General features: G+C 40.0%; 2 protein-coding genes across 6 annotated transcripts; both read right to left on the reverse strand.

The window, feature by feature from the left end:
• Positions 1–16317: 16317 nt before the first annotated feature.
• On the reverse strand, positions 16318–192629 carry man1a2 (mannosidase alpha class 1A member 2). Of its 3 annotated transcripts, none has more exons than XM_023337180.1 (14): positions 191838–192629; positions 187692–188226; positions 159152–159413; positions 138726–138822; positions 116929–117047; positions 108967–109047; positions 93169–93263; positions 89851–89974; positions 88494–88587; positions 82244–82359; positions 81930–82149; positions 79165–79337; positions 67287–67402; positions 16318–16381 (listed from the first exon to the last, which is right to left on the reverse strand). In XM_023337180.1, exons 2-14 carry the CDS (start codon positions 188003–188005, stop codon positions 16333–16335), a joined length of 1860 nt encoding a protein of 619 aa, XP_023192948.1. In that variant the 5' UTR covers positions 188006–188226; positions 191838–192629; the 3' UTR covers positions 16318–16332. The 3 variants fall into 3 exon arrangements, with proteins under 3 accessions (XP_023192948.1, XP_023192947.1, XP_014326977.2); XM_023337179.1 differs by lacking the exon at positions 16318–16381 and adding an exon at positions 60980–64669 and having other exon boundaries at positions 191889–192625; XM_014471491.2 differs by lacking the exon at positions 16318–16381 and adding an exon at positions 60980–64669 and having other exon boundaries at positions 191838–192625.
• Positions 32830–40212, reverse strand: fam46c (family with sequence similarity 46 member C). 3 transcript variants are annotated; one of them, XM_023337181.1, is made up of 4 exons: positions 40139–40212; positions 39844–39920; positions 38203–38227; positions 32830–37382 (listed from the first exon to the last, which is right to left on the reverse strand). In XM_023337181.1, exons 2-4 carry the CDS (start codon positions 39863–39865, stop codon positions 36200–36202), a joined length of 1230 nt encoding a protein of 409 aa, XP_023192949.1. In that variant the 5' UTR covers positions 39866–39920; positions 40139–40212; the 3' UTR covers positions 32830–36199. The 3 variants fall into 3 exon arrangements, with proteins under 3 accessions (XP_023192949.1, XP_023192952.1, XP_023192951.1); XM_023337184.1 differs by lacking the exons at positions 38203–38227; positions 40139–40212 and having other exon boundaries at positions 39844–40059; XM_023337183.1 differs by lacking the exons at positions 38203–38227; positions 40139–40212 and having other exon boundaries at positions 39839–40058.
• Positions 192630–288358: the final 95729 nt, after the last annotated feature.

A 288358-nucleotide genomic window follows, 5' to 3' on the forward strand; every position in this document is an offset into this window, starting at 1 on the left:
ACACTCAGTTCTACGCTCAAAGAGTGACTCACTGGAAGAAATGAAGACGAGTTTTAATGATGGCCGTCTTCTGAACAGTTCTTGGAAGCCCGAGTGTTACGGTTGGAAACAACAACAATCCACGGCTACAAAACCTCAACGCACGAGTCCTACCGTTGAAACCAGAAGTTTGCATACGCAGGATCAAAATGCATTCACACTCTTTTTTTTTTTTTTCTCCTTCTCACTGAGTGAATCTAAGTCAGACCAAACTACACTTGTTTTAGGTTGGATAAAATTAACCAAATCATTTCTATTTGCTAAATGCCAGAAAATGTAGCGAGAACATTTTTTAAGAGATTTATTTTTTGGCGACTTTCCTTAAAATGTAACATTTACATGCATGTGGTGAGTATGAGGGATAACTGTCTTTTAAACTGTATGACTTGCGTCACCTTTTGGGTTTCCTTCCTCAGGCGTCTCGGTTTACTGGAGTTCTGCTCTGTTCCTCCTGACAGAACCGGTGGAACTGACTCCATTTTGCAGGCCATCGCACTCACACACACACATCTCTTCAGATCTTCCCACAACGTCTCCATAGCACTGACATCAAGACTTTGCAATGGTCACACCAAAACATTGACTCTGTTGACCTGAAGCCGCGTTGAAACCAGTTTGGCTGTCAGCTTGGAGCTGCTGTCCAGTCTGTGCCCAGGCTTTTACTTCCTGGCTGATGTCTTTAGACGTTGCTTCAGCGTTTCCACATAATGAACCAGTTCCTCCTGTAGAAACACAGTCTGCCATGGTGCTGCCATCACCGGGCTTCGCAGTTAGGATGGTACAAAATGTTACATTTTCCTCCACATGGGCGCTACTGCCAAATGGTTCCACTTTGGTTTCATCAAACCACAGGACATGTCTCCAGAAATGAAGATCTTTGTCCCTGTGTGTGTGTGTGTGTGTGTGTGTGTGTGTGTGTGTGTGTGTGTGTGTGTGTGTGTGTGTCTACAGACTGCAATCTGGATCTTTGTTTATTTTGGAGTAACGTCTTCTTCCTTGCTTAGCGGCATTTCAGCCCACATCGGTCCAGGACACGCTTGAGCGTGGATGTTGATGGCTTCAGCAGCATCTACACAGACTGTTTGGTTTTTGTTCTGGGGTCAATCTGCACATTTTGGGCCAAAACCTGTTTGGGACTCAGAACCCGTCTCCTTCCAGAGCGGTATGATGGTGGGACATTCCCGTAATGTCTACACTTGTATAGAATGTTTTGAACAGATGAACGCGACACCTTCAGGCATTGGTAAAGTTGTTCTGATTTATTTTGACTTCGTGTCTCGCAAGAAAGCAGCAGATATGTTTCCGTTGACCGTGGCACAATTTGACATCTTGAAAATAAATTTGCTTAATGGAAACAAAGAAATGTGGCACAAAGTTGAGTTTTTGGGGGGGGGGGGGGTTGTGGCCGTATTGAAACCTTTTTTATTTTTTTGCAAAACTGGACTAGCGGCGCTTTTCATGTCACACAAGTCACATGATCAACAACCGGATGTTACAACCAGAGGAAAAGATGAAGACGACGACAGGAAGTAGTTGGAGGACGACGACTCGGCATGTTTTTAAATGACGTATCACGTGAACAAGGTCATTCACGAGTGATTTTTTAAAAACTTGCGTTGTGTTGTTTAACAGAAACGCCGCAATTGTGAAATTGTGGGAGGCTTTTTTTTGCCGACATTAGCGGAACATCAACAGATTTTTGCTCACATCTGTAATGGAAACACAGACGGTGTGTTTCAGGTGTGGCCTGAAAATACACCCACAGGTGTCTCTGTGTTCGTCAACCTGTTAGAGGTTTCCAAATTGTGATTGATTAATTCTAACTGACCTACGAACAAGAGAAGTTTGCGCTAATTTAACTTTAGATGGATTTTTTTTAAAGCAGAAATCACAACGACTACAAATATATGGTCATGTAAATCTCTAACCACTCATTCCTCACTGCTCCGTCCAGCTGCCGCTGAATATTGAAATCCGAAGCATCTTTTAGTTCACGGCTTGTTTGTATCGTCCATCACTTCCGTTGCAGCGAGTTTCCTCCCTCTGTCCACGCCCACAGCCAATCAGTGAACAGGAGCGATGCTTGCGTCACCCACCAAAGCAAGCAGGGCCGGCCCCGAAAAAAAGCCGGTGGAAAAACTCCGAGCCGATCCGAACCGAGCCGAGCAGGTAGGAAAGGGGCATAACATAAAGAGGTGCCGGATGTTGTGACTAAAGTACATTTTGAAAATTAGCAGCTAAATATCAACATTAATTTGTTTACATCTGTTTTATTTACATTGTACTTTTAAAAAAATCATTAATGTGACGAAGATATTTGTGAGGAAAAAACCCGAGAGCACCGCGGCGGTGGAGACATGGCGGCGTCTGCATTAGCGGGACAAACAGCAGGTGTTGCATTCAGAGGTTTTTCCACTGGTCTCACCTTCGCTTTGCAGAAAACTGAGTCATGTTCCGGGAAGGGAAGAAGAAGTGCTGATTAAAGCCGCTCCCTCCTCCTCCCGCTGACCACGGTGACCCTCCTCCGCGGCTCCTTTTCAGCCATTTTTAATCTTCGCTCGGATTAAGTGAGGGAGGACGAGCGAGTCCATCTTTAATGGTGTGACGGGCAGAGACTAACAACAGAGAGGCAAACATGTCTTCAGTCAGTTTCAATCACACTGAGGAGCGAGGAAAAAAATAAAAGTTATTTTTAACTGTAATCCAGCACACTGGATGGATTAAAATTTTGCGCCTTACAAAATTATTCAATTTATTTTTCTAGCGCCGCTTCACAATAAAGTTCACCTCAAAGCATTTTACAAAAATGTTAATTCAGGCATACATGCGTTCTAATAACTTATAAAACATTATTCATTCTTAAAAAGGTTTTCCATCCAAGGAAACGCAGCAGACTGCATTGACTACATACTTCAACGTGTGGCGACGGCGGATGACAGCTGCGTTTCCGTTGACCGTAAAATGCACAAATTGGAACAGAAAAAAAATTATTTTCTTAATGGAAAGATGCCAATTTTAGATGAAAAAAACAAACTTTTTTCACATCACACGAGTCACGAGATCATCAACCAGAATTACTACTGGCAAAAACCACAAAAAAGACGACAGGAAGTGGTAGGAGGATGATGGTGCAGAATGATTTTTTTTCTCCACGAAGTACTGCGTGAACAAACTGATTCACGTGTGACTTTAGTTGCGTTTCTTGTTCAATTTAAGTACCGCAGTTGCTAAATAGTTTACTTTTCCAACATTAGCAGAATATGGACAAAACCTAGCTGACATTTGTTATGGAAACGCAGTTTATTGTTTCTTGCGTTGTCATTAACTTCACAGAATTTAAACATACCAAAAATGCATGTAGCGACCGTGGACAGCAAAAAAACCCAGGAAGAAACATGAAGACGACGTTTAATAGTTGGCAGCATCATCACAGCCGATGAACTCTGCTAGCAAGGAGAACAACAGACCAGGAGAAAAAAAAGAACTGAAAAAAACTAAATGCATCAAATAATGCAAATTGGGGATTAGTAGAAGAAGAAAGTGAGGAAAAGTAGTTGGTATGTCTAAGAAAAATGGCTTGTAACATGTTTGTTTTTTAATCTGTGACATTCACTGGTGTTCAGCTTTTTTTACTCTGACACCACTAAATAAAAATAAGGGATTGACAATAATGGTGTACGTGAAACCTTTTGAGCACAAACATCAAGCCGAGCACATAGGTCTGCTGTTGAGTTTGGAAAACGAAACGGCTTTGAAGAGCTCATTCTACGGCCATGTGTGGACGCAGAACGGCCGACGGATCATCAGGGACGTTCGGGTTCAACTCTTCCTTTGAAGCCCAAACTTACAGTTTGGCTCAATAGAAGCAGGTCTGATCTCCAGATGACACACAAAAAAAGTAAAAACCGTCCACATTAGTAATTAATAACAGGACACGATGCAAATAAGCCTGTCAGAGTGCGGGTCTGGAGAGCGGTGCGATGACGTGTCTCCTCCGCTGAGCGTGTGTGTGTGAGTGAGTGTGTGTTCGCTCATCCTGAGGGTCAAACCCAGAGCCGGGCACTCTGATGAGGCTGCAGCTGGAATGCTGTTTCGGCTTCCAACGTCCAGATTTCCTGTCCCATATCAAGATCTGAACGCTGATGTACAGCTGATGCTGTAGTTCTGTATTTCTTCAGGATCTTTGGCCAGAGTGGAACCTTTTAATCTTCTGCCCATTAATGAGTAAAAGTCAGCTTAAATAAACAGGAGGAGGACAAATTCAATCGGTTAGAAAAACATATCCCCCCAAAAAACATATGTTGGGCTTTTGGATTCCATGAGAAACATATGGAAGTAAAAAATCTGGACCGCAGCTCTGCAGCCAAACCCCGTCACCCTGTCGGCGAACGAGCCGATCTGACTTTGATCATTATTGCGTATTTTATTACATTTATGTTTCAGATGCAATATTTCAGCATTGTTGGATTTTGGAAGTAAAACAACTTATTATAGTAAATGCAGTACATCATGTCTTTAACAAACCGTTTTATGGGAACCGTGATCCAGCAATGGATGCCTTCATTGGTGAGACTGTGGATGTGGACAAATTAATGACGAAGATCTGAAACAACAACCTGGATACCTTCTGTCACAAAACATTTTCATGATAATACCGACCTCTGTGTTTCTGAGCATTCATAAATCTCCAGGTCGACGTTGACAGAGTTTGAGGAACGTGATTTTTGATTTGTTCAACAGATAAATTCAAGGTACATCGTGGGTGTTAGCACAATTAGCAAGGAGCGTCTTGTCTTCTGTTTTCTTCAACAGGTAATATTTCTTTTTTTTATCTGTATGACTGGTTTTGCAGTAATTAGGATAAAATAAATTGTTATTGTTACTAACTACGTTGTTTCTATGCCTATTCCAAAAAGCCTTGTAGTCTTATTTTAGTAGATACTTTTCAAACATCATTTAGCAGCTAGCTTTTCTTCAGCGCTAATGCTAGCTAGCATGTAAACACCACAAGATGTGGAGATTTGCTTTTAGTTGTGTTTTTAAAAAAAACCAAACTGTTTTCACATCACATTGCTACAGCTAGCAGGGTCTCTGTTAGCATGTCCACTTCTGGAAAAAATTGTTTCTTTTCTTGTGTTTGTCTAAAGTTACTGCTGTCAAAGGTTTCCGTGTCCGTCACAGTAGAGGCTGATGAGGCCGCAGTAAATATTTAATGTGAAAACCGTTAAACAGACATTCAGCTAACACCGTCTTTTCAAACGAAACGGTTAAATCTCGAAATCAAGATGCAGTTACTTTTTTTTTTTTTAAATTTTCAATGGGATTTGAATCTTGCCTATGCCAATTAGACTCATGCTCGCATATCCAAGACGGTGAATTTTGGAGTACAAGACCTCCAAAAATATGTAGAGACTAAATGGATTGACTCTAAAGATTCTAGTCATTTTCAGGCACAAGAAACAAGTTTTCATTTTGAGAAAACCCGCAGCAGTAAGCTTTGGTCATGTGGCTAAGAGAAGTGAAAAAGAAATAGTTAACGAGTCATATTCTGCTTGTTTCGTTATCATCTATCTCTGACTACAACCTGCAACAACAGCTGTTTCTGAGGGAGGGGGCAGCTAGCAACATACCAACTTCAAGCAGAAATAGCAAGAAAAAAGTTGATCTTTCTGCCTGTTTCCATAGACGTGATGCAGAATGATGGCAGCTAACGATAAATCAACTCAAAGGCAAGACAGCACCAGAGGTCATTGGGGTCAACCTCTAATAATAAGCGCCTGCAGGCTGACCGTGCTTGATTTGCAAAATGATTCTGGGATCTGGGAACCAGCATGTCTTTCAGCCAATCGGCGATTAAATTTTATACATAAAAGACCCAAATTATCTGATGAAGTTGTCATGCTAGTTTAAACAATTATAATCACAATATTTTCTCCTGCAGCACAAATGCTGCCCACATGTTTCTAAGACCCTTTCCAATGAGCCATAATGCTTAATGACGTCTGTCCATCTCTAAAACTACATGCCGTCTGAGAATCAGAAAGCATTTTTGCAGGGATAACGAGCGCAGCTGACTGTGTGCCGGTCAGCCGAGGTTGTCTGTGCCGTGTCAGATAAAAAAAAAAAGAGCATGCGCTGATGAATTTTCTGCCGATGTGTGCTATGAGATGGATTCAGGAAAACAGTGTAGACGGAAACAGATCCAGATGTTAGGAAACAGGAAGGATCCAATCGCGTTTCCTTCATGAAGCTCAATCAACGTGGAGCTGAACGCGCCAGAGGGACCCCAAACAGCAAGCCTCCATTAAAACATGCAAATATATGTAAACATGCCTCTGCGTGAATGAAAAATACGGATGAATCCGGCCACTCCACCACTATATCCTCCTGTTAAATTTCAGCATCACATTGCAACGAGCAATTAATCAATAACTCGCATAATCAGTTAAAATGAGCTTAACGTTTTCAAACCTGATGATTAATGTTTTTTGAAGGCGGATTTGGTTTACAGAGACACCATAATCCATTTTATTTATGGTTTCGGTCGTGTGAGTTTTCCGTTGTGTTTTATTTTGGATATTTAATGTCACAAAGTGTTCGTCAGAAAATTTAAATTTATTACTCTTTCAGAAGGCGAACTTGCATTATCATATCATTATGGGTATATTAGTTGAAAGCGGTCTCAAAACTACAATATTATCGTTTATCGCGATAATTACTGGAACAATTTATCGCCCAGTGACGTTGGTCAAGACAAAGTAAGATTTTTTTTCTTCCTTTTCATTCAAAACTTTGCATCTGCCTTCATCTGACATGTTCAGTTTAAACTGTAAACGAATGAAATGAATAATGATGAATGAATTTTTAACATGTCTTCCTACGTTAACCTTATTAGCGCCATGCAAAGGGTTACGTTATTGTTTGTTTGTGATGTGTCAGGATGCTGAGGCTTTGCTGCATCCGCACACATGCAGCAGCTGCAGCAGCAGCATGAATGGAGCAGATAAGCTGCTGCCATGATGAGAAACTCAGCAGCACAATGTCTGGTGTGTGCTGATACCGACAGAGACACGTAAACACTTTATCCCTGCTAATCGGCCGCGACTTTTCAGAAAACATGCAGCCAAGTCCATACTTCCTGCTTCTGTGGACCTTCTTCTTCTGTAAGAAAGTCAAATTTAAAGACCAAAAGATAAAACAGCCTTTTGAACCAGTTTAGAGCTTTAAAATGTAGCTGCTCATCAATCTGTTATAAAAGTGTTATAATGGCGTTCCCAAACAATGTTTCCGTTCTTCTTCTTAGCTTGATAATGATTATTGGTAAGTTGATAATAATTGGTAAAAAAAAAAAAAAGAAAAAAATTAATAACATTTTAATTGTTATGAAGGTATTTTTAAGAATAGAACAAACCTGTATGACATGTTTGAAAGAGTACATTACATTTCAATAGATATACTTTAAACAATACAAAAGTAACAAACTTTTTAAAATGAATCACCCCAGCAAGTTCATGTATGGGAGTGCCGATAAATCGGCACAGATTTCCTTAATTTTGAGAGATCTGTGATCAGCCAATATTTACATGTGAAGCCGATATTATCCACCTCAACAGAGGTCTAAAGGTCAACCGCATTCGACCCACCAGGTTATGTCTGCAGTTACCAATATTCACTCCGGTGTTTCCAGCTCAGCGACCTTCTTGCTACATTTAGCAACATTTCAGACAAAAAAAAATCGGTATCGACCAAAATCAGAATCGGCAGGTCAGGATTTTCAAAGACCGGCCAGAAAATTGCAATCAGTGCTCATTGCACTGATTGCAATGAGCAATCAGTTGAAAGCTATCAGTTATAGCAAGATGCTATAAAAGAAGTGGAAAGAAAAGAAAAAGCCCTAAACTCTTCTCACAGGACCTACATTTTGAAACAAAAATCACAGGAAACCTTTTGATTTTCCAAGAAAGCCAAAAAAAAAAAAAACATGTCAGAGCAAACAGAGACAAACCCGAGGCCGTCTTCTCGAAAAGATGCGTCCAAAACTGAATTATTTGAGCACCAAAAACAAAAGACATGTTTGGCATAAACCAAATACAGTGACATGATCGATGGTGATCTCAGCCTATTTTGCAGAAATGGAACCAGAAACATTAAAGTCACTGAATTATGTCCTCAGAGTTACTGAGGACATCAGAAAGACAACCGGAGTTACTGCAGCCAAAAGCAGCGACAGCAGATGGATTTATTTTTATGCACACTGTTCCACACGTTTGTTCAATTTATTTTATTCACCTGATTTTCAGACACGGTGAGGATAAAATGATTAATTAGCGTGTGCCTTCATATTAGTTTACTGTAAAACTTCAGATACCAGGTAACCGTTTGCTTAAGCCGAATAATGTTAATATTAGTATTTTTCCCATCGACATATATATATATATATATGCATGCCATCAATTAGGAATCAACACCAGACTGATTATGAATCAGCAGAAAAATACATCTGCAGCTTCACAACAACAACAGACCAGCAGAGATGGAAAACAAAGAATAAAGCAACTCAACCCTGCAGCCGATAATTCATATGATTTCAGAGGATTATGCAACTTGATATAATCATTAGACGCAACATTAGGAGTATGTACTGTTGTTTCCATGTTCACAAAGGACTGTGCTACACTGCTCAGGTCCTGCACAGCACCTTTTGTTTAGTTACTTCTCACTGACGGAGACGCAAGCAGCCGAGTTCTCACTGTTTTCTACCGTCTGCTGAAACTCTTTCTAAATGTTTCTGCAGTTATTCTGACATTTGGATGATGTTTTGCTTTATTTTCACTGAAACTGTGAACTTCCTTTAGGTTAGAATTTCATTAAGAGGTCAAATACTTTACAGTTTGTTTTTGCAACCAGTGGACCTGATACTTTGTTCTTTAACCTCCTGAGACCCGGGCTTTTGTTTGATGTGCATTTTTTATGTCTCCTTACTATTTGGGATTAGTATGACCTAATTTTAGTTGAAATTAAATTTTAGCTTTCTATGTGCTCTTGAACTATGTCAAAACCAATGCCCTCATATGAGGACAATGGGTCTGTTTTTGCATATACATTTCTCCTTGTCATTTGGGATCATAAGGACCCAATTGGCCTAAAAATGAAATTTCAGCTTTCTACAATAAGTGGTTATCTCAAAACCCAATGTCCTCAGACGAGGACATTGGGTCTATCTGTGTGACGATAAGACCATTCAATCAATGTTATTATTTACATCTGTGTTTACAAAAATGTAATGTCCTCATATGAGGATGCAGGGTCTCAGGAGGTTAAAGGGGCAGTATCACTTTCTGTATTTTATAGCGCAACGAAGTGTTAACTTCTGTTGTTATAAAAATCCTATATATATATATATATATATATATATTTGACTTAAAATTTATTTCACATTGTAATTTAACGCCTTGAAATCGGGCGTCTGTCTCTTTAAGAAACTCCTGCTCTTTCTGAAACTCCGCCTTCAGGAAGTAGTCACAACATGGCTCCTCTATTAACCCTTTAACAACATTTTTACCAGCGTTGCACTGAGAAGCAGCTCCTATGATGAGCTCAGCAGATGCTCAGTCCCACCAGGGGTTTGCTAATTGCTGCTGACTAGTCTGAAGGAGCCGAGTCACGGAGGACGGCTGCTCTGTGTGGCGGAAACTTGGAAACTGCAGCTTTGTGGAGGAGCTTCTTCCTTGAAGGCAGAGCTAGGTCCAACCAGGTGTTTTTCACAGCTGAATGGTTACCTTGGAGATTAAAGGATTTTTTCAGACATGCATGAAAGAGTCAAGGTATGTTTTGATGAGGGACTAACATTATAATATGATGTAATGCTAAAAAAAAACTTGATTTTATGGGACACTGCCCCTTTAAGTGAATCATATTATTTATTCTTTTATCTAAAATTAAATTTTTATTGAACATGTTCTCCTGAAATCTGACTTAGTAATGGCACTGCCACATTTAGCATTCATTCTAACACTTTTTTTCGTTTTAAACTCCTAACTGAGTGTCTCCTGTAACTATGGCAGTAACTAAGCTGCCACCATCAGCAGGTTCACTTCTCAGTACTTTAGCTTTTGGTTTCCAGTATGTAAATACTGAAGGTTTTTCTGGGCTCAGGGGACTCATGGCTGTTATTCTCAGTGTGTTTCCCTGCAGCTGGAGTAATAGATCTGGTTATCTGGATCATATTTAGCAAATATGATCCAGATAAGAAAAACATGAACACATTGTAGGACTCTTTATAACCCTATGCAGTGAAATAAATAAAATAAAAATAGTGACATGCATGAAACAAATCCCTCCAGCAACACTGGACGTGTCATCTGACAATCCCAGACTGCATTTATCATGTAGTTATGATTCAGATGCTCCACAGAGAAAAACATTAATTTTTATCTTGAAGCTGAAGGACGTCTCAGCTGCAGTCGATGAACTATCTGCAGCTGTTTAGACTGACCTGGGAGGTCGTCTGTGTCACCAGGTCACCGAGATCAGAAACACTCTTACGGCGAAGCAAAACTGAAATCGCGGTGTTGCGTAATGAAGAGCAGTTATTGTGTCAAAACGTTTCTATTCCAAGGAGTTTATGTCAACAGAAGTGAAGCAAAACGTTTTACCGATTCAAATGTTTCAGAGCATTAATGAGCATCGTAAATAATTTATCTCGTTTATTTTCAGAGTGAAGCTGATTAGAAAGTCTGAGTCAAATGTCTTCCAAAGGTTTTTTTTTTTTTTGTCAAACTAAAGGTATAAATTCTTAAATATGTGTTAAAAAAAGACCAAACTTATTTGGGAAAAACTTTCAAGATCATTGAGAAAATACAGAATACTTACCATACCATGTGCAGCACGTATATTTCAATTAAAGTACTTTTTCTCACAAGTTGCGTTTCCATTGACCTTCTAATTGCGCAATTTGACATTTTGAAAATAAATTCTATTAAGGGAAACACAGCAAATAAAAAAACTTAGATAAAAAGTTCTGCAATTAGGATGAGGTTGTGTTTTTTTTGTTGGCTGTATCAAAATTGATTTATTTTGCAAAACTGCATTGGGAACACTTGTGTCACATGATCAACAAATCTATTCATGTGTGATTTTAATTGTGCTTCTTATTTAATGGAAACACAGCAATCGCAAAATTTCATTTTCCCACATTAGCAGAATATCGACAGAGTTTTGCACACATTTCTAAAGAAAAGCAGATTTTGCCATTCAGACACTTCCTTTCTCCTGTTTCTGCCTCATCAGAGGCTCAAACCGGTTTGTAGGGGAACTGGAGCTGGAGGTGACAGAAACAGATAAACCATTAAGGGAAAACTCTCACTATCTGTTCAAAAGGAGGAGATATTTTCAACACAAGGACCCAGAAAAAACCTCCAAGGTCCTTCAGTCACCAAAACAGCAGCAGTTTAAAATATCATAAACATGACGGCTGCCATGCCCAGGTTGAGAAACCTGGGCATTCAAAGCAGGAACAGAAAAAACGTATTCATTTAAAAGTGTGACAGAGTTCTTATTTAAGATTAAAGCTATAAAATAATCATAACTGTCTGGTCTTTGATGAGTGTTTATTTTTAAATGCTCCAATCTGTTTGTGTAATTTAGCATTTCTGAGGCTTGTAAAGTCAAAAACTGTCCTCAGCTGAACGTGTGTTCCCACCAGCCGTGTTTAGTCCGCTTTCATTTCCACGGGTAGCGCAGATAAACAGAACACCGGTTCGTTTGGGAAGGCGTCAAATGCGTATGTAAATGCCGAGTGGATTGGAGACTGCTCCAAAAGCAGGAAGTGGACTGCAGCTCAAGGCATTCTGGGTAAACATAACCAAACTAGAATCTAGCGCTAGCTGGAGAAATGACTCGTGGGCTTTTACCGAAGACAAAAAAGAAACACTACAACCTCTAAAATCTGACGCTACTCCATTTTGGTTACATTTTGTGAAGAAGGAATTTGCGCTCATTGTCTTTTTCTGAGCTTTTTGGTGTCGTTTCCTTCAGTTGTTCTTGGTGCAGCGCCCCCACAGGCGAGGAGGGGAACAGGTTTTTGAAAACGTGTAGTTCGTTTGACACGATGCCGAGTGAAAGCGAACCGCAGCCGCTGGAAATGTAACAAATGTTGCAGTTTTGGTCCCCCATCGGTCACATGCTGCAAAAAACTCTGACAAAGAGAAGACGGGCGATCTGCAGAAGGGTTGGTTGGGACAAAATGACCTCACTTTTACCTCACCAGTCCTCAATTTACCAGGTTATGGCTAAGTCTTAAATAGAAAACAGTGTAATAATAAAAGGAACACAAGCAGAGTGGCCTGTTTATGACTGCAGCACAGTTTTCACTGTGAGGCTGTAGAACGGCTGCTGGAAGCAGCAGGCAGTGAAAGGCTGTTGTTGGCGAGGAGCTGAGTCGGGTTTCCTGTTGGTGAACCTGAACCATCAGGTCTCATTAATATGTGAGGATATCTGTGATCAGGATGTTAAGCTAAGGAAGGACTGGGATATTTCTTCCTCTGGCTTATCTTCAAGAGTTCAAAACTCAACACTACAAGGGTCATGATTTCCTAAGAGCGCAAAGAAAACCATAATTTCTCCCACTTTAATTTCTAACATTTTGTGTATTAGCATATAATAAAAAAATGGCCTGTCCCAGCAGAAACGTCATTGTTTATTACATAAAAACAAAGTGGAATTGAAAAGGCTGTGTTTGGAAAGCCAATTACAACCTCGCTGTTTTCACAGGTTTTTAAGATGGAAAGTACAAGTCAGGCCCGACTAATCCAAAACATTTGGATCAGCAACTGTGGCCACCTTGACAAAAGCAGGCAGCTTGCTGGAGTTTACACAATGCCAGGAAATAAAGACGTCAGCAAGAACGACAAGGCCATTTCTGAAACAATATCCAGAGCTGGATAACTTTTTAGTCGTACGGACCAATACACACACACATCGCCAGGCAAGTTAGAGTCAAAGTGCCTGGCCAAGGGGCACGTTGGCGTCTGACAGGAGAAAGCTGGAATTGAACCTACATCCAACACAATCACAAGTCAACTAGTCTACCCACTGACCAGTCGCCCACCTTTCAGTGAAAAAAGATTCACAGAAAACCTTTAAGCTCTGACCTGAACCTTCAGAGCCACATAAAGGCAGTTACAAAGTCGGCCTTCTATCCCCTGAAGAACATCTCTAGGATTAAAGGATTAAAATCTAGAGAAATGCATTTATCTTTAGTTGCATTGATTACCGCAGCAGTGTCTTCAGCTCTGCCTAAAAGGTTAATTGTCCGGCTGCAGCGGATCCAGAACGCTGCTGCTGGTGTCCTCACTAAATCCAGGAACATGGACAAGAGAATAGACTTTAAAATACTGTTGTTGGTTTATAAATCAGTGAGTGACACAGCAACACAATACATTAAAGACCTGTCGTCATCGTATCAGCCTTCCAGACGTTCTGAAACCAAACATGGAGAAGCAGCATTCAGCTTCTATGCACCACAAATCTGGAACAAACTTCCAGAAAACTGCAAAACAGCCGCAACTCTGATTTCCTTTAAATCTAGACTAAAAAGCTCACCTGTTTAGCCTTTGATTGATAGTAAGTGGGAAATTGATCAACATTTTTGATGTGTGTTAATGATCTCGACAAAATGTAACGTTTATTTCTTGTTTCAGAAATGGCGACTATGTGATGTCTGTATGATGTCAATCAGCTTTTAGATGAGGTATTTGATTAACATCAAGTTGTATTTTTGTCCTATTTTTTTATTTCTCTCTTTGTTTTTTTTTTCTTCCTTTACTTCCCAACTGGGGGTTTTGATATCCGCTGTTTGGATTTGTAATTGTTGGTGTGCTGCTGCCATTCCTGGACAGTCGTCTCAAAAGTTCATTCACACCAAGGTGTGATGGTCAAATATTTTTTTTTACAAATTCATCTAAGTCTTAATGTTGTGCTTCTGTACCTTGCTTGGTTTAAATGACTCATAGGTGTAACGGCAGTGGGCTGACTTTAACCCCCCTGTGTCCTTTTGACAAACACACACAGGCACAAAGGTCCCAGTTTTACATGAGTCACAACAGTAATTATAGGCTTTACTCTCAGTGCTCAGTGTGGACAGTTAGAGGGTCATGACAATAGTTTAGAAAGTGACTAAACAAGTTTGGCTTGTTTGTGAAGGTTGCCATTTTAAAGAATTTGCTCTTTTAAAAAAAATGGCAGCATGACTTGCACTAACTCACTGCCAGGTCAATGTTTGGCTGCACTGTAAAAAACACAAAATCTTACTAAGTCGTTTTGGTCTAGTTTCTTGTGCCATTAATTATCACACTTTAAAACAGGACAAAACTAACTCACAAGTAACTTTTCAGCAAGATATACGAGTTTGTTTTAAGTCAATACTTTCTGACTATTGATGAAAAAGTGCTTGCTGTAAGTGAAATAATCAATATTTATCAACATTAAAGAAATATTGACTTAAAACAAACTCGTATATCTTGCTGAAAAGTTACTTTTAAGTTGCTTTTGCGTTATTTGAAGTGTGTTAAGATATTTGCATGAGAAACTAGACCAAAGGTACTTGGTAAAGTTTTGTGTTTTTGCAGTGTGCAAACACAAAAACCAGCCAGTGATTTCCAGGACAGTTACCTCCTCCATGTGGTGGAAGGTGGATCATTTTGGACCACAAATTAAAGTGACCTTAAGAAAATTCTGCAGAAACAAACAGAAGCGACATTTTAATTAGAGTGGCTCTGAATTTTCCACAGCAATGTTGTTATAAAATGATACAAAACAATATGACAGATCAGAGTTATAACTGCAGCTGAATCTGGGTTTTTCGTTTTTTTCCCCCTCAACCAGTTTTCTCTAACAATGTGATCAAGCAACAGTTCAGCAGCTGTTATCGCCGCCTCTCGAATCTCTGCCTCACAGCTTGAAGGCCAAATAAATACCTGGGATTGACTGAGTGCTGCTGGAGGGAGATGAGAAAGACCCGAACAGATGGATGTGATAGAAAGGGAACGTTTACTGGGAGTGTTTGACAAAAGAAAAATGCACACGGCAGCCATCAGCACTGCTTTACATATTTTATAGGAAACAGACACAAGTAAAACACGGAGGCCGCAGCTCTTCGACTTTTAAGGTCAAGAGTCGCCATGTTAGTTGTTTTCTGGTGGAAATGTGCAGATGCTGTGTGTTATTTCTGATTCTGAAAAGAGATGTCATGAGAATCAGTTGAAATATGGCCGACTGTCAGGCTGTGGGTGAAAAGCGCCAGGCAAGAGTATTTCTTCTTCTTGATCTTTTCCACATTTTATCATGTCACAATTATGTAGAGTATATACCAAAAGTTTGGACACACCTTCTAATTCAATGGGTTTTCTTTATTTTCATGACTATTTATAAGGCAATAAATCCCACTTATTAACCTGACAGGGCAGGTTGACCTATGAAGTGAAAACCATTTCAGGTGACGACCTGTTGAAGCTCATCAAGAAAATGCAGAGTGTGTGCAAAGCAGTAATCACAGCAAAAGGTTGCTACTTTGAAAAAACTAGAATATAAGGGGCATTTTCAGTTGTTTTACACTTTTTGTTTAGTGCATATTTCCTCATGTGTTATTCATAGTTTTGATGCCTTCAGTGTGAATCTACAATGTCAATAGTCATGAAAATAAAGGAAACTCTTTGAATTAAAAGGTGTGTCCAAACTTTTGGTCTGTACTGTATATTTTTTGGAATTTTATATGAAGGAGCAGCAGATAGTGGTGCATAATTGGAAAATAGAAAGAACATGGCGTACAATATGTTGGGTAAGTCTTTACAATAAACCCTCGCATCCATTCATCGTCTATCCCCGCTAATCCTACACTCTAAACTTTGACAAGTTGACTTTACTTAAAAAAATCTTGGAAACCGATTGCCTTGAAAAATTTAAGTAAGTTTAACTACTATTCTTACGTTTTGTTTACTTAGCATATACTTGTTCAGTGTACTTCAGACCTTGTTGTATGAACTTAATTGTGTCAAGTTAATTTAACTTAGTTTAGTGAAGTTGTTTCAACTTAGAAATAGTTAGTAAATTATCATCTTCTCAGCTCAACTACATCAAGTTAGTCCAACGTACATGAACAGCACGGTTTACTTAGCAGAATCTAGGAAACCGATTGCCCTAAATACATTAAGTAACCACAACAAAAGATTTTAAGTTCACGAGATTCAACATTTTATTTTAACAAAATGATATGCAGTACTTAGCATAACATAACAGTCAATAACCCCACAGGAGCCTGGATGAAGTCTGCCATGGCATCTGAATCCTGTGGATAATAAGAAAAGTACAAATTAAAAAAAGATTGAGATGAAAGTTTAGATTTTTTTTCACAACCTCTGACAAACAGAATAGTAACACATAGCAGAGACATTGAAGTCTTTCATCATCCTGGAGGAAAACTGAGAGACATCGCAGGACAGCAGTCCTGTGACAAAGATGTTTCAAACAACATCTTTGGTCTACAAGTAGGAAAAACAATAAAAGTAATAACAAACATATTTTGAAGAAACTGAATCACATTTTCTTTGCAATAAGTAGCATAAAATAATTTTTAACCCTCATTTGTTGCCTGGCTAAGACTGAATAGTATTTTGATGGTTGTACAGTTAAAGGAGCAACGGCAATTTTATAAACTGTTATCAGCTGATTATTATATTAATGCCACACATTCTTTTTCCAGTCTCAATCATCCCAATATCATCAATACAAATTCTCCCCCCCAAAATATGACTCAATGTCCCTTTAATGCACCACCAAACTGGCTGGTTACAACACAAACTTTGAAAACTTTGGCTTTTTGTTTTTTCTTGTGAGGATCCCGTCAACCCAGCAACCAAGATCTGCTTTTAATTCATTTTTTACACTTGCTCATATGCTTTTCAATACAAAAATGACATAAATATTGTTTTGATTGCTCAGAATTGACAAAAACAACAAAAAAAAGTTAGATTATTTCAAAAAAAATTTCAAAATTTGTGAAGTGGACCTGTTTCAAAACCCTTTTTAACCCAAAACCCACAACTGACAGAAAGTCCCAATAAAATACATAAAAATAGGATGTTTGTATTGACAAAGCGAGTATGAATACTTATGCAAGGTGATGTAAATTGCACCAACAACCAGCCCAGTGGTGTGTGTGTGGGTGTGTGTGTGTGTGTTGAGGAAGTTTATTACAGATCTTTCTGGGAAACAAACCAGTGGTGCGTGGAAAGCTCTGAGAACACAGTGAGTTCTCTCTCTCTCTGTTTTGTTTTTCTCTGTTTCAGCCACAGCTTGCTCGCCCGCTGCACACCGCCCCATCACCTGTTTCTCAGGGTCCCGTTCTATAAACGGCACCGTGCCTGCTGGAACCGGTGGCTGTTTGCTCAGCTTGTCTCCGTCCTTTAACAGTTTGCACAAGCAGCTCCACTTCTCACACTTCTTTTCCACGTCTGACTTCTCCACAGGTCAGAGTCCAGGCGCCCTGTTAGATCTTCAGGCGGCTGCTGCTTGCTTGCATGGCCGCAAACACCTCAGTTGTGAAAGCCATTCCAGGTAGGTAAGTTAGGAATCATAAAGTGATTGTATGAAGTATGTGTCTGGTTTTAAATCTTAAATAAAATCGTCTGAATGGGGGCCGAAATGCGGCAAAAAAGGGGATTCCAGAGCCCAATTATTGGATCAGCGACCCAATTAAAGTAGTTTAAATGAGTTTTATATTCTCATATAGAGAGAAACGAACACAACTTCTTCTATTTCTACTTTGTTTGCAAGCAGACAACCTTTCTTGTTGCGCTGTAAAGCCATTTCTCTCCCACATTAACACCCTCGACGTTTGTCTGATTTCCACACATTTATCGTTCAGTTTTCAATCAATTCGCCTCTGGACGTCTTGGACGTCTGACTCCATCCGTCGGTAAGAGCAGAAAGTGTTGGTGCTCGCAGACTGGCAACAGCATCTGCTGGTTGGCGCTTTGCTGAATGGATGCTCATCGCTGTGGCAACATGTCCCCGCCCCGACACGAGTTGTCAGGTTTGACAACGCCAACCTGCAACCCGCCCGTCTTGTGTGGCAACGCAGATCAACTACGGCACATCATCCGTGAAGGCCTCATCAAAAACCCCGGGAAGCAGATGCTGTCAGGGCTGCGGCTGGTTACTCTTGGCCCGCTGATGAGATCTCTGATGGGAGACGTAGAAAACATGAGCCAAATGATAATTAATGTGTGTGTGATACAGCATGTAAACCAGCATTGCCTTAAAATAGATTAATAATTTATAAAATGCTCATCGATCACGGCGTCTTTGTCTGTCGTCAACCTCGTCGCAGCCTTTGAGTACTTTCCGTGTCCTTATGAGGCTTCCGTAGTTTGTCCTACAAAAGGAGTGTGTTTACATCACGTCACTTTGCTACGTGCACTGACTCCCTCCATGACGCCATCGTTTCTCGTTTCCTGCGTCCCCGTGTGGTCCTGAGGGCGGAACAATCCCCGGTAAAAGGGCGACGCTCTCCAGTCCTCAGCCGTTACGAACCAGAGGATTCGAGTTTGTCGAGTCTCTGAAGAGGACTTCCTGGGAAACCACCACTTCCTGTTTCAGCAAAACTTCCTGTTTGTTTTTTTGGGGGGGGTTTTGCCAATCGCTGAACCTCCCGGGAATTAGTCGCTGACCCGTCTCGTACGTTTTGGTCGCTGTTATTAAAACTCACTTAACCTTCCTGGGTTGTTCGTGATCTGAGATTCATTACAGTTTCATTATTTTTTCACTGGATTATGACCCTGGTTTAGTACAGGATCTATGAGTATTTCGCTAAAAGTGAGCCTGGTTTTTGGGGCGGTGCAGGTTTTGGTGAGGTGTGGGAGATGCAGTGGAATAAGTTATCTTAATATCTCATGGAAACTCGTGTTATTTTCAATTGGGAAACATGACTAAATAAATGTCCAATATTTCAATATACCAAAAAAAAGAAAAGCCTATACAGGACTGTTGAATGAGTGTGATGTACTAGTAGTACCATACAAATTAGAGACAGTAGCTGCGTTTCCATCGACCACACAATTGAGCAATTTCACATTTTGTAAATAAATTAGCTTAATACAAACACGGCAATTAAAAGAAAATTGTCTTTTGACTAAAACTTGTGGCGCTTTAATCAGGTGGGTTTTTTTAACCGTATCAAATTTTGTTTTTGTTTCACCAAACTGCACTGGAAACACATTTTTCACATCACACGAGTCACATGATGTTTGATGTTTCTACCGACCCAAACCAAGAACCAGAATACGACAGGAAGTAGTTGGAGGATGACGGCGCGGCGTGTTTTTTCATGACTTATAGCGTGAACGAGCTTATTCAGATGCCATTTTAATTGCGTTTTTTTTATTTAATGGACACATTTCAAATGTCTAAATTGTATTTTTTTGACGTTAGCGAAATATTGACAAAGTTTTGCTCCTATTTGTAATGGAAACACAGCCAGAGAGAGCAGCAGTAACCCAGAGATTGGTTCTGAGAAACCAGTTGGTTAGCAGAATCTGATTTAGACGGTGTGCTAAAAACGTTCATTGTGTTTAAAGCACTGACTACGTGAGGATCTCCAGACAACACAGTGTGGAAGGAAATCTCCTACATCTTGCAGATGATTGATGCAGGTCGTAGGTCAGTTCTTTTGACTCCGCAGAGCACCAGCTGAATAGAAACAAAACTGAAGTAAGAGAAAGTCCCAGTTACTACTGCTGGAAACTGGAGATCAGGCCTGAAATCTGGTGTTGTGATGGAGCTGAACCTTCAGAGACACATAGAGATGATTACAAAGGCAGCCTTGAAGAAGTTTTCCAGGTTCCGAAGAGATTTTGGAAACTCATCCATGTGTTTATTTTCAGTCGAATTGATTCCTGCAACATTGTCTTCACAGGTCTGCCTAAAAAAGTCAATCCTCCAGCTCCATTTGATCCCAAAAGGCTGCTGCCCACATTCTCAATAAAATTAGGGAAGCACAGCAAATCATCTTAGTTTTCACTGACTCCCTGTAGCCTAGAGAGCTGACTTTAACATGTGTTTGTTAGTTTATAAGTCACTGAATGGCTTCACACCAAAACATGTCATACTTTGTTCTTTAAATCAGAAATGAAAGCAAACATTTTCCATATGATTTCTGTGTAAATGCTACGTTCTATTTTTTTCTTTAAAAGTTGTCAGTCAGAGTCGGGTTATTGCCGGGAACACATGATTTCATTTAGGATCATCGCTCTCTAAAACAGAGGAAGGACATTTAGAGATGCACAGTACAATTAGAAAAAATGGCCGTTTTAAACTCACCATTTATCTGGTCAGGATGATGGGGTGTGTGTGGGGGCTGGGGGATGGACGTGTGTGTGTGGGTGTGTGTGTGTGTGTGTGTGTGTGTGTGTGTGTGTGTGTGTGTGTGTGGGTGTGTGTGTGTGTGTGCGTGTGTGTGTGTGTGCGTGCTGCAGACGGTTGCAGCTCCTCCGGCAGCATGACAGCGTCCATCACTTCACCTGGTTTTATTCTCGGCGGTGATAATGATCACAGTGCTGAACAGCCGTAGTTTAACTGTATGGAAAGACCAGACAGCTGTCCTGCTGAGGACGAGGCATGAAGCGCTGACCAGCTGTGTCCTGATGACCCTTCAGTACCAGGCTGAGATATTTCACATGCAGATTCTGACTGCTTAATGCGTGGCTGTTCGCTGCTGAGGCTCACACAGAAGAGCAGCGATGAGGGAAAATTCGTCAGAGGTTTCTAAAGTAATCCTCCCGATAAGTGATGACTGACTTCAGACTGAGACCGTGTGACTGCTGCAGCGTATGGAGAAGGTGTCATAGTGAAATCCTCGTCTCTCCAGAGCACTTTGTTTGCCTGTCAGCGATGCAGCGCCCTCAGAAAGTATTCGCACCGCCTGAACTGAAGCTCTTCAGCAGCCACTCGGCTCTGCAGAGATCTGGACTCAGGCGTTTCGGAAGCAGCAGGTCAGTTCTCACATCAGTTCAACACTTGTCTTCCCCTAAGCAGCTTCTGTTATTACAGCCTGAGATCTGGGTGTAGTGGTGGAGCTGAGCCTTCAGAGACACATAAAGACAGTTACAAAGTCAGTCTTCTGTCACCTGAAGGACATTTCCAGATATAAACAACTAATATCCGAGTCAGGTACAGAGAACCTCATCCATTTGTTCATTTATGTATTAACAGTGTGTTTACGGGTCTGCCTAAAAAAAAAAAAAATCAATCTTCCAGCTGCAGCTAATCCAGAACGCTGCTGCTCACATTCTGACTAAAACTAGTTAGAGAACATCCCACCAGTTCTACAGTCCTTTCATTGGCTCCCTGTAGCTCAGAGAATAAACTTTAAAACTTTGTACATTGCTGAACAGCTTAGCACTACTATACAGTAAAGACCTGCTGTTGTTGTATCAACCTTCCAGACCCCTCAGGTCTTCTGGTTCTGGTTCTGCTCTGCATCAGAACCAGAACAAAACATGGAGAAGCAGCTTTCAGCTTCTATGCACCACAAATCTGGAGTAAACTTTCAGAAAACTGCAAAATGGAGGCTAAAAGCTCATCAGACTCATAAAAACTGGAATAAGAATTACTTCTTGCCTGTTTTACAACTTTTAATTATTTTTTGGTTATTTTTTTCACTCTACCACGGTCATGTAATGCTTTGTGTTTTTTTGTTAATTGTGTTATCATGTGAAGCACTTTGTACTGCCTTGTTGCTGAGATTCTAAAGTAAAAAAAAAAAAAGACAACAGCTTTGAGGGGTATAAAAACTTTTTGCTGTTGCAGTGCTGAAGTGGAAATTCTCATATGAGTTTGCTCCAAATAGAAGATGAATAGCAGGCAGTAAGACGTGGGCACCCTTCCTCTGTTAACCATAAACTCCTCTGTAAACCAGCCGCTGCTGAGTCAAAGAAAAACCTCTGAAGTTGGAAATTTTAAAGTGTAACTGCACTACGCTGAAAAAGCCCCGCAGCTCCACGGACAGGAACATGAATCCTGTGTTCAGTCTTGAAATGACTAACGCCTCTTCCTGACCGAAACGTCTGAATCTCAGCGTCACTTTGACGATTCCTCAATATAAAACCTGAACAGTGAATGAAACGGATCGACCGCCCTGAACATTTCCAGCTCCATAACCTCGACTCAGGGCTGGACTTGGAAAATTATTTAACTCCTTTAAAAAAATTAAAAAATAAATTAAAACCCAGCAGGCAAACAGTAGAAGCAGAGAGGAAGAGGAGCTGTTGCTATAGATCAGGGGCAGGTATGTGACCCCTGACCCCCAAAAAACAACCCCACAGCCTCCCACTCTGCCCCACTGACCATTGTCTCTACCCTCTGCTTACTTGTTTCAGTATTTTTCCAGAAACGGCTCATTGTGTGACCTGGCCCAGTGTGTCAGTGTGAGTAAATGGACGCGTGTTTGAAAGCATAGTAGTTGGATGTAAGATAGAGAGATAAGATAAGATAAATCTTTATTGTCATTGTCACTAGAACAACGAAATTTAATGTGTGTGTGTGTGTGTGTATGGGTGTGTGTGTGTGTGTGTGTGTGAGGGTGGAGGTGTGTGCTCTAGGTGTGAAACTGGGTGACAGAAACCAGTTGTCACCTCTACCTGAGCTCCAGTCTCTGACTTACAGGAAATGTGAAGCGAAAGGCTCGACTCCGAGTCCTCGGCGAGATAAAAGGATGTGATGTCACACATGAGTTATTACCTTTGGTTGTTCTGACGAACTCCAACCTTCAACTGAAACGTAAAGAAAATGTGAAACAGTCATATTAGTTGTAACTTTGTGGCCAACTCCCTGTTTGCTTTGTAAAACTCTGATTAACAAGTACCGACTTTATCCCGTTACTCTTCATGAACCATAACACAGGAACATGTAAAGAAGCAAAATTAAAAAAAAATCTCCTCTACGCTTCTTGATTTTAAAAAAAAAAGAAAAATCAGGAACAGACTGATTACAGACTGACAATTTATTTCTTTTATTAGCAAACTTTATTCTATTCTCAGCTGTGTTTCATATGAGGTTTGTGCCAAGTGCAAATCCTGCACTCTTTTCCTAAACCAGCACGTTTAGTGACAGATAGATTTGGAAAATAATAAGAGCAACTTTGCCTTCCTGTTATTTGCTTAAAGTCTTGCTCTCTCCCGTTCTCTTGCAGCCTGAACGAACAGTACCTTCAGTGGGATGTGGAAATAGTTTCCTACGTCTCTCTTCCTCTGACTTCATTTACAGACACGTCACTCACAACGAAAATACACAACCTTGAATAATATCCCATTAGTAAGAACTTCTTCACTAAAGAGTGTGACTTGATTACTGACGACAGGAACCATATTTGAGTTTCTGACCAGCTGGTTATTGCGTATAGCTGAAAACCATCTGAGTCAAATCACACCCTGAATTCTCTGTTGGTTTGTAATTTATAAATTGAATCTTGTTGATGAATTAGTTATATACTAACCTTCAAAGTCGCAAATAAACTGACAAACATAAATGTAAACAATTGAAAATGGCCACCTGTTAGAAATAGAGAAATATTTAATACGCGTGGAAACAATAACTTGCCAATAAAGAACTGATTTCTGCACAACAGATTCTGTATTCTGGAAATAAGACATTTTATTTTGCATCCTCTGAAATAAAACAGTAGAAACTGCTCCAGAAGAACCTTTTGGTTTTGAAAGACTAAAATACCGACATGTTCATAATTTACATGTTCATCAATTTCTTGAAGAATATAAAGTAAAATCTGGCAAATGTAGGGCTGAATAATAAATCAATAACAAACTATAATACGGTAGATACGTGATCAGTATCAGCAGAAAATACATTCAAAAGACTAGTCAATAATTTCACTGATCTACGATCCTGAGCCGCACGGCATTCTGGGGGATGTAGGCAGAGGAAAGGCTTTTTATTGCTGTTTTTATATGGCTTTAGAAGCTTAACTTGTCTCCGGCAGCTAAGCTAGTTCGGTGGCGTGACGTCAATTAACTCTCTCGCTCTCTGGTTGCCTAGCAACAACCTGCCGAGTACCTTACGTAGCAGCAGTTTCGCCACAGTGCCTCATAACTGTTGGGAAACAACAACAAAAAAAACAAACAGCGGAGATGAATGAAAACTGGGAATAAAAGAAGAAAAGTAGCGTCACCGGCTTGACAGTATTTCAGTCATTTAAAACAAAAACTCATCAATATTATCAAGTCTACTGATGTGAAACGCTTATATTGTGACGCGTTTTTCAGCCATATTGTCCATCCTTAGGTAAATAACTTCGTTGCAAAAATGCCGCTTAAATTAGGACGCTAACGCCTGTTTTCTGTGAGTTTTACAGTAAAAAAAAAAAAATCGTGCCGTTTCAACAACATGAAGAGAGCAGCGCTGCTGCCAATGAATGTGTTTTATAACGAGAGAAATGTTTTTACATGTTACTGTAAGGTGTTGCAAACATGGGCAGGTCTTTCTTGTGAAACAGACTAAAGAAATTCATCACCACAGTTGATTTCTCAAATGCAGAGGAAGCATCACGGTGGGAATGATTCATACTTCAACGAAGCTCATTTTAGCAGGTGTAATGTCACAGAAACCAAAGTAGTATTTAAAAAAATGAACTCGTTTTTGTAACCTAATGTTTGCAAGTGAGAGCATCTGAAACATGAAGAGACTTAATGAGTTTTCCATTTGTCTTAACTACAGGACTTAGGCCACAGACTAATTCCTCCATTATCCCTTCCTGTACTTGTTAGGCATTTGTGACCCAATCACCAGACATGTTAAGTCATGGTTAAAAAACAGCAACAACAAGAAACACACCTTCCTTCAACTCTAGTTTTAAATCAATTAAACATGTCGGGAGACTCTGCATTCTTCACAAACTTCTAGAATTTAGCCGTATCTTTTCTTAGAAAGTAAGCGAACCTAAACAACAAAAATGACATTTGTTAATTTCTCTATTCGCTGACGATGTTGTTTTATTTCTAACGGAGCTGAAAAACTCAATTCCGGCGTTGATGGAAGTGATCCAGGAATTTGGGAGAGTCTCAGGCTACAAAGTAAATAATACAAAATCCTCTATTCTGGTATTAGATCCAGGTGAAGGGATGAACCCCATCAGTGAGATTAAGCAATTTAAAGTAGTGGAACATTTTGTATATTTGGGTGTTCAGATTATCCCAGAACTACAACAGCTGGTCAAATCCAATTATGAATCCCTAATGAAAACAATAGCTGCCTCACTCTCTGCCTATATGAATGTTGGGAAGAGTTAATGTCCTGAAAATGAATATACTTCCTAACCTATTATACCTCTTTCAAAGCGTTCCGCCTCCTCCTGAATTATTCAATTGGCTGAAAAAAAAAACATCTTAGGTTTTGTGTGGAATAAGGGAAGGTCTAGGCTTCGCCTCCCGTTGCTTTATTTACCATTTGATAGAGGGGGGTTAAATTTTACTATTAGGCCACTCAATTAAGGACTATTATGTTCTATTTTGCAGATAAGGATAATCCTCACTGGGTAGAAATGGAGTCCCACGATTTAAGTTTAGCTCTTCCATTGTTCATATACTCCGACACATCAAAGAAGTTACAGAAACACAACAAATCCCATTCTGGAAAACATGATTAAAATTTGGCAGGATGTTAGAAAAACCCTTGCGGAGCCAAACGACATGTCCCAGTTTAATCAGCTGTTTGCTCCAGGTAGAGCAGACGGAACCTTTAGGCTTTGGGCACTGCAAGGGTTAAAAGGTATTGGTGACCTTTACCCATCAAATTCTGATATATTTTTGTCATTTGGAGAGCGACAAACCAGATTCAAGCTGGATAAAAAGCATTATTTCACATTTCTTCAGATAAGAAGCTTTGTTAAAGCAAATTACAACAACCTTAACAAGCCCCCTCTTACGTTACTTGAAACGTTAATGACTCGGAATAAATCAAGGAAGGGCATCACTTCAGACTTTTATAATGTGCTGATCTCTAACTCATTAGAGAACTCAAATAATAAGCTTATAAACTGGAACTTGGACCAATTATCAAATATCAGTGAGCAGCAGTAATTGGGAAAAGGCTTGAATTAAAACTCACACAATGTCCATAAACAGCCGTGTTAGAATTCTACAATTTAAATGGCTGATGCGTATCTATGTTACGCATCAGCCATTTAAATAAATACAATAATAACATCTCAGATCTCTGTGTAGAATGTAATTGTAAAGGGACTCTAATACTGCATGTGGGAATGCAGACAAATCAAAGCAGTTTGGACAGAAGTAATGAAAGACATAATTGAAAAAAATATCTTAAAGCAAGTTTCACTGGATCCTAAATTGTTCCTGTTAGCTCTACACCCTGGGGAACATAACTTTAGTAAATCAGAACGTACTTTTACAGATATAAGCTCGTTAGCTGCAAAAAAAAAATGTATTGCTTTGGCTTGGAAAAATATCAGTAGACCTACAGTAGTGCCTCGCAGTGGTTAAAACAGATGTTGTCTAATTTGCCGCTAGAAAAAATAACATATATTAGGAAATCCAATGCCGGTTTGTGCCACGTTGTATAGATGTGTACATTCATATCTGATCAATTTGTAATCTGCTTGAATACCCCCGTTTTTGAAAAGCTGTGTTTTTTTTGTTTTTTTTTCTTTTTCTTTGTTGTTTTTCCTTCTCTTTTTTTCCCCCCTTTTTTGTTTTCCCTTTATTTCTTTGATTTTTATTTCTCTGAGTCGAGTTAAAATAATTACTGTCATGCAATAACTACAAAGAGAACCTGTTCAGATAATTACATGCTTGTATTTCCAAAGTGAAAAATCTCAATAAAAATATATATTGGTAAAAAAAAAAAAAAATTACGTTTGTTTCACCCGTCAGAGAAAAGATACTAATAAAAATGTGTTTTCCAGCTCAGGAAAGAATTTGAACGCCCTGTGACTTCTCGTTGCTAATTACAGGAACAGTTTGCGCCTGCAGCGTCTGACTGTGGAGGTTTGTAAAAAAAAAAAAGAAGAAACAACTGAAAATTATTTTGCTTTTTCCAAGATTTGATGTCATGATTTCTTAAGCCTGCTGTTTATTCTTTGTATTACTTAACGATGACGGTTGCTGTGCAGCGCATCGTGATTTTAAGTCTCCAAAAAGCGCTTCGTAAATGAACATTAGTTATTTGCAGTGTTTGACATCAGTCTTCATTTTCTGCTTGGAGATGCTTGATGTTTTTTTCAACTCATCTCAATGTTTTTATTCATTCTTTTTTTTTTTTTTTTTACAAATAGTAAATTTTCCTCATACATCCTGGTCAGATCCTCCACCAGAGCATGACTCTCCCTCCTCCATGCTTCATGCTTATTCCACTGAATTCAGATCTTAATTTTTGCCAAACATGTCTTCTGTTCTGGTGCACTTCTTGAGTTTCTCAGGCAAACCTCTTTGTGTTTTTATCAGTTTCCTTCTTGTACACTTTCCATGAAAGTTGAACATGTGGTCTCTTCTGATTCAGCAGTAGAAGGAGGCTGCGGTACTTCAGTCATTTTACAGGGTTTTTGGAGGCTTTATATAATTTGTCTTAGATATTTGTTGCAGCTGTCCCCAGGTTGTGGCAGTATGGGATGATGCAGATAAACTGAAAAAAGTTGAGCTTGCCTCTCACACACAGTGCTAACTAGAAACAACCAATCAGAGACAGGAAGTGGGCCTTACCGCTGTCTATCAAACTCCTGTACTTGCACTAATCCCTCCCCATCCCCTGCTCTCTGCTTCAGTACAGCTGGTTCACCACAACATAGCCTGCCATGAATGCTAAGGCTAGTTAGCATAGCTACCGATGACAATGGGTTTTCTGTAATGGTAACTTGTTTCTCTGTTATTAGCACAATTAGCACTGTGTACACAAGTGTGATTGACAGCGCTAAGCCCCTCCTCTTGGGTCTGATTGGTTGCTTTTGGCACATTTCTTCATACAGCAATAATAGCTCAGGGAGGAGGAGATTGATTTGTTTCCCACAGATTATCAGTCTCCCAAAGCACTTTCACAACTGTTTTAATCATTTTTAATAACACTGCAGCTTTAATATCTTGCATTGTGCTCTCAGGTTGAGCTTGTTTGGACAGCCAGACTTGTTGGGAGTTGTTCTGAACGCCCTCAGCTTACAGACTCTAAAGAGGAAAGATTGAGTCCAAAGTCTCTGTTTAAGTCTCTGAAATCTCTCCAGACTTAAACGTTGCTCCAGTTTTTCCTCTGAAGGCCTTTAGATCTCGCCGTGGCGTTCACTGACCCTTCGACAGTCAGGAATACGCCAATCTAAACCTCTTAGGGCAAAAAGTGATGTGTTGCTACGATTGATTTATAGTTCCATTTCTTTAAAACTACATTTTACTGAAAATATTGAAGGTTTTTTTTTCCCCTCCACATTTTAGTTTAAATTTATAGAAGGCATTAAACTTTTCAGCACCGTTAGAAACACGAAAGCACAAAAAGCAGGCCTCCGTTGAATTATTTTCACAGCAGCTACGACTGCAGCAAATCATATCTTTACAAAGTGCTGACTCAAACACACGCCACACTTTCAAGATTTTTGTTTCGTAAAGGAAATTTAAAGCCATGTATCCTTTTCCTTCTACTTGCTAGTTTTGCAGATAAAGTACCCATAAATTACACAGAAGTTTCTGATTTCCGATGAAATGTGGAGAGTAGATCTACAAGGAGCTGCAGTTGAGTTACTTCCTCAACTGTCTGGCCCGTTTATTATCGACACTTTTGTTGAATCACGCTGGAAAACAAAGGCTTTTGTTGATTTATGTCTACCGTGTGCAGAATGAGGCAACCAACAACATTTATTTCAAACTGGGGAAAAATATTCCCCTCTGGGTTGCCTGGTAGTCAAAAACACATTGAGTGGATCTTCCCACAGCGAGGATGAAATTTTATGTGCACTCATAATTTAACGATCGATAGAGAAGTTGGAACCGGAGAGTTTGGTCTTAAACTTTCCACCGACCTGAAGGACTTTTCTTGCGGCGCCAGGAAAGTGTTATAAGGAAACCAGCAGTGTCCAAACTGAAAAACAACAGAAAACCTGTCATCTTGACATTAGTGATCACAGAGGAAAAGTTTATACTGATATGAGTTTATGACCGGGTATAGTAATTGTACATATGCTGAATTCATTCCAGCATTAAACTACCTTTAAAACGTTGAAAATGTATATTTACAGTAAGTTACTGACAGCTAAATCAACCAGTATTTTACCTTTTTTTTTCTTTTTTGTAAAGAATCTGTACTGTGTTTACTTTCAGAATAAATTATGGTACAAATAAGGTAACTATAACACAACCAAGTAACTATGTTCATATCAGTTGCTAAAGAAAATGCTGCATATATCAAAAATGACTTAAAAGAAATCTGACCTGGTAATTTAACGCCTTCAAATTGGGCCTCTGTCGCTTTAAGAAGCTCTAGTTCTTTCTGAAACTCCGCCTTCAGGACGTAGTCACAACACATCTCTATTAACCCTTTAGAGATGGGTTAATAACATTGTTTTTACCAGCGTTCTTTTGAGAAGTAGCTCCTATAATGAGCTCAGGAGATGCTCAGTACCACCAGGTGTTTGCTAATTGCTACTGGCTAGTCTGAAGGAGCTGAATGCAGTGGAGGAATGCTCTGTGAGGTTAGAAACTGCAGCTCTGAGGAGGAGCTTCGTCCTCGAAGGCGGAGCTAGGTCCAACCAGGCGTTTTGCACAACTGAATCATTTCCATGGAGATTAAAGAATTTCTCAATCATGCACGAGAGAACCAGAGCAACGTTTTCGATGAAGGAATATCATTATAACACCTCAAAAAAGTTGATTGCACACAATACTGCCCCTTTACGGTGCAAAGCATCTTTTATTGATGGTCTTTGCACAATGTCCCTGTCTTAAATAAACTAATAAACTAAAATTGGAAGAACAACGCCGGCGTGTTTTTACTGTTTCATCTGTCCTCTGACTTGCCGTCACGGTGAGCCAGACGCCGGTGCTTCGCAAGAGAGACGACGACGACTAGTGAACGCAGACTGTTGGCGTTTTCAGAGGTCCGCTCCTGCTGGAGGGAAGCTGAATGCGACGCATTCCAGAGATTCAACCTGAACTCACAATTACTCGCAGTTCCTCTAAACCACAAACTTCACAAAAGAGGAACCTTTTGGTTGACTGGTGATAAAAAGACATTTGATCTTTGAAGGTTCGCTCATGTAAAAACCACACTGAAACCACAGCAGAGAGAGAGGAGGAGGTGAGTCAGGGTTGGGTAGAACAGAATTAAACGTTACAAGAGTTTTATGAAGCATTTGTATGAGAAGGAAGCAGGATGGAAAAAACAGACTCCAGAGGCCAGATTACTTCATCTCCGAAGTCAACGCTATGACTCACTGCCCTCAGATAAGTCACAGAACGGCAACCGGGGAGCAGAAAGTGACTTCAGTGGACCGCAGCAGAAAGTGAGGATGAGGATAAACTCTTTATTAGTCGCACTTAAATGATCCGGCTGCTTTGGTTTTAAAGTGGATCCGTAAATCCTGGAAGAACACGAAGGAAGAAATGAACCTGCAGACAGCATTGCAAAGGCAAACCTTCCTTCCCGTGTTTACATTGTGGGGAGTCGAAAGTACACCTCAAACATCTTGAGAGAAAAGCAACATTCAGCTTATTGCCCAGTAAAAAGAAATCTGGAAGGGGGCCTCGGCCCTTTCGGTTCTTGAGTACTGTGGAGCCAACGGAGCTCCCCGCTAACCGCTTCTGCGGCGATGCAGACGGAAAACATCTCTGGTTTGGGTTCCCGTCAGGAGGCTGAGGAGAAGTCAGGAGGCCGGCCAAGGCGGCAGACGCTAACACTGGGATAAACAACGGCGGATTAAAACGGCGTGGACGGGATAACACGGCCGCTCAGATGTCGGCCAAATTCCCTGGCGTAGCTAATCACCAAGTCGACCTTAGACAGATGAACTATCCTCATGGAGAAAGATGAGGCTGCAGAAACAACTTGAAGTGATTCTGTTACATAGCTAAAGGTTCACTCTTCAGGTTAACACTTAGCAAAGATGATTCAAGCGTACTCCTAGTACACTTATACTAAAACTATATTTGATACAGAGGTGCAGAATGTAACGTTTATAATAGACACATACAAAAAAACCCGATTTTACAACCAATCAGAACAAGGAGGCGGGTTTTAGCGCTGTCAATCAATTTTTGTCAATGTGCTGCTAAATGTGCTAATGGAGGAGAAACAATTCGCTGTTATAGGACAGCACTAAAGCCCGCCTCCTGCCTCTGATTGGTTGCTTCTAGTCAGCGCTGGGAGAAGGTGGAGTAGCTTGATTATTTTAACAGATCATCTGTGTCATACCAAACTCTGTCACCCTGTGGTGACAGATTCAACAAATATGTAAAAAATAAATATTTTTCATAACATGTACACACTGCAGCTTTAAGAGTAAATTAGTGAAATAGACTTAAGTCTATAAGCATATGAATATTAACACTTAACCTTAAACTTTAATGCTAAAGCTTGTACTTTGGTATTGCCTACTTATTGCTCATTTTTGCCACAAAGTAGTTAGAATATCTTGCAGCTCTAGTTATTAATGTAGACAGCCTTCATGTCAATTAGATCATTGAAAAGTGCATTCATTTCAGTAACCCAGTCATATAATATGTTAGAATATATGTCCTAAAATGTGTTTTAAGTAGCTGCAAGTGGAAAACCACTAACATAAATGAATCAAACATCCTTCTGTATGTAATTAATCGTTATATGTCTCACTTAGTGATAAAGTTCCTCAAATAAATGAGCTTCTCAATATAATTTACTGAGTGGGTCTGTGATTTACTCATCGAAACACATCATGTAGATGAATTACACACAGAATGTTACTCTGTTCATTTTGATTTTCTGCTTACAACAAATGAAAATGTGACATTGAAGATTAGAATATTACAACGCAAAACATTTTTATTCAGAAATGTTCATTTAATATCAGCTTCAAGGTTATTTTCTAAAGGAACTTTTAAGGTGACAAGTGAGGCTCATTGGAATCTACATTCCAATGTATTGAATATGATTGAGTATTGAAATTCAACTAACCAGGAAGTGCGTTTAACTCTAAATTGGGACATTTAAAAAAGAATCCTATCTGCAAAATTCAAAGGGAAAATGTTGAATTGCGGTTTCCATTGGTACCTGACAATCTTTACACCTCCGACTGAAGTCAGGACATTTGTTTCTCAACTGTCTGATCTTTGGAGATTAGCTAAAAAAGTAATAAATTAGAGCATCGAGATGAGAAAACAGCTGAGCTATAATTTATATATAACATCATCTTCTTAAAATAATTACCCGTCATATTTCACCAGAAGGTTTTTTTTCCCCCAATAAAAATGTCTTGGGGCCCCATTATTTTAGGAAGGTGACGATATGAGTCACTTCTCTTGATCTATGATTGATGAATCCTTAGATCAAGATTCAGATTTAGAGATTTTAGAATATGTCAAATATTGACCTTTTTTTCTTAAACGTGTATTTTTTTTTAGTTTAAAAGAAAACAAATCTAATTTTATGTTGACACAATTTAGTTAATTCTTCAAAGAAAATAAAGAAAGACTCAACCTGCAGACATTCCTGTCAGTCTGTAGGATTCAGTTTTATAAAAAAACAAAACACCAAGAGAAGTAATGCATTTAAAAATCTTTTTATTCATGATTTCTTCTTCAAAACACACTTTCCTGGTGTACATTTACGTTTTCCGTTCAAAAAAATAATAATAAAGGAAAACTCAAGTGAGGTAAAAGTGCTGAAAAATGAAATAGTACCATCGTAACCATCAGTCATCGTCACCATCTCAAAGCGGACAGAAATGCTCGTCTGCATTTACTATTTCAAAGAGAGAGAGAGAGAAAAAAGTGCGACAAGTTTCATGTTTTTCCTCACTTTTTATATATTTTTAAGTCACCACACCCATCCCTTCATACACACACGCTGACGTGCGCTCACACACACTTCCACGCAGTTAGGTAAACACAGATCTGCCGGAAAAAAGAAAAAAAAAAAATTCACAACCCTTTACAAAGAAACTGTAGGAGAGCTTAGATCCTCCCATCACATTCTTATGAGACTTTCACTTCAGACAAGCAGAATCACTAAATATCTATTCTGTGTGTCCCCCGCCCCCGAAAACACGATACATCTACAGGTGTTGAATGATAAAACACTCTGTACTGATCAACAATGGCCCAAACAAAGAGAGGGGAGTGACACTGAAGTGACAAGTTTACAGCAGAAAGGTGGGGGCCAAAACATTTACACACAAAAAAAAAGCAGCCTATAAACCTCATTTAGTTTAATTCTCCCTACAGCGTCCTTCACAAAGAGTTTCTACATCCAGACGTGTCACCAGCCCCCATTAAGGAAGGGGCACAAAACCCGACTCCTACGTGGGAAAGCTTTCACCAACGGCAACCGTAAACACGAGAAAGCAGACCGGCAACAAAAAAAAAAAAAAGCACAAGGTCAACATTCCGGGCTGTGTTCATCCTCAACCCAAAAAATGCAAAAATTTAATTTTATGCATTTTCTTTGACTTCGCTTAAAAACGAGCGTTAAGAAGCGACGCCAACAAAGGCCTGGCACTCAGCGGCGAGCAGGAGTTAGGCCGAACAATTATTCACAGAATATACGCAGACAGTGGAGAGATTTCAGGCTGCTGCTTGAACCCTCAAGTCAAAGGTCTGTTATATGAAAAGGGAAGCGGTTTTATTGATAAAAAGCACAAACTGTCCTCAGAGTAATGTCAAAGTTAAATCTGGGGTCTCCCACTTCGTCACCATTTAAATGCTGCAAAATCGGAGAGGGAAGAGGACTGCTATGGACAAGAGTTAAAAGAAAGGGGTGAGAAACATAAAATAATAGTCACGATTTTAATCCAGAGAGCGTCCCACATGATTAACTCCCTCTACTGCGGCCACATTAGCTGCTCTCCATGCCTTTCAAGAGGTTGGGTGTGAAGTACACGGTCTCTGCACAACACTTCAGCTAGTTTTAGATCAGGAAACCAAACTAAGTGTTGGCTGGTCAGCAGGCGCTCTGATGCCAGACTGACAGCTAAACAGAGATATAAAATATGAAACATTTCCTCTGCGAATGGAACAAACTAGATTTCCTGGAGCATCTGAGGATGAAGGATGAAGCCACCTGGCTGGCGGCGGCAAAACAGAGCGGACACGGACCATAAAACCAAACGACTGAAAGGCCCGGCAGGAACGGCTGTACAGGTGAGCTGGGACTGAAAAAGAAAACCAATTATTCTCACTACAAATCTGGACAAAAATGTATGAATTTACCCATAAAAGATAAATGGCAACGTTTCTACTATAATTTTGTTGAGTTTTAAGAAACAAAATACACTCCTCCCTCCTGATCAACATTAAAACCCCTTTAAAAATATTCAGCTCTCCAAAAAAAAAACCCCAAAAAAAACATGCGACAGGCACTTGATTGTTGCAGTTGCTGGTTGTGAAGCTGCCTTTGGTCTAGAGCTGACAGCAGGGAAAATAATGATAATAATAAATAAATAAATAGGGGCCGGCCTCCATGCGACCTGTAGGCGAGAGGCCCGTCTTTCTCGACCACGCGAGCCTGATAAGGTTATCTGCCTCCAGAGACGAGCGGCAGCAGGAATCTGCCTTCCAAGAAACCGCGTGGATGTGGGCGTGGCCGCTGACGCGAGTCCAACTGTCATCTGCTCTGTGGCGATATCTGGAAGAGACGGCACGCTGGAGCACTCAGCTTCCAACGTTCACAGCTAATAATAGGGTTCGCTGGAAATAGAAATGTGGAGGTTTACAGCCGGTGAGGGGAGTGGGGGGCCTGCCTGTCGCCTTCACATTAATCAATACTCAAGTCTGAAAGGGGGAGACGTTCCGTCTCTCCTCCCATGACCACAAAAGGGGGTTCAAACGCAGCGTGCATCTGTCGGACAGGAAGTGACTCAGCGCAGACGCATGTAAGGCTGCCGGGGCCGGTCCGGTCCCCAGGAGGGCTGGGAGGATAATAATAGCTGGAGAGTCGGCCGGCGAGCTGCGTCAGAGGAGGATCGCGTTTCAGGGAGCCTGCGAGGGACAAGCCCTGCAGGGCCCCACCGCGTGTGGCGCCTTTTAAGGGAAGAGCAGCCGGTCGGTTGGCCCGTCACTCCGCTCCCCCGCTACGGGTCGCCATCCGACCAGAGCAGACTGCGACTAGAGGTCACTCGCAACTTCTTCTGAAAGCAACTTAAAAACAGAGGGAAAGCAACGATGAAAAACAACGAGAGCGATGAGACATTTCCACTCCAAGCCAGGCTCAACTGGGAAAACTGAACCCTGTGTTTGGGGAGAGGGGCCTGAAGTTCACAGTGGAAAATCTTAATACGTAATAAAGTCTTGCATTGTGTACAAATATCAGGCACTGCTGGCATGTATAGGGCTGGCACATTGTCAAAGATGAAAACAAACTGCTGATTCTAATCCTTACTTCCTGTCTTTTAGTAAGGGCATCCCAAATCTTCCCCAATATAATGTTTCATTTTTTTCAGCATTTTTATGATTTTTTTAACGAACAAGAAGGAACCCAAACTGAAGGCTACAGCATTTACATTTTCCCTTTTCTTCTAACAACAGTCCATACTCAAAACTCTGGAGGGGTAAACCTGATACCTCTAGGTTAAGGCACAAACATCTCCATTAAGATTAAAGGCATATACCAAGAAAAAGTCCAAAAAAAAAAAAATTAACACTTAAAAACGTTAACACCTCTGCAGAAAAGGAATGAGAAAGAATCAAAAAAAAAAAAAAAAGCAAAACATTTGTCCACTGAAAAATGTGCCTTAAGAGAAACATTGCATTTATTGCCACTGGGTAATTTTTTTCAGACATTTTTCCCCCTTTTAATTTTTTTTTATATGTTTTTATGCCAAATCAATTCCTTCTCCTCCTCCTCTGTTGAAAAGCAGCATCCGCAGCCAAAACAAGCCTTCCCGGGTCGCCCCCGCTGGAACCCTGTTTCCGTTTGGTCAGTTACACGGCAGCCATGTTGGAATGTTCTGATTCGCCACATAGTAGTTGCTGAAGTTGTGGTCTCTGATGTAGGGCGCCGGCTGGTAGTAACAGGTGACGCAGGACGCGTCCGGGATGGCGCTCTGCTCCGCCAGCACCCGGAAGGCCATCAGCGACAGCAGGTGCAGCGTCTGCCGCCGCTCGTGGCCCATCAGGCACACGGTGCTCTCGTTCACCACTTTGCGGAGGATCTGCAGGTAGTCGTACTTGCTCTTCTCCTCGCCGATGAAGTGGCTCATCAGGTAGGCCTCCACCTTGCGCTGCTGCTCTCCGATGTCGGGAAAGTCTATGAAGAAGCGGGAGCACATGTAGCGCTCCAGGGCCTTGAACTCCTCCTGATTGGCCGGCCGGAAGTCACGCACCAGCAGGTTGCAGTACTTGAGCAGGCCGCCGCCGCGGATCTCCTCGGGCCGCTTGGTGGCGATGAGCTTGTTGCGCAGGTGCCCGAGCGCGGCGTTGAAGTCTCCGTACACGCTCTCGCCTCGGACGGCCGGGTGGAATTGCTCGGACATGGCCGCCGCCGGCTGCTGCTGCTGCTCGTAGTGGGACAGGACGGAGTCCAGCACGATCTGAAACGAGTCCACGCTGAACTCAAACTGCCGGCGTATCGAGTCGACGAACTTCAGCTCCACGTTGCGGCCGTTGTTGTTGGACAGCGAGATGAGGCTCCAGCGGTCCTGCTCTGTGTTGACCTTCACCAGTTTCTGAACGTAGGCCTCCTTCAGCGTCATGGGGGTGATCTTCTCCTTGTTGACGCCCTCGGGCAGGAAGTCCAGCAGAATCCCCAGCACCACGTCTTTGACCAGCCGGAACTCGGCCTCGGTGGGCAGGTCCACCCGGAAGATGAAGTCCAGGTCTTTGTAGCTCCAGCCGATGTCCTGCACCAGCACGTGGCTGGCCGTGGAGCCGTTGAGCCGGATGTCCTTCACCCGGATGCCGCTCAGCTCCAGGTGGGAGCGCACGCGCGCCACGATGTCCTTCAGCTGCACCTCCAGGGTGGGGAAGTTCCCCCGGCCGTGGACCGGGACCACCTCTGTGAGAACGTCGTTCAGCCGGCTCACCTGCTCCCAGGTGAGGTCGCTGACGGAGCTGCAGCTGGATTCTTCCTTGTTCTCCATCCTCACGCAAGCTTCAAATTTACTGGGGTGGAGAAACAAGCGATTGTTAGCAGGAGGGTCAAAGAGGTCATCCAGAGCAAGCAACTTAAACACCAGGCAACACGTGGGTACGAAAGGTACGAGCTGGATTCAAACCCATTCCCCAGAGACCTGACCCAATCAGCTGATCTAAAGTAAAAAGAAAAAATTAACTTAGTTTTATGCCTTCAGTTTCCAAACTATAATAAAGGTTATTAGAAATCTTTCACACTAACAGCATGCCATTTGTACTTTATAGCCGTATTTTATTTTGAAGGAGGAATATGTAGATCACACTCCATGTTGCTGGTTGTTGTGTTTACAGTGGGTGGGACTTACAATTTGTACTGGAGTTACTATAAGGTCTAATATATCAATAATATTTTCATTGAAAGCTAAAAGAATAAGCAACATTTTAAATTCAAAAGCCAGTTTCACTGCCAAATTACTGAATAAATAGACGTATAAGAGCAACAAATGTACATGTTTTTAATCCATTATTTAGGTCATCAGATTGGTGAAAAGCACCACTACACCCATTCAGCTTTCAGGTATTTCAGGACGTACTGATCATTCATGGAACTGCTTAATAAATGTGGACTGTGAACGCGGACATTAGCGTAGAGGACGTCTGTGATGCCACATCAAGTTTAGCATTGAGATGCTAGTTTAGGCGTGAATAGCTTCGCTGAGAGGATAACTCCTTTTACCACAACAACAGTCCTTTCCAGCATATAATTAGATTGTTTTTGGAAACAAAAATTAACCCCCAGGGGTCCAAGAAAAGCGGCTTTGTCACTTGTGCATCAGATTTACAGACGTACCGGAAACGCGTTGCTCGGCCTGAACCTTCGAATGTAAAAAAAAAAACAAAAATGCAATTAAGTTAGTTAAAAATCGATGCAATTATTACAAAATTAATGTGTTAAATTGTGTTAAATTATTCAAGACACATTGGTCTTGAATTATGTGTCAAGACCAATGTGTCTTGGTCTAAGTTCTTAGTTTTAATGCACTTAATGAAGTGGGGGGAAAAAACAACAACTAATCTGCTGATCACAGAACAGAATAATTGTTGCATCTCTGGCTTAAATTATCTACTTTATGTAAAAAGAAACAAAAGGCCAATAGTGAAGACTCCTGCTACCTAAAAGTTCAAACTTTAATGAATTATTGGGGGAAAAATGGATAATAGAATTGAGCATTTCATCATAGACTTATATCAACCCTTTTATCTTAATCGGTCTATCCATTTATCACTTTTTATCATAATTTTATTAAGTCATATGAAAAGTCGGCTCTAAAATGTCTAAAGGTTGAAACTGCCTTGTTTTTAAATCTTGTTCTGCAGCTGTTTAACCCAGGACTCTTTCAAATGAGATTTTTAATATAACGAGCTTGTTTTTCCTCATGATAAAAAAAAAATAGTTGAAAAGAAAGCTGCGCATTCCTACAACCTCAGTAAAAAAGAAAAACTATTGATTATCAGACCATGTGTTATTGATAGGGAGCAGCAGTAAATGCAGCCTGGTCATGTGAAGCTGATTTTTGGATGTAGCACATTATTCCTGCTGGATGTGGAGCGTTTGATTGCCACAACAATCTCGACTGCGAGGTTCGTTCGCCATGAACTGCTGGCCAGGGAAGGATTCAATGTTACGCCGACAGATGGTTGACATTACGTTAAAACATGAAGGCTTCTGGGAGACGTCACGACGGTTTGCTGGAGCATTTGCCTGAACTGCGCAGCGCCGTTTCATATTTAATCAGAAACTAAACGCCCAGTTTTTAAAACAAACACGCACACCGACTTCAGAGACGAACACCGCAAACAGTTTCGCAAATTAGCGAGCAAAACCCAGTCCGCACGAGCGGAGCTGAATGCGAGAACGAGACGAGCAGCTCGCGGACACACAGCACAGAGCTCGTGAGCCTTCTAGAAAAGTTCGCGGCGCGAGCCTGGCTTTCATTCCAGAACGAGCAAACACGAGCTGCCATCAGCTAAACGAGCCCGACGGGCTCCGTGTAGCTACTGCGAGTAAAGTCAGCTCCACACGGTGTGGGAAGACCCACTTTAATACGTGGTGACTCAAAAATGTCACGAGAAACGCGCTTTTAATCGATTAAACCTGCTCGCGCACTACAAACGCTAAAAGTGTCAACGCACTTAGACGCTTTATTTTGAAGGCAGCGTCGATGTCAAAGTTGCTAATTATAAACTTCGACTAAACTCCAACCATATGGCAACGAGTCTGAAGCTGTTGGGCAAATTAAGAGTTTGGACCGAACCAGAGAGGGATCCTTGTGTTAAAAATATCAAAACGGTGTCACGTTTTATCGTCAGGGAATAGTTAAAGTAACGACACAAATTTACGTACAGCATTGTTCCGAGGGGATATAAGGTTAGCACACAGTTCCGCCTGGATAAATAAGAAAATAAGAAAGAAAAGCAGTACATACGTTACCAAGAGAGTGCAGTGGAAGCATTCAAAGTCCGAAAAAGATGTTGAATTCACGCACACGCCTCCACATAATCCACTATCTGAAAGAGAGGCACACGGCGAGCCTGCAAGTCAGCGTTTGAACCACAACCTCTCTGCACAAGGCAGGCCTATTTTATAAAGCCGAAGTACTACCCGTTGAAATAAATGCGCCGCACTACGACACAGTCCCTTTCCCCAACCTGGACGCCATTTAGTGACTCCAAACAAAGCTATGAACCACACAGTGGCGTATAATTTGTGTAATTAGTATAATTACCTAATAATCCAAACACTTATCTTCGACAAGTCATATCAGATGTTTGAGTTGAACAGTTCCATTTTACCAATGCGCCAAACAAAGCCTTTGATTGGTCAAGGATGTTTTTTTGCGTTGCCAAGTTACCAGAAGCGTCCGCAGGCAGCCGGGGTTTGTGACGTTTACTGTCACGTGGTGCGAGTTACAGAGCAGCTGTGAGGCTCGGGCAAATTACTTTTATGAGACTTTGCTTTTATTTGTTTGTTTCTTTTTCGCGCTATAACTCTATTGAACGCAGATTGCAGCTAATGGCTGCTTGTTAATCAGAGATATGTTGCTGCTAAAAGCAGCTTCTATTATTTAAACTTGACTGAAGGCTCCTTTTTATTTTAATTTCCCTTTGGGATCAATAAAGTTCTTTATATTTAATTTTACATATATTGATTCATATTCGTTAGTCTGTATTCATAGCTTATCTCATATTTAATTGTCTTAAACCCAGAATGTGTGGTTCTCATATGGCTCATATGGGCAGCAACAGAAAGGGGAGTGCACCAGATAAATGAAACTTATATGTCAGATGTTCCCTAAACAAGTCTTCTATTGGTTTTATGCATTCCTGATATTGAAATGCTCCTAGCAAATGTATTTTAAATGAGATTTCCAGTTTATTATGTCTCCCATATCTGCACCAATGAACTTGTTTTTATACACTGTTTTAGTTCTCACATAACCCAACTGTATCTCTAACTTTCTTTTTCTCTTACTATACACCATGAATTCAGTTTAGATGTTCATTTGACACTATCAAACTGCATTTCTGAATTTACGTGTAAAGTAAGTCTCTTCCTGAAGCAGAAAATAAGAGCTATATGTAAACCTATGTTCTATTAATTTTAGAATCCATCCATCTTCTGTTCACCCTTTGTCCCTAGTGGGGTCGGGAGGGTTGCTGGTGCTTATCTCCAGCTACGTTCCAGGCGTCAGGTTGCCAGTCTGTTGCAGGGCAACACAGAGACAGACAGGACAAACAACCATTCACACACACACTCACACCTAGGGAGAATTTAGAGAGACCAATTACAGTCATGTTTTTGGACTGTGGGAAGAACCCGGAGTACCCGGAGAGAACCCACACATGCACAGGGAGAACATACAAACTCCGTACAGAAAGACCCCAGGCCGGGAATCGAACCCAGGACCTTCTTGCTGCAAGGCAACAGTGCTACCAACTGCGCCACTGTGCAGCCCACTAATATAATTTTAGAATAATTTACAAAATTATTCTGAAATTACCCAAATGTAATGATCAAATATATCCTCCAAGGATTCGTTTTTTTATTTCACTACAAACAAATTGATTTGCTGAATTCTTTCGGACACAAATAATGATAACATGCTTCATTTTTATTATTCAACAGAGACTTGTCCAAGAGATTCTGCTGATGGCCCTGAAAAAGCTTTTTCTGACACACGGGAAACAACAGACCCAGAAACCTGGTTGTGAGGGAAACTCTTCACATTCTGAGGAAGACAGGTTGTTTTATTCGGTCGCTTCCTCTGAACACACACACACACACACGCACACACACACACACGCACACACACACACACGCAGAAAAAAACACAACTCATCTGAATTCACTTGTGAAACACATGATTCTACAATTGAAATGTACTACATCTATAAAAACGCGATGGCTCAAGGTACTAAAACTTACTAGGAACTGCTCAAACCTTTCCCACTTCCTACCCCCGCGCCTCTATGTGTGACTGAAGCAGGAAGTCGGAAGAAACGGGTCTCAGACAGGATGCTGTTTCTTGCGCAGCAATGGGAAAACCAGAAGGTGAGTTGAAACCACCGAGTGAGAGGGGGAAAGCTTGAGGCGTGTTGTGGTTGTGTGCTGTGGGGAGCCCCTAAAGGAGTGGGTTACACACCATGGCAGAGTGCATGATAACAGCAGAGAGTGGGAAGTGGCCTGGAAGGGGATCCCCACTCAGACTCTCACCGTAAAACTGTTAGCGCCAGCTGTTCCACAGCAAAGACATGAAGCTAACGTACTGACGTCATCGCAGCGTAAGGCGAAAGCATTTCTACGAGTTCTTCTTGATGAAGTGCAAAGGAAGGAGAAAAGAAACTGTCTAGATGTGAAATTGAGTAAAATTATGAATTTATTCTTGTTTGCGTTTCAACAGAGACTGCTGCAAGGCTCCTCTATAAGCTCCACGTGATTTGAGGATAAACGACTGTGTGATCAGCATAAAAATATAAATATTTGAGTTAGTCCTCGTCCTAACTCATTAGTAAATATAGAGGACAAAATGGGGGCTAAAACAAGACCCTGTGGAACCCCCTAAGTGGTTGTGATGTAGGTGTATTATTTTTTTACATCAACACACAGAGTTCTGTTGGATAAAGAATTTCCAAACCCACCAAGGATCATTTTGGTGAGTCCTTCAGAAACAAATCTTTCAAGATTGCACAGAGTAACCACTGTAATAAAAATCCTCAACTTATACTCCAGTAAAAAACCTAAAGGGTAATGTCTTCATTTCACTCAAACCTTGGGAGTTGGAGAGTTGAAATCACACCAGACAAGAATACTCTGGTACAGAGTATTCTTGTCTGGTGCGAGTGATCCCTCGTTTTTCGCGGGGGTTGCGTTCCAAAAAGAACCCGTGACAGGCGAAATCCTGAAGTAGTTACCTTTATTTTTTACAATTATTACACAGCATAATTAAATACTCTACATTGAAACCAAAGAACAAAACCTGTTTTTTTAACAAATATAACGCTTTCTTACAAATAACTACAGTAAAATAATCATTTTAATCATCAGTTCGACAAATTGTGACTCGCGTATTTCACTGTGCCTCTGACCGTGACGCTGCGGCCTGACTTCACTCTCTAGTGGCTTTTTCTTCTGAAGCCTGTGGTGCAGGTGTGTTTTTTCTAGTGAAGAACATAGTTATTATCGGTAGTTGTTGTTGTCGCTCTTTTTTCTTCTGGGCAAAAACATTTACCAAAATTTGCCAAGCTGCATCACGTATATTTAAATGCCGTAACGTTATTGGCACACAGGTAGAGAAGAAGCGCAGAGACTGCTTAGCCAATCAGGATGCAGAACACAATGCACTGTGAAAAAAAACTGGACAAAAAAATCTGAGAGAGCAGCGAGGCCGTGAAAGGTGAACCGCGTTACAGCGAGGGTTCACTGTATGGTCAACTCCATGACTGCAAGGTCCCCAGGTCATGAGGCTGTACAACAAGCCCAAGTCATTTCCCCTACAGTTTCTTGCTTGCCAGGTATATTATGGCTAGCTGACGTGCTACTGTTGCCTTGATATCGCAGAGTATGGCCGAACATGTTCTCATCTGTCCAAAGGACGTTGTTCAAGAACTATCGTAGTTCATTCAGATACTTTATCCTAAACTTGCCATGTTCTCTTCATGCTCATTTTGTAGCAAACAGGCTTTCTCCTGACAACCGTTTCAAAGATCATACTTTGGTCTTTGTCCATCTTCATACTGTCATAAATCCTAACACTCACGTACTAACTGAGCCATATAGAGTCTCATTATGGGGGTTTTGAAATTTTTCTCAGTCTGCCTTTGGGGCAAATTTGCTGGGAAGGATTCCAACTCCTGGGTGGATTGGGAACTGTCTTATTTATTTTGCACTTGCAAATAATCGTTCTCTTATTATAGAATAATGGAGTTCAAATTGCCTCTCTAGGGTCATTCCTGATGTCTTTCAACATTCGGGCAATATCCTAACACACATCAGTAAGCTGCAGGGCAACAAAGTTGGCAAAACCTCCTGCTTTTTCTTAAGGTGATCACACTAATAATGCCATTTCATTTGATTAGCAGTACCTAGCTGCTACTATCCCTAGTGAATCCTACAGCAGGCTTTCACTGAGTTTGTCACTCTTGGCGTCTCTGGTGTTGCCCGGTTTTAGTTACCAAATAATGACAGGGTGGCGTCTTTCGTGGGTTTTCCATACTCAAGGTTGGATTTACCTCATTTTAAAACTGGGTAAAAAAAACAAAACAACTTCATTTTTGTTGCCTGAAATGGTAACAAATAAAACGGTGTGTACCGTTTAACGAAGTCCATGTTAAAAAAAATTACAGTTCCGAATCTCGGTCCAAACCAAAACAATCCGACAAATTCCATTTAAACCCAATTCAGATGAAAAAGAGCATGTCACTTTATGCGAATACAATGCTGCATTGCATAATAAATTTACATAAAATTAAATAAAATATAAGAAACCAACAACTGGAATTGTTCAAACGTCAGTCCAACCATCATGGCTACCAGTGCGCGGTGGTGACCTCGTAGTGGGACAGGCGTGCCAGAACGGGGGACAAACTTTTATGAACGTGTTCCCACAAAATCTGAATCACAACAGTGTCCAAGATGTGGTGGGGTCAGTCGGAGCCTGGAAAAGCCTGCACATCATAATTTACGTACGAAAAGTTGTCACCGAACGGAGGTTTGGGCCGGGCACTTCCTCCGTTTGCATGTTTGACTTCAACCAAAACAAAACTATCGTACACAAAATATAAAAAATGAAGTTTGTGTACCAGTGCAGCTTAAAGTAGAGCGGATTGTACAATCTATTTTTTTCTCAACCGAGGATCTTTGCACAAACTCCAAACACACCTTGGTCAACGTAAACATATATGTGAAAAGCATGCAAGCGGCAGCGTTGGCGGGCGGCAACAAGTATACATTTCTGTTTTACTCATGAAGTCTTAGAGTGTATAAAGTAGAAAATAGTCCCGGCAGAAATTATTACTGTAAATGGATATCTAAACAAAGGAGTCCAAAAGGAGGAGTTTGATGAGATAGTTCAGGACTTTTTAGGTTGGGTTCTGTAAAAAGGGTCTGGCTGACTTGAAAAAGGGTGAGTATTCATGCAATTACTTAATTTATGTCAAATACATTTTGGGGAAATCATTTTTCGCTGTGACGTTGAGGATGCTTTGTTTTTCTTTTTTGGCAAAAACACAACATAACTGTTACTCCTGACAGATATGTCTCTTTTAAAGACCTTTAGTGATGCCATTCTCTGACTCCACTGCTGACTAAGTGAAGTCCAGCAAATATCAAGTTGTATCTACAATGCAACTTGTTGTATTGTAAAAAAAAAACACAAAAAAAAACAACATACAAGTTGTTGTTTTTTGAGTGTCCATTAAAAAGCTTCAGGAAATGGATGCCGATTTCTGAATTTGAAGAAAGTTAAACGATCATCTTATTCTCCTTATTCTGGTGTTTATCAAGAAACAACTCTGGTAATTTGGTAATCTGACCTAAAACAGCTACAAATGTATGTGACGCCTTGGAGCCAAAGAGGACTGGATTACTACTTAACTCTTACATCTGCTACCTGGTAGAAAACATACATCAGCCTACAGTAATCGACTTTATTGTTCAAAAAACAAAACGTTACAGGTGTTACTTCACAGATTCTCCTAAGTACCGTTCATTCAACTACCTGGTTAGACATATCGATGCATTATACTGGTTGAGAACTAACAAATGTTCTGTTTAATAAGGACATAAGATCAAACCGAGCTTGGAAAGTAGAGGAAGACTGCTCAGCTGATTTCCATGTAGTGTGAGGAACTGATAAAATGCAAAGTATGCAAAGGTTGTACGGCATGTAAGATGATTAAAACAAACCATAACAGCAGGCCAGTGTGGTTTCAAACATGTACTGTCTTTATGTTAGCTTTCCTAAAGTTTGGTAGCGAAGGACGTCATAATTCACATGAAAATACTTGAACAAACCAAAGCATGTCTTGCTGTCGGTAAGTCTTTCTCTGTGATATTGGCCAAGTCTTCTTTTGGATCTATCCAAGCTGCTTGCTGGCCTGCATGTAGGTCCGAACCTAACAACAATACTCGTTTTGTGACTTCATTGCAAACTCATTATTGGTTGGGTGCTGCTTTGATCCGGTTCTGATGTCTAAATCAACATCTTCAAAGCCTTTTTTTTAACCCTCATTGTAGATCAAAAGTGTTCAGAGATCTCAAAAGCAGAGAGCCGATGCCTGGCGTACGAACAAGCTCTTATTAATGTTTTCTTCACACAAACAGAACTCCAAATGCTTTAAAAGACTTGATCATAATTAGCAAATGTGGCTCGGTTTGTGTTTGCCAACAATATAACTTATCCAAAAACTCTCAGGGTTCAATCTATTAGAAGAATACCTTCCTATGTCGTCATTTGAAGGTGATCATCTGCTCCTCTTGAGAACTGTTCCAAGCATTTATCTAATTTAGCACAAGATAACAACTAGCAATAGCAAGTGTTAGCAGTCAGAGTGGTAAAATACAAGGCATGAAAGAACAGTTTGAACCAGTGTCCTTTTTAATGGTGCAACACATGAGAACCACTAATTGTCCTATTGACTGTCTTCCAGCTATTGATCAAAGAGGATTTTATTACTGTTGGGAACGCTTCCCTAACTTTTATTAACTTTGTTCTCAGGAACCAAGCCAAACGCTGGTGTAGGCCTCTTCTTTAAAAAAATGAAAACAAACCTAGATCACTCAGTTTGACTTAATTTTAGGCCATTTATCTCTTTAACCAAGGTTTTAGAAAATATATTTTTCATTCTGCTTCAACCTTGCTTAATGAGTCCAGCTTTGGATCAGAACTTAGTTCGGACTGGTTTATAAATAGTACGCACTGTATAGATATGTCTGTTGGTCAAAAGTTCCTTGTGGTTCTGGTTTCCTTGGACCTCAGCAGTTGATAGTGGGTCATTCAGTCCTGCAAAAGAAGCAGATAGAACTCCTTCTGTCAGGGTGAATAATTTAGCATCTTCTCATGCTCCTTTTTTGCGTGAACAGGCTTCACTCTCATCCCTCTTCTTTTTAAAAGTCTTTTTTTTTTTACCCCCCTAGGGGGTCTTTTGTGGGCTCTAGTGTCCCTTATATGATAGTAGGCTGACAGGAAACAGGGAAGGAGACGGGGGGAAGACACGCAGCAAATGTCATCGGGTCCGGGAGTCGAACCCGCGATGGCTGCGTCGAGGACTGAAGGCCTCCAAATACGGGTTGCGCTAACCCCCACGCCACCACAGCACGCCCCATCCCTCTTCTTTTTCACTTTATAAGCTGCCACGTGTAGCAATTACAACTCAGTACTAGTCATCTTTAAACTGCTATGCAGATGAGATCTAGAGCGACTTGCTCATGACCCCGGGCTCAGATAATGTTCTTTAATCTCTACTAAATTGGATTTCTGTTGTCAGGCAGTGGCTGAACCTGATTTTCTCAGGTTTCTAAACACGGAAAAGACTGAATGCGTTTCGTCTGGCAGCAACACCACTACAGATGTCAGCACTTTGACTTTTAATCTAAACGGAGTCAAAAATCTAGGGGTAATATTTTAGAAGGATTTTACATTTAAGAATCAAGTTGACTCCATGGTCAGGAAAAGCTAGTTTCTGGTGTGTCTTTTGTCCAAAGGTTAGCATTTTTAAACCAACCTGACCCGAAGAAGGCCATCTACGCTTTTTTTAGGTCCAGACTTGATTATTGTGATTGAAATGTAGCCAATTAGCTAAGACCTCCCAAAAGTCTGAACACTGTCCGTTTTTCATCCCTCACGCTGGCTTCCTGTTTGCTTTAGAACTGATTTTAAACTTTATGCTACTCCCTGAAAGCTTCTTAACGGCTTCGCACCTCCTTGTTTGCCAGAACTTTTACATGTTTGTGTGCGGGTCAGCTCCTTGAAGTCGTAATGTCAGCCATTACTGGACGTTACGAGGAGAAAGCTCCAACACTGGGCTGAACGGGCCTTTTCGCCGGTGAAATACAAATCACTAGCTTCCTTTGAATCTTCGTGCCATCAGCACATCTGAAGACACGTTTATCCAATAAGAGCTTTAATGTTTCGTTTTTAGCACATTCATTTATTTCTGTCATCTTTTTGAGTGTTGTTTTGATTTTATTCTTATGCTCTTTATCTCCTTATTTGAAAAGCATCCTATAAATCAATAAATGAAATGAAACGATGGAGTCAACGGCTGGCAAACGGAACACAGAACTGGTAGTGGGGTAGATAAAACTTTTCATTGGCTGGTTTTGGGACAGATCAACATCTTAGTGTGGGAACAAGAGACCGACAGACAACTATCAAGAGCCTGGGAGGAAAACTGAAATGCCACAAGGCTGTTTAGTTAATCTTTCGAGACGCTCACGCTATTTGGTTTCAAAGTAAAAGGCCACAACAACAACATCAAACAGCTCAGAAAGCATAAATTGGCGTTTCGTTTCAAACTGGAGCTAGACGTTTCTACCCGGAGCCTAGCCGGGTTTCTAAACTCAGGGCCGAGCAGAGAGATGAGCAGACTCTAGCAAGTTGTTTGTGCTAAGCCATCTGCATGGTGATTATGGAAATAAAGATGAATGGAGCTGCTCTCCGTGGAATGAGCGGGTGTTATCGTAGCGCTCCTGGTTATGGATGAGTGGCGGCAGGCCTGCGTTGGCTCTGTGTATTCCCATCCGGCTTTTGCTACCTGCAAAGCCTCTTGTGCCATTTGAGAAGTGACTCAGTGTGTCCAGGCCATGGCTCGGTAAGCAGCAGGGGCCATTAACACATTAAACACAGTGACACACACAAACACGATTGATTTGCATGTGCCTTGAAGCACATATTGTACCCAGGCAAGCAAACAGACGGCCGTGGAGTGGAGTGCCATTAAAGGTTCCACTACGCCCGCCGACGAGAACACATCCTAATCTTTTCTGTGACTCAGACTCTGACATCATGTTTTGGCGATCCTTTCCAGTGTACGCCTGACTTTTCCATCCATCATATAATGCATCATCACAGGTCAAGCAAGCGTTTTCAGGTGATCCGATTCGTTACTGAAGACAATACTAATTCAGAAATGTCGGCATTTGGCTTTCATTAGCCAAAATATCATGTCTATTGGCTAATGAAGAGTGGCACTGTGTCTAATAAAAAAAAAGAAGATCCTGAGCCAAAGTGAGCATCCTGTCATTAGAATTGATGTGGCAATTTTACCAAATTTGAGGATAATGGTTAAGTGTTTGGATCAGAGCAACCCCGCAATTGCAGCTCTTAGGATTTATTTCCAGTCATCAGATTCCACACCACCGGTCCAGTGAGGGAAAAACAAAAACGCCTTTTGGCCTTACTGATGCAAAACGGGAAAGAAAACATCAACTTTAGCTGAGTTGGCAGAAAATGTTAACGCTGGATTTGATAGAAAGGTGAAAATTTGCTGCACATGTCCAACCAGTACGTCACGGAGCGTCTCCATCAAAGTTTTTTGTTCCGATTCAGGAGTTTAACTGCTTACTATGGTTTTCTATGTCTCTTATCTTCCTTCCCACATTTGGTAATTTTTTTTGTTTCTCATGTTGTGTAGTTCTTATCAAAAAGCAGGATACAAAAGTAGGAATTTCTAAAAAAGAAAAAAAGGGTGCCTTAAGACAATTTAAACCTACCAGAGTGTTTTACAAGGATACAACATTTTGTTTGATTTGTTGACTTTAGTACATATGCAAATACAGCTCAAAAAACTTGACAATAATCAAAAAGTTAAGTATTTTTGTCACTCAATTCATATAATAATAGAGGCCCGTTACACTTAAAGTGAAATATTTTGCGCCTTATTTTTTTTTTTGTCATTTTGATGCTCATGATTTACAGATAATGAAAACTGTCAGTGCCTCTGAAAATGAGAATGTTATATAAGGTCAATGAAAAGGATACATTGCTTAAAATGTGAAAGTTGAAGTTCTCACATGTTTTTATATCCATATCTGCTAGAGAAAAGAGAGTAGTAAAGAATAGTACTGTATTTGTTGTCTTTTCAGAGGAAAACAATGTTTTTTTTTAAAAAAAATTAAATGTTAAATCCCAAAAGCACCTGAAGTGATAAAAACAATGCATTTCCTCTGGGTAAAATCACAAAAGACAAAACGCCAAGAGAAACGTTCTGTGTTGCAATCCTGAATAAGTGGAGACTCCTCCGTTAGAATTGTCTGTAACTCATGGGCTAAAAAAAGAGGAGCTTTTTTATTTATTGTAAGATCCGGATTATTCCAAAGTGGTGTGTATTTTGAGGTGGTAACATTTTTGTTGAGAATATCATTGAATTTCCACCAAACTGAAAGAGTGGCTTTAATAGTTGGTGATTTAAAGCAACCATGGTTCTTCATCGCTTGACTAAAGAATGGTAAATCCAATAGTTGCATTTTCCCACAAAATGATTGTTCTAATTCATTTAAATCATTGTGTTGCTGGTTTTGAGTTCACTTAACTATGCAGTGCAGCTGATTGACTAAAAAAATTTAAAAAAGAAAAGAAAAAAGAATTGGCTGTATCTCGACCCTATGATTGCCCAGGGTAGATCTCTACAGCATATAAACTGAATCTGAATGAAGTTAACTTTGTGGCTAACTCGCCTCATCCAGTGAACATTCTCATCATTTCTGCCAGCTGGTAAAGCTGTCAAAGAAATAATGAGTTCAAAAAGCATCCAGATCCTATTCACAGAGTTTTTTGGGGTGTTTTTTAAAAAAAAATTAAATTTAAATATAATTCTTTCCAGTAGTGAACGTTTTTGGAAGACTGTCTTCCCTGCAAGCCATCATCAGAGTGAAGCACCACGGCTAAATAAATCCCCAAACATCATGGAGGCTTCTGGGAGTCGGTCCCGACTCATCGCTCAGTCTGCGCTCACCTTCAGACCTTCCCACTGCTCCAGCCCATCTCTCTTTCTTCATGTAAACAGCTGAGACAATCCATGACTCCAGCAAACCGCCGTCCTCCTCCACGACTGAGACCAATCGCTGCATGTGTGGCCTATGTGGATCTGGTGGCTTCTCTTGGTGCAGAAATGAACGACAAGGAGCTCAATCTGGCATCAGTTGTTTTCTTTAATTCTCCATCCGCATTTCACACATGGGCATCGAGGTAAAGTCAGTCTCTGGCATGAAAGAAACTCCTGCCAGGAGGAGCCATAATGTTACCGTGTGGGAAATTCCCGCCACACTTTCTCACGGACTAAACATTTCTACTACGCAACAAAAACGATATAATAGCAAAACTAGCATAACCTGGATTAAACATATTTCAATTATATGCAAAAACGAAAACCATAAACATATTTTATAAATAATATTTCTTTATCACGTCGCAGAGACACGTTACCTCGACAGTGACCCTCACGGCTCTGAGGATTACCCATAATACCCCGCTCTTTCTAGGGTGAATGCAATACTCCGTTTAACCAGCAGATGGTGCATTTTAGCAAGATTTAACCGGAACCATTTTAAGTATGTTACACAAGCAAGCCGGGCTGTCATGAGTCAACAGCTACATAACCACCGGAGTTATTAGCTCTGCTGAAATCACGGCTTGCAAAACAACAACAACAAAGCGTTATCAAAACTTCTTCCAAGTTTGCTACGACTCTAACGTCAATATTTTCTCTTAAAGTGTGAAAATAACTTTATAAAATTATTGTAATTTATATACCGCAAACTCTGGGTGAGCAACTCCAGCCTCTATATCTTTAGTTTGGTCTCAATCAATGTTAGCCCCGCCCGCTAGTTAACACCGGCTAGCTAGGCTCTCTCGTGAAGTTATTAGAGATATTTCAGACCAAACCAGAGATATAGAGGATAGAATTGCTCACACACAGTTTGTGCTAAATAAATGGCAACAATTTTATTACGTTATTTAAGTTATTTTTGCATTTTCCAGCGAAGAAATTGATCTCAGGGTCATAGCAACTTTACTTACGGCTCGAAGTAGCCAATCAGCCGTCGGGGTCGCTACAGAAGCAGCCAATCAGCCGTCGGGGGCGCTACAGAAGCAGCCAATCAGCCGGCTCTAATCCCGCCTACAGAGTTTTAGATGGGTGAAGTTGACCATATAAATTAATTCATGATGTGCTTCTGTACAACATAAAATAATTTATTAAATTAAATAATTTTGTCTAATTTTAAAATGAGATTAATACATAATTCTATTTTTAAGAATTTATTTCTGTATTTAGTTCCAGTTTTATTTTATTTTTTTTAAAAAGAGACATTTAAATAATTACTTTATAAGCCATTTATTATCATTATGCACTCTTTACTATTTAGCTATATAACGTAACGTGTGATTCACAGAGACCCTTGAGAAACCAGATGAAATCTCAGGCGGACGGAGGCGGTAACAGAAATCCTGGGAGACGGATGGAAACATGTTGGTTTTCTGTGACATTTTTGGGATGACTGATTGTTGTGGTCGCGACGCAGGTGCCAAATGTCGCACAGGGACGCTACAGAACGTGTGTTGTTGTTGATGCATAACTAAAGCCGACAGTAATCCTGCTGTGTTGGGAAGGAGAACTCATAGAAAATCACTCTGTTGGTGCAAAGCATGAAATCGTCAAAGCAGGGAAAGTCACAACTCAGGAGGGTTTTCATTATTAGGTGTCACAAAAACACTGGCCTTCGCTTTGATTAAAATGTAAAAGGTTGTAGATCAGTTGTTTTTTTTTTTATCTTCCACGTTGGGCAATCATTTGATTAGTTAAAATTATTTATTGTATTTTAATTGTAACCACAGGTGTATTGTCAGGTTTGAAAAAAACTGAAATGTAATAAAGGAACCGATCTCACATTTTGACACATTAGAACAGGGGTGGGCAATCCTGGTCCTCGAGGGCCGGTGTCCTGCAACTCTTAGATGTCTCCCTGGTACAACACACTTGAGTCCAATAGCTGAATCACCTCCTAAGTGCAGTCAAGTTCTCCAGAGTCCTGCTAATGACCTCATTATTTGACTCAGGTGTGTTGAAGTAGAGATGCATCTAAAAGTTGCAGGAGACCAGCCCTCGAGGCCTGGAGTTGCCCACCCCTGCATTAGAACAATGTCTTACACCAGGATTTTACGTGACAGGTCAACACAAAGTCGACCTGCAAAGTGGAAAGAAAATGAAAAAAATAGAAATGAAAATTAGACAAATATTTGGAAAATTGCCAAATACTTTCATATACTGTACCCTTTGCTCAGATACCTCTAAATCAAAGCAAGTGCAATCAGTAGCTTTAAGCATGGTGGTGGCAACATCATGCTGAGGGTCTGTTTTGCTACCAGTGGTGTAAAAGGTGAGTTGGTGGAGGATCAACACCTCAAATAGTTGGTCGAAACACAAAGACGATCCCAAACACATCCGAGCTACGGTCGCTTTGGATAAACCAGGCGGACATTAAACTTCCTGGTGACGTTTGTAGGAATAGAAGACACATTTTTTTTCATGCAGATGACTTCAACAATTAACTTTTCTACAAGATTTTATTAGACTTATGCAAATTACGTATGTTGCTATATTGGAAACACAGAGCTTCTTTAAATCAGGTCTAAAACCCAATTTTGTTTAGAGTTACTTCTGACTGATGAATGCTCCAGCTGCTGGCGACGCAAAACAAATCGATTTAAAGGAACTCAGTGCTTCGGCTGTTTTGGAGTTTTCTGAAAGTTGGTTCCAGAAAACCTGAACAAACAACCAGTTTTCTGGAAGTCGTATAAATCTGTGAGATCAGTTCAAGCTCAGAGAACAGACTGTAAAACACTTTGGCTTGTTTATGAGTCACAGAACGGTTTAGCACCAAAATACATTAAAGGTTCTGCTCTTCTGGTTCTGCTCTGCATCCACCAGAACCAGAACCAAACACAGAGAAGTGGCGTTCAGCTTCTATGCACCACAAATCTGGAACAAACTTCAAAACACTGACTCCTTTAAATCAAGGCTAAAGCCCACCTGTTGAAGTTGCTTTTAACCTCAAGATATATCAGTATACCTGACATATGTTTGCTTGATGAAGGCCTTTGACAAAATGTAATGTTTGCTGCTTGTTTCATAATTGCTTACTTCGTTATGTCTTTATGACGTGAAACGCTTTGAACTGCTTTGTCGCTGAAATGTCCGACACTCGACTCGACTTCTGCAGTGTTTAAAAGAGCGTCACCATTTCTGCCACCGTGAAGGAGAACCTGTAAACGTTTACCCCTGTCAGGATGTGTGAGAGCAGCAGGTCAGCAGCAGTTCCAGTGGTCGGTCCTCGTGTGTGCAGGTAATGATGTTCAGTAGAGTACTGTGACGGGGGCAGTTCTGTGCAAACAGCAGGCGTTCGGTGGTAAACCCGTCACCCAGACTATGATGATCAACTTCCAGATAATATGACTCGTCTTCACATGTCAAATGTGTTTACTGTTGCCAGAAAGCTTCTTCCCAAGTAAGAGGAGGAGCCTCACGATCACCAAACCCTTACGGTGGAACAGCTTTTGTATGAATACGATTTCAAATACTTACTTTTCTACGAGATTTTATGAAATCACACCTGCATAAAAATGCCATGACGTCAATTTCATGACGTTTAGAAAAGAAAAACATTCAGTCAGGGGGTTTTAGTTATTTTTGAACCGACGCCATCAATCGGACACGTCCATCATGTCTTTAGAAACAAACTGTATCTAAATTATTCATGTTTTCTTTCAACACAGACGTTTGTCGTGTCCTGCGGCCTAACTGCGTTTTCGACTGAATGGTGTTAAATGCAATAATCATTTCAGTTGAGAACGTTTTTTTGTTTTTATTTGTAATGCTTTCTCTGGATTGAACATAATTCCTAATTATTCATGAGAAATTGACTTATTTGCGATTTATTCGCAGAGCATCCACAAAATATCAAAAGAAAATGCAACTCGAGTTAAACTCCGTAAACACAATGCTACTTGACACACCACTGGCTGGCGTTGGCAAAGCAGCCAATCCAGGAGCGACATTCATCTTCCTTGGCCCTGATTGGCTGCATGAGCAAAGATAAGGAAGACTGTAGATATTATCTTCTGATAGTGCCAAGATGGCTACCACGTGGTGTATTAATGCATGCTAATTAATTGACAGTTCAAAGTGCTTTACATCATAAAAACACAAAAATAAAAAGTCATAAAAACAACAGTCACCAGTATTGAGAAACCAGTAATCATTAGACTTTGATGAATATCATCATCAAAATCATCAATGCACATCAAATATGTTGGTCAATGATACAATTATTTTGGTTCAAAAGCAACTCTAGAACAAACTATTACTGGAATTAACTCTACATTTCCTTCTACATAGAAGGTATTCCTAGAACAATGCTTCTGATATGTATAAATGTTTTTAACATGCATATCACAAATTGCCATCTTCTTAAAGTAATGATCAAAGCTTTTGCCAAAAGTGATTTTGATACGACAAAAAAAAAAGACATATGCCATTATTTCAGGGAGGTGATGAAATGCAGGTTTTGGCAGTTTTTCCAGTTTTAATGAATAATTGCATTGGATTTTCACAGCAGAATTGCATTAAAAAACTGTATTGTATTTTGGTTTAGGCTGTTTTTCATATTACACTGGAAACTGTTTTTCCACAAAATTCCCTATTAGAAAATTGATGGGGTGTGATATTTTTCGTGGGGTAAAGAACATAATCCAATGAAACAGGCTCCTTACCGTCTCAGGTAATCTAGACGTGGATCGATCACGAGAGAAACCTGCGATGTTGTAAAATCTAACTTTTTTTTTTTTTTTTTCCAATGAAGTGCTTCAGAAAGGAGCAGCCTTATCTTGTGGCTGAAGACCGCCATCACAGCACACCGTTTGTTGATTCACATCAGCCAACTGTGAAGTTTTCACAAACGGCCCAGAACTGCAACAGATGCTATTCTGAATTGTTAAAGACAGGAGGCATGATGGGTATTTTAGGTTCCTTTAAGAAGATCCTGATCTACATTGAGGGTTGGTCTGACTTTTTGTGACTGCTGCTTCAAAATCAACAGAACAATAAACTACATCTATATGAAGGGAGTCAGTTACATTGATGATGATTTTTTTATTGTCTCCACTGTATTTCAACTTTTATTCTTTCCGTACCGTGCTCTGTAGCATTTCACTTTATCTCAAAATTTCTTGCAAAGGCTTTTCTTGTCTTTAAATGTGCTGCAGAAAAAAATGGTGCCGAGAGAATGACTGCAAGTGCTGCTGCAGCATCTTTGAGTTGGTGGAAAAAATTGGTTTGCTTTCCTTAATAGTTGAAGAAGGTTTATTTCAATATCAATGTTGTTGCCTTTCTGAAGTAAAGGGTTAAGTCAGAAGGGATTTTTGTGATTCAGGCAAATTTAGGAAGATGATTTAAACAACACAAAATAAAAAAAGTCTTTTTTGGTAAAAAATGAGTTAGGCTATTATTTTAGGAAGGCGACAATATGTGATTATCCTTTTTCACATTTAAATTTGCTGAAATAAAACATTCAAATCTACAGCCAACAATTTTTTTTTTAGCTCCTGACCATTAGGCTGCTATGGGAATTTGTCATATTCAAAAAACTAAAATATGCACTCCGATGAGACTGACTTTTCATAATACATATACCTTTTAAAAATAAAAACCATTAAGCAGCTATTAAACATACTGTTCATGAAGGCTACATTCTAGTAAAAACTTAATAGAAGAGCTTTCCCCATTAAAAATGTGTTATTGTTTTATTTGTCTAATGTAGTAATGGTAAGTGTTGGAGATATGGCAAGTCATATGGTCATAATTGTGTATTTACGTTGTGGGTTACTAAACCCCTTAAGGGCAAGACGTTTTATTATAAGAGGCCAGGCTTGTTGTTTGATTAAAGGACAAAATGGTTTGTCGTACCATGTGGCAGCATTAATGAACCAGCCATAACAATATCATTTTGCATGAAGCAAATAAAAATTCTTCACAAAGATTTGTTGGATATTTGTAAAAACAAATTAGCTTCAAGTTGGACAATGATCATAGTTAACGGAAATAAAGGCTTGAAAACGTCCATCTGTGTGTAATTAAACTATATATAACGTGTTTCACTTCGTGACAAAGTCCCTGAAATAAATGGACTTCTAATATTCCAACTTATTGAATGAGTCTGTGTATTCATTAGGTCAACAGCTGTCTGTGAACCAGATGGTGGCGCTATAGGAAAGGTCCAGAGCGCGTTTCAAATCAAACCTCGATTCTTACGGCGCTTTAAGCTCACATTCAGCTCGTTTTAGATTGAACCTTCTTATTTTATTTCAGAGGTCAACATTTGTGTTCTAAAACGGCAACAGGCGTTAACATTTACTCTGCTCAACAGACACTGGAGCTCAAATTCCCCGTAAAAGACGGAGCGATGTGCCCGGTTGTTCATTTTTAACAAGTTTATCTCGTTAGCGACGGCCTCGGTCGATCCACACTAACCGGAAGTGGGTTACGCCGTCTGTTCTTTTACAACCGAGCTGAAGAGGCTTTACTCGGGAGATTCACTTTGGCTTTGAGAAATGCTGCCGATATTTCCAGCTGCCTGTCGGACTCGGTAATGCTCGGAGTTAAACGCCAGTCCTTCCGGTCACATCAGTGGCCGTCGCAGCGACCACGTCAGCGGCGACTGAAAGCAGGCACGTGCTCAACGGCCATCTCTCAACCATCAAATGCAGCTGGGACCACTGCAGATGATGTTTCACTTGAAAAGGTCAATTAAAGCGCAATCAGCCGCCTGGATTCAACAGGAGACGCTGAAGAAGCTCAAACTGAGCTTTCCTTGAAACGGAATATTTTTCTGCGGTTGAAATATGTTCTAATGTTGCTAGTCAGTCGATTTTCTTTTGAAGTCCCAGGAGTAATTTCAGGGAAATGAATGAACAGAGAAGAGAGCTGCATTAAAAACAATACTTAAACGAAACGGTAGAAGTTCAAGCGTCACAGAAAAATAAAGAAATGCTGAAATGTAAATCTCCGTGTCACGGCAATTGTAGCCCCACCAAGAACAAATGCAGCTCTTGCGAAACATTTGTGTTTGTAACACACTTCTTTAGGGCATCAGTCACGTAAAGAAGTGTGATTTGTCTCCCCACGCTGCTCTATTTTCAAATTTATTGGTATTGATTGATGCTTTCATTGAACAGACAGTGGAGAAGATACTGTAGCAAACCTAACAATCTTGACAGCACAGACAGTTTTGGCTGGTTTTAAACATCATTAATTGGAATTTATTGTGGCAATGAATTAAAATTTCTATCAGGAGAAATTTATCACGATAAATGATACACGATACAATAAATGCTCACTACTAGTCAAGGATATGGCACCAGAGTCCGTCTAATAAAGTTAGACGGACTCTGGTCATCAAATCAGCTGCAATATTTAAATATTTGCTGCCGAGTTTAATAGAAAACACAAACGGAAAACATATCACTTTTCATAACATTTTTATTGGATGTGTCTCAGTTTTAAACATATTTACAGATACTTTAATCTTACTTTGTAGCTCAGTAAAAATACAAATACAGAACACTCAGTTTTGTCAAAATCAACGTCGCCGCTGCAGCGACTTGATGGTTTCCTCCTCAGCATGGACTCGGTGGTGATGATGTGGCGTTTAGGGGGAGGAGAGAGCAAAGTCTGCGCTGCATCAGTGAAGTGACCGATGGGTGAAATGAAATGAATTCAACTCTATCGACGGGTTTAACCATGAGCACACATGAAAAAGAGAAGAAGAGACGAGTGGGGGAAGAGAAGAATGGTGGTTTCAACGCCTCAATTAAACCTTCAGAGGAAATCCTCAGCTTTTACGGTGCAGCTGCTAACTTGTGTACATAATGTAACCACGTCTGGCTGCGCAGCCGCCTATTTTCTTGAAAAAGGGAAAAAAAAAATTCTCAATTTCTGTTCCTGGTTATCCACAAAGAAGAACGCCGATTTAGAGTTGAAATCTGGGCCGGGTTTACCTGAACCGATCAGAAGGAAAATCGACACAAAGAGGGAGAGAGAGAGAGAGCAGAGCAGAACGGGTCCGGCTTGATGAAAATACTTACAGTGCCTTAAAAAAAAACGGATTCACACCCCCAGAACTTTTTCACACGTTGCCACAAACTTCAAAAAGCGTTTTACTGCAGTATCTTCTGGTAAGTGCAAAGGGAAAGTTATGTTATGCTGGGTTCTAAACATGTTTCCACCCCCAAAAAAAGTGTATATGTACTCAGCGCCGCTAAATAACAGTGCCTTTAAAGGTCTCCGTATCAGTCCATCTGATATTTATGTGGAGTATTAGGGTTATCCTGATCCGACATCAGAAACTGGTCCGATGAGACATCAGGCCAAGAAATAAATCGGATTCCATCGTTATGCAGCTAAAACCTCAGATAGAAGCGCTCCGCTCCAGGACTCCGCTCCAGGATTTAGTCCAACTCGGCATTTTCAGTCAGTAATTACATAACACTGATATTAAAAAAAGTACTGGCAGATTTTTTAAAGAAATGTTTTCCATGTGTTACGTGAGATAATCTGCCAGTGAAACTAGTGCTTAAAAAATTTTAATGTGAAGTAATTATTGACTTAAAACAAGCTCTATATCTTGCTGAAAAGTTGCTTGTGAGTTAGTTTTGTCGTATTTCAGTTGTACTATGATGTTTGCACTGCAAACTGGAGTAAAAATATTTGGTAAGACTTTGTATTTTTGCAGTGATCACTTAGTCACATATAATGTAATCAAGAATCTTAATTGAAAACTGAAAACACTGAAAAGGAAGCAGGATAAACCCGCCTCTTTCTCAATAATGACTAAATAAATTTTCAGGGCCATATACAATAAATCAACAACATCAGTTGAAACCAATGTATGGTTCTCATTATTAAATCAGAAGTGTACAAGGCTAAACCATTTTTCCTTAGTAATTGTTTTGAATGGATTTATAGTAAATCACTTTTCATCTCCTCATCCAAACAGTTTGTTTTAAACAGTTTCCTTCTGTTATTTCCACTTAAGACAACTAACTTTTTGGCAATGATCTCTTTCTAGCTTTAAACATAACTAGTCGCATTTTTAAATAAACCAAATCCATTAGTTTGAAGATATTTGACAGAATAGATTATTGTTAGTATGTTCTATAAGATTTATCTTATATAAAATTCTGATAGCTTTATTTAGTGTCACTAAGGTTTAGTGTTGGTTTTATATGTTTATATGCGTTTTATGTATAGACCTCTATACAGTCAGATATTAATTTGATATGGAACAAGGAATTAATATGTATAGAGTGTTTTAAATAAAGTGAAAAATCTCTTAGAAGTCCTATTGTTTTGACAAGTTTTCACTTTATGTATTTTATATAAGCTTTTCAGTCACATTTATGATCCTAAACAATCTCTACGGACATTATAACAGAATCTGACCGAGCTTAAGAGCAAATGGCTAAAGCTGATAGCGACAAGCCTCAAAACACCAAACAGAACAGAGTAGCATTTTCCTTCCACCTCACAATTACACGCTAAAAAAAGGCATGAAAGTTCACATAAAAGAGAAAATGTAAAAATGTTCAAGGGGGGCATCGACACTTTAGGAAGGCACCGACTGACATCATGAACATTGCGGCTGAAACAGGATGAAGACGGTGTGCTGTCCTGGTTTTACATCTGAATTTAAAAGCGGTTCAAAGGTCAGGATCAGATCGAACCAGGTGTTGAAACGAAACGCTCCGTCACCGCGACGGAAACCGTGCGTGAACCTCCTGAGGTTTTCACGTCGGTGCCATCACCGCCAGGTGCAGCTGGGAAGCCCGGATGACCGGCTCTGACGTCACCAAGGAGCGAAACAGTAATAATGATAACGGCAATAAAAATCCCAGCTGATACTTATGTGCATTTTAGTCACATAAATATCAGGTAGACTGTTTACTGATACAGAGACCTTTAATGGCACTGTTATTTAGCGGTGCTGAGTACATATATATATATATATATATATATATATATATATATATACATATATATATATATACTATACTGAATATAGTATACTATATACTATACTGAAGTATATAGTACTGAAGTAAACATTATTTAGCATTGTTCAGCTAAACGCGTTTTCTGTGCTGAAAGTTTTTGAAATGGGAAAAATATATATTTTTTTAGCTCTAATCAAATGGAAACATTTTAATAATAATGAACAGAAGTGAAATGATTTGATTATGCAACACATGTTGACAGGAGAGTTCCCCCGTTTCCGTTTTGTTTATTTATTCCTGCCTGGCGTCCGAACCGCTTCCCCCTGTGGTCGGTTCACCACGGGTCGTTTTTGGCGGATATCGTTCAGTTTTATTCGCCCTCTCGCATCGTTTCACACCAACTGGCTCGAGTCCGGGTTTCTTTTTTATTCCATGCGACTGCGTGTTCGCTTCCTCGCCTCCGTCGGTTTCGGGTCAGTTTAACGAGGCGGGTTCAAGCGCCGGCCACGTCGAATGTTAAAACGCTCGGGACGGGATTTATGAGAAACAGGTTCAGAGTTGAGTGTTGTGTCAGCGGTAAAACACTCTGGAAGGACGACATGAGGAAGAACTGAGCTCTCAGTGTGAGGTACGGATGGAAAAGCGGCTAAAAAGAGCTAAAAAAAACCCAACTAAAACTTCTCAAAGTGTAAAACTTAAATCATAATCAGTACTTTTTAAAATAGTTTTTTAGAGCAGAGAAGTAATTTTAATACGTACTAAAGCACTTCAAATGGGGAGGAGCGACCATATCTGGATGATGTGTCACATGGAAAAGGCTTTTCTTAAGGTGAATATGTGGCAGTGCAGGAAAAAAAGATGGAGTGAGCGCTCTTGCTTTCCTGAAAGATCTCTCTTTATCAAACCACTTTGACACACTTAATATCTTGGCTTCAGCCCAGAGCCAGGAGGACGGGGAGACAATACCGACCAAAGAAGAAGAAAAAAAAGTAGCTAGTGTAGAAAGCTAAGTGTTGTTTGTGAGCATAAAGTTCTGAGGCTAGAAATTTTGTTGTTTATTGACATTTGCCACTTTTTATGTAGAAAACATCTGATTTACTTTGATAGTACCGAGTTATATCAATAAATCTATTCATATAATATTCTTAAATCTCCACGTAGCGTCTGAGCCAAACAATGGATCATAAATCTGAATCGATTCTGACTTTCAGAATTAGGTGACACGTTGGAAAAAATAAAAATAATTAACTGTAGACAAAGTTTACAAGACTGACAGGGACTAATGAAAAATGCTGACAGCTACACTGCTGTTCAGTTTAACCCTTACAAGTAGAAACATTGGTGTTCTGGTGATGCACTACTTTGGAGGAAAGTCCTTCAACACCCCTGTGTTTGCCATGGTAACAAAGCTCGTCTGAACTGCGGTAGAAATTTTGGCTCCGTCCAAACAGAAACGAAAGCGTTCAATTTTTGTAAACGGTTAAGAAAAACGATGTGCGTCAGCAGCACCACTGAAAATGCTGTAGTCTGTATGACGAGCCCGATGGTGGCGCTGTAACACCACTAAGAAACGACGCGAAAAACAAAGAATGACGCCATATTTGTTATTTGTGGAAATGAGGCGCGTGCTGGATAGAGAGAGAGAGAAATGGCGCTACGCCGTCATAGCTTCAAAACTAATGTAGGTGGCACGGTCAGACGGAAACACTGAAATGGACTCTGGAACCTGGTTTCAAAAATGATCGTCCACAAGGATCCTGCGTTTTGGGAGACCAGAAACGGACGGTCTAAACATCCAAAGAATCATTGCGGATACAACTAAAATCTTCTCTATGTGGGCAGGGCCCAACTTTTCTTGAACGCTGCCAGAAGTTCAGTATTTTTGTATTACGTTTTTTGTCACTTTCTCAGGCCGGGCTCACCACAAAGTGCTTTGAAATCCCTGAGTCGGGTGCCAGTCTACTAGATCTCCAATCTACTGCTCTCAAAGAACATTCCTCCTTACTTTCCCTTTCTCAGTAAATAAATCAGCACCTAAATCTCCGCCTGATGAGCTCACGTTTCAGCTGTAGCTGTAGCAATCACTGCTTTTAATGGGTGACTATTGAGAGTTTGTTGTTGTGTACGCAACAACTTTTCAAAAATATTTCTTAATTTTGAACATGGAAATGAATATGAACATCATGAGCTAAAAGCAAAGGAGAAATTGTAAAAACAGTATAGGGCTTTTAGCATTTTAAATGGCATGCCGATAGCCTTAAAGAGAAAATATTGCAACTTTTCTGGAGACATTAACTATAATTTTGTACCATGTCAAAACGTTTTATGCAGCTTAGCATTTGTTAAAAGCAACTGAAGGTTGAATAATTTGACATCATGAGGATTTGAAGAGGTTGAGGTTAAAATCAAATCAAGAAACTTGGATTGTTTTCACATAAAGATGGAAACAGCAACAGCATGACAGATAGTGGACAGTAGATGAAAGCTCTGCACCGAGGAGTATTGTAATCATTTATTCACCTCTTTCAGTGCTACACCACTCTACTCTTTTGTCCTTAGAGTTTTCCCGTAACAAAGTGCACAAACAAATGATTTAAAGCGGAGCCACCGACACAAACACGTATACCAAGAAGCGAGGTGTCACCGAAAACTGAGGAAACGAGAAAATCTGAGAGAGGACGGAAGGAAAAAAAAAAAGTGACGGGACGATGATGGGGGAACCTGTGGAAAACGGAAAGAAGAGCAGCATCCGGTGAAGTAGCAGCGGCAGCAGCAGGATGGTTTTAGGATGGGATAGAAACTGGTAAGACTGGTACATGGAGGCCTGCTGCTGTTCTTCTTCAATTACTTTCTCTCAAAATGGTCCATAGTCAAAAAACCCCCCAGCTTTATATTAGGTGGTTACTGCTGTTCTCACCTGCTTGTAAAGAGGTGATTTGATTACAGTTTGAGGTCTTGGACCATCAGATGATCAAACAGGAAACGGGTTCGGGTCATGGGGGAGAGAAGTGGAGGGCTTTCATACAACCCTGTGTCTCCATTAATGCAAAAAACCTCAAAACAAAAATATCTCGTTAACAGACCCTGTAAAATGTCCACTGGTCCGTTAGCGTGGAGGGGAAACAAACCCTTCAAGTGTCCGTTAGCATAATCCTTCAGTTTGCACTTCTAGGGCCTCGGCTCGAGTCAGTATGGAGGACGTTTGGTCAAATCAAATAAAAAAACAAAACAAAAACAAAGCCTCTTGTTTGGAGCTCTTCGATTCAGAGCCGAGAAAAGGCTGAGCAGCACACCCACCGTCTGTCTGGTTGAAGCAACGAACACACGGATCTATAGTGAGAGTCGGAGAGGAGGACACAGAAATAGGAGGAGGAGGAGGAGAAGAAGAAGAAGAGAGGGAGATCCAGAGAGTCGGTCTCCGTCTCCTCTGGCTCATGTCTGCAGTCCAGACGCAGATGAAGAGTTCCCATGGAAGTTTGTCCAGTGTTGGATGGGGGTTGGTGGGCTGGGTTGAGCAGAAAGGTGGCGCCCCCTGGTGCTGTGGAGGAGGAAAAGGAGGAGGAGGCGAGCGTGTGCGTCTACCGCTGAGCGGGCTCGCTGCCGGGCAGGGTGATGTTGCCCAGGTGGAGGACGGGCAGCGGGTGGGCCTCGGTGTTAAAGACCCAGCTCTCGAACGGCATCAGGTCGTCACTGGAGAACAACAGGTACAGGTACCTGGGGGCGGGGCATGGCGACAGGGAGGGGGCGGGGCATGGTGGAGGGGTGGAGGAGGGCAATGAAGGGGTAGGTAAAGGGAGTAGAGGGAGAAATTAATCATTCAAAATGACAGCAAGCCCTGAATAAAACGCTGTTGTTATTGCTACAAGGTGTTTATGAAGACAAAGACATTTTTGTCTCCTTTATTTAGAAAAAAAAGCAACCTGTTGCTTTTTTTAAATATTAAGATAAATCAAATTAAGATGACGTGAACATAAACAAAACTAAAATGTGTCAAAAGAGTCCAGTGTAGTCCTTTAGGTATTTGAAGCTCTAAGAGCTTAAAATATTTAAACATGAACTTTGCCAACAAAATACAATAAGGATTTTAATAAAACGTCCGGAAAAGAAAAGTTTAAATCACCTGAGAGAAGCTAAAACCCCGTCACTCTTCAAAGCAGAAATAATTTACTGTAAACTGTGCTTCGTTTGTGCTGCAACTCATTTTGATATGTTAATAAAAGTTTCCTAAGGTCATAAAAGGTCAACTGGCCCATCCCACATTTATAAAATCAAACAAATTTGACACCAAACCAGCTGCGTTTGTGCTGCATTCATTTTCGTTGGTGCCACTATCCTTTTTAGGATATTAATTAAAGTTTTCAGAGGTCATTGAAAGGTCAACCAGCCCCTCTCACATGTATGAAGCAACAACTCTCTTTGACTTGGGAACGTTAGGGGCCCAGTTGAACTATTGACAACTTTTGGTATATCTTAAAAAAAAAAAAAAAAAAAAAAAGCGGCACAAACAAAAATTTTAGCAGAAGAAACATAGCAAAATGACTGGCACAAATTTTGTTTGCTTTCATAAATGTGGGAGGGGCTGGTTGACCTTCTGTGACCTCCAGAAAAGTATTCAAATTTTTAAAAAAATTTGTGGCAGCACAAACACTTTTTTTTTTTGCTGCACAAACGTAGCACCAATTTTGTTTGATTTGAAGAAGTCACAGAGTGCACAAACCCCTTTTTTAAAATGCCAGGTAGAAAACTGTTAGAGACAAAACGACAGACACAGAAAAACACGGTGGTGGCAACATCATGCTCTGGGTTCTTCAAAGGAAACTCATTTTTTTTCTCAGCAAAGTTCATTAGTCCTAATCACATCCAAATCAACAAAAGATTTTATTCAAAGAGAAGCTGAAACAGCGTTTAAACTCATTTTCAAATACCGATTTACCCAGTTTCCAGCAAAAGTTACATTATTATTATTACCAAAGCCTACATTTGTCAGCATTTCATTTGTTTTTATAAACATAATTTTCACATCACACAGTTTGCAAACTAACTCCTTAATTGCTGCAACAGAAGAGGAGAAAAGGCCAAATCCACACGACTGGAAAACGGAGCGACGTGGTTTCCTAAATGCTGCTTATCTGCTGATCAAAGGCAAGCAGCAGCCAATCAGAGCGCGGCTGCTGTTTCGCTCTGATGGGATTCTCTCAGCTGGGACAAACACTGACGGAAAAAAAGATACAAAAGGCCTCCAAACTCATAAGGATTGAAATGTCAGCGTCTCAGGGAGTGGGCGGCCGGCGTGGCAGCTGACATTTCACAGCTCACACACCAAACACACACACACACACACACACCCACACACGCTGGTGGCATCAGAAGCCTCGTCGGTGTTCGTTTCAATCCCAGTCAAAAGCCGAGGTCTGATCGGCAGCCGGGAAATGTCACTTTACTTTGGAAGGCAGAAAGGACAGCGCGAAGGAAGGAAAGACAAAATAAAGGAATGAAGGAAGAAAAAAATACAGGACAGATGAAGGAAGGACAGAAAGTCAGTAGAAAGGAAGAAACAAAGGATGGAAGGACAAAGAAAAAGGTTGGAAGGAAGGATGAAGGTAAACAAGTGTAAAGGAAGGGCACAATAAATCCAGGCAGAAAAGAAGAAAGACAGAAAGAACAGAAAGAAGTTAAAGGCATGAAGGAAGGGATGAAGGCCACAAGAAAAGAACGAGAGAAAGAATAAAAGTAGGACACAAGGGACTAATGTAGGGAAGAAGGGAGGATTAAAGGAAGGACACAAAATGAGTAAGGGAGGATGAAACTAAGGAGTGAAAAGACACAAGGAAGGAAAAAAGGACAGAAATAAAGGATAAAGACAAGGCAGCAAGGAATTAAAGAAGGAAGGGAAAAGGAACAAATGAAGGACAAAACATTTAGATCATGGAATAAAGTGAATAAAAGTCTGGAAATACAAACATTGTTCCATAATCTATTTCTTCCATATTTATCCAGACCTGGAAAATAGTGAGCTCTAATTCCAAAGGAAAGGAAACCTGAGAAACTGGTTAGAAAAGCAGCACAAAGCCTGAAGGGGATCATTTACACAAAGCAGCCACCAGGGGGAAGCAGTGAACCACCAGAGCGATTCTCCCCAGACTCACTTAAGAGCTGCTGCTCAACTCAACAGTGATGGGATGGAAAACCAAACCAGGGGTTCCCTCTGCATCAAACACACAGGCATAAAGGATCCACTGCTTTGGTTCTGTGCAAAATCCAACTTACACTGGACTTCTATAGGTTAAAGTGTCTAAGTGTTAAGGAGGAAACTGCTTCAAATCAAACTCACTTGAGCGTCTCGGCGAGGAAGAAGCTCTGCTGCACGTCATCGTAGGTCGGGTTGGACGAGTAGACGTCCTTCACTCCGGAGAAGCCTCCACTCACGCGGCAGTACTTATCAATGGCCTGGAGGAGACCGGATGGAGAAAGGGAAGGATGTAAGAGTCTCTTCAAACCTGATAGTGCTGTGGACTCCGTTTCATTGGGGACCAAAATTGCAATATTTATTACATTTTCGGCTGCTGCAGTTCGCTTTCAGACTGCACTGAGTCAAATCAACCAAACTCTTTGAAAAACCTGCTACCCTCCTCGCCTGTAATGGCGCTACACCAAGAGCAACTGAGGAAAATGACACACAAAACCTGAGAAGACGACACTGAGAACAACTTCCTTCCTGAGCACAACCATGTAAACAAAAGCGTCAGATTTTAGTGGTTGTAGGATTCCTCTTTTGTCTTTGGCAAATGACCAAGAGACATCTCTCCAGCTAGCGTTAGACTGGCTAGCGGGTTGTATTTACCCAGAATGCCTTGCATCATAGCCCGGTCCCTGCTTATAGAGTGGTCTCTGGCCACAAATGAATTCAAACTGCAACAGAGTTCACTTTAACCGAGGATTTCAGGCAGACCAGAGTTTGTTTTTTTAATTGCACGTTCCCTCTTCCCCAAATGAACCAGACAGTCTAGGCAAGCAAACTAGAGTTTGATTAAAGAGGATTAAACAATGATGGTGTGAATGAACCCTAAAAAAGCAAGAAGTGCAAAGACCGAGAACACGCAGGGAAGGAGGTAGGGAAATCTCAAACGTCAAAGGTGTAAAACAAACGAAAACTTGAACAGAAACGAGCGGTGACGTCTAAAAAGAAACGGTCAAAGGAAGGAACGACAGACCAGAGAGGACGACGAAAATGAGAGCAGAAAGGAGCAGAGGAAAGAGAACGCGTGGGGGAGGAGAGCACATTTTAATAAGCTTATAAAAGCACACTGTAATTAATTTCTTTGCTTTAGACAGATTAGAGCTGGTCCTGGGGTGACAGTCAGCAGAAAACGGCTCTACAAAACACAAACGCTTCCCAGCATTTCTGCTCTCCTTCCACAAAAAAGCTCCAGAACGGGAGTAGTCACAGGTCTGCCCTCTAACGACTCAATCTAGTTTAAAATATGTCAGCAGACATATCAGAAATGACTTGCTTTGGGTTATGAGAGTTTGAATTTGTCTCTATACATTAAATGTTTAATTGGAAGGAAGAAGGATGTCACCATCAGGGAACAATGTGCTAAAGTCTGGAGGCTGATTCTGATCCGTACAGACGGCCTGATGGTGAGTAAATCAGGACAGCTGATGGTTGAAATTCCTGACTGGTTTACATTTTGTACAGCTGATGTGTTTGTGTGTCCTTCAACCATAACAGACTTCCGTGACCTGCTGCCGGTGAAACGTTTTCGTACATCCATCGTGGGATTTTGAAGATCCAATTCAAACATTTGTTGAGAGTTAGACGTCAGGAAACTAAAATCTGGGACACAAATTTAATGTGAGCATTTTCTCTAACTTACAGGGTCTAATTTATACAAACAGGCCCAAATACATTATGAAGGATGAAGGATATATCGGCATTAACATCGGTATCGGTCAATATTACTAGGCTTTTAACCTTTCGGTATCGGTCCTATAAATAAAACTGGGCTGATATTAACAACTGATATTTATTTCCATTTTGTTGCCGTTTGTTACTGAAGGGGCAGCGGAAAAGGTTGATCATGCGACTAGCTGAGTCTCTATTGGTCATCGAATTGCACGAATTGAAATTCTGAAAATAAATTTGCTTAATGTAAACGTGTTAATAAAAAAAAATGTCTTCTGATTAAGAAAAAAACTTTTTAATGTGGTTTTGGGGCTGGGTTGAAATTAGTGTATTTCGCAAAACTGTCATGGAAAAACATTTTCACATCACAAGTCACATGATCAACAACCGGATGTTACTACTGACTAGGGGTTGAACCAATTAGTCGACTAGTCGACTAGTCGACTCTAGGACGTCTCGCGAGTTTTTACATTTCATGTCGACTAGTCGCAGTCATGTGATTGCCGGTGGTGACAGCCTGTGCTGATCTGACAGCACAGTATACGTCACAAGACACAAGAAAAATAAGTTAATACATTAGTTTAAATGATATGTAGATGGATGCATATTTGTGGTTTTACAGTGTTTTTAAAAGGAGATGGAGTTGCAGCTGCAGTCCACTACAAAACACGAGCCGTCTAAAACTCGCCCCCTTCCCGCTAAGGATGTCACTTAGCCGGCTCGCGAGTGTCTTTGTCACGAAAAAATTTAAAATATTTAAATATTAAAAATATTTAGCTGTTCCGGCAACCAGCACTCCCAGCGAGAGGATTTTCTCTCTCGCTGGGAATACCATTACGAGGAAGCGGGCAAGCCTTCATCCGGCTCATGTTGATGCCCTTGTTTTCCTACATGTCAACCAAGAAAAAACCCCAACAACTCTTAGCGAAGAGAATATTGACAGCGAGTGAACTTTATTTACCCCCCCGCCCCCGTGCCACCTCTTTTTATTGTTTTTACATGCCATCTAAAAGATGTGCGTTTCCTTTTGAATGTTGGTTTCCCAGCAACTTATTATTTATCATAAACTATCCCGATGTTTTGTTGTTTCACTTGTTGCTGTTCTGTGTAAATGCCGTATTTTTCCGTGAAAACGGGTAATAAAGCCTCTACGTTACTCCAAAGCTTTGCGTCTTGCGTTGCTATGACGTCACAACAACTAGTCAACTCGACATCGACTCGACTTTTATCATGTTGACGTTGACTAGAAAATATCTTAAATCGTTCAATCTGCTGAGTCAGCAGAGCTTCCTGCCGCGCATCGGGCGGAGGAGAAGCAGGTGGTTTCGTTGAATTCAGCTGTAACCAAACGGGATCCGTTCATAACAGGTTTGGCTTGTGATGTTCCAAAAGCTCCATGTAGTCAGTGTGATAATTTGACTCCTATAGTAACTATCCAGAGATCATCAGCATCAGCCGGTGTTTAGAAAAAAAAAGTCAGACCCGACTTTGTGCAACAAACTTTTCCCCGCTGCTCACGAAGAATCTCCATAATAGACTTAGTAAAAGCAGGAGAAGGGGAGAGTGTGTGTGTGTGTGTGTGTGTGTGGAGGGGGGGTAAATATTTGCCGTGAAAATAGCTAATAAAGCCTCCAAGTAGTTGTGAAGGGTTTTTGCGCTTACGTCACTATGACGTCACCGCGACTAGTCGACATCGACTCGACTATTATCATGATGTAGTCGACCTTAAAAAATATGTAGTCGTTCAACCCCTACTACTGACGGAATCGACGAAGAAAACAACAGGAAGTAGTTGGATGATGACGGCGCAGTATTTAAAAAAAAAAAAAAAGACTTATTGTGAACAAACTTATTCACGTGTGATTTTAATTGCATTTCTCATGTAATGGAAACACAGCAATTTCAAAATTGTGCATTTTTTCCAATGTTAGCGGAACATTAACAAAGATTTGAGCGCATTTGTAATGGAAACACAGCTTGTGAGTAACACAAAAAAGAATTATGGAGCGTTTCCCTAAAGCCCATGGGCAATGTTTGGGTCAATGAGTTCTTTTCCGTCAAAGTATTGAAAGTGTAGTAAAATGGATATATTTGTAAATATCAATTATCGGCCATATTTGATATAAATAACAGCAATACTTGTATCAAATTTCCATATTTGTGCATCTCTCAGGTGTATGATGTGAGCATACATTCACAGTGGTGTCTTCAGTTGTAGATCTTGAAAAGCAGCTGAAATCCTTTACTGTAAACCCACAAACATTTCCCCAGCGTTCGATATATTGCGATAGGATTACTGCAATGTTTCCCTGCGGTTGAGTTCAGAGCATCATTCTTTGAGGATGTTTTCATTTTCGTTCCTGATACGGACACGGGTTATTTAACACAGCGAGCTGTAATATTCCTACGTCTGAAGACTCTGTCTCGTCGACGGCAGCAGCACTCAGGAATTATATGGCCGACACTTTTCTTCTCATAGCACATCACGGCGGCCTTGGGACTCTGAAATTGGACGAGCGGTCAAAGGCACACGAAACCAAAACTCTGCTTGGTCGGCATAGAAAAAGCAGTTCTGTTTATAGGCTGCAATCAGGTTCGCTGCCCGACAGGAAGGTATGTAAACAAAAGAAATAACAGAATGAGGAGAGTTCATGATCTACGGCATGACATTTCCGACTTAGTTTGTTGGCGACAAGACCAGGGAGAAGAAGTGAGAAAACTGTCGGATTAGACAGCTACTCCAGCTCACATTAAATAAATACAGACTAAAACATAATAACACTCAATGTCATTAAAGGTTTATCAATCGTCCAGCAGGTGATGCTAACGGCCTGCTAGCACATATGAGCTCCATTGATTTCCAAAGGGAACTTATCCCAGTAGATTTGGCCGCTGACTAATTCTGGCTGCATTATACTGCGGGACACGGCCTATCGACTTTCACTATTAACACATGTAATTGAATAGTATTATCTCTGCCCCTTGTCTTTCAGACATTCCTCCATCTCACAAACACACACTCACTGATCCAGTCCACGCAGGAACGTCCTCGTGCGACCTCGTTGCCGTCAGCAAATTTGCTTCGCAGAGAGTTTGGACCATAATTCCTGATATTCATGGGCCGCTGCAGGCCGGCGTGAGCCTGCACTTTTTGATTCATGGAGCCCAGGCGCTCTACTCCAAACACACACACAAACACATCTATATAAATATACATACATTTTAGCAAGCTAAAAGGACTAATTGCATGTGTTGCTATTTAAAACTAGCTTAACATGAGTTAAATCATTTTTACGGCAATCTTTCAGCTGCTGTGAGGCGAGCGCACCCTTACAATCGGAAGGCATGACCATCTGTGCTAAATTATTTGTACCATTAAACTGTCCATTGGTGAGAGGAGGAGAGGGGGCGGAGGGCAGCAGCTGCCAAGGTTGGACATATTTCAGAGCGCAGCAGCCGGGCCTTCACCTTCAAACTCATTTACAAAATGGCACAGAAAGCTGCGAACACACACACAACACACACACACACACAAACATGCACACACAGGCTTGTCGCAATAAATTTTGCTAGATGATAAATAGGCCAGGAAATTATTGTGATAAATGATAATATCGTTGTTTTGGACAATTTTCAAGTAATATATTGATTGCATAATAATGCTCTCTCAAAGACAAATACAAACTTCAGTTTTCTAAAGAACGCTTAGAACTGGAAGATATTTTAAATATCTTCACAACGAAACGGAAAAAAAAAACCCCACACATCCGAAAACATGAATAAAACGGATTATGTTTCTGTGAACAACGTAGCTCTTCAAATGAATGGAAATGATCACACTTATTTTAATTTATCATGCGATGAATTGATGAATTGCGACGGCCTTGTGCACATACAAATGCAAACCAGCCAGTAGCACCAGCTCATCTGGACGTTTAAGCCGTTTTGTCAGACGCTCCTCACCTGTAGCAGGTTGGACTCCACAAAAGTCCGTTGATATTACTTATAATAATATATAAATATATTTATTGCTACTTCCTTCATTTTATGATCTTGTGACAATGCCGTCAGCTCCCGTTGCTCGACAATTTTAAAATCAATCAATAGACAGCGGCGACAATTATTACTTGCGTAGACACAGCACTCCCGTGCGACGCCAACGTTCTTCTGCGAATGCGGGTCACTTCGGAGTTATACACCCATTCTCACAGAAGTCTGACTGAGGTCGCATTTAATTAGTAATGTGAACAACCACAAACACACAAAAGAACCAGACACACATCCAAAAAAAAATCTGATTTCAGCATAAAAAAATTTGGAACTGAGCCTCAAGACTTGTTGTGTGAGTGCAGCCTTAGCTTTCAGCGAACAGAAGTCGACTTTGGCCGTATCAAGTGCTTTTCTTCCATCTCAAACCAATCTGCTCTTTCAACTCTGACCTGTGGCGTCAACACGGTGTCTTCATCCACACCAGTCCAACTCATTGGTTATTTTCCCTCTCAACCTCAGAGATGTGTGTGTGTGTGTGAAACACCTAGACCGAAGCTTACTTTCTCTTGCCCACTCGTGTGTTCAGTTTGAACTTGAGCAAGACGTTCAGATGCCTGAACGAAGAGTTGCTGCCCGACTAGATGTTGGTGTCGACAAGCAACTGAACAGGTGCGTCTAATCAAGTGGCCTGCAACAGTCTGACAGCTGTTTATGTAACACACCGAGGCTCAGGTGTTTGCATGAGAAAGCCGGCTTGCTCAGCTATGTCAGAGAAATGAATTTAACTAAACATACGAGCGGAGAAATGTACTGTAGCTGTGTGGAGCTGAGGCTGAGAGTGTCATCTAGAGAAAAGTGCAGGTGTCTGCAAGACGTGAGTGGGTTAGAGTACAGACAGTACCGGAGGAGGAGAGGCGTTCGGAGAGAGCCTCAGGTAATGAGTGACAAACCTGGTGTGAAGACAATTAGTGGAAAACGACAAATTCAGGGAAGAAAACACAAAACTTTTAGCAGCGACGAGGGGAAGAAAACGAAAGTGCTGATTGTTAGAGTTGTGGCATCTTATGGGGAGAAAAACAACAAATGTGAAATACTAGGAAGTGATCACTAGGCTGAGAGTCTATTGCAGGCATGCTCCATTAGATTACATCAGGGCAGTCTAAACATTCTGCATCATGGGTAACGAGAATCTCTTTTGTTATGAAATATGTAAAAACAAACTAAACACGCAATTTTTAATGAAACATACGAGCCTGATTTCTATACAGAAAGAATCTGAAAGTCCTGTAAGACATATTCTGGGATAATAGAATATAATCAAAGTCTCTCTTTTGTTGTTGTTTGAATACTTTTCCCACAGTAAAAATCAAGCACTTTAAAAAACAATATAATTGAACTAAAGAAGACAGACTCAATTTACTATCATATGATATGATTAATTACCGTTATTAATAATGTATTGTGATAATATTTGACATTTTACAGAATGATCAATTAAAATACAACAAAATTTTGTCTCTCAAAATAGTTTTGGTGATTCTAACTCACCTTATCAGGCAGTATTATGTATTCTCCAGGTACATAGTGCTGATTTATAGCACAATCAGATAACTATGACAACTTCAGTTGTTAAAAAAATGCTATACATCAAACACGACTTAGAAATTTGACCTTGTACCTTGAAAGTGGGCCTCTGTGTCTTTAAGAAGCTCCTACTCTTTCTGAAACATCACAGCATATTCCCTCTGTTAACAATTTAAAACTGCAGTTCCACCAGGTGTTTGCTAATTGCTGCTGGCTAGTCTGTAGGAGCTGAGTGGGGGAAGGCTGCTCAGTGAGGTGAAAACTTGGAAACTGCAGCTCTGAGGAGGAATTTTGTCTTAAAGGCGGAGCTAGGTCCACCCAGGCGTTTTGCACAGCTGAATGGTTGCCATGGAGACTAAAGGATTTCTCAAACATGCATGAAAGAATCAAGGCAACACTCCAGGTACGTTTTTGATGAGGAAATGAAAGTGGATTTTACATGATACTTTAAATAAAGTTAAAGTTTAGTCTTAACTTCAGACAGTAAAAAAAAAAACTGTCTAAAATTAGGTGGATACAATTTTCCACTTCAACTGTTGATAACACTTTCCAAATTTAGGTTTTTAATCAAACATTAGGTTGTACTTTATTACAAAACTTCACAGTTTTAATATCACGTTACACAGAAATCAAGCACTTTCCAAACCTTGAAAACATCTAACTGAAATTCAAAGACTTTCCAGGTTACCAACCCTGTAAAAGTTACTGGATGATGCTCTGAAGCATCAAATTAAGATGTGGTTTATAAGAGATTGCGGTTTTGTTTTTATTTTAATTTTCACTTTAAGGCTGCTTAAAGTGTTTCAGAAAACATTTTCACTTAAAATCCCCTGAAACTTCACACAGTCCAGATCAACTTGCAGAACTATAACTGCATAAATCTGCCATTAAATAAGAATATCTTCTGTCACCTTTATAACCGTTTACCTATAAGGTTCAACTAAGCAAAAGGAAGTAAAGACGAGGCCTTCAGCGCCAGCTCTCTTTAGTGTCAGTCAGGATCGCGGCTAATAAACACACCTGCCAGTACATTTGCTTGGCACTTGTGCTCTTATGCTATTTACTCCCACTCAGAAAAACAAAAACAAAGAGCTGCTAAGAAGAGAGAGAGACAAAAACTAAATGACAAGACGACTGGCAGGAGAAAGGAGAAAAACAAGAGATGGAGAGAAGATGAAAACGATGAGTCTTGCACCGAGGAACCGCGCCGACTTATATAGACGGTGAGTGCTCTAATCCCCCCGTCAGAGGAGGTTTTCAGCTCGGTGTTATTTTCAGATAGCTTTTTATCATAACACACAGGAAGAAGTAAAGGTTGTCTCGAAAAAAACAAGCAGAAATAAAGCAGATCTTCTGCTTAAAAGACCACATCAAGCAGTCACACGGAGGAGGCGGGTCCAACGGGAGCACACTTTTAACATCTAGCCGTTGTGAGGCAGGATGACGTCACTCGGATTAAATAAACATTTATTGGAGATGAGGTTTATGCTGTGGTTAGAAAGTCCTTGTTATAAAGGATGATTAAAAAATGTTTCAGAAGAAACTAAGAAATATAGAACAAAAGATGAAATTAAGACAAAATACTGGTGTTGAACGTTTTAAACAACATATGGAAAGTGCTTAAAACTTTTCCTGTTTTCATGTAGATGTGTGTCAAAGCGTCTCTTTAAAGGGGTAGTATCTATTTTATAACAATTAATTGTTATAAAATATGCTACATGCAGCTCTGGAACAAATGGAGAGCCCACTGCACTGAACCCATTGAAAACCTCATGGTTATTCCAACAAATATTGATTTCTGAACTCATCCTGAGTTCAAACATTAGTATTGTTGTTTCTAAATATGAACTAGTTTCTTTGCATTATTTGAGGTCTAAAAGCACTGCATCTTTTTCGTTATTTTGACCATTTCTCATTTTCTGCAAATAAATACTCATTTTTTGCTGGGAATTCTGGAGACACGTCATAGAATAAAAGAAGAATGTTCATTTTACTCAATCATATACAGACAAAGAAGACAACGAGTAAAATCAGTGAAACTGATCATTTTAAGTGGGCTCTTATTTTTTTTCCCAGAGCTGTATATATTAAACATGACTAAAAGGAAATTTGATTACTTAAAATTGGACCTCTGTCTCTTTAAGAAGCTCCCGTTCTTTTTGAAACTCCGCCACCAGGAAGTCGTCACAACATGGCTCCTCTATAAACAGCTTTTTTGGAAGTTTCTCCTTAACGAGCTCAGCAGATGCTCAGTTCCACCAGGTGTTTGCTAATTGCTGCTGGCTAGTCTGAAGGAGCTGACTGGGGGAGAAAAGAGGGACGGGGTGCTCTGTGAGGCAGGAGCTTGGAAGTTTGGAAAGTGCAGCTCATTCCAGGTGTTTTGTACAGCTGAATGGTTTCCATGGAGATTAAAGGATTTCTCAAACATGCATGAAAGAATCTAAAACACTCCAGGTGTGTGTTTTTTCCAAAAAGTCACTTGTACATAATACTGCCTCTTTAACCCCCATACTGAATCAGAATGAGCTATGGATGACACTGACTGCAGACTACCTGGGAGACACTAGCTGCTATATTTTACCTGCCTGCTCTCTCTTTGTGCATTCATTGAGGCGATCGTTTCAGACGCGCTCTTTATTCCCTAACGTCACCGATTACATTCATTTCTCCCATTATGACCGATGTGCTGTATTTCAGCTCGTAATGACAAATAATAGCCGCGGTCCTTAACGCGAATTTTAGGCATTCAATAATGATAATTAACCCAATATGTGACAGGAGTCATTGATCTCGGATTTAAAGCGGGGAGCACTTTGAGGCGGATGACGTTCTGTTTGTGACAAGCTTTTAACGCGACGACGGGGAGGCTGGAGGAACACAGGTGGAGCAGTTTATACATCTAGAGGCTATTTTAACAACGCCATCTTGTACACGCTGCAGAACAACACAAACGGTAGCCGACTGCACTGCAGAAGTGTTTGTGCTCCTTTAATACTCTCATTTTCTCATGCTGCAACCACATACTTTCACTTTTGGCATTTGATGTGGTAGACCAACGCACGGTGTATACAGAAGAAGAAGAAAATGTTTTTCTGGAGTTAAATTTCATTAATCAGAAGCAGCCAACTCTGCAGAAATAAACAGCTCAGGTGTGAGAATCTGCTAATGGGAGATGTGTATTGAAATTTATGCAAAGGTTGTAAGAAATAAAAACGTACTGTTGAAAGAGAGTCAGTCATGTGGAGAACACAGGAAATATTTTTAGGGGAAAAATGAGTTTTAGCTCAAATAACACTAAATATATATTCTTTGCTTCCATTCAAAGTGCTATCTATGGTGAACACATCATTCCCACTATGATAATGGGAGATTGAATGAGCTACAGACAGAAAAGTGCTGGGGGAGAGAGTCTCACAAAACCATACAGTTATTTTGGACTGATTGATTTGTTATAATGGCCCAGTCAAAGCAAACAAATAAGCAACGTTTGGGAGGAGATCCAAATCCAGCAAAACGACTGTTTATAGATGTTTTGCTACTTCATCTGACAGAGCTCGGCAGAACGATGGGCAGAAACTTCATTCACAGACGCGTAGAGAAACATGTTGCTGTTGCATCAAAATGAGGTTCAACAAAGCAGCAACTCAGGAGGGCTGAACATAAACGCAGGCAGCACAGAGAGATGTTTACGATTTTGTAAAAGATTGAGATTGGAGGGGAACTGTAATTTTCTTTCCACTTTCCAATCAGGCTCTCTGTGTGTGTTGGTCGATCGCATTAAGACTCAAATAAAATACATTAAAGTTTGTGCTCTCAATGTGACAAATGTGAAGTGAAGTTTGTGTAGCACAACGAGGCAAGGCCACTTGCCTTACCTTTTGCCAAATACCATCACGGAAATCAATCCTTCAAATATGTTGCTCAGAGTTCCACTTGCTACTCATCAAGAGTGGATTTTTTGCCTCGGTTTAGAGGAACTCAGTGTTTCGGGTGTTTTGCAGTTTTCTGGAAGCTTGTTCCAGATTTGTGGTGGATAGAAGCTGAATGCCTCTCAGAATACTTTTGCACGGCACTGAATCGGTGGCCTTAATGAAAGTAACACAAAATCCTCTAAACACCTAAAATGCTCTTTGTGGCTTAAGTACAAGGAAACATAGAGAAGTGATAATGAGGGAAAGATGTTCATCCGTCTACTCTATTATGCAACTTTCATAAAAAAAAAAAAAAGAACAGAAAAAACATTAATTACATATTTGGTAAACCTATCACTATGTTCTGACAGCATAAGATTAGACAGATAACATGTGGATAAAAATAGAGCTCCTCTGCCTCTTGGTCCAAGTGCAGAAACAACCAATCAGAGCCAGGAGGAGAGTCTTAGTGCTGTCAATCATGCCTATGTACGCCCTCGCTCTCTCTGCCAAACCAAAGCCTTTCATCAATGCTAGAGCTATTTACCATGTCCACCACACTTACTGTGTTTTTTCCTGCACAGTAAGCTGTTTCTCCGCCATTAGCACATTTAGCAGCATGTATACTAGCTTGACTGACAGTGCTAAGACCCTCCTCCTGACTCTCATTGGTTGTTTTTGCAGAAGGTGAAGGAAGAGGAGCTCAATTTAATATTATCTTTTTTTTTTTTACCGATTATCTGGCATTCTGTAACAAATCTGTAAAAAGTGACACACTACAGCTCCAGAATAAAATCCAAATCATCGTTTGTCTTTACCTGAGCCGCCTCCCAGCCCCACTGCCTGTACTTGGGGTCGTGGGTGAACCTCCACATGTACCAGTAGGTCTCGATGACCTCCGGCCGCAGGATGTAGTACTTCTCATTCTGCCGCACGGCCACCGCCTCCAGGCCGCTGTCGAACTTAAAGGCCTCTGGGCCCAGCTTCAGGACTGGGGTGATGACGATGATGATGATGATGATGATGGAGGGGCAGAGGAAGGAAGAGAGAGATTAAGATTGAACAGAGTGGGCGGGTTAGGAGGGTGAACAAAGGAGGGGAGAGAGTGAAAGGAACAAATTAATAAGAATTAAAAGAGAATCGAGGTCAACATTATCTTTTGCTCCCTGCTTGTCTTAATGGTCCAGTTGCTGTTGATAATTAGATGCGCAAACACACACACAGATGCACGCACACGTGTAAGTAATAAAAAGCATCCAGCCGCAATGATTTTACTAGCTTTTTCTTTTTTTTCTCAAATCTTTTTACATCCAATGTCTTCAGCCAGTTAAGTGTACGGAGGATTTGGGGGGGGGGGGGGGGGGGGGAGCTGACAAAGCAGCGTTTTCGTCTCTGAGCAGATTACTGCGCCGCAGCACAAGCATGGCGAAAAGTTCCCCAAAGGCTGACCGCTCAATAACCGAGAGCCCAAATTTAGACAGCCTGACCACGAACATTCCCAGCGCGCTTTTCTCTCACCTCCCCTCCGTCTTCATTTGTTGCCGTGGCAACCCCGCTCTCCACCCGCTGCCCACCCCCCGTCTCAGAGCGACGTCACAAATTTACCGACTTGAACATGATGCCGCATCAGACCGCTGACAAGTTTTATTGATTTATTTGATCTCAGTCAGGCTTCGCTGAAGGAGAGGAAAAACTAACTAAGTTAAAAAAAATTAATAAATAAAATAAAAGTTATAAACAAGATGTCTGATGACCATATTAGATGCTAAGCCTCGCCCCAAAATAATGTAAAATACAAGATATATGGCTGGGTCAAAAAAATAAAAAAACCCAAGACAGACAATATTTTCTGTTATTTTAGCCTCTTTCCTTATTTCACACCTATAGTAACCCACTTACATCTCTGTGGGTGGGATTGAGTTGTTTTATAAGTCTGCAGTGTGTTGAATAAGATCAGCTGCCAACTTAATATGCCAAATAGGCAAACTTATCCATTAATAAATCCATGCTTTCCCAAAAGCAAATAATCCAAGATGGCAGCGGGATGATTAATGGGGCTGAAAATGTGAAAGAAGGCCCCGAGCGCAGAACCCAAAACACCGCTGCACTGAGAAACTTTGGGATTAGAGGAGAAAACTGTCCACACGTGTGTCTTGATCGTTAAAGATCTTCATTAAATAATGAGCAATGTTGAGGGAAATGAATTAATAAGCTCGCCAACATGTCACTGTCAATGTGCGTCACATTTAACATGAAATATGGTTCCAAGAGATGTGTTGGAATGAGACTTTTTATGGTGAATTGGATGACGCACAGCACAGCATTTTCTCACCTTTTAACCACAAGTTACAAGTATTTCAGTGGCAACAGAAAGAAGTACATTAACATAAAGTTGGTGGACTGTTTTCCATTTGCTTGTCCAAATAAAAATCTGAAACATGAGGTAATGTTAGTGCACATGAAGCCAAATAAATATGTGCATTTGGCTTCATGTTTCGCAGCTTTTACGTTTCTCTGTCAGGATTTTCTTGCGTTTAGCTTCGTCACCACTCCTAGCGCGGGGCACACTTACGCTAATCCGCTAATAGCAGAGCTAATCTTTCGACTGCAAGTGACTAGCCGTTGATATTCATGCTTTTATTTTGAAGCGGGTGAAAGCGGTTGAAGCAGCAGATATGTTTCCTGTCTTCACTTTTGTGATGCATTATGGCAAATTATGTTTATTGTCTACCCAAAATGCATCACTGTACTTCAACAGTAAAACAGATTAAACACTTCAGTGCTTCAGTTTACACTAAATATCATGTTGGTACAGCACTTTAGCGTTAGCAAAGCTAAAGTTTATGATTACTGCTTTAAGGTTAGTGCTCCTAAAATTTTAGCTACCACACCACTGCATCTTCTCATGAACCAACCAGATTTGTAGTTTCTACTTGTCCCACAACTGCCATGCTTTTTTTTTTCCAAACAGAAATCTAAAATGTTTCATGCATTTTCACTTTTAAGACGTGAATCTTTTTTTTTCTTGAGCCTCAAAATAATTTACTACTTTGTGTTTGGTCTGTGATGCAAACCCCCCAAAATACGTTGTAATTTGAACACTTTTCAAAAGCACTATATCCATGTACAGTTTCAGTTTTAATATTATATATTTTGCATTGGCAGTTATATTGAACAAATAAAATTTTTTTTTAAACATATTTGACCAAACTTGGGAAGCTCTTGGTGTATTTCAGTGTGCTGTACTGGTGCAGAGTTATCAAAATAATTTGTAATTCAGTACATTTATGTCGGTGTTTAAAAGAAGAAACGCTTTAAGTAAATTCAGAATGTGTCTCTGTGCTGGATCGGTATCGGCCGATGCTAAACCTCAGATATCGGTACTGGAAGTGAATAAAAGCAGATCGGTGCATTCCTACTTCTACTACTTTTTTTGTAAAGCACTTCAAAACAACAATATCTGTGACAAAGTGCTGTACATATAAAAATCAACACACATTCAAAATATGAGGACAAGAAAAAAAAAAAAAAAAGCAAAAGTCTCAACTTCCGATAAAAACCAAATAAGTAAGAAAAGCGTCACCTGTCCTGTCGTAGGACTCGTGGCAGGTGTGGGCGATCTCTGCGCCGAGCTGCAGGTAGTGGCCGGCCTTGTCGTCCGGCGAGCCGTCGGCGCCCAGCGCGAACATGCCGCCGGCGAAGCAGGCCAGGTGGCCCATCTTCCTCTCCAGGTGGCCGTTCTTCCACTCGCCGATGAACGTGAGCCCGCCGTTGGATTTGCGGATGAGGTGGCGCTCGATGGCCTGGGATGGAAAAACGTTTAACTCTGGATTCAACAAGCACACAAACGTGAAGTGGGACAGGTCCGAAAGCTGTGCGAGAGTCACCGCGGCGCACCTCGATGGCGTCGTCGTAGGTCTTGCGGGCTTCCGTGTCGGTTTTGTCGGACATGAGCCATGCCTTCAGCAGGTACTCGTAGAAGCTGTCGCCCAGTCCTCCGAGCGAGGTGTGATCTGCGGAGAGACGAGTCCTGAGATTAAGCTGGAGACGGAGAGAATAAGCATGAATTATTCAGTTTTAATCTGTGCCTCAACGTCCTTGGCAAAGCGCAGCGTGGCATCAGCCATGTTTTTATTTTTGTTTTTTGTTTTTCCCTCACTTCTCTACAGCCACAAAATACTGGCAGCACGCTTTCTGGTTTTCCCCGTTTTGTTTACCCTCTCATATTTCACTGTTCCCGGTAATAATGACTGAGGTTTACACAGCTTGAGTAGTTGGACGAAGCAGAGCGAAAATGGGACTCTTTTAGAGTGGAAACGTTCCACTAGAGTTAAAATGAGATTTTTTCTCCCTTCATTTTAGTATTTTTACAGTAAAATCATGTATATGATGGTCACTCCAGACCCACACGCTGGAATTAAGAGGGAAGTTTCAGACTTATTCTAGTTTTATCCTTTCGTTTGTAAAAAAAAAAAAAAAAAAAAAAAAAAAGTAAAAAGGCTATCTCCGTCTCTCTGTAGAGTAATGGGATAACTTTCAGACTCTCTTCAGCTCCAGGTAGCCACATCTGATATCTGAGCAGATGCTTTGTGTCTTATCAAGCCCTTGATCTGGAGGAGAATAACATGCCTTTAGGGAACTGGAGGGATATTCAAAGACAAAGAGCAAAAGAGGAGAATGAATTATTCATTCTTTCTTTGTCAAGCAGAAACGTGGCAACCCCACCTTCAAGACACTGAGGCTGAGCGATGAGTGTGGCTCCGCTGTTTATTTCCTCTGGTCTTCTTTCAAACGTCTCCTTAAAAAGTCAGTTTTAACAGCAGTCATTTACAACAGATGGAAATACTGTTAACTGCAGCTCAATGCAGGGTTTTTTTCTCTCTCCTGGGTTTACGCCTGTTGAATTGTGAGGCCAAAAGTTTCGGAAGGTGTTCTTCAAAAGTTTTCAAGCGGAAGAAAGTCAGAGAACGAAACCATGTGGACGTGTCACCAGCAGGGCCGCATTTACAAGGGTGAGGGCCTCTGGGCTGGAGCTGGATTTGGTGCCAAATCCACTAAGGAAAAATTATTTTACTAATGCAAATTACAGCACAGTAATAGACAGTCAATATGAATTGACTGTCTATTACAGTCAATTCATATTGACTGTAATAGACATCTCGGCTTAAACATTGTAGGTTTAAGCCGAGAACTCTGTGTTGTTCCCAAATAAATTGACTATAACTTTATACTTTTCTAGGATTTCAATATTCTTCATTCATAAAAATCCCCATAATATTAATAATACAGGTTACCTAATTTGGGTCAATGAGTTTTAAATATAGTACAATGTTCACAAAATATGCATTCATAAAAAAAGAAGAAAAAAAATCCTTGAGCGTCCTCCCCAAAGATGGCGCCCTGGGCTACTGCCCCTGTAATGCCTATTCATCCCCAATTTTATCATTTTAATTTCCTGTTCATCCAAAGTTGGCTTAATATTACAATTTATCAAAGCTGTTTAAAAACACAAAGCTGTGTTTGTGGATGATTTTTAATACTTAGGAACAGAACTTACAGATGTAAAATGGGAGTTCAACGACTTTCAGAGTGAGTGACACCGCCATCTGGTGGTGTTTGGAAGAACTGGTTCATAAACGTTATGGATTCAATGGAAAGCAATCAGCTTTAGGCTGCACATTTCAAAATAAACCGTGGGACGATGTGAGATAATCATAATTTACTCGGACGCTAATTCTATATTTTATTATTGTCAAAGAATTGTAGTTTTACTATTTTTGTGCTGGCAATGTTTCTATTCTAAAAATAAAACGGTCCAGCAGCAAACTGGCGTGAGCTTTAGGTTTTCACAGAGTACATACATGACTCTAACGATAAATACGAATGAGCTAAAACTGGTACTGAATAATAATAAATTAACAAAAGTGCTTTTAAGTTGCTGTTAGTCAGCTGCACTAAAATATTACTTTTAGACATCAAATAAAAGTAGAGGATCACTAAACCACAAATAAGAGAAAATCCTACTGCTAGAGTGAGTTAGTGCAAAATGACACGATTCATGGAGGAGAGGACAAACTGTCATGCTAAACAGGAAATGAAAGCATGGGGGGAAAAAACTGTTTGACAGAAGAGTTTTAATATGGTCACAGAGGACTCCATGTTACTGGTGCTTTGTGCTGATTAGAGCAATAGACAGCCCGTAGAGTCTCCCCACTCTGAAAAAGTACTGCACAAACAGAGCTGTAATGAATTTAAATGCGTGTAGTGAGTTATGGCTCAAGTGTGCTTCACTGACAGGTGCTCAAAAACATGCAAACACACACACACACACACACACACACCCTGCTCCAAACACTGGGGACTTGATGTGAAGAAAGAGTTTGGAAGAGCCGTCATTTCAAATCAAATTAATTTGTCGTCTCACAAAACAAAACGTGTTTTATTGGAGCCCTCAAGAATTAATGTGGGAGGAGGAAAAAAGTAAAACCCAAATGAACAAAACAAAACCGATAAATGATACTAGGAAGCTGCAATATTATTAAGTGGATAACGGGAGGAGTTCAATGCTTTCCACTCTCTGAAGTATGATTCCCAATGATGGAGGTTCATGATCTTATTTGTTTTTGTCTGTAAATTTAATGATCAGAATTTCCTTGTTTCTGTTGGCAAGGGGACCGAGCCCACAGCCCTGAGGGATCCCAGTGCAGCTTTTGCCAGCTGAGTCGTCATGTTCAGGATCAAGAGACAAACAACCAGGCAGGAAAACTGCTATATTAGTCTCTAGTAAACAATGGTATTAAACACTGAACCAAAACAATGTAGAGTCTCATTTCACTATAAAAATCTAATATTCATTACAATCAAAACACTTCTGTTATGAATTCAATGATGTGCTTTACATACTAAAAATTGTGTTCAACAAGTAAATATTGGGTCTCAGTCTTTAAAGGCTAGTCCTCCCACAGTAGCTGTTTTCCTAAGATCAATGAATAAATACAGGCAACAATGATTTGATTAAGTATCTAGCAAATCTTTGTTTCTTAATTTTAATTTGTTTTTTTCTGGGAATAGCAAATCCTTATTACAGTTCTTCAGAATATTCAATGCAAGCGTTTCAAAAGATCTCGAATGTTAATCAAGCAGCCGCTGGAGAATACTCTTTTCATTTTGTGAATTTACTTTTAATTTCGGTGCCTAAAAAAAAATCAAAAGTGAACTTGGAAAAAAATCATTTCAGTTTTCTGCTCCGTCTTCTTGGAGCCGCTTACCGAAAAACTGGAACTCTTCCTGATTTTGTGAAGGAACTATTTGCCCTGAAATGTTTTAATTGAGTAAAGTTTTTACCATTTTACTTATGATTGTGTTAAACCTTTTCTGCTTTGTTGTGGCCGTTTTGTAAACCGGGTGCTGCTTCCAATCTTGACCAGATTTTTAATCTCAGTGGGATTTTTCTGGTGAAATAAAACCTAATAAATATGTTATTTACTTAGAAAAAAACGTATTTGTTCTTCCTGACCCATGGCAAAAAATAAAAAAACTACTATCTTGGCGACTTCTGAAGGAACTTAATTGCACTGGATTTATTTGGGGGTACCAGAGTAAAGAGGGATAGGTGCAAATATATCACTGTTTTTGTTTGCAAACAAAAGTAAAAAACTTTTTCTATATGACAGTTGAATGATAGTTTGTGTTTATATATCAAATAAAATCTCAATAATTCGCATTCAAGATGTGGTTGTAATGTAACAAAAAGAGAAAAAAAACATGTATAGCGTATGTATTCGTTTTTGGATAAAAGTTGAGCTTTCAGCTCGTCACGCTGTCTTGTTCAAATGGATTTGCTAAAACTGTGAGTACACTGACAATGTAGGTTATAAAGACAACTTCATATATCACAATTTTTTTTTTAAGTTACAAAAGTGATCTTATTTTTTGATACACACATGCCAGCATGTGTTGCATCCATATTTATTTCCGAATAATCCAACATGCTGTGTGTGATGCCACATATCCATAAACTGTTCATATGTAAGGAGCATTGACTTTGCTGAATTGCTTCAGAGTCATCCCCAGTGATATTTTTACAGAGCAATGCTTTTAAAGCAATGTCTCTTAACATTTTCATGAGAAGAAACAAGAAAATGTTTTGAGAAAAGAAACATTATGCTGTTAGCTGCTACAACAAGCTTTGGATTTCAATTATTTTGCTGTTTGCGCGGCGTCGGCCTTGACCCTTGAGGCCTCGAGCTGATTACGGCTGCATTTTCATCCAAGATGGAAAAACAACATAGAAAAAAAACAACCAACAAACTTTGATAATTTTTTTGATTATGTTTTTCGGACTCGGCAAAGCATCCAAGCTGCTACATGCACCCACTTAATATGCTTCTGGGGAAAAGCGCGTGGTTACCGCACGGCTTGATCAGAAATAATTATTTCATATTTTGCCAAAAAAAAAAATAAAAATAAAAATCTATCACCTTTTAAAGGACCGTTAAAAATCATTTTGCCGTTTTCAGTCAATTAAACAGATTGAGGTAATGATGGAAAATAAAAAAAGTGTGCTGCCGTCTGCACTAGAACATTAATGAAACCTCCTGACGCAAACACAAACCATCCATAAGCATCCGTCTTCTGGTGCGGCCCGTCGGCTAACTTCCAATCCATTAATGTACTCAACCATCCCTCAATCAACCAGCCCTCCCAACAGCTTCCATCCATTTACTTTCCCTGAGCTTTTGGCTCAATGTCTGCACTTATAAGCACATCAGTCCGATTGCCGTGCCACCTGTCCGTCCATTAATGCGCTCCTCCGTTTGTAAAGATGAGCAGGCGCCAGCAATTTATCTCGCTTTAAAGGTAAACTTAATCAAATTCTGAAGAGAGATATTTAAAGTCAATTCAAAAATACTTAACTTTTCCCCAGCGGGAAATTAAATGCTGTAGTAAGTTACATTTTCACAGTAATGTGAAGCTTCTCCAGGCAGTATCGCCTGTTGTGATTGGTGGAAGAGATTTGAACTTGTGGTTAACGTTAGAGTCGTAGTTCAGGTGTTATTTGTGCTTTCGAGATGCTAATCAGCGGCTCCCGGCTGTAAAAATGATACCTTGTTGCCACGGTTTACACACTGTGAGAACTGTCAAAAATTTAAAAAGAACAAAAAAGAAAAAAAGAAAAAAATCCTTCCAGCTGCACAGCAAATAAAAAGCAGACAGAATAATTGTCTTAACACTCAATCAACCAAAATATTACAAAACAAAAGTCTACAGAAAGAACAAATCAGAACCAAGTAAAGCAGAGTTCTACATATCTACCATTTGCTATTAAGTTGGGAGTTTGGTGGAACTCAAAATGCTCAATATAGCAAAGTATACTCGCCATGGTAACCTTTAGCCTATGCAAACATACGGATGCAGTATATTCAATCAGATTTCATCTGTTTATTTCCTCTCGATGAATATAAGATCAAGATTTCTGATCATCAATCATTTGTTTCGAATAAAATCAATTGAACATTATGAAATAGTGTATTGCACTCTGTTTTGCTGGATCATTCACTGCAGCATAAATAAAAATGAATTAAAATGTTCAGATATAAACTATTTGCTTATTTTCAGACAGGAAGGCAGTGTAGCAGTACTCAACCGTATTCTTGTCAAAATAAAGTCTGCATGTATCTAAATGTAAACATATAAACTGGTCTACTTAGGATAGGGATGTGAATTAGAACAAATAAATCCATTTAATGTAAGCCAAAAAGTGCATTAGTTAGGAATAAAAGGTTTCAGAGGAAAACCTCTGTTACTTCTTCAATAACTTCTCTCTGAGAGCCGATCATTTCTCTGGGCAAACTGCCAAATGTAATCAATCTAGCAACAACGCAAAACTCCCCGTCTTCAGTCTTCTGCCTGATTCGATTTGTCCTCATTAACGAAGATCCATGGGACTTTTGTCTTCACTTCTCACGGTGCTAATCTCTTGTTTTCCATCGTAACAGCACTTAGGAGTGAGGGGCCGTTGGAAGCTCGCAAGAACATCTTCGGACCTCTCCAAACAGGTTGGTCGGACGCCAGCGATCCAGAAACATTATGATTTATGACTGAAAAGTCAAATATGTGGCAAGAAATGTTTCGATTGTGTACTTACGTTGGCCCCAGCGGCCTGTGCGAGGGTTTAAGTAGTTTGGGTAGAGGCCGTTGGGTCGGTCCATCTTAGCTAGCAGCTTGCGGATGTGCATCACCTGAAACAAACACATTAACGAAGTTTTAGACCGTAACAAAGGACAGAAAAGAGTTGCTCACTGGCAGAAGAACAGAAATGAACTGAACTAATGGAGATTATTGATAACTGATGGAAAAGCTCTGTCAGTGAAGAAGGGGCATTGCTACTGATTGATTGGAAAGTAAGAATATCCAGGCAAATAAAGGTGTGTGGTGTGTTTCCCCACCATCATCAAGAGCCTGGAAGTTTCCATGTTGGGTGTCGTGTGGCTTTTGAATGCTTGGGAATGACGTTAGCTCCATTTCCATTAACCATATCATAGCACAAGTTGGAATTACGAGAATAAATTTGCTTCACAAAAACACAGAAATTGTGGAAAAAAAACCATGTTTTTTGCTAAAACAATTTTACGTTAGGATGAGGCGTGTTTTTATTTTTTTTTGGCTGTATCAAAATTAGTGTATTTTTTCAAAAATGTAACAAACACTTTTGCATCTCTCAAGTTGTGATTAACAACCGGATGTTACTACTGGGGGAAAAGACAAAGAAGAAGACAGGAAGTGGTAGGAAGATGATGGCATATTTTTAGTAACGTATCGCGTGAAGAAGCTTATTTACATGTTTTAATTGCGCTTCTGATTTTACAGAATCACCGCAATTGTGAAATTGTGTTCTTCTGACATTAGCGGAGTACCGACAAACGTTTAGTAATGGAAACGCAGTTGGAGAGAAGTGCATTGCAGCAGCCCAATCTAAAGAAGACAAAGGCGTGAACAAGCTTCTCGGCATCAGGAAAAGTTAGCAGAGGAGCTTTTCAAAGTTATTTGATGCCTCAGAGTTTAGAAGATTTGATAAACAGTTTCCAATGCCAGTAAATTGACTGTGGTGGTTGAATCTAAAACCCTGGTTAGTCACTACAGAAAAGTGGAATGCTGGCCAAGGTTCTGATAGATGTTCATGTTGGCAGAAAGAGACACTTCCTGATGAAACCAAGTAAATTGCAATTCTGGGCTGCTGTAACCGGGTCAGAAGGGGTAAAACATGTTTTCTTGACGTGATGGATGTGAAGCATTGCCACTTCGAGAGGCAACACACGATGGCATCAATATGCCAGAAGTAATCTTACAACATGGCCTGAACTGGTCTCTCCTCGTCTATGTGGCTAACACAAATCTGCTTTCACTGTTAGCTCAACAACAACAACGTAGTGAACAGTAGAATAGGTGCAATATGTTAAAATACCCAGTTATTGAAACAGATGTATGCTACTGAACAGTGCTACCTTTTGGTAGTAAACCGGGTTCCCAGTCAGGTAGGTGAGGTGAACAAACTCCATGTGGAGGGTCCCAAACTCAGCCAGGATGCTGCTGCCGGCCGACGCCCAACCCCAGTTACGACCAACGCCGCTGTAGAGGAGGGAGGAAAAACCTTAGGACCTCAAATTCGTGCAATCAAGAACATTTTGTTAGAGTCTCAGTTAACCCAACAAGAAAATAAGGAGAAGCTTTGGAGTTTCTCCTTCTAATGTGTCTAAATGCTTGCACCCACACCTGAAAATCTGTTTTCTGGCTGGAAGTAGAAAGATTGTGAAACCCTGCTGCTTGTTGAGGAACCAGCAAACATCCCTTTTATGTGCGTCTTTCTTAGCTGAATTTCTTACGTCATGTAGCCGTAAGTCTGGTAGCGTGTTTTATTTGCCGACTAAAACGTTAAGAGTTGGTTTTCTGCCTGAGAATTACCTTGAGAAAAAAAACAATTCCCTTTATTGTACCACTTAAAGCCTCAGGAGCTTGGTGCTTGGCAACAAACCATCCATTAGCTTTTTAAAGCACTGTTTAATGTCACAGCCTGATGTAACGCTTAATGATTTAAGTGATGTGAAGTTATTACGCGTCGATAGTGGTTAGAAATGAAGGAGAAGATGCACATGGATGCATTTTTTTTATTTATTTTTTTGCCACCACCGTTTAGTTTGTCTGGATGGAAAAGGAACTGAGTGAAGCTTTTCTGCAGGCTGTGAACTAACGGGGTGAACCGAGGGTTCACGAAGCACAATTCAACACTTTTTCGCAGCCTCTTAGAGAACAAAAAAATAAAAATAAAAAACAGCACTCTGGTATTAAAACCCAATGGTTTGAGGTCAGGATTTGTTTGAAGGAGTTGTGGGATTAGCAAACACTCTTCTGCCCTGTGAGCACAGTTTGCATTTACCCACGCTGGCCGGTGAAGAGGTCCAATCAGGCAAAGTAAGGGAAAACGCCTGTGTAGGTGGAGCGTGGACGTGTTTAAAACTGTGCCAAAATAATTGGGCAGCACCGTTGTTTGCAGACCTCGGAGCATAATTTAGACGTCAAGCACGACGGTATTTCAGATGTTGATTCGAGTCAAATCTCTTTTTTTTTTTATTTCAATGATGAATAAATCAAGACGTAAGGGGCTTTCATCACCGTTGAGAAGCAGAAGTATGGATTTGTTTTGGACCTGCACTCCTTCAGATATAAAGATTCTTAGTCAAGTTAGAGGCAACTATTGAGTTTTGTCTCATTCTCTCATTTCACTTTAGCAAAGTTTGTAATTAAATAATTTATGTGCTTGTCTTGTTTATAATGCAATCTAAAAACCTAGAAAAATGGCATGAATGATTTACTATGTGTTCTGTGCTCTCTCTATACTTTTTCCAATCTGAAAACCAAAATTCTGCACATAAGCAAAATACCTTCTATTAACTGAAGCACGGAGGTGAAAGTGTGATGACTGGGGATTTTTTTTGTCAACAGTTAAAAGTGAGGCTATATGTCTGAAAACTGAAGTTTGGATCAAAACTGAAACAGAATGGCTGAAAGAGTCGGGGCTTGCTTTGGCCTAGTCAAAGCCCCAACATCATCCCGATTTAAGGATTCTTTCGGGACCTTAAGAAGGCAATGCATGGGAAAAAAAAGAATCTAGGAAATGAAGAAATGTCAAAAAGAAAGGGCCGATATTCCCCTTGCAAAGTTTTACACATGCCGGAGTCCCTCAGGGGCGTGTCCTCGGCCCACTTCTCGTCTCTTTACACAAATGACTCCATCTCAGCGGACAAGTCTGTGAAACTCCTGAAATTCACAGATCATACCAATGTGACTGCACTATTTGCAAAAACCAGACACAATAGAGACATTTTCTTCCTCAAGGCTCTCTGATGAACACTAAACAGAATCTCCAGACAGATACCATATTGCATATTTGTACTAATTCAACCATGTCTTTCTCTTTTGTAAAACACTGCATACAGTTCATACATATTTACAGGAAAGAATAAACGGTCTTTTCATTTGCCTGTGTACATTTCTATTTTAATTGAAAGCAAAGCAAGAGACAAACGTGGCCATTGAAGCAGATTCTGATTCTGACTCTACAAGCTATTCAACCAAGTTGCTATATTTACACACAACTTTTCTATTTCGGCTTACTTATTGGTCACAAAACCTGTAGAATCTGTCCTTTTTGTATACTTAAAAGTAGATCTAAATAATGCTATCACCTGAAAAAGACAGGCAACAAGACTGACTAAAAGACAGATTATTACACACTTTGGCAAACTGTGAATCAGGTTTGCGTGTATTCTTCTTTCAACCACCATGCTGGCTACTACAGACTCTGTCACACTGCAATAATGGGCTTAAATGATTACTGGGGGGAAACAACACTGTGACGGAGTAACCGGGTGTAAAATGGCAGCGCGGGGCAGCACAGGTAACCTTGAAAGGTACCGATGTCAGGGGAATGACGTAACATTTGTGCTTTAAAACCAGCTACAAAGATGTGACACATGTCTCCTACTTGCTCTTTGTTTTTCTTTTTTTTTTTTTATACAAAAGCAAGTCAAACATTTCAGTAAAACTTTGCAATTTTGTGGAAAGAGGTACAGTCATGAAGTTGTTGTAGTTTCTTAAGGTAGTGTTAATAACATTTGCTTATAACTTGAATATTGACACCTAAAAGTTATAGCAAAAGCACTTGCTTTAATTTCCGGAGTTTTTTTTGAGTCTCGTATACATGTATTTGTTATTTAGGAGCTCAAACCTAAACAGTATTAGGGGTGCAGCATTGCAGGAAAAAAAAAAACACTTACTCCTTGAAACAGGCCTTGTCCAAAGTATCCATGGTAACCAATTGCTCCCTTGACTTCCTTAATGGTTTGTAGTTTATTTCACAGACCTATTCAGGGAACGCAGATACAGACTATGCAGCTGATTTACAGGCTGCACTTGATTTTTTGCAAGCTGCTCCTTTCTCTCTTCATCTTTAGTAAATACAAGCACTGTGGTATGTGTGGTTTTCTACACATAAATATATATATATATATTAATTTCTTTGTATTTAAATATTCTCCTTTTATGATTTTCATATACTTTGTGATTTTACTTGATTCATCTAAAGTGTGTGAGTGTTCAGAAAAGTGCTACACAAATAAAATGCATTATTATTATTATTCTGGTAAAGGTTGTACTTTTTGACTTGAATTTTGTTGCTTAAATTTCAGTAAACAACAAAGTCAATCAACTCTTTCTGACCAAAACATTCCAAAGTGGAAAACGTAACTCTAGCTGGCGTTGCTCACCTCTTCAGGTTGACCATGGCCCAGGGAATCCCAGTTGGGGTGTTGAAGGCAGGGATGAGCTTCTCTGCCAGCTGGACCGCCTTGACTTTGAACACCTGGAGAAACAGACACATGGGTCGGAGTACTTTTCAGTCCAGCCCAACATTGATAAATAATGATTCTTCCATAAATCCTCAAATATCCAAGAGTTTAACCTGTGCCGCAGGACAGCACGGGTTGGACAATTTTAGAAAAATCAGCTTTCATGAAAAGCTTTAAGGCCAAACAGTGAGTGAGCGAAGAATGATAAAAGGACCCGATTTGGGTTTAAATTGCCTCATATTGTCAAATTCACAGAAATGGACATGTGCTTCTTTTATCTTAAACAACTTTCAAACACATATCAGAGAAAAGAAGACGACCAATCTGCTGCAGTTACAGTTCTCTCACTAAGTCTGTCATTTTATGCCAGTTTCCTAAAACATTGTGCTACTTCTCACTGCTTCAATACACACTCATCTTGAGATGCACAGGTCAAACTTTTCCAGTCAAATAAGGATTTGTACAATTTATATTTTTGCTGAAAAAAGGACAGCCGTGGTTTTAAGACAGAAATGGTCTTGAAACCAGCAGGAACTGAAATTGTTTTATGATTAGTCCCATTAATGGATAAATTTAACTCAAAAAGTAAATTAAAAAACAAGCTGTGTGATGAATTTATAGACTGAAAATGGTGAGATTTTAGTTTTGGTGAATCTGATGAATAATAAACATTTTTTAGTATTGATCGAAACAGATTACGGGGAAATTGGCTGGTTCCATTTTCCTCTTGACATCTGAAGTTTTATTTAGACTTCATTGTTCGTCATTTAAACTTTTTAAAGTCCGTCATCTTCCAGCAACGTAAGATGAGCTGCATCACATAGACAGCAGTAAAACATGTCCACAGCGCAGATGAGGAAAATTCCTGCTACACACAAAGTAAGGTAGAGCAACAACACAATCTGGTGTCTGCAGAAACACTCCAGCTTTCAATGGGACACTAAAAGAGAGGACCTGGAGGTTAAACTGCGGTTAGCAGTAAAAAAAATCAACAACAACAATAAAAAAACAGATGCACAGATTGGTCTTAGTATGTGGGGAATCCGAAATGCATAAATCAAAAGTGAGATAAATTACAGAAGGACAAATGCCAAATCAATCCAGGCGTCTGTGGAACTACAAACAGCTGTCTGGTTTTTTTTTTCTGGGATTAGTCTGCTGATATTCTGCTTCATTTAAGAAGTTCCGTCTTTTCCTTCAACAATCTGCTTCTTATAGGTTTCCAAAATATTTCTTGACATGAGAAATAAGAACCTCCGACGTTTGAATTGTAGATGGTTTATAAGGACTTTGTCTCCATTCTGAGACGCAGCATTACATATTCAGATCACAGAACATTTCCAGGGACATTTCTGCTACAGACGTGTTGCTGCATTCAGGTATTAGCCGAGTCCAAGGTGAGCACTTCATAGAATTGCAAATTCTGTGTTTTACCACTGCAGATTGTTAAAGCATGACACACACATATCTGCAGGTAGTGAGAAGCATGTTGTTGCACATAAAACGTATCCAAAATTCAGGTGGTTTACATGTCAGGACTCGTAAATTTTAAATACATAACTAAACAAGTAATTCAGAGGTAGGCTGGCTTTCAATTGGTCACAAAAATTCAAACTGTCCTCCATTCCAGTGTTAAGTGTTTTGTACAAAATTAAAATTTGTTTGTCTTTGACAGAGTGAGCTTGTATTATTATGTCATTTTTAACATATTACTTGAAAACGGTCTCAAAACGATATTATCATTTATCGTGATACTTTCTGGGGCAATTTATCGTCTGGGAAAGGTTGTTATTGTGAGCGGCCAAAGTACAGTGTTCATATTTCTGAAGCTGCACAGTATCTTTTATGTTATAATCTTTGTCAGTATATTATTATCGTTAATCTAAAGCTGGATGATTTGACTGAAAAACATTACGATACAAGAGTTTCATAACAGTCAATATTGATAATTATTGATTAGTTTTTTTGTTGTTATAAATATCTGAAATACTGCCAAACTGGTGGTGTGATTTTTCCTGTTTTATCCTCAGTCTTTACTCCACGACTCTGATTTTTATTTTTAAGCAGTTATGAGGCAACTGCTGCTGAGCAAGTTACTCAACAGCTTGTTGATAATCAAAGACCAAGAGAGTGAGCTCATTGATGCCACCAACATTTCTTAGTTGGCCGTGAGAGGCTGAGCGTCTAAAGTTTTTCCTCTGCCTACATCCTCCAGAATGCTGAGTGGTTCTGGATCGGTGTTCAGTAAAACTATTCAAAAGTTTACCGAATGTATCCTCGATTGGTTTATCTACTATTGCGATACATATCGATTTATTGCATACCCCTACGTTAAAAATATACAAAAAAAGAAAAAGCTAGCACTTTTCAATCTCTCGTGTGAACCTGCATAGATTTAAACATGCCTATTCAGATGGCATCACCATCTACATACGAGGTCAGACCCCGGCATGCGTTTTACAAGTCGGCACACATGTGCTCATCATCATAAAACCCTCCATCCGTCGGTGACCTCCCGGGTTGGCTGCATCAAGGCCCTTAAAGTTTTATTGCTAGCTCTGCTGCTGCTACCATCAAGCAAGAACGACGTCCAAACGAGCCACCGGAGCCGACCGCCCGGCAGCCGCACTCAGATAAAACTGGATGGTTTATGATAATCTTCTTCCTGTAGTGATTTCCTCCAGACATGAGCGTAGAGGAGGGGGAAAAAAACAAGCTGCCATCAGGGAGCTGGATGGAAACCTCAAACAAGTATAGAGGGAATTGTCTAATTAGTGCTAGCATATTGTCTTTATCTTGTTTATGCAGTTAAAGACAGTAATGTTTTGTAGTAAATGCTTCTTCTAACATATCCCAAACTTGGTGCTTTTTAAAACGGCCCTCTTCAGGAAAAAAGTTACTACAGGCACTTTCAATCTAATTAGGGAAATTAAATATTAATGAGCAGGAAGATGCTTCAGATCAGATGTTTATGTTCTGTCAAGTCTTATGTGCCGGCTTTAAATTATTATGCAGAAATAATTAAAAAGCCTCAAGGCTTAGAGGAGGGCTGCCATTCACTCGTAGAGCACTTCCTCATTTTGCAGCCTTCATAATGGATGAATGTTATTCACGCCGACAATCTGTCCTACCCAACCAATAACCACTGAATCGTGAAATGTAACACGGTTACACCGTCAACTAAAACAAAAACAACGCTCGAGTCCTCTTTCTCCTTGACACGTCTAATCACCGCAACAGGATCCCCCTGAAGGTCTACGCGCATTTTTTCTGTCGACATCATAACCGCTGTGGCGGCGAGACGAGATTGGGACATCGGGAACCGTCGGGGAGGACCGGCCTGGGCGGCTCTTTGTCATTTTCTAACTTGCTCCGAAGGCTCTGCCTCCGGGGCTGACGGTTTGAGAGTCCGGCTCTTTTTTAAATGCATTACAGCGCTCTTTAAAATCGATCGGTCAGGGATGTATTCGGCGTGCGTGCACAAACCCACCCAGATCTGTGCACACACAAGCAGGAAATGGAAGAAGACCGGGCAATGCAGTCGGTTTGTTTTACAAATAAGTACGAGACAATACGTTTGTATTCAGTTATTACAGGTATATACAGTAGCAAAAAAAAAAAATTTGCTTTTGTTTTAAGGGATGCATGTTTTGCTCTTCTGATACAGATACCGATATTTGAGGTTCAGCATCAGCCGGTACCAATTTGATACAGAAAAGTAACGCTGAATTGACTTAAAATATTACTTTTTTTAAACACAGAAAGACAGAAATGTACTGAATTACTAATTTATTTGGTAACTGCACCAGTACAGCACATTTAAATACACCAACAGATTCACAAGCTTGGTCAAACGTAAAAACAACACAACTTTGATGTATTCAGTTATTGCAATTAGGAGTAGATCAGTCAATGTAAAACAAATAATAAACTGTAAGTGACAAAAACAAAAGGTTTACCGCTTTGGTCAAACATGTAAATAATAAACTGCAACAAATTGTCTTTCAGATGGTTCAGAAAGTGCAACTAGGAATTCTAAAAATAATATTAAATAAATAGTAAAGAAGGACGGCCCTCAGAGCACAAATCATAGAATTACTCTGAGTAGATCTGCTCTTATGGATCGAGCACATTGTCCCCTATGAACGATCTAGAATTTTTTTCAGATACAGATATTAATATTATATCAGTGAATCTCTATTTGTTTCTTCAATATTAGGAAAAGAAAACTTGAATAAATATATATTTTAAAATTATTTAATAGAAAAAAGCTACAAAAAGCATCTTGGTTACAGCCACTCTTCAGAAAAAGCTATATTTGTGTATGCTACCAGTATGAATTTTGTTAAAAGTTAAAAAAAATATCTCATGTTGCAATGCGGACACATGCGGCTCAAAGACAAGTGCAGCAGATAGATGTACTTATTTTTGTCTTTTCAAAGTTGGTGGATGTGGCTTATACTGACTAGACAGTATTATTCTATTATTTCTACGTCAAGTAAAAAGATTTCATTACACTTAGCTTGTTAAAATGCAGAACCGTTTTCAGGATGTATACTGTCTCTTTTAGATGTTAGAAGAACTCAAACTGAAAGTGATCATATCTGTAGAAAATCAGTGTCACGGTAGCTGATGTTAGCGGTTTACAATCTTAGTAGACTGTTGCTATGTTTGGTTAGCCAAACATAGCAACCTGTGTTAACCTACTGAGCCAGAATTATTCGTTGTCCAGTTCATTCAAGAAAGTGCTTTGAACGATTGTAGCAATTTAAGTGTCCAAACAAGAACATGTTGCCAAGTGAGCCATATCGGATACCGTAAGAAGATCAATGTGATGTCAAATGTTGCAAAGTCCTTCAGAAATGTCAAACCAAACACACCTGCTTACAGAAATGCCTCGACTCGTACATTAAAACTGAAGACTGAACATTTCTCTTGACGGTGATGGAGAGAAAAAAAAAACTGAAAAAAAAGGCTAACCTTACCTTATGAACTTATGAGGATGTAATAAAGTAATTTTATCAACCAAATTGCTCCACTGCGTACCATCTGGTCATGTAAAGGGACTAGCATGCTCTCTGGAGAACGCACTGGGCCACTGTTGACACGTAGTGGCGCCTCCTAAACGGATTATAGGGTAGACTGTGAAATGTGCTGCCTGGTAGGAAGGGCCCCGAGGGGGCCGAGCAGACGAAGACAGGATTAAGTCACCCGCTGTGTGTTTGATTACCGTGTGTCATTTTTCAGACTTTGTTCTGCCACTTTCCCCATCAGCTGATCCATTTACTCGTATTGTTTAGCATTCCCTGGCGCAGCATCGCAGGCAGGCCGAGACACAAAAGAGGAAGCTGGCGTGTGGAAACTCAAAGGGCGTCATCAAATTAGCTCCAAGAGGACTTCATTTGGCCCCGTCACAATATGAGAAAGTGACAGACTTGACGTCTACCTCACGCTGAGTGTGATTAGAAGTGATGCACTGATGTCATGATAAACAAGACGTGACTAAAGGATCATTATTTCCTTTTGAAAGGATTGTTTCTGCAGTCATCCTTCCTTCCTTCATTATATAGTCAATCTACCAAGCTATCTCTACCTTCAATGTCGCATGTTTTGTGTATGGTGAATATGAACATGCAGCTATTTTTTTTATGAACTCTTATAACCTACACCTGAACTGTTTCAAATTTTATTACATAAATACAGCTGCAGGTCATTTTGAAATGTCTACTTCTTTTACCCATTCTTTGCAAAATTGCTCCATTTCAGTTAGTTTGGTTGGACAGAGTCTGGAAACGACAAATTCAGATTAGGCTTTAGATTTGGACTTTAACTAGGCCTTTTTTGACAATATTTCATTGCACCTTTGGCTCTACGTTCAGGGTTAGAGTCCTGCTAAAAAGGAACCTCAAACCAAGTTTTGTGCGTTTAGTCATTTTCAAACAAATTACACACCAGTGGACTGAATTTACTAATGAGGTTAATTCTCTGGCTGCTGCTCTATTCCCGTGTTCTACTGTGTGACTGATCGCCTTGAGCTTAAACTCTGCGTCGTAATCGTGTCTCTTAATAGGAGCCATTTGGGGTCTTTACACAAAACCCAGCATGCACCGCGCGCTTCTTCTTCTACGGGGGAAAATGAAGTCGGCGGCTGCTTACCGTAGTTGCGAGACCTGTTGTGGCTCAATATTGGTCCATATATAAGGCGCACCGGATTATAAGGCGCACTGTCGGCTTTTGAGAAAATTGAAGGTTTTTAGGTGCGCCTTATAGTGCGGAAAATACGGTAATCTGACTTGTACTTCTGCAAGCTGTTTTCCCCTGGCTTGTGTAAGCATTGCAAGTTGTTTGTTTTCGGGGTGCAAAGCCCAAAGCTGAGATGAAATTAGCATTTGCTCCTGTTCGTTGCGGCGCCCTCGATTCTCGGTGCGTCTTGCGCCTTGTGTGTTCCCTGCTGGCTGGCACAGCAGCAGCGCTTGCTGAGCATGACAACTGAGCTGGTTTAGCAACTCAGGCTCAACAGCTGCAGCTACAAATAAATGGTTTGGCCTCATTATGTGCTCCTGTCTTACTAAGACGAGAGAAAAACGTTAATATTTGGTTTCGTTTGATGCTTTCATAATCAGTAAAGCCCTTTTAAACATTTGCTTACCATTTAAAATGACATTTTCATTCACATTTTTCTTTTCAATTCAAATTTAAAAGTGTGTAAGTGTAGAATTACACGGTAAACAACAATCAGTTCGCTCAATTATTTTCATAAAATGATCAACACAGAAAAAAGGTCAAAATATGTAGAAAGTTGCAAGAAAACTGGTCAGCTGTGATCTGGAGACACATTAGTCCACAGAGCAGCGCGCCTCTTGAACTCTGACCCGTCATCATCTAAAATCTAACGCTGTTCTTCGCCATGTGAATTTTAAAAATTCTAATGCTTTTTAACATTGTTCTTTTAGAGTTGTGTGTTTTTTTCTGTATGTCACATTGCTGAATCTTTTTGGGGATGAATAAAGTTTTATTGAATTGAATGGTTAGATTAGTGGAACGCAATATATATATATATATATATATATATATATATATATATATATATATATATATATATATATATATGTTACATTTTTTCAACTGGTTATCAAAACAAAAATAAATAAATCTTCAACACTGCATTATTTTTGGTAAGAAAAATGTATTTTTCTCCAAAATTAACACTGCTGTTGGGTTGTTTTATCTTTCGAGAGATATCTATCTGATTTCCTATGAAAAACAAACACCCAGGCTGAATGAAAATAATTTAAAACCTAAATCTGAAAGGCGTATGAAAAATTCTGGGTTTATCTGTAGCACCCAGAGAGGGAAAAAAAGATAAGATAGCTTGCTTCAATATTACACAGAAATGGGAATCTAAATAAAAAACATTGTTTATTTAGATTCCGTCAGTGCCGATTATCATCCAACTGAATATTTGAGACCTTTAATGCTTTTATGCATTCATTTTTATCTTATACGATCTTGTCTGTTGTTTTGTACAAGAATAAAATGCAAAATTGCTAAAAACGAAAAAAGCTAGGGACGTGTCAAATGTCAAAACTGTACAAAAAGACTGAAAGACCAGCAAAGACGGCCAAGAAAGACTGGAGGAAAGATTTTTCCTTTTCCTTTCCTTTTGGATGAATGTCACCACTCTCACCTGCCTGCAACTGTTCAGTGCTTGAAAGCATTAGAGATCTGCTAAGACAGCACATTGGTAATCATCGCGGAGACGCTCGGCTTCCCTGAAGGTATCTGTCTGCTCCCCTGCTGCGCTGCGGAGGTCAGGATGCAGTGCGGAGTTAGACTGGAGCCTTCCATTTCGGCTCGATGCGTTCAGCGAGTGACAAAACATCAGAGGGGGCCCAACGCTCCCCGGTGGGATCAAATAGGCCGGCGAGGGATATGAAGCGGTCCGGTCCCCGGCTTACAGCTAAATCGTTCCTTGTTCAACAATGAGCGGGTGTAGAGAGAGGATGAGCAGCTTGGTTCGGGTGGGAGAAAGGGATCTGATGAGAGCAATGTCATGTTGGAGGAAAACATGTGGGGGGAATACAGAAGGTCTCAAAATAGAATCATCTAGAAATGTGTTTTGGATCCATGGGAAATAAAGCAGGAAATGTCATCTACTGCTTTTTCCTTTCTCTCTTTTGCCAAATTGCTAAACTTTTGCTTTTCCGTTGCCTCCACCAAGTCCCACATTAACGTTTTCAATCCGCCTTGGCCTTCAGTCACTCTCCTGTCCTTTCAACTGTTTCCCATCATTATCTCTGTGTCTCTTCTCTGGGTTTCATCTGACGTGCCATCGTTGTCGTCCTCCATCTCTTTAACTCGCTGCCTCCCATCTGTTCATCCATAGGATGGCTCTACCACCATGTTTACGCCTGCAGAGTCTAGGCTTCTCTTTTAGAAGCTCTCCGTCTCATTATGAGACGTAGCCAGACTTGACTCGCTCCCCTGACCTTGTTACCGCTCGCTGCAATCTGGTGCTCTGCACACTAGTCATCCTTGTCATTCTATCTTCCTTCTTTCTGTGGCTGATTACTTCCTCAACATCTGGCTTCTTTTCTTGTTTCTCCACCTATACATCCTCATTTGGGGTTTTCTGACATATCTTTGTCTTTTAAGCTTCCTACTAAATTCCAGACTCAGTCCTGTTTAGCCAGTTTCTACAGTTTATATAAAGAATGTTTTTACTGTGGGTGGGAGGGATGGAGCAATGGATGACTGATAGACTGATGGGTAAAAGATTGAATGGACAAACAAGAATGGATTGATGGTTGGGTGAAGGGAGGGACAGCTGGACAAATGTATGGAGTGAAAGACGGATGGATGAACAAGGTCAGGATGGATGGATGGATGGACAGAGTGTGGAATAGATAGCTGAACGCTAGGATGGATAGATAGATCGATTAACGCTTGAACGAATGGGTGAATGCTACGATAGATGGATGAACACCTGGAAAGATGGACCAATGGATGAACACTTGAAAGAATGGACGGATGGATGGTTGGATGAATGCTGGAATAGATGGGGGAATGCTAGGATGACTGGCTGTCTGGATAAATGTTAGAATGGATGAATGGATGATAGACAGCAGTGGATGGACAGGGGTGGACGAATGAATGGACAGATGGAAGGATAGATGGATAGATTGAAAGAATTCAATGGCCCAGAAGATTTCTATGGATGAACAAACAGGGATAGACAGATGGTTGGATGTACAAATGCATCCAACCATCCATCCTTCAGCATTGACTGAAGGATGGATGGATGAACAAGGATGTACAAAGAGACAGGTAGGTGAAAGAATGAATGGATGGACAGAGTGATGAATAGATAGATGAGTACTAGGATTGATGGATGGCTGGATGTGTCCAGAATTTGTGGCCTTTATTGACAATAACCAGTCAATAAATGGGTAGTGGGAGGGTTAGGGTTAGGAAAGGACAAGGTTAGGGATGGAAAAGACTCAAAGTCCAAACTTTTCCAAAATGCTCATGAATACTGATTGCTGTTCCATCTCCAGCTGGTAGCTCTTTTTGTAGTTCAGCCGCCTTGATTTATAGCAAGTTCCAAGTTTCAGTTTTAGGCTTTTTCACATCATGGCTTCATAAACTCTCTGCAAACCAAATTAGGAGAGCACCTACAGCTTAAATGCAAATATTGCTTGCCTTTTTTCCTCAGCTGAATAAGACTGGCAAGGTGCGAAAACAAGAAGAAAGAAAAATGTTTCTAAAGAGCCGAGAAAGGGAGACAAATGTGTCGTGATTAAACACCAAGAGGGACATTGAAAAACACCTCTTGTTTGGAGGTTTTATTAGAATCAGAGCCCACCCACACAATGTTCATGGATAAAAAAAACTGATATAAATCCTTTTGCTTTGAGAGATTTGCTCTGACCTCAGGTACAATATGCAAACATGCTGCGGGGAACACACACACACACACACACACACACACACACACGCACTTGAGAACCGAGCCATTTGTGCAAATAACAGTGCTTTCTCCAGTTCTGTAATTGAAGCATTAATACAACACCAGAAGCCCTTTCTGTAAGTGCTCTCCTCACTCTAAGGAAACAATGCCTTAACTTCACATACTAACAGTGGATGATTGTGCTGCTAACAACGCTGCTGCAGACCCGTTGTACACATCTGGAAGTCCAATTTCAGAACAATCAACAGTGGTCTTACATGTGGACAACTTCTGCTATTAGCAGTTCAACAGTACAACCTTATATAATGGAGAAGTACCTTTGAGGAACTGGACCTGTAAGATTATATTTAGATTTCCTAATTGCACTCAACCACTTGAAAGGTTTGTTGCAGTTTATTTTTTACATTTGGTGTTATAATTCTAATTCTACTGACTGAACAAATTAAAGTTGTTGTTTTTACATGTTTGACAAAGTTTATGAAGCAAGAAAAAACTTTTTTTGAATTCAGAACCGTCTTTCTGCATTAGACGATACCAAACCTCAGTTATCCTTATTGGTATCAGAAGTGAAAAATGTGGTTCAATATTTGTTTGAACAAGGTGCAAACAAAGAAACTCTGAAACTGAATTTCTTTTTACCAGGTAGCTAAAAGAAACCATGTTCATAATCTTACCTGACCCAAAACATTTTGTCTGATTATTAGACGGTGAAAAAATGATTACCAATGTGTTCATAGCGAATGAAAGTATCTGGTTTCCACTGTAAATTTTGAAGTAGTTTTAAACTTTTACTTTTTACCCTTCACATTTCTCGCCTTTACAGAGTAACATAAGCATAACCAGTGGAAATCAGCTGGTAAAATAGTCTGCTCAGAGCCTCCAGACTTCCTGGTTGTATTTAAGTAACTGCAGCTTTAAAACACAAACATTTCATTAGATTAATGGGTGCCAGTAACTATATTTTGCACATCATTACCATCTGTGCTTTCCTGACAGAACATAAATCCAAAGGGAAAAGCGATTAAGCTTTCCTTTCAGCCGAAGTAAAATTTTAGCAATCTAAAAAGCGGTTTTGGAAACTGTAACTTTTCACAATATGTTATACCTTGATACAGGTAATCGTCCCATTCCTAGTTATGTTTTTATTGAAAATATAACCACAAAAGTAATTATAACTAGTTTTTTCCGCAAAGACTACATTTTTACTGTGTTCTTGTCCTCAGTTTTAAACAGTTTCTCTTTTTTCGAAAAAAAAATTAAACTGAAACTTTAACTCATCATAGAAAGTCACTGGTGATTTCTGTTGCCAATTCTCCATATTACATCTAAAAGTGGCAATAGGAACAATGTTGTATTACGTTTAAAAGCAAATGAGAAGATATCTATGATCCATGGATTCTGCTTTATGCAGGCAGGCGGGTGGAAAGTTCGAGATAGAAGTGATGAAAACAAGAGAGAAAAAGGAAAACGAAGCATGACCATAGGGGGAAAAAACATGGTGGCGACATTAGAGGAAAATAACACAGAGACAAAGGAGAAAAGCTAGAGACAGACATGGGAGTAAACACAATCCATCATTGCTCCTCCGAGATCTCTCCGAGACCCGAACCACTTCCTCCTGAATACTGATCTCCTGCTCTTCCTCTCTACATGATGCCACTTTTCTTCTCCCAACTGTATTTCTTTCGCCTCGGCCAATCGGTCTCTGTTCTCCTCGTCCCTAATTTGTTTCCCCCCCTTTGCATCAGATCTCTATTTGTTCTAAAACAAATAAAACCATCTCACCCTTCTCGTTTGCCTGATGACAGGATTAGAGCCAACCATTTGGGCGTTTATTTATTTCATTTTATTTTTTTGGTGTAGCCGTTGGCAGCTTTGGAAATGCGTGGTAGACCTGAGTAAAACCTGCGAAATGTTATTCACATTTACTAATGAGCGGCTGCAGATGAAATGCAGCACAGAAGCCAAAGGGGAAATTTGCAGATGGTGGCTGAAGACGGAGAGATGAGCTTTGTGTGGGAGAAACATCAAAACTCTAAATGAGCCAAGAAGCCTCTCCAACGCAGAGCCGGACTCTGTTCAGCCGCTTCGCCCAAGTCCGCCCACTACAGCACGGCTTCCTCTGGTTACTAGACTCTTTAAGACCTGCTGTGATATCAAAGACTGACAGGAGGCCTTAAAAAGTAGGACTCAAGCCTGTTGACCTCCGATACATTTCATCACAACCTCAAACTTAAATGGATTTTATTTTACTGTGAACTCAAATCTCCAGGTAAGATGCTTTTATCAGTAGGCAAAGTTTGCTGAAACAGGCTTCGCAGAGATGAGCTACTGTATGTTTCCATCCAACTGTCATGCAAATGTTGAGTTAACTTTTAAAATGTTGCGAAAAAGAAAATGAAGTGCTAATTAGATAATTAGAATGGAACACACATCCCAGAAAAATTGAAAGTGATCCCCTCCGAACTGAAGGTCTGGATCTGCAAAGTATTCCAAATTTCATGCCTCTGGTAAGGCACAGACAAGCCAGTGCATGGGAATGTTGGGTATGCTAAGAGTTATTCACAAAATGTGTTTATACGTCCTCTTTATTGAATTCACTCGTTTTCAGAAAAGCCAAAAACCACCTCAAGTAATCGTAAAAACGTCTCAGCAAAATTGAGAAAGTTGTTTTGGATTTTGCCGTTTCCAACAACCTTTCTGAATGTCGTACTTCAAAACGACATTCAGTACGACATGTACTGAATGTCGTACTTCAAAATGCGCATGGAACGATTTTCCTCTGCATATCAGGCAGGCTCTATCGACAACTGTCGCAAAATTTAATTTGAAAACATATGTTTACTCAACAATTTTTAAAGAAACAAGGAGTAATTTTAGTGGCATCCACCTTCTATTTATAATCTCTGTGTTGGTTCTTAACTTGGGTAGTGACCATTTGTCCATGAGAAAAAAAACTATTCAGATTGATTAAACTAAAGGCAAATATAACTAATGTTATTTTATAGCACAATCAAGTCATTATGTTACATTCCATTGTCATAAAAGAAAATACAAGTAAATTTCAGTATTTGTTTCCGAAAGTCAAAGAGTTCAACTTATTCTCAGGATTAAACTATCGGGCCAGTGTAATGACAATTGACAGTGGCTGTTCTTAAAGGGGCAGTGTTATGTGTTTTCCATGCATATAATTCAATTTTACAGCACAATCAAGTAATTGTTACAGTCGTAATAAAAATGCTGTATACAGTATATCAAATATGACTTGAAAAACATTTGACTTGGTAATTTAACACCTTCAAATTGGGGCTCTGTCTCTAAGAAATTCCTGCTCTTTCTGAAACTCCGCCTTCAGGAAGTCATCATAACATGGCTCCTTTATTAATCTTTTCCAGTGTTTCACTGAAAAGTAGCTCCTATAATGAGCTCAGCAGTTGCTCAGTTCCACCAGGTGTTTGCTAATTGCTGCTGGCTAGTCTGAAGGAGCTGAGTGGAGGAGTTTATGAGGTTGGGCTGCTCTGTGAGGCAGAAGCTTGGAAACTGCAGCTCTAAGGAGGAGCTTTATTCCTGAAGATGGCACTAGGACCAACAAGACGCTTCGAGCAGCTGAAAGGTTGCCATGGAGATTAAAGGATTTCATGAATATAGGCAACACTCCAGATCTGTTTTTGATATGAGAATAACATAACGTGATGTAAAGCACAAAAACTTACATTTTACATAACAATACATGTCATGGCAGTAGGTCAGAGCTAAATTATCATATGCGATCAGTTGCTGAGTCACCTCCTGCAGCAGAGCGCACAGTCTCTCACTCATTCCTCGTTTTCGAAGCCTGACCTGGCAGTGTGTAACCTGGCTGAGTAGGTGCGCTCCCCAGGGAAGAGTGTGTTGCCAAGGACGTGTTGCCAAGGATCCTTAGAGCGGTGCTTGGCAGATTATTACCACCGCTGAGGACATGAGGCCCAGCGCCGGGGGACTGCTTTAACAAGGTCGGGCTGCACAACTTCAAGAGCAGTAAGAGTGTGGAGACCGGCGGAGAGGGTGGGGGGATGGCAGCTTCCGGGTCGCTAACTGATCCAGAGGTTCTCGCTCACATTTGCTTACTATATATATTTTTTTCTTTTACTATTAACACAGAGGTACATAACAACTCCCCTGAGATGAAGCCGTCTCTCTGCTGCAGGCTGACTGCACCAGTTGGGAGGGTTAAGTGCCTTGCTCAAGAACGTGTCCACAGAGTGAAGAATCAGTTCCTCCTGCTTTTATCGTCCCTCAGCTATTCATCATTGTCATTCCCTCTTCTTTTTTTTTTTACCAGTAACAATCACCTCCAAACATCCTCCACTCATCTTCACAGTCCCAGCGCACCTCTCCCCTCTGCTCCCTCCATCACTGTCTTTACCTCCCACGCTTCATATCCTTCCTTTCCCACCACCCACAGCTTCGGTTATTACTCTAGTGGGCAATGACAAATGTTTGGGTGAAGAGGGTGGAGTTGACTGAGTGAAGGAGATGGGGGATAAAGGTTCTGGGTTGCAGAGAATTGGCTAATTTTTGTTTGTTAGTTCAAAACATTCCAACCTGGAATTACAAAAACAAGTTCGCCTAATGGAAACACGACAATTTCAAAAAAGAAAACGTGTTTTTCAATAAAAAGTTTTTGTGCTAGGACAAAGTGGTTATTGGGGTGTATCGAAATTAGCATACTTTCCAAAATTACAACATTAACTTTTCCGGATCACGAGTCACATGATCAACGACCAGATGTTACTACTGGCAGAAAAGATGAAGAAGACGACAGGAAGTGGATGGAGGATGATAGTGTTGTATGCTTTTCTAACGACTTATTACATAGAGGTGTGATTTTAATCAAGTATCTTATACTTGATTACGATACAAGCATCTTAACGGAAACATTGCAATTGCGAAATTGTGCTTTTTATGACAGTGTAGCGTCAACAAAGTTCTGTGCAGTCGTAATGGAATCGCAGCTATTGATTCGTAAAAGGCTGCAGAGCCTTTAAATGACTGAAGACTTGTTTTCATGTCAGTGTTCATAGACTTAAACTAGTTTATAAGATAAAGATGGAATATTTGCTTTTAATTTTTGATTTTTCCAAAGCAGAAAATGTTTCTGTTTTGTGTTTGTAAATAAATAATAGGTGCTTTAGATGTTTGATCCTCAACTATTTACAATACAGCTAAATAGTTGTATTTAGATGTATTGCATGTTTCTTTTTTTCTCTTCTGGGAAAAAAAAAGGGAGAAACATTCATTTTAGAGGGAAACTTTTTTTAAATTGCAATAACTCTGCAGGTAACTTCCTGCCTGGTATTTTCCCATATAAACAGTCTCTTTCAGAGCAAATGTGGGTTTAAAATCTGTAACAAGATCAACTTTTATGTCATTCAAGGACTGGGGGGGATGACCTGAAGAACTTTCTACTGATTCTTATTATTTCTCCAATGCTACTAACAAGGACGGACGCAAAATCTAATTTATTTCAGTATTGATTTGGCAAAAAAAAAATCTTACGTACCAAGTAATGTTAATGGGACAGACTTTGCTGTAAATCTGTTTTCGCCTACAATTTTGTTTTCAAATCTCAGAGGCAAGTAGAAAAAAAAACAAACTGCTCAAGTTCCAACATTTTCACCCACTTGCTTGAGCTGATCACATTTCTAACAGTGGCAAAGACAATAACATTCAAACCAAAGTTACAGTGAAAAGCGTAAGGCACTTACTTCCTGTCCAGAGAGGTAGTACGCTGCCAAGAGTCCCCCGATGAACCGAATGTTGACCTCGAATACGGACACCTCGGCATTCTGGGAAAACATGAGAAACAAACTGAAGATACAGAAAATCATGGCGGACATGTAAACACTTTAGCTCGCTGTGAGTGACAGGAGAATCACAATGGCAGCCAATATTGTAATAGCAACATGCAAAACCATTGTCGTCCGACGTTTTCATAACATTTTGCAGCTCTTAGAAAGTATCCCTCCCAAGATTTAAGGAATTCATCCTCACATACTGAAATGTAACGTTGCTTGCAGAAGATAGGCGCTTTACATACAATCTGAGTGAGCTCATTTTAAAGGAAACGCTCTTACATTGCTATGTTTGTACTTAGGGTTCATGAATGCAGCGTATAAACCAATAAGTGTCACTTCCTGTTACCTAACGCGGTTTCTGAAGCTTCTCTTGTCATTTACTCATTGACTGTGTGATTTCTGCCCTGTTATGTCAGGACTTGTAATAGGCTGCTAAGACACCTTTACAATAAACTTATCTAGTGAAAAAAGGAGAGTTTCTTGTTAAGCTCCATCTCATATTCAATCACAGCCATTTCATTATCAGTAGATTGCTGTTCTTTCACAGAACAGTGCGGTTCATGCATGGAGACCCGTTCTTCCTTTGAACAACCTCCCTCTATTCTCATGATCTGTTTGAAGCAGGACTGAATGACGCCGTTTTTTTTACATGATAAACTCGAAGTGAGTGCAGCTCTAAGTGGTTCTAGTTGGAAGAGTAGATCACATGAAAGTTGAGAAAGTATTAGAGCAAATGTCTGCAACATTTCTGCTAAAGGCAAAAGGAACATGGTGGCTGCAGCCTGTCTGGGCGTGTGGCTCAATCTGTTCTGCTCACACTTATCTGGGACGTTATTGGTAATGCATGCCTACTCCCTCTCTTCTAATTGAAGAGCTTACGACCCAACAATCCAAACTGATAGAACATGGGACGTTCTGTCAGCACCACGGTTGGTTGCTCCTACATGGAGCCTGCTGCAGGCGGGGAGGAAGACCTGCTGTGGGCTTGCAGGCGCACCAGAGATAAGCAGGGGATCTCTGGTGAGATCTCTCTAGAATTTGCTCCCAACGACCAAATAATGAATAAAAACCCACAAAGTGAGCACTTCTTAAAGACGCATCCATCTTTTAGTTCGCACCCAAAGATGTTCTGTTTTACTGTACATTTTATTCAAAATGGTTTTGGGAAATGGTGTCATCTCCAGAAAACAAAAACAGGACTACTCAGCAATTTGTGAGGACGGGTGAAAAACCTCAGACCGTTGGCCAATCATGAAAACATTGTAGGGAGACAGAAAAATGGGGAAAGAGAAAGGAATATGCCGTCCATATTCTGGGATATGGAAGGCATCTTTTCACCACCTCTTCTTAAATTTACCTCCACAAAGACGAAGAAAGAAAAACAAAGACAAGGAAATAAAGGCAGAAATAAAGGCAGAAAGGCATAGACACAGAGAGAAAAAAGACAGAATTACAAATAATCAAAGTGATAGACAGAAAGAAAGAGACAAAAAAGAAAAAATCCAAAGATAGACAAAGAAATAGACAAGGAAATAGGCAGAAAGAGAAATATAGACAAAACAGAAAGAAAGATGAAGACAAAGAAAGCTTTATGTGAAACAGATTGAAATAGCAAACTGGCTTGCACACTATACAATGGCATAATTAATATGATGTCATATGATACCTGTAAGTTTTACTTCAGTTCATGAAAAAAGATACAAATTATTTCAGAATATTTAGATGGTAAATGATGAGCATGAAAGGAATTTGGAAGTAATCTTTGCCATAAAGTGAACACGTGCAATGATGTGTCCAAATAGGTTGAATCTTCTGTAGCTACACAGTCAATTCGCTTTGTAGTGTTCCTGAAAAGTCCAGGAAGCACCACATCTCTCATTCATAACTAGAAGACAAAATCTGACATAAACTCGGTCAGATTTGATGACAATTGAGGAATGTGTCAGCCAGGCATCTCAGCCAAAATACTCAATTCAGCAGCAGCTTATCAAGCCAGGAGGCAAGGAAACCAAGCAGACTGGGGATTTTTTTTTCCACTGACAATCGTCTGTCGCAGGTAACGAAAAGCTGCGAATGGAAAGGGGAATGACAGGGACACGAAGCTTAGCAGAGTTTAAGATTACAGCTTTAACTGTGTCAGACCGTCACAGTTCATTTCAGGGGTGCTGAGTGGCAAAATGTCTACAACAGGCAACCCAAGTTTGAGTCCCGTCATTGGTTCCTTTGCCGCATGTCTTTCCCCACTTCCTGTCAGATTAATGCGGAATAAAAACCACTAGTGCCAAAAAAATATTGTAAAGTTAATTTCATAGAATTTTAGCACATAATGAAAGCATCAAACTGGGCAAGAATGGACTAAACAGCTAGAGATAATTTCTCTTGATCTACTGCGTTGGCCGATCTAACTCCTCACCCTTAGACGGGTGATTAATGAGATTGTTAGCCAAGTCTATTAACCTGGAGGCTGAAGCTGGATGCAGACCTCCTGCCGACACATCCATCAGGTGAAGTCGAGCTATGGTGTCAGGATCCAACCTGGACACCTGACAGTCCTCATTGTGCTCAGAGCCTGCTTAAACCAGCATGGCAGCTATTCAATCAATCATGACTTGTAAGGTTTGTGGGAGGGGTGATAAGCAGGTCTAATTCAAATTTAGTGACGAGACAATATGACATTGTTGTTAGTTTAAAAATTATCAAAATACATTAACGATCTGCTGTTGTATCAACTTCCAGACCTCTCAGGTCTTCTGGTTCTGGGGATGCACAGCAGAACCAGAACCAGCATTCAGCTTCTATGCACCACAAATCTGGAACAAGCTTCCAGAAAACTGCAAAACACCCAAAACACAAGTTCCTTTAAATCAAGATTAACAGCCAACCTGTTTAGTTGCTTTAATCCATAATAAACGAAACATTAACCAACATATCTGATGTGTACTGATGATTTTATTGATGGCACTTGACAAAATGTTTCTGATTTTGTCAAACGTTCACAAGCGTTGACTATATGATTGATGTTTAGGATATTTTCACAATGTAAAGCCCATTGATCTGCCTTGTTGCTGAAATGTGCAATACAAATAAACTTGACATGACTGCACTGATGAAGAAGGTGGAAGACAGTAGGTGGATATACGAGTTACCACCGCCCTGCATGTTTTATGTGTTTCTCTTCTGCCACACACCTGGCTTGAATAAGTGAATAATTAAAAGGCTTGAACAGCAAATGAGACAGAAAACATGCATGACAGTGGTCTGTGAGGACAGACTTGAGAAATACTAGCAAAGACCAAAATTAAACAGTTTAAGGTCACAAAGACACAAAAGAAGAAACATGAAAGTCAGTAGGATCAAGAAGGGGAATGCTGCTAGGACTAGAGCTCCTGCTGGTGGAGAAGGTCAACCAACCAATGGAAACGTTTAGTTGGTACACAAGAGAGATAATGAAGATGGTGAAGCCAGGATGGAGTGGACGGAGCCCGATTTCAAGGTTGATTTTTCAAAGAAGCAGAGCTGAAGGAGTGAAGGGTAGAGACTGATGGTGAGACCTGTTGTAAGGTGCTAATATAAAGACAGATGGCAGAGCTGGAGTTCAGAGGAGGACGCCGGTGGAGAGAGATGGAGGCAGAGGAGTTACCGTGGCGACCCCCTGAAGGGAGAAGTCGGGAGAATTACAGCACCTCTCGTGCAGGCGCAGAAGAGTAATTAAACTAGACCAAGAGTGATGCTTTCAATTGCCTAAATGAAAATCCAAACTGTCAGCCTCGGAGCTCTTTAATGCAGGCCGGGCACAGCTGCAACCTTTAGGGCTCAAACAATCTGTGATGTAAGACCTGCTGCCAATTACACCGCCAGGCCTCTCTGGGACTGTTCAAGACTGCTGTTCCTCCAGACCTGATTAGCCAAGGACCAGGGCAGCAGGTAAGTAACTGTGTCGCAATAAGCAATTAATCGCGTAATAAATGAAAATAAGATTGGTCATTTCCATTCTGATGGGGTTTTTTTTAAGGGTAATTTTGATTACAGAGACTTCATAATCCATTTTGGTTGTGTGTGGTTTTTACTTTCCTTATTTATTGCTTTTGTTTGCTGTGCTTTACTTTGGATATTTAAAATGTCTTCCAGTTCCAGTGTGGATTGTTTTGTACAAAAATAAAGTTTATTAGAGTCTGAAAGAGCAAACTTGAGAGAGCAAACTCACATTATTATGCCCGTAACACTTGAAAATGGTCTCAAAACAATGATATTATTGTTGTTTTATTATCATCCAATAAAATCTGTTATTGAGACAAGCCTAGTGGTACTTGCATAATTATGCATATATCATTTTATTTGAAAATGGTCTTAAAACTACAATATTATCGTTTATTGCAGTAATATCTGGGGCAATTTATTGTCCAGTAAAATTTGTTATTGTGACAGGCCTAGAGGTCGAGTGATGTCATGACCTTTCTGCCCAGATTTACCATAAACAAGAAAAACCTTTTCATCCTGCTGCAATAGCTTTCATATTAGCTGAAAACGGTTTAAAAACAACGATATCGTTTATTGCAACAATTTCTGGGACGATCTGTGATCTAGTAAAGTATGCCTAGGCTTACTGCATCATCATGGCACTATCATAATCATATCTGTTAAAAAATGGTCTCAAAACAATAACATTATTGTTTATCGCACTGGACAATTTAACGTCCAGTAAAAAAAATGTATCGTAATAGGCCTAGAGGTCAGGTGATGTCATCCTAATCCACGCAAATCTTTCCATCATGCTGCACCATCAGACAGAAACACCCAACACTCCTCTGCCTAATGCATGCAGGTGTGAATCCAAGTCCTTAATGAGCGCAGAGTGACACGCCTCCCTCCTCCTCCAGCTTGTTAACAGAAGCTTCAAGTCTCATCCCTCTCTTCTCCTCCCTCTCCATCCCCTAATCTCTCCTCTCCAGTCCCTCTTGTGGAATCAAAGAGGCTCTCTTCTTCTGCTGCCTTCTTAATGCTTCACACCAGAATGTTTGCATCCCACTCCACTCGCGTCCTCCTGTTGCTGTCGGGCTGCCACCAACCTGTGGGCTGTTCATGAAGAGGCAGTTGTTTCCAGAAGCAAGTTTTCAATTTTAATACATCTTTCAATCTGACTGCCAATCCAAGACTGAAAAAACACGTCTTTCCCTTGAACACGTTTCTCTTCTCTCCGTTTTAGTAACGCTCATAAGTTTTTTCTCTCTCTGACGGCCAACAGACAGTATCTTTGACCTTTAAAACCCAACTGCTGGAGTTTGTGTCAAACCCACACTCATCAATGTTGACTCATGGCACAAAACTGACATCTTCTCATTTAAAACCCCCCCAAAAAACTTATCCTGGGCTATGTCTTGACCTTGCTCCTTCCGTTCATTGCTTCTTTTTATTCCACAGCTTGACCACAGCGATCTGGAGGTTAATTAGCCCTCCAAGTGTCAGGCTGCAGGAGCCCCCTCTTTCTACCTGCCCTGTGACTGCCTCAGGAGGGGGACTAACAAGCTTGGTAGTCAGTCGATAGAAAAGGGGGGATGAAGTGCAGGCAGAGAGAGGTAAAGTGATAACCAAATGTGGGCAGTGAAATTGTGGTTGGACGGATGGGGAAAAAGTTGAGAAAATCCCAGGAGGAAGTAAAAAAAGATTCCTGTGATTCAAGATGAGATTTATTTCCACACAGGTGAACTCTGTTTACCAACTACATGCAATTTCTTGCCCTGGATTATACGGTGTTTTCACACCTGATGGTTGGGCAAACTGGGTTCGACTGAGAACTGAAATTGCAACATTTGTCTCATTTTCAGTTGGTACGATTCACTTTAGCACTACACTGCACTGAACCAAATCCTTTCAACAACCTATTTCCCTCCTCGCCTGTGATGGCGCTGCACCAAAAACAACATAAAACCTCTGAATAAGACACAGAGTGCAACTTCCTTCTTCACAAAATATAAACTGAAATAGAGTAGCATCAGATTATAGAGGTTGTAGGATTTCTCTTTGGCAAAAGACCATCAGCCATTTCTCTTGGTAGAGCTAGACTAGCTTATTTGTTTTAGGGCATTCTGTATTTACCCAGAATGCCCTAGTCCATTTCCTGATGTTGGAGTGATCACTCTCCAGTCCGCTTGGCGTTCACATATACCTTGAAATTGCACCAGAGCTCATTTCAATTGAACCGAGATCAGGATTTTTAGGTGGATCAGAGTTCGCTGTTTTGGTTCGCATCAGAGTTTGATTGCATATTCACACCTCCACAAACAAACCGGACTTTCCAGGCAAACCAACTACAGTTTGATTAAAGCAGACAAAACAAGGTTGGTGAATGATGCACGAGAGTAAAAAAGGCAATATAAAAGTTTGTGAGGCGCAATATATTGTCACTAACACTGATATTGGCCGATGTCGGTCATTTCTTAACATATGGGTATCGGTCAATATTACCAACTGACATGGATTTTCATTTTGTTGCCATTTGTGTGTCTGTAAGGGGAGTGAGTTGGTCATGTGAGTTTGAGTGATGCAGTGTGGGACTGTGTGATGCTTAACGGAAGCAGGAAAGTCATCTTACAATGTTAAAAGGAAAGAGAAATACATGCAAAATCTGTAAATATCAGTTATTGGCCATAACAGCAATATTAATATCGGACATTGATGTCGCTCCAAATTTTCATGTCGATGTACCCCTAAAAAATGCTTTTTTCCCCCTGTTTTTTGCCCCCCTCACTTCCTCAAAAAAAAGTTCCACTTGAAAATTATTTGAAACTTAAAATCGCAATAAATCAATTCAAATTCAAAAATAACAGATTCCAAAAGGAAATTTAATTGAATTTAATAAATAAAAAAAAAAGAAACACATGAAAGTATGTGCTTTTCATGGGAAAAAATGGGAAAAGGTGTGAGATTTGTAAGTACTCTTAAAAAAGACTGCATGACAGAAGGAGAAGATAAAAAAGACACGCATGTAGGAACGAGACAGACCATTGGGCAGATGTACAAACAACACAATGCAAAGAAGGACTGCTGTTTGTAGAGGGGGGGAAACTGACAGTGGAACAGATGGAGAATAAAAAGATGAGACGGACATAACAGATGAGGAGGGAAAAGAAATAAGAAAATCAAACTGTTAACGTTTAGTGTTACTGAGAAGGAGAAACGGCAGGCAGAGTGAACATTACACACACAAAAAAAGAGAGAAAATTCCAACGGAGAAAAGCAACCATAAAAGGTAAAAGAAAGTTATAAAAGAAAAACATAAAAAAGGAGACATCTGGTAACAAAAGGAGGACTGGAGCAGGAAAATAAATCAGATGAGCTGCAGAGAGGATGGACAAATCCTCAAAATTTTGCAGACCTTCAATACTGATTTAAAGCCTAATCAAAAATAAATATGACTAAGATTTCTCTTAATGATGAAGCAGCCCAAAGTGACATGCCTTGTTGTTTCAGTTCTTCCATGACAACATGACATGTCATTGAAACGATTCTACCCTAACTAGGGCAGATTACCTCAGAGGTGACAGTGGGATGTTGACAAGGGAGAGAAGCGAGGTTTCATTCATCACAGCCTGGCAACATCTGCATATTATCAGGTAATTGCACAAAATGGCGTGTTGCAAACCCAACAAATTAGCATGAGTTAAAGCCAATCAGGCACGGCTCCATCACAGCCAGCAGGTGACTGAACAGATTGGCAAAACGAAAGGAGAAGCTTGGGATTTCATTTCTTTGGCAAAAATCTTCTGTAACAAGCGCAGTCTACGGCTGAATATGGTGTCCCAAAAAAGGAAGTCCCCAATTTAATAAAAGCTCCTAAAATAATTTTGCAGAGTAAAAAGGAAGGTTGTTGCTCACCACACTGAAGTCCAGATTCTGCTCGATCCACTCCTGGCCGTCCTTGAACTCTTCGTGTAGACCCATGATGTACAGGGTGTCCAAGGCGTCCACGATGGTCGCCCCGAGCTGGGAATTACCTGGATAAAACACACCCCGACGTCAGATTCACCTGTACAGTCACACAACCGGGCAGACGGAAAACATGGACCCCTAATGCCAGGGGTGGAAATTGGCATCTGCCACTCGTCAAATGTGAGGATGTCATGATGCAATAAAAAAAAGTCTATTGAAAATATCTATCGACTGGGACATTCCCATCGATTGATTTTACTGATGGACTTTGGGCTAATCCATTTCATCTGACTGGATTAAGTGGATTAATCCAGGTGGTGGGGCAGGCCCAGAAAAGTTACAAGAACATACACTAAAAAAACTAGAGACACATATTCACTAAATACCATCTGGGGAAGTTGTACCCAAGATCTGGAAATGCTCAATATAGGAAATGATTATCAGACTTATTTTTAAGCAGCTACTTTGATGAAGAGCGCCTTTTTACATGGATAAATGGTCTTAATATGGGCATAATTAAGGTCTTGTATAAATAGTGTATTCTATAAAACAGTGAGAAGATATGTCTAGCAAAGTTTCTTTGACATGCACTTTCATTTCAAGATGAGAACTGTGACACCGACTCCCTCCCCAAGATAAAAAGAGGGTGAAAGAACATATCAATTTTTGAGCATGGGTACTTCTCCTCTTTGTAGGCTGTTGAGCTTTATTTTAACTTTTGAAACAAGAAATAGAAGCCAAAAAGTAAAGAAAAAAAAGTTTGGGAATGTTAAGAGTTCTGTAACTTCTTAAAATGTGATGTTAGTAATTATTAAAAGACAATATTATGAGTCTTCCAAGCACATAGTGTCATTTTCTGGCACAATCAAGTAACTAGGTTATCTTAAGTTGTTATAAAAATGCTAAGTATATCAAATATGACAAAAGAAATTTGACTTCGTTATATAACGCCTTGAAATTGGGCCTCTGTCTCTTTAAGAAGCTCCTGCCCTTTCTGCCCTTCAGGAAGTCATCACATCACAGCCCCTCTATCAACCCTTCAACATTTTTACTAATGTTGCTCAGATTTTACATAATACTGCCTCTTTAAAATGAACTTATTGCACTACACCTCTGTTGAGGTGTCCATGCGGTGTTGTGTTAAGTTACATCGGTGAGGTACACTTCTTGTCAAATCGTTTTTCAAAGAGTTAAGAATAAATTATATGTCTTATAAAATTTGACTGTGTTGATGGGGTTTGTAATCAATGGAAATGTTTTACACACACACACACAAAAAAAAAGAAAAACAGTTAAAAGTTTGAGTGACAAAAATTTTCTACCCCTGCCTATTACAAATTATAACACTGGCTCAGATCATCATCTTTTTCTTTTGCCTTTCATCCCATTCCCGGGTGTGGGCCGCCAAAGTTAGTAATCCAGAGATATCTTTTCCTGGTCCAATCTTTATAGTAGATCCCAGGTGTAGCCTATCTTATTGACGTCTGCCTCGAGGTTTATAGACGGCCTCTCTTTTGCTTGCCGTGGAGGTTCTGTCTAAGAGTCTGTTTGCTGTTGGTGGTTGGCGGATCGCAAAGTTTGTCCTACCCAATGTAGAGAATCCTACTGAGACGGCTGATAAGGAAATGTCTGGGTTTGTCTATTTGAGGCTTTGCTTGTCCTCCAGATTTCAGCCCCATACAGCGGTGCTGAATTCACATTGGAGTTGAAGAGCTGGATCTTGGTGGTCAGGGTCAGCTCTCTGGATGCCCAGATATTCTTGAGCTGGACAAAGGTGACTCCTGGTTTGCTGGACGTCTTGACATCTGCTGGTGTACCACCTGGCTGGATGATAAGGAAAGACTGTACTTCCTCCAGAGGACTACTATTTACAGTGATTGGGTTGATGCAATTGGAGTTGATCAGAAGGATTTTGGTTTTCTTCTTGTGGATGATGAGTCCAACCTGTGCCGATATGGCTCCCGGAACACCGGTCTCAGATACTTGTGTGATAGAAACGTAGCAAGAGTGATCCTATCAGATCAGCATTTGTTACACTTCAATGGTAAAAGCAAAAGGCATTGCCCTTTACATCCTCCATCTTTTCCTCTCGGCTACTGTATGCAACACTAGATTTCCCGAAGCTGTCCACCATCCCTTCTTATCCATGACTCCATTCAGAGCCAGTGCCCAGAGCTTCACGCAGCCGCTGCAGCATTATCGTCGTCATGGAGCAAAGCCTCTAAATCTCTAAATATACACTGCAGTCATGCAGGCGGCGATAATGGCAGGATGTCCTGGCTGTCTTCTTGACGGATTGGCTTTGGCTGCTAATGGAGCAGAGACCCCTCTTCTGTGGCGCACAACCCGACTCAGTTTCCCTCCACTCTGTTGGTTTCACCTGCAGCTACGCTTCAAAATCAGAACCGTGACAAAGATATGGAGTTAGAGGACTTTGGCTTTAAGTAAAAGGAGTGCGGCAGGGCTTGTAAAACCTTTTGTTCTCTCCACAAACCTGGCTTTCATGGAAAAGTGGAAGGAAGATGACCACCTTTCCCACATTGAACTTTTTAAATGAAAGCCCAGTGGGAATCTGTGGCAAGACCTAAAAACAGATGTTCACAGTACCCGAGTTCAAACTATTTTGTGGAGAAGAATGGGCGAAAACGTGATCTCTGGATACACAGAGCCAGTGAAGACAGAGTGGAATGGAGAGGTCTGATTTTCATACACCTCAACTGTGTGACATGGAATCTAAAAAAATGCATAATGTATTCATTTTTAAATACTTTGTTTAATTACATGAAATAAGTTTTTGATCCAATAGAAAAATAGAAGTTACTTGATACAGAAACTTTTGTTTACAATTGAAGATGTGAGACATTTCCTGTATTTCTTGACCAGATTGGGACACACTGCATCAGAGATTTTGGTCCAATCCAGATCGTCTCCAGATCTTTCAGGTGTTAGGAACATTACTGGGTTCCCACCAAAGATTTTTTGTTGGGTACAGATCTGGACTCCCTCTACGCCACTCCAGGACATTGAGGCGATTCTTATCGAGTCACTCCTTAAGTTTCCAGGTTATGTGTTACGAGTCAATTTAATGCTGGAAGACAAAGTAATGACCCACCTTCAAAGGTTTGTTGACGGAAGGAGGTTGTTGCCCAAAATACCACCATACATGACCCCATCCATCCTCTACTCAATTTCTAGAAAACGTTGTACGGGAATTATTTCTATTGCTAAAATTGTTTGAAATGAACATTTATTGTACATACCAAGCATTTCGATTAGATTTTAAAAATGGCAATGTGCTGTGTAACCTTGAGAAATCCTGCAAACTTAGTGTCTTCCAACAACCTTATGATCGCACGTAAAACAGGAATTCCTCTTTCCGTCTCCTTTCTGCTCCGTCACTCACTCTGTCTTCCCATAAGCCCCTCCTCCTCCTACCTAACCATCTGTTTGTTCTCATTCATCAACATCAGGCTGTGTTTCCTCTAATCTTCCTTTGATCGCTCCATCCATACTCTCCTCTTACCATCTGTACGCACGTTTTCCACATATTTCACACTCTCGAGCACTCGGCTCTCGCCGACACTTCTCTTTTGTCGCGGTGTTATCCGCCGTACTCTCCTCCCCTTCGCCCTAAACGCGGCCTTATCTCGCGTTGCGGTGCTTCTCTGCCCATGTTCACAGCTGCTGCTTTCCAAAAACGTCAGGTGCCCAAAGCCGTTGGTGCAACACGGTCTGCATCACATGACGCTGGAGCAGCACTAATCAGAAGGCGCTTTAGGGAAGCCAGGATGTGCTTATGTGGAACTAATTGGCCAAAATGAGGTGTATTTATTTGGGAAGCGATCACATCAACCTCGTCCAACACAGACAATCCAAACATAAACCCCCACTACCGTAAAAACACACTGTTGTCCTTTAACAGCCTTCACTCCTTTTCCTTTGGCTATATTTGCACGTCACACCGTCTTACTAACTAAAACTGAACACTAACTCAATTCATTAGTTCCCCCCCCCCTTCGTTCCATCTATCACAATTTCACCTGCCTCTCTCTCCATTATCTCCCTCCCACTCTCTCTGTCTCCACCACTCTCTGGGCCCTGATGCCAGTTTCATTAGACAACAGGCTTCGGAGCTCTCTGGTGTGAATTCACACAGGGTTGAGAAGCATCAGAGAATTATTCAGGCCCCGTTCTGCCCGTCTGTTAAACCGGGGACGACAGCTGAATGGAAAGCAGAGACAAAGACCGTGATGGATGTGTCTGTGTGTTGCACGGGTGTGTTTGTGTGCTGTGAACAGAGGAAGCATGGAATATGAACCCCTTCGCATGTAGCTGCAAGAGAGAAAAGTTTATTCTCTCCTCACCGTCATCTGCACTCAAACTGTTCTACCTACACAGTGTTACTTTCTCAGATCTATTATTTCACTGTTACATCCCACAACAAAGCCCAGTTTTATAGCCTTATACAAATAAAATCAACAAAGTTGATTTGTTTTTATAAGTTTTATATTGGAAAGAAACAAACAAGGAAGGAATGAAAAGGGAAGGAAGGGAAGACAGAGAACATAAGAGGAGAAGGAAAGTAGAACAAAAGGAAGGGAAGACGGACAGGAGAAAAGGAGAGGAATGACAGACAAAAGGAAAGATCAGAAGAAAGAAAAGTCAAGAAGGAGGAAAGGAAGAAAAGTAGAACAAAAGGAGGGAAACAAGGTGAAACAAAGAGGAGGAGGAAGATAAGGACGGAAGGAAAAAGGAAATAAAGGGTAGTAGAACAAAAGGAATGAAAGGAGGACAAAGGAAAGCAAAGATGGAAGAAAGAAAGGACAGTAAAACAAAACAAGGGAAATGTAAAGAAAAGGAGGGAGATAATATGGGCAGAAAGAAGGAATGGGAAGTCGAACAAAAGGACTGAAAGGAGGACAAGAGAAAGAAAAATGACAGAAAAAGAAGGAAGGATGGACAAAATAAAGATATTAAAGTAGAACAAAAGAAAGACGGGAAGAAAAGAAAGACGAAAGTAAGGACGGCCACAATAGGGAAAGGAAAACATGAGAAAGGACGCAAAGAAGGATGGACAGAAGAAAAGAGAAGGAGGAAGAAAGGTGGAGGAAGAAAACATGGAGAAAAGGGATTGAGGAAGGAAGGTCTTCATATTTGTTCTCGTCTTTTCCAGCACTAAAACCAGATTCCAGACTTTTCTCAGACAGAACCAGAACCCAGTCAGAGTGACATGTCATTCATTTACATCCACTGAACAAGCTCGGCTGTAAACTTCAGTGTCACCCAGCCTGTGTTTCTACATGTCAGCTTTTCCTGCAGAGTGAACCAACGCTGGTGTTGTTGGAACATCACTCTGTACCTGGAAGGAAACAAAACAACTAGCTACTGGAATTTCTAATAAAACCTCCCTTTAAAAAAAAGCACTTTTCACTCATAAACACATTTTCTCCCGCTCATTCATTTAGCATTAATGCTAATCTTTTAGCCCCTGCTAAGCTAGCAGTAAATGGCAGCATTTTACAGTCAGAAACTACAGCGACACCTTAAGCCTGTTTTCCTAATAAGCCAAGCTTCCTGTGAGCGCCGCTAAGTTTTCTCTCCAGGCCGATCCAGGCCTGTGTCTATGACTGATAACCCGCTACCAATTTATTTAGTGGCACGGTTCAACATGTGCTGGCTTCTGCTTTGATCCTCAGAGGGTCACCGGTTTGGCCGGGCCTTCGGCTCAACACCAGCTCCCTGGCTCCGGGCCCGGACACGGCCGGTGTGGACCGGAGCCAAACTCAGAGCTGTCAGCGCTGATTTAACAGTAAAAGTCTTCTGATGGCGTTCCTTGAGGTGCGCGAGGAAAATGAAACTAATAACTCTGAAGGAAACGGAGACAGCCAGGGCACAGGATGAATAAAGAGTCAAAACATAAAGGCCCCGTCGCACATTAGTTCTGAATCCTAAGGCAGAATTAAAAGGGACTATTATACAATGTGTGAAATTAAATGTGAAAGCAAAATGCCAGAACCAGTGCCAAATGTGGCATTACGCTGATCACAAACAGGAACTAATTAGAGCAGCTGATGCAGAGTAATGGTCTCCAACAGTTATAAGCGCCTTAACTTCCTTGTTTAGCACTTGAAGACATCCAAGATTTATGATTATGTGCGTATGAAAATGGGTTTTGTAACGTAGCAGCGTTTGAATCTTGATCTCGTCACGTCAGTTCATTTTCAAACCAGGGCTTCCTGCCTACTTTACTTCAAAAATCCACACTTTTCAAGACTTAATACATTCTCAGGCCTTTCCAACATGGTGTAGGAACAATGTTAAAGGATTTTCTTAAATCAAAAATATTTGGAAGAAAAACGCAAGACAAGCTGAAGCAAAAAACCTCTAAAAATCCTTGCGATACAACACACTTGTGATGGGGAAAATTAAAATTTGATACATCACTGATTTTTAAAGTTCACCTCACTTCAACTTAAAAAAAAAATCACTTTGTATTATTTTTTAAATACTATTTTCTCACTGACCTGTTAATTCCTCTTTAAGAAGCCAATCCGACCTCTGAAATTGTTAAAAAAAAGTTTCTGCATCAAATAACTTCCATCTTTCTACTGAATAAAATACTTTTTCCAAAATACTTTAAAAAGTGTGATTTTCCGTATTTGTAAAAAGTCAGTTTAATCATTAAAAATTACACACCTCTCTATTCGTTATAAGTGGAAAAAGATTAAATGAACAAAAAACTCTTCGTAATTTATCAAATATTTATTTTCCCCACTACAGTCTGAAGCAAGCTGAAAGTGACTAACCGCATGTAGCGGTCCAGGCTGCACAGTGTATCACAAATATATTATTACTCTATTAGTGTAATTAGTATGATTGCAAACAACCGCTTGGATGCAATAACTGCTGGCTGTTCCAAGTGTCATGAGTTCACACCCTGCACACTGCCAATGTCATACCCAGCCTGGTGGAAGGAGCAGCAGATGCTCACGTCTGACACGGATTACAGTAGCCAAGATGCCAAAGGTCAAAGATGGGAGCAGAAATGAGAAGGAGCAGAGTGAGGAAAAAGTGCATTTATTGCAACTGACATCCTGATTGCAACATCTACCAGCTACATACTATGGGTCAGGGGTGGGCAATCCTGGTCCTCGAGGGCTGGTGTCCTGAAACTCTTGGATGTCTCCCTGATCCAACACACTTGAATCCAACAGCTGAATCACCTCCTAAGTGCAGTCAAGTTCTCCAGAGTCCTGCTAATGACATTAGACATAAATTTACGAGTCATTATTTGACTCAAGTGTGTTGAAGTAGAGATACTTCTAAAAGTTGCAGGAGACCAGCCCTCGAGGCCTGGAGTTGCCCACCCCTGAGCTACATACAATGGTATCAGTTATCTGTGAATCAAATTTAAGACTTTTTAAGACCTTTTTTTAATGTAATCGTAAAAGAAATTTAGGATTGAATAGACTAAATACAGGGGACATTTGACTGGGTTACAATCAAGTGAAGCAAAAACTGATATTTCTGGGGTCTATTTGTGGCTCTTGGCAGCAGTTTTGTGTTTTTTTTTTTACACTGCTTATGGTGCCTAGCAGCATATGGGTTGGCAACAGAGGACAGCCAGTGGTGAAAATGAACGTCAGGCAGCCAACTGGCAAGAAAGTTCTACTTTATATGACAGATGCAAAAAAGTTAGCTAGCTGGTTTGATAGCAACAGCATTTTAGCGTCTAATAGCAGTAGCCTCAACTAGTCAAACAATACAATCAAGATATCTGCGTGCAACTCAAACTTTTGCCCAACTGAAAAGTCCTGTCAGGAAAAAAAACAAACTACATATGGTCAGCCTGATGGCATAATTGCCCAAGTCCCATTTTAAAGAATAGGACCTAGGCAGAACTTTACAAAAACACCAGGACTTCATGTTATTACTTATCTTTAATTTCATCAACAACAAAAAACACAATGATATCAACAGAGTTAATCAAATCTGTGCTCAACACAAAATAGACAGTTACATTCATTCATTCTTTCACTTTAAAGAAATCTCTTCACCTGCCACAGTAGCAGGGCTGCAGGACTTGAGGCAAAGGTTTACTGCAATAACCCTTTTTTATTGGTTTTATTGGTGAAAACGATGTGGATTATAAATCAACACAAATGTTTCTGACTCTTTACGTTCTGTTACATAATGTCACCACTGCACTCAATTGGGTTTAGCATCTCATAAAGAAAAACACCTGCTGTGGAAATTAACTGTACATATAGAATATACAGATCTGCAAAATGTGAATGCATTACACTTGAACCAGCAGCTGTGTGTGACTGCAATAATCCACCCGCTGATACTGAGATGATGAAGCCAATGTGAAATATGGTGCATCCGAAGCTGATGGATAACAGAAATGAGCACAGAGCACAACTTTTATCCCTAAAACAACAAAACCTCGGCCTCCCTTTTCTACTGTTTGGGAGAGTTTTTGGATGACCCCGCTGCCCTGCACAGCAGGCGAATCCTCAAACTTCCTGCTGTCTAATTTGGCCACTGCAGGCCTACTAAAAGTTTAATCTGCAAGCAGGCGGTAAGGCAGCACCGTTCAGGGAAACAGGAGGAACTTAGAGTAAGAGGAAACTAACCCCCAAGTCTCTAAAGATTGACAAGTATGACATAAACGTACTTTTTTGTAATACCAAGTTATTCGTATATTAAGCTGAAAATAGACAATTTACACATAAATCACAGATATGATACAATAAATAAATTCTGAACATGTCAGAACTTGACAAAAATGCAGTGCAGAGGAAGGGGTGGTCATTTATCGCATCATTTATCGCCATAAATTTCTTATAAGAATTTTGATTAATCATTGTCACAATAAATTTAAATTTATATTATGAATTTAAAACAAAACAAACAAAAAAAACTTACCTGTGTTGAGATTGTTACTTTTACTATTTTTTCCCACTGTTTGTTCAGTAGGAGTATCAATAAATAGCAACACATTTGAAAATATGATTAAGTGATACAAATCATACTACTCTGGGTGACTGGTGTCCTAAAGAAGTGCATTTCAAATGGGAATGTTTTTTCAAAAGCTGTATCTGTGTTTGTGGGGCTATAATTGCTCTGCCATGCAGTCGCAGTCATACAGTTACCTAAAAAAGTAACAAGAGTTCTCATCGTTAATTTTATCGTTATCACAATAGCACCGCAAAATATTGTGATAAGACTTCAAGTCCATATTGACAAGCCCTATAAATAAGAATGGATTTACAGTAGATTATTTCTTTCAAGGTCATAAATTTGGACCTTGAAAGAAGGTCGCTAAATCGCTAACTTAATATGATTTTGCTATCGTTTTAAGTCAAGGTGTTGTTTTCTTCAATAAATAGTCCTTAAAGTAATACAATACTAGAGCTGGATCACAGGGCCGAAAAATGTATCACAATTTGAGCAATTCATACAAGTCAATATAATTATTGATTTGTTTTTTTCTTTGTTTTTTTTAAATATTTAAAACACAACCAAACTGGTGATGTGACCTTTTCTGTTTTATCCAATTTTCACTTCACGTTGTTTTTTATTTTTAAGAAGTTATGAGGCACGGTGGCAAAACCTGAAACTGCTGCTGCGCAAGTTAGTCAACTGGTTGTTGCTAGGTAACCAAAGAGCGGGCAAACCCGAGAGGTTTAGTGGCTAAAGACTTTTCCTCTGCCTACATTCCCCAGAATGCTGAGCGGTTCCTGAAACGGACTCAAGTGAAATTATTGAAAATTGTATCAGACATATTATCTATTGATATTAATCACATGTCTATTTTAATACATATTGTTATTGATTTATTGTCCGGACATTAGTATTACTGAATTGAACTGAAGTGAATTTCCTTTTCCACAGTTATCCAGAACTGGAAAATGCCAAATGCAAAACTCTGCCAAGTTCCTCAGACTGCAGAAACTCTTCTAATAAAAGGAATTTTCTAGTATATAACATAAAAAATAGGAGAAATATCAAAGATAAACTGTGAGGAGTCTAAATCTCCAACGCTTCAACTTGCGCTCCACTTTAAGCCATCAGTATTTTTGGTGGACAGCTCCAGCCGGATGGCGGCGGAAACCGAGAAGGAAGGAGCTTAATGAGAGGCAAGCTGCGCTCGTCTCTTGTGTTCTCCCCTGAAACTATGATCTCTGCTTCCCAGCGTCGCCCCTTTTCTCCCTCGCCTACACAGGAAGCCTCTTTGCTGCCTCCGGCTGTCATTATGAAGTGATCATTAGTCAAACCTTCATTCTCTTCCAACCCTCCTACTGCCACGGCGATTAAGACATCCGCTGTGTCAGTGTGTTGTCATTTTCACACGAGCGTGTTCTCGTTTTATTTAGTAGACTCTAACTAACGTAATTATACTATTAACTGCAAATGTGCTTTTCATAATGGCAGATTAAATCTGGACGTGGATGCGTACCTCATGAACCGGCAGGTAGTAAACATGAGGCAAAAGTAGAATTTTCTAAAGGAACATAGGAAAACATATTAGTCAGGGATAAAAAGAAAAAAACAATGGCTGGTATGTTTATAATAATATGTAGAACTGAGTTATATCTGGATTTAGAAATCAGGAGGGAATAATCTTTAATACAATGAAATACACATGCTGGTGTTCCCCCCATTAAACTGGCAGAGTAGCTCTATTAATAAGCTGTATTGTAGCAAACAGCATGCACAAGCACAGGCCAGCCATGAGGCAAACAACTGGACAAAGAGCCAAGACCACGCAGCAGGGGGTAATTAAGGTTCAAATGCAAAGCTTAGGGCAAATTGGCCAGCATGGGCGAAGCTGTGTGTGAATTATTTACTAGATAATCTTGTGGTGATAACTAGAACAGCCAAAACAAAAATGGAAACGGCTGAGACCGGAGCAGCGTCTGCATCACAACGCATGAGGCCCTGATCCCTTCCTCCTTCCCACCATCGCTTGTGAACAAAGCGGTGATACAGTTAAACTTCTCAAGTTATGGTCGAGATTTGACCTGGAGAGGGAAGGTTCACATTTCCAGAAGGGAACTATGGGAGACCGCTGCCCGAAACTCCACGTTCCATGTTTACACAACATCGCCAATACACCTCGGGTCAACTGTAGTTGTCATGCCAGGCCACTAGTTGGCGGTGTGATTTTTAGCATGTCAACGAACGCGCATGCACTTTTGACTCTTAGCTTCCACAACATTGCAAACAGTAATCCATCTCTGTCTCCCTTTAACAAAGTGCTCATGTAACACATACAGTATATTCCTTATCAAGAAAACTGAACAGATTAAGTAGCACTACACACCACAGCAGGGCTGTTGTAAATGAATATTTTAGCAATTGAGTAATCTATTGATTATTCTTATGATTAATCGAGTAATTGGATTTAAAAAAATGATATAAAATTAAAATTTTTAAATTTAATTATTTAATTTTTTTTTAATAAAAATATTGGTAAATCTGGCACAACATTAGTGTTACTATCGGATATCAATATCAGTCCAGTTTTTCAATTTTGAGCTTCCCTAACAGTTACTTTTTTGTAGTTTAGAAAACTAACCTGTAACAATAACAGCTCACTTTCTAAGTTTACCAGAAGAAAAGTTATACAAAGATCTGAAATTATATTTCATTTAATAATAATTTAGAGGCAGGCTCACAAATACGCTTATAAAAAATTTCTATGCTCCAGCTTTTAGTTTATGTATTCATCTTCAGTGAGTTTACTAGATGAACTCTCACCGTGCCCCATACCTGTCAAGCTTTGGGTGAGAGTACGGGAAATGTCGCCCGGAGTTGGGGGGCTTGGAGTGGTGGAGGTGGGGGGCAGGCGAGCAAACGAACAAAAGTAGGATGGGGTGGAGGGGAGGAAATTACGGTGGCCGACAGGTGCAAATGCGCAGCAAAAGAGAAAACATGCAAACAAAAAAGAAGACACCCCCGAATGAAATGCAGCAAATAAAAAGAGAGACGCAAACACCCCCGAATGAAATGCAGCAAACAAAAAGTGTTGAAAACGGAAGTGCTCCAGACCACTAGGGGGAGTCAAAGAAAATAGTATTCATTTCTATGGGACCAGATGCAAGATTCTTCTTCTTCTTCTTGGTATTTATTGGCGGTTGGCAACAAACTTACAGTAGCATTACCGCCACTTACCAGTATGGAGTGTGGTTCGAGATGGTCTATAAACTTTCACTTTCTACCTTTTCCCTCCATTAACTCCTGATTAAACATACCCCCACACATACACACCTGCTTATATTATCCAACTTGCTTATAACTTTATATACCCCTCTTTGATATTCTTTACACATTCACACCCAACTTGCTCTACTCATATCCTATGAAATAGCTTTGTTTTTTTAAGATACCGAATAATTATTTGAATATGTCTACTCCCGAAATCTCTCCTCAAAAATTCTATTAAATTAAACCTTTCTTTAATACCTACACACTCTCTCAGCATGCATCTTCTCTCTTCTTCATACTTACAACACTCTAAAATAACATGCTCTATTGTTTCAGACTTCTCACAATAATCACACTTTCCAGATGCAAGATTCAGAGAGATACCTTTACTTTCTTTCAAATTTCTTTCTCTGAATCTTGCATCTGGTCCCATAGAAATGAATACTATTTTCTTTGACTCCCCCTAGTGGTCTGGAGCACTTCCGTTTTCAACACTTTTTGTTTGCTGCATTTCATTCGGGGGTGTTTGCGTCTCTCTTTTTGTTTGCTGCATTTCATTCGGGGGTGTTTGCGTCTCTCTTTTTGTTTGCTGCATTTCATTCGGGGGTGTTTGCGTCTCTCTTTTTGTTTGCTGCATTTCATTCGGGGGTGTTTGCGTCTCTCTTTTTGTTTGCTGCATTTCATTCGGGGGTGTTTGCGTCTCTCTTTTTGTTTGCTGCATTTCATTCGGGGGTGTTTGCGTCTCTCTTTTTGTTTGCTGCATTTCATTCGGGGGTGTTTGCGTCTCTCTTTTTATTTGCTGCATTTCATTCGGGGGTGTTTGCGTCTCTTTTTATTTGCTGCATTTCATTCGGGGGTGTTTGCGTCTCTCTTTTTGTTTGCTGCATTTCATTCGGGGGTGTCTTCTTTTTTGTTTGCATGTTTTCTCTTTTGCTGCGCATTTGCACCTGTCGGCCACCGTAGGAAATAGATTATGGGACAGACGAACTTAAGTCCAGGGACCGGTAGAGCAGGGGACGAAAATAAGAACCGGGGGAGCAATACAGGATATTTACGGCACCTTCGTTCGTCACACTCAGAAACTCATCTACCAGTCATGTACTGAAGCGATGATTTCCGTCACCCGTTTGTTGAGAGCGGGATGATATAAAATTTATTGTGCGGTTCGTCCGCAAAGTTACACTTACACTGTAAACATCAACTACTCAGCCACCCGCAGTGTTCAGTCTATCCGCTCACCTGTATAAATACTCCCACAGCGCTCTTCCCGCCGTTCGCTCTGAACCAGCAGCTCCCAGAGGAGAAAGGCTGCCGTACTCCAGGAATCACGCCAGTCATTTTAAGGATGTTTATTGGTCCCCCAAAAACGATTAAAACCTGGGCATTATCATCAATCAATAAAATCCCCACAGGCCGAACTTGAAAATTGGACGTTGTGCCGCTAACACTTAGCTTTCGTCAACAACTCAGAGACAGAAGTGAGAGCTTCGTGCAACACAAATAATGTCCCGGCTGGAACACGGTGCGCTAAATAATAAAACATAAATTTATGAAGCTTCGACACAGGTAAATTTTCCTCAAGGAAATTTAATAATCTAAGTGCTCGAATCATTCGAGGAATCGTTTCAGCCATACACCACAGTAATATCCACCATTGTTTTTGTTTTTATCTGCCCGTGGATGTGTAGAATAAACCCCACAGAGGTGTGTTCTGCACTGGCGGAGCACTTCACATCTTTGCAGAGGGTGATGCAGAAAAGTTTCACTCAGACCTGTTTTCATGTCGACTCCTGACATTATGATCTGGCTCTAAGGACATGGAATGTCATTAAGTTCAATCAATCGCGCAACCATTCTCTCCCAAAGAATGAACCCCCCCAAAAATCTTTAAAAAACAAGAAATCCAGGAAATAGATGACTCACACTCCGGCATTTGCCTTGACAATGTAGTCGAGAAACTATCCAAGTACAAAAATGTGCCAACAACTGAATTCATAGATGAGTTCAGATTTACCTACAACTAACCAGGAATGAAATTTGACAGTTTGGCTGGCAGTAGAATAAAACTAACCTTTATCTTCACTAACAACTATACCTGCCTGAATCCTCAGCTGGGGCACAATGTGAAACCTGTGGGCAGCGGGGGACATGCTATTGGCTGGCATACGCAAAGAAGCCAGTATAGAAGATGTATATAGTTTCTTTGAAGTCGATTTTCTGTATTCACAAGAGTGGAGATAAGGAAGACTGTATATGTTGGTTTATGCAGTAGTGCCAAGATTGTCACTTTATGTATGAATGCATTCTAGGCTACATTTAGTGTGTGAACAATTATTAAATAGGCAGCTTTCAGAGGGATTCCATATTTCAGCTATTTGTGGGCGGCGGTATTCCCTAATCCCTGCCGTAGATGATACGTCTACCGTATCGTCAACACATATGGATTGTGGAGAACAGTTATCTTTAAGTCATCTACTAAATCAAGAAGTTAATCCTTCTAACTCCTTGCTTTAGTACAAGGCGTTACTAACGCAGATCTACAAACAAGAACTAAAACCAGTGTTTTGATGTCCCACCCATCTCCACATATCCCTAGACATTTGAAGAACATACTATTAAGCTGCTCTGAAGAGGCTCACAAAAAGTTAAATACAAATTTTAAGCAATAAAACAAGGAAAATAAAATTTAAAATGCACAGAGTTGTCTTTTCACCTCACCGTGTGTAAATAAAACCAGAGTTCAGGCATGATATGTTTTCAATTCAGAGGAAATTACAAAATTTTTTTACAGTACAAGCAAATGAAATAAAATACATGATTAATTCTTAACTCTATGAAAACCGTACATATGTACATTACAAACTAATTTAGCATAAAGCACAGATACTTTAACAGAGGTGTAGAGCAATAAGCTCACTTGAAGTAATTACTAACAGCAAATTTAACTACACAACCCAAACATTCTTGCAATCATTTCCTGTGTTGAACATTTCCACATTTTGGCTACAACTCCCCCAGATAGCATTTACTGAAGATGCGTGTAGTCATTTTTAACATTTTTATATGGTATCAATAGCTGTTTTCTAACTGTTCTATTTGTTGTTCCTTACTTATTAAGTTTCCTGTTGAAATTCACAAATTCTAATTACTAAAAACATCTCAAATCGTGATCATTGTTAATTCCACTGGCCATCATCATTCCTGTGTTATCTCCATACCTGTCAAGTCTCTTTTTTTCCAGGAAACTACTGTATTTTACCTAGTATATTTTATATCCTCCCAATGCTCCCTCCCCACTCATGTTCTCTCCCTCCCCGCCTTTACAGTAGCAATGCCCTCTGTGACGTTACTGTGTGGTAATTAACATATTGGTTAGTTTGACACATTTTTCTGAATGGGCTTACGCGCATTTTAGCTTTAGTTGTTGTAGTTTTTCTGACCCGTCCCGTCTCGTATCTGCTCACTTTTCTTGGACTCCGGTTAGGTGAAATGGCGCAATGTATAACCTCGGTAGAGAGGGGCGGAGGACTGAGGGATTTAATTGGATAAGCCCAATGTTCGTCAATGAAATCAACCAATGGGCTGTCGCAGTCAATAAAAATTATATTATATATATTTTTTCTGTTAAATTATGACAGAATAGGTCCGTCCCATAAACAGTATGTGCATCAGTCTGTAGTTCAGTCAGCCTCTCCTACCCTGGACAGAAGTTCGAACTAAATGCAGCTTTTTTTTCTCTGTTCAAATTGTCAACCCGCCACGGTAGAGGGTGCATTGCTCCTGCTTCTGTGCTTCTGGTGCAACAGCAACAGCAAGTTTACATGCCACTTCATACTTTTACCTGCATTCGGCCAGCGGCGGGTGCTAATTTCCACCCCTGCTTCAACTACCAAAGCAATCTCGTAATGGATGAGGCAGCCGTCATGAATAATAACTTAAACTACTCCAGGTACTGAGCCGACAAGGAAGTCAGGTGTCCAGAAACGCATCCCAGTTTGCATCATCTCCAACCCGTCCACTTCTTACACGCCGGAGGCGCTCAGAGACGCATCAGTTACTGTGAGCCTGTTACACTACTGGTGGGAGAAAGCCAGGAGTCTGAGATGTGCAACAGTCACCAGCAGCAAGTTTAGATTAAAGTCAACAGGCAGCAAGCTTTCTGCAAATCCAATAAAGCAACAACAAAAACAAAAAATAGACGTTGGGTAAAGTATGGAGGACACGTATCTGGTTTACCAGAGAATTCCCACGTTTTATGAGACAAGGTTAGATCCACTTCAATAAGGTCTGCAGAAGTCAAAATGAATTCTAAAGAAATAAAACAACTTGAAAGATAAAAAAGAGCCACATCCTGTGAACCCACAAGATCAAGCTCAACATGCTGTAGAATCCAAAAGCCAGAAAAATGCATTGGGATTTAAGCTTGTCGTGATAAGCAATTAATCAATTAATTGCGTCATAAATTAAAAATAATTTCCATTCTGACAAATTTTTTTTTGAAGGGCAATTTTCAGGGCAGATGTCAGTCCATTTCATTCATGGTTCTGATTGTCTGCAGGTTTTTTTTTTGGTCTTTTCTATTTATTGTTTTTTGGTTGTTGTGCTTAATTTTGGACGCTTAAAATGTTTTTCAGTTTCAGTGCAGAGAGTTCTAATAAACAAAATTAAAGTTTATTAGTCTTTGAGACGGTATCAAAACAACGTTATGGTTTATCGGAACAATAAACCATATTATAGGAACATCGTTTCCGATGTTCATCCTCCAGTAAAGTTTGTTAATGTGGCAGGCCAAGATGTACTTGCGCTACTATGCCATGTTCGTTATGTTACTCCAAAATGGTCTCAAAAAAACAATATTATTGCAATATAATTAACTGGGACAGTTTATCGTCCAGCAAAATTTTAATTGTGACAGGCCTATTGGGATTGTCTATTTAAAATCTTTAATCTTATAGGGCAAACACAAATGTTAATTACATATCAATTAAATCAGGATATTTGAAAGTATAATTCCATGTGAACGTTGTGTATTGTTGCACCACTTTCTGTTAGAAGAGTATTTTTGTTTGCTTGGCTCAGACTGTACACGCCGTCCGTCCCTACTCATACGCCTTTTGAGGGTTACTGCGACTGTCTTAACCTGTTTTATACTATACTTCCTCTACAAGAGCATGAGTCATCTTTGCTTGAACCATGTAGCCCCAAGATAAAGCCACTGTTAGTATCTCTGCTCAATATCTGCACTCTGTATTCTCCGCAGAGCAGCGGAGGAAAGAGAAAACAAATCAGGACCAGGCAGTGAACTCAAGGTTATCTGAGCCCAGGGTTGCAATGAGATCTAAAGCCCTCTTGTTACCATCCTGGCCTCTCCTTTTCTCTCTGGACAGATAAAGGCTAAACAGCCAGGCCAGCGGTGAACCCGCTGCACATTTTTCTTCATAATACCTGCATTGAGGCGGTTTGTAAAGCTCGAGTCATGGAGGAAGACTGGTTGCCCATCGGCAGGAAATGTTTTTCTGTAAAAATAAATAATAATAATGATAATATAAATAAATAACTATGTACGACCAGATCTTAAAGGGAACAGAAGCTCTCTTGGAATACTGAGTTTGATTCCAGAGCAACACGACTTGAGTTTGTTTACCATTTAAAGACACTGGTTATTATTTTCCTTGTCGATAACAGAGCTTCAATTTTCTTAACTCTGACCCGTCATTTTAAATTACTTTCATTTACAAAACTATAATAAATACGAGAAAATCCCAATGCAGAATATTGTTGATAGAGGAAGAACTCCTTAATATAATAAAAAAATGACCAAAAAAAAATTTTAATAGAGGTTCACCGATCCGATGTTGATATCTGTATTGGTCCTGATATCGACAGATATTCTAGATTGGGTATCGGTGACAATGTGCTCGATGCATAAGGGCAGATCTATTCAGTCTAATGTCATGCTGCTTCATTTATCTTACATTATAGTTGGAATTTCTAATTCCACTTTCTAAGTCATTTACAAGAAGGTTTGTCACAGTTTGTTTTTGTCAGTTTCAGTTTCTTTATCATTTATTTTAGATTGGCTGTTATTCTCCTAATTGGACTGGCTGAATAATTTAATTTGTTTTTACATGTTTGAACAAACTTGTGATGCTATTGGTGTATTTAGGTGTGCTGTACTGGTGCAGAGTTATCACATACATTTATAATTCAGGCCATTTATGCATGTTTAAAAATATATTTATATATATTTTCTTCTTAGGATTTATGTTTTATGTAAAAAAAAAAAAAAAAGAAGAAAAAACGTAAACTAGAAAAAGGTTTGCAACAATATGTTGTAACACATTGTACAAACAGTGTGCACAATGATGAAAATAGGTTTCAAAACAATCTTTGACCCATTATTTTTATTCTTAGGGCTTGTTTTTACATAAAGAAATTGCTAAATTAACTTGAAAAAAAACTTTGATATTTAAACGAATTCTATGTTGCAAAATATATTGCACTAAAAATCCATAAAAGGACAAAACTAGGTTTTAAAAAAATATTTGCCCTGTTATTTTTCTTAGGGTTTAAGTTTCTAGATAGAAAATTTTGACATTATATTGGAAAAAAAAACCTTGCAACACGTTTCGATATTCAATCTAATTCTATGTTGCAACACATATTTAAATGAGTTTTACAAAATGCCTTTCACAAACAGTGGGGTTAACTGCCGCTCTGTCAGAATTAGTCATTGCTGCCGTTGCATCTAATATGTATCCCTCTGTCTCGTCGTTCTACTATTTCAAACCCAATCAATACGGCCACTATCTGACAGCAGGCAGGTCATTGCTCATCAGTATTGGAAGTGTGTTCTGTGACGAGAGTAACGCTTTACTCATTGCCCTCTGCCTTCGCGACCCAACCTGTGAGTAATTACCAGCAAATCTCCCCATCAGCAGCAAGTATGGAAGAAAAAAATAAAATCTTATAGACACATTAGGAAAGAAAACAGGGCACGCTACAGACAAGCAGCGAAACAGACAGGAAGACCAATAAATGCAAAGACACACACAAGAACACATCCATCTAGCATTTAGCAGCAGCTCATAAAAGCAACACAGGCGCCTGCAGCCAATTCAGGGGGCGAAACATTCCAATTTGACACAAAGGCATCATGACACAAAGGCATCACACGCCGCTATAAACAGTCTGCTAAATTAGACCCAAATATACACACAAAATTTGGAAGGTCTAGAAATAATGTGCAAAAACAAGCAGCAACAAGCAGTGAGTAATAGGAGTAATACAACGTGTCCGGGAAGTATTCACGGTACTTCATTTTTTCCATACTCCGTTATTTTCTTGGTTGGTTAACATTTTCCTGCATTAATTCGTCCCACAGAAGAGCAGAACGTTGTGTGGTTCTGAACTTTGTAGCCTGGATTGGACCAGCAGAACACCGTCTGCGCTGTCCGCGAAGCTAATATTTAAGCAGATAGTGTTAGCTTACGTCAACTAGGAGGTTTCCTGCCTCACTGTTGCGGACACAAGGGCTTTACTGACCTTTAAGTTGATCTCAAACATCAGTGATGTAGCGTTAGCACAGCTAGCGTGTGGCATCCTGGTTCGGAGAGAAAATACACCCGAACAACGCATTTGTGTTAGCTTTATAGGCTAACAAGGGTCACGTTTTCTCACAGTATTCGCCATGTTAGCAAATGTAGATGGGTCAGTTTGTGTGGATTTTGACACAAATGAGTATCTTTTAATTTTTCTAATATCATTTATATATATATTGATTATTCTGACAACCCTAAGAGGACGTTACCAGCCAACTACTACCTGGAGAGACCCAACTGGAGTCATCTGACTTTGATTAGAAACACCAAATAGTGTACACACTTTTAAGAGTCTCACTTGAACCTCAAGGTCCTTCTTTTGCTTCACTCAAGCTTGTAAATAAGTTTTATTTTTCTGTGTGAAGTATCTTTAGATAAAAGACTGCCATAAATGCCACAGTTCTTGTCATAGTTTTATACTTTTTTTTTTCTCCTCGTTCTTTTTCAAAAAGTAGAAAACAAAGCTCTCCTTCCCACTTCAGGTTTTGTGATTTGTATCGTCAAAAGAGCACAGCTGCAGGGGAGGATAACAGAAAACAGCATCTGAACTTCAAACCTCAGACATGAGAGGCTGTATTGGGTTGACCCCTCAGTCGGAAAAGGAGCTCAGCCAGCAGCAATTTCTCAAACAGGAAACCTCTGGTGGCAAAGACCTCACCGGGTCACTGGAAACACAGCGAGTCTCCAGATAAAAAGTTCAGTCCTGTGTAATATAGTCACTGTTTAACACAACAACTGCTCATAATAATCACTGATTATCCATTCCATTTGTGAATATTTGAAAGGACGTAATTTGATATGCACTGTAGGACGATATTTAAAATAGTAAGTAGAGGCTCTTTCAATCATCTGCATCCACCTCAAAGCTGATTTAGCCTCTCTGCTTAAATCTTTTTACAGTTTTTTCACATTTTTGTCATAAATACATGCATTTTGTTGATGTTTTATGTACTAGAACAACACAAAGTAAAGTTGCAATTGAAATATCATAGGAGACTGAAATTTTTGCTCCCCTTTTTCCCTCTACAAAGTATTTGAACCTCAGATAGGGTGGAAAGCATAATTTTCAAGTCAAGACACATTTTTAATTGGACACAAGTGCAAAGGTGCACATTTTATATATATATTTTTAGGGTGACATTTTAACAAAACACCTTCAAATGTGGTTTTTAATTTACCACATTTTTATAGAGCTATGCTTCATCTTCTGTTGCCTATTTGCTATGGGGGTGTACCACAGGGCTCTATCCTGGGCCCACTGCTTGTATTTATTTATTTTTAACAATCTCTTGATGTTGGGAGCTATTCTTTGAAAACACAGAGTTCCTGTTTATATATATGCTGATGACTGTCAGATTTATCTACCGCAAACACTCAAAATGCAATACAAATTCAATGTTATTAAAGACCAGGAAAAAACAAACAAAAAAAACATATGCTATGCTAACATGTGCCACTTTATATGGCAAAATATATACATTTTACTTTGCATTTCTATACTTCATGTTGCTTCGTCACATAGTATGCAATGGAAATTTCCGGCTAGAACATAGAAGGTTGAAACATCTATTGACAGTTTTGCAAGGATGGAAATAGGAAACAATCATACAGATGTACAAAAACATTGACATTCGTGTGACTAACATGAAATACAATGTCCTTCAAAGTGAAATCATACTTATGAATCCAAAAGTAGCATTCAACAAACGGCAAACTCTTCTTCATTCACACTGACTAAAGTGATGTAAATCCTGCTGCAGGCATTTCATGTGAATTTGTACATAAAAAGAAAGAAAAAAATCTGTGTGTGTAACTGTTTAAAACAGAGTGTGTGTGCAGTCATGAGTGCATCGGATTGTGATGTACAACAACGTGCCAACGGTTACGGACGGCAGAGGAAGAGAGGGGGGTTTGTGTTCGACTTACCGAAGATATTTGTGGAATGTCCTTTCTTAGCGAGGGGCTTCAGCTCGTTGTGACCCCATCCGTATTGTCTGTAGCTGTCCCAAGCGTGCTTCATCATCTGACAGAAACAGCAAGCACAAGGAAACGGGTACATTACAGAAGGTCCTGATGTGGGAGGAATCACAGCTCTTCAATCCAGCAACTTGACTGGGTGTTGGTTACAGATTTACTCTATTCCAGGCCTGTCACAATAATCAATAAATCAATTCATTGCATCACAAATTAAAATGAGTGATCATTTCCATTTGAACAGTCGTCAAAGAGATGCTGCTCTTTAGTATTGTTGAAAAGCGAACTTTTTGAGAAACACCCAGTACAAAGTTGTTGGGGAGAACAGGCAGGTAGTGCAAACTGTCTAAGCTGAGTATTTTTTTTTTTTAGATACCTTTTAGGTTGCAGAAACTTCAAAATCCATTTTAAATAGTGTTATTTTGGTTATTTTAGATATTTAAAATGTTCTCCAGTTCCAGTGTTATGATTTTTTTACAAAATTAAAGATTACTGGTCTTTATGATATTACTTGAAAATAGTTTTAAAACTGCATCATTATCGTTGGTCGCAATATTTACTGGCGGCAATTTATCGTCCAGTAAAAATTTGTTATTGTAACAAGCTGATTAAATTCCTAATTTGTAGGGATGGACAATATTATCAGTACAGTATCGGTATTGGCAGATATTAGCTGTAAAATTTTATTTTGGACATCGGCCATTATAACTCAACAGCATAAAAAGCGGTGTTTTTATATGACAAACCAGTGACAATGATACTTGCAGCACAGTACAACGTCAAATTTGCACTGTTTGAGTGTTGTTATTGTCTTAGAGAGAGCAAACGTCATGAATAAATTTGACATTAAACATAATGTAAGTGCTACAGAAGTACAAAAACAAGCTTCCTTTTTACCATTTGCATTTGGTAGCAGGCTAAGCTGACAAAGATAATACACAGTAATTCCACAGTAAAGAAAGCCATATAATTCCAGAAAGTAGGTATACAAAAGAAATATCGGTATTGGTATCGATTATCGGCCAAACGAGTTTTAGTATATCGGCATATTGGATATTGACCAAAAATCCAACATTGTGCATCCCTAATAATTTGTTTATCTGCAACAGCACACACAACAGAGGAAGGCCATGTAAACACCCATAAACTGTTTGGAGCAGAATGCATTCTTCAGGAAATTTTACACTCACATGATGTGCATTTTATAACCAAGTAATTTTCACTGTTGTGGCAGAAATAAGCCACAGCTACAAACTAGGTCCATTCAGAACAATAGAGTTGCTTGTAAGTCCTTAAAATGAATAAGTGCTCAATAATGCACGTTATAGATTCTTAATAAACATGGAAAATGTTTAATCTTACAGGAAATTGTGGAAAAAGTCTAAATTGTAAAATCCATAATGAGGCAAGAAGTTGATTTATATAAAATGAGTGACATTGAGATGACTTCTCGCTGATTTTTCTGCACATTCCTCCTCTCCCTCAATGCATCTTCTGACATCAGGTGACCCTTACAGAACAATAAACACTTTATCCTCCACAACCTCTCTGGAGAGGCTGCAAATAATAGAAATGTGAAGGAGAAGAGGATAAAAAGAGCAAGGCCTTATGAGGCGAGCTTGATACCGAGATGCCGATGAGGAGAGACGCTCCAGGGGAAACAGGAAGAGGACGACGCCGAGGAGAAAAAGGGTGCCAGGGTCTGCTGAAGATGGACACGCCTCGGAGTCGGTCACGGTTCAGTTCAGAACAGAATCACATCGTAAAACTATTGCTGATTATGGGATTTTAAAAAAATGAGATTTCAAGTCAAATCAAAATAGTAAACAGAAACGGCAACAAAATGGGAGACAAACGTTAGCGGTTAGCCTGTTAGGATAAATTTTACTGGAAGATAAATTGTCCCAGAAATTATTGCGATAAATGATGTCATTGTTGTTTTGAGATGAAGTTCAAGTAATGTTTTGATAGTTGAATAATAAAGAAGGTTTGCCCTCTCGAAGACCAGTAAACAAAGACACCAGAACTGGACAATATTAGAAATATCCAAAATAAAAGTCAATAACCAAAAACGATAAATAAAATGGAAATAAATTACACACGACCAAAAACATGAATAAAACCAGCTACGATATCTCTAGACAAAAATGCCCCTCAATAAACCTTAATCATCAAAATGGAAATTATTGAGCTCTTATTAATTCATCATGAGATTAATTACCAACAGGCGTAGCGGTTAATAATGGCCTTGTTTTATGGGACCGGTGAAAATGAAATGAAAAAAAAGTAAAAAATTGCTAACATCAGCCGATACCGATGTCAATATATTGTTCATTCCTAAAAAAAACCACATTTAGCTGGAATTTGAGATTTTAAAAACATCATAAATAATAGAGGTGGCCATTTATCTCATCGCTCATGATGTATTGTGATAAATTTATTTTTAGGATAAAAATTTTTGATTTATCGTTGTCATAATGAATTTAAAATAATGACGTTCAAGATCCCACCTTATTGTTGGGATTGATTATTTTCTCTGTTTAGTAGCTGTATTTTAAAATATGATTACTGCGTTCAGTGACTGGTGTCCTAAAGAAGCGTATTGCAAATTGAAACGTTTTTCAATAGTATTTGTGTTTGTAGAGCAATAAATGCCGTGACACACAGTCATAGCCATAGTTACCCAATAAAAGATGTAATAAATAGTTCCTAATATTAGGCTTGTAACAATAACAAAGTTTGCTGGATGATCAATAGTCCCAAAAGTGATTAGGGTTAACAGTAATGTTTTGAGAATATTTGGAAGTAATGAAATGGTAACGACATAATGCAAGAACACATTCTCATGGACCAATAAACTTTTAATGAACATTTATCACTGGAACTCGAAGACATTTTAAATACCCAAAATAAACAAACAAGACAGAAACATTAAGTAAAATGAATTATGAAAGAGACAGGAAAGAGAAAAACAACAAATCATGCAAATGGAAATTATTCAGCTTGTTATAATTTATCATGTGATTAATTGTTGCTTATTGCAACACGGCTTCCTATCATCACTGTTATCGTTATCAATGTAGTACTGCAAATTATTGTGCTAAGACTTTAAGTCCATGGACTAAAATAAGCAAAGAAGCAAAAGAAAAAAACGTCTTCCCCTCATCTTACTAGTGAAGAAGAATAACGATCTGCCTTTCTCAGCTAATTCAGTGACTATATAAACACAGAGGATCTCTTGCAGATAGAGTCAGTCTGAGCTGGCAGCCATAACTAGGCCAGTAGAATCTGAACCAGCCTCCAGCAGTAGCAGGAGCTGTGAAGAGTCTGACACGGCAAGCCTACGCCCATCAGACCCTCCGTTTCCCACCCCCCCTTTCTTGCTTTCAGCGAAGCCATCTTCCCTTCCAGGCTGCCTCTGCCACGTAAGGCGTGGCGTACCCCCCCCCTTCATTCAACCCAGTCTCCTTGGAGCAGGCTCGAAGCCAAGCTACTACCAGACGAGGCCCAGGAGGAGCATCACTGTGTTCTGAGACTCTAGGCTTTTCTGTGATTATAAATCCAAAACAACACACGGCGTGACGCAGACACTTTAAAAACGCCGACAGGCTCGCTCTGATGCGGCTTGATTGGCTGTGTCATCGGATTTTGATTGGCCCATATGCCAAGGACAAGCAGTACAGAGCTGGGCATTTGGCACTGTTGACAAACTGCTTATATATAGTAAGGGGACTCCAGCATACTAATTGGACATTAAGATACCATATTCTGAGATTGATTCTGACAGCCCACCCACTTGCCGTGGCTGCGTCTTGGGAGCCACATGGAACAGCTGAGGGGGGGGGGGGATTGGTTTGAGGAGGCCCGAGTGGCTGGCTCGTTCTGCATTCGGAGCCAAATCTCATCAGGAAACTGGCAGTAGAGCAGGCACAAAGGCAGAATAACCTAGAAGTCTTTATATCAAACTTTTCCACCTTTTGGATTGGTTTGGACCTCCAAAAACTCACCAGCAATGTGTCACCTCATGTATTTTTTGTGCAAAGTCAGTAAAAAGTTATGAAAACTGATTTTTTGTTGTTGCTTTTTTGGGGGTTGGAGGGAGTATATTGGCAAACTTGCAGCATTAATAGGATTTCTACCTAGCAGAAAAAACATTTTGAAGCCAAAAATGAGGGTATTTGTATTGACTAAGCATATTTTGAGTGAGAGCAGAATGGCACTAGGAAGTCTGAAGGGACAAAGATTGCTCCACTTATGTTAAAATGATTACGAAAGACCAACCAAATTTCAAACTTGCTACAAAATACCCAATTTGGCAAAATTTTGTGATAATTTTTAAAGTATCTTTAAAGGGGCAGTATTATGTAAAATCAACTTTTTTTTCAGCTTTACATGTTATAATGTTATTCCCTCATCAAAAAGATACCTGAAGTGTTGTATTGATTCTTTCATTCATGTTTAATAAATCCTTTGGCAACCATTCACTGTGCAAAACGCCTGGGTGGACCTGGCTCCGCCTTCAAGTGTGTGTTGAAGGCCGTAATACGGCTCACCCTATTGGAGAAGTCTTGTTTGGTTGTGCCGAGCAAGGACACTTTAAAAGAAGCCACAACTGCAGTTGACTGATGAAACATTAATGTTCTGAATAAAAAAGGATCAAAAGGGATTGTTGAGTCAGAACCCTGCAGTGTTGACCGCCAACTAGATGATGCTGGTCAGGAACGCTTAACGAATAGAGTTGTGTTGTTGGACGCGTTGCGCCGCCAACAGATGTTGGCTTTCAAGCAGCCGATAGCTCCCTGAGCAAATCCTTGAGATAATGAAAAAGAACAAAAAGACGAAATGTTATGTTCCAGTTTAGTAGTAGTTCTGTACTTTTGCTTTGTTCCATGTATCAGAATCAAAACAATAATATATACATGTTACAATTTAAAACTAATCACTAGCTTGTTATTTTAGAAGCCATATAAAGATAGTAGCCAAAAGCTTTTACACAGTCCAGGATTTGCAGATTTAATATTTTGAACAATTTTCTGTGGGATTTAAAATTAGCAAATTTATTCGTAAAGTATACCTAAAATGTATAAAATGCAGCTTGGAAATCTGCAAAACTACTTGACAAACAACTGATTGTCATTTACAAAGCACCCAATCCAGAAGAGTCAATTACTTTCCTTGGTGCCGATTGGTTGTAGCCCCAAGAGTGGAAATAAGGAAGACTACAGATGTTAGCTGCTGTGGTAGTGCTAATATGTGTGTTTTAATGCATAATAAGGTGTATTTGGTGCTTGAACTATGAAAATGGCAGTGGTCCCCAACTCCTTCGAGTATTGGGGGTCTACTGTAACTGCTGCCATTTTAAAATACAGCGTCTTCTTTACTCAAGGTTGTACCCATGAGAGCTTTTTGAAATGCCTAATTTTACATTAAATATAGCATTTGTTTCAAAGACAGGTTTCTTTAAGGTTTTTCAGTTCCTGCATAAATCTAATAAAGCAACGCTGGACAGCTGAGCTGACTGGCAAAAAAGTTAAAATCCATGATGTTATTAAGGTCAGAATGAATGAAATTTAGTTCCCTCCATCACCAACAAAGCTGATGTTCATAAAGCTGAAAGAGTAAGAAGCCACAGATATGGATGGCGCTGCACTGGATGAAAAAAAGTAGCCCCACTTCATCTTATGAATGTATTTATCCAACTCCAAGAACATTTTGATTGTTTTGGCTAAAAATATCCTTCAGGAGTCAAACTTGCAGACTGAATTGGAGGTAAAAATTAGCAACGTAAGAAAAAATGTACAGTTCAAGAGCTTCATGTTTCAAGGAAACTATGAAATGAGTTCTCAATAAGTTTTCATTGCACTCTTTGTAATGTCGCTATGCACCAATCAATCGGCCTGTTCTACAAACTGCACTTTTTCTTTTCTTGATCAACACCAATCAGTGGTCAGTTTACGAAACAATAAAAACTTCAAAATTTGCTTTGTTTACATTTACAAAACACAAAAATTTAATACTGACCTCAGAATACAAACACACCAACAAATACGTGATGTACCTCGTTTTGACTTCAATAAATGGATAAAGTTCAAAAAATTCTAAACCTAATGTAAAATAAATAAAGCTTAGAATTAGACCGAATAGATCTTCCCCTATGGATCAGGCACATTGTCAACAATACCTGAATATCAGATCACTGTGGACATCTTCACATTTTCAACATGAATGAGATCTCAGCTGACTTATTGCAGAACTAGGAGGTAGTCATCCACCTAGCATAACCAGGCAAGAACTTCAACATAAGCAGTGAGCTACATAGAAATGAAGGCTAGTCTACGTTTTTCTGCCTCTTTCCCAAAGGAACAGCAATGAATTAAACCCCCACATGTTCCCCTTGTGCCGCACACTCATATACAGACACGTTTATAAGGTATGGAGCGTGGATAACCACAGGGCTGGGGAAAATTCATAAATCCAACCAAAAGTTGCAAACCAAGGCCGTTACTCGGGCGGTTATTAGGAGGAAGAAAAATCCATCTAACAAGCCGTTGGATGTGTGAGGAGCTGAAGAGCTGAGCTGGAGTTATGTGGCGCTCTGAGTGACCTCCGGAGTCACTATGACTGATTTACAGCCCCCTTCCCCCTCTGCCCTCATCTTTCTCATCTCCCTCTGACTCACCCCTGGAGGTTTCCTATCTGGGCTTTAGGGGTCAGGCTCTTTCACAAGATGCACAGGGGTGGTGAGAGAGTGACATGTGAATTGCTTCTTGCAGTAAGTACATTCAGAGCAGTTAAGCAAAGGGTAGCAATAGACTCCCCGAGAAATTGAGGCAGTGACGGAGTCCGTGCTGGCTGTTTTCAAGCTGCTCTCAATCTAAAGGCTCAGTAAATATGAAGAAAAAAGTAACGTTTTTCTGGAGCACATTAGCATTTTTGAACAGTTTTAATCAAAAAACAAATGTGGGATTGTAACCGGACCATAGAAGCACCATGATATATACCCGCTGTCCTGCTGAATTCAATTTGCTGATGGCTTTTCTAGCTGGACGCTGATTAAAATTTGGCCCGATGAAAACTACTGGCATCATTACACAACATTACGGGAGATCTGCCACTTCCAGGCATGACTGAGTGAATATTAAGCCAAAGTCCTTATTAAAAACAGATTCTTTTCTTCCAAGGAGATCTTCGTTGGAACTCTTGAGTGATGAGTAAATAATGAGAATCTATTATCACCCTGGTTCAAAATTGTTTAAATAAATCACTGGATAAATCCTTGCTCTAGATAACAGGGAAAAGCTGTTAAAAAAAAATACAAAAGCAGAACGCTACTAATGAAAACACTTGATAAGCGGACTGTAAGTGTGAAAAAAGCAGGACGTGGGGGTTACCAGTTTGCCATCCTGGAGCTTTCAAGTCTTAACAGCATGTCAAGAGAAGCAAATGTTGCTAACATTCACTCTGGAGAGGTTCAAAAGGGCATTTCCAAGCAGTTCTACAGTGAGAAACATTGTCTTGTTGGAAACAAGTAGGACTGCTGCCAGTCTTTCTAGGAGTGGATATTCTGGAAAATTTACCAACATACAACTGTGCCAACCTCAGAGAAACTGTACATTGGAGATTAAAGTACAAGACATCTAAGAAAGCCAAACCTTACATAATCTTAGTGAGCTAAATGTGATCCCATTTGAAAGGTAAAGCTCAACTGTTGATATAGGACAGGTTTCTAAAAAACTGCTGGAGTAAATCCACGAAAAAGAAAAGAATCAATGGCTTCATTTGCACTGAGGCACCGACACCAATACCTGGTTGGTATTGTTGGTACTGTCTCCATTGTAAAGATGGCCCATACAATGGACCTCTACCACACCATTCCTATGCCCCCTTCATTTGTAGGTTCATAGGACAATATTACGGTACTGAGATCGTCCAACAAAGACCATTGATTGGTGAACAGAAAAACGCCAATCAAAGGTCTTGTGTCAAGCGCGAGACCTTCTAGTGTGTCACGTTTGTCGTTGCAGTACTATGACATAAGGGCAGACGTTTGGGTTTAACCCTGCCTGTCCAGAACACATTTGTCTTGTTTTGAGGTGGAAGTCCAAATCTCAACCTTATTGAAATGCTGTGGAGGGACCTTTACATAGCCGTCTAGAAACAAATGCTTCCAAATCTCAAGAAAATGAATCAGGCATATAAATAACTGTGGGCCACAACTATGTGGCAGATTGGTAAAGGTAACCACTTCGTGTTGACCTGAACAAACCAAACAAGAAAATATGCCTTATAAAATAAAAAGATAAATTGATAATTTGAGCTTTAGAGGTTTTTAAAAGCTTTACATCTATTGTTAAGTGTCTCAGTGAGAGCAGCATCCTGAGTTGCCTTTTGATGGCTTTATGCTCTGCACTCAGCAATAAGAGGTCAAAACGTGGAATCTGAAAACACGCGCACACAAAAAAAGCCAGCCTGAAGAGCGATTATCATCATCATTACTACTCTGAAGGTCTCTCTCTCCGTCTACGATTTCCTCCAGCAAATTAAGAACATAGTGTCTTGACAATCAATATACCCTGATAATGTCGTCCTCTGAAATCCCTGATCTATTACACCCAACATAGAAAATGTCCACCATCAATCACAGGCTCCCAGTTCCCTGCAGTGCCTCTTTCCTCTAACAACTTATCGAAGTTGTAGAATTCAAGAGATTACTTTCTTTTCCTTGTCAAGAGAGAAAACTTTACCTTAGTTGACAAGACTGTCTGGGCATGTTGGTAAAGTTCTCCCTTCTACATTTTGAGCAAGAAGACATATTTTTCAGCAGGTCCACGTGCAGAAATGTTGACACATTTTACAGAAAAAACCCCCACATACTTATAAAAACGGCAAAAATGCATGTTGGGATTTTACAAAAAGTAAAGAGAAATCCTAGCAAATATAATCATATTTTGTCCTTTTATTGGCTTAATAACAGAGAGAGAGGAAGCCAACTTGGAGACAGAGCTGTTGTACCGAGGCCGGAGCCCAGAGGGGGAACACGCCACCGCCGGGGGACTCCGTCTTCTGCCAGATACAATGTCACTCTCTCTCAATCACCTGAGCTCTTATTGGTGGAGCTCATTAGGTCTGCCCTGTACTAACGACAGTCAGGACTCTCCCAGTTTTACACCCTCAAAAAGGATTAAGTAGCAGCTCTCCAGTAAAAGACAGCTCATCTCTTACTTCCTAATACCCTAATAAAGCTGTATGGGCTCTAAACAAGGCCTCGGGTGAGTCTAATACAGTGAGACTTTCAGACAAAAACATGGAGATGCCTGGGAAATTCAGCTGGTGATGAAAATCACAGTTTTCACCCTAATCCAGGGGTGTCCAAAGTCGGTCCTTGAGGGCCGGCATCCTGCATGTTTTAGTTCTCTCCCTGGTTTAACACACCTGGATCAAATGATGCCTCGTTAGAAGGCCTAAGAAGAACATTGACCTGCTGAAAAGGTTGTTGGTACTAACAGGGAGAGAACTAAAACGTGCAGCATGTCAGCCCTCGAGGACCGACTTTGGGTACCCCTGCCCTAATCGGACTAATGAGCAGTTGGTCTGAAATTCAAAAATCCAACTATTTATTTGATCAGTCAAGATCAGAAAAGAGTGCTACAGAGTTCCACTGACAACACTCTTCGGTGTAGAAGTTGTTACTGAAGAACACTCAACGTTAGCTTTTGTTAGCACCAGCGACATGTTTAACACCAAGTCAGAAGTAGCACAGAAATGTAACGAAATTATTTTCCAAGAAGGATGTGAGTTGTTCACTCTGACTGCTACAGCAGAGCTTCACATTCCTCGATCCTGGTCATTTCGCTTCTTCTCCGTTCTACTTTGGTACTTTTAGTCATATTGTACCTACATTTTTGGGAACAAAAAGCAGCCATCCACCACAAATGCCAATTCCTACTATGGATACACCTCCTTAATTTGTGAGCAGCCCAACTTACCAGAAGCCAAATGCAAGAAGACTAAACACCCTAGAATCAAACTGCTATATTTTATCATTTAGGCTTTCTGATGTTGACTGTTGTTCACCCGACCATCCATTGTCTTCCTCTTAATCAAGACAAGGTTGGCTTTGAGTCTACTTTGGCTAAGGGATACATCCATGAGGTGCAGGATCTCTAGTACTGGACTTGGCCATCCAAGTCTTTGACTAACTTCTTCAGACAGGAAGTTCATCTCAACTCCAATTTGCCCTTTGGTGACTATGTTTATCACCCTATTTGTACAGCAGAAATAAATATTGATTGTTAATGATAGATTAGTTTTATTTATCGGACTAATACCAATATGTAAAAAAAAACATTGGCCAATACCGATGTATCGTGGATCCCTATTTTCAATTATTTTGTTATCCCTCGGTTATGTGACAATTGACTAATCCAACAGGATGTCTCTAGATGAAACCTTTAATGTGCTCCATCAACAAAATAAAAGAGCCTTGGAGTGACTAAATGAGAAGAGATCATTTTAGTATTCCCCTGGAAAAACAATGAACGATAAAAGTGTATATTTTAAGGAGCCACACAGCAATAACTGAGAATCTAGAGTAAAAAGCCCAAACAACTAGAAGGGAAATTGCTAAATATGATGTGAAAAGCGTAAATGAAGAGTGAATAAAAGACACAATGATGGATGAAAATATAGCTGCACGCACAGGAATAGAGCCAGTGTGGAGTAATGTTCAAGGCCGTCGGTCAAACATTGTTACGAATCCCAAACAGAAAGGAAACGGAGTGATTGACGATTGCTCAATGTGAGGGCTGAAGGAGAGGATATGGATATCTTTCCCTGCAGATATCTCATTCTTTTATTGGAAACCACTGTGGTCTCCACACGCACCGACACCTCTGGATAGTACCTTTCAGGCTGTGCAGAGATGGGGCCGCTTCGGCCATTGATTTATCTGGACTTTGCAGCCACAGTCCATAGCTCTGCGGGGATGCGGCGCATGCTCCAGCGCCAGCCGCAAATCTGTAAATCTCTGCCTTTCTCGCTCTGAAGTCACAGCTGAGCGAACGGTAAGCCAAATCGACAGGCAAACTCCAGGGAGCTCCAACAGAGCGACCCCCTCCTGATGAGCCAACCGGGATCATTTATAGACTTTTTTTTTCTCCCCCCCTTTCCTCTTCCCTTTGCAGCGATTATGCACTGCAATTAGCCATAATCACCCGCCAATTTTGGGAAGGCTGAATAACTAAGACAGACTTAATCAGAGTGTGTCTGGAAAGGTGAAAATGTTCCATTTAAAATTCATGTTGGGAAAAGAAGACTTCTTTATTTACTAAATTATATTTAATCAGGATTTGGCACTTCCAAAAGCACATAAACACAACAAAATAAAGCACTGCAGATTGAAGAGAAGCCCTGATCGAAAGCGTTCCTCAAAGGAATTGTTCCTATCACATCTTTTTATGCATATATAGGGTTTCTCATAAAACAGCTCTGCCATATAGCTGTACAGACGAGTCCCTCTCCAAGCTGCCTCTGACCATTCATAAATTACTAATGGAGTTGGTCAAGTTAGGTTCAGAGGGGTTAGTGCAGAGTGCTACACTTAAAATTTATTCAGAAAGTGAAATGAGAAGCACAAACATGCAAGAAGCTATTTACAGTATTATGCATTTTCCAGGCATGTAGTGTCATTTTGTGGCACAATCAAATACCTATGTTACCATATGACTTAAAAGAAATATGACTTTGTGATTTAATGCTTTGAAATTGGGTGTCTGTCTCTTTAAAAACTGCTCCGAAATTCCGCCTTCAGGAAGTCATCACAACAGCGCTCTTCTATTAACCCTTTAACAACATTTTTACCAGCTCAATATAACTTGAATGAGTTCATCCGATGTTCTACTAGATGTTTGCTAATTCTAGCTGGCTAGTTTGTAGGAGTTGAATGGGGGAATTGTGGAGGAGTGCTGCTCTGTCAGGTCGGAGTTCTGAAGCTTGGAAACTGCAGCTCCAAGGAAGAGCCATGTCCTCGAAGGTGGGGCTAGGTCCACCAAGGCGTTTTCAGTTGCCATGGAGATTAAAGGATTTCTCAAACATGGATGAAAGAATCAAGGAAACATTCCAGGTATGTTTTTGATGAAGAAATAACATTCTAACGTGATGTAAAGTAGGGCTTTTGTAAACGAATATTTTAGTAATCAAGTAATCTTTCGATTACTCTTACGATTAATCGAGTTATCGGATAAAAATTTTTAAATAAAAATATTGGTAAATCCGGCATAACAGTGTTACTATCGGATATCAATATCAGTCCAATTTTTCAATTTTGAGCTTCCCTAACAGTTACTTTTTTGTAGTTTAGAAAACTAACCTGTAACAATAATATCTCACTTTCTAAGTTTACCTGAAGAAAAGTTAGACAAAGATCTGAAATTATATTCCATTTAATAATAATTTAGAGGCAGGCTCACAAATACGCTTATAAAAATGACTATACTCCAGCTTTTCGATTATGTATTCATCTTAGGGGAGTTTAATAGTTGAATTCTCACCTTGTCCCATACCTGTCAAGCTCTGGGTTTGAGAATACGGGAAATGTCGCCTGGTGGGGAAGGGAGTGGAGGCACGAACGAACGTAAGATGGGGGTGGAAAGACAAATGAACAAACCTAAAGTAGGGTGGAGGGACACGACCGGTAGACCAGGGGAAGAACGTAAGAACAGGAGAGGTGGGGGGGGGGGAGGCAATACGGGATATTTATGGCACCTTTGTTCGTCACACTCAGAAACTCATCTACCAGCCATGTACCGAAACGAAGATTTCCGTCACCCGTTTGTTGAGAGCGGGATGATATGAAATGTATTATGCGGTTCGTCCGCAAAGTTACACTTACACTGTAAACATCAACTACTCAGACACCTGCAGTGTTCAGTCTATCCGCTCACCTGTATAAATACTCCCACAGCGCTCTTCCCGCCGTTCGCTCTGAACCAGCAGCTCCCGGAGGAGAAAGGCTGCAGTACTCCAGGCATCGCGCCAGTCATTTAAAGGATGTTTATTGGTCCCCCAAAAACAATGAAAACCCGGGCATTATCATCAATCAATAAAATCCCCACAGGCCGAACTTGAAAATTGGACGTTATGCCGCTAACACTTAGCTTTCGTCAACAACTCAGAGGCGGAAGTCAGAGCTCTGCGCAACGCACATAACGTTTCGGCCGGAACACGGTGCGCTAAATAATGAAACATAAATTAACGAAGCTTTGAGGCAGTTAACTTTTCCTCAAGGAATTTTAATAATTGAGATACTCGAATCATTCGAGGAATAGTTTCAGCCCTAACGTAAAGCTCAAAAAAGTTGATGTTACATAATACTGCCCCTTCAAAAATAAATAAATAGAAAAAATTGCGGACTTGTCTGATTTATTTTGGCTTTCACAATCACATATTCACAAATTTTATTATGGAATGCAACTCCAAATTATTTGTGGAGAAGGCACTTCCTTGAAAAACACAAAAAAAGCATTATACATTCACTGAGGCAAGCTGTGCTTTCGGATGGCCATTGTTGTCGTTTGCACAGCACACCTGCAATCTGTGTTTTCCAACCAATCAGACAGCCCCTAAAGTGAATCCAATTGCTGCACACCTGCAAAATAAAATGGCCGATGAAACCCAAGGCTGGGAAGCTCTGCTTTCTGACGGCTTCGCCACAACACAGCTGCTCGAAAGAGCCGGGGGAGGCAAAAAAAAAGGAGAAAACAGTCTGCTGCCATAAAGCGTTTTGTCAAGATAACTACGATACAAGCAGCCTGCAAAGTGGCAGTGACAATCAGAAGCTAAATTAGTCTCCATCACCACAAAATGGAAGAAAAATGAAAACTTTTAGCAGGCTGTCCATAAAATAAAAGGTTTTATAGATGGATGATCAGATCACTGCTGCTATATACAGCTTTTTTTCCCCTTCTTTTTTTCACCATTTCAATATTTCTGGAGCTGTTGGAGCCGTTTGGTCTCCCACGATACCGACCAGGCATTATATGGTGATCGCCAAGCCCCACAGAGGGATGGACTCCAGCTGCTTCCTGAAGGTGAGCGGCAGTATGTGGTGGGTGTTTAGCCTTCTTGCATTTGGCCGAGTCCTTTAAACATGTGGGCTCGGGGGTGGTCTCCATGGATACAGCTCGTTTGCTCAGCACATTAGCGGATGCGCAACTGGATTGAGATCTGGGGTCATTTGGAGGCCAAATGTGCTTTATTGTACTGCCAAGAGAGAGTAATGTGATTCTTACTTTTTGTTGCGTTTCTATGTGTTGTCTGTATTGTGGTGAACTTTTGTGCAATGTGGCTTTTTATTGTTTTTCATTTTATAACTTGATATGCTCATTTTAGTTTAAAAAACAAAACACATAAACACTTTTATTTATTATTATTTTTCTCTTGTTTGGGAAGGATCTTGTAAAGCTGTATTGCACTGTGATGTGTTTTTCTATTGATTGTACTTTGAGGGACTACAGATGAAAGCTAGCCTTTATGGCTATCTCCTGCAAATTATGTGATGTGCATAGTCCATTTTGAAACAAACAGGCCTTTAATAGTGCTTAGGTATGTCTACCAGATTCGTTTTGTTCCTGAAGTGCATGCCGATCAGATGTGAATCCCAGGTAATTCATGCACAGCTCACCATCCGGGGGGAAGTAAAAGAAAAGGAGCTTCATCAGACAAGGTGACCGAGTTCTATCGCTGCAAAAACACAAAACTTTACCAAGTGTTCTGGTCTAGTTCCTACTACAAATATCAACTGAAATAAGACTAGGTCTGGAAGATATGGTCTAAAAACGTATCACGATATAAGGATTTCATGCGAGTTGATAGACAATTATTGGTTTTTTGTTGTTTGTTTTAAGTTTCTGACATAATGCTAAACTGGTGGTGTGAACTTTCCCGTTTCATCCACATTTTCGAGAAGAAAATGTGGATTCACTCCACGCCGCTCTTTTTCATTTTTAAGGAATTATGAGAAAACAGGTTGTTGCTAGGTAACCAAAGAGTGAGTGAGTTAGTTGATGCCACTCGAAGTATTTAGCTAGCTGTGAGAGGCTGAGCAGCTAATCTTTCTCCTCTGCCTACATCCCCCAGAATGCTATGAGGTTCTGGATCGTAGTTCGAGGAAATTATTGAATATCCCTTCAGATGCATTACCGATTGATAGTTATCATGTTTACCACAGTACATATTGTTATTGATTTATTACCCAGACTTAAATAAGATAAAATTAACTCATAAGTAACTGTTAAGCAAAATACAGGACTTTGTTTTAAGTCAGCAATTCCTCAATATTGATAAAAAGTTGTAGTTCAACTAGCAGATTATTTCACTTATAACATCAGAAAAATGCCTTGTTATAAGTGAAATGATCTGCCAGCAGAACTACAACTTTTTCATCAATATAATTTTATTATTTTACTCAAAACATGCCCCTACATCTTGCTGAAAAGTTACTTATAAGCTACTACTCTTGAAATAAAGAGAAAACTAATATATTTGCACTAGAAACTAGATCTTGTTTTCTTGCAGTGATTGTTCAATAGACCAGCTCTGATTCTCGTGCCAATTGCAAACACTTTCTTTGGGCTGCTTTTGAACACATTTGGCTGGAAAAGAGAAACAGCTTTGGGAGGGCTGTTAAAATTTGGGCTGCTTTTCGCAACATCTAGTGGGATTTTAGAAAATGTTCAGAGGAAAATGCTTTTGAAATAGTTGTCATGTGGCAGAAAAGCACAAAACATGATGTTCCCAAAGCAGCATCGTGAATCAAAAAGACAGTGCCACAAAACAAACTCAATTCTCATTGTGTTCATGGAGTCAAGTCCTTTACCACTAGAATGGTATCTGGTTCTGTTCAGGATATAGCAAAGGACAACCAAAAATTGTCAAACGTCCACAATTGCAGTTGGTGGCAAACAAAGAATCAAAGTTATTCACTCAACCTGTGAGTGGTCATGATGTTATGCCTGTTCATACTTGTAATCCAGTGTACATTTTCAAATAAAATCTCATTTTAGAAATTCCCAATTAAGCTAAAATGTAACAGCAACATGCAAATTCACCAATTCTTCTTTTTTTTTCTTAAGCTCTGAGCCAACAATATTTCATAATGAAACAGGTTAATAGAGCTGGTAGCATCACTAATTACATTTATTCCACTGCAGATTTTTCCCCCATCCAAACAAGCTTTCTTTATTCTTAGGCAGAAACCTCGCAGTCACACTGGAAACAGAACACAAGAAAGCAGACTTTGATTCTCTAAAAATCAGAAAAGAGGATTTTTTCCCCCCCTCTCTCCTGAACGGTCAATGAAATATGCATTTTGAAAGACATGAAAGCAAAATTCTGAAGCAGAAAGGGTCAAGAATACGCAGCAGGAGTACTCAGGTGGATGTGACTAATCGCCCACGTGGTGCACAACCAGTTAGACAACGCAGTTACCCTACGTCTAAAATAATGCGTATTCCATCATAAACTTCCACTGTTTATGAGCTGAACTGAGGTGATGACGTCGTTACATATTTAAAGAGCCAAGCGAAGAGTTCCTCGATCCTGCAACACCAATAGGAAACATCCACTACATGCACTGGGTTTGTTCATGACCGCTAACAGGTGACGTTTATGTTCCCTTTGTAAACAACTAGCTTTTATCTGTGATTGTCTGTACAGAATCTGGCAGGTTATACATGTACAAGGAAATCATTTCTGGCTAATGTTACATGTACCTGCTGGTCGATGTGGAGAGTAATACAATTTTTCATACTTTAAAGAGACTAAAAGTGAATGGTAAATGGATCAATTTGGGTTTGCTTTTTAATTTTTAAAAGATCGAGTCAACGTGTTTTATTTCGGATCCGTTTTTTTCATAATTCTCGTGCCAATTGCAAACACTTTCTTTGGGCTGCTTTTGAACACATTTGGCTGGAAAAGAGAAACAGCTTTGGGAGGGCTGTTAAAATTTGGGCTGCTTTTCGCAACATCTAGTGGGATTTTAGAAAATGTTCAGAGGAAAATGCTTTTGAAATAGTTGTCATGTGGCAGAAAAGCACAAAACATGATGTTCCCAAAGCAGCATCGTGAATCAAAAAGACAGTGCCACAAAACAAACTCAATTCTCATTGTGTTCATGGAGTCAAGTCCTTTACCACTAGAATGGTATCTGGTTCTGTTCAGGATATAGCAAAGGACAACCAAAAATTGTCAAACGTCCACAATTGCAGTTGGTGGCAAACAAAGAATCAAAGTTATTCACTCAACCTGTGAGTGGTCATGATGTTATGCCTGTTCATACTTGTAATCCAGTGTACATTTTCAAATAAAATCTCATTTTAGAAATTCCCAATTAAGCTAAAATGTAACAGCAACATGCAAATTCACCAATTCTTCTTTTTTTTTCTTAAGCTCTGAGCCAACAATATTTCATAATGAAACAGGTTAATAGAGCTGGTAGCATCACTAATTACATTTATTCCACTGCAGATTTTTCCCCCATCCAAACAAGCTTTCTTTATTCTTAGGCAGAAACCTCGCAGTCACACTGGAAACAGAACACAAGAAAGCAGACTTTGATTCTCTAAAAATCAGAAAAGAGGATTTTTTTCCCCCCCTCTCTCCTGAACGGTCAATGAAATATGCATTTTGAAAGACATGAAAGCAAAATTCTGAAGCAGAAAGGGTCAAGAATACGCAGCAGGAGTACTCAGGTGGATGTGACTAATCGCCCACGTGGTGCACAACCAGTTAGACAACGCAGTTACCCTACGTCTAAAATAATGCGTATTCCATCATAAACTTCCACTGTTTATGAGCTGAACTGAGGTGATGACGTCGTTACATATTTAAAGAGCCAAGCGAAGAGTTCCTCGATCCTGCAACACCAATAGGAAACATCCACTACATGCACTGGGTTTGTTCATGACCGCTAACAGGTGACGTTTATGTTCCCTTTGTAAACAACTAGCTTTTATCTGTGATTGTCTGTACAGAATCTGGCAGGTTATACATGTACAAGGAAATCATTTCTGGCTAATGTTACATGTACCTGCTGGTCGATGTGGAGAGTAATACAATTTTTCATACTTTAAAGAGACTAAAAGTGAATGGTAAATGGATCAATTTGGGTTTGCTTTTTAATTTTTAAAAGATCGAGTCAACGTGTTTTATTTCGGATCCGTTTTTTTCATAATTGAAACTTGAGATTTGAAGTGGTGTTTTAAACTTTTTGTATTTAAGCCTTAAAATCTTAATAAAAAGAAACTGAATTGTGTTATTTAGCATTTTCTCTTTCATATATGTAATTTACTAGTTTGAGTAGCTACTACAACAGATCTCATTGACATTGTAGTTTACTCGTTGATTCGCTGCAAATCCTATTATTCCGACAGCCAACGATATTATCAAATGTTATTATAAAAAAATAAAATAAAATCATACATCACAAATAGGCAGGACTATCTCCCTCAAATATATCAGTACTGATGACAAAATGATGTGTAATTGCTACCTTTGTAACTGCTGGTGATATAAAAACAATCGTTTTGAAGAGGTGTGTTTTGATTTGGCTGCTATCAAACATTTCTCTGAAATGCTGCTAAATATAGCAAGAAAGTCGCTTAGTTGGCAACAGTTAACTGTGAACGTGCAGACATTACCTGGTGGGAGGGTCTGCCAGTCAAACGTCTCTCACAGGAGAGCAGAAGAAGACAGTGGTTGATTTTTAGACATTTGTTAAGGTAGATAAGATCGCTGAATAATATCGGCTTCACAAATACAGGTGCCGATAAATTGGTCAGCTGATAAATCAGTGCACCCCTACCTGATTGTGCTATGAAATGCCTCTGTGTGCATCGAAAACATCTATGCACATAACTAAAAAGGAAGGTTCCGCTCCACGGAAGTGAGTTACTGCTTTCTATCTGGATGCAATGCTGATGAGCTTATTGATGCTGGATCATCTCCCTGAACTTGATCAACATGCGAGCCAAAGAGCAGCCTGCAACCCGGATAGGAAACAGGAAAAGGCTCCCATATTCCACTCACACAGACTCTTCTGCTGTGTGTTACGAGGTTTTCGCCTTGGATTTGCCAGGCAATCGGGAAAGGATGGTAGGGAGGAAGGGGGGAATGATTCTGCTGTGCTGTTGCCCATACAGCTGCCTCATTCTTTCTCATTTGGGGGTGTACGGCATTCTCTCTGCATGGCAATTATGAAAGGGAACAAAAGAGGCTTTTAGAGACAAAGGCAGTTTCTGGAGAGGAGAGGGCCCGCTCCTCGGCACAGCGAGCGTTCCGACTCCGAGTGCCGTTTCATGAGACACGACACGAGGCAATTATGCGAGGAAACTTGCACACAGAGAGAGAGAGGGGAAAGGAAGGAGAGCAGAGAGGAGAGAGATGCGCTGGGGCTGGCATCGCGTCTATAAAGAGAGCAGCACCAGATAGCACCATCTGCATTCTGCACATGAACTGTCTGTCTGGCCCGCTGCGGCCTTCACCAGGAGCTGGCTCGGAGACAGGGCAACAGGCGACGGGGGGAATTCAAGCATGCGACGTACAGTCGGATGCACTCTGGCTCTGTGGGTCATAGGTTTGGGGCTGAACCGCACCGCATGACTCTGAAAGCAACGTTTCATTAGATGCCCTCAAACACAGAGTCGAGATTCAGTGGAAGAGAGGATGTGAGGATTTAAAAATGATAAGACCTGATTTTTTTTTTTTTAATTATTCATCTGAGAGAAATAAATGGAAAAAACTTTTTTTTTTATAAAAGTGCGAGTAGGCCTACTTATCCCAATTTTGACACACGTTATATGACATAGCAAACGTGGAACAGGGTGCCCCAGTCAGAGTACAATTCTATTTTTCTGACTACTGTATTTTCCAGAATATACTGCAAAACACACAATCTTGCTAAGGATTTTTGGTCTAGTTTCTAGTGCAAAAATATGTTTGAACACTTCAAATAAGACAACATGTCTTCAAATAAGCAACATATGCTTTGAATGACTTAAAACTAGTGCAGTGGTTCACCCTGCAGGACACAGGCAGAGTTATAGAGGAACGATGCGGTTCTGCAGAAAAAGCTGAAAATTGATGTCCACAAATATTCTCCATTTAGTCTGACAGAAAGATAAAACCAGGGAGAAAATTTGCAAAGTATTGACCCAGGACAACTGAACACAAATACCAACAACACCTTTTGGTTTTTGGGTAGGTGGGAGGGATTTGATAAGAAAAGAAAATCTAAAACACAATAATCATCTGACAATTCTTCACTACCAAAGCTTCAGTCTGCCAAATAAAATGCTGAAGGCATTTAACAAAGACATTCTTACCTCTCTGATCTTATCCCGCTTTTCCTTGGCGTCCACCTCGGGTGGCTCCCCGTCGCTGACCCCGACGACCTTGGGCATGGGGACGGGCGGTAAGGGTTTGGGCCCCGCCTCCTTCTTCTTCAGGTCCTCGATGACTTTGGCCTTTTCCGTCTGGATCTCGGCCTTCAGCTCCTTGCGAGATTTGCGCAGCTTCTCCTTCGCCTCCTGCAGCGCTCGTTCGTGGTCGGCGCGAATCTTGTTGCGTAGGCTCTCCTCCTCCTCCCTGTGTGGGGAAAGGAAAAACAGGAAGGTAAGTCCTAGCTGTCACTTGATGGGTTTGCCATTTGTACATCTTAGAAAAGCAGAAGTGGAGCCTTCTGCGCAACCAACGAGAATGCAGTAAGTGGTTTCTGGATGGTAAGTCAACAACAACAAAAAACTTGTCTTTTCCAGCAGCCATTGTACAGAGCAGACAGAAGTAAAACCAGCTGACCAAATGTCAGCTGGAGTTGCTAGGTAACAAGCGCAGTGTCCATCAAATGTGACTTCACAATCGGGAGGATTTTGAAACAGCTCATTTTCAAGACACCAAAAAACAAACTTACTGTCAAAAAATGATTGGGTATGCACCGATCCATTTTTTCCACTTCCGATACCGATATCTGAGGTTTAGTATCAGCCAATACCGATCCGATACGGAAAAACAGAGCTAAACTGACTTAGAATGTTTTTGTTTTTTTAAACACAGTCATAAATGTACTGAATTACAAATTTGTTTTTTTAACTCTGCACCTGTACAGCACACTTAAGTACACCAATAGCTTCACAAGCTTGGTCAGACATGGAAGAACAACTTTAATCTGTTGAATCAGTGAAATTAGGAGAATAAACAGCCAATATAAATTAAATTAAAAAACTGACAAAAACAAAAGGTTGACTTTCTTGATCAAACGTAAAAAATAAAAACTACAAACCTTGTTTCAAACAGTTCAAAAAGTGTAGTTAGGTATTCTAAATATAATGTAAAATAAATAATAAAGCATCAAGTGTAGAATTAGACCTACTAGATCTGCTCTTATGGATTGGGCATCAATCCCTGATCCAAAATGTTTTTCAATATTGTGAAAAATACAAATAATATCGGATTGAAACCCAAATGTTAACGCAAAAAGCTTCCATGTTCATTTCTCAGTACAATCTCGGGCCCTGTGGGAAATTACTCTGTCTGCGTTCTCTACAAACAAACACTTTGTGAACCGGCTTTAAGAAATACGCATCTGGAGATAAACATTTAATAAAGAACTTTCTATTTGCCATTTTCCACTGTTGAGATGCTCCATGAAGCAATCGACCGCAGCAGGAAAGCAGAATGAAATTCACCCACATTGACTTCAGATCATTACGAAGAAGAAAAGAAAGCCCTTCACTTCCTCCTGGGAAACCGAACCTCACTGATCCACGTCAGCTCCAGGAAAGACGACGAGTCCAGATAAAACCCAAACAAGGACCGGCACGACGGCGAGGCACCCGGCTGCGCCTCCGTGTGGCGGTACCGCGCCCCGGGGTTGTTGACTTTGCTCCGTCCCGTGAGGATGTAACTCCAGTAATGAAAAACAAACACGGCAAAGGTGTCAGCGGGTCGACGGCGTTGTGCGGTTCTATTAAAGGTCACGGAGGGAAAGAGCGGCTCTGAATCTCTCTTAGCTGTTTGCTGGACTTAAACATACAGCTGCAGATAAACGCTGGGAGATCGGCGGGGGGAGGCTTTAGACGTCATTTATCATGATCCTCCTCTCTGCTCTTACAGCTGTGAAACTTCTGTTAATAATCTGTGGCTTCGGAGCTAAATGTGTCAAATAAATACCTTTCTGGCTACAAACCTGAGCAGTGCTGAAAGCTCCTTTTCATGATTGAAAGCTCTTATCTAAAAAAGAAACAAGACTTGCCCAGTGCAAGTCTGCAACCTATGCCCTTCTTATTCCTGCTATGAGAGTCTCCTTCCTGCTACTTACTTCAAGACAAATAGAAATCATCAAATATCTACTAAATTTCTACTAAGTTTGGGAAAAAAAACTAAGCATGTCCAAAATTCTTTTCTTTTTTTTTTTTTGAAAATGCTCCTGCAGGAGGTTTTCTCTTCACTGCAGCAAGACAAAACTTGTGACGCTAGCCAAGAAAGATGTATGGAGAGACTGGACTTTGTTTGTTGTTGTTGTTGTTATTGTTTTGTTTGTTTGTTTTATTATTTGTTTTTGTTAGGAATATTCCAAAACGTTGCACTGTCGAGCTTTGCTGGTACATGGAAGAAAAATGTCAAAATATCCACAAAAATGTGTCTTTTTATGAAAGTTCACAGCTCAGCTGCTGTGTTGCGTTTGCATCCTCCTAGTGGGGGAGCTCAAACTTTTTCATTGAGTTAATCCCAGAGTCTGTAATTAATTCATCACAATTAATCTCATTCCAAGTTGCTATTCAAAAACTGAACAGCGACAAAATAAGCAGCAGTTTCAATTCAAAAGCCCTTTTCGATGCTAGGTTACTGAATAAATGCACATGTAAACCAAACAAAGATATTTATTGTCTCTAATCTGTTATTTAGGTTATTTGGTCATTAGTTGGTACAAAGTGCTGTTAAACTCATTCAACTTTCAAGTATTTCAGGAAAACTGAAACAAAACAACAAAACAAAACAAAAACAACTGATCATTCATGGAACTTCTTTAGAAATGTGGACGCTGGACGCTGAAATTAGCGTTGGGAACATCTGTGCTAGCTGCTTCATGTTTAGCATTGGCAAGCCATTATAGGCTTGATTAGCTTTGCCAATTTCTTTTAGCACAACACTGATCTTTTCCAGCATCCAATTAGATTGTTTTTTGGGAGCACAAATTAAACCCCTGAGGGCCAAGAGAAGCGGATTTGTGGTCTATTGTCATGTGTGGATATCACTTGTGTGTCAGGTTTACAGGCGTACCAGAAACACATGATAAGAAAGGTTCTGCCCGGAACCATTATTTTGTTAAAGAAAAAAAAATATGATGAATTATCTTATAGTTGGGGCCTGCCATGCAAAGCAATGGCAGGAACCTATTGCTATTCTCCCAAGAAAAGTTTCTTTATTATTATTATTATTGGGGCCTGCCATGCAAAGCAATGGCAGGAACCTATTACTCTACACCCAACAAAGTGTCTCTTTAATATTATTATAATTCTTTATTTTTCTTCCGTAACCGTTAATGCGGCTCGTACCGCTGGGTGCACACCTACAAATGAGGTATCAAAACGTGCAGAAAATTCACGCCATTGGAGCTATTACTTGTGGTGGGATTTGGGCTTAACGTGGCGACATAATTCGCAAAAAACTACGAAAAAAACCCCATTATAACTCAATGGGAAAAATCCTAGAAATACCCTATTTTTGAGGATTTGCTGTGTCGTCACAAATTCACCTAGAAATGCCATTCAAATTTCATTTTGTAGATACGTCTGTGATCTCTTCGAAAGTGAAGACGGCTCGTCGATACCAGTTACGGTTTGTCCACAATTTGCCTCTAAGCGACCCAAACTTTCTCATTTTTGCTGAAATTACAGTGACAGCCGATCTCGGTTCAGATCTGGGCACAACATTTCTTTCTCTCATCACTGTAAATGCTCTGAGTGAGGTACAGATATGAATCTCGGGACTATCGCAGAAGACACATTGAACTGTCATACGCTCGAAACGCTTTTCGAATATGTATTACGGTTCCCGAACAAGAAGGATTTGTTTCCAATGCTTTTTTTCAGTAAAGTGTGTTTGCTCAAACACACTTGTGTGTTTGAGAGCTCACAGCTCAGAGCTCACACCTGCTGAGACCATTATTTGCCATAGCAACGGAACTCAAGAGGCTATTGGCTGCTGATTTGGACTACGAATACGCATCGCTGTAGTTCTATCTATCCTCAGTTGAAACAGATCAGGACTGAGAACTGGCCTTTAGAACTACTGCTGCTATGGGCTGTATATAACTGATTTAACTCAGTAACTGTTACACATGGGATTAGTTTGGAACTTTAAAATGGAGCATAATAATAATTTCAAAATAAAAGCCTTGAATAGTTTTACATCAGGTAATTGCTGTTTTTGGCTTTATTTGACGTTTTCATCCAAAGCACTGTTACACATGGGATTACTTTGGAACTTTAAAATGGAGAATAATAATAATTTCAAAATAAAAGCCTTGAATATTTTTACATCAGGTAATTGCTTTTTTTGGCCGTATATGACTTTTTCATCCAAAGCAATGTTACACATGGGATTAGTTTGGAACTTTAAAATGGAGAATAATAATTTCAAAATAAAAGCCTTGAATATTTTTACATCAGGTAATTGCTGTTTTTGGCTTTATTTGACGTTTTCATCCAAAGCACTGTTACACATGGGATTACTTTGGAACTTTAAAATGGAGAATAATAATAATTTCAAAATAAAAGCCTTGAATAGTTTTACATCAGGTAATTGCTGTTTTTGGCTTTATTTGACGTTTTCATCCAAAGCACTGTTACACATGGGATTACTTTGGAACTTTAAAATGGAGAATAATAATAATTTCAAAATAAAAGCCTTGAATATTTTTACATCAGGTAATTGCTTTTTTTGGCCGTATATGACTTTTTCATCCAAAGCAATGTTACACATGGGATTAGTTTGGAACTTTAAAATGGAGAATAATAATTTCAAAATAAAAGCCTTGAATATTTTACATGACGTAATTGCTCTTTTTGGCCGTATATGACTTTTTCATCCGAAGCAATGTTACACATGGGATTAGTTCGGAACTTTAAAATGGAGCATAATAATAATTTCAAAATAAAAGCCTTGAATATTTTTACATCAGGTAATTGCTGTTTTTGGCTTTATGTGACTTTTTCATCCAAAGCACTGTTACACATGGTATTAGTTTGGCCCTTTGAAATGAATATTAACAAAAATTTCAAAATAAAAGCCTTGAATATTTTTACATCATGTAATTGCTCTTTTTGGCTTTATTTGACTTTTTCATCCAAAGCACTGTTACACGTGGTATTAGTTTGGCCCTTTGAAATGAAGCTTAACAAAAGTTTCAAAATAAAAGCCTTGAATATTTTTACATGACGTAATTGCTCTTTTTGGCTTTATTTGACTTTTTCATCCAAAGCACTCTTACACATGGGATTAGTTCGGAACTTTAAAATGGAGCATAATAATAATTTCAAAATAAAAGCCTTGAATATTTTTACATCAGGTAATTGCTGTTTTTGGCTTTATGTGACTTTTTCATCCAAAGCACTGTTACACGTGGTATTAGTTTGGCCCTCTGAAATGAAGCATACTGAAAATTTCAAAATAAAAGCCTTGAATATTTTTACATCATGTAATTGCTTTTTTTGGCCGTATATGACTTTTTCATCCACAGCACTGTTACACATGGGATTAGTTTGGAACTTTAAAATGGAGCAAAGTAATAATTTCAAAATAAAAGCCTTGAATATTTTTACATCATGCAATTGCTGTTTTTGGCTTTGTATGACTTTTTCATCCAAAGCACTGTTACACATGGTATTAGTTTGGCCCTTTGAAATGAAGATTAACAAAAATTTCAAAATAAAAGCCTTGAATATTTTGACATCATGTAATTGCTCTTTTTGGCTTTATTTGACTTTTTCATCCAAAGCACTGTTACACATGGTATTAGTTTGGCCCTTTGAAATGAAGCATACTGAAAATTTCAAAATAAAAGCCTTGAATATTTTTACATGACGTAATTGCTCTTTTTGGCTTTATTTGACTTTTTCATCCAAAGCACTCTTACACGTGGTATTAGTTCAGAACTTTAAAATGAAGCATACTGAAAATTTCAAAATAAAAGCCTTGAATACTTTTACATCAGCTACTTGTGTTTTGAGCATTATATAACTATTTTAACCCAAGGACTATTACGCATGGGATTAGTTTGGCCCTTTGAAATGAAGCATACTGAAACTTCCAAAATAAAAGCCTTGACAACATTTTAAATCGTACCGAACGGTGCACGTCCGCCTCGCTTAACGTTCTTGCGGTTCTCCGCGTGCCACTGGTGACGTCGCGGCGTTCTTTGGCGTCGACGCCGATTTGTGGCGCGACGACGCCGGGCCCGAACCCCACGGGCGCGCCTTGGCAGGCCCCGTCTAAATTTCTTCCGAAATTTTCTAGTTATTCTTTATTTTTCATCCGTAACCGTTAATGCGGCTCATACCGCTGCGTGCACACCTACAAAAGAGGTATCAAAACGTGCAGAAAATTCACGCCATTCCAGCTATTACTTTTGGTGGGATTCGGGATTAACATGGCGACATAATTCGCAAAAAACTACGAAAAAAACCCCATTATAATTCAATGGTACAAATCCTACACCCTAATACCCTACTGGCTAAAACGGAGAATTGTCTCCCCCAGCTGGCTCAAAAAGAGAATTGTCTAACCCAGCATCTCTAAAATAGAGATTAGGTTTATGTGGATACCAGCTCATAAAGATATAGCAGGAAATGAAATGGAAGATCATTTACCTAAGGTGTCCTTAAAACAAAGTAGAATTATGGAAATAAAGTATTGTAAGTCTGGAAAAAATATAATGAATTATTAAGAGCAACATCAAAGGAAACATGATATAGAGACATTTAAACTTAATAAGATATTAATTAAACACAAAATAAATAAAGCGGTTATTACATTTTGGAAGGTAACAGGATTATATGTAAGACTTTAGATTGGGGAGCGGTTAACTGAGTAACTGTTACACATGGAATTAGTTTGGAACTTTAAAATGAAGCATAATAATAATAGGCTTCTAAAGAATAAGTTACAGTTAAAAATTCCAGATATTTTGGGATATTCCTCTTCCTCTGAATATTTATGTTATTTCATAAAATTTCTTAAGAAAACTAAACTGATAGAAAGGATTTAGTGTTTTTTTTTTTTTTTTAAGTTGCGCCCTGATCCACACTCCATACCAGTAGGTGGCGGTAATGCACGCCCTGATCCACACTCCATACCAGTAGGTGGTGGTAATGCACACCATTAAGTTGCTTGCCAACCGCCATTAAAAACAAAAAGAAGAAGAAGAGCTTTCTCCTTCCGACTCTCCTTGGTTAAGGTAAGAAGTGTTTGTGTTCTGTCCATAAAATATACTATTTAATTTCATTACTATATTATTAGAACTGCTTACAGTTGTTAAATGTAATGTGTTCTTTAAGAAATGTGATCGATTTTAAAAGTTTGACTGCTGTGGGATATTTTGTTGTGGCTCTGATAGCGTAGCTGCTAGCTTGATGGAACCGCAATTTGTTCACATGTTAGCACTTTGCTAACTGGCTTTCGTGAAACCTGTTAGGCTATAAAATCTCTGTTAACATCAATCTGATCAGCTGAAATAAGGCAATTTTGTTTTACCTCAACCTAGAGCTATTGTGACTTGCAGAAATTGTCACAAATAACCGGAACTAGCATATTAAGCTACTTCACTGACTCAGTTGCTTCGGATACAGATACTCTCAGCTGCCGTCTTGTGCCGACAGTGAAAAACAGCAGAACTACATAATATTAGCTTGGTATGATGTAAATTATAATTTTTGTTTGAATTACATAAAATAACTTCATGATCTGAGTTTTTTTCATTATGTTTGGCCTATCAATAATTTCAAATAATAAAACATAAAATATCTGGGTTTATTTTGTTCATCCGAACCAGAACCTCCAGGTTCTCCGTTGTAGAGTTTTACTGAAAATCAGCGGAGAAATATCTGTAGCGCAGCAGCTGCGGTACAGTCTGCCCACTAGAGTAGAACTGAACCGAACCAAACATGAACGTATTTCATCGCCTAACGAAAGACAAGGAAGCAAAGAGATTTCGGCTAAAGAAATCTGAACTTGATTACGTTGCGGATGCCAATTTGTAGCGTGACGACGCCGGGCACAAACCAGACGGGCGCGCCTTGGCAGGCCCCGGCTAAATTTCTTCAGAAATTTTGTTTTTCTAGTTAGGTCTTGACATTACATACGTCATTACATTACAACAACTTAACAGCAGTGAAACCTATTGGCCTAGTTCTAAATTTATATCCGTGTGCAAAATAGTTTTGCACAAACAAATGCTTCAGAGCTGCCATGTCACAATCACTTAGGACTGACACTCGAAAGCAAACATGTAAGTTCATGTTTTAACGACCTTCCAAGTGGCCCACAAAGGAAATGGAGCAGGAACTGAAGACCTGCTGAGATCTGCGTGGAGTCAGCTGGGAACGCAACAAGAGCTGGAAAAAGTTCAACCTCTAAGTGGACGAGGAAACCCTGACGATTTCTGCAAATGTGAGTCGGAGATCAGAACTGGGCCTTTCAGAGTGCTGAGGAAAAAGTCGGACATAAGCAAGCAAACAAAAAATAATAATCAGATTTGGGTCGAATTCACCTGCTGGGTGAAAGCAGCTTTAGTCCCATTCTGTTTAAGTTAGAAAGTAAGACATTATTATATTCACTTTTTGCGTTGCCACTTTCCAAGGATGGTAAAAATCATCCCTATTCTTCTCACAGAAATAAGCTTTTAGTGCTGCGCCATGATGAACAGATGTGCTTGATTAAGAACTTGCCCCAGATATAAAATGAATAAGCAAAAGCAAGAAATTATGAAATTCGATTCTGTGTAAAATTGGTCAAATCTCGAAAAAGAAAAGAAAAAAAAAGGGGGGAGGGGGAGGCGCTCACAGAGCGTTAACCAGCCACACGCAGTAAGGAAAGCTGTAGCGTACACGGCGCTTTTATGAAACCAGGTGAAACAGATTCCTGTTTGATACGAGGCTGCAGCTGTAGACGCTCAGACCTAATGATGCCTTCATGTTCACATCAATCAGGGCACTCGCTGGACGTTTCAAAGAGACGCTGCGGCAGCGGGGAGAGCTTGTAGCCTTGCACTCAGGCAGAGTGATTGGGGAGACGAAGCGTTCCCTCCGAGACAGAAACGTCTCTGTCTTGACAGGGTTGCTGTGGCAACGTCCGGGGAGCTTTGTTTGGTTTTTTTTTTGTTTGTTTGTTTTGGGGGTTTTTTTAAACTCTGCTAAAAATGTAAGTAAAACTCAACAGCACAGGTACCATGAAGCCACAACCACAATGCTCCCCAGAGACTAAAGCCTGACATGATGAGATTTCTGTTGAGGCAAAAGCTGTGATTCAGATAACTGGGGACTGTTGGTTTGTCTTCTTGTTTTTAAAAAATAGAAATAATGCGTTTCCCTCCTCTATAAACACAGTTGAACACCAAAACTTTGTCTTCGCTGGGCATTCAAAGCTCATCCATAATAAGTTTCTGAACAAAATTGTGGCTAATCAGGAAGAAGAGTAGAGAGTGTCCCCCTGAATTAACATTTCTAATGTCTGTCATCTCCACTGAATAGCTGTCCGTTATTTAAAACTGTAAAACCAGCAGTGATGTCAGAGTACTAGAACAGAGGAAACTAACAACACCCGACTGTGTTTCCATGTTCTGGCTTCGTTCATGGTCACAGAGTGAGAGTGTTTCCGTAAAAATCAACAATCATTTGAATGAACATGCAGAATGTTGAAAATATATTTAATGGTTTTCTACTAGGGCTTGGGATCCTGATTGAAAGACATTTTTGGTGCAGGATCCACCAGTAAGCTTCACAAGTTTGGTCAAACATGTAAAAACAACTTTAATTTGTTCAATCTGTTCTATTAGGAGTAGAAACTGAAACAATAGGTTGGTTACCTTGGTCAAACATGTAAAAAACTGCAACAAATCTTCTTTCAAATTGTGCAGAAAGTGCAATTAGGGTTTCTAAATTTAATGCAAAATAGATAATAAAGCATGACATTCCTCAAGAACACCAAGCATAGAAATAGACTGAATAGATTTGGCCTTACGGATCTGGCACTGTCACCGATAAACGATCTAGAATTTTTATCAATATTGGGACCAATACAGACATTAATATCAGATCGGTGCATCTCTACTTAAAAACACATGGTTTTGATTTTAATGAAGTACCGCAGTAAAGCTTGGCTCCAGCAAATGCTAACTTTACATCACTAGCACAGAGCACCGTACAAACTGTACCGATGATTTCTCATGAAAAGGTTCATCTTTCTTTGTTCCTGTGAAAAACATTCACACAGCGAGGAAACCCCGAGTGTGAAAACCTGCAGGCGTCTAGAGGCTTTCAGTGTCTGTACTGGTTTGACATTAAGCACAGGATGCACTGGCACCAGTGCAGTAAAACAGTCTGTCTCAGTAAAAGTAGAATTGGAAATATAGTTTAAAAAAGAAGTCTGGTGAGAAAAAGGTTGGAGTAGCAATGTGAAGCTGTAAAAAATGTTCTATGAGGAAAAGAGGTGAGTGTACATCGCTGTGGGAAGAATGGGTTAACCAAAGCTCCCAACTCTGCCAGGAATGAATGGGTGGATATTGACCACATGTGTCAAACCCAACCACGGTGGCTAAATCCGACCTGCAACAGATTTTAATGCGGTCCTCTAGACTCCAGACTCTAAGGGTGTTTTCACACCTGGTAGTCTGGTAGATTCGGTTGGATTGGTGACCAAAATTGCATCATTTGTTACATCTTCAGCTGCTGCGGTTCTCTTTGTGTCAAACGAACCAAACCTTTTGGAAAAGCTGTTCACCCCCTCGCCTGTAGATGGAGCTGCACTAAGAACCACTGAAAGAAACAACACAAAAACCTCAGAAGAAGACATGAGCGCTACTTCCTCTTGACAAAATGTAAACAAAAATGAAGTGGTGTCAGATTTTAGCGGTTGTAGGATTTCTCTTTTGTCTTTGGTAAAAGACCACGAGTCGTTTTTCCCACTAGTGCTATACCCACACATTTGTTTTGGTTTTATTCACACGCTTCCCGCTCTTGGAGCAGTCTCCGGTCCACTTGTGTCTACACGCATTCGAACCATACCAGAAGCCGCTCCAACCGAACCAAGACCTCAGTTTATAGGCGTACCAGAGTTCAATTTTTGATCCACAGCAGAATTTGATTGCGTGTTCAAACCTCAAACGAACCAGACTTTCTAGGCAAATGGACTGGCGTTTGTTTAAAGCGGACTAAACAGGGCTTGTGTGAATGCAGCCTAAATTACATCAATCAGTCCCTCCAGATTTTTTGCAATTCTGTGTTCACAAAAATTCACGCAAAATCAACATACCACCACGCTAATGCATAATTGTGAGGGTTTTTTTTTGCTAATTTTATACAAAAATGATCAAAAACATTGTGTTTAAGTGACTGCTACTTCCCACCTGCAGGTGGCAGTATTTCTTTTACGACACTATGGCCTGTGAAGTTAGTTAAGTGAAGTTAGTCCGCGATTGAAACGTCGAGTAAGAAAAAGTCACATTTAACGTCATGCTCCTGTGAAAATATTGCAAATTTTCTTTGCAAATGTTTCTAAAAATTAGCTTCACAAATTTTGATTGGATTTTTTTTTTTTTTTACTTAAATCCTGGAGTGGCTGTTTGATGTAAAAACATTATGAATATCATTTATTTTTAAAAAGTACTTACTGAATGCAGACAGCTGCTTACTAATATTTTGCAACAGTTTTTTAATGGGGTGTATAAATACAGTCTGGCACAACCGGCTCTTGAGAATAATTTTGATCTTGATATGAAAATAAAAGTTTTACACCCCTGATATACATCGATAGAAAACAAGTAAACTGACTGCTAAAGAAAGCTAAACGAAAAAAAAAAAAGTGACAAAAAAACAAAGCTTTTACGCTAATGACGCACAACATGGAGAACATCAGTCTTTTTTTTTTTTACAACGTTGGGCCAACTGTGTCTAAAATAAACAGCTTCAAAGTTACGCAACATCGCCCTGGAAACGCCTCATAAATATTCATGCTGCCACTCGGCGCGCCTGACGTTAATTGATGGAAAACAGATTTTGTAGCATCAAGATGGCAGTTACTGCATGCCCGTGTGATTGAATGGATGGATTTGCGAGATTGTGCTTCCAGTAAACAGCACCGTGTCGAACCGCTGCGCATCTGTGATGAGAGTGCGCATGAAAGCATTCCTCCTTTAGTTCAGGTTCTTTGATTGAGTTATTTTGCCAACATTGTGACAGTTACTGCAGCTGTGTAATTGTCTCTAGAACCGAGGAGGTTTCCTTTTCCTCCGAACGAAAATCCTCTCTGCCCTTGGGAGAGAGAGCTGCAGGCAAGATGCATTTTAGATGCCTAGATCTGAATTATGGCCATCTGTGTAGGTTCATTGAGGCGTGAAAGCTGACCTCTTGTGCATGTGGGGCATTTTTAGGAAGCATTCGCAACACAAAGTGTGTTCTGACACCATAGGTGTTGACGCTGATGCACGTACGGCAGCTTGTTAAATAATTCATGCCTCTCGAACTTTGTCACAGTTTAACACACCTGAGCTAACCTAGCAAACTGTTGCACTTCTTCCAGCGGCAGTTCTGCAATTACAGAGACACTCAACGCCACCGCGACTGCTCAGCTGATGCTACCAGTTTTAAACTCTAACTTGGTAAGAACAGGCAGAAAAATTTACCTATAAAGCAAACACAAAAGCAGTGTTCCACTGATGCACCGATCTGATACTAATATCCATACCGGTATCGATATTGGAAAAAACAAAAATCTAGATTGGGTATCTGTGGCAATATTCCTGATCCGTTAGAGAACATCTATTCAGTCTAATTCTATGATTTGTGCATTGAGGGATGTCATGCTTTATTATTTACTTTACATTATGGTTAGAGATGCCAACTGCGCTTTCTGAACCATTTCAAAGAAAACATGCCGCAGTTTATTTGCACACGTTTGACCAAGGTAGTCAACCGATACAGAAAAACAGTGATGAATTGTTTGTCTATTATTATTTTTACATTGGCTGTTCTACTCGTTAATGAAGTGACAGAACAAATTAAATTTGGGTTGTTTTCTCATGTTTGTGTTTTAAAAAAATAAACATATTAAGTCAATTCAGCTCTGTTTTTTGGATGGGATCGGTATCGGCCAATACTAAACCTCAGATATCTGTATTGGAAGTGAAATAAGTGGATCGGTGCACCTCTGGCAAATATGTGGCAGGACTTAAAATCACTGCTCACCAACACCCAATAGGCAAAATTTGACAAAGCTAGTAGAGGCATAACCCAAAAGACCTGCACTGTTATTAGAAAGAAAGATGCTTCTACAAAGTATTGTCTAGGGACGGGTATGTATGACCCACTATTCAAAATTGTATTAATAAATAAAGTGAATATTTTCACTTTCCAACTACACAAAAGTGTGTTAATCTATAATGTAAAATCTCGATTAAAATAAATTCAAATAAAATTTTTTTAAAAAAGGCAAAGAAGCTCAAAGGGTGGGTGCCGTTACAAGGCACTGTACACAAATTTACCATGACGCCAGCAGAGCTCCTGATTAGTCAGTCCAGTCTGGTCAGCCTGGCAGAAATCACATCCCCATCCCATCAAACCTCCTGTGTCTCATTTCTGTTTAGTCTCCGGTGGCAACATGCAACCTGCTGCTCGTCCCTTTCCATGACAACAGATAAGCAGCAGCAGTTGCCTGTCTGGTGGTGTATCCATGAGAAAGTCGTTTGTTTTTTATAAGTTGAGGAAATGAGGTTTAGCGGATGGCAGCAATAGAAAGCATGCATGTCACCATAGCAACACAAAAACCTGAATCCAGCCAGTTTAGTCGCAGCATTGATAAGCATCTTAATTCCAGAGGAAACTCATGACATCCAACATGCAGCTCCTATTTTACATGATGCCAACGTAAAATTCTCGCGCACATTTGCTTCTGCAAGATTGTGGTTCTTGATTGTAAGATTTTGTATTGTTATTGTTATTGTTGTGTATGTTGTATTTGTTTTATGTAATTGCATTTATTTTAAGATTGAATGTATATTATATTCTTTTTTTACCACATATAAGCTAATCTATTTAGTTTTACTAATATGTTGGAAAAATTGTGTTCTGTTAACTTGTTGTTATACAACACGAAAGAAAAAAATAAGAAGAACTTGAGAAATGATTAAATAGCATCTTATGTGCTAAAATGTTTTACTTTGGCCTTGTTATAGGTCAGGTTTTTTTTTTTTTGGAGTTTGTACAGTACACTTTTGGCTTGGAGGGCCAAAGATTCCAAGACCCTCTTCACCTGAAACTGGATGGCGAGCCCCAGCCCAGAGGACCAGGCGCACGGGTAGATAGTGACCCAACTGGTCACCAGCTGAGAGACTTTGAGACTGAAGAATTAATTCATTGGAGACTGAAGTATTCAATTTATTTATTTATTTATTTTTTTTAAAGCGCGCAGTATTTGTTTGTCTGTTTTAAATGTGGATCCACAATTGTTTATTATATTAAATATTTGCTCTTTTCTTGTAGACACTGTGTGTTCTGTTGTTGCTCACACCTGGGTTCCCTAGAATTTAATATCTTCTGATTAGGCCCAACTTCCTATATATATAGTATAAATTAATTAACCTGTTTTTGTGAGTTGCAGGTTACAAAAAAAAATCTTTTGTGGTTTGTGGTTCCACAAAGCTTCAAACAAACCCTCCTTTCAACCAGATCACTGAATTACAGTGAAAGTTATTTAATCAAAATGTGCAAAAGAGTTCATATATAATTTTTGTTTTCGGAAAATAAATAACAGAGAGCTGATCAACTTGGAGAAATGTCTTGCTTGCATGTTAATGAGTTTTCTGGTTACAACAGAAAGTGTTGGGTATTATCATTTGTATACCTTCAGAGACAATAAATAGTCACCTTTATTAACTTTCTAACTTATTTAGAGCAGCAGATGTCATGGTCGGACAGTGGATAGGGGACAGGGTTGCTCCCTCAGACCGTCAGTTCCCAAAACAACACATGCACACAAAAACCCTCATAAAAGCGCATGTGGGATCAGTGCGACCCTGCCAGACCACGCAAAGGGTAAAAAATGACGCAGTCTCTTAAGACAGGGTTAACAGTATTTGCTCTACAGTAGTGTTATGTTCCTAACAGAGGTGAGGAAACATCAAAGTCCCCGGTCCAGTTCAAAAGCTAAACATTTACTTTCAAGTTTTAAGTCAATTGACCAAATGTCATTTAGCTTAATTTTAAAATTCATAAATGATTTTCAAAAGATGTTTTCATTTACCAAAACAAGTAGCAAGAAAGTTGAACTTAAAAAACATCAGGAAAAAAAAACAATGCTGATGTTGCGTTTTAGTGTATAAATTCACCAAAACAAACAACCCCAAGCTCTGACGTCCCATACATCTCGACCAACCACTCAGCAGCATTAATGTTACCGTCTCCAGGATTGCAATCAGGAATCAGTCCTGAAACTGTTGATTGCTTGGATTAATACGGGCAACAACTGGGGCACCTTTGGTGTTAAATGATCATATTTTCGGAGAGATAAAGCGAAAAAATTCCACCAACTTCCCTAAAACAATCAACACAGAAAGCTGAAAACCAGTCGATTAAAGGCACCAGCTGATTTCCCTGAGCGTCTCTAATCAAGACGGACAACACATGCTACAAGTTAGCCATAGCTCGTTTCTTCATGAGCAGTGAAACACCACAACCCATTTCCCTGCTTTTCACTGTATTCTTTTGAACTATGTCTTTTCGCCAAGAAGCTACCGTGGCGTACTCTTGCAGCTCAGTTGGTTCTTTTTCTCCTCTGGCTTTTAAAGGGTCTCGCCACAATGGCTGTAGTCCGTAGAGATGATAAATGGGAGCAGGAGGAAGGCACCACCCCACATGGACACAAGTGATGTTTCACACCTTCCTCACTAACACAAGGCGGCCTGATAAACAAAACCAGCATATAGACAAACAATGCCTCATCAGGCGTCCCTGCTTAATGTAGAGGAAATAAATACTTAATCCATCTTCGCCCACGTACGTTTAATTTTTTGCAGGTACAAAATGACAAGGACCGTATCGATTGTTGGGCGTGTCCCAATCAAGCTATTAAGTCGTTTTACTCAACAAGCTCCACCCACACTAATATATACATTGAGCTGTTATTTTAGACAAATATCAAACTGCTAAGCATGCAGAGCTGATCCTTTTGTGTTTTTGCGGCCTGAGGTTGGAAAGCAATTTCACTCGGAGCAGTGATTCATTACATTTTGTTCTACACTGTTACGCCTTTCAAAATTTGCAATTACTTTCAGAAATCTGGAGGGGGCTTCCTCCCACACACACACACATCCACACACACACGATTGAATGATTGCACAGCAGCTTCAAAAGACCAGATGACACTGGAAAACAGATCTACCACACACACACACACTCAGCAGGAGAACTCAGAAGAACCTCGGAGGAGTGACACATTTGTTAAATATTTATTAGTGAATGCAAATGTTAACTTGGTAAAATCTTAATCCTATATGAACAGTTCAACTCCACCGCCTAATTGTTGTTAAAAATAACCAGGTCTGCTCAGTTGTTTTTTGCAGTCACAACATAACTTATGCTACCATATTCAATACAGTATAACCCTCTAATGATCCAATGAATTGACTTTTCAGTTAATGGTTTCTTCAAAATCTGTGTTTTAAATAGGCCATCTGCCACTTTATGCAGTCACACTTTTACCGTTTATGATCAAAAAACATCTTCAAAGCTGCTTTAGCATCACAGCAGGTTTTCAGTTATTCTTACTTTGCATGCGACAGTCCAAACTTAAAGAAAAAATTATGCATACGTTATAAATACACTTTGGGTGTGAATGGAAATTTTAAGATTTTTCATCTCCAGCATTAATTAGGCGCATTCAACTTAATGTCAAAGATGTTAATTCAACATCATTTTTGTTTTTAACCAAAGTATAAAGTTCTCAAAAGCTGCAAGAAAAGTGAATAATAAATTACATGAGTTCTTTCTGGTGTCAAGATCAATGAAAGTTAAAAAACTAAATCTGTAGACGACCAGGAAATGAAGGTGTAAACCACAAATCTGCTCAAGTAAATAAAAGCAGATAATTCCAAATTGATTGAAGGTTTAGCGGTGCACTACATCACAAACCGTTTTACCAATCCCAAAATATTAAAACAACCGTCACAAAATGCACAAGAGTACTTTTATTCTTCCCAAATCAAGAGCACAGAGTTATTGTTTAGGGAGGGTAAAAATTAATTTAAAAAAAAAAAAACAAGTCAGCTGCAACAAAGGAGAACGCTTTCCAACCGTACATGAAATTTTAATGGTTCATCAAATTTCGTTAAATGAATGTGCAGAAATTTTGTAAAATTCAGAGTAAAGTTTTCCAAATCTTTTTTCCGAGTTTTCCAGAAACGGTGTAGAATGGTTCCAAGGTTTTCCATCATAAGCCTGCCAGACCTCCAGGCTTTACTTGCCTCCCCACTAGGCTAAACATTGTTTATTTTTTTATACAAGAGTAACAGTGAAACTAAAGAAGAATTAAGTTAGGTTTATCACTGATGCATTAAACTGGGAGCACGAGGGAGTCCCCATCAACTGTGCAGTTCCTGCACCAGCCACCGGGCCACACGTTATTATTTCTAAATCGCGATGCCTGTTGGTTCTCCTCTGAATTTTTGCAACTTCTTAAATTTCTTTTTAAACACAAAAACCTGGTGAACTGCTGGCAAACTAACTGCCACCTGTCCAATACCAACCCACCTGCACATGCACTTATTAGCTGGTTCCTGACTATTAATCCTCACTCTTCTTTGAGGTCTTATTTTCTCATTTCAATTTCAGGTGGGTTTATGGTGTCTCATTCCTGCCAAAGCCCAGAGGAGTAAATTAAACAATCACAACAGCGCGTTTATTAACAGAGTGTGCACAGCTCTTATCACAGGGATTTTCCTTTATTTGTGGATGCATGAACGCAGCACGGTTTGCAGCAAAATGCGCTAACTCCACCCATCTGGACGCTCTCACCGGTAAATTGTGCTTGTTCTCTGCTTAATTTGGTATTTGTCAGTGTGTGGGTGGTAACTTCTTCTGATTGGCTGGAATTTCAACTCAAATCCAAGACAGCCAATCAGGTCAATCACAAGAATTACTGCCCACAACTGACAAATATGCCTAAACCGAGAGAGAGCGCTTTACTACTATTCGTGCTGCGTTCATGGACCTGCGTACAAATGGAAACGGCCGTGATCAGAGCTATGCGCTCTCTTAGGTTATAAATGTTGCGATTGTTCAACACACTCCTCAGGGTGTTTGGCAGGAATATGATGCCATATATTTTGAAGACCAACCACACCGAAACGAAAGAAAGATGTAGGTTCTGTAACAGACATGGTAAATCTGAAAACAACAACAGAAAAAATAGTAGATTTGACAAAATAACCCCCTTTATGCATCAACGAACATGTTGTTTTTATTTAGCCCACCAAAATACAGACGGATTCTGATTTCAGGCTGGCGTCTCGCATCTCTACTGTTGAAAATGCTCTTTTTGTGTTTTCATAAACTGAATAAAGAGTTATTGAATGGATGATAGACTTCCCTTTGAAGGGAAATAGCGTGGTGATATAACATCACAAGATCTAGTCCTTTAGATCTGCCAGCCCAATAAATTAGCTTTTATCACTCTGAAAATCTGAAATTGGGGTGAATGGGTCAAATAAGTAGTGATACAAAACAGGAATATTAAAACAAAATCATAAAACACAGACGGCATTTTTACAAAAAAATCAGGCCGGATCACATGCGGAGCTCCTACTTCTGCTTAGCTGAAAAGTAGCTTTGTCGCCTAATTCCTAAAGACTTACTGCAGTAGCGTTCCCTTATGTGGGAACTTGAAGACGTTGATCCTTAATGGTTCAAAACAGGCAAAAACTATTGCTGTTCAATTTTTTGTTAGCAGCTTAAATTTTTTTTTTATTCTTGTTGAGCAGTAAAATGCAGCTTCTTGTTCCTAAATAACATTTAAAACTGTATGTTTGAAGTAAAGTGGTTCAGATTTTAACTGTGTTCCGTTTACAGCCAGGATGTGTTTCCAATACAGAGAAAGTAATCATTTTTATACATTTCAAGTTTCTAAATGACAAGAAGCAAGAATGTTGGAGATAATAGGAATGGGTTGTTTGGCAGCAAGTGAGAAAATACAGCTGTGATGACAGCTTTAGAAAAAACAAGACAGCTCCACCAGAGAAAAGAAAAACAAAAAACAAACAACAAAAAAACTGTTTGCCAAATTCCTGCTGCAGCTGGAAATTTAGAAAAGCTCGCCACCCTCAAGCGACCGCATATCATTTAGTTCCTCTGCTGTTCTCAAACTCCAGCTGGAAGTGAAAACAGCAAAACTGATTTTTTTTTTTCTCATTTCACAATATCACAGCAGAAGAAGAGAGGATATCCATCTTAATAGCATTCAACTCCTCAGGGAGCAGCCAGATCTCTGATGACCTCGTCTGACCGAGAGGAGACCAGACATGTTGAGGAAAAAGGGCCAAATCGCCAATGTTTTCATGCCAGATACAATTTTAAATCAATTTTTAAAAGTAAAATTTAAATCAATTCTTTTAAATGGCAGAGAATATTTTCCAAAAGCAGCTTTTATTTCAATAATCAATTCTTGTATGGTGGAGCAATAGAGCCTGGTTACAAAACTTTAAATTATTTATTTATTTATTTATTTTTTAAACAGCTACAATATTAGCAGATAAAAAATGTTGAAAAAGCAACAAAAAAGTTCTAAAATTAGAAGAAAAAAGTCTTGAAATGAAAAAACTTTGCTACCAGGATCAGACGGATGCAGCTCAGTTTGTTTCTTCATTATAGACTGTTATTTGCAACCGTCTATTATGGTTGCAATAGACGCTTGGGTCTAATGATGGATGTCCATCATAAGACGCCTTATGATGGACAAGAACTTTGGACTTGGTGTTCCCTCGCCCGGACACGGGTGACAGGGGCCCCTCTCTGGAGCCAGGCCTGGAGGGGGGGGGCACAATGGCGAGCGCCTGGTGGCTGGGCTTTTACCCATGGAGCCCAGCCGGGCTCAGCCCAAAGAGGAGACATGGGCCCCCCCTCCCATGGGTCCACCACCAATCTCAGGATTTTGTTCACGAATGAGGGAAGAGGGGAGCGGGAGAACGACAGGCGGATTGGCACAGCTTCTGCTGTAAAGCGGATGCTGTACTGGTCCGTCGTGGTGAAGAGAGAGCTGAGTCAAAAAGCAAAGCTCTCGATTTACCAGTCGATCTACGTTCCCACCCTCATCTATGATCTTGAGAGTTTTAAGTTGTTGGTATTTTTCTTTTTTTTTTAGGAGTTCTCATAAAATTGCAACTTTAAACTCCTAATATTACAACTTTATTCTCATAAGAAAAAATTTTACCTGGCCCTGATGTTCCATCATAGAGTTGACCTGGATTTAATGTCCAGATAAGTAGAAACTGTAAAACAGGCTTCTCAGACAAGATGGCCGCCCTGGGCACACTGACAGTGCGTTAGTGGGGAAAAAAATAAAATAAAACATGTAATCTTCAAAAACTAAACGTCTGATTATTCAATAAAAAAGGATTTATCGTCTAGCTCCAGGGACTCTTCGTGACCCCTCAGTGAACTTATCGAACAGCTGTCGTCAAATGACCCTCAACACCAGCAGAACGGTCAACAGCTTTCTGCCTCAGGTTGTTAAGAAGCTGAACCACCGCCAGGATGATGTACTTCATATTTTTTAACTTATATAATCATAGCCTTCCGGTGATTTTTATGTGTTTAATGACATTTTTAGCGATTCAAGCCCCTAGTGGAACACCATCTGGGTTTGTGTAAGCTAATAAAGGGTTCCTTCACATTTCACATATTTAGCCAGAGCTACGTTTCCAGATTTCCCAGACCTTTTTTCTCCTTTTGAGAGAATAAATGAAAAAATTCCATTCAAATTTACCAGATGGACTGATTGATTTTCAGATAAATGATGGGTGTGCAGTGTTAATTAGAAATGAATCCCTCAGTTTTCCAGACTGCGCAAGAAGGCTGCTTTGGGTGTAGATTAAAATTAAAAATACAACTGTGGTTATTAAACAAAACCAGAAGTTTACATTTACTGTCTGAAGTTAAATAAGACCAAACTTCTCTTGCTTTAGGTCAGTTAGAATAGGCAGCATTATTTCAATTTGATAAATGCAACAATGAGGAAGAGAACATGTTAAAGATGTATTTATTACAATATTTTTCAGATAACGAATGAATCCCTCATTTTCTTGAGGCAAGTTAAATTTGATGGTTTTCTTAAGGTAAGTTACTGTCCTGAAAGCTTTCTCGAGATAACGAGTCAATTTCCTGAGCCATTCACCTATCCCGAGAAAATTACAGGTAAGAGCTAACCAGACTGAGGCTGCATCCATCTCTGCAGGTAACAGGTGTGTGTCTGATGTCTGCTGCATTTCCAGAATAGTGTGTTTATATTTCCTGGCTGGTTCCTTGCACTAGTACAACGTGTCGTGCTCCAGTGTACAAAATGATCATCATCTGGCCAGAACAACTCTGTAGAGCAACTAATTTCAAGCTGCAACATAATCTTACACTCTCAGCAGCTCTTTTGCAAAGCATTATGCTTGTTTCATACTTAATGTTTACTCAAAGTGCCATTTTCTGGTTCGCTAGCTTTGCAGTTATTAATGACCTCCGTCTCTTGCTCCCGAGTGCTCCAGATGGCTCAGCGTGTCAAATGTTTAGTTATTCCTCTACCGCCACTTATGGGAACGATCCTTTTAAAGATTATGTTTTCGGCTAGCGTTGGAGGAGTCGCTCTTTGGGCTGGAAGCACGGCTTTACGCCACTTACAGAAACCCATTAGCCTCAGAGCGTTGACCCGACTGCTACAGATCAGGGAAAAAAATAACGTGGGAACAGCTTGGGGAGTATTTATGTATTGAAGCAAGCTGTGTTGACAAAAAGCATTTCACCATGACACACACATTTTAAATGCTAAAACCTTCAATAATTCTAAATATTATTGTTTGTGCTCCACGTTTTAGCTTCCTTAGTGGCTGATAAATCAAAGTTTCAGAATAAGAGGAGGTTTGGGATCATGCTTTTCTTAAAGATTTTTTAAGATTATCGACGCAAGATCAAATCATCCACTCCTGTCTTAACTGTGGTACAAGGTGGCTAATTAATGCTAAAACACAGAAACACATGATCAACCATGACAAAAAAAACAAACAGGAACGAGATCGAAAATCAAACTGAATAAATTAGAATTAAATGATAAATTTAGGCGCTTCGATGTTCCTGAGTAATACAGCACGTCTCCTGGGCTGTGATGATGATTTATCACAACAGCAAAAAAAGCAAAGGCTTGGCCAAGCATCATTAATAATAAATGGTGACACCAAGTGAGGTGCTGCTGTGCCTTTAAAGTCCAGAACTAAAAACCTTAGGCATTTTCATTCTACTCCAGCGTCCAGTTCTCTTTTTAAAACCATGTTCAGTAAATGGCCAGGATCCCAACTAACCAAGCTAACACCATCCAACTTCTGACTGTCGCCAAACTGTCGTTCCTAATCCTGGCAAAAGCAGCGCCATAAATCAGTGTGTCTCGACAGCTGACGGTTTAAATGGTGTGCTGTTCCAATGTGTCCATCATATCAAACCAAATCAACTCAGTTGATTTGGTTTGATAGAAGTGTTAGCTTAGGAAAGACCATTCTGCTGTAGTGCCAAGATGGTTTCCACTGTGTATTAATGCACATTAAATTACATCTGGTGTGTGAACGATAACATTGTAAGAGTTTTTAGAGGTGGTCTGAGGTGTTGACACTTTTCATTATTTATGGGGAACTACTGTATGGTCCCCGACCTGGCAAATACTGGAGCTCCACTGTAAATTATATTTAGAACTGATGTGTGCTGTAGTAAAATGTAGGAAACAGTAAAGTATCGCCATCATAACTGATACCAGTAAAAGTCTCAGGTTAATGCTTGAAATATCATCTAGAGCACAATCAGCAGGGTTGATTCTTTCAGCTGCCGAGACGACATGCACTACATCAATGTTGGGGAACGAATATGTTTTGTTGTTGATGTCAGAAATAAAAAGGTGTCAGAAATTACAAACCAAACATTGTCCATCAGGCTGTTGAACTGTTTTTGTAGGCCTGCTTTGTAAAAAAAAAATAATAATATATATATATATATACAGTATGTATATAACAAAAAGCCAACAACACTTTCTACTGCACTGTATGTCTAAAAACTCTCATATGATTAGATGCCTGAAGAAAAACCAGCAAGCAGAGCCTCCGATTTAAAAAATGGGGCAGTAAACTTTAAGCCATTAAGGTATTATGCCATGATTTATACAGCAGAGATTCATCCTCATCAAACTAAGAATAATTATACTTTTCAGGTTGTGGGGTGGGTTATTTTCCTCAGATATGCCATAATCAGCCACCCATGCACATACACACACAACAGGCTTGGTGGGCAGTTTCAGGTTTTTCAGCGAGTACATTCTGAATAAAGATGGAGCTGATTCAGTCCCATTCTTCAACTTCACCTTAAATCAGCAGCTAGATTTATGAAAGTGGGACACAAGTGGGTGTTCCAACAGGCAATCTATACCAGCCCTGGTTAAAAGATTGCAAACGGTGTTTAAAAGCTAAATCTATGGTAGCAAACCAACCAGTCTGAACCCAGTGCTACAGTTTTAGATAACACCAAACAGAATCATAACAGAAGCTTGTTGATGGCTACCAAAAATGTTGTTGACACTAAGGGACATTGAAGTTTAAAAAATTGGCACAATAAATCAAATTTTCTGCTTTTACCAGCTCAGTCTGAGCTTTACCACAACTAAACGTCTCTCTTTGACGGATGTGGCTGTTCTAAAAGCTTTAGACGTAATGCCATTAATGTTATGAATCAGACTTAATAGGAAAGCTTTACGTCAAGACCCTTGTTAAAAATAAACCTGCTGTCCAACAACATGCATAATGGAATCCATAACACAAGAAATGTCCAGCTCAAGAAAATACTGCAGACCCTTTGCAATGTAAATGAGAGGTTGACCGTGCCTGGTAGCTGGTGGGGTTAGAGACTCAACAATCTAATCCTTTCTCAACCAGTTATATATTCCATGCCTAAACAATGAAAAAGTATATAGGCAACAACAATATTTAGTCTGGATGCTGCTGCTGAGTCAATGAGCACCAAAACAAGCAGTTTTCAATGTCATTAGTTACGTTTCCGCCGACTGTAAATTTGTGCAAACTGAATTTTACTAAATTAAATTTCGCTTAATGCAGCAATTTAAAAAGAAATTTCAGCTACATCAAAATTTGTGTATTTCGCTTGTCATGTGATCAACAACTGCAGGGTTTCCCCCAGTGTATTATAAGCCTAGTGGGTCACCAGGCTTTACTTGTGTCCCAGGCTAAACATTTCTTCTTTTTTTTTTATTTTTTTAACTCTTTTTAAAATGTTTGCATTTTTTTAACACTTTATATAGTTGGTGTTCAGGTATTAATCTTCAAACTTTCAATAACAGATAATTATCAAGAAATATTTTAAAATTTTCTGCCAACTTTAAACAGTTTTTAACTCAAAAACATGACAGGCCGCCCTCGCACCCAACCACCGGGATTAGCAAGTTTTCTGGGGGAAACCACGATCGTCTTCTTCCTGTCGAAGAAGACGACAGGAAGTGGCAGGAGGATGATAGAGCCGCATGTTTTTTAATGACTTATCTTGTGAACAAACTTATTCAGCTGTGACTTTAATCGCGTTCCTTGCTGAACGGAAACACGGCAATTGCAAAATTGTGTTTTTTCAACATTAGCGGAATATCCACAAAGGTTTTGTGCGCTATGTTCCATACGAGTGGATACTAGACTCTGACTTTTCCCAGACAGGATTCTGACTTCAGCTGATCTTCTCGTTGCATTCACGGCTGGAAACAGGAACTATCTAACTTCTGAGAACAAACGGAACGTAACATTAACTCTACATGTACTACCATGGAGACCCAACCATCCTCAAGCGGTCCAACTTTATTATACCGAAATCCCAGAGTCTCAGCTCAACATAGAAGACAGAGCACTGTAGTAGGGCTGCAAAATATTAAAAAATAAAGCAACGGCAACATTGCTTTTAAATACTGTAATGACAATATCAGTTGCGATAAATCCTCGGTTTCCTCATGTCTTACTTTCTAAGCTGCAATTAGGATGCTGCAGCCATTCTGTGACTGTCAGCACTTGGGCACTATCACATGTTGCAGGGGTGGACATCTACTGTAGTGAGACTCCATCTGATAGGCTGAATATTAATATGCATGCAAGATGTGATTTCCTGACACATGACATGTTGTTTGATGCGAGTTGATGCAAGCAACTGGACGTTCAGTGAACAGGAACTTCTTACCAAAATCTTACCACTAAATATAACTGTAGTAGTGCTGCATGATATTATGCAAATAATCTTTTTGTTGTAGGCCTGCAAGAAACAGTTACTTAAGTATTCATTATTCTAAAATTAATTGATTAATCGGATAAAAAGAAAATTGGCCCATTCTGCAGATTTTTCATTTAAATTGTCTTTTTTATGTTAGAAATACATTGAGATGCAAATAAGTCAATCTATTCCATTTTTAAATAAGAAAATTAGCCTTTTACTGCCTAAAATGTAATAGAATAAGATTTCTTTAGTGAACATTTGATTATTTGTAACAAATGAAGCATCTGCAGCAAAAACCAGATTTTTAACATCAACGTGTGAAAAGCTCAGGCCTTTCCGTGTGACTTATCAGCATAGTGTAGGACCGATCTGTTGGGGATTTTTTCAGCAAAGAGATTAAAAATTGGACAGCAAAAGGTGTTTACTATGAGATTATAATTTTTTCTTTTTACAGAATTTGAACCAGGTGAAACTAAAACTATGCTACTTGAGGAGTTCCATGTAGAACATATTTAGAAAAATAAGTTTTTTGTTTTATCTTAAATGGAAAATGTATACATGTTTTGGAAAGCTTTGGGCTAATTACTGCTCTGAGTGTGTTGTTCATTCCACAAATAGTCTTTTTTTTACGTCTATATAGCCCAGTTAATGACCAATTGATTGCTAAATTAGTTGATGACCATTTCAATAATCAGTTCATCACCATTAATGCTATTAATCGTTTCAGCCCTTGTTTGTTGTGAATTGGCACTATGTAAATAACCTGATTTCAATAGATTTTCCGGATGACATCTGCAGGGATCTCCTCTGTTGCAACTTTACAGCATTTTGGTAAATTATGCACAAAACAAGCAATTCCACACTAGAATTCTTGCCCTAGTTTCTACAGGAAAACCCTCTACACTAGTAATTTTACTCCTCCAAGAACAACACTTGACAGACGACGCGTCTGCACATCCTACAGGGCACCGGGTTCCAAACAGCACAACATGCTATTTGGAAAAACCCTGAATATCATTTACATGAGAGGAACAGCAACAAAGCAGCAGAGACTCCGCCACACCAAATCACACATGCAAATGCAACAACAACAACATCCAGCTCATAACCAACAGATTTTAAAGCCTGTTTTAAACAGACAAGTGAGTGTGCGAGCTCGTAAACCTCGACACGATCTGCCAGCAGGAAGAAAAAAAAATTATTCGAGCACAGGGCCGAGGTGATAAAATGTCTGTTGTTTCAGAACCTGAACAATAAAACCCAGAGGAGACACAAAAGGTGGCAGCGCTCGCAGGAGAGCGCAGATGTGCTGAGAGGCGAGGGAGGAGGGAACACCTGTGTTGACGTGTCTGGAAAGGTTCAGTGGAGCGTGCTTCCTTCTGCCAACAACGCCACACCTTTCAGCCGTCGCAGCAGACCTGTACGACCGGTGACAAACGCTTTGCTGGCTTAAGCTTTAAAGGCTCCTACATACTTCAACCGAAGATGGGCAGTTGTTTGTATTCGCACATACCTTTCTTACAACAGCGTAGACCACCTGGGGGGCACCCCTTCCGCTTCAGTGTACGTCGACCCCCTACTCTTGGGGGTTCCCACTTCCTCCCTTACAAACCGTTCACAGAGCTAGCGCCACACGTACGCCTCCTCTGTGAACAATGCCGTTACAGTTTCCATCAAGGAGTTATTAACCGTTCAACCGTCCCATTACTGGAGCCAGGATTTACATGCTACATGGAGTAAATCAATGCTAGTCATCATGCTAATCACTCAACATGCTAGAGACTGCCCTCAGTCACTAGTCATTTGCCTAATTTCTTTTACATATTGGCTATGTTTAGTATGGTGGATGGAAAAAGTGAATGTACGTTCACATGTTCGTGATGTCCCACACGCTACTGACATCATTTAAGCTAACAATGCTAAGATTAGAATTTCATTTTAGCTTCTACATTAATGTTTGTATACTGAATGGATCATGTCAGTGTTAGTCAACATGCTGGTGTCAACATCCTACTGGTTGTGCCGACATGCCAGTTGCTCAACATGCTAGTGATAGCCCTCATGCTAACATTAGCATTTCAGCTAAATTAAGCATTTTAGCTATTTTTTTTTTTTACACATTAGCTATATTTAGCACTGTATGGAGTTAGCTGACTTCCCATGACAGTGATATCCCACATGCTACTGACAGCATTTAAGCTAACCTTAGCATGTTAGCTAATTTTAGTCTATACACTAATGTTTGCACGCTGAATGAAGTTAGTTAGTGTTGGGGAACATGCTAGGGATAACGCGCATCCTCCTGGTAGTGTCAACATTCTAGTCTCTCTACATGCCAGTGATAGCTATCACGCTAATGTTAGTCGTAAAGCTAATATAAACATTTGAGCTACCGTATTTTCCGCACTATAAGGCGCACCTAAAACGCTTCAATTTTCTCAAAAACCGACAGTTCGCCTTATAATCCGGTGCGCCTTATATATGGACCAATATTGAGCCACAACAGGTCTCGCAACTACGGTAAGCAGCCGCCGACTTCATTTTCCCCCGCAGAAGAAGAAGCCCGCAGTGCACGCTGAGATATATGGCTGCGTGAAGCGTGCCGTTTCATTGTTGGTTGTTGAACAGAGGGCAGCAAGTAGAAGTGTCAGTACAATCACTATTCGAATGAAGGCAACAGCGCTAGCACGCGAACTTATCAATGAATTTAGAGGCAGTCCTTCTTGGTGCTTTCGGTTTATGAAAAGACGTAATCTCTCCTAGCTAACCTTAGTATTGTTGCTAATTTTCAGCATCAGAACCCTTGATTCAGGTTTGACTAATACACACTTTTTAAAATTTCTGATGAAATGTTGTAGTTATAGTAGTTATTTAGTGAAGAACTTTACAAATGTACATAATTCTTCGTTATCTCAGTTAAATGTTTTTCAGAAGTATTCATGTCACCTGCGGATACAAAAGTCGTATAGTGGAAACGGACTAGTTGAAAAGAAATATCAAAATTGCTGTAAAAGCGCATTTCTGCATAAAACACGGCAACAAACTTCTGACCAATCACACAACACTTTGCACAGAGCTAGCAGCCAGAGCGGGAAGCCGTTCAACTCACCTGTGCCTGTTCTCGTCATGTCCTCCCTGTCCGTGAATTATCACCTGACCTGAGCTGTGCTTCCCCTCTTTGGGCGAGTCAATGTGTGGGATGAGCACGTCCTCCAAGCCCAGGTCAAAGCGCTTGTGCTTGGAGTTGTCCGGGAGGAAAAAGAAGGCCCCGAAGCATAGGGTGATGAAGGCACTGAGAATGAGGAGGAGGATGAACTTCTCCGACAGCCTCAACGTGGCTCTGTGGTGCGTGAAGGAGGAGGCGCCCGGCGAGAGAGTGGGTATCCTGCGACCCGACAGCGGCAGCAGAGCCGGCGTCGTCATAGTTTCTGAGTCGGGTTAAAGAGTCAACTCGGGGGAGGGGCGGGGCGGGGCACGGGGGTGGGTGTCGGTTTCCAGGTGCCACAGAGGTGGTGGTGTAGCGGCATGCGTCGGCTGCTGGGCGTTATTATCTCATCCCTGCATTGGGGCGTCGGGAGGCAAAGGGGGAGCGAGGCGCCTCGGTGAAGAAGCGACTGGTCGGGAAGGAACGGGTCATGGTGAGTCTGGAAAGAAAAGACAGATGTTACTAATGGCGTCCATTTATAAAACCAGATGCAGGAGCAGATCTGCTGGCACTCCTGATAAAAGGTAATTAGCTTTTTTATTGCGGCAGGAAAACTTCATGCTGAAAGAAATGTGAAAAATCCAACGTTCCATTTGAGAACATTTATCCAATAAATAGCACCAGGGCACCATTGTTCGTAATCTGAAAAACAGCTATTAAAATTCAATTCAAAAACACTTTATTCATTCCAAAGGGAAATTAAATGTCATAACTCATATCATCCAAGTATCTCTGTAGATGGGAATGGTGTGAGGAGGAGGGCATCACTGGTAGCAGTCAGTCCTTTAATGAATTAGAAGGCTGCTGCTGTGTGACAGTCTCAAGACTGCAAACGCTGCTAATCCACCTCATTTGCTTGTGCCGCGCTTCTTTACACCTCCGTCTGGTGGCATGGTTAGAAAGCCGGGCAGAGAGGTGTTGGAGATGAGGATGTCATCCTTTCCTGTTCTATTATGAGGGATGGAAGAGTCGGTTTGAATATAACTGCACTACGGCTGAAATGATTAATAGTGATTAATCGACTAAATGATGTAGTTGTCAACTAATTTAGCAATCGATTAATCTTTGACTGGAGTATGCAGACTCAAAAAAAAAGTCAATTTAGGGAGAGAACAACATACTCATGAGTAATTAAGCCAAAAGTGTAATATACATTAATAAATATATATATATTCCAGATTTAAAAGAAAAACATGTTTATAAATATGTTTCATCTAGAACTCCTGAAGTTGTACAGTTCAAACTCTGTAAAAGAAAAATTTTAAATCTACAATTAAACACATTTTGAATCCAATTATTAACTGGTTAATCGAAAAAAAAAAAATAAAACATCAACACAACAGCTCTGCACTATATTGTTCAGTTGAGCAGAAAGGAAGGAGCTTTTCATATGTTGTTATAAGTATGTTTTTTAGCTGTAGATGAATCTTTTATTACAAATGATCATCTATGCGCTCAAGAAATTTTATTGAATTTTAGGCAATAAAACGCTTTCTTTCATTTTAAAAAGAAATTTATTTTCATCTATTAATGTATTTCGGAATACTGAATAAAAAGAAAAGGCTTAAGAGAAATCTGCAGAATGTCAATTTTTATCTGATTACTCAATTAATCATAATAATAATCAATTACCAAAATGATCATAAGTTGCTTCCCTAAACTATACCTTTCTTTTTTGATTGTAGCTTCAAAAAATTTCTACATTATTGGGGTGAAAATATGTTATTGACACAAAATCGCCATTAATTGAGCTGTTAAGCTAAATTAAAGGCAGTGGTTCCCAAAGATTTTCTGGGCCCCCCTATGGATTACAATAAAATGCCCCCCTTCCCCCAAAAAAAGAAAAAATTAACTCACACACATTGTTCAACCAGACATAAACCTATAAACATATTTTGTTTTCAAACTCCACTGAAGTTTATTTCACACTTCAGGTTGCAACAAAACAAACTACAAACCATCTTTACAGTGAAACACTTTTGTGTAACTGTTTATTAAAATTTTTTATTCATCCACACCGCCTGCCCTGCAATGGCACTGCGCCCCCCACACTTTGGGAACCACTGGGTTAAAGGTAAGAGAGGTCACCAAGTCCTGCCATCACAAACATAAACAGGTGGAGTTTACTAACCTCTGCTAGGACTTTAACTTAAACCCCTTAATCAGATGACAGCATGAGGAATTCACTACCTCACCTGGTCAGCAGGCATGTGGAGACTCAACTGAACTCTGCTGCAAGTCGGCTTACCTAAAAACCTGGATTTTGGTCTGCCTTCAACTGAACCTCGACGCGGATCGCTGATCGCATCCAAAGTGATCAGCGGCCCGCGCTCTTTGGTCCACTGTCAAAAGTGCAACTTGAAAATGAGCCGACCTAAACGAGGGTTTTAAATTTTCATCATTCCCTTCCCAATCGAACCCCGGTGTGAAACGGCTTCAAGCAGAGTTTTTTGGCAACAGACGACCCAGGTGGTTTTGGTAGGAATCAGAAAGAAGAACTGGGTAGAAAAGCACTTCATGTTCTTCACAAAGTACATGGGAGGACCTGCGACGACGAGGCAATGTTTCTCTTCTACCTACAAAAATTTAATAGTTCGTTAATTACCAAAACAACAGAGAAACGCAGGACACACAGACCTTCTCCAAAAACCATAACAGACCCCAAAAACCTAGATCCAGTGGAATGAGCTGAACAGAAAACGGTGTGAGAAATGGTGACAGATCCCTCTCTGAATAAGCATCTCAAGATCGAGTGCTGCACCTTTCAGAACAGAAATTACACAAAGTACCAAGAGCAGGGGAGCCAGCAGTTGTGCCACAGATTTAGTTAACAATCATTTCTAAATTTTTAGATATTTTCTCAATGAGATCACGCATTTTTAGGCTTTATGCGGTTATTTGACAACTTTTCCAGGGAACTATCGGCATCATGCGGCGACAGGCACACAGAACGACCTGTTCGGAGTTTTAACACTTCAAAATTACAGAAACGCGCCGTGAAAAGTCAAGAAAAATCCACCCTTATCAGATGAAACACCAAAATAGTAAGCAATCCTTTCCTGTGCTGTTTTGTCATATTCCCCTCACACACACACACACACACACACACACACACACAAAGTAATCCCTAATCCTCCAGCAATGAGAAAAATGACAAACATATTTCCAAGAGGCTTAAGGTATCAGGAGGCTGTGCAACAACTGTGTGATCAACAGTCCTGGACTCCATCGAGCTTTTGTTTTTAGTCGATTTTGTCGCACTTTGGTACATATTGTAATTTCGCCTGTCATTAAATCAGAAATACAATTAACAGAACTGGAGAATCGGGATTTCCAATCTGCTTCGAGAGGGGAGACAAACGAGTGCGGTCGGAACATGCATTATTATTCCCAATAAATACAACGCAGTCGTTTTCACTCTAACAGACGAGAGATTCGTCGAATATCTTCGAATCTGCACTTGGAAAAAATGAGGGAGGGGGCAAAAAACACATCATCCAAAGCTGTGCCCGATTATGTTGATGGGTGGGCAAATGTTTGACTTCGAGGCAAAGGTGGGTGGAAATCAAACAAATCAGCCCCGCGATTAACAGACTAAAGCAGAACCAGTGAAAGTGCTGTTAACACAAACGATTATCCGCAGGCTGTGTTTGCTCATACCGCGGCTTTCTGTTAACGTCATCGTGGAGCAGCGATGTATCGGCGTGTTCACAGGCTGAATACCAAGTTCATTTTGTGACAGTGCCAGCCTGTGAGAGCTGATTAGCCTCTATAGAAGCTAACAGCCAGAGAAGCTAACGTCTGCTGCTAACGCTGGCTAACAGAGGATGTGGGGATGAATGTCGACTAACGCCAGAGGAAATACATGAATAAAAAAATATTAAATATTCCGGGTTTTGACGTATAGGCTTCCTGTTGCGTTAACTGGTGTAAAACGCTGAGCTTTAAAAGCCTGCTGGGAGCGCTAGCTGTGTGGCTAGGCTGCTAACGCTAGCTAGCTGTGAAGCTATGGAGTGACCGAGGCGCCTCCTCGCTGTGCTGCATCACCACCTTTCTCGTTCGCTCTGCGAAAAACGAAGCCGTGCGGGATTCCCGGTCCACCTTTCAGACGCTGTCCTCATGTCCACGAAGGTTCCAGCGCCGCTGTCGTGACCGGCTGCGAGGGCAGCACGGCTCGGAACCACAGAGCAGCGTTCCGGCCAGCTGAGCTCCGCGGACGTTGAGGAGGATGTTGATGACCAGCCGCTCCGCTCTGATGGACCGCAGCGACGGACTGACTGAGCTGCTGCTGCCGCTCCGCGATCCAGCATCAGCTACTCAGCCTGCCTCCTCCGGTTAGGGACCGTCTGACTAAAACGAGGCTGGCACAATCACTCAGAGACCATATGGATTCATGTTGAGCAGAAAATGAAGCGGTGACCTTCTTCCATGTACATACTATAAATATTCACAAGACAGATGTATTCACTCGAGCTGTTTTTTTGTAACCGTTCTTTATTTGTTCTCCAATAGCGATGAATAATTTGCGCTGAATATAATGTACCCCAGGGAAACACAATAAGGCACAGCTGAATCAGTGCCACCGTTACCTGATAAGGGAACATGCTCGTGGATTATTTATTACTGCAGGCCAAATATGACTTTAATACTGCTTGTTTGTCTGAGATAAGCTACTGCGAAATTCACTTTAATGAAATGGAAAGTAACTGCACTACTGGTGAAATTATTACAGTATATGTGCTATAAATTTGCACCTGTACTTTGGGTCTACAGGCACAAATTTAGCGTGTTTGCTTTGTCCTTTGCTGCGTCCTGGACCAGACTTTAGAAAGGGCTTACGGGGGTGGCGGTGGCCCAGGGCAGAGATATTTGAGGGGCGACATTTTATTTATTTATTTTTAAGTGCTGTGAATGTTTTACAAACATTGCACCTTATAATAAATGGTATTTTTTTAAAATAAATGTATAAAAAATAATCTAAATATTATTTAACTAAGTATTTAAATATTAATTTACTTTTATTAATTTATTTAAATCATAACTTTAGATTTATGATTTTATTAATATATTAATATTTAGATTTATTAACTTACCTATTTTATCAATTTAAATTAATTATATATATATATTTAAATTATATAAATTGTTATATTTTGTATAATACTTTAATTTAATATAAGTTACTGTTTTAAAGCAACCATCCATCAATTCGTACTAGGTAATGTTTAGATCTGTATATGTGATCTGTAATTTGAATGAGTAAATATATATATATATTTTATTTTATTTTGATAGGGCACCAAACCTGACTCCGGCCCTTATTCTTCTTTGTGCGGCCCTGCATGCATCTGAAAATGATGTTCAGATTCAATTCATTTCAAAAATACTTTGTTTATACCAAAGGGAAGTTAAATGTAACTCACATCATCTTTCAAAGAGTCGTTCTGGCAGGTAAAATCTCTGGTAGCAGTCATGCAGCGAATCCGAAGAGGCCTCTGACTGAAGACTGTTGCTGTTGAACAGTCTCACGAGAGTTGAATTTCCTGGCATGTCCACGTTAGCATGTCCTGGATGACATCATCAGTTGTTGGCAAGCACTGCTAATCCAACTCCGTTGCTTTTGCCGCTCCTCTTTAAATCTCCGTCTGGCCATACGGTTAGAAATTCCGGGCAGAGTTGTAGACATGACTCTAGTCTAGAAATAAAGATTTGCATAAACAAACATGCGATTTAGACCAGCCTGTCCTGGAGTTTTATTTCCTCTCTAAAAACAAATCTGTTGTAATTTCCCGTGGCCTGACAAGTCACCTGTGACCAGGATCTATTTAGTCAGTTGAAATCTGAAAACACATGCAAACTTTTATGAATGGATGGTTGTTTCCCTTCCATACGTGAAATTGTTTCAAAACTGATTTTTGGATGATTGCTGTTTCCAAACTGTTGCTCCTCCTCAAGACAAAACAGCATCATGCTATAGATTGTATCACACATAAAGCTGAGCAAACAAACCAAACAGATTCATTTGTCTTTAGTGGTTCATTCGTCTTGTGCAGGAGGCTCGGCGTCAGCAGCAACCCTGCGGTTGATTGCCGCGTTGCATTTAAATAGATTTCCTGTGTTCTCTGAATCCCTCAAAACAGCGAACCGTAAAACAAAAGTCTTTGTAGTGATCACCAGGCTCATCAGTCCGCCTCATCAATAGCCTCTTCAACACTTCGGGCGACTTAAAAGGAAAAGAGAGTACATGGTGTTTACTTTGTTTCTTTACTTCGTCTGTTGAGCTCCGCACATCAACATCTTCATTAATAAGAAAGCAGCGCAAATTGTTTTTACTAACGAGATTAATTTTCCGATTGTACAAATCCCAAACAAATACAAAGCCGCCTTACTGGTAAAAATAAAAATAAAAATAAAAATAAATAATTGAAACGGCTGGGGAAAGTAATGTAATTAAGCTATATGCATTCATCCTACAAACTGAACCTTCGGGATCGATACTCTGTAAAGGCTTTGTGCTTCAAATTGACAAAACTTGGCAAATTCAGTCTGTTTAATCAAATGTAGTGTGGGTTGAGCAGCCAGGCCAGGAATCGTCTTTCAAAGCAGTCACCCCACTTAATTTCTTCTTTTTTTTTTTCTTTTTTTTTTACATTTTGTCGAGACCCTTCCAAACCTTTCAATGTATTTTTTATTTTTTATTTGGGGGTGAATGTATTTAAAGTGCTAACCTAACAGAAAACAAGATAAAATGAAAGGAAAGTGAGCCATATTTTGGGTTCTTACAAATAAAAATCTAAAAACGTTTGGCATGCATTTGTATTTAGCTCCCCTTTTCAGCTATAACAAGTTTATTCACTTACTGTCAGCAGTCATTTAAAAAACAAATGTATTTTTTGTTGTCAAGCAGATGTGAAATCAAAATTCATTCTGCATACAGCACATACAATACACCGAGCAGCTCGTACACAAGGATGATTGACAGCGCTAAGTCCCTCCTCCTGGCTGTGATTGGTTGTTTTTGATCAGGAGTGGTGTGTTTCTTCAGATAACGTATGTATATATATATACATATATATATATATAAACTATTGTTTATAAAAAATTACATACTGCAGCTTTAAGTGTGCAAAGAGCAATGAATTAATATAATAATAATTGTGCATAAATCCACCTTCGAAATATATGTTAAATGCAATTGTTGGTAAGAAAAATACATCAACCGACTCTAAGGGGAAACATACCACAATTTGAGACAATAGACTACAGGGGCTAAATTTATACGACAAATTTATGACTAGGATTAACTAAACAAGCAACCAAGAGTCATAGGTAGGCCTGTCACAATAACTAATATTTCTGGACGATTAATCTTCCCAGAAGGCATCGCGATAAATGATAATATTGTTGTTTTGAGACAATTTGCCAGTAATATAATGATCATAATGGCATAATAATGCAAGAACACATCCTCGAAGATCAATAAAATTTAAATTCTAATGAACATTTAACACTGGAACTGATAGACATCTTAATTATAAATAAATCAACAAAACAACAGAAACAACTAATAAAATGAATAGTCAAGTCTCAGTAAATAAAATGATCCTTCAAAAAAAGGTTTATTCGAGACCAAAACTCCAGAATGAAGACTTTTATCATCCAGTTTTTGGTAGAAAGAACAAACGATAAATCGTGAAAATGGAAATTATTAGAGTTTGTCTTTACTTATCAGGCGATTAATTGATTTATTGATTATTGGGACAGGCTTAGTCATAGGATACTCTGGAGGAGCTGCAGAGATTTCCAGCTAAGGTGAAATAATCTGTTGTCAATGACCCAATCTGTCCCAATCTGTCTTAATGCACGTCTTAGTTTTCTGAATTTTCCTTTTGGAAAATAATAATAATAATCATTTTTCCATGAAAAAAACATTCAAAAAGTGTAAGTACTTTTCCTAGACATTGTATTGACCCCTATTGTATCGTGGGAATTTTTCTTTTGGCAATGAGGGAAGTGTCAGGCGTCACCATTGTCTTCAGGAGCGTTTCCACCACTCACCCAGCAGTTTTCCCTTCACCCTGGCCAAGAGCACAAACCCAGCCAGGAGCTTGGCTTTCGCCACTAAAGAAGGCTGTAATTTGTCAGCAAACCTCAGCGATGACACTTCTGTAGCTGGCTGACGTGTGTTGCGACTTGGGTCTGGGCCACAAATCTTGCTGAACCACAAACTCTCACACCAACAAAGGTGACCATGTTTTGTTCCGCTGCGTCTCAGAGCACTTAACTACCACTTTCTCAGTCTGTTGGGGGGGAATAAAGAACCTCATAAAGTTTAAAACCACCCATTCAACTTAAGTATATATACTTTAGGTAACAGATAACCGGAAGCAAAATCAAGTGTTTAGAGCTTCAGGAGTGTGATGGGAAAATGCAGCCAGTGTAGCACAAATGGCTACACCTATGTACAGAAAAGATTACGCAAAGCAAACCATTTCACAGTCTGGAGCTCCTGCAGCAACTTCCACTGATAACGGAGCAAAATGAGCAATTAAAACTATCTGAAGCTCTGCTGCAAAAGTAGCACCTTGAGGTTATTCAACCCACACTGCAAATTAACTTTACTGGCAAAATTCAAACTTGTGTTTGCTATAAACAGAGCTCACAAAGGCGGGGTTAAATGTTAAACCCTGGCGCAGTCCCAGCTCGAACGCTGCAGAAGAGGGAGGCAGATGTCACGGTCGGACAACAGGGACGCAACGGGGGAGTTTCCCGTCAGTCCGGCTGTTCTCAAACTGCTGGACATTTTTCTCCCATTTTTTTCCGCAGGGGAAAAAATGGATAAAAAGTTGACGCAGGATCCACTCGAATTGTCCTAGAACTGTGGGCGGGTTTTAAATTAAACTTTTCCTCCAACGGGAACTGCAGTCTAAAAGTTATTCAACCTATACAACAGTGTTCTCTTCATAAAAACATTTGGTTGCATCAGGTGCACATGAAATAGATCACCTCACATACCTGGTAACGCTACATAACATGATAGAAAATGGATAAAAGTGAAGATACCCGTCATAGGTCATGAGATATAAAAACAGGCCCTGAATGTTCCCTGATGCATAGATGGAAATGTTGTTTGAAGGTTTAAAGTTAAAGAAACAGCAGCTATGCCACCTGCTGGCAGAAAATCAATGGTTGCCACTAGATTACCAGGGAGGCAGGTGATCAAAAACCTCAGAGTGAATGCAAAAGACCTGCAGGAAGACTTGGTAGTTTCAGTTTTTACAGTGCAGCACATACTAAACCCTGGAGGGCCAAGAAGAAACACCACTACTCATCTAAATATAGAAGACAACCAGGCCTACCATACCTGCCTAAGCTGTCAGGACACGTTAAAAAGAACATGTAGACAAATCAACTCTAACTTGTTCCAAGTAATCCAAAGAAGAGTTGGAAGTTGGAGAGTATAAGCAAAACTGAAACTTTTGGCGGAAAAAAAGAATACCAGATGAGGGTCGGTCCAAGTCTTTTTGGCTTGTTGACCAACATGTCAACATCAGATACTTTGCCATTCCCAAACTACTCTGTGTGTAAAATGCCTGCTATCGTTAGCATCATTTGTAATTAGCTTAAATCATACCAGTCTCATTACGGTTATTGATTTTAACCTTACAGGAGCAAAAGCAATATTGAATTTTGAAATGCAGCGTGGTATTTAAGTGTGCCATGTTATTTGAACTATCTGAAATGAACTGATAAACACCAAATTTACAGTAAACAAGTTTGAAATCTGACATGACAGCAGCCATCAACAGGAAGACATTAACCATGATTTGAGTAACAACTACAAAAACAACGTAGACATTTTGTCTGTGTGTGACAGCACTTAGTTTGAGTTATTCAATGTTAATGGATAGAGAGAAGGAACTGCCTATTTTCACAACTTCTGTTTGATGATAGGTACTAAAGTCTTTAAGGAGGCAAATACTTTTTCATTCCACAGAATGCATTCAAAAAGGTGGACTGCATTTCTTTTGCTTTGTTTTCAGACGTCTCGTGACGAACGACCCAATTGGAGCGCCGCATTGCCATCACCACGCACCAACCTGTGATCTCCGCTGACGACAGTGACAGCAGTATTGTGCTGAGTTCGGCAACATCGGTCCGCTGAGTTCATCAGCTAGTCCTCAACTTCACCACCCGATGGGGATAACAGGATTTACAGGACAACCTCGCCCGGAGTGAATTAGAGGTTTGTAGCGAGGGGCTACCACAACGAGTCACACTGTGCCTTAATATCGCCGCTGAGATCCGATATACCACTGTCCGTGTTCAGAAAGAGCTGAGCAGTCACTAAAAGGCCGACAGTTTCCAAGTCAGAGACGAGCTTCTGAGGGACGGGAGGGTGTCCTTCACATCAACGCATCTTCATTCATCACAGACAGAAGGATGGATTTCTGGACCGTGAATGATTTATCACACATTTCACCCACCACAGACATAACAAGGCAGCAAAGAGAGGGAGAGAAAATAAAACACGGTGTCCTCTTTGTGATAAATAGGAAGGCTGAGCAGAGAAAAATACCACAAAAGTGTACCAAAGACGATCAACTCTTAACTCTGCAGTCTAAAGATGGTGAAATCTGACAGTTTTTCCCCTCTGACTGAAGTCTTGCACCTGTGGGAGTCCGCTTGTCAGAGCTCAGCCAAGATCCACTCTGACCCCTGGCTCTGGTGCACAAGAAGTGTGTGTCCGAGGCTTTAATCCCACGCTCCAGTGCTGACAGCTGCATATATCGCTGCGAGGGAACTCTACTGCAACGTTCCAGTTAATGGTGCGATGCGCAGACCCCGACTCCGTTAAGAGGAGAGGGACTGAGAGTATAGATGCTTTTCATGCATGAATATTTCTAAAGAAGTTTTCACGTTTTTGTCATGCTATAGTCACAAACATCAGTGCGTTTTATTGAAACGTTATGAGACAGACCAAAGTCAAAGGTAGTGCTTATCCAAAAATTTGGATTTTTTTCTCTTTTACAAAGAAAAATCTGAAAAGTGTGGCATAAATCTGCTTTCAAACCCAGAGGTAGTGGCTTGTAGAATCCCCGTTGTTGCAATTACACCTGCATGTATTTAGGGGTATCTCTTAGCGTGCCCATCTAGACTTTGCAAAATCTTACCCGTTTTATTTTGTATGTGTGAGATTTCTTGATCGGATTGGAGTGAATTTGGATTAAATAATCCGATTGAATGTTTTTTTTATGGGCACAAAGTGAATCAATCCGATCATGACGTGTATTTTCATGCACCAGGTTTTGTTCAGAATAGACGAAGAGTTGTACAATATCCCTATAAAAACACAGAAGTTGTTCTTCTGTACTGAACATAAAAACAAACAAATGCAGTAATTTGCTCATTCTGAGTTTTCCCAGTACCAAGAATGAACCTGATGATCATTCGGCATAAACCACCCATTTGAATAAAAGTTCATTCAGATTGAGCTGAATTTCTTTTATCAAAACTTATTCAAATTTGTTTCCCGCAACATTGAAGGACAATGTTCAGAAATTAAGCGCATCTCCATGCCTCCAGGAAGTTTGTGACCGTTTATATATTTTAGCAGCTTCGTTTTACAAAAAATAAATAAATAATAAAATCTCTCCCTAATCCAACAAGTATAATTTATATGAACTGGAAAAACAAGACTAAAACAGCGTATGCAGTAGAGAAATGCGTCACATGCTTTGCGACAAGCAGTAGGAGTAACCAGAGATCAGGCAGTCTTCTCACCTCCACAGCTCCGGGTTGAGCGGACTCAAACTTTAGCATCAACTTTTCATACCCTTGAAGGAAGCTCATCAATTTTTATTCGTGAGAGAGATTCACAGTGTTTACTCAAAGCAGGCAATAAAACTCAAGGTTGCACTTGCCCTTGTAATTCTGTTTTCCAGCTGTCTGGCGGCGTAACGAACAAATACTTTCCTGCGGGGATAAATGTTTCCTCCCGTGGGTTCAGGAAGAAGGCTAATAATCTCTCTATGACTCAGTAACCCAAACATGCCATGTGTCTTGTGTATCTCTGATCAATACCCGTTTGATCTGCAGCTCATCGGTTAGTCGAGTTGATTAGGTGCTCATTACCCCAACGCCGTCCGTTTTGATTTCCAGTCCAATTAAAACTAATTCCCCACTGCTGCTGTCTTCTGACCGTGAAACGGACTTCATCCTGTGATCGATGGTTTTCTTTGCACCAGAGTTCAATGAGCAACCAACTTGTCCAAAACAGTGGATCTTGTGGATTACCATTCAGTATCATTTCCGAGTTTCCTCCAAAGGTTTGCCGTTTGTCATATTTCTAACACGTCTGCAGCTGTTTCACGATGCACTGACCTATCAGTTCGCTGTGCACCATCATTGATTCTTGCTTACTCCTGAGAAGATTTAAAAACCCAACAATGCCAAAGGACTGGCACAAACAAACATTCCCAAAGCATTTTGTCATGCATATTGACACAATGTTGCTCCAACAAAAGCAGTTCTGCGATTGGCTATTTGAGTTGCAACCCTTTTTGAAGCAACCATACAGGAAGACCTCCCAGGGTTTTGGGCCAGACATCCTAAAATGTGTGAGTTAAACTCATTCCTCTAATCAGGCGTCTTAAACTCAAATTAACAAGGGTGTCTGTCTTCCAACGTTTCAACACACCGGAATTAAATGGTCAAATGATCTGATTCAGGTATGTTGGACGCCTCTCCTCAAGGTTCGGCATTTTATATCCCTGCTCTAATCTGACTAAAAATAATAGCAGTGTTTCTCAAATTTAGCTTTTTAAAAATATGGTTATTTTGGGGAGGAGGTACAAGAAAGTATTTCATTTTATGAATCAGAATTTACACAAAGGGTCCTGACGTTTTCTGAGAAAATGATATTCTGTCAAATTGAATAACAAGTTCCACAGAACATCCATATCAAGTCTGAATGAGTCATTTTTAAAGTTTGATTGGGGAAGTAGACATGAAGGAAACATACTCTGGGGCAGACTGCAGCTGATTTTGTTCTTGAATATCTCTATAAGTAATTTTCCACTTGTCTTTTCAATTTTTGAACCCTTTTTTATTTAATCACACCAGTGTGATTTCTTTTTCGCTTCATAGTGGTGATGGAACAGATGTAGATGAAGTAGATATGAGCTTGTCTTTCAAAATGTTAATTTTGGGTTATTTAACCTCCTCCTTACGTACATAAAATATAACGACAACGCAATATAAAATAACAGAAATTGTGTTTAAAGTATTCCCGTGGTTCTCATAAGTTTACATACAATAGCAGGTTTGTTTATCAATTGGCTGTTTTTCAGAATATATGGATAACACAAAAACTCCTTTCTTACTTTATGTTAGAAGTTGGGTGAAGAAATCTATTGTCAAACAACTGTTTTTGAAATTATGACAGCAGAAATTGTCAGTGCCGGTATTTTCAAAGGAGATATAGGCACAATCAACCCTAACTGGAAGATCAGAAAAAGACAATACTAAAAGGAAAACTCCTCAAAACTGAAATGAGTTGCTGTCTTATGTGTAACCCTGCTCATCCCTACTGATCACCGCCTTTTAAAAACACTTGATCTCCAATTAGGAAACTGAGCTCATCGTGTTGCTCCATCAGCAGGGTTCCAGTGAACTTAGACTCCGGTAACTTCATAAAAAGAGGCTTTATTGGCTTTTACCAACTGCTCTTGTTTCCAGAGGGAGCTGGTTAGCTCCATTTAGAGCTCTTTAACCACATTACTGTCACGACCGTGGCTTGGCCTCTTTGTTTGTAATCTGGTTACACAGTGTTCGACCTGAATGACCTGCAGTCACTGTGTGTGAAGCCTTTTTGTTACACAGACGTGCACATATAAGCACAGCCATACAGTGCCTTGCAGTAGTTTCAATAGCGCTTAAACTTTTCTAGGGCTATTGAAAAATCACCTTGTCAGGTGATGTGGGATTTTTTATTTTTTGGAATTTTGAATAAACAAAACTTTACACTCTTGAAAATACAGATTCCCTTTTGTCACACCTGAATGTGAACCTCCGCCCCAGCCTCAAGGGTTCTGCAAGCCTTCAGACCGCTCATATTCTTAGACCAGCTTCTCCAGGCGGCGTTTCAGGTGACCTTCATCAGACAGTGTGTGTGACAGTGTGTTTGCATATACGTGACAAAGACGGAAGTCGGCGCAGTCCCTTTTGCATCCCAGAGATGAAGTGCCTCTTGGAGAGGGATGTCAGTTGCTGTCACAACACTGGATTAGAAGTGGCATGATGCTGAAGTATGTGACCTACATCGCTGTCATCAGTGTGAGGATTTTTTTTTAAAACACATCGGGTTGCTGTTCCCGTTTTGCAAGTAAGTTGTGCTATTCAGATTTATGTCAGAGACATTCCAAAACTAAGCATAAATCTACTTATTTTGGGGTCACTTTGCAACTTTAGAGAATTATGACATACAGTCTGAATCATAAGAAAGACAGAGATGTTTCCTGGTAGATGACCATATTTCTGTACAACTGGCCAAAACGATTTGTTTTCAGGGAATTTGTTGACTTTTGCACCGTGGAGACATAAAACTGAGAGACTGTTATCGTGCCATGCTGGCAAAGATCTGATCATCGTGTGACCGCTTACCTACTTTTGAGACAATTTAATATGAAAAAAGTACAAAAAGGTGATATTTTTCATTTACAATATGAATACTACAGATGTTTCCTTGTAACATGTTGGTTTTCATTCTTATTGGGCAACTTAGCTGCTGACAGCATCCAAACTTTCAGGAGCTCTCTCTATGTCTGGATAATCTGAACAGGCAAACCATGAAAGCATAAAAGGCTCTAAAGATTAAAGATTAAACAGAAGAAGAGGCATGTCTCAGCTGTGAGAATACATTGCATCATGACCTCTGACTCGCTCAATTGTAAGGTACATTACTTTAGAGCTCAATGGTGGATGACGGCGGTTTATGAGGTTCAACAAAAGCTTCTGCAGTGTGTGCATGTACCTCTGTGTGTCTGCAGACTTGGGTCCTTTTAAATTAAGTCAGTGGAAAGAAAAAAAAAATACAGAAACAGAAAAAAGGGAGTGTGACAAAGCCACTCTTTAAGCCATTCCATCATCTCAAATCCACACCTGTCTCCATCTAATGAGAATTAGACAGTTTATGTGTGTGTGTGTGTGTGTGTAGGGGTGTGTGTGTGTGAGCCTGCACTGACCTTTAATTTTCAGCTCTAGCCACTCTTCACAATCATCAGGAAATAACTCACATTTCCAATCTGCAGGAAGGGATCTGCTCCTGTTAAGGAGGTAGCACAATTACTCAGTGTCGTCTTCAAGCAGCTCTACGATGGCTTTCAGGTCCTGCACTGATCAAATAATCATAAAGACTCAAACGAGCTGCGACATGCTTGGAAAAACAGTAACACTTCTGAAAAACGAGAGTTCTGAATTGTTAAAAACCACACAACTACTGCAGTTTATCGCCACCAGGAAAAATAACCTTCTCCTGCCACCTGCTGGGGTTTTAAGGTTACTACTATCTGGCATGGTGAGTATGCACTGGCTGTCCACGGGTAGGTTTGCTCCAAATTTATTTTGCGACCTGGTCGTTACATATTGCTTCATTATGTAAATGTCGCTACATATAACTCAACATAATTGCCTCATAAATCTTTCTAATTTTATTCCAACTTAACAAGAAATATTAGTTGTTTAAATAGGGAAGAAAGTTTATTACTCCACACCTACAACATGTTTGCTAGAGTTCTTTTATACTAGTGTGTGAGCCCATCTAAGCACTGAACCAAAGCTTACAATAAATCAATGAGTGGATGTGCCATAACTTTCTCCAGCTGAACAGAAACACAACTGAAGTTGTCTTTGGACCTGAAGAGGAACAATCTAGAATAAACACACAGCTTTAACTGTCCCACTAAGAAACCGTTGATCAGGCCAGAAGTCTGAGTGCAGTTAAGGACTCAGACCTGAACCTTCAGAGACACATAAAGACAGTTACAAAGTCGGCCTTTTATCACCTGAGGAACATCTCTAGAATTAAAGGACTAATATTGCAGCAAGATCTAGAGAAACTAATTGATGTGTTTTTCTTTAGTCACATTGATTACTGCAACAGTGTCTTCATAGGTCTGCTTAAAAAAAATTAACCCTCCTGCTGCAGCCGATCCAGAATGCTGCAGGTTTTCTCACTAAAACCAGGAAGATAGAGCACATAACCCCAGTTCTACAGTCTCTCCACTGGCTCCCTGTAGCTTAGAGAATAGACTTTAAAATACTGAACCATACAGTGTGCAGCCATCACTTGAACGGCTTAGCACCACAATACGTTGTAGACCTGCCGCTATTGTCAATCAAAAGCGGCAGATTCAATCAAATTTTGTTTGTGTTGCAGACTTCAGCAACAAGGCAGCTCAAAGTGCTTTACATTATGAAAAGACAAATCAACAATTGAAACATTCCATTTTTTTCAAGTGCCATCATTTACACATCAAAATATTGGTTAATGTGTCATTAACTATGGTACAAAAGCAACTCTAAACAGGAGGGGGTGTTCAGTCGAGATTTTAAAGGAACTCAGTGTCTCGGCTGTTAAGTTATTTTCGCGTCAACCTTGCAGACCACTCGTGTATTCTGGTTCTGCCCTGCTCTGCAGCCCCAGGAGCAAACCTGGAGAAGCAGCATTCATGTCTTATAGTCCTTTAATCTGAAAATAAAAAAAAAAACTACAAAATTGCTGAAACACTGAGTTCCTTCAAACCACTATTTTAGAGATGCCTTTGATTCATAATAACTGTAACATTGATCAATATATCTGATGTTTTTTTTTTTGTTGGGTGATTTTGATAATGGCATTTGACAAAATGTACTGTTTATGTCTTGTTTATAACCGCTTACTATACTATGTTTTATGATGATAAGCACTTTGATAAGCTTATCAATAAGCTTATTATTGTAAATAATAATACATTTATTATTTACTAATAATTTATTATTATTTAATAATAAGCCTTACAATAATAAAGCTTATTATTGTAAAGAATAAGCTTATTGACAACCTTATTATTGATAAGGTTATTATTGATAATAATAAGCTTATTGTCTATTTGTCAAGTTATTTGAAAAACAACATGTCAAATAACTTCACATGTTATTTGTTCTATACAAATAAACTTGACATGTTAGTCACAGAAATCGTTGAATTTGTTAATGCTCTATGTTGTCCAATAAAAATGTACTTGAATTCTGATACAATGACATTGTTGTGATTATTTTTGTTTAACTAGCTGCTGTGGCATTTTGTGACATTCACACAGGTGCTATACTAAAGAAATTATATCATGATTTTTTTTTAAAAACACAAAAAGAAAGCTTTAATTATGATTGTGATTTGTGTATAGATTGTGATAAGGTCTACATATAAAAAAAAGAGAGAATGAGAAAATTAAGCAGTTACACAAGTAAGGTCTCGGATTTTAATGTCCAACAGGCTGACAGAGCTATCTTGATCTTGGCCAATAAAGAAAAGAAAAGAAAAAAAGAATACAAAAGGAGAGAGCAAAGAAAAGGAAATAAAAGCAAAAACCAAACCTCACTGTCCCCAAGGGGCAATTTGTTTGGCAGCCAACGAAAAACAATAAAAGAAAAATATAATTGGAATTCATACTTCTCTTCTTACAGGGTAACAAAGTAAATAGCAAAAACGAGAACTTAATTGTTTAGTCAGAGTTTAAGTTAGAGTGCTCAATTAACATAATATGCATACTTTTGGGGGGTGAAGGGAAGCCGGAGAACCCGGAGAAAACCCACAAAGCGTGAGTGTGATGGGAGTGTGTGGCATGGGGTGTATGAGTAATGGTCAATTTTTCTTTTTGTGATTTTAGATGTTTTCTTATGGTTTTTTTTGTTGTTGTTTTGTGTGCTTTGTTTTATTAAGTGCGAGCTGTAAATTATTAAAAGGTTTAAGAGACTGATGTTGACATTTGTTAGCGTGGCACGTGAAATTCGAACGTTTTTCCAGCGTGACGTTGCTGTGATGACTGCTGTTACTGCACTGGCGTAACCTTATTTTTCTTCTTAAACCAAAGATTCCAATATTTTTTAAATAGAAAAGAAAATTTCACACCTTCCTCTTTGCATCTGGAGCAACAGCTTTTGGTGGAACTGGTTTCACTGGGAATGGCCATTTCAGGATATTTTGCTGCTCCACCTGTGGAACTTGTAGGTTGCATTTCTAGGCCTTCAAAGATGGATTCTACACTAGTAATGAGTGTGTTTGTTATGGTGTCCATTTTTGTTGAATCTGGGATGTATTCTGTAGGGTTTTTGCCGATGAAATCAAAGACCCCCATAATGGTAGTAATAACCGATTGTTTTAAGTCAGCCAGATGCTCTGATGGTATCGATGCTAATTTTTTCTGAACATCCAACTTTATTTGAATATGCTTCTCATCAGTATGCTCTTCTGGGGATGTGGCAGAAAGCTCTGACTCAACCACTGCCCGGTCCTGCTCTGATTTCAGTTCTTCATGTTCTGCCTCCATGATTGACCCTGTACGGAAAGAACTGCGGTCCAATTGTGTTGCGTCTGATACGTCATTCAGTTCTTGAGCATGCGTAGGAGACACACAGCTAGATTTGAGCTTGGTGTGTGTTTTGGTCTTGTTTGATTTCCATTCATTGTCTCTCTGATCAGTCCAGTCCAGATGTAGATCTTGGATTTTGGATACTATCAGGTCACATGCAGTGTGAGTGAATTCAGAGGAGTCTACTGAAGACATGCACCTTGCCACCTTCCTCACATATGCAATGCCTGGCTGGATCTCCTCTTCATTTTGTATCTCACTAGAGTCCAATTCTCTTTTTACTGATGAAATGTAATTCGGCTCTTGTGACTTGTGCATCTCTATCGTACTTGTGTGTGCATGTATCTCTTCTGATTTCAAGTCTTCATTTTCTCTCTTACTGATTGACTCTGTACGGAAAGAAGTGAGGTCCGATTCTGTTGTAACTGCTGAAGGATCATTTGGCTCTTCGACACGTGGACGGGTCAAATGTTCAGATGTCTGTTCATCCAGTGCTTTGATCTTCACCGATTTATGGGGAGTCTCACGGCTCAACGTCGCTACAGCAGGTTTATCCACAGATTCTGATTTGGAGCGTTTCTCTTTTCCACCCTCCGTGACCGGCTCTACATAGACATAGGAAATTTTGGCGGAAATAGCCAACGGTGTTGGAGATTTTGCCCTGGAACCAGTCTGAAAAGACGGCTTAGAAACATCGCATTCACTCCTGTTGTCAACTCTATGCTTATCTAACCTCTTCTCTCCACTCTGTAGGGTCTTTTGTTGTAATTTTGGTTTTGTTATGCCCTTAAACACAGATTTTAGCTTTTCATAGAACGTATGGCATACTTTGCATTCAGACTTTTGGTCTTCACTGGGTTTCTGTTTCTCATTCATGTTAATGACTGTAGATGATGGAAAGCTGCCTGGTAACACAGGCGCTTTCTTCAGAGTCGGTCTCCTCGACGTTGTTCCAATATCTTTATGTACAATTTCTTTGGATTCAGATGGAGTCTCTAATGGGTTCCTCTGTTCTGTGGTTTCATATGTTGACTCAATTTTTATAATCAAATCGGTGTCAGTTGATTCCACTTCAACACTTTCTGTTAATTTGGAAAAGGGTTTATGACATACCTCAGAGCGACGTGCTTCAGTCTTCATTGATTTATATTCCTCTTTTCCAACCTCAGTCTGACTCCTCAACGTCGTTACAACAGGTTTATCCACAGGTTCTTTGGATTCAGAATGAGTCTCTACTGGTTCTTCGTGTTCTGTGGGTTTACATGATGACTCTGTTTGTGGAATCAAATCTTTGACAGCGGATTCCTTTTCAAAACTTTCTATTAATTTGGAAAAAGGTTCAGAAGATGCATCAGCGGATAGTGCTGCACTCTCCTCTGACTTACATTCCTCCTTACCACCCTCAGTAACCGGCTCTACAAAGACAGAGCAGATATCAGTGGAAGCAATTGATGTTGAAGGAGATGTTACGAAGGAACCTGGCTGAGAATATGATTCCTCATCCTCACTTTCACTGGAGGTGTGAACATCATCATCGGTTTGTTGGGTCTTCTTGCGTGACTTGCGTTTTCCTAAACCACCAAAAGCAGATTTCACCCTTTCAACGACGGTTTTGGAATCTTCAACTTCAAACTCCTGATCTTCTGAGGAACCCTCTACATCGATAATGTCACTCTCTGTGTTAGATATAGATTCTCCAGGGGGCAGCTTCGTATGGCCAGATAACCCAAAGTCAGACGTCGTTTCAAGAGATGGCTGCTCATGTTCGATGGAATCGGAGTAAGAAGATTCCTTCTGTAATTTGGTTTCATCTGCCGACTCTTTGTGTCTACTGCTATATATGTCAGTGGACTTCTCTTGAAGACTACAGGGTAGATCAGTGTAAAGTGCTTCAGTCTCCTCTGACTTACGTTTCTCTTTCCCACCCTCAGTGAAAGGCTCTTCAAAGACACAGGGCGCTTCTGTGGAAGCAGCTGATGCTGGTGAAGATACAGTCTCTGTACCTGACTGAGAAGTTGATTCATCACTTTTACTGTCAACAATATCATCATCTAAGTGTTTCCTCTTAATCTGCGGGGTCTTTTTATGTGACTTTCTCCTTTTTAAGCGCTCAAAAGCATCTTTCACCTTTTGAAAGAAGGTTTTGGATTCTTTGAGTTCATTTTTCTGCTCTTCACTGAGTCTATGTGTGTCAATGATGTTAAAGGCTGAAGATGACCTTTTCCTGAAGATCTGAAGATCTCCTTTTGTATCCTTGAGAGTCTCACTCCTCCAATCTGCTATAGAGGCTTTATCAGTTTTTGTAATCAAATGGCTCACAGTTGCTTCCTCTTCAAGTCCTTCAGAGGCCAGTGTACCTTTAGATCGTTCATATTCTGCTTTTACTAAGGCCGGTCGACGTGCAAAAAAGTCTTTCAAATAGGCTGTCACTTTTTTCTCATAATAACCAGTTACAGAGGACTGAAGTGTTCCAGCTCCCGTCCTTTCTTTTTCTCTCCATGTCGAACACAAGTGCAGTAGTTCATTAACGTCGTTCTCAACTTGAACAAATGTAGCTAAGATTAGCTTCTCAACGTTCGGCAAAATTGGAAAAGACAAAGTTTTGGCACCTGTGGAAGAGGGAACTTTTCTCTTTGACTTTGTTGGAAGTACGTTCTGCTGCTTTGACTTAGTCATCTTCAAAGTATTTTTGTGATTAATAGTAAATACTTCCCAGTCTGGTCGTAAACAGAATTCTCAAAATTATAGATTACATGTACTTCTATTAATAAAATGTGCCCAAAAAAGTGCCTTTGGCGTCAAAAAATGTAATGTTCTAGTATGTGATTTCACCTCTGCTCTAAGATGTACTGTGATGTCATGTGCTTTGAAGCAGTGTGATGTCACAAAGCTGTGAACCAGCCCCGCTCCCTGTATATTTGCGTATTTTCAATGAAAAACAGAAATTTTTATTTGTGTATTTTATTTCATTGTGAATACATTCAGTATTTTCTTAGATATCGGTTGTACTCTCTTATTTATTTACTTTAACTATTTATTTAGTTACATATAAAGCTCGTTGTTACTGTCTCTTACTCTGCAGTTGTGGAGTCACAATGTCTGGGATCATGAGCGCCCCCTGCCATGAGGCACGAGAACTGCCTGCCTCACCTAGAATCTGTTCTCTGCCGTTTCTGATCGCTTCTCCTCACACGAATCACGTTACACACAAAATTGGTGACAAAAAACACTGTACTATATACATAAGCTAAATTATAGAAAATTAGTTCAAACATTAAATATTTTTTAACCATTTTATTGGCGACGTACAGACAGGAGGGACATGCTCCCATCGAATGGCAGCCAGTGCAGTTAGCGAGACGTTGATCAATCCCAGGTGAGGCTCAGCTGCCTTACCAGCTTCGCTTCTCAATGGGAAAATGGACAAATTTAGCAATTTTGAAGAAAAAGTAATCAAAATTGGTAAAGCTAAATGAAAAATAGGTACTTTATAGTACAAAACACAGGGTGAAAATAGCAACATAAATTATCTAATCATTATATTATTCTATTATTATATTCTTCTTCTTTTGCTTGTTTTTTTAAAATCAAATTAATTGACCAACGGGCTGCACAGTGGCGCAGTTAGTAGCACTGTAGCCTTGCAGCAAGAATGTCCTGGGTTCGATTCCCGGCCTGGGGTCTTTCTGCACAGAGTTTGCATGTTCTCCCTGTGCATGCGTGGGTTCTCTCCGGGTACTCCGGCTTCTTCCCACAGTCCAAAAATATGACTGTCAGGTTAATTGGCCTCTCCAAATTCTCCCTAGGTGTGAGTGTGTTTGTGCAAGCAGTCAAGGCATTTATGTTGACATGTTGGAATAGAAAAAAGATTTTTAGATGTCTAAACACAGTAAAGCTTCATCAACATTTAACATTTTTTGAGCAAAATTTTCAAAAACATTGCTTACACTGAAGCTTATGAGAAAAGACAAAACCTATACAACATTTTGTATGCCAGTAAATCGAAAGCCTCGGTAAGCTTCATCATATTTCCTGGTCTATAGGTTTCATCACGTTTCTTCTTCTGCTGCCTGCAGTCACTAGATTTTGGTTTCACTGACACAAACTTCTCTATCTCTATCCCTCTGTCAACACAGGCAGCCTGTTGATTAATTTGCGCACTGCTGCCACCAAGTGAACAAAGGCTTGTTTATCTATCATGCATAAATAAAGGCAGAGTAATGAAATCCTCCCTGGCACCTCACTATTTGACAAGTACTGAGCCTGGCTGTACTGATAAGCTCCGCGTGTGGCTAGCTAGCTAGCTTAGCTGCTACTGCAGCAAGTTAGCAATACATTCTGCTAAATAATAAGGCTCACTTTAGCATTACTGTACCTCTGTTCCTGTCACATTTTTGCTCTTCTTTTTGCTCTTTTCTCTTCAATGGGCACAGGACTCGCTGACTGAGTGAGCGGGGCCGGGAGAAGTGAGGGATGCGGCGGCAGGGCAGAGGAGCGCTGGGCGTCCAGGAACCAACCAGTAGTGGAGAAGGAGCTGGGAGCTAAGCAAACTGTCATTAATATTCATTTAAATGTTCTTTTTAATAGTTTTTGCTGTGTAGGTAAATTATTTCATAATCTTTTATATTGGAAAATTATATTAATACCCAGAGGTTTTCAAAAAAATAGCTAACGTTGCTTTTTTTTTTCTTTTCTTGACCCTTTTATGGCACCCTTGGATTGCTAGATAAGGGCGCCGGCAGTCAAGGGGCGCCATGAAAGCTTCAAGAAAAACTGTATTAATGAATACATAAAGCAATAAAAAAATAGGGGTAGGCACTGCATGAATCTTATAAAAATCTTTTTGACCTTGTAAAAAATTTTGATTTCATCATGAAAATAATACGAGTGAACGCAATTCTTTATAATCAAAATCGAGCCGGGCTATAAATGTAATAAAATAAGAAGCACATATCCTATAAAAATGAAATTGGTATAATAAAATTATAATGACTGGAATTGAATTCGAATCTTTTCCATACAGGATAAATGTAACATACAGGGAGAGGGGCAAAGAGAACATTCAGTGTTGCTAGTAAATGTAATAAGTATTAGTTTCTTTTTTTAACAATTGAATCTTTCACATTTGGACAGTGATTTAAAAAAAAAAATTATAATGTGGAGTTGAAGGGGAAAAAAAGAGTCCCAAAAACAGATGTTTCATGAATTAGGCAGAAAGCCAATTACATTTTCCCCACAGAATCCCAGTTAAAAGAATCTCGTCTCTCATACTGCTTTTTCAAATAAATAAATAAAAAGTCATTCAGTAGCTGAATGTATGAAATATTCTTGATGTTTTGAGTAAAAACTTCCTCCCCCTCATTTCCTCTCGGCTTTAATTCCGACCCGGACCAGGTGGATTACTTTTATATGTCGTGAAACCCCGACAGGATGTAACTCAGTGGTAAGCAGTGACATGCTTTATTCCCCAAATAAACAGAGTCTGAAGTTTTCTCACACAGCTTCATTTGTAACAAATAAATCCTGTGTGGCTGAGCGAGCCATCCGTGTGCATACTGCAGCCGCTATAAAACGCAGTAATGTGCGGTCAGGTTTTTCATAGATTCATGTCACGTTTAAAGCCGCGCTGCGTCCGTGATCACCACGCACAGAGGACACGTTTGATTTAGGCTGGTTCCGCTTCACAAGCCTAAAGGGAGGCGTTCAGGTCCCGAGCCAAGAGATGGTCTGGGATGTGGCAGCAGTTTGGGAAGCCGTCGACGTTCCTGTCCTGACGTTCCTGGTAGTTCCCACCCTGTCCTGGGGAGGGAGACTGTGGATTTATGACAGTGAGGCCTGCTGGAGGTGCTGAACAGAAATGCTCCTGCAAAGCCCAACGGCTGACCTTCAACAAGGATTCAGGTGCCACATCAGAAACTTCATCCTCCGCCGTTTGTTTAATTCTTGACCGCGGGGCATTTGAACGAACAATGAAATGGAGGCCTTTAAAAACCCCGTGTTCATGTTTTAATGTCACTGCCAACAAAAAAACCAAATTAACTCTGTATTTTAAAGGGCTGTAAAACAGAAATGTGGGCAGCAGCTCTTTATTAGGCTGGATTTAATGATGAAGCTGTAAACATCACACCTAGCAAAATTAAAAATTCTTCAGGAAAACTCCCGGTCGCCCTCACTTTGAGTCAGCGCACAGCTTTGGCTTATATTTGTCGTCGTAAACGAAGCTTAAAACGGCTAAATACGAGGTGAAGAGCATCGTAATGTAGGCCAACGTTTTTATTCAGGGTAACATTTAACCGAACAACACGCCACAGAGGTGACTGCATGCCGTTTATTCTCAAACGACCGGCTCGCCGGGTCAAGAGACACCTGTCACAACTCAAAGAAGGCCTTTGAGACTTTTGAGAGATTCAGTATGAATTAAACGAAGCAAATTTGAGCTACTTCATGCACCAATTCTAATGAACTCACTCTGGCTCCCTTTTTGAATGTTGCTCTTGATTATCTTTAAGCATTCAATGATTTTCTCCACTAAAATTAAAAGCATACATCTATGTCCATTTGCATCGTCACGTATTTCCTTTGAATTTCCTCAAATAACCTGTTGCTGCATGTTTGAGCACAGCTCTATTAAAAGGACTGTGAAGAAAAATATCAACTCTTCAAATGCAAATCAGTCTTCACTTAGTAACCACTAATATTTACTGTCTAATTGGGTTTTAAAAAATTACTATTTAAGCACTTCAAGGGAGTTTTCTGATGGGAATGAACAGTAAATGGTCAGAGGTTTGATTTTTCAATTTTTCTTGAAGGGAAGCTCGATGTTTAGTAAACTTGGTTCGATTGGGACTAAAGTTGTGACATTTGTTCCATTTTCAACAGGCACAGTTCTCTTTCACACCGCACGCTGTCAAAGAACCCAAACCCCTTGAAAGAACAGTTCCCCTCCTCACCTGCGGTGGCGCTGCACCAAAATCCACTGAAAGAAATGACACAAAAACCTCTGAAGAAGACAAGAGACACTTCCTTCTTTACAAACACTAAGCAAAAATGGAGTGATATCAGATTTGAGGGGCTCTAAACACTTCTCTTTTGTCTTTGGTAAAAGACCATAAGCAATTTCTCCTGCTAGCGCTGGACTCATGAGTTTGTTTTGGTTCTATTTACCCAGAATGCCACAACAATAAGCCCACCTCTAAATGTTCTAGTTTTGGAGTGCCTGAGCCAAAGGTTAGATGTAAATCATCTTAAATAAGTCAACTATGGCTGCAAATGCTTGATGGCAATTTTGGCCACCATCCAGTTATTATTAGTCTTGAGGCCAATTGCTTTTTCACATAGAGCCAGGCTGGCTCAGTTCTTCATCCTCTAAATCATTTAAATCTGTGTTTCATAAACTAGACTTTAGGTTTACTCCAGTTTTCTTGGCCTTTGTGCATATTATGCTTTTATGTTTATTCTACATTTTTATCATAGAGAATGCTTCAAAGCCAAACATTTACCAGCTACAGCAACGTGCAGCCTGTAAGCAAAACCTGACCGACTACACAAGGAAATACGTTTTCAACCTGCCTTTCAATCACTAGGTGGCAGCCTTGCTCTTCCCCCACAGCCCCTGTCACCTGCTGCAGGCCTCGGCCCTGGGTGGTGCAGATTTACGAGGCCCAGGGAGGAAACATTTGTTCTGGCACCCAACAGCTTCACTTTCACCCATAAGGACGACTGTTACCTGGATTATGTTTCATTTTCCAGATAATATCTCTTTGTTATTGCGGCGTCACCAGTCATCCTGCTGGGTTTTTTTTTTTTTTTTTTTAAACTCAAGACAAACATGCAACACACATCACTTCCTGTGTAACCGATCTCATTCTCTTCCAAGACCTGGAGGTGAGAGTTATAGTTTAGAACATGTAATCCCCTTTTCTAAAAAAATATGTGTTATTTTAAACGCTTTAATCGCTTCACATTAAGATGGACAGGGGATCAGCCGGTGTTACGGTCCGCATATACATAATACTTATGGGTAGCTCGTATATGCTGACTAGCTCTGTGAGATCTATAGTGAGTGAACGTGATACGAGCTATAAATGTCTGTGAGCTATAGTTGAAATAGATGCTGGCGGCAGCGAGTGGCCTCCTTTTACAGCAGCTCTGCTCCTGGCTCAAAAGTTTGAGCAGCGACTCTTAAAACAGCATGACTCGGAAATATCTGGCATTTATACACCGCAAGCAGCCATTTTATATCCTACATGTTGCGTATGTCATCTGAAAATAAAGCTATATTGGATAAGTAAAAAAAAGAAATGAATAAATACAAATTTGCACAAAAAAAAAAAATCAGGGGAAAAATGTCCTGGGAGATAAAAGAAAAATGTGCTAGATCACAAACACCACCCTGCGTTAGAAGATTTTTTGGTTGTTGAATTAACTGGTAGCAGGTGAGCGTCTTGAGGTTTGGTATCAGTGAATCTTTTCATGTAAGAAAAGGTTATTAGGGAATTATCAGTCGGTTCCAAACGTATATTTGCAGACTGGACTCTGACGTGAACCTTTTTAGTGAATCACGGGAGGCTGACTTTGCACCAGTTCTTTTTGTTGGCAGAAGTTGCAAGCTCCAACTCTGACATACATAAACTACAGGAAATAACTAGAGGCAGAGAACGATAAAATAAACGTATCTTCCTGCTCTTATCTGATCACCTGTCAGTGTCGGTTCTCCCATGAGTGGCGCCCTGGCCCAGTTCCCTCAAACTCGGTGAAAGTTCAGTTTTTTGAGATTTTCATGCTATGATGTTATTCTCTCATCCAAAATGTGACTTGCTTTGATTCTTTCACGCATGCTTGAGAAATCCTTAAATCTCCCACGGCAACCATTCGGCCACCGAGATCCACAAAAGCTCCTGCTTGGAGTTTCAGTCTCCAGCTGAGCTTCCGCCTCACAGAGCACCTTGCCCTGCACCTTCACCACTCAGCTCCTTCAAACTAGCGGCAGCAGCAATTAGCAGCGACCTGGTGGAACTGTGAAGCTGCTGAGCTCATCATAGGAGCTACGTCTCAGTCCAATGCTCTAAAGAACGGCTGTAGACGTGATAATGCATGAGCATTGTTGTGATGACGCGCTGAAGGCGGAGTGTCAGAAAGAGTAGGAGCTTCTTAAAGAGACAGAGTCCAATTACAAAGCATCAAATTACAAAGTCAAGCTTCATATGTTTGTTATACATAGCATATTTATAACAACTGAAAGTAATATAGCGACTTGATGGTGCTCTAAACTGGCACTATGTGCCTGGAAATACATAATACCAGCCTTTTATGAAGCAGCGGCCAGAGTTAAACATGCAGATGCTCTTCATCAATCTGCCTGAGATTGAGCTATTTTGAAAATAGGTATTGTTGCAAATATTGTATGGATATGCTGAACCGGGCCTGCAGCTTTATTTATCAAAATAATAGTTAAAAGCAATTAAAACTCATTTAAAGCAAATAATGATTTTAACATAAAATCCCTCAAAAACAACACTGAAGTTGGCACTCGAAGGGAATGAATACTTTATAGGCACTGTGTGTTGTTGGTCCTATAAAGCATGAACATATGTCTAAATGTTGAGGAATAAACACAAACACCTTGCAGGGTAGCTTGGATAAATTTATTTCATACTTTATTCCATTCTTTCCCCATCTTTCAAAGACTGTGTCATGAAAAAGTGTTTTTGTGTGTGTGTGTGTGTGTTTGTTATTTTTAAAACTGTACACGTCGTGCTGGAGCATCAAATAGAAACAAATCCTTATATTTTACTTCATCTTATCCAATCTAAAAATAGGATTGATTAAAACGTTTTCCACAGACATGTCTCCCAGGTGTGTATGTGCGTTTCTGTTAACCATAAAATTTTTCAAATTGAAATTGTGAAATAAATTGTCTTAATGGAAATGCTGCAATTTCGGGGGAAAAACTCTCATCTTTTGCAGAAGGATGAGGTGGATTTTCAGATGTAAGGAAATAGATGTATTTCGCAAACCTGCAATGGAAACACTTTTCTTTCAAACCACACGAGTCACGTGACCAACGGCCGGATGTTACTACTGGCAAAAGTGCAGAAGAAGATGACAGGAAGTGGTCTTTTTTTGTGATTTGTAGTTTGTATTTGGACATCTGGCTCCACCAGCATCACACAATTCATAAAAAGTTGTGTGTCATTGGAATGTGATGAATCCACAGGTCTAACATAAAATGGTCGATTACAACCTCCCTAAAATGCCGAATACACAGCCGCTCCAAAGTATAAGGGGCTTGTCACACCAACGTCTCCTCCAACAACTGATAGATGGTGAGTGCTAGCGCCATGGCTGAATTATTACGAATATTTCATGTAATTGTTTACATCGGTTGCTGCCATAAATTTATTTTAATGACTTGTCGCGTGAACAGGCTTATTCACGTGTGATTTTAATTTTATGTTGTATTTAACGGAAACACCGTAATTAGCAGACTATTGCAATGGAAACGCAGCACATGATGACTTCAGCACCCAGGCAGACGGTGAAACGACTCCCCCTCCCGTCGACCAGCCAGGTCGCCAGTCATCCCCCGGTGACAGGCCTCGTGTAAAAATCTGTGTCCAGCACTGGTGAGTGAGGACGCACCTGAGCTGAGATATGAGGTGGCTGCTCGCTCTTGATGAGACGCAGTAACGTAACGTGGCTGCTGGAGCAGCGGCAGCAGGAGCGGAGCGAAGGTGGAACGGGCGGTGGCTGCTGGACGTCCAGGCCGGCCGCTGACTGATGAGGTGACGGTGCGTGCAGCCGTGGCCAACGGAGCCACATAGGAGCACACACGGCCAGCTATGAATGTTCTCTTTCACTGCATCCGCAGTGGTTTTCCATCCTGCTGCTGTCCTCAGATGTGTTGGCTTCTTGACGTGTTACTGTGTGTCTGCAGGTATGCATTTAGCCTGTACATTTTCCTCTTTATCGGCTATACTTTAGTGGAACATGGTCCTTCGACGTTTGCCTCGTTTCACCTTGGTGTTTTCCTGGACTTTGAAGTAAGTGAACATGATCGTACGATCAGAAGAGAAGACTGCAGCAGCTTATAGGTTAGAGGTCAGCCAGCCGCACTATAAAGAACATAGTGCAGGATGGGGCTGCTGCTAGGGATTATTTTAGTAATTGATTAATCTGATCAATTATTCTGACGAATCAATTAATTGGATAAAAATATTGGAACATAGATTTTTTTTCATTTAACCACTGAAGCGTTTTTTCATACCGTGTTGGAAATACATTAAAAGATGCAAATAAATAATTCAGTTTCCTATTTTTTTAGTTCAGAAAGCAAACTTTTTTTGGCTAAAATACAACAACAGCCTTCCTTTGGTAAATCTGAACCAGGTGAAGCTAAAACTATGTTACTTGAGGACTTTTGGCTAAAGACCTACTTACAGGCAACGGGGGGTTTTCATGTTGAATTCAAAATGTATATATTTTTTTGGACAGTTTTGGCTGAATTACTTCTCTGAATACATTGTTTTATTTCAGCAAATGGCCTTTATTTTAATAAAATGCTTATTTTGAGTCTGTACACTCAATTATTGACGACTATTTCAATTATCGATTAATCACGATTAGTCATTTCAGCGCTAGAGGAAGACGTTGAAAACAGGTCTGGCTGGTTATGGTCCTCAAGTAGAACTGATCAAATCCTTAAGTATTACAACTGCAGCAATTAATCAATCAGTAAAACTTTTTTATTTTATTAACTCCTGTTTGACTTGGTGTCCATGTTCCTGTTGACTTTTTAACGGTGGCGTAGGTTTAGGAAGTCGTCATAGCACATGTCGGGTAGGTCATCTAAAACGGAAGAGTGAAACGTGTTCTAACCAGACTGTAGACATCGGGGAATGGAGGCCATTTCCCCAACTCCTCAATATTGGCCCTCTGCCTGTTGATACACACACACACACCTTGTGAACATGAGAATAACACACACAGCATGCTCGTAATCCTGAAATGCTCACAGGAGTAAAGCTAAAACCTAGCAAATGGATCTGTGTTTTGTCTTTTTCTCTCTTTACAGAGGACCAAAATATTCACTGAGGCAGGAGACAGTCAAAGGGGGCACAAAATATATTAGGCTTCTCGACGAGCGCACGCCGTTGCACACGCTGACACACACTCACTAATGCTCCCTTTAAGAGTTGACCCAACAAATCGACATAGCTGATGTAATTAGTGATTTTAGGGCTCTGCACTTCATATTACAAGTCATAAACAGACATTCTATACCGTGGTTTGAGAGAGCTGTTTGTTCAGGAGTTTTATAGTCCACCAAGGACCCCTCTGTGTTTATTCTCTGAGAACAATAATGCCACTATGCTCCTGGGCTGGTATGTTTTTCATTTGTCCAATTAAACACAGAAAATAAATACAAAATTCGGGCCGACTTTGACGGCGCACATTTTCTTCTTTTCTTTTTTTTTTTATCCTTCTCTAAAACCTCTTTAATAAGGACTCTCAGCAGCAGGATTTACAGTTGCTCGACGGAAAGGCACACAGCCGTCTGCGGAGGGCTGATCTGCGCTTTTAATCCAGCACACCACGGTTATGGAGGTGGATTAGTTGTAATATTTGGAGGAATAATTGGACCTCACCTGGAAGGTCAAAAATGTTCAATTTGCGAGAAAGCGTTAACACCTTCTTTTTTTTTTGTTGCTGTTTGCAGAAGTTAAATTTAGCTCAAGTGAACGCTCAGTCCGGAGAGGAGCAAAGCTGTTTTATTTAACGCCGACTTGCTGCTCGCTCACAATTACAGCTGTGATTTATGAAGAGGATGCTGACCCTCAGCCTCCCTGACAGACATGCAATTTCCTGTGTGAGAAAGCACTTAACTTAATCCATACTGCGATAAAAATCCACTGACAGAAAGTCCATGTACTGCATTCATCACATTTACTGCAGAAAATATACCAAAAAGAAACAAAACAGAAGTTTTAAAAGTATTAAAAAGTAACATGGAATTCTTAAAATTTTTATTTATATATGTTAGATTTTGTATATAATACTTAACAATGGTTTAATGAATTATTATTTATTAGGTAACAAATCCTACCAAAACTTTTTGATTCCTATCGAGCTGACGATGTTGGCTCAGTCCACCATTATTCTGGTTCTTGTTCAGTGTTGCGTGTCCAACATAAAGAGAAACAGCTAATAATATGGTAATCAATATGGGTCACGTAGTGATTAAATGTCAACTTAGCTACACTGAAAAACTGCAAGAAGAAAGTAAGGGTGGCGGAAACTTTCTGTATTGTTGAAGTTTGTATGCAGCTTTAACCAGTTTAGCAATGATGCCAATGCTAATGTCAAACGTGCTAGCAAGCTAATGATCTGAATCCTAATATTAAGGTTAGCCACGAATCTACACACCCTAGCTGTGTTTCTTATGTGAAGAAGTTTACACCTCCCTCTGTGAGACTAAATTTAAAATCTTATATCAATTTCTGCATCGTTTCTTAAAATAGAGGTGGAACCAAGTCATTGGTTCAAAAGTAACAAGTCCTACGTCTTTCCACTCACGTCAGGAGTCAAGATGAGCAAGTTCTGAGCTGTAGTCATGTTGTGCCTAAACAAAAATATTTAAAAAAGATTAAATCATTCTGATTATATATCATTCTGATTATATATATATATATATATATATATATATATATATATATATATATATATAGTTATATATATATATATATATATATATATATATATATATATATATATATATAGTTATATATATATATATATATATATATATATATATATATATATATATATATATATATATATATATATATAGTTATTTGTGTATTTTAGCGGTTAATCACACATAATTTCTACATAGAAACATTGGTTAAAATCTACACAGATTAAATGTAAAATCATACCTAAATTTTATTGGTTCAATTTTAACTGTTTATTTTACCTGTGTAGGTGCAAGTAGTACCACTGAGATGCATTTTTATGTATAAATATATATATATATATATATACTGTATATATATATATATATATATATATATATATATATATATTTGTCAGTTATCATGCTGTTTTGCATTGCCAATTTAGTCAATAAAAATTATACATACTACAGATTAAATTGGAATTAAACCTTTGGTTACGTGTACCAAATATACTTTTTAATAAGTTTTGAGTAGTAAAAAAAGGGCTGAAAAAAACCTAAGCTGTGAGTCAGACACGAACAATCATTTAATTACCACACTTGTTTTCGAATACCCACCTGTCTGCAAACATCAGGAACACAATGTGCATCATTCTTTGTTTTACTACAGTGTTGTGGTTATGAGAAGATTCAGATTCCCAAATATGCAGCCAATTATCCAGCCATGCCCAGCGTTTTTGCACAAACATCCTCGGGGCCTGAAGGCTGACAAGATCAGTAGTCCGTCCTTGAAGCCAGCTTTGTGTTTGGTCTACCATTGGATCAAGGTGTCAAAACTCCAGTGGGCCTAATCAGAGGAATCAGGGAACAAGACAAAACGAGAAACAATCTCAAGAATGCCTGTGAAGAGTTGCCGGTGGTAAAGAACTACATCTGGACGAGGTATGACACAGAAGGGCCAAAGGTCAATGGCCGTTTTAAGCCTTTAGCCAGGACACGGTCATTAGTCTGGAGCAGGAAGCGGGCATGTTATGGATACCTGTTAAACCCCTGCTTTAGTTCTAAAATATGTAGGAAGAGCCCAGAACTGCAACAGGATAACGGTGACAGTGCACAACTGTACTTAAAGATGGAGAAATACCAATGTACATTGGTAGATCTGAAAACAAAATTTCTTTTTGGGTTTAGACATGAAGACATAAAGAAGGTTTTGTAAAGTTCTGCTTACAAAGTACATAGATTGATGTCCTATGTCAAAATTAAGTACATAATGTAATATATAGTTAGCTAGATGTCTCACTGGGTTGTGTGAGCGTTAGCAAAACACAAATCCTCATTTTGCAGTTTTCTCACCAGGAATAGCGAATATTACAACTGAGCTGTTAATAAAATAAGACTAAGGTTTCTAAGTGACAAACAAGCATTTCCATAGAAACATAAAAAGAGTAATGCCAAATGAGCCAGAAGGTGTAAAAACTGCACCCAAACGCCACCATTAGTGCCCTAAAGGCCGTTCTGCAGTCAACCCTACTTTACTGCTTAGTTACCCACTGAAACCTGGGAAATGTGAGCCTCAACATTGGTGAGAACATTCACACCATTCTGAACATTCTGTAATTAGAGGAAAGTCATTCTCTAATTTTACGGTGGCGCAGATGGTAGCACTGTTGCTTTACAGCAAGAAGGTAATACTAATAATTATTAATACTCTGGGTGGCAGTACGCTAATCTGCAAAATGGCGACAAAAGTTGAAATAAAATGTCAGAGTAGGTTGCTGCTAAACATTTTTTGAAAATGGTATCTTCTGGTGAATATTCATTACTGAATTGAATATATATATATATATATAATCCCCCCAAAAATATTTTGACCTTTTCAAATTCCCCACCTAAAAATTAACCAAAGTATAAAAAACTATAACTAATAAAAACTAAACTGAAACTAGCTAATATTTAACTAGCAATAACTAATAAAAACTAACACCCCCACTCTAACGGCTAACTGAATTAGATAAACAAATGGTCGCAACAAAATAACACTATGCTACAATGAAATATCTAAAACTATTATAACCCTGTGCTGGACGTGATCAAGTGCTACACAAGTCCAAGCCATTTACCATTTACCACACTCTCAATTGTCACAACTTGTAAAGCTATCTAGGGAAGACATCTGATCTGCTTAAAGAAATAGAGACAAGTGCAATAAAACTAAGACTGACGACATACCTGCCTTGACACACGATCCAGATGATGTAGCCATTTCAGTCGAGGGAAAATGAGTGATGAATAATTGAGCTTGTCAGATTGTTCCACCATAGAGACAGACCACCCAGAAAGAAGGCAGAGCTGTCACTCATTTCATTAGGGGGAGGGGTAACACTGGAATATTTGGTTTCTTGTTGGTTTACTGCTTAGATTTTTACTTTTATATATATAAATACGGATCATTGACTTAATTTATATGCAAACAGATATTTAATTTCCTAAATGTCGCGCGCATACGTTAACTGAAGCTACCGGACAAGCTAGAATCATCTGCTTAAGCCGCAGATTTGTGAGTAACGTAATAACAGCTAAATTATCTGGGTGTTCTCAAATGAAAGAGCGAGTGTTAAATTTAATAAGAACTGCACTGGGATGCTGCCTAATCATCACCACGATGATGAACACGCACACATCAGGTTCAGGCAGCCTGAGCGTATGCGTGTGTGTGTGAGAGTGTGTGTGTTGACTCTCGGGGGCAGGATGTCTGTCAGCACAGAGGCTTGAGCTCAAGCTTGCTGTAATCCCTCCGTCAGTGAACAGCCCTCCCGCCAGTAACACACACACCGACCACTGACCAACCAATAAACCAAGCCTGTCTTTAAACATCAGTCCAAACATGACCTGCAGCCACAGATCAGACCACCGCAGCCTCCAAGCATCTGGCTAATCTCGCGGAGATTTGAGAGAAATGAAGGTGAACGGCGTTCATCAGACGTAATGACGGACGGAGGGATGTGTGACTGCGTGTGGCGAAATATTGAACGCCTCTCAAGACTGGACGTCAAATACAGTGAAGCTAGCAGTAGGTTGTGAAGTCTCGAAATGAACCTGCTGGAATATGAGGTTAGCTTGAGGTATCATTATGAGAAACTCAAATAAAGCTCATATAGCATCATTATTGCCATCCTACGCTTTGCTTCGTTCAGAGGCTGTTGAGAAACTCTTGTTAGAGGAGCGGACTCTGTTGAGATTTAAAATTTTACCCATTCGCTATCCATTGTCTTTTTGTATCAGTAATTATTAGCTATATACTGTAGATGTACCACTATTTATTCTATGCTAGCCTGGTAGACACCAGATCCTTGTTGTACCCTTTGCTTCATACAGAGGGTCTGGACTCTTGGCTGTTGAGAAACAATTTCTTCCTGGAGACGTGAACTCAAATGTTTAAGTTTGAAATGTAACCCAATTGCTAACGTTTGACCGTGATGTATGTAATGCGCCAATTCGACGCTATGAAGCTTACCGAAAAATTACCTGTGCTGTAAACAACCGTCCTCCTCTTTTGGAAAGAAGTGCTGATCCAAACAAGGCGTCTGATGATGTTAATTCAATATTTAGAAGCGTGGCCAACATGGACTGAACGGCTTCGTTCACATCCTCTGCTGCCAAAAAACTACAGACAGGCTACAGTTCTAAAACAGTGCAGATACTCCATAACATCATACACAACTTTTCCTTCTGTAAGCTGATTGGCTTGTTTGAAATTCTACCACAAGAATCCAAGTCAATGGGAGAAAACCCAGACAAGAGATGAGAATTGACCGGGATTGTGTTGTAACGGACTGGCCGGGCCATCACATCAGTTCATGTAATAAAGATATCATCTAGGACTGTTAAGAATGCAGTATTTATTGGTCAGTTTAATCCAGGATTCCAACTATATTATCAGCCTGTTGGATGAAGATTCTCTGGATTAGGCGTTCACATTTCAAATAGATTGCATTGTCCAAGTTACTGATGGTAATGAAGAGAGTCGTAAGTACTTTAATGACAAGTAAGAATCAGAATAAAGAGGAAAATCTGGAATTGTGTGCAATTTGTTTTGTCATCACATTGCTTAATAAAAATATCAGCATTGCCCAGTTCCTATTTTTGCACAGCGGTTGTGAACTACATGGTCACACGTGATGAAAAGAAAAATCACATGTTGATATATTTATAGCAAATTGTGGAAAATGTCTGAATGGAAAATCTTCCACCTGTGAGGCACTGGAAAACCTTCCACATGTTTTAGTTATGATGTGTTTTAGAGTCATTTGTGACTTTCAGAGTGCTGTGAAAAAAGTATTTTTGCCTTGCTTCTCTGTTTCAGATTACTATTTTCCCATGATTTAAAAAAATTAAATAATAGAAAAATAGTCATTGCAAATGTGAATAATAATAAGTTCATTTATTAAGGTTGAAATGTGTTCAAACTAACTATTTTTGCATAGAAGAGCAATAAATCTCCCCCACAATTTTTGGAAAGGTGAGTTTATTTTCCCAACGTGTGATTACTGACAGATCTGTGGAGTCAAAAGATTTCTTAAGCAGAACCAATTTGAAAACATGAAGTAGGCTAAAATATCATAGTAAAAGTCAAGCATTTAACTTTGACTTTTAATTTGCTACTTCCTCTAATTCATTGATCTATGAATTCCTCTAGATATGATCTGATCAGTGAATCAACTGCTGCTCCCAATTATGAAAATTTTACTTGTTGCTACTATATCTACACATTATAACATCTGTCCAAAAATAATAATAATTAAAAAATAACAGCAAAAATCCTTCCAGTATTACAGCAATATTTTTTGGAAAGTACTGTACCGTCTTTTCACAAAGCAGCCCTCTCCTGTGACTATCCCACTCAGCTCCTTCAGACTAGCCAGCAGCAATTAGCAAACACCTGGTGGAACTGAGCATCAGCTGAGCTCATTATAGGAACTACTTCTCAGTGCAGCACTGGTAAAAACGTTAATAGAGGAGCCATGTTGTGATGACTTCCTGTAGGTGGAGTTTCAGAAAGAGCAGGAGTTTCTTAAAGAGACAGAGGCCCAATTGCAAGGCATTAAATTACGAAGTCAAATTTCTTTTAAATCATATTTGATATTTGTAGCATTTTTATAACAATTGAAGGTAACATGTTTACTTGATTGTAGTATAAAATTAAACTATGTGGCTGAAAACACACAATACTGTCCCTTTAAGATTTCAGACTATCCATCCATCCATTTTCTAACACCCTTGTCCTTAGTGGGGTCGGAAGAGGTTCTGGTGCCTATCTCCCGCGAGAGGCGGGGTACACCCTGGACAGGTCGCCAGTCTGTCGCAGGATTTCAGACTAATACACATTTTTGAGACTTACATAAATCTGTCATACTTACTGATGTTATCCATGTATTGTCTGGAAGTTTTAGTGAGCCATTTCCCCCCTGCGTTCAACAGACCAAATTAATGGACAGGTAACTGTTGGAACATTTTACTGCATCACCCTCGGCCATAATGCCACAGAGTTCAGCTTCTCTTTGAGTTTCTAACATTCTATTAGATTTTGAACTTGCTGCAGGGATCTGCTTCTATCCGGCTACAAAACAGGCTCTGTTACATCCAAACGCTTCAGGAAGTGTAGCCTGGCTTTTAGCTGGCATTCCTGCTCATCCCAGAGGCCTTTGGTCGGGGGAATGAGGTTTGGGCTCTGAACAATCCAAGCAACCTCTTTTGCGATGAACTGAGAAAACTATTCTCCTTATGGACCGGCAGTGAAAAAGGTGGGGAGAGAAAAAAAAAGTGTTTTTCTTTTTAGAACAGCTCAATGGCAGTGAGGAAGCAAAATATAATGTAGTTCAGATGTATGCTGTTTTAACTTTATAAACAAGTAAGAGTTCAAGCTCGAAAGGCAAACTCATCCAACTTGCAACCCCCCCTACCCCCATGGCCTTTGACTAATCCTATAAGAGTGAGGCTATCTAAACACACTCTCCCACATACTGCCACAAGCAGTCACACACGAGAGCACACACTAATCTGTCTATCCTAACCCAATAAGATCACTGACTTGACCAGCAGCCGAAACTCCAGGGGGGTCCGAGCTCACAAACATCTCTGCCAAAGTCTTCGCCTTCAGACCCATACACACAATTCACACATGAAAGGCTCCTTTAAAATGGAGCGAGGCACTGACTGCTTCATATTAGTGTTTAATTAAGTTAAAAGAACTCTCTCCACCTTGCTCGCGCTGCAGTCCAATAACTCAATTGAAGGGCCTCTTTCCTTTCATGGCTCGGAGCTGGCGTTGCTGCAGCCAGGTATCACAGGCTGTTAAAAAGCAGGTTTTTGGCATCATGGCCGCGGTCCCGGCTGCTGCCTCCGGCCATTGCCGATGTCTTACCCGTGTGATTGAGTTAGTGAAACTATTAAGTGCACCTCTTATCCAAAAAAGCGTTTCCCTGACTTTGTCTTCCTTGGCCCCCCACTTTTTGTTTTCCTTTCATACCACCTGCTGTGTCTGAGCGGAGACCTCTCCTGCTTCGTGCCCTCGCCTGCTGAGGTTCAGGTTTTACCCCTCGGCCAAAAACTTCATCCGCTCCGCCGCAGAGACAAGCGGGGTCGATCTCTTTGTTCTCGTGGTCTTATAATGCTTTGGATGTGATGGGAGCCATTCCTCTCTACATTTAAAGTTACCTGTTTATATTCTAACAGGATCATAAAAAATAAAATTCTGAGCTATCTCTAAAACAAATGAAAAAGGTTTGATGTGACTGAATGGAAACTCTTTCGACATGTGCTATACATCTAGTAAAACACCAGTTTGAACTGTTGTTGTTCCTATAGGAGCAGTATTGCATATTTTACAGGCACATAGTGCCATTTCATAGCACAATCAACTAACTATGCTGCCTTCAGTTGTACATGTCAAATATGACATACAAGAAACTTGACTTTTAATTCAGCACCTTAAAATTGGCCTCTGTCTCTTTAAGAAACTTCTCTTCTTTCAGAAACCCCGCCTTCAGGAAGTCATCACAACATGGCTCCTCTGTTTACCCTTTAAAAACATTTTTATTGGCGTTGCACTGAGAAGTAGCTCGTATAATGAGCTCATCTGATGTGTAGTCCTGCCAGGTGTTTGCTAATTGCTGCTGGCTAGTCTGAAGGAGCTGAGTGGACGAGGGGAGGGCTGCTCTGTAATGAGGGAGATCGGAAGCTTGGAAACTGCACCTCTGAGATGGAGCTTCGTCCTCGAAGCCAGCGTTAGGTCCAACCAGGCATTTTGCGCAGCTGAATGGTTGCCATGGAGATTAAAGGATTTCTCAAACATTCGTGAAAGAATCATGGCGACACTCCAGGTATGTTTTTGAGGAGCTTTATAACATGATGTAAAGCTCAAAAAAGGTGATTTTACATTACACTGCCCCTTTAGTATAAGGTAAAATATAAATACAGTGGACCTTTGATAATTCAATGGATCAGGATTCAAGGATTCATCTATTGACTGATCTTTTGGTGGAAAGTGACTCCAGGTTACTTGCAGAAAATCTGTCTATTCGCTGATATTTTTTCTTATAATATATCTAAAATATCCAGAACAAAATGCATCTTGGAAAGCTGGGGTGAAATATGGGCGCTATGCTATTTAATACACATGGTAGCTGCATTTATTTTTGTTGCAATTGATTGGTGCTGAAGAGCGGAAATAAGGGTCTGTAAACTAAGGGTCAGTTTCCACCCTAAGATGGTGGAAACCATCTTAGCCCTAAGACGGTTTTCACTGTGCGTATAGATGCATATTGAGGTACATATGGTGTGTGAACTATTAAAATTGGCTGCTGTCAGTGTTTTTAGAGGGAGTCTTAAAACACAGACTTTCACTATGCGTGGGCAGTTGTGGTCCCGCAAAAATGTAAAATGTAAAAAAAAGACTTTTGTAAAACACTGAAGATGCCATCAATACTATGTATTTCTCTTTCTATGTTCCTCACCAAGTACAAGTACAAAGGCTATACTTTCTCTGCTTAATCAATCTAGGGCCAGGTTACTAAGTATGGAGACACTGACTTTCCCCTTCCCTCTCCACTTGGTCCAGCTCTTTTGAGGGAACCTCATGGCATTCCCAGGCCAACCATACATAGTCCCTCCAGCGTGTCCTGAGTCTTCTTCTGGATGTCATCTGGTTGGACATGCCCAGATAGGTTGGACCTACCCACTTTGTCCAGGAGGCATCCTAACCAGATGCCCGATCTTCCTCAACTGACTCCTCTCTACTCTGAGTCCTTCTCTGCTTAAGAGTTTGTACAATGTTTATCCCTTTGTGTCACCCTTCCTTCCTTCATCAGCTACTTTGCGTTTCAACACATTATATTTCCTTCATCTCTTTTTACTCACATAAACAGCCTTAGCTACCACTTCTCAGTTCTCTCCTCTTTATCTTTATCCCCTAAAATGACAAATCTCCTCTTCACACTTTCACTTAATGGCTGATAACGTAACAACCATTGTCAGATCTCCAGAGACTGAAGTGGTGAAGCTGATCAGATGATGAAGAGGTATAGAAAAACAGATGAAATCTCCTCGAAAAGTCCTCCTTTTTCACCAAATGTTTTATCAGCCACAGCAGCGGAAACGAGAAGGCTTTTCAGCTGCTGTGGAGATGAGTTACCCAGCATGTGAGAGAGATTTCCGGATAAAAGAGGGCTCGCATTTCCCTAATGTTATTTTCTCTTCTACCTCGTTGTTTTTTTATTTTATAGGTCTTTATCCATCAACATCTATCTGACTCCGTCCTGCTAAGTCCATGTCCACCTACCACAGAGGTTTTAGGTAACGTTTTATCTGGCTAACATGCTGGCAATAAATCTTCCACCGTGCTTGCGGCGTCTCCCACGGCTCAATTACATCGCCTTTGGCAGGGCTTTTTATTTTGTATCCCCGAATTACTGTGTTGAAGAAATCTAAATCCCTCACTCATCTCACTCCGGTAGAAGTCCAGTGAATGTCTGTGTTCATCCAAGCTCTCCGTATTTCATCCCGCAGCTTCACCAGAAATGCTAAAGGAATCGATGATAGGGGGATGCCATGTACGTTTGAGCGTCGGACCAGTCAAAGCGGTTTTCGGTGTTGAATTCTGCGTTAGGTGTGTTGTGCATTGAGAGGACCGAAGGCCGCAGTCTGCCAGTGGGAAGAGACTGCGGTGGGGATCCCCCATGCAGAGCGCCACTGACTGGCAGAGGGCCTCATACCAAAGATGTCTCTTTCCCTGCTGGAGCAGAATATGGATTTACACCAGTGATTAACCACCCATATCGCATGGGAGCATAATGTGTCTGATTTGTAAAAATAAATTGAGTGACAGCGCTGTGCTTTCATGTCTTCTTATAGTTGTGGGTGTTTTTTTTCCTAGTTGGCTAGAAAGGAGGATCTTTGCTCAACGGCAATGGATAAGAAAAGTGAGGCAGAAGGTAAAAGACAGGGATGTCCAGTCCTAACGAGGAGCCATAACTCACGTCGCAGAAGGGAACTATGATTTATGACCCTTTGAGCAACGCTTGGGTTAAGTGTTTTCATTCCCAAACCAGCTGACACTCGACCTAAGGGCTGCGTAGACAGGTTGATGTGTCTGCGGCGTAATTTACCGCCCCGATCATTGTCTTTGTTATTTTTGCTCTGCACCATGCCTCTGCCTCGCCATCTCCTCTACAGCTTACTCGTCACCGCCGTAGCTCAAAAGTATCAAAAGACTTTCTGTCACGTATTCTCATGTTGGACCATAAGATTGCAGATTGAGATGAGATTAGACGGGGCAGGACATCGACAAGTATTCCTGGCTGACATTTGGGGTCTTAATTGGAGCCGGTGACCCTTTGCACTTCAGCCTTCACAGGTAGGAGTCGGTTTCGCGTTGACGTAATGGATCGAGGAGATTTTCCTGATAGGATGTTCATGTGTTGCTTGTGAAGCTCTCCTTCTTTTTTCACTGTCTTCATGCATAAAATGCAGGTGGCCACACATCTCGGCCACACTTCAGCCATTCAGTTAGTGACACTTTTCCCATGAGCTGTCAGTGTGGCTCGACTTCCAAATTTCCACCAGACTCTCGTTCAATGTGTTTATCCCATAACCAAGCACATTACCATAATGATTGATGGGAGAGGGGCTTTTGTGTAGCCCGCACGGAGCTTTTTCAGTTCGATTTTTTTTCTTTGAAAGCTTTATGTGGAATCTTTGTGAAAGAAATGAAACTTCAAACATTTGAAATATGAACTGAAACGTTGGGTTTTGGAGTAATATGCTCTCATGTGGTTGACTGTCTCCACTGCAGAGGTTTAACTGCATTCATAAAGCATTTCAGCCTCAGATAAAAATTGATAGTTAAAAAAACAACCACAATGTTATGCCATATTAACTGACTTAAAACTATAAACAGTAATCCAAAATGTAATGCACCTCAGGAGGTAAAAATAAGCACATTAATGCTACACCTTCTCATGAGTTTTCCCCTTGAAACATCTTCAACTTTTATCACGTTACATCCACACACTTTAATTAATTTTTATGTTATTTAATCTAACTTTAGATGTGGAGGGAAGTTGATTTAAAAAAAATTCTAATATTTTTAGAAAAAAAAATCTACACATTATGACAAGCATGTGTATCAGTCCTATTTACTCTGATACCTCAAAATAAAATCCAGTATGCGCAAGACTAGAGTATAGCACAGCTGCAAACCTACCAAAACATTAGTTAAACATTAATTAAGTACTGATCAGAGAAATGGCCAAAAGGTAACCATGGTAACTCTGGGAGAACTGCAGAGTTAGCTGTAGACTCCACAAATCTGGCCTTTATGACTTGTAAGAGGAACATTGCTCTAAAAAAAGCCATAAAAAGTTATCGTCCCAGTTTTTACATCCAGGTAGAAAGATCTGGATGATCTTTCATCCAGATCTCAGTTGTGATCACAACTGAGTGCGGCAGAACAGTATTTTTTAAATGGTGGCCGTGGCCACCAGGAGAGGGCAGGAGGGGGAACTGAGGACTGGAGGGAACTTGAGAAAACAACAACAAAAGTAAAACTAAAAATAATTAATTTTAAAAAGGTCTTTTTTTAAAAATCACAAAATCTGTTTTTAAATCTTTATTGTGAAACATAAATGAAAACAAGTTATTGACATGTTATTTGCCACTCTCATCTTTCTGATTGTCTGCCAGTCAAATTGATCAAGCTGGGGGTGCTGCAGTGGTGAAGGGGTTAAGCACAGCCCACATAAGGAGGCCTTAGTCCTCGACACAGCCATCGTAGGTTTGAATCCTGGCCTGTTGGGATTTTCATGTCTTCCCTCTCTCTCCTTACTTACTTTCCTGTCCTAGCACTTTCAAATAAAAGCCACTAGAGCCCAAAAAAAATTTCAAGCTGCTTTGCTTCTCAAGCTAGCATAGCGTAGCGTAGCTAGCGCAAGTTTCTAACCAGCAAAGGATCACAGGAAACATCCAGCAGCCTTGCTGTGGTGGAGAAATCATGGTTGACTACAATTAAAATATATGAGGCAGAAGTTATTATAAAGAAATATAACAATTATTGAATAGTGAACAAAAGGTAAAAAAACATCCAGAAGTTGATGTTTATTTACATATTTTGTGGTATTGTTTGTGAGTTTTTGCACAGGGAGTTCCTGGCCAGAACTTAATGCTGTTTGGGTGAAATGGTGTGTAAAGGTTTGGGAACTCCCTGGGGAAGAACGCACGGCCTCCATGATGAAACATCATGCTGTGGAGTTTTCTTTCATCCCTCCTCACAGATCTGTGCATCTTCCGTGAGAACGAAGATGGATTGACCTAAACGCAAGGCAATCCTGGGACAGAGACGTCGGAAGATGGATTAGAGGTCGTGTCATTATCAGCAGTGTAGAGACTGCACCAGTCAATTGAGGTAAAGCGAAGGATGCGCCAAAAGCTGAAGCAGGCCCGCATGGTGCATTGCCATTTCCTGGCTTACACTTCTCACCTGCACTCCAGTTTATTTCTCTCCTCTTATCACCCACACCGTGGCTTTCTCCACTAATTACTGCCTCTCCCCATCTCAATCGTCTCCATTCCTCCCTCTCGTTCTACACGTCTTTCTCTAAATCGCTCCTCACATCTCAGCAGGAGAGCAGAGATGCTGAGTGACGGAATCATAAATCTGGCCCGTGTGAAACAGAAGATGGCTTCCCTGAACGGCTGGGAGGTTTTTCATCACTGGAGCCTTTTTAGTGCCCTTCACTACCTCCATCGCATGTCACCAAACCCACGTGTTTATGAGCGTGTATTTGTGACTTGGAAGTGAAAGCGTGGGACTGAACTCCGGGAGGTAGAAATGACCAGATTGAGCTGATAGAGAGGCATGTTTGGAATATTAATGTTCTGGGAAGAAATTTAAGACGGTTTCAGAGATGTGCTGGCAGAGGTTCATTGAAAGGCTTCAGTGACAAATAAACACAATACAGACACGGCACGCTCTTCAGGGGCTTTGCCTGGCAGAGGAACAGGCTCATTCCCTAAATTCCACACATCTGATGTGGTGTCAAATGGTCCTGACCATTCAGCCGTGGACCCCCCTCCTCCCGAAGGATGGAAAGGTTATCCGGTTTCAGGAGAAACCCGAACATGGAAGTACGATAAAGTTCTCGGAGACAGCTGCGGTCTAATCTCAAATCCACAGCAGCCGCTACGCAGTATGGGCCGATCAGAGCCAGTCATCCGATAACACTGTGAAAACGGCACAGTTTTCTTAAACATACATACACACTCATTGAATTTGAGCAGGTGGGGACTGATCGCAACTACCATTTTTAGTTATTTTTTCTCACAAGGTTTGGGTTTTTACTCCCTCTGTTTTCAAGTAAGGTTTACAAATTCTTCTTACAATTCTGGCATCAGTGTTTTTTTGTTTACAGTCACTCTTAAATGATTGCTCTGTGAAAGACGTTTTGCTAAGGCCAACCAGTTGGGATTACAGGGGCTGAGACAGATTTCCAGAGGATGATGAAATCTGATGGGTAGATAGGTACTATCTACCCAGATAGGTACTATCTACCCATCAGGATAGATAGTGGGCTAGTAGCCCTTCACAGATCAAGGATGGACAGATAGCAATGAATTTGTAGTTCCTTTCCTAAAAAGACCCACTCAATGTGAAAATCAACATTTTATGACTCATGTTGTAATTTTTAAATGTATTTCTTTGGAACTCAGTTTTAACATCATGTGACGTCTATGAAGGTTCTCAAAGTGAGAACCGTGTCACTGTGGACTAAAACAACACCTTGTAAAAGATTTTATTTCAATTAAAGTCGTTCACAGATCTTATGATAGATTCCAGCCCTTTCCTGCATGAATTATGATCCTTCATCAGGATTTTTTTCCAAAGTGTTTTTGATTTTCTTAAGGCATAAAAAATATAGAATAACATTTTTTGTAAAAAAAAAAAAAAAAAAAAAAAAATTTTTATAGGTGATCAGTTGTCATTTTCTCCAAATACAAAGTTGTTATTTGGAAAATACACCACTAGTAGTGATCTTTAGGGGTTACTTGATGTCACAAGATTCTTTTTTACCTGCAAGAGTAGAAGGAGGGACTGGATCTTCCCGAGTTGCTTTTTCATCTGTCTTTTTTAAAAAAAATAAAAAAATTACTATCAGTAAAAAAAATAAAACTTTTTTGCACTTGCAGTGGATGGCCAGTAGTTGGCAGTGTATTGTATGATGCACTAGTTACCACATCAGTGGTCTGTGTGCATTTCTGTCATAAGAATCGACAAGAAACACAAGAAAATGGCTTTTAGATAGCTGTCCATTGCAGTGACCACTATGCATGAAAGGGTTAATAATGATAGATTCAACTCACAACAAACCAGCTGTGTTTGTTTTAGCATAGGACTGTCCCGTTCAGTTGAGATTTCAGAATCAAATGCTTGGTTCAAAATCAAGTGATTTTGAACCAAGCATTTGATTCAATACTTAGTTCAATAGCTCAGTTGCTATTCAGAAATCATATAAGCAGAGCCATCATTACCAGGATACTGGCATGTCTGTCTCCTTTCTTTTTACAGGAATTGAACCAGGAACCTTTGTAGAGCTATGTTTTCATATCACTGTCAAAAGATTTTCTTGTGACTTAATATTAAGAAGTGTGTAACTCTCAGGCTCTGCTATAAGCTTTAGGAGAAGCTGGAAAAGTATATTTGCCGTGGATGACATTTATAGGCTCCTCCGTCATAGCAGTGAGGAAATTCGTTCTCATCTCCTGCATAAACTCAAGGGCTTGAATTGGGACAGTAGACATAAAAAAATGTATCTCAGAGACAAGTCTGTGAAAGCAATCCTTGGATTTAAATTTACCCCAGCAGTTGAAGGAGAGGACGAGACCCGAAACTGTCAGGGTTGTCACCGACCGGCTGCCCTTTACCTTCGTCTCGTCTTCGTTCCCGTCCGTGCGCCGGGTCGTTCAACACCATCGGCGTGTCTCCCTCGCCTCCAAACATAGCAGTGCCTTCTATCCTCACGTGTCATGTTTGATGGATACTTTCAACCCAACTTTCTTTCAGCATCGCGATCTTTACATTGTAGCGTGTTTTTTTCCCGCACACACAAACTTGGTAAAAAACGGATCACCTGTCCCAACACTCGGCAATCATTAGCCAATTTTTGTCTGTGTTCTGCTACCGTAAAAAAGAAAAGCACAACTTTGCAAATGCTGCTTTTTCATTAAAGAAGGAATGAAATTAAAATCACACAAGAATAATCTTGTTCATGTGATAAGATATTAAAAATAATGGCGTTGACGGATGTAAGCAGTTAAATGAGACATTCATAATTCAGCCATGGCGTTGCTGCTCATCGTCACTCAGCCGTCAGAGGAGATGTTGGCGAATTATTCGGGTGTTGGAGCAACCAACCCCGCCTACTTGGGAGGGGCAACGTATACGGCGTTTGGGGAAATTGTAGTCTCCGATTTCACAGAAGAAATGTGGATTTGAAACTTTGCAACGACACACAGCTTTTTATCAACCTCTTCCTGTCGTCTTCTTCATCGTTTCCTCCAGTAGTAACATCCGGCTGTTGATCATCTGACTTGTGAGATGCAAAAAGTATTTCCATTGCAGTTCTGTGAAATAAATCTGTTTTGATACGACTGGAAAAACCTTCTCATCCCAACGCAAGAGGTTTCGATCGGAAAACTTGATTTTTTTTTCTCAAAATTGCCATATTTCCATTAAGTGCATTTATTTTCTTAAATTCAAGTTGCTCAATTTTGTCCATCCATCCATTTTCTTTTGCTTTATCTGGGGTCGGGTCACGTGGGTAGAGCTTCAGAAGGGAGGCCCAGACTTCCCTCTCCCTGCCACTTGTTCCAGCTCCTCTGGGGAAATCCCGAGGCGTTCCCAGGCCAGCCGAGAGTCCAGCGTGTCCTGGGTCTTCCCCGGGGCCTCAATTTTGTGATAAATGGAAATGCAGCTATTGATAACTGTATGGATTAAGTCACACATTCATTAGATCAGCAGAACACCTGGATCTGTCGCTCTTAGTTCTTTCACCAGGAAAGTCAGTGGCTTTAATCTGTTATTTTTGTGGTTGGAGATTTAACCCGGTTTGTTGGGTCAAACCTAACTCTGTTGTTTCTCTGTGTCTGACATTCACACACACACCTGCTATGGACCACAGTCTTTTCGCCCAACTGGGAAATTAGCGCCTCATCTCAGTGTCTGACACCCATTGTGGTTTTAGCGCATCAACATGGCCGCTGAGCCCTTTCACTTTAACACTTCAGCTCCAACATTTGACAGTCAGGAGAATAAATACGTACATATTAATCTTCTTTGATTTCTGAAACATGACTCTTAAATTTATATTAATGTTTTTACTGAAGCAGATCAGAAACTTGGTGATTTGATTTGAGGGGAATATCCTCAAAACTTTGATACCAAAAGCCTGCCCTTATTTCCTGATGGTTGTTTTAAACATGATTTAGTCTCGCTAAAGTCTAATCAATAGCATTTCCAATGATTTTGTTGGCAACTGAACACCTGTGTATTAAAACATTTGAGACATATTTAGTTATGTGGACTAACCTCTACTCTTTAAGTCAAAGAAATCTCGCAAATTCTATGATTTTATTCTCAGTTTGTAAATTTGTGAAAGATAAACGTTCAATATTAAATTTGGCTTTTTAAGTCAGCACTTTAAAAAAAAATGAAGTTGAATAAAGATTTTAAATTCTTCTAACTTGAAAGAGAACTTATGGTGACCTGACACTGAGAGTGAAAATAATACAGAAATTTGTCGTTGAGAGTAGTTTTTTTGCTCATAATATGAAATGATTATTGGCTTTAAATTACAGTATTAAGTTATAATTCACAATTGAAAATTAACAAGCTATCATAACTTAATAAATCAGATGAAAACAACATTCAAACAACTTGCTCTTTGTGGTTAAATCAACTTGACAAATGTTAATTTTTTAATTAAAACCAAGATAATTTTTTTGTTGACTTTACTTGCATTTTCAAGGCTGCAGGTGAGCCTTCATCTTCAAATAAAACCACCTTCAGATGTTTTACAGTGCAACATTTTACAGCTTTATGTCCATACAACCTGCTGGAGATGTGCAACACTCGATATTTTTCAAATAAACGCTCAATTTTAGATCATATTTGTATTTTGCCATGCTGTTTTACATCAAGATGCTTAAAATTAAATTCAGTTTCTCAGGCAGATTCTTAGAGCTACTTTGCTTTTCTCAGAAACAATCACCGTTCTTTTAAGCCTCAGTATTGTTAATATTCTGACAGTGTTTGCATTAAATACAAAATAAACCGTTATGTGCTAATTCTGGAGAAAAAAAAAGAAAATCTGTATAGATTATGCATGTTGCTCTCTGAATGCAAAGACTTGAACATGTGCTGGTAACGTAATATCAGGGAAAAGGGTCAAGAACCTGGAGCTGAGAATATGAGTTAGCTAACATGTACATGAGTCTATATGTGCATGTGGGAAGGTGTTGAGTATAATGTTCAGAGTTAGCTTCAAGGTCAGAGGCTCGGGTACACTCCAACACACACACACACACGCCCCCACACACATGCAGATGATAGTAATAGCGGCGCTGACAGACATGAGCAGCCAGCTGAGCTAGAAGCCTCAGCTGCAGCTGAAAGTCCAGAAAAGGCTGTCCGGACACTTTTAAACATTACCAAACCGATCGCAGAGAGAGAGGGGGGGGGGGGGGGAAAGAGAATCAGAGAGTGAGGGAGACATCTGTAAACAAGAATCGAGAACAGACAAGGGATTACTGCAAATGTCGAGGTCTGCCTGTCTGTGCGTGACAAACGGCCTGTTTATCCTCTCCATTACACGATAATTATGCCGATTTTAATAGCGAGACAGAAATGGAAACATTTTCTCACTTTATTTGCAGATTTTAATCACTGGGTGCCAGATCGACCCCAGATGAAACGTCACGTTTCTGCATGAGCTCAAAATCATTCACGCGCCTGTTAGAGTCGTATTATGATCGACCGTTTCTGTCGTCTTGAGGCTCGTCAATGAAAACATCAGTGGAAACGTGAGGTGCAGGTCAGAAATTAGAAGAGTAGTTTGACGGCATTCGCGCGAATAAAGGGTTTTGCGTGAAATGTTGAGAAGGGTGCGAATAATTTAAGATTTCCAAAGTTTTAATGAAAATATTCATTTTATTTATTTATTTTAGAAAATTATGAATTTCACATTTTCAAAATTATGATTTTTTGGGGAAGATTTACAATCAGAAACAAATTTGTTTAATTAAAACAACTCCTCACACATAAATAATCCTAATGTACAATAAGACACATAGTTGCATAATGCAGCATTTTACATATTGTCGAGTGCAAATTTAATTTGAATTATAAGTACAATGTATATTTAGATGTGTGCGTTATGACAGCTATTCCATGATGCAGATGTCTTTCTTTTGTTTTAAAGTACTATACAACTCTCATGTTGTTTATAATCGACAGGAGAAATATGATTGTGGTGAGAAATATAATTTACAATATGAACGGATAAACACAATAAACGTAAAGGATTTTGACAGTTTTTTTTCCATCATGGCGTTTTGCTTTTTTTGAAATGCGACAAGAGTCCAGTTATGACGCTCACTGCCAGCAGCATTTTGAAGATGCTTTTGTGTCGCAGCTCTCTATGTGTGCGTGTGTGGGTGTGTGTGCAGCTATCTTTGCGGCGACTTTCCATTGACTTCCATTCATTTCTACAGCCTAAACTTTACCTTTACCCTAACCCTACCCATTACATACCTAACCTTAACCCTAACCAAAACTCAATTCATACCTTAGTCCTAAATCTGACCCCTGACCCAAAAACAATGTTTCCCCTTGTGGGGACCAGGCTTCGGTCCCCACAAAGAACAGTGGGTCCCCACAGCGTAGTATATGTCAGAAAATGGTCCCCACAAGGTATTAGAAACAAACATATCTGTGCAAACATGTGTGTGTGTGATCCTGCGCCTCTGCTGGTCTCGGCGGGTGTGAGGGTGTGAGTGTGAAGCCGTCAGGTTTCACCACCTCGCTGATGCTGATCTTCGGTTGCCGCTCCTCTGTCGCCTCATAAACAGCGTTCTTTGATGCTCGATTATCTGGAGCGTCTCTGAAGACCGGCCTGAGCCCGAGCCACAAATAATATTGTTTCTTTTCGGCGCGGCGTAAAATGTGAGTTATTTCGAGAGCAGCTCTGTGGATGAACGGGACGATGGCTCGTCTCGGTGGTGAGAAATGTTTCTTCATTATCTGACCAATAAACACAAAGAAGTCGAAAATACAGAAGCATGGAAGATTTGAAGCCAAACTACTTCCCTAATTAAAAAAAAGTATTTCCGGATATCCATTAACCTCAATTTATCACCCTCCCCCACCTGTTGCTGCTGGCTAGCTGGTGGAAAAAGGGCTGATGCACTTCTCCTTAATTTATAAGAAATGTTTGGGAATACATTTATAGTCATGACAAAAACTACTGAGTATTAATTAATACAAAAGATGAATATGAACGAATATCAGCTACAGCAACATTTAATTTCTCTTTGGAGCAATAAAGTTGTTTTTTTAATCCAAATGAACCACTCTCATTAAATGCAGCGATGTTTGAAATCTGCAAGGTGTGGCATGGGGGAGTGCAGGCTGGCTCAGTAAACCAATCAATCAATAATCCACAATATTGGTGACCAAAGTTGCTCGACTATTCAATATGTAAAGGAAAACATAAAAAACATGTTCAAATAAAATGAAACAGGAGGCAAGGTTTAAAAAGCCAGATGTTTTAAGTACTAAAAGCTCAGCTGTGAAGAAAAGTCTTTTACAAATATGTAAAAAAAAAGGCCAAATTCAGTTGTTGATCGAAGATTTATCGGCAGCTGATTTGTGACGAGGCCACAGAAGAAGCTCACATGCGCCTTGTCCGTTGAACAGCTGGTAAATGTTAATCGTCTGAAGCTCGACAAATCGGATAAATAAGGACAAGCCGGGCCACTTAGAGACAAACAAAAAATGTTAAATGTTTTCTAAAACGGACGGGAATCCAGTGGCGTCACAATAAAATAAATCAAACGGGTGTAATGGGTTCCTGTCTGGGAGTGAGCGTCTGAAGACGGGCCGCTGCGTTCTGAACAAGTCGGAGATGCAGAGAGAGATGTAAAAAAATAACAGACTGTAAATGAATAAATAAGCTAATGTAAAAAAAATACTGTAAATGAATAAAGAAGCTAATGTAAAAAAATAACACTGTAAATGAATAAATAAGCTAATGTAAAAAAAAATACTGTAAATGAATAAAGAAGCTAATGTAAAAAATACTGTAAATGAATAAATAAGCTAATGTAAAAAAATACTGTAAATGAATAAAGAAGCTAATGTAAAAAAAATACTGTAAATGAATAAAGAAGCTAATGTAAAAAATACTGTAAATGAATAAAGAAGCTAATGTAAAAAATATCAGATTGTAAATGAATAAAGAAGCTAATGTCAGCTTTTTCTGGTCTAGAAAGAGCAAAACCATAAGGAAGTAAAATATGTTTGTGAAGAAGCTTTCAGAAAACTTCAACTAAAGTTAGCAAGGGTTTATTTATTACTTTCCCCAAACCCAAGATTAAAACACAATCAATACTAAAATGAGCTATTCTTACATTTGGCATTATTACTTAATAATTGTATGGCAATAGTTAAATTACTAGAAATAGTAATGCAGTAATAATAATAATAATCAATGTATTATAATAACTTTACAGAAGTAGGTACAGTTGTTTCAAATTGAAGGATTTTTATTTATTTTTATTTATTATTATTTTGCTTTTTGTTATATTAGTGACAGTATGAAACTGGCATAAATTGAACGTGATGTCATAAGAGTCACAGTGACAGTTTTTGACAAAAACATTTAGTTTTAATAATCTGACTTAGGAAATTGAATTGTCTTCTACCTTTTATAAGCATACAAATAATATAAAAGCTCCCCCCCAAAAAAATAAAATACGAATTTATGTTGTTTCTGTTGCATTTAGTAAATAAGCCTTTATTTTTACAACATAAAGTAGCAGATATCCATTGGCTGTTATATAGCAAATGGGTCAAATTTTCTCTTTTTTGCCTTAAATTAGTTTTGAATGTTGTTGAAACAATCTGCTACATTGACTGTGTTCTTAAAGAGCCAGACAGCCGGTCTCGGTGTCAGACAGCCGTGTTTTCCTCTCCTATTTTTATCGCTTTGGGACAGAAATCTCACTACTTTACGGGGAAATTTGGCGAGAGCTTTTCCTTTTCTTTCTTTTTCTTTCTTTTTTTTTTTTTATTAGTTACATTTTCTAATACTTCCACTGTTACCAAAAATAATAAACCTTTAAAAAAAAAAAAAAGGATGAAAAGCGGAGTGCGGGCCTCGTAACGCGGGACGCCTGGAAGAGAGAGCTGCTTGTTCTGATCCAATGGCAGCTGGAGAAACACCAGGTCACATGGGATCAGGCTTTCGCTCCAAACAGCTGGTCAAACAACGCCGGTGTTGCCAGACACACACACATTAAACTCACGGTTACCCGCCCATGAAGGTACAACGTGTGTGGATAGTTATGCACATACTCACCGGTCGGAGCTCATAAAACAAGGTAACTTTGGACACTTTGTGTTATAACCTTCCACATCTGTGTCACCGGCGCTGACGGCTGCTGCACCAACCAAACAAGATCTTTAAATGTGTTATTATTTCAGCTTATGCTTTTATCAAACGCAAGTAAAAACAAATGGAAATAAAAGATATCCAAACTCTAAGCGAAGGTAGTGGAGCCTACGGCGTCCTGCATGGAGACATCTCAACAAATAACTCTCTCTTTTTGTTTAGTATTGTAAAATAAAAGAGGCGGGGGGGTACATGCAGTTTAATTTGAAAGTTTCAAAACTGATTTATGTAAAAGCACTTGTGTATGACAGCGTGGCTCAAAGCAAACCATAAGGCCAGGAAAACAACCGGAACCTCCAGGAAACATTTAAATTACTGTACACAAATACAGTAATAGGAATGATCGGTGGGAATCTTGACTAAAATATGTCTTGCGTGCAAATAAAAAATGTCCCGTTTTTGTGCAACTTAATTACAAACCTGCAAAGTTCAAATGAACGACTGACGTCTGCAGGTGTCGTGGTTCTTCTGATGTCATGCAGGGTTTCAAGCATTCATTGCTGCCTTCACTCTACCTTCAACCTGCAGAAGCTTCCTGTCCCGGCAGCATGGTGCCGCCGCCACCTGGACGCTTTCTTCCTCTTGGCCACAGAGTCTACATTAGTCTTGGTATGAGTTTTTCTTCAAACAGTTGGTTTCTCTTTTCCACTTTCCCATCAAATGTTGACACGGTGAAGGAGGTGGAGTATGTAGTCATGGGGAACAATGCTCATTATCCTATGTATGATTTAAAAAAAGATATAAAATCTTTAAAACATTGGCAAAAATTGGTGTAGAGGCTAAGGTAACATGTTGTAAAAAGCTCAATAAGCTGTTTTTCTGCTACCTATGTATGAGTATGGGTAGCTAAAAAATTAGGTAGTATTAAAAAAGAGGATCATTTAATGCTAGCTTTGGACAAAACGTTTGGCTCTTTTCCTCTTTAATCTTGCCCGGGATTGACGAGTGACGCTCTCCATGGGCGACGTGCAGCGACCGCGTGCTGCTAAAACGAAACAACAACAAAGCGTGTTGACGTCACAGATCACAGAGTTTAATCTCATACAAAACAATGAACAACAAAGCTGCAGAGGAACAAAGATATGCATTTTATCACAAAATAAGACACACAAGGGAAGACACACGAAACACATAAGACAGACAAAGGCGCCCACGTGGAGTAAAAAGATGGAAAAAAAAAACTCTCCGTTTGCTTGCTGACCTGTACTTTTTAAATGAAAAAGGTGTTTCCCTATTTAATATATGCAGTCAAGGCGTTCCGTTCTTTGACCTATTAGAAACTCCGTAGGGACTCAGAAAACTTGGACAGTCCCCTCATCATGGCAAAGGTGTCTGTTTTTTTTATCTAAGTAAGAGGGCGGACCACTTCGTGCCCATCGCTGCCTGATACGGAAGATCCCTGGCGCCAAACGTCCTAAGATGAGATTTCACAGACACCTCCGTAGCCCCCCACTCCCATTGGAATGCAAATTTATTGCTCTGTTGTGTCAATAGGGAAGAAAAGGCCCTGCTTCCCCCATGCTCCACAGAAAACTGTTCCAAATAAAGTGTTGGCTATCCCTTTACACATGTCGTAAGATTAAGTGTATTTTAGCATTAAATAATCATTTTCCTTAGCAGTAGTTATGTAGCTTTTACAAAAATAGATTTTTATATATATTTGTCACCATGTTGTGATGATAAAATATGAGATAATCTGTGAAAAGATTGAGCTTCTCCAACTCCTCCATGAGCTACTATTGCCGTCTGAAGAAACGTTCTGCTCTCGACCAAAAACAGCCAATCAGAACCAGGAGGAGGGTCTTAGCGCTGTCAGTTAACCTTGTGTACGAGCTGCTAAATGTGCTAATGGTGAAGAAACAACTTACCGTTCCAGTAAAACTGTTTATCCGTCGTCATTGGTGGCTATGCTAACTAGTGTTAGCATTTACGAGAGGTGAAAGTTTTAACAAATATGTAAAGAAAACTTTTTTTTAATAAAAGTTACATCCTGCTGCTTTAAACAACTAAATAAATACATTTTTATATTTTACTCTTTCAAATCCAACCTTCCATGGATCTCTGGGTTTTGGTTTTGTCTTGCGACCCAAAAGCTCCTCAGTGGGCCCCATCCGGCCCCCTGTACGAACTCATGAGAGCGTATTATTGGCCGGGTTTAAACATTGTGTTTCCAGGCTGGATCATTAACATGTAACTACATTGTTCACGGCTTATCAGAATATTTACGTCTCACCATGAGATGTCTGCGCCCCGTCCGATCACCGGGCCGACAGACAGAGACAGATTGAGCCAAAATACCAGGAGAGAAAGAGAGAGAGAGGCAGTGGTTGCCCCAAATACCATCTCTAAATATAGGGAGGGGGCACAAGGTGTAGAGGAGAGGAGCTGGAGGACAAAGGGATTCAGGACGGGGTTAGGAGCTTCTGTTCCTCTGTGTTTTCAACAACACAGAAAGTAACGTTTGAATGTCGTCCACGAGGAAGGCGAACTGTGTTTCTATCCGCAGATAAAAGTGGAGTTTTATTCATCTAAATGCCCTTAAACAACTTCCTGGATTGTCTACAAAATGGAGGCAGTGGTGCAAGGATTTCTTTTTAACATTATTATCCATGTCTGTTGAAATCGGTTAATTTATTTTTTAAATTCAAGTTTTACTGCTACATAAGTTAAGCTATGTTGCTCTTGGTTACCATAACAACCAGTAACTGACAGCTCCTCCCTCGTAGTTATGATATGCATTAGGATCACTTCCGTGTTAGCTTTACAAGTATTATATTTTAACATATGTTTCAGACTAATGTAATTATACAGAGGATTTTATGTGTAAGTTTGTCATGATTGTTAGATGTTTTCAATTATTATAATTAATGTAGTGCATTTTAGATGTGTTTAATTTTAAAACAGCTGTCAACTGTTCAGTGGGAGACATTGGTCTGTAGGGTTATTTATTGTATTTTATTTCAGAGGCAGAAGAAGTTGGATACGTTTACATTTTTTAAATAAATTAATGTTTCAGTTACCAGTTACATATACATCAAAGTCTTTGAATTTGATGTATATGATTATATTTCCTGCACTGAAAAATACATATACCCACCAAAGACACTCCAGTAAAGTCAGGGACTCTTTTTTTTTTTTGGACCACTTGCTTTGTCATCCAAACACAAGCAACACTTTATGTTTACCACAAAATGTTTATTGGTCAGTTTGAACGTGCTTGTTCACTACTTTTTTTTTTCTCTGAAGAGTTTTTGCAGCACCGGTGGCTTGTATTTTTTGCGACAGTAGGCAGACAGGAAAGAGAGGGGGGGGAAGACACGCGGCAAAGGTTGCCGGGATCTGGAGTCGAACCCGCGACGTCCGCGTTGAGGACTAAGGACTCCAAACGTGGGGCGTGCTGTGGTGGCGCCACCACAGCACGCCCCAGTGCTTGTTCACTTCTGTAGTTTTATCAACTCATTGTTCATCTTCGTTTGCGCTCAGGATTAATTCTCGTCTCTTTCAGCAGTGCTGATCCCTGGGAGTTTTCGGACAGAAAGATGGCGGCTGGCGCTCAGCTGACGTAAATACATGGAGTTGATTGGACTGCGCCACCTGATCCTAATGCAGAGGGGGAACTTGTACGTTCTCCCTTTACTTAAACACGCTTTTGTATATAAGCTAATATTTTACTTTGAATGTAACACCTCCATTTTTGCTGTTTAGTTTAATAACAAACTTAGCTGTGTTGTATTGTTTGCTGTAGTTAGTGATTGAATTTTGTTTAGTTTCTCCCTGTTGTGTTTTAATGGTCTGACCAGCCAGGATATATCCAGCTCTGGACAAAATGAAGAGCCCACTGCACTGAACCCCATTGAAAACCTCCTGGGTCTTCCACCAAATATTGATTTCTGAGTTAAAACATTGGTATTGTTTCTAAATTAATATGAACTCTATTGCAAATAGACATGTTGTCAGTCAGGGCGGAGCGTCGGGGGCCCAGATGGGAGGCAAAATATGACTTCAGGGATCCAACCCTTTATCACATCTGATGAGAGCTGGGCCCGCTCCTGTTGAGTATGAAGTATGTAGGATTATATAGCATGATGCCCCAGTAGATTATATAGTAGGCTGCCCCAGTAGATTATAGAGCATGGTGCCCCAGTAGATTATAGAGCATGGTGCCCCAGTAGATTATAGAGCATGGTGCCCCAGTAGATTATAGAGCATGGTGCCCCAGTAGATTATAGAGCATGGTGCCCCAGTAGATTATAGAGCATGGTGCCCCAGTCATTGTTGACTCATGGTAGCTAAAAACTTTACAAGACCGACTGATTTTAGTGACATAATGGGTGTAAAATATTGAATAAAATGTTGTGCTACATGACTGGCTTTATACATTTAACTTTATGACACACAAAATTACAAGTATTGTCTCCAGGTGTATTCTGGGTAAAGCTTGTCACCAGCCGTCCACCAACGTCATCATCAGTCACTTGGCAACAGATGACAAACTAGCTGGAGCATTTTTACGGACAGGGCTTGGCTGGGGTTGCAAGGTAAAGAAAAAGCAGTAGTTCCAGTGGCAGATCATTTCACTTATGATAACAGATTTTCCCATGTTTTAAGTAGAATAATCTGCCAGTGGAGCAGGTACTTTTTTTATGTTTAGGAATTACTGACTTAAAACCCACTCCTATATCTTGCTGGAAAGTTACTTTTGTCTTATGTCAAATTTACTCAGATATTTTCACTAGAAATTAAACAAAAATACTTTGATTTTGTATTTTTTTTAGTGTGTCTCACTGGATTATAATTATCTGGTGGTCCCGTTTTATCCTTTAAAGAACTTTCTGGAAATGTTCCCACATAATGTTCGGCTCAGGTCATGACAATCCGTCCGACGTTAATAATACAATATCATTGTTTCTGCAGAACTTGTTTTTGTAATTTCCAACTCATGTTTTTGCTTGCGCTCCCCCAAAATAAATTTGCTCCAAACGTAACGTGAGAACTTATTTAAAAGGGTTTCTATTTACACTTTAAAAGAAGAAAACAATTAGCAGCCATTGTGCCACAATTCCCGCCCCACTGCTAAAAAAATTCCAATTTCCTCCCTCCAAAAAAAAAAAAAAAAAAAAAAAATCTCACTAAACTGCGTCACGGCTGCCCTCGGCTGAAGGAAATGCAGGGAAAGCATTTCTGTTTGTTTGTGTCTTGTTGTGACCTGGTTCATCTCAAACTGAAGTTGATCTCAGGCTGTTAAATAATTAGAGTCTAATTTTACGGACGAAGAATCAACTCTGCTTGACTAAATAATCACCACAATGATCATTTAGTAACTGATTAATCACTAACTGGAGCATAAAGACTCAAACAGGTCATTTACTGAAAGAACAGCAACAATTAATTATGTAGTACATAGGTATAGTATGTCATGAAATTGAATTTTATTCATTCATATTTGGTTCATTCAAGGAGAATTTAGAGACCAATTGACTGAACAGTCTTGATTTCAGACTGTGGCCAGGAAGCCGGAGGTCCAGAGAAAACTTGAAACATACAAAGGAGATGACTGTTTCTCCTTTGCTCTCCTTTGTTCCTCCTGCTGATTTCAGGAGGAACAGGACTAGATCAAACACGTTTCCATCACGGGAGAAGAAGTGGAGGTAGTTGAGGGATATAAACACCTTGGTGTTCATCTGAACAACAGACTGGACTGGAGACGCAACTGTGAAGCGTCTATAAGAGGGGTCCCCAAAGTCGGTCCTCGAGGGCCGCAGTCCTGCATGTTTTAATTCTCTCCCTGGTAGCACCAACAACCTTTTCAGCATGTCAATGTTCTTCTTAGACCTTCTAACGAGTCATCATTTGATCCAGATTCGTTAAACCAGGGAGAGAACTAAAACATGCAGGAGGCCGGCCCTCGAGGACCGACTTTGGGGACCCCTGGATAAGAAGGGACAGAGCAGACTGGACTTCTGGAGGAAGCTAAGGTCCTTCAAGGTTTGCACCAAGATGCTGCAGATCTTCCACAAGTCTGTTGTTGAGAGTGTCATCTGTTGGGGCAGCAGCATCAGAGCCAGGGACCTAAAAACGCTCAACAGCCTGATAAAGAAGGCTGGTTCTGTTCTGGGGACGACTGTGGAACCTCTGGAGATGATCATGCAGAGAAGGATTCTTCATAGGATCAAGAAAATTAGGGACAATCCTGACCATCCTCTTCATCAGTTTCTTGGGAAGGCGGAGCATCCATCTTCAGTCAGAGGCTTCTTCAGGATCAGTGTCGCACAGACTGCTTCAGGAGATCTTTTCTGCTGACAGCCATCTTCAATGGCTCTTTGAAGAATCTTGATGGCCTATAACAACATTTAATTTTCATTTGGGATCAATAAAGTGTTTCTGAAACTGAACTGAAAAAAGAAGCAAGTGTACCGACAATATATAGGAAAAATAAACCCCAGAAAAAAATACAAATGTAAAGCCAAAACCGTATTAAACATAAAAAGTAAAAGAAACTCAAAACAAAAAAAATCAGTAACAGAAGAAGACCTATGGTCTGGAAATTGCCCTCTTCACGGGTCAAAGCTTCTAGTTGTTCATTCGTCAAAGCGAAATTTGAGTTTCCAGACTCAACTGTCTCCCCTGAGGGAAGATTGGAGGAATCCTTTCCTCGGACAGTGGTCTGGAAAGCGATGTCTTGTTGGGTCCAGGCATCAACTGCCGCCTGGGACCAATCTTCTAGTGCTGCCTTTGTCAAAACAGCACTTGAGTTTCCAGACTCAACTGTTTCTTTCTCTGAGGGAAGATTGGAGAAATCGTTCCCTATCTCAGTGGTGTGGTTAGTGCTCTCTTTATGGGCCCAGTCTTCTTGTGCCGTCTTCGTCCGAGCAAAAGTTGAGCCTTCGGATTCAACTTCTGGGTCCTTACCAGCTGGTGAAGGACCAAAAGGAAAAGCACAAACATCATCGTGCTCAGAGATCCAAGCTTCCCCAGCCGGGGAAGCTTGGATCTCTGGCGAGGAAGGCTCCTCTAAAACTTCCCCAACCAGGGAAGGTTCAAAAAGGATGGCATCAAAATCATCATACTGGGAGAAGCAAGCTTCCCCAGCCGGGGAAGGACCAAAAGGAAAAGCATCAAAATCATCGTGCTCAGAGAAGCAAGCTTCTCCAGCTGGAGAAGCTTGCTTCTGTGGCGAGGAAGGCTCCTCTAAAACTTCCCCAACCGGGGAAGGTTCAAAAAGGAACGCATCAAAATCATCGTATGCAGACTCAGTGCTCTCGTCCTTAGAGACACTTTCGTCTGAATCGCTACCAGGAAAGATTTTGTCAAAAAGCTTCTGCATTCTGGTGCTAAACAAATATCCAAGTCCGAAACCCAGGGGAAAAAACACGCCAACTAAAATCCTGTTCATGATGAAAAGCTTTGGTAGACACAGTGTTGAAGTTCGAAGATCTGGCTGAATATGAACTGATGATTTGAAATACAAGCCCTCATAACCTCAGAAGTTCTTTGATCGTTTGACCACATCACAGATGAGGTCATAGCTACAATGAGGTCACAGTAGTTCTGAGGCAATGTCTCGATTCTGCTCGTTTCTATGGAAACGCTCAGATCAGTTCCACATGACCCAAAAATAAATTCTTTGTCCGTAAATATGTTCTACTCAGAACTCCTCAAGTGTCATAGTTTTATCTTCACTTGGTCCAAATATTGTAAAAACCTAAACTTTATCAAATTAATAATCAGCATACCGGCCCTATTTGATGTTACATAAAGAAAAACGACTCAGCTTTTCACATTTTTAAGTATTTTTTTAGCTGCAAATGTTCATTATTTGCTACAAATGTTTATTTTTTATCTTTTATGTATTTCTAATGTTAAATAAAATAAGTTTAAGTGGTTAATTAATCGATTATTCTGATTAATTCATTTGATTAGTAAGACTAATCCGATTAATCACGGATTAATCAGATTAATTCTGTAAAAAAAAATTACAGAATTAAATTTTCCTGGTTAATCAATTAATTTTATTCATGTTCAATCGGATGAATGGTAGTTTGGGCTGATATGTTGACCCTTTGGAACCAGATGAAGCTAAAACTAGCGCTTGAGGTTTTACAGACAAACAACAATTTTATTAATCTTAAATGTTAAATGTAGTCGTTTTGTGCATTTCATTTTCACTTACTGAAAAGGACAGAAAATGTTAATGAAAAGAAAATTTCTTCCCCTGTGCCTCCTCCCCCGGGGAAGACCCAGGACACGCTGGAGGGACTCTGTCTCTCGGCTGGCCTGGGAACGCCTCAGGATTCCCCCCAGAGGAACTGGAACAAGTGGCCGGGGAGAGAGAGGGAAGTCTGGGCCTCCCTTCTGAAGCTGCTACCCCCGCGACCCGACCCCAGATAAAGCGGAAGAAGATGGATGGATGGAAGAAAATTTTCTCATTTACTGAAAAATGTCCTTTTTGAGTTGTATACTCCGGTTAATGATTAATTGATTATTAAATTAGTTGTATCAATAATTGATTAATCACAATTAGGGCTGATATGTTACTTTTTTTATTACTAATTCAATATTTGAACCAGATTAAGCTAAATCTATGACCTTTGAGGAGTTCTGGGAAGAACATACTTACAGATAAAGAATGGGGTTTCTCATTGTGTAGTTTTTGCTTAATTTCTGAAAAATGTCCTTTTTGAGTCTTATACTCCAGTTAACAATTAATCAGTTATCAAATTAGTTGACAATTGCATCAGTAATCGATTAATCACGATTAAGGTGATTAATCGTTTCACTTTAGCTGTTTTTCAAATTGTTTTATTTGTGAAGATATGGAGTTTTGTATTTGTTTTTCTGTTCATTTAGCTCCTGTGTAGTTTCGTCTTCCACTTGCTTGTCTCCAGCTGCCTCATTTCCCTGATTATTCCCCTGAGTGTATTTAATCCCACCTGTGTGACCTGCTCCCCGTCGGGTCCTTGTCTTTGCTGTCATAGTCTTTGTCATCAGTCCTGTGTCGTATCAGCGCTACCAGCGTCTCTGAGCTCTTCGCCTCATTGTTCACCTGTGCTGCCTGGATTTCTGTTCTCTTCATGTTTGTCATTAAAACCATCGTTATTGCACATCAGCCTGGGTCTACGACGTCCATCGTCACCAACTCATGTATTACATGCAGTTTTCAGGGATAAGGTCTACCTGTGAGATTAAGTGTTGAAGGCGACAGCGCCACCGGGTCATTCAAGGAGTTTATTTGAGCTCCATCGCGCAGCCAGATGACCTTGACCGGATCTGGAGATCCGTGAGCCACAGAGAGAAATGAGGAAGGCCTGAGCAGGAAGTAGCTGAATCAGTTTTCCTTTCACAGTAAAAACACAAACACATCCCAGAGGTTTGGAAGCTCACCTTCCAGCTGAACGCGCCAGACGTTGGACAGAGTCTGGTTGCCTTCGGACTCGAGGGCACACCTGTAGGGGCCCGTGTCCAACAGTTGGACCTGGTCAATTCTGTAGGGTGGATAGAAATGATGGTGAAGGTCTGGAAGAAACAGGTAAAAACTGATCAAATGGGAGAAACAAGCAGATTTATACGTTTGCCATGTAAGATAATTTCAGTCAAATATAACTATCACTATAATAATTTGATTATTATTATGTCCATATAATAATGAAATCATTATTATGAGATTATGTGGAAGTTATGTACCACAATTTTGTGGAGAGATTATGTATATACATACATGCTCCGACTCACAACATGTATCGATCTTCACAGAAGTAATGTTACATCTATATAATTAAAACTTCTTGCTAACTGTATGTTACGCTATTTTATTGGTTTTACAGGTGCACTTGATGAAGCTCTGGATTATATCAAGGAGTTGGAGTTGCCTGATGTTTCTGTTGTTCTCTTGGTTTGTTGTACTTCATGTCAGATGGATTTCAGAATGACAGAGTCGCTCTCTGTGGTGGTGCAACTTGTAAGCTCCGCTGTTGGGGGCATGTCTGTGTTGTAAAGTTAAGTTATCATGAGCTTTATTATTTGGGTATAAAGGGCCCGGTCATTAGCCCCGCCCCCCTGCCCGATGCCAACTTGTTCCGCTACTGTTGTCAGTAGCTCATATAATAAAAGAACAATGTTCATTTTACTAAAACATATACTTATAAAAAGTAAAATCAGAGAAGCTGGTCATTTTGCAGTGGTCTCTTAATTTTTCACAGAGCTGTACCTTATGGGTTTTTTGGTAGGTCAGTTATGTTTTGTTTGCTCACATTTTTCCACAAAGTTTTGTTTCTTTGACCTCAGCAATCTTTTATTTTGGTAAATACAATGTTTTAGGTTAAAATAAAACCCCTACTGTCCTGTGACTCCTCTTCTTGCGTTTCAACTTGGTCCATCAACAGCAGTTGATCTTTTTCTTCCACTAAGAACATCCTTGACATCCAAAATCTGTCAAAAACTAAATAAATAAATTTAAAAAAATCACTTCTGGTCAAACTAGGCATAATCAGCAAATACACAAACAGACTTGTGCCAGGGGTTTCTGTGGTATTTCCCCTTCACAGGATCGGGTTTTACTGTTGTGCCTGGGGAGGAATTAAACGGCGATCTGCTCCATCGATGGTAAACTGTCTGTGCTGACTGATGGAGTGTTTATGCTGTGAAAAGGAGACCTCGGAGTGAGCGGCGTGTCAGCATGGCGAGTCAATTTATAGCAATCCCTCCATCAGCTCTTCAGTCACACTCTGTAACTCTATCTGTCGGGTCTGGACCTCCTGACGCTCCGCGCACACAGCGTACGCACATTTCCTCGCGGAGGACGAAATGGGCAAAGTTCAAATGAGTGACGCACGAGTCGGACGTGATTCACGAAAAAAAAGGTCATCCGTCACACGGCAACGACTCAGACGCATTCTTGCAGCGTGGGACCCGGTTTTCCCTCTAAACCTCTAAAAGAAGCCGGTGACTGTTGGTGCTTAAAAGCTACTTCAGTAAATTTTGATCATATTTATTTCTGTGATTATTTCAGATTGGTAAACAATGATACGCCCCCCCCCCCTCCTAATATTTATAATATTGCAACAACCGAACTTTATTTTTTCCTTTTAGGAGGGTCAGAACGTTTTCATACATAAAGAAAAGAAAGAGATTTTTTTTTTAAATCGGAGATCAGAAACTTGCTGGAATATCTATTAAGCTTTTTCAACTGTTTTTACTACGAAAAATCTGAAAAGTGCGGCATGCTTTGTTTTTACAAGCCCAAACAGTTTGTTCATATTCTTCAACTGAGAAATGCTGTAAAAAACACAAAATCTTACAGAGTATTTTTTGGGTCTAGTTTACAGTTTAAATATTTTAGTACACTTGAATTAAAACAAACATAACTTCAGGGTAACTTTTCAGCAGGAAATAGGAGCTTGCTTTAAGTCGATAATTCCTTAACATTAACTAAAAAGTACTAGTCATAAATTACATAATCTGAGAGTGGAACTAGTCATTTTTCATCAATATTAAGGAATTATTGACTTAAATAAGCCTAATTATTGCTGATAAGTTACCTTCAGGTTAGTTTAGTCTTATTTCAATTGTACTTAAATATATTTACCCTAGAAATTAGACCCAAGGTCCTTGGTAAGATTTACAATTTTTGCAGAGAACCTGGCAAAAGCTAAAGCAGCAGCTCATCACTGGGTCAGCCTGCATGCCCACCTGTCCATGTCGGCCCATATCCTCGTCTTCCTGCCCTAATCTTCCTACTGACCAAGTGCATCGTTGGAAACACTCTTAAGCCTCCAGTGACTCAATTTGAAAACGCTCAACAAACTCAGATATGGTGATTTGGTGATCTGCCTCCGCCCCAATCTCAAGTCTTTTTGCTACCTCTGACATGGTTTTCTTCCAAGACCATCCTGTGTTCAGACCCATCGATCTTCCTGTGTGCTGGATGAAATCATTCCCACATCACAATTATTGTGTGCTGCACAGAGGCCGAAAATGTTCAACTTTGCCTTCGTCTGACCAGAGCCCCTTTCCTGTCTTTTGTAGGTTTGCAGCTGTGCCACATGCTTGTCATATCAGATAATGGTATGAACAGAAGTCTGCAAGGTCTTGTTGTTTTATAACCCAAGATGTTCACTAATGTTCTCTAACTAACCTCGGATTCCTTCACAGAACCAGTTGATTTCTGAGGACAGTTTTTGTACATTTACACCATAATTATCCACAGTTGTGTTGGATTATCATATAAAATTGCACTAAAATATTTGAAAGTATGTGGTTTTAATGTTTCTGAATATGAAAAATGTTTCTGAATAAGTTTTTGATTACAGTTTATTCTTAGTCAGCAACAGTTAGCCGTGCCGTTTCCGCTGCTCACCCCCTTCACACCCCCAAACCCCCACGTTTAACCAGAAGCTTTCACCACATTTAAATGATCTACATTTTCATTGACACCGTCAGTTAGTTTTCCCCGTCAGTCGTCACTTTTCGAGTATCCAGCCACGCCGCGACATGCTTCCCAGGGCAAAGGTCAAAGAGTTGGAAACCCCGTTACAAGCCGAAAGCCCCGGGGCTCGTTTTGCCGAACTGTCGGGAGATCGAAGACGTGAGGAGAAAATGTGTCAGTGCCGATTCGTTAGACGCTGACAGAGAAGCAAAACTGAGAGTGAAAACAAAGGGAGAAAAGTGTGAGTTTTGGAGTTACCTCATCCATGAAGCAGATAAGAGGAGGAAAGTGTTCCTAAAGGCGGATTTAGAAAAGTGTTCGGATTTAAGCTTCTGTTATTTGAGGTAATTTGTATTTGGTAAACATTTTATTCAGTCCTGAATCAACTGTAGTAAATATGGAACAAATTCAAATATATTTTTGTTATTTAGTAAAATTTTAAATCATACCAATACACTAGCTCCTTTTATAGTATGCCATGTTTTTGTTCGCTAATGTTTTCTATAGCTAGTGTGCTATCTTAAGTTTTATTTGATATTGCAAAACATGTTGTTTTGTCATAAGTGTGAAATTAGGTAACATGTCTACAAGGATAACAACAGCAAAAAATCAAGCAACTTCAGAAATAATATAACTCCGTTTTGCTTACAGCAAATGTTTTGAACAAATTGAGTCAAATAAACTCCCGATCAATTAAACTGCCCTACATCTCCATATATGGTGACCTGCAGGTTTGATTGAATCTCCTGAGACACTGTAAAGGTAAACATGATCTGTTTTTAGACAACACCCACTGTAAAAATATAAGACATTGTTGAGGGAAAACCAGAAGAAGTGTCGTTTGCCATAAATTATGCAGAAGACTCATTAAACGTGTGAAAGGAGGAGGACGGGTCAGGCGAGACCAAAACGTAAGGCTTTATGATAAATATGGCCAAAACTAACCCACATACCCGCTGTGAAACATGGCGGCAGCTGCAGCATGCTGTGGGATGGAGCCGATGGGAGGATAGTGGAGCTGAATACGGCAAACAAACTGGAGAGATAGAGTTTAGATCGAGCCTAAAAAAATCCAATCCTAAACCATTTTCTTCTCCTCTATTTACACTCAGTGGATTAGTACAACTTTATATCTTGATTGGTTTTCTCCATGCTTTATGTACTGAAGGCTTATTAAACGCGTCAGAGAAGCCTGGCCCGACCTGACCATAATGGTTCTAGTCTGACCAGGCCTGAATTGGGTTGGGCTCCGGCCATAAATCTAAATTCCACGCAGACGTTCTAATGTAAGCAGGATAACGACCCTAAATATAAAACCAGAGCTACACAGCGGCTAAGATCAAAGCATATTCATGTTTTAGAACGGCATAGTCAAAGAACAGACCAAAATACTATTGAGAATTTGCATCAAGACATAAAAAAATTGTGTTTAAAAACCATCTCCGTCTGATCTTCGAGGAAATACATTGAAGTTTGTGGTTCTAAAGTGACAGAATGCAGAAACGTTTAAGGCATGAGGATAGTTTTCTACGTATGAGGCCATATTAGACAGGAAATGCTTGATGGAGGGTCGCTTTCTGGATCACCCGACAGTCGTGCGAACCAAATCAAAGTTACATTTTTCACAGAATTGTCATCTACTCATGAAATTTTTACTTTTAAATCCGACCCGAGGCAGAGGTTTCCCTGGTCTCCAGGTGTCTCTCGCGCTCCGCCGTCCCCGTTCCCACTAGAGGCCGCGGCGCTCGGGTCGCTCCTGCGGACGTCGGGGCGGAGAGGCGCTGGTGGGGAGGCAAATGTATTTACTGCATGTAGACACGTGAAGGTCAGACACGTAAAGCACTTCTGATTGTTTTGCCAAATGGCAGCCCTCGCCTCGCGCCGCCTCACGCCAGATTTTCTGCGGGTACTGAATGTAATTTCCACCACCGGGGGGCTTGTATACGCCTCCACGGTAACAGCCACGGCGAGATTTCAGAGAAACTTTGGGAGGTGACAAAGAGCGGCCTGTGCTGACATGCTAGGAGAGATAATAAAAAACAAGGAAGGCAACGGTTTGGTGCGCCCAGCGTGGAGGAGAAGGGGAAAAAAAAAAAAAAAGGAACATGGAGTGGGACTCATTCTGGAGCTGGAAGTCGGGCTGTAAAGGGACGTCTGAGGCCCCAGAGTCGTGTACGGCGGCTAAATCATGCTGAAAAGTTTTTTCCTCCTTAATTTTCTGTCTGGCAGCCCTTTCCCCCATCAGATAATTTAGAGCTTGTTCCTTGGGAGCCCTGGGCACTGAGCATGAATTATCCACCATCCACTGCAGCTTGGCTCAGGACCATAAACGCTGAAGAATGAGCGACCTCTCGCTGCGTGCAGAAATGGCATGGAACTGCACTTAGCCTACAAGGTCCTTACAAGTTCTCAAGAACCTTCACTTTTCTGGTTGTTGACCCTCTTCGAGTTCACACTGCAAAGAAAACACAAGCCTTACCAAGAATTTTGGTCCCTTCTGCTAGTGCAAATGTCTTGGTACACTTGAAATGAGACCAAACTAACTGAAAAGTAGCTTTTCAGCAAGAGACATGAGCTTGTTTTAAGTCAATAATTCCTTAGTATTGATGAAAAAACAGATTGTTTCACTTATAACATGGGGAATAATGTCGTTATAAGTGAAAAAGTTACTTTTAAGTTAGTTTTGTCTTATTTCAAGTGCACTGAGATATTTGCACTGGAAACAAGACCAAAAACACTTGGCAATATTTGTATTTTTTGCAATGTGTTCATATGAATTGCTATTTTAGAAGGTGCTAAAAACAGGGCTGAAGCAGCAGAGAGAAGTTATGAATGTTCACACTGACCTCCTGCAGAACCTGTGTGTGTGTGTGTGTGTGTGTGGTCTGTCTGACCTCAAAGACCATGGGGGTCAAAGGTGAACAATGTAAATCCTGGAGGTCAGAGTTTTTCCGTCTGACTTCAGCCACTCAGGACGGACAGACCGTAAACGTTTCAAGGAGAACGCTGAAGGAGCGACGGAGTTAATCAGGAATTTCTTTGATCTGTCTCTGAAAAAGAAGAAAAAAAGGTCAAATGTGTGAAACACAAAATTCAAAAAGTATTGAACGCTTCAATATATAACTAGAAATACACTCATCTTTCCACATGTCAGTATTCAAGATAATTCAAATGACTAACAATAAAGTAATTGCGTAGAAAGGTGGTTCTTCATAGTATTGTATCATTAAACTGAATTAAATGGTGCAATTTTAGAACCCAATTATGTACCTTGACTTACGTTCAGTTGTTATAAAAATGCTATACATCTCAAATATGACTCAAAAGAAATTTTACTTCATAATTTAACACCTTGAAATTGGGCCTCTGTCTCTTTAAGAAGCTCCTGCTCTTTATAAAACTCTGCCTTTGAGAAGTCATTTTTTACCAGCATTTCATTGAGAGGTAGCTCCTATAATGAGCTCAGCAGATTCTCAGTTCCACCAGGTGTTTGCTAATTTCTGCTGGCTAGTCTGAAGGAGCTGAAAGAAACAAGTAAACACTCCAGGTATGTTTTCATAAGGGAATAAGATTATGTCATAATATAAAGCTCAATAAAGTTGATTTTAAACAGTACTTTGCTTTTAAGAGTTTTATTTGGAATAAAGTCATTTATATATTTTCCTTCTATTTTACCCTAAATCCCTTTTAAATACGTCGACTTATGTGGTTTTAACAAACATAGAAATGTTTTGTGCGAGGCTCTGTAAAACAGGATCTTACTAGAAGACCTTCCTTATTTCGGCCTCGCGGAGTTTGGAAGAGACAGATGTAAATGTTATACTGTGTTTTAGTGGTTCACTGCAAGAAGTGAGTCCACTACATCGGCCAAACTAAAGCTGTAAGTTACTCTTAAAACTAAACCCACCGCGCCGGAGTAGCAACGTGAAATTCGGTAAATTCTTCTAGATACTGTGAAAGTGTTTGAAGGAGTTGGCTTGCTGAGATGATAAAAGTTCCTGGTGGTCTCCTGGCTGGACTGTTGTAAGGATAGACTGGACTAAGTGTGCTTTATGGGGAGACTGGATCCTGGTGCCAGAAAGGCCACGATAAGAAGAGATATTCGCTGCATCTTTTTCCATCTCCCTCAATGCGTCCAGGGGGATTTTATCACACACATGAATAAAGAAGATGGAGTGGCAAAACTTTCATAGTCGTGAGCTCTGCAGCCATTCGATACGGATATATGTACATATAAGAAAACTCATCCATTGTCGGGACACACAGCTGATGGCTTTAACATTGAAAAGTCTGACAGTCTTTGGCTGGGACATCTGAATTCCTGACGGAGGTTTTTACAGAGCTTTAAACAAGGTGAGTTCACAAAGTCGATGATAACCTTCCCGGTGTTTCAGTGCCGCATCCAAAGTGGAATCTGAGTTTCCTGTGGTGGGGCCATTTAAAAAAAATCCCCAAAGCTGATAGATATCTCATGTCCAACACAAAAAGTTGTTTTCCAACTGATCACTTCTCCTCGTGGGTTGGGATTTTCCTTCATCTTTCCTCTCATCTCTGATTGATGCCTGTTGAGCTGTGAATCTATTATTGGGGAGCATTTATAGCGCAGCAGAATGTACGTCCGCCGACCTCTCCAACAAGCTGACAGGCTCATTTTGTTGCACAATAAAGCCTGTCGCTTTTCATCAGCTTCGCAGCATGACACTAAGTGGTGTCACTCACCAACACTCTGGCTGTTTAACAATGTCACGGCATCGGCGGCGCAACACTCCAGCTATTCGGTACAGCCGCTGTGGAGATGGCGTGTCACCTCTTTGTGTGTCTTTTTTTTTTCTTTCTGGCAGCATTGAGCGCATAGCGCCTTGAGGACTCGGTGTCCTCATTTTAGCCCTTCCTGTTTTTTAACAGCATCACACCTTACAGGTTACAGCAGCTGTCACCTACCTGAGGATCTTTTATAACTCACCCATGCATCACGGAGTATCTGTCACGGTCGAGTGTGAGGACCAGACTGGAAACTCTTAGAACAAAAGCCAAAGAAAAACCATGATCAAGCCGAAGAAGGTCTGCTAAGTTAGGCAAAGTCATTTTAAAGCAGCAGTATTATGTGTTTTCCAAACATGCAGTGGCATTTTATAGCACAATCAAGTAACTGTGTTGCCTTCAGTTGTTATAAAAATGCTACATATATCAGCCATGATATCTAACGTAATTTAATACCTTAAAATTGATCTGTGTCTCTTTAAGAAACTCCTGCTCTTTCTGAAACTCCGCCTTCAAGGAGTCATTACAATATGGCTCCTCTAAGCCCTTTAACAACGTTTTTACCAGCGTTACACTGAGAAGTAGTTCGCATTGTGAGCTCAGCAGCTTCCTCCGCAACTCAACTCCTTCAGACTAGCCAGAAGCAATTAGCAAACACCTGGTGGATCTGCACATCTGTTGAACTCGTTATAGGAGCTACTTCTCAGTCCAGTGCTCATAAAAACAGATGTAAATGGCATCAAGGAGCTGAAGGGGGATTATCGGAAAGGTTTGGAGCTTCCTTAAAGAGACAGAAGTCCAATTTCAAAGCATCAGATTTAAATGATTTGAAGTCAAAGTTCTTTGAAGTTTGACATGTGCAGCATTTCCATATTAACTGAAGGTAACATAATTAATTGTTTGTGCTATAAAATGGAACTATGTGCCTAGAAAATACATAGTACCGCCCCTTTAACTGTTCAGAGAACCTTGATTGTTGATTGGGAAATAGAACAGGTGACTATTTTAAACTGAAAAAACGGCTGATCTTTTCTCTGCATCAAAGAACTCAACCGTCAGGTGAACTCCATAATCTCAGCGTAGAGTTGCTGCATCATGTGCGAAACACAAACTCCCAGCTCAGATGAACTGCCTGCTCTGTGTGGAAAAGGTTCTAACAGAACCTTCTCATGCAAAGCGGATTTGCCCCTCCATAAACGTACATCAAAGCAAGCTTTCCCTCTACAAACCCGCAACCACACCTCTAAATGTTCAGACCTTGTTTCAGACAGAAATACATAAACAAGCCATTGGACACATTAACATCTCGGCGTAAAGGCAAACAACCATAAAAGCACACGCATGCGACCGCAAACATGGAAATAGTAACTCACATTAGCAATATTTTCTTTCATAGCACACAGCCGTGCATGGAAACCCACATACGCCGTGCAACATTGATTAATCTCGCAGTATTAAAGCCAGACTTTATGCCCCGACTTCCACAGCATCCAGAAGTGACACCTTAGCCAGGCATTTAATTTTTTTTTGTGTGTGTGTGGCAGCAGGCGTTAGAAAAACACATGATGTAGCCAGTTGTTTTGGAGGGCAAATGGAGCAGGCATCATAAAGGCTGGTTTTATTAGCTGTTGCTTGATTTGTTCCTGCAGCCTGCAAAGCTGAGCCGCTAAATCAATGCGTCCAGCTGTTCTCCCAGCTCGCCGGGGCTCTCTGGGCGCGCAGCAGGTGTATGGCCCACTCGGCTAGGTCACACACACCCGCTCACATAACAAATAATAATGGCCTCCACACACGGCCCATCCATCACTGTTATGACCCAGCATGGGAGACAGGACGCTCACACGGGCCATGAGAGAGTGCGACGGTTAAACGCAGTGCAAAGTTGGAGAGATACACAGTGACAGAAAGCCCTGTTTATAATTGCAGCACATGTTTTGTGGGAGGAAACTGATCTTTACCTGTAAAAAAACAAACAAATCCTTCCAGGATTCCCAGTTCTTAACCTGTAACTCTATCAGCAGCACAAGCAACATGCCTAAACTAAGTGCTCCGGCAACCTTTAACTAATGTGACCGACTAATAAAATGAGGATTTGCAAAGGTTTCCCCATGAATAAAAGTGAAGCCAGAGCTAGCAAAGATAAAAAACACATGCACTTTAATAGGGTTTTCGCTGCGCAGTTTGATTCTTCTCATTATCATGCCTTAACGCAGGGGTGTCCAAACTTTTTGCAAAGAGGGCCAGATTTGATAGAGTGAAGATGCCCGGGGGCCAATAGTTTGTTCGGACATTTTTTAACTACAAAAGGTTCATGCAAATACACACCGTTATAAAACAATTTTCATTGTCACAATTATCTTTATTTTTCAAATGACAAAATAACCAAATATAAGCCACTCAGGCAGATGAGAACAACTCTAAAAACCCAAATTCTGCCTTTCATTCATATCTGGAGAGTCAGATAACATTGAACAAACTGTATGAAATACCTTAAATTTACATGAGTTTAAAAATATCTTTGCCTCAAGAACATTTTAAACAGGAGTTATAAGTAATGCAAAGTTGTCTGTTATTAAATCTTAAAACAAGTGAATTTTGCTCTTGTCATTTACAATATCTTTCAGAAAGTAATAGTTTGTCACATCTACAGGTTCATAACATCAACAGTAATAACCAAATCTTACTCAAGAGTTTAATAAATTTAAGTGCCATAAATCCAGGTGCATAAATGTTCGATTCGTTCTTCACTGCTGATAGTGACAGACGTTGCCGTTCAAAACACTCAGTTTCATGTCCTCAGCTCTCAGTGCCACACTGTTACTGCCAGGCAAACATTCGCAAATTCTTGCTTCTTCTCAGGGCAAAATGTTCTCCACCATTTTCATAACACAGTCTTTGATAAAAGTATCTTCAGTAAAAGGTTTGCCATGTTTAGCTATTAACATGGCCACTTCGTAGCTTTCTTTGGTGGTATTTTCTTTTGACTCACAGGCCGGCGTGAAGAATCGCTGTTGTGATGCCAGTGCAGCTTGGAGCTGCTTCACTTTTTCAGCACTGTCACTTCCTGTTAGCTTGTTGTATGTGTTAGCATGTTTAGTCTGGTAGTGTCTCTTTACGTTGAAATCCTTAAACAAGGCAACCGTCTCATTACAAATTAGACAAGCACAATTGCCCTGATTTTCAGTGAAGAAGTATTATAATTCCCATCTCTCTTGAAAGCGGCGGCCCTCACTGTAAACTTGTTTTCTTTGCAGTGGTCATGGCAGAAATGAGTGGAGAGCGGTTCGATGCACGGAGGCAGAGACTGATAGTATTAAAGTGGTGCTGCCACCATTTGGTGAAAGGAGGAATTACAGTTTCAAGTTTTATGATTTATTTATTCTGTTTGACAGTGGAGGCGGGCCATAAATAATACATTATAAGACCGAAGCTGCGGGCCGTATGAAATCTGACCGCGGGCCGTGATTGGCCCTCGGGCCGGACTTTGGACATGCCTGCCTTAACGTAATGCTGAAAATGGCCTTCTTGAGTTTTCACAAGTCAAATACAGTTTTCATTAATCGTATGTGTAACAAAGAACCTCTGCGTAGTGCAAAACAATCTAATTTGGGATTTTCAGTCAGGAGTAATCTGTGGAGGGCAACATCTAGAATATGCAAATTATGATTTTATGGGTCAACGTCATCAGACCTAATTAGTACTAGTACATGCCTAACCCTAACCCTAAACTCAGTTCTCACTTTAGTTCTAAACCTATAACCCATAACCAAAAAAAGAAAATCAGCATGTTTTCTCATGAGGGACAGATTTTGGAACCCATGAGGAGCAGTGGGTCCTCTTAAAGTAGTGTTAGAAAAATGGGCCTTACAATGTATCAAATGCAAGGACACACACACACACACACACACACACACACAAAAACACTCACACATTCCTGAGGGAACAATTGATCTTAGTTATAGCTCTGCTCTGCTCTTGGCCTGTTTTTTTAAGCAACTCAATGACAGGCTGAAGTGGATGATGAAGAATAGCCCACGTGTTTCTGTCACCAAACCGTCCTCTGCCATGTCCTCGTGTTACATCATGCGTTTACAACAGTTGCTTATTAAACTTATTACCTACTGAACTGTTGAAGGGTCTGCAAAAAAATCTGAACATCCTTCAAAGTTTCCTAAAGAGTAACTTTTCCAGAACAAACTGGAGCTTCTTCCATTGACTTCCAATATTTTTGCATTCTTTAAAAGTATTTGATTATCTATGCCATGCACATGCATTGTATTTCCACTGTGTTGGGACTCAGGGAAGTACATTCAAATTGCCTCCATACAGAACCAAACTAATAATAATAATAACATCTACATGGCTAAAACACTGAACAGGTAAGTCAGATAACAGCAGCCTATGATCAATCCATCTGCCAAACTCCACACATCTGGAGTAATTAAAAGCAGGAGGGGGAAGTGGTCTGGCTGGGCAACTAAGCTTACCAAAGAGTTAGGAAGAAGAAATGATCAAATGAAAAACTTAAATATAGAGCAAGCAACCTTTAACAGTGTAAAAAAAAGGCTAAAACTTGGAAATCTGGTTGCAGATGTACATTCATGTACTTGTTACTGAGCTGCAGACAACTGCTAAGAGATAAGTTCTTAGCAGCTGGTCCCTGCAGTTGCCCTTTTCCTCACATGAAAGGGCAACAGTCACAGTATGTCTACATGCATTTGTGTGTTAGACATGAAAGAGGAAAGCAGCACCAGGCATCTACAGGAAATATTCCGAGCCTCATTAATCACGGCTACATGAAGCATGCCTTGAACACAACACAACAACGTAGCTGTGCTGGGGCCGGAGGGGAGGGGAAGTTTCATGGTTTGTGTGTAGAATCTCAATACCGTCAGTTTTATCACTGGTTAAATTCATTAAGAAAAAAATTACGTTTTTAAACCATAAATCAGTACATTTTATAGAGTCTATATGAGCTTATATCTTCATTCATTTCTTTTGTTTTACTTTAAATTAGTTGTCTGAAAAGTATATGTATACTCATGTTAGCTTACTTTAAAGGTCCAGTATTTTGCGCTTTCCAGCCATGTAATTGTGCTACAGTATGATGCATCACGTCAAACTTCCTCTGTTAAGCGTTGACAAATGTTTGTCGAATCACTGGACTAAGAAAAAGCTCATATAACGAGCTCAGCAGATGCTACAGCTCCACCAGGTGTTTGCTAATTGCTGCTGACTAGTCTGAAGGAGCTGAGTAAGAGAGTTGATCTGTGAGGCGGAAGCTCATAAGCGTTCCCTCGATGGTTTTCCAGACCGGAATGGTCGCCATGGGAGATTAAAGGATCTCTCAGACATGTATGAAAAAATCAAGGCAGCAGTCCAAGTATGTTTTTGATGAGGGAATAACTTCATAACATGATGTAAAGCTCAAAAAAGGTGATTTTGAGAGCGCTGTGAGATTAAAGGGAATGATCTACTCTGTCTAAAAGTATTCTGCTATTTTGTTATTCTGGGAAATCTTCACAAAGCACTACAATATTGCATTTTACTTTGCTGAGCAAGTTTGGAAGTTTACAGGCAATTAATGTATGTTTATGCTAATGTTTTGTTTCTGCCATTGACCAGATTTAAGCCACATGCAGTAGAAATGCGCGAGTAAATGATCAGGATAGGAACATTTGTTTTAGTGCAACCTCTACTTTAATGTCAAGCCTGTGTAGATACAGAAAATCAAAATTTGGTGTGATCAGTGATGTCGGACCACATTTTTCAGTAACGAGTAATCTAACGTGTTGCTATTTCAAATCCAGTAGACTACAGTTACTTATCGAAATCACTTTGCGTTACTATCTTCTTTTGTTATTTAATCGTATTTCCTCTACGCGTTTTGTCGAGTGACCGACGTCTCTATGCTACAGAAATGTAAACAATGGAGGTCAAATGAAGATGGAGATGCGCATTTTGTTGGTGAAAATCTGGAACTATTTTGAGTTTCTGTCGCCAAGTCCAATTATTATAAGCGGCTTTGGGATTTTTTTTTTTTAAGTCGCTTGCAAATTTAATGAGTGGCGGTTTGCGCCTTTTTGGGCTCATTTTTGAGCGTGAAGTTACTCATTTGGGCTTGGAAATAAGCAGAGATTCATAATAAATCCCAGAATTTGTCCATCATTAAGGTAGTTTTAGTCAGGCTCTCCCTGTCCATCATTTCCCGGATGATCCGCCCCGCTGTGTCTTTGTTAATGTCAAGTTAATATATGTTAATATATGACCTCTGAATGACGTAGAGTTTCGCGTTGCGCTCCAAAAACTGCAAACATCGAGACTAATTTGAACAGCACAATAAACGTGAAAACAGCCACGAATAAACATGTCCGTAGTTGCCAATAATTATAATGGCAACTTAACGCCATTATAATTATTAATATTAAGATAAGGGTCACAAATCTGTGCAGCCATCTGAGTTGTGGAGCCGCAGGAGGAGCTCTGTGTGCTGCGCTTTGACACCAAACGCAGGGCCGTAACGCACAACCTGGAGACTGGGGGGATACAGGTGGGAAAGTTATGAACAGTTAAAATACTGTGACGTTAAAAGTTGCTCAGGCTAATCAATAGCCTGTATGTGTCTATATATATATATATATATATATATATATATATATATATATATATATATATATATATATATATATATATATATACTGTATATAAAATCTGTACAGTAGGCCTATCCAGTGCAAACCTACCAAAGTGGAGTTCAGAAGGACAGATAAGTTTTCAGTTTGGATTCTCTACACAGTCTTGCTGATAGAACACCTCATCACTTCACTTCCTTTTCCTAAGAAAGCTATCATCACCCTGCTGCTGTTAGCCGCTAGACAAAATAACCCATAAGGCCCAATCATAACAGAGGGTCCTTCAGTCATGACCTGCGCAGTAAAAGACTGACAGAGGGCTGTATTTTTCCTTGCAAGCAGAATTCCCACGTCGTTTTCTTCCTTTCTGCATGTTTCCGCCTCTGCGACCGCTCAACGCCGCGGACCCTCTGGTGCAATCAGAGGCCCTGACCATTAATCACTGGTTTAACGGCACAGCGAGAGCAGAGGTGAGCAAGCAGCAGACCAGGTGACCTTACGCAGCCATTCTTCTGACCCCATAACTTCCCGAAGTCCAAGTCGGTAACCCAGTAAATTCACAGCAGGATTTTTTCAGTCAGGACTTTTTGTTTTTAATTATCTTATTTCTTGAGAGGAGAGAACATAGTAGGATTGTTTGATATATTGAAACCACAATTAAAATGTTGAATTACATTATTTTTTACCTTAAACCATCTTGTACTGTTAATTTTTTCTTATGATTTCATAAAATAAAATAATAAAATAAAATAATAATAAAACCCTAATTATCTTTTAGAAAGATTAACCTAATTTCTAATCTAGAAGATCTGAAGGCTTTGATTTAAACTCACTTGTCATTCTACACATTTTACATCTTACATGCAAAGTTGTTTTAAAATAGAGGCAGAAGTAACTTTTTTTAAACTGATCCGGTGATTTCTTTCTTCTTAGCTAAATTTTCCAATCAGTATGGAAGAATGTTTGAGACCACGCATCTCAAACATTGGGACATGATCATTAGCCGACTTTTCCGATATCCAGACTGTGAACATCAGTGGTGTAGCGCAGATCACTGATCCCACCGTCACTGTGGTTCTTCTAAACTCCAGGGGCCCTCAAACCCAGGTGCCCTGTAACTTTTATATGTCTCCATGGCTCAACAGACCCGGATCAAACGGCTGAAACAGTGCAGCCAAGTTCTCCAGAGTCCTGATAATGACCTCATTAGTTTACTCAGGCGAGCAGAGACACATCTAAGGGCCGCAGGACACCAGCTCTCCAGGCCCGGGTTTCAGGATCCTTATTCTACTGCTGTGCCGACCTCAACAGCACCCAGCTTCATGTGTCATCCTCTTCCACTGTAATCAAAGACAACAGACGTTTTATTATTACCTTAAGCATGGAGGTCGTCACTGATGCCACCTACACCCACCTAGTGGTCGTTCCACTGACTGTTCTTGAGTTTTCTCGTGTTACTGACATCATCACTGCAGTCCTGTTATACAAAATGCTCAATAACAAAAGAAGCATCAACTAGCTCCTCAGAGTGGCCCAGTATTAGAGCCAAAATGAAGACTATTGTACACCGAGAGATGAAGCTAGCATCAGAATGAATGTTGGCCTATTATCTAACCGATTATAGGCTAAGACAGATAACTGAGAAATTATCTGTGTATGATTAGATAAGCTAGTTGTTAGAGGAGAGGCTAACAACTAGCATACCTAGGCTGGTCACCCCCTGGATTGCTTACGTCCTCTGCATCCATCAACACAGATAGGCTAGCATTAGCATTGTATATGCTAACAACTGCTATGCCTAGGCTGGTCACACATAATCCATATCAAGAAAAACGGTTGGCATACAATATCTGTTAGCAACATGCATTAGCTTCTGATGCGGCAAATGGATAAAGGGGGACCCCACCTGATTTTCACCACCGTGAGCATCTTTAATTTGCGCTACGTTAAAAAAACGTAAACACTTTGACTCTTCAAACATGAGCTAGAGCATTCTACACATAAAGCAGAATATTTAAAGCATACTTCGTAAAACTTATATTTGCTCAGTGGCAGTTCAATAAAGGGCCATATCAGTGTCAGTGAACCTTGTGGCCACTTCCTGTTTATGCTTTTGACTTTGACTCTACCACATACAATAATGTTCACCATCCCCATTGTTTTCTCAATATGATCTGATAGTTATTTTTTATTTTCATTAAGTACCTACTTTATTAACCGGTCCTCAAATTACACAAAATGTGTCATTTAGTAAAAAAAAAAACAAACAAAAACATAAACATGCTAAATAAATTGTCTTGAAACTTTAAGAAAACTCATAAAAGTAATCATAACATCCTCCGATGTATAAAGAAGCTTTTCCTGATTTGCCAAAGTTTTTTCTTCTTTTTTTTTTTTTACATTTTCCTCCCATTTGTTCAGTGAAACTCTCCCAAGTTTTCCGGCCTGGCCTCCTGCCCCACAAGGCTAGTGTAGATGTCAGAAAAAGGAAGTTCTCCGACTATTTGGACACACAGGGCAGTATATCTCTGACCCCAGTGGGCCGCCGTGCCCTTACCCTCTGTGATGCTCCGGAGACACCAGTTGATGAATGGAAAGAAGATGCAGAGCCACGCCTCCAAATCCCTCCACATCCCCTCCAAGATCCCCCGGAGAGTCATTTGACGGTTGATGAAACATTTTGGTAATGATAGTTTTTGCTGTTTTTATGTCAAGTCTCCCCATAACAGAGGAGGCAGCCCCCCCCATCTCTGGTAACTGTCGGAACAAAATGGACGCCTGATTCATGGACGAATGTCGGCGTTTTATAACCTAACCGCAGCATTTTGGTTTGCACTTTGCACAAAACAAATGCAAGATTATTTTTTACTATAAATAATAACAACAATCTTTACCTGCAGCGTAGAGCATAATAAAGTAAGTGCAGTGTTTTCCGGAAGCTCTAGAGATGAAAATGATTCGACTGTAGCTACTGTGCCTGTCATAAAAAAACTTAAAAGCCAGATGGGAACAGCAGATTTTTGGCAGAAACGTTTGGCGTTGTTGATAAGCCCTCACTGTAAGCCCACCCACTCATGCAAGCTGCTTTCACACACCACACGCTTGGAGAAAGTTATGCACAGGTCTCATGCTAATCCCCGGTCCTGATCAGATCATCATTTGCTGCAGAGAGCGGCGACTCTCGACTTGAACTGTTTCCCAGAGTCTTGCAAGGATTTGATCTACGGCAGCGCAGCACCAACAAGGTTTGGCAGTTGATTCAGAGAGCCGAAGAGGAGGAGACAGATAGAGAGAGCCGCAGAAAGAGGAAAGAACCACTTTTTTTTTTTTGATTGCTCCCCCGTGTATGGGTATTATGTATTCTATGAGCTATAATCTCTGAGGGTTTGTTTCGGGGGAGTTTAGTTTACTGGGAAGTCAATTTGTCCGCCCGACTGTCCCTGTATCCAGCTGGCATGTGCATGTATGTATGCAACAGATTGAATTTCATTTATTCACAGAATGGAGCTTGAACTTGAACTCGGAGGCAGAGCTCCCGAGAAGGCAAGGAAGGCTCCCCGGGTGAGTTGGATATCAAAGAGGCAGAGGTTTTCCTGGCGAGAGTTCGCTTGGAATGAAATATGATGGAAGACGAGGGGAATTTAACCAAACCTATTGTTCATTCTAAGGCGAAAAAACACAAAGTTTACCTCCGCTGGGCCTATCCGGTCCTTTTTTCTGCTTTTAAAGTCAGCCATCTTGTCTGTGTTCAGTATGTTTGGTCTGAATATGGTTGTATGTTTTATATTATTCGTCCAGTTTCTGCTATTGATTGTTTTGATGCTTCCTCAAAACATCTTACCTGGTAAAATAGAAGTTTAATCAAAAAAAAAAAAATAATAATAATAGGAAAAGAAATAAAAGGAAGAATAATAAGAATAAGAATGAAAAAGCAAATTGCTGCAGACATGTTCAAATTTAAATACACAGCGCCGAAAAAAAGGATTCATCACCTTTAGAGATTTTTTTCTGTTTTTGCCACACAACAATTTTTCGAATCATAAAACAAGTTTCCATATCAGACAAACATAATGAGTAATTTACAAAAAAAATGTAATTATGAAGTGAAAAGAATCTATTCTGACCAGCCTGACTCTATGTGAAACAGTCATCATGTGTTTGCAGTAACACTTGATCAATATGGATCAATATGGAGGAATATGGGTCCTCTCTTGCGTGCAGACCTGCACACACTGGGACTCTCCCACTGCTCCCAGTTTTGCCCAGCTTCTTTCTCGTACTGTTTTAATCATACACACCGATCTTAACTCAAGCCAGCGAGGCTGTGGTGCTTTAGATGTTTATTGGTGTGTTTTTTGGAGAAATTGAGTAGGTTAACATGGGTTCTCCGTTTCCTTTATTGGAAACTTAAAACCAACTTCATATTGTTGGGCAAATCCTATTAACTGTGTTACTAATGTCAGTACTAGGGTATTAGAGCTGCCATGTGGGGAGCTAAAATAGGAAATAGCTTTTGTGAAACCTCGGTGTGCGTCTCATTTTATCCCCTCTCTACAGCTTTTAACACCACTTTGTCTTGTTGACGGTTTTACATCCTGCTGCCCTCTGCCAGCTTCTACCATCCAGCAGGAATGCATGGTAGAAGCACTTCAGGTAGCAGTGTCTTCACACTCCCCTCATCCGTGCTGAGATCACCTCCAAGGCTCGCACTGCACTTCCATGGATCACGTGATTTATATATTCTGACCAACAGCAGTTCTGTCCTTCTGCCTGCAGTGAACGTAAAAACATCTTTAGGAAGCTTTTCTTGCACATTTATTCACTCCAAATTGCAACTCATTTAACACTGAGTGTTGAGCAGTAAATATTTTCTGTTTAACTGAATGTGTCCAACGCCTGGAGTTTTTAATATCACTCATCACATTAGGTTTTATGGTAATTTTGCTTTAGAATTATAATATTAAATATGGTTATTTTTATGACTGCAACTGTTAGAAAAACAGCAATTTGTTTCACTCCTACATGGGGTGAAAGTTCAACGCTCTATACACAACAAATGCAGCCCAGTAATCAAGTAACTACTGTAACGTGCAGCTAATCAGAAAGCAGGTTGGGCTACCTGCTTCGGAACGTCTTCATGCATCTAACATGCCGACGTGAGTAAATCTTCACCTAACTTCTGCGTAATGTAAAATGACATCAAACACGGTTTGTGTCTTCAGCTGTTAGTGTCACCTTTATAAAATAATCTTTTTTTGATAAAAGGGATTTCTTAAATCATCTTTTTCGCCAAAAGACAAAGAAAATAAATAAATAACTTTTGGTAAAAAAGAAGGAAAAAAAGGCTTAGGCCATAATTTTACAACGGTGACAATATAATGTTACTAATATGACATCTGAGTGGGACTTGATCACATATTGTGTCTGTAAGTTGCGACACTCATGTCACAGTATTTTTCAAAAATGTTATTGTCCGTCATTTAAAAATTACTGGAGGACATGATGCCATGCTAAATCCTGCAAATGAAAAACTTTTTAAAAAAATCACAGGTCACAAGTCACCCTACCTCTGTGAATTGTTGGAGCATTAAGTCGATAAATTTACCCTACGTGATGCACAGCAACGAGCTGCTGCCTACAGACTGCAAATGTTGTTTTAGTTGAGGGGGGGAAGAATAACATCTATAAAGGTAAAGCTCACAATAAAAGCCTTTAATGAAACCATAAACCCCCAACTTTGTAAAAGGTTTCACTACAGAGGCGACTCTTTATCAGACCTAGCCTCTTAGCCTCACTCGCCCAACATAGTGTCTGGCCTTGAGCAGCGGCAGTGAGGCTGCTGAGCCGCTGCTAAACATATTATGTGGGTTTATGACTAAGCAGCAGGGGGTGAGCAGACTAGATGGTAGAGGAAACTGGAGGAGGGACGCCTGCTGTGGACTGTGCTCCTGTGTTTAAGAAGCTGTTGATGTTTAAGAATGTGTTTACGTGTGCGCCAGAAGCGTAGCCGGACCGACGCGCTTTCGCAAACTACGGGGATAATCTTTGTCAATTTGTTGCAGACGAAGCCGACCAAAAAGCCTCCGCGAGCGGCCAGAGAGAGGTTCTGAATCGACGCAGTCGTCCACGGATCCATAAATCTGCTCGTCCCTGCAGGGAGTAGTGAACCTGCCTCCTATGGAGCTGGCATGGGCAGACAGTGGAAGTCCCATTTATCACATCGGCAGCACATGGGAAGTCCTGCAGCTCCAGCTGAATGCAGACCACCTCACAACTCTGGTCTGTGAAAGAAGCTTCTGTTTACTGTCCTTCAGATTCGCTCGATCCTCTCTCTGGACTTTGGCACAAACATTTATTTCTACTAATACGGTTGAAACCAGACATGTACAGACACAAATTAATAAAGACACAAGCATACAGTGTTTTTCAGACTATAAGCCGCTACGATTTTCCCACTCTTTGAACCATGCAGCTTTTAACCCGGTGCGGCTTTTCTGTGGACTTTTCTTCAACCACCAGGGGGCTCTTTAGCAGGAAGTGAATCATTGGAAGTCAAAATTGGAAATCAAAGAAGAAAGCGCCGATTTTCATTTAGAACAAGCACATGCTATCAGCAGGCATGATGGAGAAATGTTTTCAAACTCGTCATGGAAACCAAACCACACAAAGAAGTTAATATGATGCAGCTTTTAAGTTGAAGGCGATCGATGTGGTAGTATAGATTGATAGCCGCTGCACGTAAACTCGGCGTGAACGAATCCATGGTTCGGCGTTGGAGACGCAGGGCTGCGTCCTTAACAGCAGATTTATTAAAGACGTAGCTCTCTGCTGCGTCCTTGTGGAAAACCGAGAGCGGCGGAGATACCAGCGGCTTATATACACTGTATGTATGTTTCCAATTTTTCACAAAACCTTTGTAGATACGGCTTATAGTATGGTACGCTCTATAGTCCGGAAAATACAGTACATTTTCTTTCTCACTAGCTGCGTTTTCATTGGCCGTAGAAATGCGCAAATTGAAATTACAAAAATAAACGGTAACACTTTATATGACGGGGTGTGCACATGACACCTGTCATGAACATGAAGGAGTTTTTATGAATGTTCATAACTGTTGTCATGAAGTAGTACATTCGGTAAATAATGACAATTTTAATGCAAAGTTGCTGTAATGGAAACACCTTTTTTTGCATCACACAAATCACATCATCAACAGCCGGACGTTACTACTGGTGGAAACGACAAACTGTATTTGACCGTTTCAAAAACAGTCACCCTGATACTGAGCAAATGTAGGTAGTCTTTCGAATTCGATGAAAGTTACAAAAGAAGTTTCTAAAAGATGTTCTTTCTTAAGTTTTTTAACATTTTGGTCATTCTAACTAAGCTAAACCAAGACACGCAGTGAGAAAAAAAATTAGTGTATATAAACATCTGGTGTCACCTATATATTATATAAAATGATACGACTTGGATTTGAATCCTGAAAAAGATTTTGTTTTTTCTATATTAATGCAGCTCAACTTAAATGTTGGAGCAGTAACTGTTCTGAACCGGTTCCTGAACCGTCTGGGTTTCTCTACGGTACGTTTTTTTTTTGTGCTTCTGTTTGGACTTCAGAAGAAAAAAAAACTTTGCTTCTCCACTATTTGTTTAAGCGGGTTGAAAGCAGAGAATGTTCTGTACTTTCTCACTGCCAATCAAAATGACGGCTTTGCTAATATTCAATCAGTAAAACCATGTTATTTTATTCTACAGGTTTTTTGTTGTTTTTTTTTTTTAAACTTCTTTTCATTTTCGTCTTATAAAAACGTATGTAACGACATTTCATTTACAGGTTCCTTTCATAAAAAAACACAAAAAAATCAAGTAACTTTGGCCAGAAGAGAAAATATACAAAGAAAGTACATAAACGCACAACACCTAATGGCTGAATCAGAGCCGCCTCCTAATCCATGTAGACTTAAAGACGGTGTTGGCTTGTCACTGATTGTGTAAAAACTGCAGGACAGAGGCCTTCATTGTGGAGCTTCGGCTGCTAAAGCCAGGAAACTTTTGAGGAGACGTAATGACATGTTTGATGTAGTGCTCCTTAATGCTGTAAACACTCGGTTCCCTGGCAGTCGTCAGTGACAGTCTGTACTTCAAAGTTGCTGGAGCCATCTAGAGCGCTGCCATGCTGTGATGGAAACGGGAAGATCTGACAACGATTGAAAGAAACCGGGGGATTCGAAAGACAAGTGGAGGGCGAATAGTGGAAAAATAAGCAGATGAGACAGTTTAAGGGTTGGGGAGAATGAATTAAAGTGTCAAATCTGACGACAGAGGAACGCTGAGCAGGGCCAGGACAGGAAGTCACCAGTGAGTATTAACAGAATATGGCTGACTGCTAATACAATAAAAGATGTAAAATGAAAGTCCTTTGTGTTGTGATCGTACTCTGTTTGTTAAATATCTGTTTGTGCCTCTGGATTTATATTATAATATGAAAAGGTCTCAGTGCAGTCCTGATGGACGGCGGGTTCCCCAGCTGTTCCTATTACACAGGACGTTAGTCAAGAGTCTTATTGTCATTATTGTTTTGTTTACACTAGAGTTGGACTGATCCGATATTGGTATCTGTATCGGTCCCGATATAAAAAAAAAAAAATCTATATCTGGCATTGTTGACAATGTGTCTGATCCATAACAGCAGATCTATTCAGTGTAAGTCTATGCTGTGTGCTCTGAGCGACGTTATACTTTACTTATTTTACATTTTATTTAGAATTCCTAATTTCACTTTCTGAACCATTTGAAAGAAGGTTTGTTGCCATTTTTTTTTTTTTACACGTTTGACCAAAGTGGTCAATTCGTTACTTTTGTCTGTTTCATTTTGATTTATTTTACATGTGGTAGTCCTAAATGCGTTGACTGAACAGATTAAAGTTGTGTTGTTTTTATATGTCTGACCAAGCTTGGTGTATTTCAGTGTGCTGTACTGGCGCAGGGATACGAAATAAATTTGTAATTCAGTACATTTTCATCTGTGTTTAGAAAAGAGGATCATTTTAAATCCATTCAGCTGATTTTCTGTATCAGATCGGTATCGGCCGATACCAACCCTCAGATATCGGTATCGGAAGTGGGAAAAAAGTGGACCTTCTAATTTAAACACGTATATTCAGAGTTTCTATATTTACAATTCATTTATTGCTACTTGTTAGTGTAGGGATGGTGGCTCTGAAGTAAAATAAAGATTAATAAACGCTTCCAGGGATGTTCCATTGTTATCAAAGCTAACCTGACTCAAGAGAGATTAGAGAAAAGAACACAAGATTTAAAAAATATCTTTTTCTTCAGTGAAATCAGGTGAGTTTGTGTAACATTTACTCTCTGATGGATTTGATATGAAGGTACGCACGGCAGTAGAAAGAAACAAGTCGTGAAATTCCCCCACAGAGACAGGAATAGCCTCGGTATCGGTATGTAACAATCGGCGGCCATGTTCAGACGCATAAGCGTGGAGAGATGAGGTAATTGAGGACGTTTATTCGTCCGTGGGGAGAAGGCTGTCGTTGCTGGATTCCTGTGAATGAAGTATGTGAGCGGGCTCCTGCGAGCCAGATGATTCACCTTCGTTATAGGTCGGATGCGTCCACACGGGTGTGATGCCTCCGCAATAGAGTGGAGAATTCACACATGGCCTTTCACTGCAGACCCCCGCGGAGCGGCTAATACTGGATCTGGACGCTCCATCGGCAGGTACCGCGTGTCGGCCGTCGACTTGTTTGGACATCTGACTCGAGCAAGCAGAGCCAGTTCAGGATGAACGTCTCGTATCGGGACTGAAAATCAATCGAGATGCAAATCTTGAGTGGAAATTAGCGCTTGCGCGCCATAAAGCAGCTACAAAACGCTAACTCGAGGTATTTTCCACGTCCTGAAGTGCCCAAGGAAAATTCACACAGGCGCAGGGAGAACATGCATATTCCAGACACCAAGTCCTGTCCAGCCAAGATTCGTCCCAGAGTCCCAAATCATATAATTAAAAAAGATGTGTTCACCGAAGTATTTAGTGCCTCTCAGGCGCTCGGGCTGCACGGCCTCCCCTCTTCAAACTGTGGGAGGAAGAGCGCAAACTGCTTTTGTCTCCCACTTCCTAAATCAAAGGAAGCTTTTACCTTCAATCTCCAGTTCTGCTTACTGATGATGGTTCTCGTCGTGAATTGGTTTGTGGTTTTGTTATGATTCTTTCTGGTAGGTCTGTTTTTTGTTCTTCTTCATGTTATTCTGAATCCCAAATAGTTTCTGTTGTGTTTAGTTAATTCTGGTTTAAGTCTCTTCATATCTCAACAGTTTGTTTTACTTCTTGCTCGTCAGGTTTTGTCAGGCCCACTTGCACCTGATTATTAGTTTTTCTTCCCTGTGGATTATTCCTGTCATGTTCTTCTTCCAGTGTTTTGGTCATTTGTGCTAGTTAGGCTTGTTCTTCATTTCCGTTGACGTTTTTCTTAGTGAAGTGTTTCTTGTGTGTTTTTTATTTGTTTTCTGAGATTGTTGTCAGGCCCGTTTCTCCTTGTGGTTCCACTTTCTCAGCTAATTGTCGCAGGAATCAATGCCATTGAACTCGCCTCTGTCTCCTCGTCTTAGTTATGCCACTATTTAAGTTCCTGGCTTTCCTTCATCCTCTGTTGGATTCTCTGGGGGGAATAAATCTATCGAATGCCACAGCGGTTGTCTGCAATTTGGCTCTATAAGACCCAACATGACAGATAAGCTTCCCTATTTACTGCCAAGAGTGAAGTCACATTCCAGTCATTGTATTGATTTGATGATTATTTCAGTGTGACAGATGATGCAGCGGTTTTTGTAAACAATGAAGATCTTCTCCCAGCAATTTTGTTCAAACGCAAATAATCTGGAGCAAACGAGACGGACGTTTGATCTGGATAATGATAACTCCTTACCATATATGGAAAATAACGTTGCATGATAACGACACATCACGAGATGTGAGGATGGATTATGTTGAGTAATACTTATTAAATTTTGCTTAACCTAAAGTTTAAGTCAATCCTGACACAGAGATTAGAGCAAAGCACAAGGGATTTCAAAAATATTTGTTTTTTAGTGAATTGATGAGAGTTTATGTAAAATTTGTGATATTTTACCACTGCCAAGACAATTTAAAATCTCAGTTGCCATCGCTGGGACTTCTGTTTGCAGAATCAATGTTTTGGCACCAATACATTTAGATTTTGTATTAATCTTGATTAGTTTTTATTTAATTTTTTTTGGTAAGGTAAAAAAACTAAAATCAAACACCTGACATTTTGTCAGTGCGTTGTGGAGCTTCATCTGCTGCCTCAGCACAAACAGAAACTGTGTTTTCCCTCCTTTCTGACGTTTACATCCCGGACGAAACTGTCATCTTTGCCGGGTTTCCTGCGGTTTCCACGGTGAAGGAGTTGAGCAGAGGCTACAGGCCCTTTCTGGGAACCAGCCCTGAAATTTCAACAGCCTCTTTCCTCTGATTTGAAGTATTGGCTGCTCAGGTTTTTAACCTGCTGTGGTCATGAAACTCAAACTGCCTATAAAACAGACAACATGGGATAACATATTTTGGCCTTGTTTTCCTCCCGGCTTGGACAGAGACGGAGCGTACTTCAGGGTAATCTACTGCATGCTCTAAAAACATGTGCTTCGCCATATTTGGGAGACATTTTGAGTGGAAATGTTACTGGGCTTCTAGGGATCGTTTTTTCCCCCCGTAGTTGCATCAATCTCACTGTGCAGACAGAGATGAGACGAGGACTGGAGTTCAACAGTCGGATTGCAGCTATTGGAGCTCACTTCCTGGTATTTGCTGAGTTCACATAATTTTAAAGTGCCCACCATCCCGCATCAACAGTTTGCCCGTGTATTGCTCACAGTACACTGTGCTCAGACGTGAATACGTTTGCTGCATGTCAACTTTGACGTCGTGAACAGCACAGATTCTTTTTTTCAAATCAGAACCAGATCACTTTTACATGTTTCTCAAACCAGAAACATGTATTGTTTATTCAAGGTGTCAGACTGCGTGGTTATGTGGCATGAAGGTGTCAGGATCTCATGTAAATGACAGACAAACCCGGCCGGGCCGGGGCCAGGAGTCCAGGGGCGCCGTGAAAAGGGTCAAGAAAGAAAAAAAAAAACATTCACTATTGTTTATAAAACTAATAGGTGACAATATAACTTCCTAATATGAAAATTGTACTAATTTAGCTGTATAGCAAGAAATATTAAAACCTCCATCTACAAATGATACTTTGAGGATCTCCCCTCGCCCCTGCTTTTCTAATGGTTGGTTTCTTCCTACGCACAGCATCCTCTCCTCCTCAATGCACAACTATGTTACCCTCGGTTGTTGTAAAAACAATTTCCAAAGTTAAATTTGCAATTTTAACTTTGCAAATTTATGCCTTAAAATTGGCCTCTGTCTCTTTAAGAAGCTTCTGCTCTTTCCGACATTTCGCCTTCTGCAGGTCATCACAGCGCTGCTCCTCCAATGAGCTGTTTACGACCGTTCTTAGGAGCATAGGACTGAGAGCTGGTTTGTTTCGAGCTCAGCAGAAGCGCAGCTCCACCGAGTGTTTGCTAATTTCTGCTGATGCTAGTTTGAAGGGGCTGAGTGAGGGCATTACATGAGAAGGGCAAGAACTGAGGTAGAGACTGAAACTCAAAGGAGGAGCTTTGTAGAAATGGGTGGAGTTTTGTGAGAGCAAACACTTCAGCATCCTGAAATTCAAAAATCAAAGCAACACTCCTATGTATGTTTGTGATGAGGGGATGACATTAAGACATTATATAAATCTTTAAAAAAAGTTGACTGTGCATAATACTGCCCCTTTAAGTTTCAAAATGGTTCACAGCAGCATGTAAAATAAGTTCTTCTAGCCCATTGGAGCGTTTTTGAAAAAGATAGATGTGCCAAATTAGACTTAAGGATGATGATTCTAATTCAGGAACTGCAGGCTTTTAGCAGAGTGGTCGACAAGAAGCTGATGTGTCAGATACACACTTTAAGACACGCGTAAGAAAAAGACATGTGAACGTCTCCGCACCTGGACACTGTGGGTTTTTGTTTTACGAGGACAGAGAACGTTGTTTCGAAGGGTTAACAGCCCTCCACCCACCCAGAACGCCACGCTTCACGGCCCCCAGAACATCGGAGCCGCAGCGGAGCGTGTAATCATAGCGCCACGTCCGAGACTGCGGAGAACTCACAGACCAAACCGTCCGTGTCATCTCCCACTTCTGACTGGGAAGTTGTGGACGTGAACCTCAGGCGAGGCGGTGGGTGGGCGGATGGGACGGTGACGGCGCTATGGAGTACATCAAAATAGGAAGTGGGTGGATATTTTTCTCCTTTAAACTTTCCAGGCAGAAATGAAAAATGATCGCCTCCCACCATTCATCTTAGCCTCTGTTTCCAGACCTCTTCCTGACGAGGTTTCTACGCACCTGGAACGTCCGAGCCGGACGTCGTGTGCGGAGGGCGGAAAGGTGAGATGTTAAACCAAGAACGGATGAGCGGGCCGCGGCTGTGAGCAGACAGCTGCGCCCTCAGGAGATCTGCTGGCTCGCAGGATTCTCTAAAGCAGCTCTCCCCCGGTCCTTTTTAAGTGTTTGACAGGTGAAATATGACAACATAATCTCTGCGGCCCCCTCAGGGACAGCCCCGCCGAGAAAAATATTAGTCACGACCTTGGAGTTATAGATGCAAATACATTCTGGAGAAGACAGCCAGTTGACCCCACCGTAACCCCAGGAGTTTACTACGAACGTGCACACCTGCTACACACACACACACACACACACACGCACAAGAAGGAACCCCAAAAACATCTGTAATGAAAAAAAAATAAAAGAAGAGGCTCCAATACGCATGGAAAACATTCACACACAGAAAGCAGAGCAGATTAAAGGCGGCTCACACGGATTATGACGACTGCATTTGCATAATTTAAGATGAAGCGCCTGAAATACAAAACTAAAATCTAATTTTGTTTGTATAGCACCTTTCAGCAACGAAGCATCTTGATGTGCTTTACGTCATGAAAGCTCAACAGCACAAAGTCACAGAACAGACAGTCGACAATTGAAACATTGAGTCATGAGCCGTCGTTCATTTGTTCAAAAGCAGCTCTAGACCGGTGGGTTTTTCTAGTCTGGACTCGCCTGCGCTCAGCTCAGCTGCTTTTGTCGTTTTCTGGAAGTTTGTTCCAGACTTGTGGTGCCAATCTGGAACAAACGCTGCGGCGGTCGCTCTGTGCTGAGTCAGAAACCCGTTACAGACGAGAAAACGGTTTGCTGTGTTTGAAAACTTTTCAGCTATCAGTTGCAGCTACAGAGAGCGATCATATCAGGCCTGAAGAACAATATCCTGTTGAATTACTGCTCATTCAGTAGCTGCTGTTTGCTGCCAAAGTTCACGAAGTTACATTGGTTCTCAGCGTGAGCGTACGAACCCTAGATAGAAATATCTAGCCTAAAATCACTAGATATTTAGGCCAAAAAAATCTAAATATAATATACAACGTCTTTCTATTGAAGGGTTTAACGTACCAGATGTAATTGTGTAGATTTTTCACGTTGGGCGCCAAAACGGCGGAACGATCTGCCTCCAGATACGAGGCAGGCATGTTGGCTCAATGTTTAAAACAAAATTAAAGCCTCGCTTGTTTAAAACAGCACAAAACGTACCTCTGTCAAGCTTGTGCTTAATTTATCATTCATTTGATTACATTTTATATTCTATTTTAAATTTAGATTTTGTATTTGCTCAAATGTCTTTAATTGTTTTACATAATTTTTTTGTTGTCTCAAATTGGAGTACCTTTTCTTCAGTATTTATTTATTTTGATTCTTTGTCTGTAAAGCACGATGCCACACATTGAGGCTCTAAAATTGTTTCCGTCTGACGCCAAACCTACGGAAACAAACAAAAACAGCCATCACAAAACGAACAAACTCGAAGTTAAAATGAAAAAGCTGAGCGTAGAAACTTTGATAAGCCTTCGCAGAATTTGGAAGTTCCCTGAATTGAAGAGACGATGCTCCCGATGAAACGGAGCCGACCGAAGATGCTCTTCCCTCCTCCTGAATCCGACGCTGCACCGAAACAGCGGGAGCAAAGCAAACCGAAAGGTCGGATGTGATTGGCTGCTCTGGTTTGGATCAAGCTGCGCTGCTCTCCGCCCGGTCCGACTCAAAGCAGGCGTTTTGGCCGAGTCTGTTCTCAGGTCAGGCTCGTTTCACAGAACAGGTGGTGGGCACGTGGAGCTCAGACGAGAGAGCCTTCAGTGTTCACATTCCTTTTTATGACTACATCTCTGTCATCAAAGAGCCTTTCATAAATTTGTTTCAGGAAAATAAATAAATAAATAACTGGATAGGAACGAAGCCAAGGGAGGGACTCGAGTGTCGAGTTTCTGCTCTTCGTGCGTTTTGGAAAGTAAAGTCTGTCAAAGTGAATAAAGCAGAACGTTGCGTCTGGACAAAACCGAACACGAGTAAAAGAAAAAAAAATCTTGTTGAATAAGACGGAAGATAACAGGATGAGACAGGAAATGGAGACGATGCAACGGGAGACGGGACGAGACGACGGACAAGTCCCGAACGTGCTCCTTCTAACAAGCGGAGAGAGCGGACGGTTGTCTCCAAGGAGACGTGACGGAGGACGTAAAGGACCACACAAAACCTGGGCTCGGTTCCGGCTAGCTGGGAATCTCAGGGGACTTTTAAGCCGTACGGTGAGGTAACACAAACCATCTGCAGGGAGGGCGAGCTGAAGGAGAGGCCCTCCATGTCTTTATAAAACAAATCTGAAGGTTGAGCCCAGAACCTCTTGGCTGCTAGATTTACTCACCAAGTCTTCAAGAATATGTTGGTGTTTCTAATGAAGCAGACGAACAATTGTTTTCAGATCAGTTCTGATCGCAATTTGACACGACAAGAAAGGAGGGAGTACAATGTTGAGGTCATGGCTTTTTGACCAGGACGTATTATGCGAAATTTATATTTTTCATGTTTTTATTCTCCCATTTGGGTGTCAACTGCATCTAAAAAAAAGCACCCAATCTTTTTTTTTTGTCCAATAAGTTCGTGTTTTTTGGTGTCTGGAAAACAAACCTTCCAAAGACCTTCCGAATGTAACGTCACAAATCAGCAGGAACGGCCCGTCGCCTAGCAACCCGAGCAGAGCTCCTGTACCTTTGCTGGTTTTTACCACAATGTCTGCTGGGAAAGACAAGTGTTTTCCACTTGCTCTGTTGCTGCGTTCTTCTTGGTTGTGCAGGAGGCTCCACTTCTGCTTTTCTAAAGATATACTCTTTTTAACAACCATTTTCGAGTGTAAATGTTGAGTTGAGGGGGTGTGGCCAGCAGCGGCTTCTTTAAAGTGACAGAGACCTAAAAGAGCTCATTTTGAACGGAGACCAAAACGGGCAGAACTGACCAGACGGACATCTGATTAACTAAGAATGATTTTGAGCAAAAATAATGTAATGAACTTGTTTTGTATGGCACATAGACTTCTAACATGTTCAAGGAAGCACAATGTCACCTTTAAGATCACTGAAAACAATGGATCCCAAAAACATTAAACAAAAAGAAATCTGAAACAGGATTCCAACATTTCTTCACTTGTGCAAAGGTTTGTTTTTATATCGAAGCTCATTTCTGTCATGAAAGAAAGAAAAAAACAGGAAATCATAATTTTGAGTTTTGAAGTAATAATTATGGGATACGTTGCCTTAGTTTCAACTTTTGAAGACATATATTTGTGAGATGCAAAGTCATGGTTTTGAGATTCAGTCATAAATCAGATTCAGTGTCATAATAATGAGATACAGGGTCATAACTTCAACTTAATGTAAATTTTCAAAGCCGTAATGTGAGATGCAAAGTCATGGTTTTGAGATTAATTCATAATAATGAAATGCAAAGTCATAACTTCAACTTTCAAATTCATCATTATAAGATTTAAAGTCATAGTGATGAGTTTCAATGTCACGACTAAGATACTGAAGCAAGCCTCCTTAGAGAATCAGTGACTTTCTATTTCATAATTATGACGTTAAAGCTCAAGATTATGACATTAAAACAGGTAATTATGACTTCCTGTTGATCTATTATTTTGTCTTTCATGGCAGAAATGGGCCTCCGACCTTTTCTAAAAGAATGGAAGAAGAACATAAAGGCTTTTGAAGTTGATCTGCCACAGAGTTGCAAGCAAAGGTTGTGATAACTTTTGCTTGAGTGTGCAAATACCCTCAGTTGTAACTCAATCACGCAGGATAAAGACACGCACAGTCACATAAAATACCCCTCCCCACCACTAGAAGCCATTTTAATTTGTTTAATTTGGTTGCTCTTGGACATCTGGTGAATATGTGCATACCTAGTGTAATGGAAGTTTCTAAAAACGGTGCTTTAAATGTAAGGTTAGCTAAAACTGTTCACCAGTCAGACTTTCACAGCATTAGCTTAGACTCATGTGGCTCAGAGGATGTTATATCGGGACTAACAGAGGTAACACTATGCTGTCAGTTAGTCTGTTATCTTTCTATCCAGTAAATAAATCATAATTCAATAAGACCGCACAATTCACACATATCATCAGTCTGCGCGTAGTACTGACCTGGATGGATACCGTTAGCAAACGACAGTTTTCAAGCGTTGCCACAGTCGGTCAGGACTTTGACTGGAAACGTTTGTTAGCCGTCGTCCTGTTGGGAGAAATGCCTTCACCCCAGGGTTTAACCTGAAACATCAAACACAAAGAGAAAGGTATCTAACAATTACAAAAGACTCGCATATACAAGAAAATAAAGTAAAAACAATTCAAATGAAATCTCCAAAACTATTATGAATGTTTTTTTAGTGGTCCAGCTGAATATATGATGGATCTTTTAAAAGGGCAATATTATGTAAAATCAATTTTTTTGAGCTTTGCATCATGTTGTAATGTTATTCCCTCATCTGTAACATACCCTGAGTGTTGCTTTGATTCTTTCATGCATGTTTGAGAAAGCCTTTAATCTCCATGGCAACCATGCAGCTTAGCTAAACGACTGGGTGGACCTAGCCCCGCCTTTGAGGATGAAGCTCCTCCTTCGAGCTCAAGTTTCCAAGCTCCTTCCACCTCACAGAGCAGCCCTCCCTCACGACTCCTCAGCTCGGCTCCTTCAGACTAGCCAGCAGCAATTAGCAAACACCTGGTGGAGCTGAGCATCTGCTGAGCTCCTTATAGGAGCTACTTCTCAGTGAAACATTGGTAAAAACATTGTTAAAGGGTTAATAGAGGAGCCATGTTGTGATGACTTCCTGAAGGCAGAGTTTCATAAAGAACAGGAGCTTCTTAAAGAGACAGTGGCCCAATTTCAAGGTGTTAAATTACAAAGTCAAAATTCTTTTAAGTCATATTTGATATATGTAGCATATTTATAACTGAAGATAACATAGTAAATTGACCGTGCTATAAAATGTTTTTATATGGCTGTAAAACATATAATACTGCCCCTTTAAGACCTAAGCTTTACTGACAACTCATGGATAAATAAAAGACAGTTTTCTACACCGTGAAGGTTTACTGACTTTGTGCCAAAAAGGGAAATTCATTTAGGCTCAGATAGAGGGAAAATGTCAATGGACAGCTTGATTAGCTTTTCTTTGTGTGATCTCATAAGTAGCATTATAAAGTTACACTGTACTTTCAAAACTAATGTCTTTATATGCTCCCTCTTGTAAGTCCTGATTTTCTCTTTAGCCGCGAAGGCAGCGGTGCAGAACATAGTTAAGGCCATTTTGTGGCAGCAGAATTGGCTGCAAAGAAAAACTGCGATTCACAAACAAAAAACAATAAGCCTGGATTTGTTCTATAGACTCTCATTTGCGTACAGCTTCACATTTAGCCAGTGGCTGCTTTGGGGCAACAATGAATAAAGAACAAGGGACTGTTTTAAGATCCAAGGAGTTTAGCACCTTTGCCCCACTGGGAACGATAAACGTCCGGAGAATATTTATAGCTCCGTATAAAGAGAATGTGAAGTTCTCCTTTCTGTGCGCACCCTTGCATCTGTTATTGGCATCAGAGCAAAACCAGTTGTTCTCGTGTCAAGGTAAGGGGTTATAAGAAGTGAAAATACAGTAAATAACTCAACTCAGCGCCACTTTCTGTTACCTTATGAGGTCTGAACCAATCCAGAGCCCATCCATCCTTTGCACAACTCCAAGAACCCAACGTTAGATCGACTCGGAGTTCAAGCCGGACTTCAACCTGCAGCTCGCTGACATCATCAATGATTCGTCTGGACAGTGAACATCAGTGAAAAAGTCGAAAGTAGCCTTAGCTGCAAATGAAACACTGACTTTGATCTAGAAGTTGAATACAGCAAAACTTTCATGACTTTCTTCCTTCAACTAGTAAGACAAGTTGTCTGCATGAAGTTTCTGTGAGTGAATTTACACTAACTTAGTGTTAAACGGTTCAGAATGTCATTACTGTCACGGCTACACATTCTGTTTTTGAAGGGTTTGTAGGATCATCTCTGCAAAAGCACAAAATCTGAACCATTATTTTTGGTCCAGTTTCTTTTCCAAATATTCTAGTTCACTTGAAATAAAACAAAAGTAACTTTTAAGTAACTTTTCAGCAACATATTGTTTTAAGTCAATGATTCCTTAATATCAGATGTTTTTTATGAATTTGTATTTTTATGACGTAAAGCGCTTTGAACTGGTCTATACGCATAAACTTACCTGATTAATATTGACAAAAAAAGTAGCTGTTCCATTGGCAGATTATTTCACTTATATAACATGTGGAAAAATGTCTTGCTGTAAAGAGAAAGGATGTTGGAAAAACTGAGGTGGATATTTACGCAATCACCTATTTCATGTTTATTTTTGTAGAAATCACTTTTCACCTTGTTCTTTCTTTTTTACACTACAGCACAATTAAAAAATCTATCTAAAAATCAAATACTGCGCACAGAAAGCAGAAAATGTACAATGAAATCCCAAAACAAAGAAAGAAAATATAAAGAATTGTTTTTTTGGCACTCGTGGAATAATTCAACAGCAGTCCGACAGGAAGAGAGCAGAATCAAAGGCGCAAGCGCACGATGATGACGTAATCTTGAGTTTTTATAGGCGAGCTGCAGTAAACAGTAACATGGTTTCCAATAGTGAATACTTCTAGGTCAAATAAATCAAATTTACATCCAGGCCTGCCAGCAGCATGAATAATATCGGGCAAAACTGTATCTGGCCAGATTACAGATGTACAGAGTGTGTGAGAGATGAAGTCAACACAGATTAGTCTTTGAAACCTTGCACAACGAACATCTGCAGAGCAAGAGATTTCAGCAGCGGCTGTCGTTCCACACTGTGACTAAACAAAGAGAGAAACAGAAAAAAAAACACACACTACTGACAATGCGCTTCGTCACAGACAAATGTGCAAATCAATTTTCCAGTTGCATATTGAGATCATGTGCAGCTTTGTCGCAAGAACACACACTTGTGTTTTCGGGACCAGATTGGCACATGGCGGCGGGTAACGGGCTTCAAAAAAGAAAGAAAGAAAGAAAGAAAGAGAACAAGTATGCGTTTCAGCAGATATAAATCATTTCAGCACAGCTGCAGTCGGCAGCTCTCTCTGTCCTCGGATAAGTCTTCTCAAATCTCCATCCAGTCGCCATGTGCCCCCCACACCCTGGGCCCTGCGGCCGCCTCCTCCGCCTCGCCCCGGGGCTTCGGGGTGTCTGAGCGGCGGCATGTGTTAGCCCTTGTGTTTAAGAGAATGCGATGTCCGCAGAAAGCCTCAACGGCAAATGTTGATTTAAGAGGATGTGTTAGTGTGAGATAAGCGCGTGATTATGAGTGTAACTAGCCGCTTCTAATCCTTGATGCAACCATCTGCTGTATCTCTCTTGGCACGGCGGCTAATAATTATGCTGCTCTGCTCACTTCAGCGTTTATGTTGGATTTTTCATCTCAAATCACCAGTTCTTTGGTGATTTTTACATTTCAACGCTTTTTTACCTTAGGAGTGGGGATGAGCAAACTTAGCAAAGTTTTGAGGTGGATTTTGAAGCAGGAACATTGCCCCAAAACAATATTTTAGTAAAGCTGCAGTATGTAACTTTTACAGAGAAAATGTTTTTTGCATATTTGTTAAAACAGCTGTGACAGTATGAGACAGATAATGTGTGGAAAAAATCCAGGCCCTCCCAGAACTACTGTTACTTTCCAAAGAAATGCGCCGCTCCTGAAACAACCAATCAGAGCCAGGAGGCGGGTCTTAGCACTGTCAATCAAGCTCATTAACATGCTGCTAAATCTGCTAATGGCAGAGAAACAACTTAGCGTTATAGGAAAGCCATTTATCTGTCATCATCGATGGCTACGCTAAGTAGCCTTAGCATTCATAGCAAGCTACGTTAGCTGCAGCATAGCACAGAGCAAAGGTGAGTGACGAGCAGCGCCACACGAGATTGTGATATACAGCACTAAGATCCGCCTCCTGGTTCTGGTTGGTTGTTTTGAGGTAGCGCTGGGAGAAGGTGAAGGAGCTGGATTTTTATTTTCAAAGATTATCTGACTCGTTCCATACTGTCGCAACATAGTGACATTTCCAACAAATACGTAAAAAAATATGTTTTTTAAATCAAAGTTACATACTGCACACTGGAATTTGAATCGAATCCATTTAGTTCTGAAATGTTAACAATATTCAGGAATCAAAAAATGGAATCAGAATGTAAAATGGGGAAACGTGCAAACTCAAATCTGAAAAACCGCGTAGAGAGAAGTTGGGAGTGAAACGAGACCTCAGAGGCAGATGGAGTTCCCATTTAGGCTTCTGTGGATGGAGCCGTCACGTTTCATTCATCAACAGTGCTGGAGTTTCTCTGTAATCACACACACACACACACACACACACACACACACGCACGCACACACACACACACACACACACACACACACACACACACACACACGCACGCACACACACACACACACACACACACAGAGAGAGACAGAGACACAAACTGAACATTTGTAAAAACTAATAATCTGCAAAGAGGAGGCGAAATGCAGCATGGTTTGGTGAAGTGATAAGAGGAATGATGGTCTGTTTAAAACTGTCAACAGTTGCTCTATGGTGAGAAGTGGGTGGGCTTCCTGAAGTTAGAAGGCCCATTAGTCCAATTTGCCCTTTGGAGAGTCAAATTAAAAATCCTTCAGTTTGTTAAACTTGTCCGACTTCACTGAAAAAAGCCTTAAAATGACACAAATATATTTAATTTTAGTTGATTCTAATTCTATTTCTATGTATCTGCAGTAGTTAAACTGAGGGTACAGATAAAAAAACAATAAAACAAAAAAAGCTTAACCAGCCCAACAAATGGAAATATTTCCGTTTTTACAGGTGACTAGCTAGATAAAAACAAATAAAAGCATGTTTTTCCTCAATGAACCTACAAAACACTCTTCGGTGTGGAGGTTGTTACAGAAGGAAGAAGCCGCGAAGATGTTATGTAGCTTTGTCTCAGCTAATTATTGACCTTTTTGCCATCTGGTGTAAATAATTAGCTGGTTGCTAATGATAGCTGAAAGCTTTACAAAACCAAAGATAGGTGCATTGCTAAGTTGTTACTTATTAATGTTGTGTTTAATTTGGGGCACTCAAATAAAATCTTCACTCACAGAGTAACATTGGATGTTTCACTTTGACAATTATAAATGGCAGAGTGCCTTAAAACTTTTATTTTTATTTTTTTATTTTTTACCATTGTTTCACTTCTCACTTTTTACCTCCTTAAGCTTTGGTTTCTCAATAAATTCCCATTTATTTTTGCTATACAAACATCCAGTTTTTGTTTTGTTTTTTTAAAACAAGACCTAGATATCTACTTAAAATTTTCTATATACAGCTCTGGAAAAAATGAAGAGAGCACTTAAAATGATCAGTTTCTCGGATTTTACTTTTTATAGGTACATGTTTGAGTAAAATGAACATTGTTCTTTTAGTCTGTGAACTACTGACAACATGTCTCTGAACATGATAAAGTTTTAATTTTTATTTGCAGAAAATGAGAAATGGTCAAAATAACGAAAAGGATGCAGCGCTTTCAGACC

The sequence above is a fragment of the Xiphophorus maculatus genome, chromosome 7, assembly GCF_002775205.1.
Source record: "Xiphophorus maculatus strain JP 163 A chromosome 7, X_maculatus-5.0-male, whole genome shotgun sequence".
In the NCBI taxonomy this organism is placed as follows: Eukaryota; Metazoa; Chordata; class Actinopteri; order Cyprinodontiformes; family Poeciliidae; genus Xiphophorus; species Xiphophorus maculatus.

Coding starts and splice junctions, on each gene's coding strand:
- fam46c (XM_023337181.1), bottom strand. CDS start 39,865: ATGCTTCCACTGCACTCTCTTG. Junction 38,228..39,843: donor GCTTCCACTGCACTCTCTTG/GTAACGTATGTA, acceptor TTACATTCGAAG/GTTCAGGCCGAGCAACGCGT. Junction 37,383..38,202: donor GGCCGAGCAACGCGTTTCCG/GTACGTCTGTAA, acceptor TCTCCACCCCAG/TAAATTTGAAGCTTGCGTGA.
- man1a2 (XM_023337179.1), bottom strand. CDS start 188,005: ATGACGACGCCGGCTCTGCTGCCGCTGTCGGGTCGCAGGATACCCACT. Junction 117,048..138,725: donor ACATTCCACAAATATCTTCG/GTAAGTCGAACA, acceptor TGTTTTATCCAG/GTAATTCCCAGCTCGGGGCG. Junction 88,588..89,850: donor ACCCGGTTTACTACCAAAAG/GTAGCACTGTTC, acceptor TGTTTGTTTCAG/GTGATGCACATCCGCAAGCT.